This window comes from Theobroma cacao, chromosome 6 (assembly GCF_000208745.1).
Source record: "Theobroma cacao cultivar B97-61/B2 chromosome 6, Criollo_cocoa_genome_V2, whole genome shotgun sequence".
NCBI lineage: Eukaryota > Viridiplantae > Streptophyta > Magnoliopsida > Malvales > Malvaceae > Theobroma > Theobroma cacao.
The window spans coordinates 20496222-20773532 of NC_030855.1; the positions used below are offsets into that span (position 1 = coordinate 20496222).

The 277311-nt window shown below is 34.9% G+C and overlaps 41 protein-coding genes and 2 pseudogenes across 54 annotated transcripts in view; 18 read left to right on the forward strand and 25 right to left on the reverse strand.

Moving 5' to 3' along the window:
• Positions 982-1877, reverse strand: LOC18596286. Its single transcript, XM_007024669.2, has 2 exons — positions 1740-1877; positions 982-1709 (listed from the first exon to the last, which is right to left on the reverse strand). The coding sequence occupies exon 2, from the start codon at positions 1683-1685 to the stop codon at positions 1314-1316; it is 372 nt and encodes a 123-aa protein (XP_007024731.2). The 5' UTR covers positions 1686-1709; positions 1740-1877; the 3' UTR covers positions 982-1313.
• Positions 4965-5899, forward strand: LOC18596287 (17.4 kDa class III heat shock protein). Its single transcript, XM_007024670.2, has 2 exons — positions 4965-5341; positions 5432-5899. The coding sequence occupies exons 1-2, from the start codon at positions 5144-5146 to the stop codon at positions 5687-5689; spliced, it is 456 nt and encodes a 151-aa protein (XP_007024732.2). The 5' UTR covers positions 4965-5143; the 3' UTR covers positions 5690-5899.
• Positions 5947-14263, reverse strand: LOC18596288 (CCAAT/enhancer-binding protein zeta). 2 transcript variants are annotated; one of them, XM_007024671.2, is made up of 16 exons: positions 13532-14263; positions 13012-13087; positions 12474-12593; positions 11630-11705; positions 11192-11260; positions 10995-11075; positions 10546-10617; positions 9791-9883; positions 9435-9587; positions 9256-9339; positions 8973-9116; positions 8636-8725; positions 8110-8192; positions 7652-8014; positions 7106-7328; positions 5947-6930 (listed from the first exon to the last, which is right to left on the reverse strand). In XM_007024671.2, the coding sequence occupies exons 1-16, from the start codon at positions 14217-14219 to the stop codon at positions 6268-6270; spliced, it is 3078 nt and encodes a 1025-aa protein (XP_007024733.2). In that variant the 5' UTR covers positions 14220-14263; the 3' UTR covers positions 5947-6267. The 2 variants fall into 2 exon arrangements, with proteins under 2 accessions (XP_007024733.2, XP_017979090.1); XM_018123601.1 differs by lacking the exon at positions 8973-9116 and having other exon boundaries at positions 6268-6930.
• Positions 14531-16894, forward strand: LOC18596289 (40S ribosomal protein SA). The gene is made up of 5 exons (XM_007024676.2): positions 14531-14886; positions 15588-15850; positions 15968-16165; positions 16248-16458; positions 16544-16894. The coding sequence occupies exons 1-5, from the start codon at positions 14739-14741 to the stop codon at positions 16663-16665; spliced, it is 942 nt and encodes a 313-aa protein (XP_007024738.2). The 5' UTR covers positions 14531-14738; the 3' UTR covers positions 16666-16894.
• On the reverse strand, positions 17105-26256 carry LOC18596290 (phosphoinositide phosphatase SAC2). 3 transcript variants are annotated; one of them, XM_007024677.2, is made up of 16 exons: positions 25763-26256; positions 24481-24685; positions 24232-24397; positions 23309-23531; positions 22697-22773; positions 22047-22234; positions 21847-21944; positions 21608-21741; positions 21392-21517; positions 20678-21020; positions 20232-20353; positions 19976-20089; positions 19429-19599; positions 18992-19165; positions 18212-18302; positions 17105-17879 (listed from the first exon to the last, which is right to left on the reverse strand). In XM_007024677.2, the coding sequence occupies exons 1-16, from the start codon at positions 25844-25846 to the stop codon at positions 17757-17759; spliced, it is 2439 nt and encodes an 812-aa protein (XP_007024739.2). In that variant the 5' UTR covers positions 25847-26256; the 3' UTR covers positions 17105-17756. The 3 variants fall into 3 exon arrangements, with proteins under 3 accessions (XP_007024739.2, XP_017978653.1, XP_017978652.1); XM_018123164.1 differs by having other exon boundaries at positions 24013-24397; positions 25763-26014; XM_018123163.1 differs by having other exon boundaries at positions 23701-24397; positions 25763-26014.
• On the reverse strand, positions 34276-36230 carry LOC18596292 (annotated as a pseudogene).
• Positions 36061-38066, reverse strand: LOC18596293 (GDSL esterase/lipase 1). The gene is given in 6 exon segments (XM_018122656.1): positions 36061-36613; positions 36742-36898; positions 36900-36998; positions 37092-37322; positions 37531-37652; positions 37728-38066. Coding segments are annotated over 6 exon segments (1092 nt in total). The 5' UTR covers positions 37975-38066; the 3' UTR covers positions 36061-36377.
• Positions 40930-42351, reverse strand: LOC108662453 (annotated as a pseudogene).
• LOC18596294 (GDSL esterase/lipase 1) lies at positions 44093-45952 on the reverse strand. Its single transcript, XM_018122965.1, has 5 exons — positions 45671-45952; positions 45477-45598; positions 45032-45262; positions 44673-44928; positions 44093-44514 (listed from the first exon to the last, which is right to left on the reverse strand). Exons 1-5 carry the CDS (start codon positions 45915-45917, stop codon positions 44279-44281), a joined length of 1092 nt encoding a protein of 363 aa, XP_017978454.1. The 5' UTR covers positions 45918-45952; the 3' UTR covers positions 44093-44278.
• Positions 51572-53307, reverse strand: LOC108662493 (GDSL esterase/lipase 1-like). Its single transcript, XM_018122998.1, has 5 exons — positions 53061-53307; positions 52832-52953; positions 52440-52676; positions 52095-52350; positions 51572-52005 (listed from the first exon to the last, which is right to left on the reverse strand). Exons 1-5 carry the CDS (start codon positions 53305-53307, stop codon positions 51767-51769), a joined length of 1101 nt encoding a protein of 366 aa, XP_017978487.1. The 3' UTR covers positions 51572-51766.
• On the reverse strand, positions 54640-57841 carry LOC18596295 (GDSL esterase/lipase 5). The gene is made up of 5 exons (XM_007024682.2): positions 57459-57841; positions 57190-57311; positions 56248-56478; positions 55809-56064; positions 54640-54931 (listed from the first exon to the last, which is right to left on the reverse strand). Exons 1-5 carry the CDS (start codon positions 57727-57729, stop codon positions 54687-54689), a joined length of 1125 nt encoding a protein of 374 aa, XP_007024744.2. The 5' UTR covers positions 57730-57841; the 3' UTR covers positions 54640-54686.
• LOC18596296 lies at positions 60366-63094 on the reverse strand. 2 transcript variants are annotated; one of them, XR_001928316.1, is made up of 4 exons: positions 61944-63094; positions 61557-61809; positions 60985-61074; positions 60366-60871 (listed from the first exon to the last, which is right to left on the reverse strand). XR_001928316.1 is itself a non-coding variant. In XM_007024683.2 (3 exons), exons 1-3 carry the CDS (start codon positions 62112-62114, stop codon positions 60809-60811), a joined length of 711 nt encoding a protein of 236 aa, XP_007024745.1. In that variant the 5' UTR covers positions 62115-63094; the 3' UTR covers positions 60366-60808. The 2 variants fall into 2 exon arrangements, 1 of the variants encoding a protein (XP_007024745.1); XM_007024683.2 differs by having other exon boundaries at positions 61557-63094.
• Positions 63890-66956, reverse strand: LOC18596297 (ethylene-responsive transcription factor RAP2-12). Of its 2 annotated transcripts, none has more exons than XM_018123522.1 (3): positions 66505-66956; positions 64244-65179; positions 63890-64103 (listed from the first exon to the last, which is right to left on the reverse strand). In XM_018123522.1, exons 1-2 carry the CDS (start codon positions 66791-66793, stop codon positions 64287-64289), a joined length of 1182 nt encoding a protein of 393 aa, XP_017979011.1. In that variant the 5' UTR covers positions 66794-66956; the 3' UTR covers positions 63890-64103; positions 64244-64286. The 2 variants fall into 2 exon arrangements, with proteins under 2 accessions (XP_017979011.1, XP_007024747.1); XM_007024685.2 differs by having other exon boundaries at positions 64240-65179.
• LOC18596298 (subtilisin-like protease SBT1.5) lies at positions 76568-79400 on the reverse strand. Its single transcript, XM_007024688.2, has one exon. It carries the CDS (start codon positions 79200-79202, stop codon positions 76884-76886), a length of 2319 nt encoding a protein of 772 aa, XP_007024750.2. The 5' UTR covers positions 79203-79400; the 3' UTR covers positions 76568-76883.
• Positions 84236-85019, forward strand: LOC18596299 (agamous-like MADS-box protein AGL61). The gene has a single exon (XM_007024690.2). The coding sequence runs from the start codon at positions 84336-84338 to the stop codon at positions 84858-84860; it is 525 nt and encodes a 174-aa protein (XP_007024752.2). The 5' UTR covers positions 84236-84335; the 3' UTR covers positions 84861-85019.
• On the reverse strand, positions 87156-88466 carry LOC18596301 (E3 ubiquitin-protein ligase RNF144A; the record flags this gene model as incomplete). The annotated part of the gene is given in 4 exon segments (XM_018122835.1): positions 87156-87346; positions 87348-87562; positions 87565-88053; positions 88424-88466. Coding segments are annotated over 4 exon segments (888 nt in total), but the record flags the coding sequence as incomplete, so codon positions are not given.
• On the reverse strand, positions 93849-95066 carry LOC18596304. The gene is made up of 2 exons (XM_018122679.1): positions 94661-95066; positions 93849-94479 (listed from the first exon to the last, which is right to left on the reverse strand). Exons 1-2 carry the CDS (start codon positions 94963-94965, stop codon positions 94266-94268), a joined length of 519 nt encoding a protein of 172 aa, XP_017978168.1. The 5' UTR covers positions 94966-95066; the 3' UTR covers positions 93849-94265.
• LOC18596305 (protein SENESCENCE-ASSOCIATED GENE 21, mitochondrial) lies at positions 107021-107758 on the forward strand. 2 transcript variants are annotated; one of them, XM_007024696.2, is made up of 2 exons: positions 107021-107171; positions 107366-107758. In XM_007024696.2, exons 1-2 carry the CDS (start codon positions 107134-107136, stop codon positions 107583-107585), a joined length of 258 nt encoding a protein of 85 aa, XP_007024758.2. In that variant the 5' UTR covers positions 107021-107133; the 3' UTR covers positions 107586-107758. The 2 variants fall into 2 exon arrangements, with proteins under 2 accessions (XP_007024758.2, XP_017979280.1); XM_018123791.1 differs by having other exon boundaries at positions 107023-107171; positions 107369-107758.
• Positions 107985-111484, reverse strand: LOC18596306 (translation initiation factor eIF-2B subunit alpha). The gene is made up of 5 exons (XM_007024697.2): positions 110806-111484; positions 109206-109358; positions 108956-109097; positions 108505-108746; positions 107985-108355 (listed from the first exon to the last, which is right to left on the reverse strand). Exons 1-5 carry the CDS (start codon positions 111274-111276, stop codon positions 108149-108151), a joined length of 1215 nt encoding a protein of 404 aa, XP_007024759.2. The 5' UTR covers positions 111277-111484; the 3' UTR covers positions 107985-108148.
• LOC18596307 (protein LURP-one-related 11) lies at positions 111815-112817 on the reverse strand. The gene is made up of 3 exons (XM_007024698.2): positions 112490-112817; positions 112151-112393; positions 111815-112042 (listed from the first exon to the last, which is right to left on the reverse strand). The coding sequence occupies exons 1-3, from the start codon at positions 112724-112726 to the stop codon at positions 111908-111910; spliced, it is 615 nt and encodes a 204-aa protein (XP_007024760.2). The 5' UTR covers positions 112727-112817; the 3' UTR covers positions 111815-111907.
• On the forward strand, positions 126121-136943 carry LOC18596308 (1-phosphatidylinositol-3-phosphate 5-kinase FAB1B). The gene is made up of 11 exons (XM_018123498.1): positions 126121-127785; positions 128113-128856; positions 129699-129852; positions 129981-130325; positions 130811-131701; positions 131786-132117; positions 132520-132643; positions 132735-132905; positions 133459-135003; positions 135846-136112; positions 136265-136943. The coding sequence occupies exons 1-11, from the start codon at positions 127166-127168 to the stop codon at positions 136586-136588; spliced, it is 5517 nt and encodes a 1838-aa protein (XP_017978987.1). The 5' UTR covers positions 126121-127165; the 3' UTR covers positions 136589-136943.
• On the reverse strand, positions 137140-138292 carry LOC18596309. Its single transcript, XM_007024702.2, has 3 exons — positions 138032-138292; positions 137689-137813; positions 137140-137592 (listed from the first exon to the last, which is right to left on the reverse strand). The coding sequence occupies exons 1-3, from the start codon at positions 138281-138283 to the stop codon at positions 137454-137456; spliced, it is 516 nt and encodes a 171-aa protein (XP_007024764.2). The 5' UTR covers positions 138284-138292; the 3' UTR covers positions 137140-137453.
• Positions 141236-145853, forward strand: LOC18596310. The gene is made up of 5 exons (XM_018122601.1): positions 141236-142199; positions 142283-142838; positions 143390-143900; positions 143977-144058; positions 145161-145853. The coding sequence occupies exons 1-5, from the start codon at positions 142143-142145 to the stop codon at positions 145380-145382; spliced, it is 1428 nt and encodes a 475-aa protein (XP_017978090.1). The 5' UTR covers positions 141236-142142; the 3' UTR covers positions 145383-145853.
• Positions 147053-150483, forward strand: LOC18596311 (proteasome subunit alpha type-5). The gene is made up of 10 exons (XM_018123449.1): positions 147053-147129; positions 147207-147252; positions 147339-147420; positions 147615-147695; positions 148295-148408; positions 148490-148591; positions 148808-148866; positions 149554-149656; positions 149891-149956; positions 150061-150483. The coding sequence occupies exons 2-10, from the start codon at positions 147239-147241 to the stop codon at positions 150151-150153; spliced, it is 714 nt and encodes a 237-aa protein (XP_017978938.1). The 5' UTR covers positions 147053-147129; positions 147207-147238; the 3' UTR covers positions 150154-150483.
• On the reverse strand, positions 151002-157302 carry LOC18596312 (alanine aminotransferase 2, mitochondrial). Its single transcript, XM_018123448.1, has 15 exons — positions 156851-157302; positions 156050-156100; positions 155713-155763; positions 155154-155219; positions 155008-155069; positions 154243-154321; positions 154056-154160; positions 153852-153962; positions 153442-153579; positions 153286-153360; positions 153044-153164; positions 152778-152932; positions 152337-152411; positions 151847-152050; positions 151002-151484 (listed from the first exon to the last, which is right to left on the reverse strand). The coding sequence occupies exons 1-15, from the start codon at positions 157058-157060 to the stop codon at positions 151368-151370; spliced, it is 1620 nt and encodes a 539-aa protein (XP_017978937.1). The 5' UTR covers positions 157061-157302; the 3' UTR covers positions 151002-151367.
• On the reverse strand, positions 159744-163301 carry LOC18596313 (pectinesterase 3). The gene is made up of 2 exons (XM_007024707.2): positions 162089-163301; positions 159744-160581 (listed from the first exon to the last, which is right to left on the reverse strand). Exons 1-2 carry the CDS (start codon positions 163167-163169, stop codon positions 159902-159904), a joined length of 1761 nt encoding a protein of 586 aa, XP_007024769.2. The 5' UTR covers positions 163170-163301; the 3' UTR covers positions 159744-159901.
• Positions 166604-170556, reverse strand: LOC18596314 (pectinesterase). The gene is made up of 2 exons (XM_018123592.1): positions 169500-170556; positions 166604-167411 (listed from the first exon to the last, which is right to left on the reverse strand). Exons 1-2 carry the CDS (start codon positions 170554-170556, stop codon positions 166720-166722), a joined length of 1749 nt encoding a protein of 582 aa, XP_017979081.1. The 3' UTR covers positions 166604-166719.
• LOC18596316 (pumilio homolog 23) lies at positions 175357-181790 on the forward strand. 2 transcript variants are annotated; one of them, XM_007024712.2, is made up of 11 exons: positions 175357-175458; positions 175730-175997; positions 176083-176446; positions 176678-176980; positions 177570-177737; positions 178482-178625; positions 178918-179037; positions 179193-179378; positions 180057-180205; positions 180494-180676; positions 180998-181790. In XM_007024712.2, the coding sequence occupies exons 2-11, from the start codon at positions 175849-175851 to the stop codon at positions 181401-181403; spliced, it is 2172 nt and encodes a 723-aa protein (XP_007024774.2). In that variant the 5' UTR covers positions 175357-175458; positions 175730-175848; the 3' UTR covers positions 181404-181790. The 2 variants fall into 2 exon arrangements, with proteins under 2 accessions (XP_007024774.2, XP_017979381.1); XM_018123892.1 differs by having other exon boundaries at positions 175735-175997.
• Positions 181775-182278, reverse strand: LOC18596317. Its single transcript, XM_007024713.2, has 2 exons — positions 181941-182278; positions 181775-181846 (listed from the first exon to the last, which is right to left on the reverse strand). Exons 1-2 carry the CDS (start codon positions 182186-182188, stop codon positions 181780-181782), a joined length of 315 nt encoding a protein of 104 aa, XP_007024775.1. The 5' UTR covers positions 182189-182278; the 3' UTR covers positions 181775-181779.
• Positions 183600-187951, forward strand: LOC18596318 (ubiquitin-conjugating enzyme E2 34). 2 transcript variants are annotated; one of them, XM_007024716.2, is made up of 11 exons: positions 183600-183785; positions 184108-184150; positions 184478-184629; positions 185125-185179; positions 185763-185801; positions 185953-186016; positions 186111-186172; positions 186265-186304; positions 186463-186490; positions 186589-186680; positions 187062-187951. In XM_007024716.2, exons 3-11 carry the CDS (start codon positions 184573-184575, stop codon positions 187339-187341), a joined length of 717 nt encoding a protein of 238 aa, XP_007024778.2. In that variant the 5' UTR covers positions 183600-183785; positions 184108-184150; positions 184478-184572; the 3' UTR covers positions 187342-187951. The 2 variants fall into 2 exon arrangements, with proteins under 2 accessions (XP_007024778.2, XP_007024779.2); XM_007024717.2 differs by lacking the exon at positions 184108-184150.
• Positions 188698-190375, forward strand: LOC18596319. 3 transcript variants are annotated; one of them, XM_007024720.2, is made up of 3 exons: positions 188698-189089; positions 189276-189365; positions 189679-190375. In XM_007024720.2, exons 2-3 carry the CDS (start codon positions 189282-189284, stop codon positions 190081-190083), a joined length of 489 nt encoding a protein of 162 aa, XP_007024782.1. In that variant the 5' UTR covers positions 188698-189089; positions 189276-189281; the 3' UTR covers positions 190084-190375. The 3 variants fall into 3 exon arrangements, with proteins under 3 accessions (XP_007024782.1, XP_007024783.1, XP_007024781.1); XM_007024721.2 differs by having other exon boundaries at positions 188698-188848; XM_007024719.2 differs by having other exon boundaries at positions 188856-189178.
• On the reverse strand, positions 191773-193713 carry LOC18596320 (RING-H2 finger protein ATL3). Its single transcript, XM_007024722.2, has one exon. It carries the CDS (start codon positions 193111-193113, stop codon positions 192229-192231), a length of 885 nt encoding a protein of 294 aa, XP_007024784.1. The 5' UTR covers positions 193114-193713; the 3' UTR covers positions 191773-192228.
• On the forward strand, positions 200258-204879 carry LOC18596322. Its single transcript, XM_007024725.2, has 7 exons — positions 200258-200575; positions 200970-201368; positions 201479-201531; positions 202299-202336; positions 202539-202857; positions 203447-203760; positions 203977-204879. Exons 1-7 carry the CDS (start codon positions 200563-200565, stop codon positions 204587-204589), a joined length of 1749 nt encoding a protein of 582 aa, XP_007024787.2. The 5' UTR covers positions 200258-200562; the 3' UTR covers positions 204590-204879.
• LOC18596324 lies at positions 205885-209248 on the forward strand. Its single transcript, XM_007024728.2, has 3 exons — positions 205885-207302; positions 207802-208051; positions 208726-209248. Exons 1-3 carry the CDS (start codon positions 206053-206055, stop codon positions 208900-208902), a joined length of 1677 nt encoding a protein of 558 aa, XP_007024790.2. The 5' UTR covers positions 205885-206052; the 3' UTR covers positions 208903-209248.
• Positions 210697-214918, forward strand: LOC18596325 (uncharacterized protein C23H3.12c). Its single transcript, XM_018123055.1, has 8 exons — positions 210697-211331; positions 211480-211544; positions 211645-211743; positions 212432-212479; positions 212938-213007; positions 213132-213203; positions 213779-213913; positions 214713-214918. The coding sequence occupies exons 1-8, from the start codon at positions 211137-211139 to the stop codon at positions 214854-214856; spliced, it is 828 nt and encodes a 275-aa protein (XP_017978544.1). The 5' UTR covers positions 210697-211136; the 3' UTR covers positions 214857-214918.
• Positions 216395-220387, forward strand: LOC18596326 (26S protease regulatory subunit 7A). Its single transcript, XM_007024731.2, has 10 exons — positions 216395-216585; positions 216924-217005; positions 217777-217868; positions 217960-218037; positions 218181-218242; positions 218745-218889; positions 219027-219245; positions 219348-219529; positions 219745-219920; positions 220030-220387. The coding sequence occupies exons 1-10, from the start codon at positions 216499-216501 to the stop codon at positions 220185-220187; spliced, it is 1281 nt and encodes a 426-aa protein (XP_007024793.1). The 5' UTR covers positions 216395-216498; the 3' UTR covers positions 220188-220387.
• LOC18596327 (26S protease regulatory subunit 7A) lies at positions 227001-230836 on the forward strand. Its single transcript, XM_007024732.2, has 10 exons — positions 227001-227165; positions 227549-227630; positions 228408-228499; positions 228595-228672; positions 228800-228861; positions 229140-229284; positions 229406-229624; positions 229730-229911; positions 230154-230329; positions 230467-230836. The coding sequence occupies exons 1-10, from the start codon at positions 227079-227081 to the stop codon at positions 230622-230624; spliced, it is 1281 nt and encodes a 426-aa protein (XP_007024794.1). The 5' UTR covers positions 227001-227078; the 3' UTR covers positions 230625-230836.
• Positions 231115-238838, reverse strand: LOC18596328 (protein STRUBBELIG-RECEPTOR FAMILY 6). Its single transcript, XM_018123056.1, has 16 exons — positions 238382-238838; positions 236694-236826; positions 236529-236597; positions 236377-236442; positions 236205-236276; positions 236034-236105; positions 235849-235920; positions 235702-235767; positions 235528-235590; positions 235126-235433; positions 234146-234429; positions 233517-233788; positions 232960-233092; positions 232090-232229; positions 231832-231988; positions 231115-231547 (listed from the first exon to the last, which is right to left on the reverse strand). Exons 1-16 carry the CDS (start codon positions 238482-238484, stop codon positions 231392-231394), a joined length of 2166 nt encoding a protein of 721 aa, XP_017978545.1. The 5' UTR covers positions 238485-238838; the 3' UTR covers positions 231115-231391.
• LOC18596329 lies at positions 243642-247351 on the forward strand. Of its 4 annotated transcripts, none has more exons than XM_018123488.1 (6): positions 243642-243773; positions 243992-244418; positions 244795-245039; positions 245174-245207; positions 245410-246134; positions 246536-247351. In XM_018123488.1, the coding sequence occupies exons 2-6, from the start codon at positions 244076-244078 to the stop codon at positions 246791-246793; spliced, it is 1605 nt and encodes a 534-aa protein (XP_017978977.1). In that variant the 5' UTR covers positions 243642-243773; positions 243992-244075; the 3' UTR covers positions 246794-247351. The 4 variants fall into 4 exon arrangements, with proteins under 4 accessions (XP_017978977.1, XP_017978976.1, XP_017978975.1 ...); XM_018123487.1 differs by having other exon boundaries at positions 243642-243768; XM_018123486.1 differs by having other exon boundaries at positions 243642-243764.
• LOC18596330 (ATPase 10, plasma membrane-type) lies at positions 247363-256006 on the reverse strand. The gene is made up of 22 exons (XM_007024737.2): positions 255775-256006; positions 255106-255179; positions 254889-255008; positions 254146-254244; positions 253886-254023; positions 253550-253684; positions 253224-253403; positions 252604-252810; positions 252279-252398; positions 251880-251999; positions 251661-251783; positions 250992-251096; positions 250672-250816; positions 250079-250240; positions 249602-249840; positions 249196-249228; positions 248999-249080; positions 248742-248902; positions 248472-248645; positions 248199-248381; positions 247944-248113; positions 247363-247816 (listed from the first exon to the last, which is right to left on the reverse strand). Exons 2-22 carry the CDS (start codon positions 255169-255171, stop codon positions 247720-247722), a joined length of 2859 nt encoding a protein of 952 aa, XP_007024799.2. The 5' UTR covers positions 255172-255179; positions 255775-256006; the 3' UTR covers positions 247363-247719.
• Positions 266263-267000, forward strand: LOC18596331. Its single transcript, XM_018123013.1, has one exon. It carries the CDS (start codon positions 266340-266342, stop codon positions 266514-266516), a length of 177 nt encoding a protein of 58 aa, XP_017978502.1. The 5' UTR covers positions 266263-266339; the 3' UTR covers positions 266517-267000.
• On the reverse strand, positions 267661-271719 carry LOC18596332 (4-coumarate--CoA ligase 1). The gene is made up of 5 exons (XM_007024740.2): positions 270632-271719; positions 269300-269498; positions 268959-269172; positions 268760-268862; positions 267661-268114 (listed from the first exon to the last, which is right to left on the reverse strand). Exons 1-5 carry the CDS (start codon positions 271628-271630, stop codon positions 267998-268000), a joined length of 1632 nt encoding a protein of 543 aa, XP_007024802.2. The 5' UTR covers positions 271631-271719; the 3' UTR covers positions 267661-267997.
• The window catches only part of LOC18596333 (protein SUPPRESSOR OF GENE SILENCING 3), a 3165-nt gene continuing 2991 nt past the window's right edge, over positions 277138-277311 (forward strand). Inside the window, exon 1 of the mRNA XM_007024742.2 lies at positions 277138-277311. This exon is cut by the window's right edge and continues 173 nt beyond it. Coding sequence (XP_007024804.2) covers positions 277211-277311 — 101 coding nt within the window. The 5' untranslated portion in view covers positions 277138-277210.

The following is a 277311-nucleotide window of genomic DNA, read 5'->3' on the forward strand; positions in this document are numbered from 1 at the left end:
TGGTGTAAGGTAAATTAAGATGATATATACCAACACTGACACTCTCCCTCAAATTGAAACGATTGTCAGACCAATTTGCCTAAAAAATTAGATTGAAAATAAGGAAAGTAACTGGAATTGTTTCGCCAGCTCCCTAGTCACCGAGCTGGGCATGATCCGAATTTGAAATAACATTGGCTTTGTGATCAAATCTCTTTCACTGCGGATTCCTTGACGTATAAAGGAGCCTGAGATAACTTATTCAAGTGCATCATCAATCATAGTACAGTAAGAGAAGGCCTTTGGATAAGATGATGCATATATGGAGAGAGCTTTGTCGACATACACAGAAAGATTCTATGAGCAGATCTTGAATGAGATCTAGTTTTCTGGGGTGATGACAAAGAATAGGGGACCAAACTGAAGAAAACGCCTTGTCATATGGGCAAGACTTTCCTCATCATCAACATCTACCAAGTTCTGTTTTTTCTTTTAATTAAACTCTGAATTGACTCATGTGGTTTAATGGGGACAGTTGTGGCGAAAGAGATTGTAGAGGGTTTGTAAAGCATCATGCTTAGGTGAGCTTGATGGTAGCTCCTGGCAACCCCACTTGCTCAAACTTGCTGAAATTTCCAGGAGAGAGGATCCCTGTTCTTCATTAAAATGGGCCTTCAATCCTTTTCAGTACAATCGACTATCAATAGCAAAGGGCCATAAGCAAAACTAGCTTCTGTATAATTTCTTCTCTTTTCTTTTTCTCATTTTTCTAGGAAAAGTCTTAGGTGGATTGTTTACCCTTTTTCTCTTAAAAAGAATCAACAAAGTGAACTAGAGGAGGCTTCTGATTTGATCTTTGTCCAGTATTGCTTGCCACTTGCCACCTTATTCTATGCTGGCATAAATGGTTGAGAATTAGGTCTCATTCCACTTGCCTAGCTATATCTGAACATAAAAATAAACTACATAATAATAATGAAAATTAAAAAGGAAGAAGAAGAAGAAGATTGAATAGCAGCGAAATTTCCATTTCTCAACCATTTTGGTTATAAACATATGATAGTAAGATATAATTCTTACCAAGCATTAAAGAAAGAAAGAAAGCAATATAGAAAAAGAACAGAAAGAAAAGGAAAAATCCTAATTGATGAAGTTCTTGAGCAACATCATCCCGCAGTAAAATCAAATGGGTTAATCCTCACCGTCCCAGAAGGACACACAAACACTAAAATTAACTGCCTAGTACTTAATTTGCATTATTATTTTCCTCCCTTTTTCATGCCTCTAAAATCTTTTTACAACTTTGGCAAAGCTTTTAGCTTTTCTTCCCTTTGTTAGCAGGTGTAGAAGTCAACCAGCTCTTCCATGGACCCCAACTGAGCCCCATCGTTCTCAAGCATCCAAAGCAAGTGCTCAAACAAAACAACCTCGCAAGAAACCACAACTTCTCCACCACCATCATCGTTACCATCACCGCCGGAGGACCGATCAATGAGCTCTTGTAGCAGAGGATGGCAGATGATCTCAGACCCTACCAGATACCTCCGCCGCGACTTTCCAACATAAACTGCATGAAGATCTCTCGGAATTGCCTTGTCTTCGGGTTCTGCAGCCGCTATGGCACTGCTGCTGCGAGTGAGCTTCGTAAAAGATGGCCATCTTTTAATCGCAGACTTGAGCTTTGTCAGCTTCCCAACTTTTACCATCGCTCTGATTGCGCTATATATATATATATATATATATATATATATATATATATGACTTCCTAGTTTTGTTCTTGGGTTTTGGAAATGGAAGAAGAGGAGACTGTGAAAGAAGAAAAAAAGGTTTTTCTGAACTGCAGAGAAATATGGAAGGAAGGTTCATATATAAAGAATGGAGGGGAACTAGTTAGAGAGAGAAGGTGAGGAAAACATTGCAAATACGTGCATGGCCCACTGTTTGATATATACCAGCTAAGAATGAGATATTTGGGGTGCAAAAACCAGTTGCCCCTTGTTTCGCACTTGGTGGGGACATTTTTGGTTGCAGAAACTATCTTTGTTTTTTTGTTTTAAATATTTTTGGGTTTGTATATTTACATGAATACCCTCTCTCTCTCTCTTTTTGGTTCTATTCCCATTTTCATGTGATTTCTATTGTATGGTATGTGATTAACCACATGATTTGGACTGTGAAGTTTTTCCCAATTCTGTTGTTGGGGTCATAGCAGGCGCAGGCCACGTGAATGAATCCAAACCTTTGTGGGCTCAAAATCAAATATAAATTTGCCATTATCTCCTGATATAGACATGCCAGAGTTGTATGCCAACTTTTGGCATTGATGAAAATATATATATACTTGCATTCTTTGGGCAAAACCTTTCCATGGTACTGCACTATGAGCTTTAACATCTTAATTTATTACCAAATGCAACCATTTTCTTTTTATTTAAAAAAAAAATTTCAATTTTACTCTTTGAATTAAAAGAATCATAATTATTACATCAAATATTCGAATAAAAAATAATTAACTTCACTAATCTTATTTTCAGATGATATTTATTAACTTAAATCCCACTTTTTCTATGCTGGAGTGGAGTCCTAAAGCATCTAACTGTTGGTGATATCTTGAGGAAGACTCTCAAATTTCACTCGATATCGACCCAGAGCACCTTCGGCCACTGAGATTATTGATGATGCAAACTTATCATATCTACCCAAATGCTAAGTAACTAAAATGTACATAATCAATTAAAGGTAATAAAAAGAGAATTAAAAATTGAAAAATTGCGAGGGTTAATAATTAATGTAACAAGAATGATAGTAGGGCAATGGTGGTTCTTTGGTTCTTGATCATGTATCATTAATCGCAACAAAGTGTGTTGGTTGGTAAGCAGTCACCACTTCTATATGCAAAAGAGAAAAAAAAAAAAAAAAACAACTGGTTTTTCATTTTCTGTTTCAAAAGCCATAGTACAAACAAAGCTTCGAGCTGGTGGCATCTTCTCCCGTATGCGTTACAATTTGTACTAACTTTTGTCTTCACGTATTTTACATGCGTTACCACCAGATCCAGACCTAATTGGAAAGTCTTTTATATGTGCATGCAGCCCTCGAGAGATAAAGCGACTCCCCCCCACCCCAGCTGCCAACCCCTTCGTTACCATTTAGCAGTTTTCCATCACTACTAGTGTTTTGGCACAATTATCAACTACTTTTCTCTTACGCTTTGCTTTTGATATATAATTAGTTGTTCTTGGGTTTCAAGGGTTGCCAGGTTGAGCTCAAACTTTTGGCTCTTACACAAGTCTTATCATTGATACAATCAATTGCATTGAGGAGATTACCACAGAATTTTTGGTACATTAAAGAAGGAAAACAAAAGAAGAGAAAAGCACTAATTAAATCAATAAACAATTAATTTCAAGTTGCATCTAAGTATTTAATTTAATTGTTGAAGCATAATAATTTATTCCAAAAGTAAGGTTCAAGTTTTTTTTTATAAAAGCAAAAAAAAAAAAAAAGACTGACTTTGAGTCAAATGAGTAAATCTCAGTGGTCCCTCCAGTGGTAGCTAAAGGGTGTGTGCCAAGGCTAGAGACGAATAGCTCTAATGGGTACAACGACCAGTGGTCCAGTCGTATGTTGTTGAGTGATTAAACCATGTACCTCTGTCAGATATCGATGTAAAACAAAAGATTATTGGTATACCAACCTCCATATACATACATAGATATATGTTTATATAAGGTTAATTATAAAGACATTAAAATAAGAGGGAAATTAAAACGAGATTAATCACTAACTTTATAAATTAATACATAAACTCTTTTGCAGTCTGCCCCTTAAGTCCTCAGTTACACCCCCACGTTAATCTTTAGTCTCACAAGCTAATTAAGTCAAAGAAGACAGTCAGTTGATAAATACGGAGTTAAATGATTGAACTATTGTTCCTGATGCTGGTTAGGGTTTGCTAGGTTGCTAGCATGCTGTTGGTAGCAAATCTGTTAAGTTAACATGAAACAAGATTCAGCATTTGGATCATATGGTTTAGAAGAAACATTTGGAGAATCATATCGTAGATTTGGAGCATTTATGTCATGTGCCCAAGCGGGATATCAGCTGCTAATTAATCATTGCTAGCTCAATTCTTTAATTACTAGCTAATAATTATAAAATAATTCAGTAGCTATTTATTAGGAAGTGAAAAGAACATATATGTACTGTTTGAGTGATTAGGAACATCATGGATGTTCTTCTGTTATGGCTAGCTAAGGAAATGCACCAAATCATGTCAAAATGCATTAATATTTTTGTGCCGCTTGCTTAGTACATGAATTGTTTTTTGGAAATAGCTTACTACATGAATCAATGGTCCGTTCTAAAAAGGTCACCTGTTATTAATATTTAGAGCATGAGAGAAAGCTTAATGCGTCCCATTTTTGGATTTTCGTCTGTTACTATAAAAATTTGTGTTGTTAAAGAAATATGATACTTTTTCTCCCTTTCCCCGGGCACATGAATGAATAGAAGAAGATGGTACACTCACGTAGGAAGGCGTCAATTAGACACCATTAACAACCTATCAATTGTGCTTGGGTCAGGACTGAAAGCCAAGTTCCCTTGACTTGGTCCGATTCAATCAAGAGTCAATACGCAAGCAAAATTCAATGGGAAACAACGTTTCGGTGAGTTTGTCGGCCCATTGGATTTGTGGGTGACTCAAGAATTAAGCCCAAATTTGGATTTTTATTAAGGAACAGAAGACAGCAGCCCAAAGTAGGTTACTCGAAGAAAGACATGGCCACACATGGGCAATGAAATGACCCAAATCAAATCGAGCAAAATGGTCAAATACATATATATATATATATATATAAAGTAGGTTACGTGGCAACATCATAGCGCCACGTCACAGCCACCGAAGGATACGAGGGTTCCACAATATCTCCAACAAGGACGCGTGTAAGGACATGAAGACTCCAAAAGAGTTGAGGCTTTTCCAGATGGTTCGCGTAACTTGTGTCCCTGTTTACTCCCCAACTTTCTATTCTTCTGCTTTCTATATATTCTCTTTCCCCTCAAGAATGCTTTTCAATAGCCAAGCAGACAAGACTGTGTCATTAACGTCAAAGATCCTAGCATTTCTTAGCTTTAGATTACCCGTTACTACAGTCTGAAAATGAGCCGAGTTGCTGACACAATGAACCACTGGCTTAGTTTCCCAGAAAACATCGGAAAGTTGATGTTCTCTTCACGGACTCAGGACACACACAACGAGAACACAGGCTTCAGTAGCATACCAGCCGACATTTTGGACACACCCAAGGAGTTCATTTTCTTCTTAGATGTTCCAGGCTTGTCCAAGACGGATATCCAGGCAATGAGGAAAAACACCAAAAGAGCCTTCAGGTTTTTGATTTTGGTATTTTAGATTTTTGCTAACATTGATTCTTGCTTTGAGTTTCAGGTTACTGTTGAAAATGAGCATACATTGGTGATCAAAAGTGGAGGGAAGAGGAAACGTGAGGAAGTTGAAGAGGAAGGGTGTAAATACATCAGGCTTGAGAGGAAGCCACCCCAGAAGCGGATGAGGAAGATCCGATTGCCGGAGAATGCCAATGCGTCGGCCATTACAGCTAAAAGTGAAAACGGGGTTTTGACTGTGGTTGTTGAGAAGCTTCCTCCGCCACCAAAGCCTAAAACAGTTGAAGTTGCCATAGCATGAAAGTACGAATGAGAGCCCTGGTTATGTGGGAAACAAAAATTTTGAGTTCTTACTGCTTCCATCCAATCAACACTAGAGAGTAGATAGTCTTGGTCTTGGGGTGGGGGCTTTTTTGAAGTTTCTCAACTGTGGAAACTGGAGGAATTAAATTATTGTTTGATGTATCAAGATGTCATCTGTATTTCTGTTTGCAATTCTGCATTTTGCATAGTTTGGACTATCTCATCAGTTAAGAATTAGCTAGTGAAACAGCCGAATTAAAAGAAAAATGCAACATCTCCTTCAGGTTTTGTTTGATTGAGAATTAGTCAAAATGACATCAAGATTTCTATCGAGCATATAATGTTTGTGTACAAGATAACTAATAAAATATATTAGCATGTAGTAGATAAGAAACTAAGTTTTCTTACTTGGGCCAATTCCTGTGCAAATACTGGAATCACTTACCAGCTCTAGCTTCACACCTGAGGTTAAAAATTAGCTGGGAACATTGTTCATTCCTTCATATAAGCGACCGGAGTCGTCCTCTGGCACATAAACAAACCATGAGATTGTGAAGAAGCCAGGCAAAGCAGGATTCACTTAGATGACTTCCTTTTTCCTCGCCTGGGCTTTTTCTTTTTTGTAGATTCTTTATCAGTGTGACCATCCTCATTCAGCAAATGCTCATAGTCTTCCAAACTTGCAAAGGGAGATGCCAAAGTCTTTTTCCCAGACTTTCGTTTCCTTTTTCTTGGATTAAACTCATCGTCACCATCGCTAACATCATCTGCATTTCCAATATCAATGGCATCATCATCAATCCTACCATCGCCGCCAGCGGCAACAAAATCTTCTCCATTAGCATCATCTGAGGTTATGTCCATCTCTGCATCACTGGCATCACCAATCAAATCATCATCATCTTCATTGGCAACTTGGTCTAGATCATCATAATCAAAGTCCCCGTCTGCATCTAGAGAAGGATTGGCCGAGTCCAACATATTCTCAATCTCTTCGTTGTCACTTTCATCACCACCATCAACATAATCATCATCCACGTCATCGCCACCCACATCAAACAATTCTTCAGCAGCTTCTTCCTCTGCGCCTTTCTTCTTCTTCTTCTTCTTCTTCTTTGGTTTCTTTGAGGAATTCATTTTATTCATATAAAATTTGTGAAAGACAAGATCTTCTGGGGGAACATCTGTTTCAGCTAATGACAAAATCTCTTGTCCAATCAAATGGTTGCTCATATCAAGCTGAAAAAACAGAAAAAATAAGTCAGCAGTTTTTTTAAGTTATTGGCAGCTGCGCACTTCCACCATAGAGGTAATTCAATTAATCAATCAATAGCATGGAACAGAAACCAGAAAGTTCCACATACTGACTAAAGCCTCAAAGCAAAAGGTCTTTGAATGAAAAGTTTAAGCTAACCTTCTTGGCAGGTTCAATTTGGGATCCACCATGCCATGAGCTTGCTTTTGGTTTCTTCTCCATAAACTTGTCTAGAAAAGCGGTAAGTGATAGGTCATTCAATGGATTTCCATTGTAAACGATATTGGCCCCAGAAAGAAGAGTCGCAGCCATGGTGGCAACTGAGGGGTGAACATGTGTTGAAAGTACCATCAGCTCCCACCAGCTTGCACGATCTGCATCGCTGTTGAGACATTGATATACACAAAGTCACAGAAAGAACAAAATCATTGCTGAAAACCCAAGAAGAGAAAAAGGTAAGTCAAAGGTAAAATTCCTGGACCAATTGATATAATGAAAAATTTAAACGGAAAAAGCCATAGACCATAAAATTGTTTTGCAGCTGCTCTCTGCCTTGATTCACAAAAAACCTCTTACTCTCTTATATCAGTATGGATAATGATGTCAATTTATATGAGGACCAATTAGTCAGTCACACATACTCAGATATAAGCAGTGCAACTGTATAGAACACCAGAAGTTAGAAAACGATGACAGGAAACATACCTGTAAGAAGGTTCCCTGTGCCTTGGATTGTATCCTCCAGGCAAGAAAGACTGAGTAGAGGATACTTGAGGTTTTAGCACTTTTTGATTAGATATCATTTTGGGTTTCTGAGGATCATTTGGACTCTCTCTTATAAACAACTCATCCGCATCATCAGAACCATCATCATCAGAATAATTGGTTGGCAAGACATCTTCATCTTCTGAACAATTACTATCAGAGTTGGCACCTTCACCACCATGAACATCAGCACTATTTTCTTCTTTCTTTGATGCACAGGTAGGTCCAGTGTCAGTTTCCTCTACAATATCTTCAAAATGTTCAAGATCTTCATCAACTGACTCATTCTGGAGCACCATATTCCTGAACAATGGAAAATCTTTTAGCTTGGAGGAGAGAAACTTCAATACAAAGAATACAATTTGGTGCATGGCACATCTAACTGAAACCAGCCCTACCATAACTGTGGCCTTGCTTTGAGAACTTCTGAGATAAGAAAAAGGCAACCACAAGCATATTGGGGTGGTTGTTGAAGTGCAACCTGGCAATATTCAAATTGTTAAATTCGTAGATGTATACACTCTGAAGGCTCTACAAATCAGACAACACCCAGTTCTGTCATAGAATACGTGTTATACAAACTCAAAAACTAACATCCAACAAACTGGACAAAGATCTAAAATGGTGCAAAAATAAATGCTGTCCTGTTCTGTAACTATGTATCCTGCCTCATTTAGTGGCAACCAGAAAAGACACAGGCAATCTGGGAATAAAACTAAAAATTACAAAAATCAATTATGCCAATTGTAGCCAACAAGGCAAAAAAGAAAATGATTATATTTGCAGAAATGCCTACACAACATTCATTCATGCACCATAAAAAAAATTTAATAAAATGGATTGTACGTGAACAGTCATCCTTATGCTTTTAAGCATCAACAAATAAAAGGAGCAAGCAAAGAGAAAAGGGAGTGCATCACTTACCTGCAATACACGTTTCGAAAAGGCAGACACACGCTTCAAATTGACATCACATTTCATGGCTCTCAGAAGAAGTCCAATAAACATTTCTGCCTGAAAAAATATCCATGTAAATGTGAAGAAAACATTTAGATAATAGAATCCACAAAAGCACCTCTATGCTAATAAACTATAAACTGAATATTAATGCTACTTGAAGAAATAATAATCAGAAACAAAATTAACATTCATGTTCCAAATAATTACAAAGTCAATAACTAGCCCGGATGCCAAACAATGTGCACCAGATCACAACCATATAGCATTGAAACAAAAATTAACCAAACTCAACTTCACTTGCCTTAGAGGAATTCATAGAAGCAGGAAGTAAGAGTTTTGAGTACAAGGCCCTGTAAAATCGATCACTGACAACCTGATTCTTAGATGAGATTTTATCAAGAAGCATTAATGCTTGAATGCCTACATTGAAATTTTTGGAATGAACCTGCAAAATTAATGTCCATCTTAGCATACGAGATCCATGATTATGGTAATGCTCAACAATGACTAGAAACACAACATCTATCAACCAAATGTTCTGGCTGTCTAATAATAATAAAGAAGTGCCAAGTTTTGTAGCATACCAGTTGGAAGAGCATTGGTGTTTGCATATCAATTATGTCATCAGCTTCATTGCTTGAAACATAAGGAAATGCTCTATTAATTCCCTGTGGATATGCACAAGGAGAAGTTGTGGAAGTTGGAAAATGTTGAAATCTTTTTTAAAATTATGCATAGTAACTTTCAAACAGACACTACTGACCGTTAGGAGAACTGACAGAAGTCTTGAATCCAATTCAACATGAGATTCTCCACTACCTTTTAGTTTGTTCTCCCTAGAACTAGGAGAAATTTTTACTGCTTTCTTGCTTTTGTTATCCAGCTGCTCACTTCTACCTGCCTCGGTAATCAGCACCTGAAATTTTTCAATATAAAATCTAATCTATTCTTTTCACAATTTCACTAATCAGGAGGATAGCAAAACATATTAATAAGAGAACCACATGCCTAAAAAAAAAAAGGCTAATATTTCATGCATGTTGTTAGTTACATCAAGGAAGACACTGGATGCAGCCATACAAACTAAATCATGTAAATTAAATAGAAACCAGCGCGTACCTTAAAAAGTGCAAAGTATACATCTATCAAACGTTTTGCCACCTTTGGTCCATCTCCTTTTTGGCTCAAACGAATTTGGCTCAAAAAATTGATCTGTATATGACAAAGGGCATATCAGGAAGCTCACAGGTAAAATCAATCAATAAAATGAATCATATCACAAGTTAGAGTGATTGAGCTCAAAACAGTGACTCTGACAGAACTTAAAAAAAAAAAAATGAATCACATCACAAGTTTGAGTGATTGAGTTCAAAACAGCGACTCTGACAGAACTTAAAAATAAGACACAGACATCAACAGTCCAATCATATACATAAGAATGCAGCCAGCTCACACTGATAATATTATATTGGTAAACAAAACAATATATGTAATACAGAGACAAACTTGTAATTCTCACAAGCAATTCCAAATAAATTGACACAGCAAGTCAAATCAAAGAAAAATATTTGTTTGTCCCAGACCGTACTGCAAGTAAGGTGGGCCCTACTATGGTGAGGAATGTGCTCTGTAATTTCTTAAGATCCTGCTATGGTTTTAAGAAGAGAGATGAAATATTCTCCCTAATCTGGATGACTCAATAATAACATATAAACAATCCACTAAATAGCATTACCACAATTAGGCACTTCACTCTCAAATTTTTATGATTTATTATTACTGATAGGAAAACCAAATGATGCTACACTGGTAGAAAAGACTGTATGTTACAAGTTTTCTAATATCATTTTAGCACAAGAACAGGATGAACATACAGCATGGTACTTTGCTCGTAGTCCTAAATGAGGCCGAAAAAGAAAAGTATCCACTTCGTCAATAACCACAGCCTGCCAAAAAAAAATGTTCTCAGCATAGATATAATGCTATATTTATCACCAACATGTGAAAGAATGCCTAATTACCACGCAAATGGCCTGAAAATTGTTCTTTCAATAAGATATACAGATAACACCATTGATTATACTTGTACATTCTTTTCAACAGTTTTATATTTTTGGTCCAACAATTATGTCTACCATCACCTTCCATAGCCAAGGGAAGACGCAATTACTCTTGCATACCAATGATCCTAAACTATAAATTTAGCTAGTTTGAAATATATCCTACTTCAAAGCAAAACCCTCACCTTATGACTTAGAGTGCATCATGCAACATCCAAACACCCCAACAAGTGACTATAGAGAGCAAGAATGAGAAATTGTACCTTCATATTAGGGTGATCAGAGAGAAGGTTTGATAAATAAAAATCAGCATTTGATGCCCCCTTATTTTGAGGATCCCCAAGCTGTAGATAACCAAAATATTAAGAAACAAAAATAAAACAGCCTGAAAAGATGTTGCAATGTATATGGCTTCAACAGAGAAAAAAAATAGTGTTCAACTAATTCAATATCAACTTACTTTGTTAACTAGCGAAGATAGCAGCTTGCGTTCTTGCTCTGATTTGCTCTTTAGCAGTACATACATGGTCTGTAAAACGTAAAAAAAGTTTAGACATATATAGCATCACCTAATTGAAACAATAACGGACAGAGAACAAGCTAAGCTTTTGTAAATACTCATATTAGGCAAAATTTGACTACAATCCTACAACTTAAACCTTGACCTTGCACAATTCAAAGCAACATGCTCTTGACTCATCTATGATCTATTTTGAATCCAACTAAGTTAAATCAGATGCACTTCCTATTTACTGCATCCAGTCAGCATAAACAACCATGTAAATTGGAATTCCAAAGCTTTCAGTGAAAGGTCAAAAAGCTTTGATGAATGCATGATTTATAAACAGGAAAACATGTTTTAGTTGATCATCCACAACAGGTAAGATAGAGGACTAACCTTCAGTGCCTTGTCTTTCAGAGCAGGTAACATATCTCTTGATGCCTCCTCAACTGCAATAACAAAACGTTCATACCTGAAAAAGGTGTTCAATATGTGTAAGATGTGAATTTCTTAGACTGAAGTATATCATCAATTTCAGTTGAAATTGGCATGAGGGATATGTATATAAAGGAAATTTAGGCAGCTTAATTAAGTAAAATAGAAACTAGTATCCTCTGCTTAAAAGGATGCAGTTCTCTCCTCTGATCAACAACACGTTACCTCATTCTGACAATAGCCAGAAAAATGCTCTTATTAAAGGCAAATAGAAGCCTAAACAATTTCAAACTTCATATTGCAGTTGCAGTAGCAGTTTCTGATTTTAACATCTAGATCCTTTAATACTTGCAATGAGATGCTTAACAATAGATCAAAGATGTATCCTTTACTTTACAAAAAAGAGCAAAAAGCAATTAGTAATACACAAAATTTGCTTTAAGATGAGCTGTTTTGAAAACCATATATATAAGAAAAACTTAAATCTAATCTCCAGATAAATGTCTTCCCCTTCAATTATCACCAATAGGCAACAAATGAGACATACTCGGCATCACTTAATCCAAAAACGTGCCCATCCCATAAGACAGATCATACATAAAAGAGCACTAAGTTTCTTTTTTACATATTCAGTTCATTACAAAAAAAGATAAACTGCAAACATGCCAAAACAAAATCCTAATCAACTAATGCTTGCATGACCAGCCAAAGTTATACGAAGCCAACTTATAGAAATCATAAACCATACACACATCTAAATTAATGTATTCTGGGTTTCAAGTACCATCCTAAAAAACAGTTATACCTTTGCTTCAAGCAATCCTCCCAATACCAGAAAAGTAGAAGGGAATGACCATCTTTAGTCTCTGGAAGCTCATTAACAGGATGCTGTAGAAGTGTTTTCAGCTTTCGATCAGGCAATAACCTGAAAAAATTGAAGCATGCAACTAGTAAATAGGAAAAGTCATGAAAATTACAAAAACCATCTCCAGACTATGTCAAAATACAGTTCCCACCTTGGATTTTAGAAAATCTACAATGACCTCCTAAAATCTAGATATGTTGTACAAGTGCATAGCCCGGATTCATGTCTGTAATGTCATTAAATAGCTTGAAAGAGTATTAAAGAATAGCAACTATAGACAAGAGTCACCAATCTTGTGCACATCTCAACACATGAAAGCTCTTATGCCTCCTACCTTACTATTCACCCATAATTTTTCACTAGTATCCCAAAGTAGCATAGGTACTACATGCTTGTGGGGGTTGAGAAGGAACTCAAGCAGTAAGGAAGGCAGTTAGGTAGATAGATAGATAGAGAGAGAGAGAGAGAGAGAACTAACTTTGAAATAAAAAGTTCTTTTAATGCTTCAAATCCCGTAAATGCATAGCGCTTTCCTACTTTTGATGTCACTAACCCTGCAACAGAGAATTCCATTTGAACAACAGCAGTTTAGCAAATAGGGCAAATATCCGAGGCCAGTAAATCTAATGCATACCATAATCTTGATGTAGAGAAAGAACACTTTTGTACTTGGTACATTATTCAAAGAAACTCCATGAAAAGAGCATTAAACGTGCAAAATTCAGCATGTAGAACTAAACCCATAGCCATAAATGAAATACATAGTGGCAAGCACACTCATCAAAAGCTTAAGTAATAAATATAAATTTAGAAGCCAAAAAAAGCATAAGCACTCTCTTAAATTTTGCAGGCAAACACGACCAAAAGTTCATCAAATGAGCATAAATTCAGTAATGAATCAAACACCACAAACATAAATAAAATGCATTGAAACCATAAACTAGGGAAACCAAATGCACAAATACGAAACAAAGCAAAAAGTAGAAAATGAAAAATACCCAAAAGCCCATCAAGCGACTTCAAATTGGCAACAGGATTATCCGCAACCATGAACGAAAAGGCAGAAACCTTATCAGCAGCCGTCCCTGATCTCTGACTGGCCATTACCATCTTCATATCCCCAGACTTCCCTTTTGATAACTCATAATCTTTCGTGTATTGCCACATCAATCTCTCCCCAAGTTCCCTTTTTTTCTCCACCAGTCTCTTCCACTCCTCCACGTTTCTAACTTCCACAGCCTTCTTACCCTTCCCTTCTCCTCCAAGCACTTTCTTCTCCAACTCCAACTCATCCTCGTACCATGCACTCAAAGCGCTCGGTTTCACCAAAGGCAAAGCTGGCAAATTCTTAAACTTATCATGTTCTTTTAAAAACCTATTATTCTTATTGGTGTCTTCCAATGACAAAACTGGAGGCTTGGGCTTCGGTCTTTGGTTGTTTCTGGTGCTATCAGTTTTTGGGATTTGGGTATTGTTGGGTTTCTTCTCAGGTTGTGAACTTTGGTTCTTAATGTTTGGGGTTCTGGGGGGCTTTGGACGTTTAAGGGGACCCGTTTTGCGAAAATCGACATCGTTGAAGCCCGAGTAAGGAAGGGCAGCATGGGTGGAGAAGCCGAGAGAGGAAGCAAATGAAGCAATATCGGATTTCAGAAGCTCTACGTCTTGTGGAGTTGTTGAATTTGACATTTTCGCATTATCCCCTGCAAGCGCAGAGAGAGAGAGAGAGAGAGGAGGGGGGGTAGGGGGGGGGGGTTTAGGTTAAGTANGTTTAGGGTTTAATACAGAGAGGTTTAATGGAGGCAGAGGCCAAATGATGCAATGGAGGGTTTGGGGTTGTTTTTCAATTCCGTATAACTTTTTGGCTTTTTCTGAAAATATGACAAATAATAATTATCGGGCCTTAGTCCTATTATTATACAATCTAACTCAAGTTTAATCTGGGCCACTATTTCGCCCCACAAAATTGGCCCATTTTATAACTCCAAAAGGGGGATAATGGAAAATAGGAAGAAACAGCAAGACTATTCCTGTCATTTTACAACAACTAGGGTTTCCCTCACCCTTCGAAACCCTACTTTATAAACATCTCGAAATCTCACTTCGACCCTCTCACCAGAGCCTCATTTGCTTTTCATCTTTATACTCTCCTCTGCGAAAACCCAATCCCTTTCTCTTAGGGTTTAGCAGGTAAGAAGAAAACAAAGCATGGCGACGACGACAGCCCCAGCAGGTGCAAGGCAGCTTTCTCCTAAAGAAGCCGACATCCAGATGATGTTGGCTGCCGAGGTTCATCTCGGTACCAAGAACTGTGATTACCAAATGGAGCGTTATGTGTTCAAGCGCCGCAATGACGGTAATTATTATTATTTTTTTGTAGCTATATCCATTCTATTCCTATATCTATTTCGATGTTGGGTTCATTATCTGGTTTTTTTTTTTAACTTAAATTGTCACTTGTTTGAGTTCCTGGGTTTTCGCTGCTGAAGCTGAAAGTTTCTCTTTTTTGGCACATGTTTTGTGTTTTGAGATTTGGGTTGTTTTCTTTTTCAGGACTGTATTTGTAAAGTTTTCTCTTTCTTTGTTTTATTTGATTAGGAAGCTTGTAGTTTTAGAAGATCTAGGATCTGTTGAAGGCTTTGATTTTAGTGTTTTTTTCTCATTTTATTTGTCAAAATATTACATTGGAAGAATCTGTTTGTATTTATGTTCACATGTTTGTGTTAGGTTATTAAATAGAAATTAGCTTGCCTCATTTATCGTAATTAAACTTTTAATTGGCTTGTGTGTAGCCAATTTGGGGGTTGCTTATACAAATGGCTTTTCGCTAATTGTATGCTGGGTTCTTTTTAGCTATGTATTTATGGCGATTGATTGCTTCCGTTAAGTTACCAGTTGAGTTTATAATAATCTGCCTTCATCCTTTAGAGAAGGATTAGTCTATGCAATTGATTATAAGTTTAGTATAATCCTAGTCGAATAACTATAAGCTACATAGTAACATGTGTTCATTAGTGCTTTTAATTAATGACTGAATTCTCCTTTTTTGCTCTTTAGGAATATACATCATCAACCTTGGCAAGACCTGGGAGAAGCTTCAGCTTGCAGCTCGTGTAATTGTTGCTATAGAGAACCCCCAGGACATCATTGTCCAATCTGCTAGGCCCTATGGTCAGAGAGCTGTACTGAAGTTTGCACAGCACACTGGTGCTCATGCAATTGCTGGAAGGCACACTCCTGGTACATTTACTAACCAGCTTCAGACATCTTTCAGTGAGCCTCGCCTTCTTATCCTTACAGATCCTAGGACTGACCACCAGGTAATTTGTTCTTTAGTGTTGAGTTGAGTTTTGTCGAGTTTCAATCTGCGGTGACTTAATTTAACTTTCTGTACTAATGGTTTTGGATGAGCTAACATTTGAGTATATTATCTGCAGCCTATCAAGGAAGCAGCTCTTGGAAACATTCCAACCATTGCTTTCTGTGATACTGATTCACCAATGCGATATGTTGACATTGGTATTCCTGCTAATAACAAGGGAAAGCACAGCATTGGCTGTCTTTTCTGGCTGTTAGCAAGGATGGTTCTCCAGATGCGTGGTACAATTGCTCCTGGACAGAAGTGGGATGTGATGGTAAAAGAGAAACACCATCATGTTGCTGATATGAGTTGGATGTTTTCTGCTTGCATGTTCTCATACTTGACATTGTATGCAGGTGGATCTGTTTTTCTACAGGGAGCCTGAGGAAGCTAAACAGCAGGAAGAGGAGGAAGCTGCTGGACCTGATTATGCACTCCCTGCTCCAGAGTATGGAATGGCTGCCTTAGGAAGTGAGCAATGGCCTGCACAAATAGGTGAACAGTGGTCTACTGATGTGGTTCAGCCTCCTATTTCTGGTGTTCCTGCTGTCAACTGGAGTGATCAAGGTAAGAAATGTTATATTATGGTGCCTTGGTTTAAATGTTGCTGACTGTTTCCTTTGCCTAATCTACCTTAAAATTTCAAATGCAGTTCCTCCCACGGATGGTTGGGATGCTGCAATTCCTCCACCACAAATCCCCGCACCTGGCATCGACGAGAGTGCTCCTGCACCTGCTCCTGCTCCTGCTCCTGCTCCCACTGGCTGGGATTGAGATTTTCATTTTGACCAATGTTTTGCTTTTTAAAACGAGTTATTTTGAACATCTATCATTATGATGGAAATGTGTTTTTGGCACAGTTTAGTTATAGTTTTCTAGACATGAAGGGCTTAGAGATTTTGTTATTTGTGGTGGTATCGTAAGTGGTGAATTATTTTGTTATATGCGGCAATGACTTGCTATCCGAAAGTTACAAATGCTTTTTGATTTCTTCCAACTGCAATAATATTTCTCTATTAACTCCTTTTGCGGAAGATATTGTTGCCTCCATTAAACTCTGGAGTAGATTTGTTATCACCAATTTTGATCATAGTGTATAGTCCTTTAAGCATGCAGTTAGGATGTTTGTTCCTGTCAAGCGTTTTTGTGCTGTGGTATCAGTTAAACCGGACTTTGTAACCTACTGTCTTCCTAAATAAATCCAATGAAAGAATGATCAAAGAAAGTTAGATAGTCTACGGTAAATAAGTTTTGTTCAATTTATACGAGTGATACATGGAAAAAGGCTTCTCTCTCAAGTCTCACCTTTTGAAGTTTCTAATTCAAGCCAAGATTAGTCCTCGGTGCTCACACAACCGATTCACTATATCGGGAGGAAAAAATTGCCTCGAAACTACCCACCAGGGCTACCTTATCAATCTGATAAGCTGATTTTCTGTCTCCCTTAAAAATCTGAAATCTAGCACATTATGGGATATTATGCTAAAATGTTACCATGAGAAGGAAATACAAGCATTGCCAATAATGTCAAACTCCCAGGGCATCATCGATTTTATAGAATATTTATTTACAGGAGTTGAAACCTATTGTTGTTTAGAATCTTTGCAGATTGAGGTGGTCAGAGCTCCAAAATGAAATTAGCTATGTACCCTTCTGCTTCCTCTATGACATTCCCTCCCAAGGATTTCATGAGTAGGCAAATGCTGTCAGTATTACACAAGCTCAAACTTACTTTTTCCTCAGCACAAGCCGCAACTCTTCTCTCTCAGCCAATCTCATCATTATTTTTTGTAAATGAACTCACATCCTTCGGATGGGTTCAATTTGGTTGTGCTTGTAACTTGTAACTAATGTTATTCATGGCACTACTTTGAAGTAAACTGTAACGGAATAAGCATATCTCCATGAGTTACCCAATTCACAAAGCTCTCAGAAAACTCATCCAGAATACCATCACAAGTGAGGTCAGATGCTGTTCGGTCCCCTCCCTAAACAAACAAACAAACCAGAAAACAGTGGATTGCTTTCAACCAATGGCACACGAAAATCAAACGGATAAAGATACAACTCAAACATTAGCAACACTAGCCCTAGTTAACAATTAAATATTAACTAAAATATACCACCCAGCAGACGTGTGTAGATTCAAGGAAAGGATCTTCTTCTTTTTTGGTTGGAAGGGGGAAGGGGGGAGTTTTGGAATATATATATATGTAAAGGAAGTATTATGGACCTCTCTCAGACATAATTCAAACGAGTCAATACTTTAGTTGATTTCAGAGACTGTCATTAATCAACAATAACACCACAAAGTACTAACCTTTATACTAGACCCTGACTCACTCGGAGATGTGGTCATATCAATTTTTAGTTCAGCACCAATATTTTCAGATGATAGGCCCGTGGTAGACCTGAAAAAGAAAAAATACATATGTATGAGATTTCAGCTGTCAAAACTCAGAATTGCAGTTCTTGCATCTACGGTTAAATTCTAAAAAAAGTTTCAGACAGCAAGCATACAGAGACATAAGTTCCCTGCAAACACTAAGGAAGTTATTGTTTCACGACAATCAACATTATTTTACTCACATCATTACAAAAATTTCCAACTTCAATTCCATTTTCCATCTTTACTCTGTTCAATTTCATTCTGTTTTAAGTCCAGAAGGGAGATGTTGTGCCAAAGGGTTGTGGGCAGTTCATTCTGGTATGGAAAGCTTATACCAGGAGAATATTTCGTTGTTTAAAAATGATCTTCCATCTAAGATAGAGATGGAAAAATAATTATTGTTTTTTGTCCTCATTTGTTAACACAATTGGTATAAATTTTGTGTTTATTCAAAAGTTCAACTGCAATTTTTCTATAAATGTAGAAGCAGAATGAGGACCTAAAAGTAAGTGAATGAAAAGTTTATCACCAAAAAGCAAGAAGTTGACAGCTCTGCTCAAATTAATATTTGTGGTGATGGTACTAGTTGAGAATGGGAAGAAGCACACACAATTGGTAGTTGGCACAATGATCATTGGTTTCAGAGAAAAACATTATCTGGAAAATCTTCTGCTTTTCTAAGGTAACCTTAATGAAGATGACTTTAACTACCTGTCATATATATCATCATCACATGAATTTCCTGATGAAGAAAGCCAGTCCATATCAAAATTGGTGCAATTACATTCATCTCCATTTTCATCATAACATATGCGATTACTTTCAAGAAAATGGTCCTTTTCCACATCTCCGAAAAGCTGCCTGCAAGACATTCTTGGAGTAAACCTAGAAAACCAGCCAAAATTAAGTCAGTGGGACAGCAGATGAAGTCTTTGAATCAGTTTAAAATCAATTTAATGAAGGTGCTTGTTAATCGTAGTTCCTTGGTACTACCAGCAACAGATTCCAAAAATTTAAGCATGTTAGCACCTATAGGATGGAACCATGCTATAAATCCCTAGCAAGAACTACAATCTCAACAGTAATTTTAAATCAAGAGTATCAACCATTAAGTTAATAAACTTGGAAAAAAAAAGGTTTGAACACACCTGGAATAAGAAATTTCACAGGTTGGCATCTCTGGAGTGGACCCTGAAAGACCATGGGTAGCTCCTGTGTTTTCAGACAAAGGCTGATGGTGTCCGACATTTGAAGCAGCCAAGGGAGAGTCAGTTCCACAAAGAATGTTGCCATCAGATAGTGATCTTTTAAAAAGTGACCTACAAATATTTGAAAGTAAACTCATTAGTTTTTTGCAAGAAAGTATAGATTTACCGTATTAAACTGAGATCACAAAACGACAGCTCAACAACATATTAACTATCCTATAACAAACAGATGAATGAATATCAACATTACTATTTGAAAGCAGCACTCCCTTCCTGATTATTTACAATCCAAAAATTCTGTAGTTTTCAAAACAATCATTGGAACATATATATATTGTGATACAATCCTAAAATTTATCAGATTTACAAACATAACATTGTATATAGAAACACAGAATATTGCTAAACATCTGCATATTGATCTAGAACCAGATTTTCTTGCAATGTATAATCTCACAAACATCTGCTTATTAGAGACTCAATATACCTATCATTCTCGTTAAAATGATTTGGCCCATGCCTTCCGACGCTATAGTGTTGGTCTGAATCCAACTCCCACAGTGCTGGTTTACCCTGTTGTGGCTGAAAGTGACCCAAGAACCTGCATGGTATCATGCCAAATTCTAGGAGTGTTATCCATCACCATCCTTATGCACTAATTATCATATATCAAGAAATGCAATTTGCACAACACTGCAAGCATTTTCTAAATGTATGTGAACAATGAGGCTCATTTATCTTACAAATTAATGGCACTTTGCTTCACTGCATCCATGTATGCATTGCTATAATAACGTTGCAAGGTTCTAAAGAACTCCTGGGACTGAGTTGCTGCTTTCCATTGGCCTCTCCTTTGACAAAATATCTGTTGAACATGACCGATGCAGAATGATAAAATGTACTCCAGATTTAATACTTTTAAGGGTTTCAGTACAAGAAAAAGCAGATAATGATTTATGGCTGCATGGAAGCCCAACTAGTAAGCTCTGTTGTCACTATACTGGGCCAGCAACCTCCATGTTCCTACCACAAGGTTTCAAGGATTACTCTGCCATCTTACAACCCTATAAACGAATTTGATAGCCATAGCTGGAAACAGGTATGAAATTTGAAAACAAATACTGTTTTCATTCTCATCAAATTCTTTTGGGAAGTTACAAAAGCCCCTCAAATCTCTAAGAAGGATTACCTTGTTGTGTGCTGCAGAGCCACCATACTGTAAAGCAAGTGTGTCACCCATTGTTTCATAAACTCCCATTAAATCGTCGGCCAAAGGACTATTTTGATCAATTGTTTGGGATTCTGTGAAGCCCATAGCATGGAGCTGGCGTCCAAGAGCCATCAACCCATAGGCATATTGGGCAACATTAGTGCGATCTAGACAGTCAATGCAGTTGGTTCTAAGGACTCCATTTTGAAACACTGGTGGTTTTATATCACTAGAATTCTGCTTATCATTAACAACATCCGTTTCCAACTTCTCAACATCATTACTTATGTCAGAAAGAATCTGAGAGCACTCATCATTTTGCCTGCAATAGATTTGCACGCATGTAGCATAAGTAGACATGAATAATCAGCAAAAGCATCAGCAAACCAAATCAACAAAAAAACTAAATTATGAGCAACCTAAAACACTATGTTTTTCAAGGAAAAGGCAAATGCAAGAGAGCATAAATAGCAGTATAGATTACATGTGCACAAATGGTATGCATTCTAGCATGTTACAGATTGAGATAATACAAGATAGAAAGGGCAAAGCAAACAGGTATTCTTTGATCAAATAAGTAGTAGCAAAAAAAAATTTATATTTAGATATTTGTAACTTATAAGAAAGTAAAAAAAAACAGACAAATAACTACAGCATCATGAAAATATTATCAACTTCATAAGCGAAACCTACACCAAGCAAGATAAATTCAACAACCCCTCCCGTCTAAAATTTGGTGTTACTTGACAGTAAAAGATGCCTGTTAAGTTTAATGCATAGTCAGCCACTCTGCCTAGAAGCGCCAACACACTTGTAGCTCTGCAGAAAATGATCAAGCTCTATTAAGTCAACCATCCTTTAAAAGATTGATAAGCAAGATATTACATAAGCATGGGGGCATAGAAGTACTTTCTGGAATGTCTGTTCAGGTCCCAATGAAGGAACCTCAGACGATTCTCCTTCGTTAAACTTTTATTGAGAAATCTGATAGCATTTGCAAACTCTGCACGGAGAATAGTTTCCCGAGGTTTCTTCTCACACCTCTTTTGATCACCAGAATGGAAAGCAGAACAAATCAGGAAATCATTGCAGATAAAAAAACATCATGAAGTTTATGGAAATTGACAAATAATCAGCAAAAGGCCTACCTTTATCAAATTCAATATGATTATTGGATTTCCATATCTCCTTACAAGATTTTCAAAATGTAGTCTTGTGGCCTCATAATTCGGATCCTTCTTTGATACTGGAAACAAAAAGTGAAATTAGGAAAATCTACAGTAGTTTCCATGTAGAACTAATGATATATGCCTCTCAGTGTGCTTATTCAACAAGAAAGAATTCATACATATGATGTCAGGTTTCAAATTCAAGCGTGAAGTTTCCTGGGACCAGAAAAGTGGGATAGATCCTCTATTCTGGACAACAGAACTTATTTGTGTGGGGCATCCTTCAGGAACATCTTCAAACACAATCTGTTCTGTCTCAACATCATTTGCTACTCTACCTTTCTCATTCACACCACGTTTTAAATATCTATGCAGTAGAAGAGAAATAAACAAAGTGACAATCATGTCAGAATCCAGACCAGCAACAAAAGTAGGTAAAAAAAATTATCCACAATATTACAGGACCAGTGACAAAACTAGAACTCAAAATTAAGCAAACAAAACTTCATTTTATCTACAGCTATTGAAGTTCATATTACTTCCTCAATTCATAAGCAGAACTCGTTTATTGTGCGTCAAGATAATGCATACAGAATACAGATCAAAACTATCATTAGCCAGATAATTAAGAGCTAAGTACAACGAACAACTATGTCTTCTAATAAAATTTGACACAAAAAGGTGAGATCACTAAGCAATTGACAGTGGAAACTAGCACAAAGCTAATTTTCCTAATGAATTGTGGGCCAAATGAAATGGTTCACAGCGGTTCCAATTATATAACTAATCCAGCCGACAATTCAATCAGTAGCTTGTAAAGCATCTAAACCTTGTCCCAGCATAATGTCGAGAACGTCTTGCAATAAGAGTTAACTTAAAGTCCTTGCCTGACACAGAAAGTTTGACCTGGATACCAAAGCAGGAAACAACAAACATTAGATACAAACTTTAAAACCATGCATCAAAGAGAGGCAACAAGCTAACGTGTTCAGCAAACGTTTCAAAATTGCAAACCTGCATTATCTAACTGCTTTAGTTACTTCATTTTAAGGTGGCAAACGTTATAAGAGAACACATTGTAAACAAGTCATTCAGGCTTCTTAAGAATTATTGAAAAAGGAATTCTATATTTATAAACTTGATGTAGGTCCCCAATTTGATGATTAAATAAATAAAAATACAATTTAAAAAGAACAGAGGCACGTCAAATTCCACAGCTACTCCAAGCCTAGAAAATTCCACAATTGCTGAAAAGGGTTATAAAGTTCAGGTTTATATACATTCCTCTAAAGCAACATATTTCAAACAATTAAACCAGATATGGAAACAGAAATAAAATAATATAACTAATTCAACTTAGCCATATTCCTGCAAATCCTTACTTCAGTTATCACTTTTCACAGAAATTAATGAATAGGAAAAAGCCTAAAGTATATCATACCTGCTTGAAAAAGCCATATACCAATGCAACTGTCCACAGAGTATTCTTGAGATTATTGCGGATTCCTTGAGTTAAGAACTCATTCCAGACAAACATTGTTTCATAGTTTAACAGTCCTGTCTCATCCTTACATAAATTTCTTTGAAGACTATGCATAACATTGTATGAGTAGCTGAAAAAGAAGTCCTTTGTAAGATCCACTGTGCAGAGGAGCTTCTTGTATCTATGTCAACAAGGAAAAAGAAGAAAGAAAGAAAAGGCAAGCCACGTTAATTCGTGTTTAGTTATTTAATGAAAAAAGAATAAATAGAAATGAAACAACCGCTTAAGCTAAAAATTTTAACCAGGAAATAAAAGAGAAAGTAATTTTCCCCCAGAAACCCTGATGATACCTTGTCTCATTCAACATGTTATATTAACATCACAGCAATGAAGTTTGCCCCTGTGCATATGCAGGAAATGAACTGGCAATAGCCTCTAAAAATGGTATTAACTAAGAAGATGCAACATTAAACATTTTATACACACACACATAATATGTTGGAAGCTGACTTAATTGTTTCAATATGAAACTAATTAAAAAGGGGGAAAAAAAAAAGGAAGATATTTAACCAGAAAAGAGCTTTAAATAAGTTCAAGTTCGTTGAGCCCATGTCAACAATATAACATGAAGGGTGTATCAACAAAAATAGTACAGAGATTACCTCCACACCATGGAACTCGTCTACTTTTAAAAGAGAACTCCAGAACTCAAATTATTGTCCCAGAGAACATAAGTAATTGAGAAGAAGATAAAATAACCACAACATAACACAATTCCATCTAAATACAAATGGACAATGAATATTAACAGTGCTAATCTCATATGTCTCCTTATAAGTACCAAGGACACATTACATTTACATGCAGAATTGACAAAAGACCTTTTTTCATCCTTAGAATAAGCCACATTGGACTGGACAGGAGAATTTGGAATTGGAATCATCTCGCTCTTGGTAATGGCATAGATAGTATGGCCACAAATTGCACCAATCTTCCTTCTTTTCGTGATCAGCAGCATGTAATAAGGTCCCAAAAATTTTACAAACCCTAAATTAATGGGGAGAAAATCATTAGCTTATACTGAAAACATCAGAGAGAGGAAGTTGGAGAACCTAACAGATATTACGTACCAACAATTCCATAACAAGCTGTAACAAATTTAAGTCCACCTGTGGACCTATTTCCTTCATGTATCCGTCTTAACAGATCACAGCATTCAATTTCTGAGTATGTTGTAGAATCTTCAAGAATGGTTAGTTCAGACGGGTCTAATCGATCAATCTTTAATAGCCTCCAAAAAGCTCTGTTCTTGTCTCTTCCAATCATATAGAAATTCTGTTGCACACAAGGAATACACAAATGTTGCATTAATTGTATAACTATCTACTTAAAGAAATGTTAAGGGAAAAGAGAAATAAACACAAAAGCAGCTCTACTCTTCTTATAAGCGTCATAGAGTAAAAAGAGGAAAAAAATGAAAAAATATCTGATAATGTAGAACTTGCTCTGAGGATAGGGACTATTTCTGCATTAAAGATTCTAGTAACTATGTATACATATATATATAGTTGAAAGATGGCAAGTTGTATAGTGAATTATCTGAAAGAAATGAGAAACAAATGGATGAGTGAAAAGATGCAACAAGTTAAATGGCATGGTGCAACAGAAAATAGATAGCATTAAAATGTGGCAATATCATCTTATATATCTTGATAATGAAACCACACAAGATGACCGGTTTTGTAGCTTCCAAGCCCATTAATAATCACTGCCTACTCAAGAGTAATGAACCGACTTTATGGGATAAAAAACAGTCTTACACCTCATAGGAGATGACTGCAGTTAAAGAGAATTGTGCACAAATCAAACTCCTCAAACAAAAAAATACTTTTACTACGGAATTTAAACTGCATATTTCAGATTAAACCCAGTTCAAAACACACTCAAAAGCCAAAAAAATCAGAGTCAACCTCAGAGAAGAATGAAATCAAGATTTCGAAGTTATTTCTTATGTACAATAAATTATGCATCCATTTCTTAATATTTCGAGATTTATTAAAAAATTCAAATCACTCCAATATCAAGCTAACCACGGGGGAAAACACAGCAAATCAGAGCGCAGCTTTCGAAGCTAAAGCTAAAAATCATAAAAAAAAATGCTCAAAAAAAAAGACTAAAAGAAAAGATGGATAAAAAAAACCGCCACACAAAATTAAACAGCCAGGAAAACAAGAAAAAAGATCGAGAAGAGACTTAGCGTGATAAACATATAAGCAACTTCAATGATCAAAACTAACAAGTCAAAATCCTCAAACCAACAGCCGTATACACACAAAAACGTATATACAAGCATGCGAATATATGTATAAAACGTATATACGTTTGTATATAAGAGGTAAAAAGGAAAAATACCGAGCGAGTCTCGTAGAGTCTGAATTTCTGCAAAAAACAAGGATTCGGGTCGGTTCCAGCATCACTGCAATTCTCGTCTGCCATTAGCTTTTCGGATCCCGAGTTCCCCGAGCCTCAAAGCTCGGGTTCACTCAAAACACAGATCACCGAAAAACCGTGGAAAAAGAAAAACCTCTCTCACTTTACAAAATTCAATCTATATATACACACAGATAAAAACACAGAAAAATGGAAGAAAAAAAAAAGACAGCTAATCACAATTCAGTGATTCAACCTAGAAATCACGAAAAACTACAAAAAAAAAAACAATCTAAGAAAAACGAAAAAAAATAAATTAAAGTAAATGAGAACGGTGGTATTAATATGCGAAAACGGTGTCTTTTGTCGGAAAGAGGAAAAGAGAGATCGAGAAGAAGAGAAGGAGAAGCAGAGGAGAAAGGCACAGCTAATGGAAACTGCTACCACACAAAGTAACCAACAAAAAAAAAAAAGGAGGAAGCTATATATATTTTTTAGTTTCTAAAAGAAAAAAAAATGCGAGATAGCGGTGTTTTTAAAAATTTAGTTTTTCAATACGATTGTAATAATAGAAGAAAATATAGGAGTCCGCCAACAGTAACTTCCTTTTCTATTATGTTTTGCTGTTCAATTTAATTACGGCGGTGTAATGATTGGTTTGACGAGTTATGAGTCGGACATGGTCGTTATGATTGGGTTGAATCGGTGGAAGGGTGGGATCTGGTGTATACCTCACATCTGATTAGCATATTGCTTAAAATTATGATGTTATGTTTTTTTAATCATCTGTAAATATTTGATAATCGGATTCAAAATATATTATTATTATCAATTTTACTTCATCTAACATATAAATTATTTAAACTTAAATTTTTTAAAAACACGTTATTTAAACTTAAAAAATTATTGACTCGGTGATTGATAAAAGATATTGATCTTGTGAAAGGAGCTTTGATTATGATCATGATGATTGTAATATTGTAATATCATATTTCACATTAGATGTGATCTATATAAGGATTTAAGTAGAGGTGAAGGAAGGATGGCTAGTAAATTTGTCTTCTTAAAGTTTTAATAATTTATATTTTTTTCTTTGTTTTATTTTAAATTTTTTTATTTTTATTTTTATTTTTTAAAAATTTTATAATTTTGTCCTCTCAAATATTAAATTTTTCATTTTCACTCCCTCAAATCTAAAATCTTGACTTCGCTACTGGGTTTAAGTATTCACTACTAATAACTTGAACTTAACCTAATGAAAGTCACATAATTTAAACTTAAAAAGTTACTGAACCAATTGTACCTGAATTTTAGTCGTTACAATTAGTATTAAAGCATGTGCTTGGGTTTCCATATTACGTTGGTGAAATTTTGGTCTTGTGGAGTGGAGCATGAGCTTGGACTTTCATATAGTATCGGTGAGATCTTGGCCTTATAAAATGAGCTTTAATTATGATATGTGATTTCGATAAAAAAATCAAGAATTTAATTAGGTGGAATTATGATATCATATTCTTGAGTCAGTAATACTTAGATTTAAGTCATTACATAAGTACTTTTGTAAATGTTGAAGGACAATAACATATTATTTTATGTCATTTATATACTATACACAATTATCAATTATAATATTTTTACGACAGTAACATTTTCGTGTTCTTTATCTTTTAAAGATGCTCTGTAAAATTATTTTTATAATTAGAAATTATTTTGAAATTAACAAGTAAATTTATGAAAAAATTGCGAGAGATAACATTTCTCATAAGTTTAATTCAAAAATATCATTCATTATAATTTTAACTATTTTTAGTCAATTTTTGACATGATTTGACAACAATACTTTTTAAATAATTTCAGACAAATTAAAATGATTTCGATTTTCTCTATCCCGTCATCTAAATAAAAATTTCAAAATTAAATCTCGATTTCTTTCTCTTACCAAATACTATCTATCTCGCCATCTAGCGCTTTTTTGCTATCCCAAAAAGCAAAGATGACATCAAGATATGTATTTTAGGTTCTTAGATTTATTAATTTATATTCATAGAATTCCAAAGTTAAAGGGTTGAAATTGATTAAATATATCTTTAAATTAGAACACTAAATGACTTTGATAACTTAAACTTGGCTGTGAGCAAGCAAATCAATTAATTATTAGATATTATATTACTAGTTTTTAGACATTATGTCACTGATTTTTAAGTATTGTGAGATTGATTTTTAGATGTTATGTAACTTAATCATTGAGTCTTTGATTTTCAAGTATCGTGTGTTTAGTTTTTAGGCATTACGTGATTAAATTGTAGGTATTGTATGACTAATTTTTATGCCATGTTTAAGTCACACAATACCTATCAACCAATCACTAATACCTAAAAATCAATCACGCAAAACTTAAATTTTTTGTTTTATAATTAGGAGAAGGGGGGTTCGAACCATGCTCTTTAGGTAGGGGGATAATGCACTAACTAATGACCCAAATGCTAGGATGCCACGCAAAACTTAAAAATTAGTCACATAATACTTAAAAATTAGTCACGCAATATCTAAAAATCGGTTACGTAATACTTAAAAACCACAAAAATTACAAAATTTCATTTAACAAAATCAATAACTTCAAATAGCACACCATATTTCATTTAACAATATAATCAACGAATATGCCTATTAGGTAAATGTTTTTCTTTATGTATCAAAAATCACTCCACATTGCTTAAAATACTTAAAACGCTCAAAAGTATTTTTTCGTGTATTAAAAATTTCGGTAAAATACTCAAAATATTTAAATATTTTTCTTTTTTATAATGAATACTTTAAAGATGAATGATCTGACGAGGAAAGCTCAAAAGATGTGAGTTAGTATGAGGTACGGATCTAAACATATGAGTTAGTTTCATTAAAAATAATTTTATCTAAAATTATTTTTTAATTAAAAAAATTAAAATTATAAAAAATATATTTTTAAAAATATCTTATTTATAAGAAGTATTTTTGAAAAGAACTCTAAATTTATTGTCAAATTTGGCAAATGTAGTTTTCTCCGCAGACAAACGTTGGGCTTCAGGAGTGAAGAGTCCATGTGAATGGCATTAAAGAGGAGGAGGTTGGGCAACAAGTTTTGCTTGGAATTTGATCAAATCGTTGTGGAGGTTTTTGATCGCCATTTTCAACGGTCCTGATAATGAAGGGCTAGTCTTACGACGTGAACCTTTATGCATGGTTAATGACTCGGTTTGGTTCCCAGTCAACTCAGCCTTGGATTTTCCTTTCTGTGTTTTTATTTTGTTTTTTAATTTTGGATTAATATCAACAGTGATTTTCCAAAAATTTCCCTGTTTCTTGGGATCTTTGTCTTGATGGCGTATATTTTATTTTTTTCCACTGTTGTAGGTGGTCCAATTCCAATAATTGTTTCACTTACGAAAAGAAATTCTTATAAAATTATAAAAAAAATATAATGATAATCTCATCGTGAATAAGAATATGCTAATATACCATTCCTTTGATCAACTTGACGGTCTACATTGTATATTTTAATTATGGGATTACAGAGATATCCAAGCTGGGTTTTCTTTCTATTTTCCATGTTTGGGTGATCTTCTTCAAAACTTTTGCCACCACAATTTTGCTTGCCTTAATTCACTGGGAAACTTGGGCACGTGCCGTACACTTGATATTCAAGAAATTCAATTTTGCCTTTGCTGCATATTCATTAATTCCCAATAGAAAAATTAAAATCTTAGAAAACTTTTGGGAATTGAATTCAGTATAGCTTTCGTTACTTGGGCAAATTGTTATAAGCATGAAATTAATGGGCATTTCTTAAGCTGATAATCAATAAGTTGAATTTTTTTAATCAGAAAAATTTTGGATAACCATGAAATGTTTTTTTGTGGTCTCTACAGTTTGGTCAACAATTAAGACATCAATAAATCAATAAATACTATTCAAAAAACACGTTAATGAAGTGTATGCTGATTGGCGATGTTTTCTTTAATTTAAACCCTCAGTCCATAGATTCTGAAACAATATATATTTCTTTGGTTGGATTTTTTTTTTTGTTCTCTAATTGGACTTTTTGGAGGTGCTATATTCCATTTATAAAATAGAAAATGCATTACTAATTAATCCTTTAGCGTTTCCTATTGCCTTTTAATTCGGAGAAAAGGATAATCATGTTATAAAAATAGGAGTAATTCATTTTCTTTAATTTTTAAGTCAATAAATCAAAAACGAAAATCCAAGTTCAATTTGCATGTACTTAAAAAAAAAAACTAAAAGTACAATATCTACGTACAGTAGTGTCATACCGTCACGGTTTATATTCTTTTTTGTTGTAACTGAAAAACTTGTCTTCTGTTTCATTACAACTTTGTAGTAAAAAGATGATGATGTTGGAAAAATTTTGTGAAAAAATAAAATCATAAAAAAGTGATTGCATCATCCACCGGTTGACGCTTAAATTGAGGTCGTCGTGTCGTAGAGGTGTGGGAGCTTTGTTCAAAAATTTCTTCATATAAATTTCAAAGTACATTTCCACCGGTGGCCGGTGCGGGTCCCAATTTATGGCCTTTTCCCATGGTTTGTACAATTAGGAAAGATCTAGCATATTGCAGGAGAGTTCCCACTGGCTTTCGAAGGTAACAGACACGTCTATAAATAATCATGGTAATCAAGTTTATTTACATATTTTCTAGCATTGATTTGTTTTATTTTGAAACTTAATATTATAATTTGCAAGAACCGTCTAGAAAGTTCTTAACGGCCTAATCTATATATCCAGTTGTAAATGCATCGTGACATATAACCAGGGAAAATATAATATATATATATATATATAAATAAATTTATAAAAAAATCAAGCATCATTTTTATTTATTTTTAAAAAATTTCAAATTAATCATAAATACATCAAATTAGTCAAACCTCGAGAATATCATGAGATTATAAAATAAAAATAAATAAACAATTCAATCACCATCTTAGGTAATGGTAAAAAATATGTATTGATGGTAAGAAAAAAAATATGAATGTAGATTCAATGTTAAAGTAATAATCATGTTAATAAGATAATAAGTGAGTAGGGAAAAACAGTATTATTTTTTTAAAAAATATTATAAAGAAAAAAAGAAATGAAATAACTTATGATCATTGACGTAAATGAAAAATCATTCATTAAAACAAAATTATTATTTTATTCAGAATAGACATGTGCAAACACCCAACCACCAAGCACAAGCGAATGGGTCGTGATCCTGCATGAAAACTAAAGACTCGGTAACATGGGGTTAGCTGTTTCCTCCATCACCACTCATCCAACACAACCCCTTGTATTTTTTTTTTTCCAAGAGAAGACAATCTCTATTTTCAGTTTTCTATACTTTCTTTTCTTGAAAAGGTTTTTTTTCTTCTTATCATTAAATTAATCATCAACAGAAAAAACTAAAAAAAAAAAGTTGACTGTGAAATTAAATAGACTCTCGAAAGCGAAGTGCGGGGCCGCGGGTTGACGATCGGACGATGGAGATGGATGATCCTTTCAACGTGGCAAAGATCTCTGGCGTAGCTGGAGACAGCTGTCAGTATGACGTGGCAAAACGTGGACGTTTCATCCTCCTTATCGGGCACGTGAAATATGCACGGTTTGTATGGAGTGCCCACCATCTGTTTTCTTGAGCCGACAGTGACGCCACGTGTCCATCATGTGATTGGTTAAGAGCCGAAAGACGATTACAACAGGGGATCCGAGAGAGAGCATGTGCTTGGTCGGGCTGTACTCGCAGGTATTCCAGGCCGCCTGCATACGCGCTTTCAATTCCATGCGTTTTTTCTTTCTTACTTTTTTATTTTCTTTTTTAAAACTGGAAAACGAATTTTCTTTTTGTGAAGGAAATATGGTCCCTCCGAATATATTCATATATCTTATGGAAAGATAAGAAATTCTAGATATTTGAATTTTAATTGAATCATGCTATTCTTTTTAAAAGGAGTTGTCATCATAACAGTGTTGATGGATGGAGGAGTTTTATGTCTAGTAGGTATCACTATCACAGTAGGTTTTGATAGTATTTCACATGGTTTAGTTAGGTACTTATAATTGTAAATGCGGAATCAGATTCTAATGTTGTGTTGTCAAAGTTAAAAGCACTAAATTAGGAAGTTCGATCTTCATGTTCATCTTTTAAATGCTATATCACAAGCTTTTGAATAAGATTAATAATTAATGTTTTGATTAGGTTTTCTTTTTTAGTACATGCAAGCATGTTTTAAATGGATAAATCTACTATATTATATATATATATATATATATATATATATATATATATAAGAAGNTATATATATATATATATATATAAAAGAGAAAAACAGGAAGTTCATTAACTCCATCATGTACTTTCTTGAGGGGGGAAAAAAGGTAAGTAATATGCCTTACATTTAAATGTGGTAAGTTATATTTTTATAGTATTAAAGTATAATATATTTTATATAGTATATGCTAAGAATGAGACTGTGTGAAGATAAATAATTGACGCTTAGTTTCGAAGACCTCAATTTTGATATTTACCGACTGTACTGAATTAAGGCATATTTATTCGGAAAAAGTCATGGAACTTAAGATTGGGTGTTAAGATTTTTTGTCCTTTATTAAGTTATCTGTATCACTCAGACCAAAAATGAAAAAGCTAGGGTCAATATTACGCGCTTCTTTGTTTTTTGGGTGAGAAATGACATGTTTTTCACGTTCTATTTACTCTTACAAGAGTTCCACTTGCAAAACCAGCTGTACGTATTTTCCAGAACACAATTGCGTTGGTGAATGAATAATTAATACAACAAATAGGACTTAAGTGGAGGAGTGGACAAACGTCCTTTCTCAATGGGGCGAGTAGTTTACTAACTTTGGACTTAGTATTTCTAGTTTGTCCTTACCTTCGTGGTAGACCTGCAGTCTTTTAGAGAGAGAGCGCAATAATTGAGAACGTGGAATCACAAAGTTAGGGAAATTGTCAAAGGCATACTTTCTAATGATTCTAAATAATACTAATAATCCTTTCCCTGTTGGGTGACTTTATTTATTTCCCTAGAATATGTCCTGATTTCTTATACTGCCCTCCCAATAAAGTCATATTCCCTTTTACTTCAGCAATTTGTGGCAAAAACTCCGCCAGTTCATTGCCTCTTTCTCCCCCTTAAGGCCGCTAATCATTGCCAAGCAATAATTACTTGAAACTATAGTGCTTTTGTCAAAAGTCTTTGTTTCTTTCTGACTATGCTTTCATTATGTATGGATGGATGGCCGTTGCTATTATCATAGTTTGTAAGGAAAACAAAGGGTTGTTTGCTCACACGCCATTGCACATTAAGTATTGTTGTTGCTTTCACTCTTCTCCCACCTTCACGGTTCATCACGGTATTTCCTTCCTCTAAAATATATTAATTAAATTTCCAGTAAAATTTAACATAATTGAGATTTACAATGAATTGTATAAATTTATTAATTAATCTAATTAGATTACTTTTAATTCAATAATAATAACATCTCCCACTTATATACATATTAAAAGCAATCATGCTTAAATTTTGACATAACCTTTTACTTTTACTACCTTAATTGCCCTAGTTTTTATTTAAACAGAGAGAACAGGCTTGGGTTTCTTTCATTTCTTGATTATATGGATTTGACATAACCTTTAACTACCGTAGCTACCCTGTTGTCGATTGAACAAAGAGGAATGTGTTTTCTGCTTTTTGTTAGAATCATACGGCCTATCCAAGGAATAGGTCAGGTCCCAAAAAGTTATGGCTCTAACAAACTGAGCACAGTTTAAAGGAAATGAAGCCTAGCTAGGACAAGTTGGGTGTAGATTTGGGTCAGCTCAACTCTGCTGTGGTGAAGTTCGTGCTTGCCGGATTTTGTCAGGTACTATAGGAGGTCTAAAAATAAATGGTGGTCCAATAAAATGTTATAAGGTAGGTGTTGAAAGATATTTGCAATGAAGAGCTCAGGAATCGAAAGCCTTCGGTGGGTTATACTGACATCAACACCCACCTAACTTACATAGATTTTATATATGAAAGGAAGGGAAATTAATTATAATGCTCCCATCTTTGTCGCTTCTTTTATTTTTTTTAATTATATATTTATTTGTAAAAGGCAAAAAGAAATGGGATTGTAGTAGTACTATAGTTTAGCAGACACATGTTGAGGCGAAACGAGGGCTTGGTGTTTCTTTCCTTCTTAATGGACCAGTACTCAACTTGGGGCTTCCCAATAATATATGGGCTTAAGTTGGAAAAACAGATGGTTGGGCTCAATCAGGCTTTGGTATTAGGCCGATGTGAGCTCAAATTCAAGTTACTGAAAAGTGAGAACAATGAGCAGCAAAGACACTCGACGAATATGTGCAATTACGACGAGCAAGGTAACAATCACCCGTATATATAATGCTTGCAGGGCACAACACATGGCGATCAAAAGATTCAAGTCAGCGGTTTTTGAATGATTACTGGGACTGAGCTTCGAGTTACAAAGATCTAGGATTGATAAACGCCAACATGGCCTCATGTAAAACAGTAGAAGTATAGATGGTAATCTTATGAAACAAATTCGGTGCTTATTCGTACAATATAATACTATCAGAAGACAGCAGAGGCACAATACACTGGCTCCACTACTACCAGGGAATCACTCAACAAAATCATATTTGTTCTCAAGTCATTGTTTAAACAACAGAAATGATCATCATGCTTCAAATAGTGCTTTGAGATTATAAGGTCCAGTATTATTGGCTGTTCCACTCCATAGTAGCTCGGAGATCTGCATATGGGTCTTTTCAGTGAGATGAGAAGAGTCGAAAGAAAAAGATATTCAGTAGAATCTGAACAAACTTATACTCTTTCCAAGCTCCCCTCTGTCCCCCACAGCTGAAATTTCTTCTGTACGGGCCAGTGCCTCAGCATGCTGTAGCTACCTCCTTCAAACCTTCAAAACATTGAGGATCGGTCACAAAATTTAGATAAGAAATATGCATGCTTTTCACTTAAATACAAGAAGAAGATGCCACAACTCCTACCATATATTTCAGTATTTCAGTAGCAGTAACATTAATATCCTGCTTTGCGTATCTGTATCCTTCTAGTTGGACATTCAACTCCTGTAAAAACTTTAGAAAGTGCTGCATTCTGCAGTTTTGATAGTGCTGTGCCGACTGGGATGGAGAAACCTGCATTTCCTGGTTTATTTCATGGATAGCACTAAACCCAATCCCCATGGCCAGAACCCCGAATTTCCTTCCTCCTTTTTTTGTATATTTCCGGAAATTAACATCAAAATGGAATATACATTGCAACTTATTCATGTTGGGATAAAAAGGATGTTTAAAGGGGGAAAGTGCTTAAAATGCTTGAACAATACGGAATTACTATGATAGCATCAGTTAGATTGCCAATCACCATCCCAGCATATTCTTCTATGAAGGATTGAGACACATTGGAGTTTGTCCAGTTAAAGGATATGTAATCATTGGCTCCAATGGTAATTAAGTGAACAGCTTGGGAAACGCACTGTTGAAGGACAAGATGATTTTTGTGTACAGGTTCAGGGAAATGCATTGTATAGAGGTGATTTTGGACTGTTATTCCGCAATGAGATATAACAAAACAAAATCATCTCGTCCTTTCAGAGGTGAACAATTGTTCCGCTCTGTCTTTAATACAAACTGAAACTTTCACACACAAAAAAAAGAGTAAACAGCTTGAGATAACAAAATTTTGGCTTCTGCATTCCCTATTTTCTGTCTCGGCAGCTTTTCCACATTCTTGAAATGCCTTAACTGAGTTCTCAAATCTATCGCCTGGGATTAACCCCCCAATATATAAGTGGGAAAAGAATTAATTATTCAACCATGTGAAACAAAGTGGAAGAAATCATCTTCTAACAGGAAACACAGTTTGCTTGATATTTATAGAGTTGTTAGCGTCCTACATGAGGTAATATGCAGTCTAATCAGTTTAAAAAAGTCTGTCCTAAGCAAAGACTTAAATAAAAGAGAAATTTCAATGGACCAAATAGCAAGGAAAAAGGAGTACAACAATTGTTAGCATTAATGTAGTATTTAATCAACCCTACCAATCTCATCCTAACCTTAGTTAAATAATCATATAAATTAGCATTAGTAATTATGATTAAATACACTTAACAATATGAAACATTGTTTAAAAAACAAAAATTTGTATGCAAAATCACATTTTACTTGGAGCTCAATATAGATTCACAAAGATTCAAGCAAAAATACTGTATGTTTAGTATCAAATGTGAATTCAAAAGCATAGATCATTGTCTGTGTCATTAGTTTACAAATATGAATTCCCAAATCATTGCACAAAGTGTAACCTGTGGTTTTATTCAAATCGGTTGCATGGAAAAACAAACAATCGAGAGTCTGTCCATTTTTTCACCAAACGATAAACCAATGAAAATTGTGGGAAAGTTTCACATTTTGGCACTCTTTGGAAGGCTTATTAAGTTGCACTACTATCAGTATAATCATATACATTAATTCCTTAGGCAACAAACAGAATACGTTGAAACTAATGATCATGCTTCAAATAGTGCTTTGAGATTGTAAGGCCCCGTAATATTGGGTGTTCCGCTCCACATCAGCTCGGCAAGCTGCTTATAGGCCTTCTCAGTCAAATGACCAGAGTCAAAGAACCAATATTCACTAGGATCTGCACATAATTCATACTCTGTCACCACCCTTATTCCTCCACAGCTATCAATTCCTCTGTATGGACCACTCCCACAACATGCTCTCTCTGCCTCCTTGAAACCTTGAGATATTCAATCACAGAATCTACATTAGCAACTTTCGCGTATGTCGCTTAAAGATATGATTCAAATTCCCATCTCACAAATAAAGAAAAACGTAGTATAATTGAGAAGATAGCTCGGTGCATACCATATTTTTCAGGATTATTTGTTCTTTCACTAGAAGACGTATAAATATCATGCTTGGCATATTTAAATCCTTCTAGTTTGGTCGCCAGCTCCTGCAAGGCTTTAGAAAGAGCGGCATTGTGGAGTTTTGCTAGTTCCGTTGCTTCCTCAAAGCAGGAACCTGTAATCCCAGGTACGAGTTACTTTCATGCCCGGGATACAACCCAATGCCCCCAAGTTGGATAATCCGAATTTCCTTCCTCCTTTCTTATATATTTCCTGAAACATCAAAATGGAATATACATTGCAATAAACTAATTGGGTTTAGAAGGGGGAAAACGTTTAAAAGGCTTGAAAATATATGAAACTTACTTTGATAGTATCTGTTATATTCCCAATCACCATTCCCACATATTCTTCTTTGGACAAGGATTGAAACACACTGGAGTTTGTGGTGAAAGGGGACAAGATATCATTGGCTCCAATGTTAATTAAGTAAACAGCTTTGGAGAACAAGGTCTTGGCCTCTGCATCGCCTAGTTTCTGCCTCAACAGCTTTGTCACATTTTTGAAATAACTTAACTGAGTTTTCAAATCTATCACCTGCAATTAATCCATCCGCAATTTGTAGAAAGAGGAAGAAATCAGTGTCGAATAAGAACCTCAGAATTTGAAATAGAACAAATTTGAAGATATCCCAGCCTATATTAAGTTAATGTATTATTTAACAGACATAAAGGGCTGAAATAGCAAGCATAAGCGAATGGTAGATATACACATGTCAGAGCAAGAGTGATAAGTGAACCCATACAAATCCTTGAGCGGTTTCAGCTAAAGCACCAGCTCCAGCCGAGGCAAAATTGACCCCATAAGTAAATTGATGATTTCCAGGTTGAAGATATGGTTGAATTAGGGGTAGGTTTGCATACTCGGCTGCAAGAAAACTAAAACACTCAGAACAAACAGTCATATTTCAGTACAAAATGGAAAAATGAAAATTTGTCTTACCAATGAAGTCTGGAATTAGACGCCCATCAGAAAATCTTCCAGTGGGGTATTTGAAGAAGGTTTCCCCATATGGCCAAAAATTTGCCCGAGCAATCGTGTCGATGTAGTTATTATTTCCAGAATCAAAGAGTGAATCCCCCAAGATGAACAAGGCGACATGGTTTTTTGGCAGACTACTACTGCATACGAGGTTGAGAGAACTTGCACAAAGAAGAAAGAAACACAAAAAGAACCTTAAACTAGCCATGTTAGAAATGGATTTCGCTTTATGTCATTATCCTCATTAGCTTGCATGGTCTTTATAGAGTTGTCTGCTTCCTACATGACGCAGAATTCAGTCCTATCAGATGCCAGAAGTTTCCTATAACATCCCAGAATAAGGCGTGGCGGTCCACAAACGAATTGTTTTTCTTTTATCTTTTTTTGAAGAATTTTACTCAATGGGGGACTGCAAAGGAAATTTTGAATGGACCAAGTGGCCAGTTAATTTATTTTTTCAGGAAAATAGCGTAAGTTCTGAACTTTTCAACAAATAAAGATTGACAATTTGATAGGATGAGAAATAATTTGGTTGTTTATCTCAAGGTAAATTTCATGTGTTAAGTTGGATAATTAATTATCTTAAAATGATTTAATTATTATATTTAAGTTCTTACACAGAGACATGTAAATCAAGTGAATTATTACTTACGGTTTTTTTTTGAATTATTACTTAAGTTGATATCATAATAAGTTAGATGATTAATTATTTTAAACATTTTAACCAATCCCAAAGAACTCAATTATTATATTTAAATTCTAGCTCCATTGATGAAAGTTTTTGCGGCTCAATTCATTTGCAGTTAGATGATAAAATTGGTCAATGGTTTGTTGTTTGGGCATTGCCAAAAAAAAAAAAAACTAATTAGTTTTGTATAAAACAATTAATCTCTGTTAAGTTTTTCTTTTTTTATCCCAGAAGAAAACACAAGTTTATTAACAAAATATTACCAAGTATATGGTATCTTTATACGCACTACAAAACTCGTAGAAAAACTCGTAGAGAGACATTTTGAGAGAAGTGCTACTTTCTCTATGCCCCTCTACCCCTTTTCTCGTTATGAATGTATGTGGCACACCAAGACCATCCCTGTTTAAGATATAAACCAATGAGGATGGGGGCAAAGGACCCAATTTTCAGGGCACATCTCTTGGTTTGATTGAGTTGTCATCCAATGTGCAACCATATTGGCTTCCCTACGAACACAACTTATCTCCACATTTACAAATTTACAAAACTATTTCCTAATATCTGTTAGTATAGCACAGATTCTCCAACCTACACACTTTAATTATGCCAACCTGATCCGTCCTTTGACTGCTATCGCCTTAGCTTCTGGACTTGATTTCACAAGCACCTTGTTTCTTGTTCCGCATTAGCGTTCTTTCATCATTATCTCTTAATACTAATCCGACAGCCGCCTTAGGAGGATGTTTATGGAAAGAAGTATCGATGTTGACTTTGACCCAACCACTTCCACGACATTAATGTCATGAATTTGCCTGCTATCATTGATTTTTCTTTTGCAAAACCATCTCCTACATATCTTCTGCGCCATTACCTCTCCATATATATTCACCCACTGCCCTTTGAACTTTAATTAGCATCACGACTTTTCCCATTTATACTAGCTTCACATCACATCTAGCTCAAATATTTCAACAAGTGAAAGTCAGAGTTGTAGACAACAGTCGCTGCCAATCACTGCTCCATATCTGGGACTTTTTGCAGTTCCTTATCACTGAAGTAACACATGTTTCATAGTCTCTCTTTGTTTATCCAAATTCTAGAAAACCGTACCCTCCAAGGCTAATGGAGGTATGGTATATTTCATACGTATATAATAAATTTATTCTAATCCATTCAGGAGCTGGCATGTATATACGTTAGTCATGGGTTGAAATCCTTGGCACACAGGTTACGGAAGCTTTGAGAGTTGACGAAGCTTGAGTTCCCATTCCACATTAGCAAGGCTAGGCCGCTGTTAACCTTGTGGGTATGATGAGCACCGTCCCAGAACGAATACTTACTCGGATCTTTGCAGCTACTTGTATCTTTTGCTTCACAATTCGCTGCTTTAAGTTCCCCGCTTCCACGACATCCTTCAACCCTTTACAAAAGAAGAAAAAAATTATTAGGCTGATTAATTAATTAATTGCAAATTGTTAATAAGATTGAAATTATGTATTTCACTTACCATAAACTTCAGGTCTTTGAATTCCATCATAGACTGCTTCATAGTAATTGAAAATTACGTACTCTAATTTTTTTCATCCCTTGCCCTTTGTCATTGTTGGACATTTTCAATAATAATAAGTGTGGGATACAATCTCTCGTTAGAAGAGAGAAAAATTTTTTTTTTTTAAATAAAAAGGAGAATAAATTCATATTAAAGTGCAAATTGGACCATAACAGGACTTTTCAAGCCTTATTTGATCTTGAAAATTAATTGAATTAATAATATATAATAATTATATTATAAAGATACATGGCAAATTAATAGTTCCATTTTAGCATAAGCAGCATACTTAATAGGCAGATTAATTCTTAGATACATGATCGTTGTCCTTCAGAGCTGGTTTTGTTGATAAAGTCCTTCGAAAGATGGACACATCTATTGTCTCTGTGTCTGTTCGGTAGATCCCTTCTTGATTCATTTGATCTAGACTAGTTTCTCCTTTGATAGTGGTTTTGTTCGTTTAGAGGCTGTTTCGTTAACTGTTGATAGCCATTCTGATTTTTGGGTTTGGGGTAGTTATGACGTGCTAAAGGTTCTCTGAGTTTTTACTTTTCTCTGAACAGCACAGGTCTTTAGGATAAGGGTAGAAAGCTTACCTCTTGTTTCTTGCTCAACCTAGGGAAGGAACTGCTCACATTTTTCGGCGGGCAGTTCTCTTGCTTTTTTGTACTTCTCTTATGCCCAAGCCTCTTTATTATGCCAATAAAAGTCTTTAGCAAAGTGTTAAAGACTTTGGATGGCATGAAGAATTGGTGCTAATAAAATCACTTTTCAAAAAAAAAAAATTTCTTAATTTTATTATCTCTGATAGGAGAAGATGCCACAGCGCCTACCATATATTTCAGGATTACTCAGTATTTCAGTAGCAGCAACTTTAATATCCTCTTTGCGTATCTCAATCCTTCTAGTTGGATATTCAGCACCTACAAAACTTTGGAAAGTGCTTCATTGTGCAGTATTGATAGTGCTGTGCCTAATGGGACGGAGGAACCTTCATTTCCTGATACTTCCATCGATAACATTAAAACCAAAATCTCCAAGGCCAGAACCCCAAATTTCCTTTCTCCTTTTCTGTATATTTCCTGAAATTAACATCAAAATGGAATATATATTGCAACTTATTCATGTTGTGATAAAGAGGAAGCTTAAAAGATTAAAATGCTTGAACAATGAGGAATTACTTTGATAGCATCAGTTAGATTGCCAATCACCATCCCAACATGTTCTTCTATAAAGGATTGGAAATATTGGAGTTTGTCCGGTTAAAAAATATGTAACCATCGGCTCCAAAGGTAATTAAGTGAACGGCTTGGGATAACAAAATTTTGGCTTCTGCATCCCCTAGTTTCTGTCTCAACAGCTTTTCCACATTCTTGAAATGACTTAACTGAGTTCTCAAATCTATCGCCCGCAAAAATTTAATTATTCAACCACGTGAAACAAAGTGGAAGAAATCATCTTCTAACAGGAACCTCAGAACATGAAACACAACTCATTTGAAGATGCTAGATAAAGTGCTTATGACTTATGACAGACAAATGAGCAAGCACTTACATTTCCTTTGATTAGTATCAGTCAAAGCACCAGCTCCAGCCGAGGCAAAATTGACCCCGTAGGTCAATTGATGGTTGTTAGGTTGTAAATATGGTGGAATTAGAGGTAACTTCGCATATTCGGCTGCAACAAAGCCACAAACTCAGAACACAATCATATATGACTATATGTTTCAGTAATCTGTACTAAAATAACAAAGAAACGTTGTCTTACCAATAAAATCTGGAACTTTACGCCCATCAGAAAATCTCTTGTGGCATATTTGAAGGTCTCCCCATATGGACAACAATTTTCCTGAAAAGTCGTGTTGATGTAATTATTATTTCCAGCATCAAACATTGAGTCCCCTAGGATAAACAAGGCGACATGGTTTTTTGGCAGACTACGGCGGCGAGCTTTAGAAAAGTGAGACGCAGACACAGAACCTTAATTTTGCCATATGAAACAGTTTAACTTTTGTGTCAGATACACTCTATTCTTTTTACTCTTAGTTTGTTTGATATTTATTGAGTTGTTAGCGTTCTACATGAGGTGAAATGCAGTCTATAACCGTTTTAAAAAATGCAGTCTATTTCTCTGTATCAAGAAGGAATAAACTCGCAAGGAATAAGGATCGGCGCGAGGAGAATTTTCAAGGGACCAATTAAATAGCAAGAGATAGGAGTACAACAATTATTAGCACTAATGTGGCATTTAATCAAACACCAATCTCCTCTTAACCTTGGTTTAATCATCAAATAAATTAGCATTAATAATTAGTATGATTAAATACCCTTAACAACATGAAACATTGTTTAAAATACAAAAAATTGTATGCAAAATCACATTTTACTTGGAGCTCAATATAGTCTCTTGCGTCTTTGCTGCTGCTGATTAAGGTTGGACAGCTTGGGACCGGATGCTTCTTGTGACTTTGGGGTTCTCCTCATTTTGATCAACTTTTGTGTTCCAATTGTAAACATTAGGCCCTTAGTTCTTTTTTGTCTTCTTTTCGCCCGAACCTTCTCCGTTGACAGGGGCGTTTCTTTTCTGCCATTGTTGCCAAAGGCTTGTTGCAGCTTTTTGCTACCATACAGGGGCAAAGCCCACTCCAAAGCTTGACTTAATAATCTCAAAGGCTTAAAAGCTAAATATTCAAATGAAGCTTTTTTTTTTAATTCAAATTAAGAAAATGAGTTTTTTTATTTAAGTCAAGGAAGAGAAAATGGAGAAAGAAGAATTTATAAGTAGACATTATAAATTGAAAAAAAAATTAGTTTTATATATAAAAAAGAAGTTATTGGAGATCATTAAATCCATATTATACTTAGTGGATTGGAAATAGGAAAAATAGTTGAGAATTAATAACATTGTGAGAATTGAGAAATGATAAAAAAAATTGAGATTTATTAGGTAAGGGGGTGAAAAATATGTCATTTTATTAATTATTTTTACTTTTATAAATTTTTAATGAGAAATGAGATAAATAGTTGAGAATTAATAAAAGTGTGAAAGTAAGAGAAAAAAGATATTTATTAGGTATAAGAGAATAGATAAATATTTTATTATTTATCTTAATTTTTCTATAGTTTTAATATAATTAATTATGTTATTATTATAAAATTATGAAACTTCTTCGAATTTGAAGCATAAAGTCCTTGCTTTTATAGCTTTATCAACCAGCTAGCACAGATGCGAAAAGAAGTCTTCCACTAATTTAGTATTAGATTTGTTATGATATTCAAGCTTTTGGTTTAATAAAATTCATTTTTCATAAAAAAAAAATTAAGAAACAAACGAATGATAAAAAAATACTTAAACATTCAATTCAAGAACATGATTGTTTATATCAAAATCTTAGAGGAATATTTAATTTACATGATGATGAGTTATATATATATATATAGAAACAGAGTTTTAAGATATTAGACTTTTATTATATAGTGTGTATTATGTTTTGTTCAAAGTCTTTATGTATAAAAAATTAAGAAAGTCCAAAATTTAACCATTTTAAAAAAATAATAACAACACTCATCTTGACCAAGACTAAATAATGGAAATTGATAGATGGATGGGACATTGACTCTTACTTTACGACCAACAAAGAGTTTTTATGTGCATTCTCTCTCAATGCATTTGCCATTCTTACATTTGAAGTTTGATCATTGTCCATGTCATTCGTTTTCAAATATGAATTTTTAAATCAATTAATTGTTAGAATTTTAAATTTCGATTTTAGAAATATCATGTTCAAATTTTGAGAGAGAGGATTTGAAATATATTTTTTATAATTATTACATTACAATTAATCAATTACAATATTAAATTATGTATAATTCATCAAAATATTTTATAGAGTTTATATTTATAAGTGATGGATGTTACATGATTTTTTAATGTGATTGAATAATTACAAGATTGTAATTAAAAATATTACAAATGAAATGCTTTAGAAAGAACTTAAGTCATTTGTGTATTTTAAGATTTAATAAATTTTTATATATATAAAAAACAATTTTAGAGAGAGTAAGATAATTACAGTACTTCCCTCCATTGTACAAAATCTAACATGTGATTTTATTCAAATCAATTGCGTAGAAACACATACATAAAATTCTGGAAAGTTTCACGTCTTGGCACTCTTTGGAAGGCTTATTAGGTTGCACTACTATCAGTATAATCATATTTATTTATTAATTCCTTACTTAGACAACAAACAAATGACATTGAAATTAATGATCATGCTTCAAATAGTGCTTCGAGATTGTAAGGCCCCGTTATATTGGGTGTTCCCCTCCACATCAGCTCCGCAATCTGCTTATTGGCCTTGTCAGAGATATGACTAGCGTCAAAGAACAAATATTCACTAGGATCTGCACATAATTCATAGTCTGTCACACCCCTCTTTCCTCCGCAGCTGAAAATTCCTCTGTATGGACCGCTCCCACAACATGCAATCTCTGCCTCCTTGAAACCTTCAAATATTCAATCACAGAATCTATATTAGAATATGCGTGATTTTTCCGAGCACTTACTTCAAGGATTCATGTACTTATCCCTCGCTTAAAGACATGATTCAAATTTTCTTCTCCTAAATAAATAAATTAGTATAAGAAGATAGCCCGGTGCATACCATATTTTTCAGGATTATTCAATCTTTCACTAGAAGAAATATTAAAATCATGCTTTGCATATTTAAATCCTTCTAGTTTGATCTTCAGCTCCTGCAGGGCTTTAGAAAGAGCAGCATTGTGGACTTTTGCTAGTTCGGTTGCTTCCTCAAAGCAGGAACCTGTATTTCCCGGTACAAATACTTTCATTATCGGCGCACAACCCAATGGCCCCAAGTTGAGTAACCCAAATTTCCTTCCTCCTTTCTTATATATTTCCTGAAACGTAAAAATGGAATATACATTGCAATCAACCTAACTGGGTTTAAAGGGAAATTTTAAGAGAGAAAACGTTAAGAAGGCTTGAGTTTTATGAACTTACTTTTATAGTATCTGTTAGATTGCCAATCACCATTCCCGCATATTCTTCTTTGGACAAGGATTGTAAAACACTGGAGTTTGTGGTGAAAGGGGACATGTAATCATTGCCTCCAATGTTAATTAAGTAAACAGCTTTGGAGAACAAGGTCTTGGCTTGCGCATCGCCTAGTTTCTTCCCCAACAGCTTTGTCACATTTTTGAAATTACTTAACTGAGTTTTCAAATCTATCACCTGCAATTAATCCGCAATTTGTAAAAAGAGGAAGAAATCAGCGTCGAACAAGAACCTCAGAATTTGAAATAGAACAAATTTGAAGATATCCCAGGCGATATTAAATTAATGCATGATTTAATAGACATAAAGGGTTGAAATAGCAAGCATAAGCGAATGGTAGATAAACAGCATATTACACATGTCAGAACCAGAGTGATAACCGAACCCATACCAATCCTTGATTACTTTCAGCTAAAGCACCAGCTCCATCCGAGGCAAAATTGACCCCATAAATAAATTGATGATTTCCAGGTTGAAGATATGGTGGAATTAATGGTAAGTTTGCATACTCAGCTGCAAGAAAACTAACATTATCAGAACACAGTCATATTTCAGTACAAAAGGAAAAGTGAAAATTTGTCTTACCAATGAAGTCTGGAATTATACGCCCATCAGAAAATCTCCCAGTGGGGTATTTGAAAAAGGTTTCTCCATATGGCCAATAATTTGCCCGAGCAATCGTGTTAATGTAGTTATTATTTCCAGGATCAAACAGTGAATCCCCCAAGATGAACAAGGCGACATGGTTTTTTGGCGGACTACGGCTGTATACGAGGGTGAGAGAACTTGCACAAAGAAGAAAGAAACAGACAAAGAACCTTAAACTTGCCATGTTAGAAATGGATTTGACTTTATGTCATTCTCCTCATTGGTTTGCATGGTATTTATAGAGTTGCCTGCTTCCTACCTGACACAGAATTCAGTCCTATGAGATACCACAAGTTTCTTGCAACGTCCTAGAATGAGGCGTGAACTTGCAGGGAAAAAAGGGGCGGTCTACAACGGAATTTTTTTTTTAACGGCAAGGTCAAAGAATTTTTCTCAACGAGGATGGCAAACGAAATTTTGAATGGACCAAGTGGCTATTTATTTTATTTTGATACAATATTTGAAAAAATTTTGTATTATTCAAAAAAATTTAAATAAATTTTTATTTTTTTTGAAAAGAATTTATTAGCTCGAGGAAAAGAAATTTCAATTACATTATTAAACAGTAATTCTCTAACTGTATTCAGGGGTTATTATAGGATAAAATTTTTTTGAAAATATTGAATCCCTCATTGGCCATAGAGTCTGCAACTTTGTTACCCTCTCTAAAAACATTCATTATACGAATTTTTCACTAGTTTTGGATTAAATTGTGAATGGCTTGAATTAAATCAAAATTAGAATATGGATGTCTCATGTGTGAAGAAATCGCTTGAACTACCAATCTGCCATCTATTTGAAGCTCGATCTTTCGATATTCCCACGCATATTTAAGACCACAATATACACCCTAAAATTCTACACAATAAGCTGGACATTTCTTGAGTCGCATAGCATAACCACCCTTCCATTGGCCATTTGAATCTCTAAGAACTCCTCCAACAACTGCTTGATTTATAGAACTCCAATAAGCACCATTCGTATTTAAGGCAATCTAGTCCGAAGGAGGAGTCGCCCAACCTAGCAAAACTTCCACATGGTTGCTAGGTGTCTGTCCCCCTTCTTTTAAGTCCCTGAAAATCACCTTGAGTAATTGCCGAGACCCAAGTATAAATCAAAATTAGTTCTCTCAATGTAAGAGATTAATTCTAAAAAATATGTACATTTCTCCACTTCCATAAGAACCAAACTGTTACTTCAAAGATTATAGCTCAAGGAGCACTATTGTCATGTTTTTTTTGCTTACTCAAATTAAATATCAACCAATCTGGTAGAGATAATCCAAAAAAAGAACTAACCTTCTTTGCTTGAAGAAGTTTTAGCCAAATCACGTTGGCTGAAGAGAAGTTCCCAGGAACATAAAGCACTGATTCTTCTGTCATATGACATTGTCTGCATAATCCATCATTTGAGAGGTGAGGATGATATCGTTTTTATATTTTTATTTTGAGTCAAATAAATTTTTATGATTAATAATTGATTAATTGTTATTAGTTAAAATATTACTTGTCATTTTACTTATTCGATATAAAATAAAAATATAAAAACTTGATTGAACATGATAAAAGAATAAGAGTTTATTTGAATTTTCTCGAATATATAATTTAAAGATTTTTTCAAATATTATGTCCTTTCTTTTTTAGTGAAATAGCTGAAAAAACTAAACTTTTTAATGATAATAGGGATTTAAATAGGTAGGGTATTCATTTTTTTTGAAGTATCTTAACTTGAATTCATTAATTAAGAGGTACCCGAATCCTATTAAAATCCAAATAAAATCGCAAAATACTATCCAAAATCAAACCCTAATAATATAGAACTATCCTCTAATTATCTGAATTCGTTAAATAACTAATTAAATATCTCAAATAATAATTTAGATAACTAAAAATCATATAAAAAATTATTTTTTATGTATTAGTTTATAAAAAAGGAAATTGGTTAAGATGACAAAGGTTGTGTTGAAGGTGAGAAGGATAAATGTTTGAATCTTACAAATTACAAGTTTTTAAAATATTATAATATATATATTTGTATAATTGAGTTCGAGTTTAGAGTATTCTAAGGGTGATATCCAAAACCTATGTAAATTTGAGTTCTCGTAAAAAAAAACTACTCAAATTCGTCCCATAACTGAATATAAGATGCTTTAACCTATGTTATCGGATACTTGAACTTATGTTATCGAGTTGAATATCCACATATGCCTCTATAACAACAACCCACTTACATCCCAAACTGATAAAGATTGATAAATTGATAGGATGATAAATAATTTAATTATTTATTTCAAGATAATTTCTATGTGTTAAGTTGGATAATTAATTTTTATAAAATTTGTAGTTGATTGATAATGACGTAATTATTATAGTTAAATTTTAACACGTTTCTTTAAATGTAGGTTGAGTGGATTATTGTTTAAGTCGATATATATATCACATTAAGTTGGAAGATTAATTATTTTAAATATTTTAATTGATTGCAAAAAAAAAAACCCGCTTAATATATATTAATTGTAGCACCATACATGAAAGTAATTGCGACTGAGTTCATTGTAGATGTGGAGGCAGCTGATAGAATTTGTCAAAGATTTGTTGTTTGACTATTGCCATGGACCTAACTAATTAGTCTTGTACTAAACTATTAATCTTTGTTAAGTTTGACTACCGCATTCGTCGTATCAACTGTTTAGATGTTTGAAGCTTGCACAGCAAGGCCATTCCAATTACTTATTTCTTTTAAGCAACATGCCATCCTTGACATTGATTTTAATAATGGAAAACTAAAGATTGCCCTTCATTTTCTCCCAAAGCATACGTTTTCACATCCATAGGTTTTCCAAATCAAATTTTACATATTTTTAAAGAAAGAAGAATGGGGATTTGATGATGAAGAGGATCATCATTCCTGGAATGCAGCACTCCAAGTTGTATTTGCTAATGCAATGCATGAAGAGTGATTTAGTTTCCTAGACAAATCCTGCCACATAATGGAAGAGAAAATTATTTAACATCTTATGTAGAGATGTAAACAAATAAGACATCTATTTCTTTTTAGAATACTTTTCATAAATGGGCCTGAGTCATAAGGCATTTTTAAGAATGGTGCTCCCTCTAATTTTATCTGTTTTTAGTCAAGAGAAAAAAAATTGGACAAAATTGTCCTTAATGAAACCGATCTATTTACTAGGCTTCGCGCCTCAATCCAAAACCTATTAATGGGTCAAGTATGTTTAGGTTTGCGCCTCAAACTGATTTATATTTTTTTAGCTTTTCTCATCAAACTATTCATCTTTGGAGTATTCTTTAACAGAAAAAAAAAACGTTTAAGCATTTTGAGCATTTTGGAGTAATTTTTGATACATGAAGAAAATCTGTGAGTTTTGAGCATTTTTAAACATTTTAGAGTGATTTTTGATATATGAAGAAAAACTTTTAAACATTTTGAGCATTCATATTTGTTAATTATGTTGTTAAATGGAATATGGTGTATTGTTTGAAGTTGTTGATCTTGTTAAATGGGATTAAGTAGTTTTGGTGATTTTTGAGAATTATGTGATTAGTTTTTAGACATTGCGTGACTGACTTTGAATATTACGTGACTAAATTTGGGCATTACGTGACTGATTTTTGATAAAGCATTGCGTGACTAGTTTTTGATAAAGCATTGCGTGACTAGTTTTTGATAAGGAATTACGTGACTATTTAATAGGCATTGCGTGACTAGTTTTTGATAAGGTATTGCATGACTAGTTTATGATAAAGCATTACGTGACTAGTTGATAGGCATTGCGTGACTAACTTAAGGCATTGTGTGACTAGTTTCTGATAAGGCATTATGTGACTAGTTGATAGGTATTACGTGACTAACTTTAGACATTGCGTGACTAGTTTTTGATAAGGTATTGTGTGATTAATTTCTGATAAGACATTGCATAACTAGTTGATGGGCATTGCGTGACTTGTTAGTAAAGTATTGCGTGACTTGTTAGTAAAGTATTGCGTAACTTGTTAGCAAAACATTGTGTGACTTGTTAGTAAAGCATTGCGCGACTTGTTAGTAAAGCATTGCGCGACTTGTTAGTAAAGCATTACGTGACTTAGGCATTGCTTAAAAATCAGTCACGTAATGCCTAAAACCAATCACGTAATGACTAAAAACTAGTCACACGATGATTAAGTCACGCAATACCTAAAAATCAGTAAACTCAATTTTGGGTTATATGAATAAACCAATAAACTCAAAAACCTAAAACATATATATATTTTTTTGCTAAACCATGAAATTGTGCATTTCCATAAAAGATAGATTACAAAACTCCATAACCCTCCAAAGCAAGAGCAACTATCGAGAGGTTTTGCTCACTCCCCTTATATAAAAATAAAATATACTCTTTTTACAAAATATTCTCTGAACAATTTAAACTCAAAATCAAAAAAAAAAAAGAAAATCCCTATCAAACATACTTAACAATCATCCCAATTCCAAACACAATAAAACCATGAACCACCATAGAACCCATCAAACATATTTTAGCTGTTCTTTCTCTCTGAGCAAAATCGCTGTTTATCGCCCTTAAAAACTTCAAGATCCACCATCAAAAAAATAAAACAAAATAAGAAAAAGCTTGATGTCATATCTGCAAATTGGATGGCGAGATAGACATATTTAAGCAGAGAGAGAAATTAATATTTAATTTTAAAATTTTTATCTGGATGACGAGAGAAAGAAAACTGAAACCATCTTAATTTGTCTGAAATTGTTTAAAAGGTATTATTGTCAAGTCATACTCAAAATTGACCAAAAATAGTTAAAATTATAAAAAATGATATTTTTGAATTGAACTTACCAGGAGGATTATTTTTCACAATTTTTTCTTCTTTTTAAGTACCCAACTTCATATTCGTCAAGAAAATATCCAAACTTTATCAAAATACGAAAATTTTTATGTCAATGTAGCTATATATATTTATCATTACGTTATTGCTTCACCATATTTTAATATTTATTCTTTCTACAAGGTTTTTTCTTTTGAAAAAGAGAAATCATCCCAAGGAAAAGAATAGTGATAATCTTTTTCCAACTTGGTAGTTAATATATCTCTTAAAAAAAAGGAAAGTAGAAATCATTCTTTTTAGATTAAGGAGTGAAAATAAGAATCAATGTTTGAATTGGTCTTTCTATATACCGTCTCCATTCAATGGTTTTGATACTTGTACTTCAATTTAACGATTTTAATTTTTATACATTTATTAAAAGTTATTCCAAGTCAATTGATAATAAAATTAATATTTTTATTTTAACTTGAATGACGTGACATTTGATCTTAATTTGACATATTTAGGTGGATTAATTTTTTGTTATGGGAAATATGCTTGTTTAAAAAAACTATATTTTATTAAAATCAAATAACAATTAATATTTTTAGATAAAGTATTTTTAATTCAAAATAGAGTCTATTTATCTTAAGGTGTACCATATGAAAAATTATTTAAGTTGGCATGTCAGGTCATCAATAAAAATATCACACTATGAAAATTTACCTATAATATTTTAACACCATAAAAAATTGCCTTTAAATCAATTTTTGATAAAAATTTAAGAATTAAATTAGGCAAAATTACAATAAAAAGATTAAACGCGCAGAATTGAAATGCTAGATGGCCTACTACAATTTTTTTTTTTTTTAAAAAAGCAGCTTATTGGTGCAAAATTAGCCATACAGACTCAAAAGATAACGCCCATGATCCAAAGTTGACCTTTTATTAATGTCTAATATACAAACCCACACGGCCTACAAGGCCCGATGCGGAGTTTGGGTCATTATGTCTGCTTAGAGCCCATGACCAAATATGAGGTCATTGTAATGATATAAAATATGATAATGATACTGCTACCAATCTTAAAATATGCAATTCAGGTTACCCTTTTCCTAGAGATTTATTGCATTTGCTCATGCAATAACATTATAACAAGGGGCAAATAGTTCCCATAAACAAATTATCATAACCTCAGGACATCATATTTATTAAATCAAAGGTTGATTAGTGTTCTAAGATTGTGAGGCCGTGTGACATTGGGATCAGTTGCACTCCACATTAGCTCTGCTAATTGCTGGTTGGCCTTTCCAGTGAGATGGTAACCGTCAAAGAACACATATTCATTAGGATTTTCACATAATTCATAGTCTGTGACTCCCCCTCTTCCTCCACAGCTCAAAATTCCTCTGTACTGACCACTCCCGCAACATGCCATCTTCACCTCGTTGAAACCTTCAAACCCACAAAGCACAAAGATATTTTGGAATAAGGTTTAAACATTTTGACATAAGAATGATGGGGAAGATGGTATATTGACATACCATATTTTGAAGGATCGTTTATTCTTTCACTGAGGGAACTGTAAAAATTGAAATTTGTATATTTGAATCCTTTTAGTTGCCTCTCTAGCTCTTGGAGGGCTAAGGAAAGTTCTCTGTTATGTAGCTCAGCTAGTGCTGTTGCTTCCTCAAAGCACGAGCCATTGCTCCCTTGGTCAAGTATTTTTACGAATGGTATACAACCTAGTGGCTCCACATTTACAAACCCAAATTTCCTTCCTCCTTTCTCATACAATTCCTAAGACATTAAATTTGACCATAGATTAGTTAATTGATAAAAGACAGAGAATGGAATGAAATTTAGGTAAACTAAATCTCTTTTATTACCTTGATTGTGACTGTCAGATTACCAATCACCATCCCCACATATTCTTCTTTAGAGTAGGTCTGAAACACAGTAGCGTTTGGATAGAAAGGGACTAAGTAATCATTCCTTCCAATGCTAATTAAGTAAACAGCTTTCGAAAGCAATGATTTGGCTTCTGCATCACCTAGTTTCTGCATCAACTGTTTCTCTACATCCTCGAAAAAAATTAGCTGAGTCGTGAGATCAATTGGATGGAGCTGGAAAGAAACCACAAGGGCAAAGGGAAAAGTTTGAGCTTATTTATATAGAATTAGTAAACAAACCTAATCATAACCAAAAGTCAAAACATATATAGTAGCCTCAAAGGTAGCGAAACTATTGCTTTTTAAGACGATTAAGAACAGCCACATACCAATTCTCGATGAGTTTCAACCAGAGCACCAGCTCCACTTGATGCAAAATTCACTCCATAAGTAAAATCATGAATGCCAGGTTGTAAATAAGGCAGAACATATGGTGCTTTTGCATACTCAGCTGCAATAAATCACCCAAGGACAACTTAGTTACTTGAGTAACATTGTTTGTCTTCGAATATGACTGAGAAAAAAAAAAAAAAAAAGAAGCATCCTAAAATGTCTTACCAATAAAATCAGGAATCAGAAGCCCATCTGAAAATCTTCCCGAGGGGTACTTGATATAGGTTTCCCCATAGGGCTGGTAATTTGCCTGGGCAGTGGTGTTGATGTAGTTATTATTCCCAGAATCAAATATCGAATCCCCGAAGATGAACAAGGTAACATGATTTTCAGGCAGGCAATGGCAGCTAATTAGAGTGAGAAAGCTTGTGCATGAAAAGAAGAGGATGATATGAAACCTTAAATTTGCCATATTCTGTTTATGTTGCAATTTTTTGGTTAGGTCAATGGGTATTTATAGGGTTCGCAATTCAAGTAGTACATCCGAAGAATAAAAGAAACATTTATATATGAACACTAGGCAGATTTGAATAAGTACAATCAATCTTAGCGGAAAATGGGGATTAATGCCTGTGCTAGAAAGCATTATATATAAGGTCAGATCAATAATCTACAGAATCAAACATTTGATTCGGGCAATGATCTGATCTCATTAGCTGACATTTCGTAATTAAAATGATTCAGACTGATGGTTTATACATAGAATCAAATTGTGAAGATTTTCACAAGTTTGGTCATAAGAAAATACAATTATTTTATAGAAACACGTTAAACTTAAGAATGCTCTCGGATGGTGTGGAGTGTTTTCTTGGACAATCACAAAACTCAGACCTTATCTTAAGAAAATAGTACACGTTAAACTTACGAAAATAGTATTATTTTACTTGTCCTTGCTCATCAACAAAAGAAAATAAAATATCCTTCTCCACAGTGTCAATGTTTTACAATGACAAAAGCCAAGGAAAAAACAATTAACGGAGGCACAAACTGATGATGGTGACAGCACTTTATCTTCATAAAGAAGAAGACTCCTCCAAAGTCAAATCCTCCTCTAAAATTAGCCATTCAAAAAAGAGAGGAATTTGGCAAAGGACTGCCACAAAAATGGAATTTAACAGCTGGTGCCTGCCTCCTTCAATGTATCAGAAACTCAGACATGTCTTGAAGGTTGTTCTTGGTAGGTGGTGATGTGAGATAACACAATACTCTCCAAAATATTTGGTAAACGCCATTGATGCCGGTGAAATTAGCCAGCACTGCCTAACTAACATCCCACACGGTTAAATATACCAGGACCAGGTGACAGCTAATTCCATTATATCCAACGTTTTACTGACCATTTTATTTATAATTTGCCACTCGTATATGGGAACAATTAGGAGTTATTCCTCGACCAAATCCAATCAGATTTTGCCCCTAAAAACAATTATAAAGGAAAAGAACCAAAACATATTCTTATATATCCTCTGATAAATTATATGGATTAGAATCCATGTATTTACACACATTTTTGTTAAAAAAGAAAAGATAAATTCTTGTTTTCAAGGTGGATAGGACTAGTGGTGGCATTAGATTTTTAGGTTTGAGAGGGTAAAAATAAAAAATTTAATATTTGAGGGGATGAAATTATAAAATTTGTTAAAAAATAAGAATAAAATTATAAATATTTAAAACAAAAACAAAGAAAATATTATAAATTTTTGAAATTTTTGGGATGCGTGGGCCCCGCTGGCCCCTGCCTCCCTCCCTCCGCCTCTGGATAAGACCTTCTCTTAAAGAATTCTCTGTTGCTTAATTAATCCGGAATAGTTTCCTCAGATTGTACGGTCCAACATCACGAGAATTGCTTGTTCCACTCCACATTTGATCTGCCAGTTGTTTGTAAATCTTTTCGGTGAGATGGAAGGAGTCCCAAAACACATAATCATTGGGATCCTTACAAAGCTGAAATTCCTTCACTCTCCTTTGTCCCCCACAGCTGAATACTCCTCTATACTGCCCCGTTCCACAGCAAGCTGCCTCCCCTTCCTTGAAACCTTCATGAAACCAAAATTTCCACCCAATTAATTGCAATTCCTTTTGCTTGTATTCAGTAAAAATTTTTCTCGGGAAACAAACATATAATTTTCATTTGCAGCAGTTTCCTTATCTATTGTGTAATTTCCATTCCAAAATTATGATACTCCAACCTAATAAAAAATGACTAGGCTTTAGAACTTAAGCTCGGCTCTTTGGGCCTAGTTTGACATTGCTGTTGCAACCAAAAGCAGCTTTTGAAAGATGAAAACGCAATCCCAAACGAGGGGTAAGAACCTTTTAGAGACGAGGTTATCATTGACCCCTTAAAGCTTTGGACTAGAAGCTCTCAAGCTTACCAAGATCTCGAGGTTGCAAATACGTGATCATATATTCTGCCTTTTATCAAAAGGTCAGATCCCTCCAGTAGTTTTCTTTTTGACCAATCATAGTATCTTTTTTGAGGAGTTCAACCAATAATCGATGTTCAATGTCTTTTTTTTTTTTTTTGTTTTTTTGACAGAATGTTCAATGCTTTTATTAAAAGTGTATGATTATTTCAAACTTAAAAATTAAAAAAAAAAGGTCGAAAAGTGTCTATAAACAAATTTATTAAGGGAATTTTTATAAAAGAGAAAATATATATATATTCAATATATATATTATCTCTTCTTAAATTTCGTGAGAATAATGTATTAATTAAATAAAAACATTTTTTAAAATAAAATTTTAACTAATTCTAAGGAGTGCCTATATGTACCTGTAAACGGGGCCAAAAAAAAAAAACAAATTAATCATGGATGTAGGTCAAAGGTCCCCTAGGATCAAGTGCACTAGGACAAAAGCTAGTTTTGAGTTATGCTTTGTGATTTTGCATGTTGTTTAATTTGAACGTACCATATTTGGAGGGATGGTGCATTCTTTGTCTGAGATTGCTGTTGAAGTCAAAAAGTGAATACTTGAACCCCTTCAATCGTTTTTCTAAGTCAAAGAGGAGCTTGGAAAGGGCTTTGTTGTGTAAGTTTGCAAGTGATGTTACTTCCTCCAAGCAGCTGCCATTGTTTTCAGACTTGATTATCCTCATTCCCGGAACGCAACCCAAATCCGGCAAGTTGATGAAGGCAAATTTTCGACCGCCTCTTGTATATATTTCCTGCCAAAATTAACACAAAAACATATATAGCATTTAATTACGACACAAGCTTTTACCACATTTTGTCCCACGAAGACAGAACAGGCAGATTCATACCCTAAAAAGCTAAAGAACTTTAAGCTTCCAATTTAGACAATATCTACCCTTCCATTTTTAATAATTGAGACAAGAAGAATTACTTACTTTAATGGTTGTTGTAAGGTTGCCGATTACCATCCCAACATATGTGGAGTCAAGGTAGTTGTTTAAGATAGTGGAATTGGTCAAGAAAGGGCTCATGTAATCATTGCTCCCAATGCTAAACAAGTAGACGGCTCTTGATATGGTCATCTTCGCTTCATCATTTCCTAATTTCTGCCTCAACCAACTCTCTACCTTGTTGTAGTAGCTTAGCTGTGTTTTGAGATCGATCACCTGAAAAGGGATAATTAATTGATCAGTAACCATTACACAAAAGTGGAGCTAGTATTCAACCCTGCTATCAAAATCTCCACAAAAATCGTGGTTGTACGTTTGAGACATCATTCGTTCTCTCTGGTCTCTTTATATATATATCCATGTTGACCTTAGGTTTCATGTACAAATTTCTTCTGATGTTTTGGTGAAGATGGGACAGGATACCAATAAGTTCATTTGGGCCTCACTTGATGTTTGACATATCAAAGGATACATTAGTGGACCCAAAACATTAGGTGCATCCAGCCAAATTAAAGTAAAATTTATCTCAAAATTTCACTTTGGCCACAAGGTTTTGGTCTGGATCGTCAGGACTATCTCCTGTTTCAAAACATTCACACCATAAAAGTCTTTTCTCCTAATCCTTCCCCCTTTTTAAAATTTTTCTCTCTGTTTCTTTTTATCCTTCTATGCTAAGTTGTTGAAGATAATGAAATGAATATTTGTTCCAGTGACTTAATAGCATTTTGAGTCAAGCATTGGATAAATATATGCAAACTGCCTATATACAGAGCAGGCAAAGAAAAACCACAATTAAGAAGGTGTTTAACAGAAGAAAAACATTCCTAAATGTGAGAGTGCTGTAGACAATTTCATTCCAGTAATGTATAAATATTCCGGAATGTATATAAAGAATGAAGAAATGGGAAGGAAGAAGATAATACATACGAATCCTTGAAATGTCTCAGCTAGAGCACCTGCTCCAGCAGATGCAAAATTTACCCCAAGGTAATATTGTCGAAACCCCGGTTGCAGAAATGGCGGGATCAATGGCAAGTTTGCATGTTTAGCTACAAAATAGAAAAAGCACAAATAAAAAATGTATACAAAGGTGAGACAAGAAGAAGATGTTAGGCAGAGAGAATATTTGTTGGTTAACCAAATTTGAACTTTGTACAAACAGTAAAAGCCACAAGAGAAGATTTTGCAAATCTCACCAATAAAGTCTGATACCAAACGCCCATCAGAAAACCTTCCGGTGGGAAACTTGAAATAAGTTTCTCCATAAGGCCAGAAATTTGCTTGGTCGAGAGTTGAGGTGTTGACATAGTTGTTGTTGCCAACATCCAGAAATGAATCACCAAAGAGGAAGAAGGCCACCGCAGCCCTGGCATGCTTCTCTGGCAGCTGGGATTTCCCTCTGCAACGTGTTGCGGTGAGTGCTATATGAAGGAAGAGAATAAAGAAGAGAAAGCTTAGTCTAGCCATGATAAAATTCTTCTTTAGGGCTTCATTAATCTCACAGTTGCTGCCAAAATATATTGACTTTGTCTCTGTTTGATGTGAAAAGGACTAAACTATATATGTACCTGCTAGCAAGATGAGACCATATATAGTTTTTCAAATGCAATGCGAACTAAGTTTTCCTCATTGCATTTAAACAGTGACTCGGAGATGATTAGTATATATGGACAAATTTTATAGTTAAGTTTGACCCAAGAGGAAAAGAAAAGATTCTAACAGCATATTTTTTGGTGAATTAATTTGGCTTTTCTGTTGTTTTTCTATAGTTTAATTACTTAATTTGCCAACATTTTCCACAGAAATGCAACATAGTTTAATTTATTACGCATGGGCCAAGACAGAATGAATCAGGGATCAGGAAAATAAAACATTAAAAAATGCAACTCAGCAATAAAAAGGAGACAGACTGCAAAGTTCCATGTGGCCAAAATTTTACAAACTAAAAACTCACATTAACCCGGCTGTTTTCTTCTGTTATAATCTGAACTGAACACGTGCCTCCTTTATGACTTACTCCTAGGTGAAAGAAAGAAAAATGTGTTTTACAAATAATTATATGGCCGCATCAATATTTGACTAAGCTAACATAAAATTAAATATATACAACAGTATTTAGTATTTTGATTAAATTAAATATTCAAGTCGGCCGATTTTGCGTTGTTTAATTAAGACAAAGTCTATGGTTCCCCCTTTCTTTTTAATTTTCGTGGCAGTTGTGGCCATGATATGAAGGAGACATAAGGTAAGGGTGTTTGAATATAAATAATAATAAGAGATTTTGAGAAGGAAGCCAGGTAGGGAGGAAGATTGTTGAGAAACTTTTTGTCTAATGTCAAACGAATCCGTGATTGGGGAAGCACACATGACACATCCATCCAGCATTTGTATGAAGCACGTGTACGAAAGTTCAAAAAGGCAGAAAGAAAAAGAATTCAATAGTTACGAATTTAGGAGGTGGGTATTTTTTTTTCCCTTGGGGATCGATTGTTGTTATTTAAGTTCAAAGCTATGAAGGTCAGCCTCCACCGCCTACATATTATTATTATTACTAAAGTGTTGAGGTTTATGCAACAAGGTTAATTTATATATATATATAATATAATTGAATTTCCATGAAAATGTAAACTGGATTGTCTTGAATTTTGGATCAATTGATTTTCACTAATTTGTTTCTCTGGAAAATGGACCCTTGCATGCATCTTAATTAAAGCTCCTTAATTACTCTCATTAATATTTCATCACAACTGCTGATCATTTCGGTATCCTTTTTGTATAAATTTTCGCATGTTGCATGCCTTGCTTAATCAAAGTATAAGTGAGGCCTTCAAGAGCATTTCAAAGACACGTCAAGAAATATTTTAACATGAGATTTCTATGAATGAATCACTAGTGAAAAATCCATTGCTTTTCACAGTACTTGCCACCAGCCCGTCATTCTCTTTATTTTCTCTAAAATACATCTATGTAGTTAAATCATCGTATGACAAGTTACTATGGTCCATTGGTGGTAAGTACGTATGTGATGAAATTCAAGTTTATCTCCGAAGGTAATTATGGCTTAATTACTTGGTGATCATATTTAAACTTCACGGCCCAAGGCCTAGATTGGAATATTTTTACTTATGATGATGGCAAAGGCTAGCTAGACTACACGTCTAATTTGACTTATGTGTGTGTGTGTCTAACTCTATATACCCTTCCTATATCGGCTTCCTAACAGATAGACATGAGGTTCATCACCTTTCTATAATCTTTTTCTTTAGAGCCGAAAGAAAAAGGTAAGATTTTGATTGTGTATAGAGAAAATTTGCAACGGGGCAATCCCTTATTAAGAGGCCATCACAGTCCTCATAGATGTCAATGAAAGAATATCGAAAAAGGCGAATGTATGGGTGTGAAATATAACCCAGATATTGTCCAAGTCAAGAAAGAAATATGTCAATAAATATGAACAGTTGAAACGTCAAATTAAGCTCGCAGGAAGAAATTCGATCTATGCGTTTAAGCTGTTGAATCTACAACATCTCTAGTAGAAGATGAAACTCGTGCTTGGTTCTTTGAGCTTTGAACTTGACTTTTTTTGCATGCAAAACATAGAAATAGAGTATATGAGTAGGCCTGGGCTAAAGACGAGCTAGAGTGGAGTTAAGGTGGCCATATCAGTCCATTCAAATGGACAATGATCAAAGGAGGTGCGGGGTCCTTCCCTTGCTTATGAAAAATAAACAAGCTGAGGACAAATGCACTAAAGAAAAGAGAATACAATAATAGTATTTTGATTAGCTCTTTCATCGTTTCGATTAATTTCCGGATCTATATATTAACATAATTGTCAAATATTGGAAATTAAGATAGATGATGACCTCTTAGCAAAAAGTGGAAGATCACTTGAGACTCTAGTTTCTGTTGCAATGAATGACGTTGGGCGTCTCCACAAAGAAGCCAGCTGGAGTAGAGACGAGTTGCCAAACATGGAAAGCTGTGTTTTGGGGGATTTTAATGCTGGATATATTTGCTGACCAGTGGCAATTATCTGTAATAACTTTACTCTCCACAACTGTAACTGGTGGAACACGTTATTTTTTCAGTTATGATGCAGGTTGCTGATTGTGAATTTCTTGCTGGATTTGTAAGTGAAAATGGTGGATCAGACCTTAGTCATACATGATCTTTGAAATACATAGTAACTAGTAATTTACCCATGGTTCGCTGCAGGATTTTTTTTCAAAAAAAAAAATTGGAAATTATAATGAAAAGACATCATGGCTGGCTGATAATCATATCATGCTATTGATGTAAAAACTGTAAGATGAATTGAATCCTATGATTTCTTTTTTGATAAGATTGAGAATCAAATGCCTCCATGTCTTGATTTAGGAGGGCCAGGTGACAGGATTCCTTATATAAGCCATTAGCAAGGATCTTAATCTTCCTTAAGGAAGAAGAGACCGTCAGGCTATTTAGCCATTAGCAAATCACATCAACAAGAATCTTGTAGCTTCAGAAAAGGCAAACTTTCTTATCAAGAAAATCTCCGGTTTTTTTAGATGTAGATAGCCAATGCACATTGCTTCAGGAAGGATTTGGAATCATTTGAAAAGGATGCCTGCAGCAAAGTCAAGTAATTTACAAATGAATCAAAGAAGACATATTTATATATATAAGCGTGCATGATGATTTCTACTTAGGGGAAATTATGAGATGTGAAATGACACTTACAAAGAGATTTTTAGCTGCTTTGTTGCTGTAAGCTTCATTTAGGAATGCCAATTGGCTATACTCGAAACTTATGTCACAATCCAGGGCAACCTGCAAGACATAAAAATTATGAAGTATAAAAAAGAAGGTATGACATTTTGGGACTTGGGAAAACTACTTAGGTATAAAATGAATGTATTAAACTTAAGAAATAGATACATGACCATGAAACCAAAGGTTTATGGGCTTAAAGTAAGGCATCTGCAATTTCTCAAAGTCCTAAAGTCATCTGTTTACGCTCTCATGATAGTTTGGGAGCTGTAATATATCAACTTCCAAATTCCAAAAGAACTATGCTTTTCTTTTCAGTGGTCAAAAACAACTATATGCGTCTGCCAATTGAAATACGGCAAGCACTAATTATTGCAAAACCTAAATAATCTGTTATGAATCCCTTTATGGGAAAAAAAATTGATTCATAAATTGAGGTTTATGTCATTTTGATGCTTTGAACTTGAAAGCTTTGAGAAGCAAGCAATTCAGAATGTAAATCTTTATCAAGGTGAAAGGAAAGAAAGAGTACACATACAAACCTTGATTTTTGGCAGGGTTAAGTGTAGAATATGGAGGTTTACTTTAATATCGCCTAATAGTTTCATTGGAATAATGTTCTGCCCCTGCTGATCTTGCAACCAACCTCCACCCATAACCTGGCTAACATTCACACAAGAAACCAAAACCCTTGTTCTCAAACTTACATTGTTACTATGAGCAGGTTGATAGAACCTGGGAACTCGAATAGCTGCTATTGGAAGTCCTTCCAAATAAAGTTGAAACCTCGAAGGGCTGTAGCTTAGGCCAATTTTGTTAGGATTGCTAGCATTTAAGATCAAAGATGCAACAGACGAAACAAAGAGGGTTGAATTGGAATAAACATTCAATTTGTAAGCATCTAATCTTATGGTTTGAATAGAAAATACCGGCTTTTGAGGCTTCAAAACGAATACAACAGTCAATCCACCCACCCCTACCGTGGCAACTATGACAAGAAGATTAACAGACAGAAAGAAACAGCATCTCCTGAGAAAACGCTTTTGCTTAGATTGTTGCTGGAAACATAAACAAGCCAAATCGGGCATTGCAGCATTCATGATGAACCTTCATCTTGGGACTCAGCCAAACTAATCAAACAGCTTAAGTGGTTATTTAATCGTTACTTTATTGTTGCTACTTCTAGATTAAGAAGGAATTTGATGTTTTCCTTTAACTGCAGAATTCCGTTATTCCTTTCTTAACGGGGCTCCGAAGCCTCGAATAGATTCCAGGGTAGATTGAATAGAAAGAAATGAGTCAAGACCATAGATTAATTTTAGGTATTCTTTTGTTGAAGTTTCGTTCATTGAACTCAATAATTAGATTCAAAAAATGCGAATAAGTTCCCACTGCCGTACAGCCTCAATTGCTGAAGGCTGAGATAACTTTTTGGAAGTTCAACATATTCATTTAATTTTCTACTGGCATGCATTTTATAAATAGGGCTAGTAACTTGGATGACTAGTACTCACTCAAAATGGAGCCATTGCCCATCATTCCTCTTCTCTAAGATTTATAAAGAAATAGACAATCCTCTTGATTGGAATAAGCACTGACCAGACCCTATTTTGCCTATTGATGTGGTTAAGATCTAATCTTTGATTAACCCCTTTTGCTCTCTGCTGCAAAGGGGCAGATCAATAGGCATCGGATCACGTTATCCCTGGTGCGGGTATTTCACAACATCCAGGCAGGAGAAGATCCATAAAGCAATCTGAATATTTGGAGAACTCTTGTGGGCACAAATGACAAAACAGATATTCCCCTCGGCCCTAGAACTTTTGCCCAGAGATATGCGTAATTATTGGTTTTTGGTTAGGGGTCACTTATGGGCAAAGGGCCCCGGTTGTGGTGGTGGTGGTGGTGGTGTTGGTGATGGTGCTGCTGGGTTGCTTTTGCAGCCAATGTTGTGGACAATCACGGGATCCTTAAAGCTAATTTCATGTCCTTTCTTTCACCATTCTCTTCACAAAGTTAGTCCTGCAACGCAGGATGACGGGGGTGGGCTCATCTTCCTAGGACTTGCCACACTCACCCACACCCCACCCCACCCCCCCCCCAAAAACTAAAAAAAAACCTATGAATACTGGGGCCCAGCACACCAGCATAGCTGACCCCACCGTGGCCTAAATGATGAAACCCAACACAAATCCCCTGACCTTCAGCTAGCAAACAAATCCCACTATAAAAGGGAGTAAAGTGACCTATCGACAAGGTCCATGTACACGATAACTTTGCCATGCTCCTCACATGCGAGGGGAGCAGAAGATTGGATGAGATTTTTCCCATGCCTCTGCTCATATCACTGCAAGGCATATGTCTTCACGTGGCCACTGCAAACGAACGTTCCCTATTAGTGGTTATTTAATTTCCCTGAGGCCATCGTCAATTCCAAGAATACGCGGCAAATGACGAGAGGAAAATCACATGGTAAAGAAAAGCCTCGTCAATTACAAGTCAGCAACCGAATGCAAAAGCTTTTGGTGCGTCACTCACGGTAATAATCTCACATAAAATGTATTGCACCCGCCCACTTCAGTAAAAAGGCAGAAAATGATGGCTAGCCGGGAAGCACAAAAGCAATAATGCTCAGTGGTTTGTTTATGATACAAACTCGGGTAAAAACTTGCAGCAGCTAGACTCCCAAGGCAAAAGGAAGCCGCTGGCTGAGATGTCTAGGAATAGAGCAAGGCCACTTAACCGCTAAAGACTAGAAGCAATGTATTGCAAATATCATAATTAAGCAGTGGCCTCTCCTTGGAAAAAAATTGGTATATTATTAAAAATACAAATCAAATTGTGGGCTCCTGTTAAGAAAACCTGAGAGGGAGTATGGTAGAAACAAAGAGCATGGTTAAACATTCATCTGCTTTCAGTATTTCATCACAAATCACACATGATCACAGATACAGTTACTCAAATTTAAACACTGCAGTTCAATGTCTAATAGACAAAAGGGAACATACTAAAAGCCTCTGTAAACATTCAGACAAGGCATACGCATGTATAGCTGTTTTACTCCAACTTCACAACAGATTGACCAATTCCTGAGAGCAATAAACAAGAAAAAAAAAAAGCAAAATATCAATAAGTGAACATTCGAACATACAACCAAAAAAAGGAATAATTTTAGAGATAACACAATTGAAATAATAAAGCAGCTGCCAGAGGGGTGAAACTCACTAACATGTTGCCTTATTTACAAAAACTAGTAAGTAGGGGAAGTTTGATCAGAAAACACCCTCAGCCATGGCAGGGAAGTCATCAAAGCTCCAAAGATCCATTGGGTTTCCACCATCCTGTGTCGCATCTCCGTTGAGGAAGGCATCAATTGAGGCATCCCAGTTCCCCTCAATAAATGGCATTTGAAAGTACTTCATCTGATTGTCCAAAGCCAATAGCTCATCAGACAAACTTTTTGCAGAATTGTCTTCAATAGGCGTAACATTGTCAGAACTTGGTTTCAGCTTCTTCTTAGGGTTTGCATCCTCCACAAACTCATCACTCTCTATAGAAGCTTCAAGAATAGATGATATTTCAGGAGTCTTGGCACCCTGTTCCCCCCAGCCAAAGTCAGAACAATCAAAGGAGTTACTTCCCTGGTCTGAATTAAAATACAAGGAGGCATTGTCAGATTGAGCGAAGGGTTTCAATCCAACATCTTCAGACACATGAGGTGGGTCCACGTATGCAAACTGATCCATTGGTGGCTTCTCTTCGACAAAACCCATGGTATCAAAGTAGTCCTGCTCTGGTTTGCTCAAATAATTGAAATTCTGGTCGAGATTTGGCTGAACAGGGCTCAAATTTGACCTGGAAAGTGATTTCTGAGAATTTGCCTTAACTGCACGCTTTGGAGAAGTACGCGGAGCCTCATCAGGGAAGTTCACCTTTGCTTTCTTACCCCGAATTCTTCGGGCCTCAGCATCATAAGCTCTTGCAGCTTCTTCAGCAGTATTGAAAGTTCCTAGCCAGACCCTAACCCCTTTCCTTGGGTCTCGGATCTCAGCAGCCCATTTACCCCATGGACGCTGTCGAATTCCACGGTACTGGTTCTTCCTCTTTCTTTTTGCAGATTTCTCAGCTTGACCATTGAATTCCACAGATTTTACAGAGTTTGAACCTTCAATAATTGAAAATAAAAATATTAATATGATACAGCGATACAGATGCATGAACCATATATAAATGTTATAGTAGACCAAATAACCTATAAATAATTACAAATCTTTCACCCGGCAAGAGCAAAAAACTTTGAGTGGAAAAAAATCATGAGAAAAACATATTTAGAAAATATTATCCAGAAAATTATTCCTTGAGGTATCAATTGAAAAATAAAAAACTTTGATTTCTCCTTTTGGACATAAGAAACATGCTCGTCATGCATATTAAGATTTCAAGCACCAATAGACAAAAGGGAGTAGAAATATAAGAACCAAAGAGATTGGTCATACAGACTGAAGTAAGAAGAAAAAATCATACTTTAAGTTCCTCTTTTTTTTAGATGTATTTTAAGTTAATTCTAACAAGTTTGTAGAAAAGGAACAGAAAAATCAACAAAATAATCTTTTATAATGATATTTTAAAAAAAAACTAATGGTTAAAATTCCCTCTTTTAACTCTCATGAACGGATCAAAAACGACCTAACATAAACAATACAGAGAACAAGATCCAAAGAACCAAAATATCCAAATTTTATAAGGGAAAAACCCATAATCTAAAGTAGACAAACTACAAAATCAGCTGATGTGTTCTTGCAGAAAAGTTCACCATTATTACAGATCTTTATTTATTCAAGTTGAAGAAGCTTTAATTATCTAAGATTTTATGATCTAACTTCTCTAGTTTTTCTTTTTCCTGCCATCTCTAGCTTACAAGCAAATCCTAAACGGAAAAGGGAAAATAATTTACTTTCTAAAATATATAAAGCAGGAAAAAGGGAAATAAAAAGGAAAAGCTTATATACATAGCCAGAGACAAAATCTACCAACAGCTGAAAAAAAATAATGTACAAATTTTTTTTTAAAAAAAATGAGCTTTTAGTAAAATCCATAAATTTTAATTAAAACTGCTAATTATTGTATTCATAAGGCCCACTTCGATCAAATAGCCAGATAAGCAAGGAAATTTTGATAACAACGGACCTTTAGCCATATACAAAATCCATAACTCAAGCCACGCAAACTTAGCCAATGATCTAACCAATTCAACCTTTAAGAATTCCTCCATAAAGGAGTAAATGAAAAATGGAAACTTTACAGTAAACGCAAAAAAGACTAACTTTGAAAAAAAATTACATATTCATTTTACCAAAAAAGGAACAGGAAAGAAAATTCAACATCAAGAAAGGAACCCATTTTTACAAAACAATCAACAAGCAACTCAAAACTCAAATAAAAAAAAAGGAAAAAAAGAAAAAGAGAGGAAATCGTTATCACTATTATTACCACCAGAGGCAGCAGAAGCTGGTTTCTTTGTAGCAGAGAGAGCAAAGGGCTTAACATCAGCCAAAACATCATCAACATCATCGAAGTCATCGGCATCGGTTTCCTCATCCTTAAACTCCTGAAAGTCAGCCTCGAAGTCATCATCCAAATCGATCACGGGCTTCGAGTACCTTTTACCCGACCTCTTTTTGGACCCGGATTTAGTCAGATCAGGCCACAAGTAATCAGCCGTCAGGCGTCGCGTCCGCGTCGGGGGGATCAAATCGGAGATAATCGCACCTCCACACATGATGCCTTGATCAGAGTAAGGGACTTCAGTGAAAAGATTTTCAGAGATTTGTGGTTAAAATGAGAAATATGAAAAACTAGATAGCTCTTGTTTTTTTTTTTTTTTTGGGTATCGGTTGTTGGGTGAAATGAAAGAGTTGTTTCCTAGAGGGTTTAGAGAGGGTTGGTGACCATTTTATATTTCTTGAGGAAGAAATTGTGGAATCATTTTGTTTTACTATTATGCCCTTGCTGTTGATGGGGAATTACGATTATGGAGACTGAAGTGCCCTTCTAATTGAAAATGTCCTACTTTGGTAAAAGGAACACAGAAAACTATTAGACTAAATAGGTAAGTTAATCTCTCGTATCCAAATAAGATAAATGGTATCTCACAAGATTTTACATTTGAAATTAACCATAATAAGAGATTATCCTCTTTTAACAAAATATTTTGTATCTTATACGATTCATATATTAGATATTAATATTAATGAAGAGTATACTTAAATATTTTAGATTAATGAAACAAATATTATAAAGATAAACAAATTACTTAATTTCTTATAATCTAATAAAATGTATTGTATGCTCTAAAATTCTTACCTACAAGATTAATTTTAATAAGGTCTATCTTATCTAGTGTTAAATATGTCATATTTATAAGGTTTGTGTATTCAAAATTAACACAAAGAAAAAATATCTTAAATAGGCATGAATCTAAGATTAATGTTAACAAAAAATCATTATTATTCAAACTTCATACTAATTACTATTGAGAGTGAATGAATGATTAATCTTAATCATTGAGCTAACTTCTCTTTCGTTGAACATTATCACATTGATATGTATCTTTTGCAATAATGGAATGCAGTTGTGGAGACAATAAAGTAGTAATTCAACTACAATTATACACTTTATGCTTGTTTTTAACTTTTATTACTATTTTATTATAAATAAACTTACTTTTTAATTATTAAAAATATTTATATCTTATATAAATATATAAAAGTATGGATATTGAAAAGCTTTTGAACGATAAAAACATAAATTTTCACTTATTATTATTATAAAAGTTTTAATTATCTAAGTGATCTACAATTCTATTTATTTTATTCTAATCATTCTTAGAAAGTAGAATCTAAGAAGTTTTTACTACATACTTAATGATTTCACTATGTAATTAATGTGAATGTGTTTTTTTTTCTTTTTTCTTTTTAATAATTTTTTTATAAATAATAATTTTTAAAATTTCAATATAATGTTTGAGTTAATATTAATGTAATTGACGTGTCAAATCACATGCACCACACGTGACATAAATACTAGTATGTTACAAAATTGTAAAAGAAGTTGAATATATGAAAAAGTCCTTCAAGGGGGAGGAAATTTTAAATCTCAAACATTATCCTTCTTTAAGATGGAATAACAGCCCTATGTTTAGAGTCTTAAGCATTACATAATATAAATCAATAGTGAAGATTTATATTTCACCTCTCTTTGGACGTATGATTCTGATGATTATAAGATTCCATCAAAAGAAAAATCCAGTGATAGGATAACAGGCCCCACATCTTGGACATAAGCAGTATTCTGTTCATAAAGGATTCTTATTCTCGTGCATTACACACGAATTACTGTTGCTAATTAATTTAAGAAATGGACGATGACAAACAACATTATTGTACCCATTTCTTGTACGCCAACAAAACAAAACCTGTGGTTACCTTTGTTTTTCATTAAGGAAAGGCCTAAATAATTAGCAAAAACATGATTTGGGTTCCAATTATTAAGATTTATGCTTACTAATATTGATAATATTATTCCTCGATCAACTTTATAAAACGTTAACGTAGGAGAATACATTATGAACAAACTACGGGATACTTTCCAAACATAGGACATTGAATAAACTTTATAATACATATTTTTGGTTCAATGTCATTATGTTGTTTAATTTTTTTTTTTAAATGGAGTTAGAGAAGAAGTAATCAAACAGTCCATAAAAGCACAAGAAGGAATATACCTTCATCTGCTGGTCAAAGAGAGAGTTGCAAAACTTGCCTTGTCCTTGTTTATTTCTCACCTTCCTATAAGGGCAGGTAAATCCAAAGTCAAAACTGTACAAATTCCTGCTATTGCTGGATATTTGAGAAGCCTTTTCAGAGATAATAATAATAACAAAAATGAACTGGGTTCCTACGTTCTACTCATTTCACATCCGTTGGGGAGGGCTTTCTTTTACCTTCTGTCGGAGAAATGAGTTAGCTTCACCAGATTTGACCAGACTAATATCTTGCTGATTTGCACCTAATTTTTCTTTGAATTCACGAGTTTTTGCACAGATTGTCCACGCCCCCCACTCGTTTATTTCTAGCTAGTTTCACCAACTTCTATCACAGCCCACGTATAATTGTTTTGGTCAAAACAGGTCAGGCGTTAGCTGTTTTCTTGACTGTGATTTTATTTTGAAAAACTCTTCTCAAGCTATTTTAGTGTATGCGAAGTGGGTGAAAAATACGTAACACGTGTTGGTAATTCGTCACAAGAAAACATTGCTCGTGGCTCATTCTTCCTGCTCAGGTTCCAGACAAACCATCGTCGTGGCCCGAACTCTGTTGCGGCCAACCTCAAGCTTTTACTTTCAGTAATTTAAAATTTTATTTTTATTTATTCTTTAAAATTTTTATACAGAATAAGTAAAATTACCATAAGCATCAACCAAATTGCAAAATCTAACACTTATTATAAGATGAATTCATATTGTCACTACAAAGTTTATAACTAATCAATTTCAATTTTGAAGATGTGCAAAATTGATGGTAGTACATTTTCATAATTATTATATATTTATGATCAAAGAATAGTCATATTCATGATCATTGAATTTCGTGATCATTTAGGGAGAAAAAAAGGTAAGAGATTTAGGAGAATTGTGTAAACATACATTTATTTGTGTAGCCTTTAGTAATTCTAATCAAAAGCAACTTTAACGTGAAGTTACTTTGGTCCAAATCATGACCCTTTCCCTAAGCCACATTCAAACTCATGTGATCTTCTTTTCCTCTACCAACTTTAGATTCTTCAATTAGTGGCCTCAATTAAGCATTCCAAATTCTTCAATTTAATGAGTGATTTGTTTTCTCAATCCACCTCACATGTTATTATTATTATTAGTAGTAGTTAGTAATCTAATTGGTAAATATTGAAGGAAAATTATTTGTATAAAAAAAAAGAGAGGTAATATAAGAGTTGATGAAAATGGAAGGATAAGTTGGGAAGAGAAAAGTATGCAACTGTACTGGAAACTTCCCATACAATTTACCGCGGGGCCAACACGAATTCCAGGAGATAATGAGAAAAAGGGTAAAAGAAGGTGAAAAAGGAGGTTCATGCACCGGAATCTGCCGTATATGAGGAACAATAGACAAATGAAAGCAAAACGACAAAACAAAAGAAGAGTTTTAAAACATACAGGAAATATAAAATAAAAATAAAAAGGATTGGAGAAAGGGACCCGCAGCCAGCAAAGGCATAGGGCTAAAGACAAGATTTCGAGTTTGGGGTGCACAGCCCTAGACGATGTTGGAATAGTGTTATGTTTTGGGTATTGGCCATTTGATTGAATTGAAGGTTGAAGAAAACCCGCGTTTTTTTTTCTCACCCTGTTTCCACGATTTGATGATAAATGAATTATGAATATCGTGTTTTTTCTTTCGATCAACTTGCTTGCTTGCTTACAAATAATGGGCACCTGCCTGGCTGCCTCCAATTAACTGGGATTTATCTACTCCTTTTCACTAGCAATTATCTGCCTGGATATCGGTATAATCTATCTTTCATATACCATTGAAGTTTGGGTATTGATTAATATAAATTTTTAATTACTATAACTTTTTTGGGTTTTTTTTTTTAATATTTGATTTTCTACGTTGTAAAAGATTATTACAAGTTCATCCGTTTATTGCTTGTATATATTTTTTTATAAAAAAGTAGAATTTTATTTGAAATCAAAATAAGCTTTACATAGGAGGAGGCAAAACCTATAGAACACTTGCACCAGCAGATAAAAAAAAACACACTGCAGAACAAAGAACATAAACATCTCAACCTTGCAGGCAAAAGAAATTCAAATATCTTTACATGGAAACTGGAGAGAAATCGTATCCTTACTTAGAAATTAATCTAAGAAATGTAAGATCTTTTAAACTTATGCATAAAATTTATTCTTGATTGTGGGATTGATTAGTTTCAAGCTGAAAACCAATTAATATACAAATTTAAAACCAAGCAAAATCCCTTGGTTTCTTAATTATTCTTATATTTTTTTTCAAAAAATAAATAAACCATGTCGGCAAAATAGGTCTCTCTCTCACACCCCTATGAGAATATCATAATATTTGTCATCATCAGTACTATCGATACTGTTAATATATTTTTTTTTATATTGGAGTAGGAGTTCTATCACCCACTAAACACAAGTTGTTCAATTGTTTAAGAAACTAAGTAGGATTAACCTTACAAAATGTTCAGTGGCCAAGACGTCTTCCTACTTGTACTGTATGTTATGATTTGATTAATTACTTTTAATTCATCAAGATGATCAACATGTGATTATTTTAGCAATTTAATCAAAGTAACCCTAATTAGAAGGTGAAAGAAATTTAAAAAGAAGGAACCTCATGGCCTACACGCTTCACTTTGACAAAAGAAATCTTGATGTTTATCAATCAATACATTGAACTAAAAGTCCAAGTTGGGCAAGTGGGATGAGAAGCGGTTGCTTTGAAAATAGCTGCCCATTGAAGCAAAGTTAATTGCTCACCTGGGTTGACCAATCAGAGTTCAGCGTTGACGAATCGGACGGCTAAAAAGATGACTTGATTCTTGCTGAGAACGAGGGTGAGACCCAGGGTTGGGTAGGAAATTTCTGTGTTTGTCTTTGCGTAAGACCCGACCAGGGTGGTCCTCCTAGGGAGTTGTCTCCTAGCCAAAGCCCAAAGACGTGTAGTTTCCCACGTGGACCCTTGACAGATAGGAATCATTGACATCCAGTTTAATCTTATCTAGATAATGGCCAATACTTTGTAAACATTGATGTTTACATGTTTGTTAAGTTAAAAATTGTGCAAGTGGGCATGTTACTTTGATGAGTTGAAGTTAAACTATTCAATAAACTAAATCTTAGAGAACATATTCTAACTTAAGTGTCTGTTTGGTTTAATTTTTTTAACTTATTTATCTTTTAAAAATAAAAGTCAAATTAAATGAAAATTTTGAATATTTCTTAATTTTTTTTAAAAAATAACTTTAAGAAAAGCTCTAGAAACATACATCTTTTTCAGGAGATTTTTTTTATTTCAAAAATGTCCTTATCAATTTAAAATAATTTCAATATTATCTGTTTTTATTTTTATATGATTTATTATTAATTATAAATTTTATATTATATAAAAATACTTTTTATATTTTTAAAAATTTATTTTAATGAAATAAAAAATAAATTAACTTTTTTTATTTTGAACAAAAGAATTTGTGATTAATAAAAAATTATTTATAGTAAATACATTTTATAGTAATTTTAACCAAAATTAGAACTTATATAAATTGTTTTACAAAACAACTTATCTATTAAAAAGAGCTTATAAAAGTAAATTTATCAAACATATTTAACTTAATTTAAAAATTTATTAATTTTCATAGAAATTTTATATTAGCTTTTAAATTAAAAAATTAAAAAAAAATCAGATCAAATAGACTCTTAAAAAGGCCGCTCAATTATAAATAATTTAATTAATTATATATCTAACATATATGCTGTTGCCAATTGATCTTTTCTTTTTAAGCTTCATTTACATGGTGGGACATAGTGTCTAATAATTATCATAATTTCGCCAGAGTAACAACGCTCATTTAAGTTATACCAAAGTTAGGTAGGCAATTAATAAGAGGAGCCAATTAAGTTACTAATAATATAAGTGTTCAATAAATAATTTCTGCTAAGTGGACAACACATGCATTCTGATATCTCTCTTGTAGGTTTATGCCACAACTAATTAGGTGTATCATTTCTGGCAAAAGAAAAAGCATAGTATTAGGCTTGCTGTGATAGCCCTTATTATGCCACACTTTTAATTTTCTTACTTAATTGTGGTTGGCAAAAATTAGAAGAAAAGATGAGAAGATTAATAGTGTGTTTGCATTCTAATTAAGAGTAGGCAGATAAATGGAATTACGTAAAGCAATTCTATATACTAATTTTCTACAAATACCTATTTTAAAGTTATAGATAAAAAAATAGTTAAAAATTTTTCATTGGTGGTAAAATCCTTATGTACCATGCTGCAAAGGATAGAGTGAAAAAGAGGTTCATGCATTCAATCTCTCGATTAAAATAAATAAATATGTTACTTTTCTGTGGCTTTTCCTTTCTATTAATGTAGTTAATTCACGAAGTCACAACTGATATGGCAAAGTCATTTAAGTGGCAGTCACGGCACCCCTAGGTGGAAAGTGGCTTTGCAATAATATAAGGTTTAAATATTCGTCTACGTATGAGTATGTAAACAGAGACTCAGTGTATGGATGCAATTCAATTTCATGGGCTGGTACTTGAAAAACAATGGTCTCGACCAAGCTTTGTGCTGATCCAAGCAGATTTTCCAAGTAACAAAAAGAACTGAGAATTTTCAACAGTCAAATTTCTGTGAAGACAACCAATATTGATGTGTGGCAGCTGAAATGGGACTTTGGGCTTTGATTTTGTAACGTAATACTTATTGACAGAGACAAAAGGCTTAAAAAGATCAAACTCTCAAGAAAGTTGCACTGTTTGCAAGGCCGATTCAGAAGCCTAGATATACCTTTCGAAGGTTCTTTTAACTCAAGCAGCTAAAAGAGCTTAATTAAATTCTTAAAACCATAGTTAAAATGAAAAAGCTTTGATTGAATTAAAATATGATCACTGGGGCCTTACAAAACAGATTACGTGGCCTACATTTGTGGGTACAAACAAGGAACAAAGTTTCTGATATTCCATATACATTTCGATTGTTGCGTAAACATTGTGTTGTAAATAACGAGACAGAAAACGTTTCCACCCATCTTTCCGTTTCTATCTTTCTTACGGAAACAGGACGTCAAAGTTAGATATGGGATTTATGTCTAGGACCACTTGGATTCTGAAAGGGCGTTTTCTAGTTGAATCAGGACAATCGTCAATGAGGGCTTAACTCACTTTCTTTTGCTATAGCCTACATGCAATATGACGATGTGAACTGGTAAGTACTTTTTCACAAGGAGAAGAAAATGATGTTATACGGATACAGGCCAAAGTGTTTTCAAGTCCTTTTCTTTTCAAGCAACAACCAAAAAACAAAAGACATTGGATGCTACATCGGCTATGAGCAGATGGGTTATCAGGCATTTCATTTTCAATGTTGATCAAGTTCCTTAATCATTACTTCTTGCTATCGGAAATAGTAGCAACTTCAATGATTAATCCAGCTCTAGAAGTTGCATTGAACTTGTTTTCTTCAAAGTCTTTATATTGGGCAACGAGAGTCAGCAGTCGGCTCTTCTTAGAGGGCGGCTGGCACAAAGTTAATTTCAATAAGTAACAGCTATAGATACCTAAACAGAGAAAATGTTATTCCTAGATATAATACAACTATGAAATCCTATTTTATGATTTCCGGAAGTGGAAGTAACAGGTGGAGGAACTACATCATTCCAGGCCTTTTCAAGTGGGTGTCAGTATTATTTCTTAATAAACTGATCCAACTTTTTCCGTTTCTCCAAAAATACAAATGTGGATGGTGAAAAGATGGCACTTACTAGAGGGGAACATCTATACCTCAAATCAAGAGAAAAAACTCAGAGCTTTTGGGCAGTGAGAAGATTATAGGGCAAATTGTTGCGATGATTCAGTTGAGTGAGATGTACCCAAATAATGTAAGACAAAAAAGGGTACAGGCAATTCACTTTCTACTTGGAAAAAGAAAAATCCTTTGCATTAGATGTTTGATGATGCTTTCATTTGTCTTGCTGTTGAGTTCAACAGGGAAATAGGAGAGCTGCAGGCTGCATATTATGGGCTCGATTTTACATTATTCAGAGAATCTGCCAAGTTTAACTAGAAGCAGCTCAAAATACCCTGATTTTACATTTATTCAGGGATTGAGAATTGAGGATTTCAAGGCCTACCACTCCTATAGAGAGGCTAACTCTTGTGCTGATACTTCAGCTGTATAAGGATCTCATGAATCTGTGGGATTCAAATGTTTTTTAGCATGCATTAGACTTAATTTTTAACCAAAAAAAAACAAGGAAAAGCCCAAAATAGGCCACGGAGATATTCTAGTAGTCAATATGCTCGTCTCTTTCAACCCTTCCATACACGTCACGAACACAAAATTGAAGGATCAGACTTCACATACTGATTTTTATGTGATCAAGAGGTAAGGTTAAATATCTGGAATTCACCGCTTTTGCATCATCTCTTGACATTGACAAGAAACAGAAAAGAAAAGAGAGGAAATAATTTGGCAATACATAGAAAAGTAACAGAAAAGTACTGATAAATGACGCAAATACAGCCAGCGTAATGGATATTGGGCTTGTCATGCCTCTCCTTCCTGTTTCTAAAAAGCCCCGTAGTGCTGGCCACCCTCTAACTTTATGGGCTTTTGATACGTCCTAGACCCAGACCAAATAAATAATAGCGACCAGGAATGGTTTCAACATAAAGTTGACAAATGCTCACAAACTCATACTTTTTCTTGTTTTTATTCACAGTATGTGGTACAAAGATGAGTTGTCGATAAAGCCCAAGCTGTTGCCCCGCAAATTGCTGCTTTTCGCTTCAATGGCTAAGCTACACGACGAGTTTACTTTTCTCCTCCCCGTCACTTCATAATTTGCAATAGTGGAAATGATCACAAGATATTAGGACAATCACAAAAAGATAGAAGAATTAATCTAACTTACACCTTAAACAAGAATAAAATTAGATAAACAAAAAAAAAAAAAACAGCTAGAAAACCGCGTTATAATAACCCAATTCTGCAAAGTGAAACATTTTCCAGCTAAGTCGCTTTTGTTGCACGGTTAACATCGATTTTGTTCCATTTGTAGACAGAGATTGGCCAACTTATCCGCATGATTCTATAATTGAACATGCATTCATTAGGCTTAATTCCTTATTCATCTTCGTATATAGGCAACTATTCATGTTTGTTTTGACATTATTGCATGTGTGCTATTGATGCTTTATCTTTCAACGCGTGTTTTTTTTCGCATGTTCTCTGACTTTATCCCGAGAAAATGATGAGTTTTCCTGGATGAAGAAAATTTTCTCTGTAGTGGAACTGAAAAGATATCTGATAAGTTTAGGCAGAGCAACTCTTTAATTTTCTTTGATGCTGATTGAAAGATGACCACCAAAGGTATGGTACTGTCAGTTGAGGATGGTTTTATGCTCGACGTGTTCTCACTTCTGTTTATGGGAAGCAATTAGATCCCACCTATACCGGGAGACAAGCTATCTGAGCAAAACAAACAAAAGGACGTTGGCGATTTTGCTTGATCAGGCAACCCCACATGATTTTTGTCTTGATCATTGTCATTATTGTGATGCCTTTGCTGTTAAGCAGTTAATTTACATGCATATTATGCTTTGACTAGAAGACCACAATGAGAGAGGTGATTACCAGCTCCACATGCATTCACTAATGCAAGCAATAGACAAGTAGGAGTGAGTTGATAATTCAACGGATTTAAGTAAAGCAAAAGATTTAGACAAGTGTTTAAGTAATATGAAAAAAGAGGGAACTTTTTTCATTATCCTTGGCATCTTCTCAACACACATAATTTCTACAAAAACATTCTTGCTTCTTAATCTTACGGTAGTAAAGATACACTAGACCTGCACTTTTCCCTGTAGCCTGCGCAGATTATAACTTCACCTTGCATTATAAAGCCAACTCCACCGCTTTCTGATATAGAAAACGCAAGCACAATCTCGTTACACATATAGAGATAATTTTTATAAACCCTATATAATAAGGAGACCAAAATTCCTAAAACCCCGAAATGCCTAACATACAGACAAGCTACAGTGGTTGCTGCATTGTCACAATTAAGGGACTTGTGACATTGTGCTTCCCATCAGACCACACGATTGAACCACTTTTCATGTTAGTGCTCCCAGGAGAGAGCTTGACTGCCATGGCCTGCACTCTTACGAGAAAATTCAATTTCTGCCCTACCCTCCTAAATACAAGCTGCTCTGGCTCTACTGTCACCAGTGTCCCACTAGGTGGTCTAACTGTAACTTTATACACTGAATTTGGGTCCCCAACATTGGTCACTTGCCTAAGGAAATGCGTAGACATCTTATGCTTGCCATACTGTTGAAAAACAGCAGAAAATGATGGGTAATTCAGATTCCCAATATGGCCAGCCCTTTTTGCCCCACTGCAATCTGCATTCCTCCTCGTAATCACTTGTATATTGTTAATTGTATAATTCGAATTGCACAAGAAATCCACATAATCCATCGAGGTTATATCATAAACCAGCCCAGGATCCATAGCCTTTGTGGGGTGAACATGACCAGATCCAAAATCCAACACAGTAGAAGTATTCCCACTGGATTCATCAAGCATAGTTTCCCCTCGATTGTCGACTGTATAAGCAGTGGTCATCAGGGCAGACTTTATGGCTGCAGGGCTCCATTCAGAATGAGCTGCCTTCAACAAAGCAGCCAATCCAGAAACATGAGGACAAGCCATTGAAGTGCCTGAAAGAATATTAAACTCTGTCCTCCGCTTATCTGATGCAACACCAGACGGCCCAACTTTATCAGGCCAGGCAGCAAGAATGTTCAATCCAGGAGCAATCACGTCAGGCTTCAAAATCTCCGGAGTCTCCGGATTAGGCCCTCGAGCTGAAAACGAAGCCACAACAGGAGCTGGCCGGACCCCTAAGCGAGTTCCTTTAAAAACAATAGTAGCGGTAGCTGGTGACTTGGATTTAGATGCAGAATCAATGTACCTCCTAATCTCATCCCCGTTTGCCGCACCAACAGCAGTAGCTGGCAACACATGGCAATCAGCAACCAACCCTTCCCCATCAAAAACCCCATTAGCCAAAATCATTCCAATCCCTCCAGCCTTTTTCACAACTTCCCCTTTAGCAGCCCTGGAATTAATTCCTCTATCACACAAAACAATTTTGCCTTTCACAAAGTCAGGATCCAATGAACCTTCCATACACAAAGAAGAAGAATACCCATCACCACCACCAGTCCCAGCATAAACCAACGGGTACATCCGACCCGGAGACAAACCCGGCCCATTATAAACACTGACTCCAGGCACAACTTTACCGTTTCCAAGCTTAACATCAGCTGGAAAATCCCTATCAATCGTCCCGGCACCAACAGTAGCCACCCAGGGAGCCACATTAGTAACACTCAATCCGCCAGGACCCCCATTCCCAGCCGAAGCCGACACAAAAATCCCTTTATCAGCAGCACCGAAAGCACCAATCGCAATGGCATCGAGATAATAAGGCACCACAACACCACCAACACTCAACGAAATGACATCAACCCCGTCAGCTACAGCGGCATCAAAGGCAGCTAGAATATCAGAGTCATAACAACCAGCATTCCAGCAAACTTTATAAGCAGCAAGTCGAGCTTTCGGTGCCATCCCAGCAGCTACTCCTTTAGCATAACCTAAAGTAGAAGCTGGGAAGACATACCTTCCAGCAGCAATAGAAGCCGTGTGGGTCCCATGGCCATCCGAATCTCGTGGGGAACGAAACTCCGAGGTTTCGTTCATTTTCCCATTAGTTGCTTCGTAACCGTTGCAGAAAAACTTTGCCCCTATCAGCTTTTTATTACAAGAACTAGAACCGAAATCTTTTGTCCTAACACATTGGCCTTTCCATTTAGAAGGAATAGGCCCCAAGTCACGGTCGTTGAAGCTTTGGCGCTCGGGCCAAATACCCGTGTCGATTACTCCGATAACAAGATCGGACCCAAAGTCGGATTCTTTCAAGAGGCCGGCGCTGTCGGTGGTTTTGAGGCCCAAAAAGAGAGGAGAGCGCGTGGTTTGCACGTGCCGGACTTGCTCAGGGATAACAGCGATGATATGGGGAAGAGTTTGGAGCTTGAGGGCTTCGGTTGGGGAAAGCTTGGCTGAGAAGCCGTGGAAAACGTTGTCGTATACGTGAAGAACTTGGGTGGGAGTTGAAGGGGAGAGAACGGAGGAAAGGGAAGACTCATACCAGTGCTTGTGAGTGGTGAAAATGGAAGGCTTGACATCGTGTTGGACTCTAACGATAAAGGTCTTCTGATCCACCCTAGAAGCTGAAGAAGCTAAAGATAATAAAGAAAGAAAGAAGAAAGGAAAGAAACCCATTGGGGGGTGGGGGGGGGATGGAGCTTTGGGGAGAGTGCGTTAATGGAAATGAGGGAGTGAGTGTGGAATAAAACTTACAATAAAAAGGAGAGATTTCAACTGTGTGGCAGCTGGGGGGGATGCATTGAACTGGCTCACCAGGCAAAGGAAGTGCATAATTGAAAGAGAAAGAGAGTACAGTGACGGTGGGGCTTTTTTCTCTTTTTATTTTATTTTCTTTTTCTGCATTTTGTATGTTGAAAATATTGAGTGCTGACCGCTGAGGTTTTTGTAGCTACTCTCATAATCAAATTGATTAAATATATTTATTGTGGTTTGTCTTTTATTGTAGAGTACTGTACCTTTTAATTGTTTGTTTCAGGGGAGGTTGTCACATGGGATTGGATTTTATTACTCTTGTTTTTTTTTCCTTCTCAAATGGAATGTTACGGATATAAATAACATATGTTCTTTTAGTTAACTTTATTTCGTACTAAAAAATCTTCCAACTCGTTAGGAAACCAAATCTATTAAAATCCTAATTTTAGGTAAAAATTCTCTAATTTTTATGTTACTATAAGAGAAAAAATTGTAAAATGAAAAACACAATATCCCTTTTTTATGTTATTTGACAATTGAATATTCAATTTAAAACGAAATGATTAGTTTTATTCCCTAATTTTACTAAGCAAAATAAAGGAAAGGAAATAAAAATGATACTGCTGCTTCAAAAGGATAATATTGGTGATGTAACTGTTGCAGCTAGATGGACCCATTTACATGCCATCATGTAGTATGTTGCGCCATGTATCACCTCATGATACGTCATATGTCTTACGGATAAATATTGGCCTCTAATTGAATTCTAAACCCTTTTGCTTTATCAAAATTAATTTCGTTACTTTTAGTACCCAAAATCAGATTTTATCCAAACTAATTAACCTCTTAAATGCGGCCGCCCACCGAAATTAGGATTGGCTCCATGTTACGTGATTTTCCCACCGCCCTCTATTTCACCTCTGTTGGTTGGTAACAAAACTAGATTAAATATAAACTTTATAATATATAAATTATTCATTCTCCTCTTATAGTTTGTAATATCATCAAGGTATTTTTATTTACGTAAAATGGAATTTTGGTCCGTGACGATGAGGTAGGATACATCATATATTAGTGTAACTTTGAATTCGAATCTCAGGATGTTGTTCTCTTTTCCATCCCATAATTAATTAATTACGTCAATTTGTTTTAGAGTGATCAGTCGCACACGTGTCGAGATCAAGATACGCTTTGTTCATTGTCACTGTCTAATCCAGCATGTATGTGATAGTAGCATTAACACAATACTATTTTTGTTTTTGGGGTTTTAAAAATCAAAGTAATAATAATAATAAAGCATAGAAACTCGTCCAGACAGGAGACACGTGGGGCACTGTCGAATGGAGTCTTCTTTCCCAAATCCTTTTAGTTGGAACTTAATTTTGCTTTTTCTGATCACGCCTTTTATCAAAGCTTTGCTTTTTCTGCTTCACTTTGATTCAAACACTATATTTCTCGAAAGAGGCAGAGAACAAAAGGGTTAAAATCAAGTCTAATTAAGAGTCCGTCACTCAATAGAGTTAATATGGGAAGATGGTATATAAATTCCAATTACATGATTAATAGAAAAGCAAAATTCATTACTATTAGAAGGTTTTCTTTTATCATTAATTTTTAGCTGTCTATTACTCATGTGATATCTAAGAAAATTGTAGAAAATTAAACAGACATAAAAAGACACGTAACACTGATATATTTGTCTAGCTCCCTAAGCTTAGCTACATATAATTCAATGATATAGGGTAGCAGTTGTAAGTTCATGTGATACTGCCTTCCCTGGTTGTTGCTAAAGAGTCAGTCATAAGCGAAACTTATTCTCAGTTTGTGGATACTGTCTTGAATGTGAACCCTTTGGACTAAAACAGATATATAAAAAAAAAGAACTATACCAACTTACTTTGCTGATAAGAGGGTTTCCATTAAAACCAATATAAAGATAGATATTACAGTTCGAAATTATGACCTCTACCTCAATTGCACTTTATTTTTACCACATGAATTAAGTCTAAATGACTTATAATAGCGTACTCCTTGTTTAAATGATGCATTAACATTCTAATGTAACACATTGGAGTGGCTAGCTGAATTCAAACTTAGGCTAGGATTTCTTTTATTCAAGATCAGCTTGCGTTCGATTTCGAATGGACGTATTTCAGGGCCATAAGCAAAAGGATAAATTTAAGTTGGGAAAAAAAAATATTGTTTGGTCTCCTCCCACCATCTTTATTTATTTTTTCTTTTGAGCTGGGACTGGACCAATTTGACAAAGCAGCTCATGGGGAGGACAGTTGTCGAATGATCAAAGTAGCATCATTGCCGTTGAGGGAAGGGCTAAAATGGAGGGCGTGGGTCCAAAGAAGTAGAAACTAAGACTAGAATACATAAATAATGCAATCATCATTTTTGTTTTGAATTAAGCCCATGATGGCCTTGCTGTCAAATGTTGCCCTTTTGAGTTGCACATAATGCAAATCTCAACCACCCATGGAGATGGTGGGGACGCTGCTCTCTGCAGAAGACAAACTTTCCGTTTCAGATTTTCTAGTTTGAATTTGAAACATATCTACCGTTTCAACCTTAGATGGTTCCTTCCTGTTGCTGTTATCTCTCTCTCCCCCACCAAGAAAAACCCACAGTGAAAAAGGAGCTCAGATATTTTTACTATGTGGGGAAAAGCTTTGAACAGATATCAGAAAGTGCATGAGAAGGGGAAAACACAAGCTCTACCAGATCAGATAAAAACAAAAAGGTGGCAATTGCACATGTTTACAAGTTTAGTCTTTTAATAAAGGTCACAATTTGATGAGACGAATCCAGTTGTTCATTACCTTAATTATGTCTTTCTTAAACGGATTAAGGAACGTTTGTATTTCGCATATAATAATGCTGTAAAAATTGCAAGCCAAAGGCTCCCTCTTGTTATGAAAAATAAAACAACATAGGGAGCCAACCCATACGCAAGGGAATGATCAGACGCAGAGGCCCCATGAAACTGTTGAACAATTTGACAAAAGAATGGGGTTTACAAGGAGGTTGAGAAGTGGGGTTCGGTACAGATCGCATGCAATTATTACAAGTTTCATTATTAGCGTTAAAGAAGGAGAGGAATGGGCCTCTAGGGGTTTGGTTTTGAATCAAATCAACTAAAAAAGCTTCCATATGTTTTGACAAATCTTATTCTACTAGAACCTTTTCTCGCTTTTTTGCATGGTCTTATCCCTTAAACATTTGAAAGGAAGCCTTGTTTTAGACTTTAAAGCACGTCTTTAGGGGATAAAAGTTGTAGTATTTAAAGAAGGTTCTTGCATCTTCCATGCTTATGGTCGTAAATATTCTTCCTTCAATTATTGTCACCTAATCCTTTTTCACTCTGGCAGTCTGGCTAAGCACTAGATTTTGGAAAGTGATGGCACAGTAGTAACCGTACAGTATATATCAAAGCAAAGGGATCAAATTTAAGCTGAGTAATCATGCTCTTTCATATATAGTTAATTACTCACTAATCAACCATTATTAAGTATTCTTAATTAATTGTTCATTATCTAACATCATGCTAATTGACATGATATACTTCATTTCATATACAAGACACCAAGAATTATGATTTCGATCTGTATAAAGCTTATCCAGCATGATTTTTAATGATTCTTTATATAAAAACAAAACTTTTGTAGCAGAATCATTGCAAAGTACTGCTGAAATTATTGTAGACTCCTCATTTTCAGTAGCCAGGCTACAACTTTGGTTAACATACATTGTGTATTACAATATTTATGTAGAAATACTCATCATGGATACTAATTAATTGCCCCCAAAACATTGTAGTTGATATTAATTAAAAGCTCTAATTAATTCAAGATCTCTGAATTATAAAACCCCTAAGGGGACCATTGAAGTAAATACTATAAATGTAGGTATAATCATGTTGTTCATCGGTCCATTTCTCATTTTTCTTTAGGCCGGCTTATTTTAAATTTTGACAAAGTGGGAATTTCAGCCGTAGGAGAGTATTGTAGCCTTAGCCCCATTCTGTATCTTTAACCAGCAGTGCATTACACCGATCGACAGCAAAATGATTAAAATTGTGTAGAAGAGCATCTAATGATGAAATTAGAAGTCCCAAGACAGTTTAATTATTCCTTTGAAACAGGCTTTTGCACCAAAATTTATTTAGTACTTGATGAACAATAGTAGTAGTAAGTTGCATGTTTCATGAGAAATTGATTAAAGATTGGAAAAAAAAAATTATTCCACTCGGCCATGGCCCCAACGGGTGAAGAGACAGCACATTGCAAGAACAGTGGTCAAAGGTCATATTGAATTTATGATTCAAAGTAAATGCAATGGATGGCCTTGGTGACCCATATGTCTTCACTTTTTTGTTCTCTTTAATCTTCTTACTCGTGGAGTTAGATAATAAATTTATAAATAAGTGCATATTTAAAATAAGAGTTGGAGGGACATTTGATTTAATAGTATTTGTAAACTTGGTAGGGTACCTGTTTCAGCATTGAAGACATTGGGACACGATTCTTGACGTGTGCTGGGCTTTAGGCTGATCTCATAGAAAGCCTGACAGGCTGGACCTTGTTCAGAGCCAAGCCCTTCCATTAATGAAAGCCCGAGATCAACAGGCTAAATTTAACTTTGGACATTCATGTACAACATGGAGTCTAAATTTTGGCCCAATTTCAAATACAAGTCTTCCACTTCTATAACTTTTTTATGTAGTTATTAGGGATATGTAACTAATTTGTTTCTTTCCTTCTCCAGTTTCCGCCATTGGTAACCATTGCTATTTTGTTGCGTTTTATTATTTTCATTATAAAAGGAAATTAATGTTGCAAGTCTGTCACAGGTGCTAAGAAACAAGTGAGGTTGTTTCTTCATGCGCAAGCTAGGTTGTTTCTTGTTGTAAAAACTAGGTTATTAGTTAAATTATATATATATAGATCCAAGCAGGCTTTCTTTATAAACCCTAAACACGTAACAACTTAAAACCTCAACGTTGTTGTAATAATCTGCTCTTATTTGGCTCTGTGTTTATTATTCGTCATGGAGAATGCATCAAATACAACAGATGCAACGAAAACAAAGAAGAGTCGAGGTCGTCAACGAATTGAAATCAAGAAACTGGAAGATGAATGCAAACGCCAAGTAACGTTCTCCAAACGCAGAAAAGGGTTGTTCAACAAAGCTACAGAGGTTTCAACTTTATGTGGTGCGGAAGTTGCTATCCTGGCATTATCAAAATCCGGAAGAGTATACACCACGGATGGTGTAGATGCCGTTCTTGATCGATATGTCGCTGACTCATCTGATAGTAATCCGTTGCCAAAGCAAAAAGAGGTTGAAGAAGATAATGCTGGGTTTTGGTGGGATCAGCCGATTGACAACTTGACTCTCGGGGAGCTGGTGGAATATACCATGGCGCTTAACGACTTGAGAGAAACCGCAGTGGCGAGACTGGAGGAGTTGAACATCCAAAATTCTACTCATTTGTGGCCATTCGTTGCTGATGAGGATGTGAGTGAGGCGGATTTCGTACACCAGTTCATGGTCGAGCGAAACTATTATTGATGTCTTAACTCTGCCAATAACTCTCCCCTTGGGCATCGCCGTTAAATTTAGTCACAACATAGTTAGAGAAGGATTAATTCATGGAGTCTGTTACTTCTTTGTACTCTTATAGGAAGAATCTTAAACAGCAAATATAAATCCGTATAATCATTACATTTATTTTAACTTTTTATTTTTGGCTGTTTGGGTAATATTTGAATATATTTGGTTCGTAGAATTTTAACTAACGCCATGGCTTTATCTCTGAAAGATTCTGCAAATTCCCCAAAACCCAATTTTCTGATTGGTGAAAACTACCAACTTTCACTAAAACAATCCCTGGAAAATCTTTTAGTTGAAACCTACAAGAAAACCCCAAATTTCTCTGTTTTCATTGATAAATTCTGTGATTTAATGCAAGCAAAGATTGACCCACCTCTGGAATCCATCTGGGTATACTCTGCTTTGTCGTTTCGAAGCCATAATTTTGCAAATGAAGATCCGTTGAATCAATTATTAGTCATAAAGGATCTCTTTCAGTTAGTTTCTTCATGTCCAAGTCCCTGTAGTTCTTCTAAAAGCATAGCATTGCTTGCTCCAATTGTTTTGGAGGTTTGTAAGTTAGTTGTGGAAGTACTAGGAAAAGACAAAGTGATTAAAAAGGTAAAGTCTATGGTTTAAGTGATTATTGGCTATATTAGCATGTGCTGTTGTAAGGATTTGAGTGAGGAGAGTGAAGGAAGTGATGTGAATTTGGTAATTCCGGTTGAGGATTTGGTTTCTATTTGGATGGATACAAATGCAAATTCACAATCTTGCTTGCCGTTTTTGGGTGATGAGATTTGTAGGGTGATTAGTGAAAGAGAGATTAATGCGAATTACTTGGCTGGTGTAGCTATGGTGGAGGCATTTTTGTTGAAACTTTGCTTGGGTTTAAGGCTTGGGACTGAAGGGATGGTGCTGGAGAAAGAGTTGAGAAGTTGGGCTGTTGCTTTAATCTCCAGCTTTCACAACTTTTATTTCTTCGAGATACTTGTGAGGATGCTGCTCCAGCCGGCTTTGCCAGTGACTTCCTTGCTGGTTAGTTTGCTGTGCTTGGATATTTAATGTATTAATATCTCTCCCTCCTCTTTTTATTATGTTTTTGTGCTTTGTATCAAATTGTCTGCCAATGCTCACACCTGTTAAACTTGTATGAGTTGTAAGCTGTGGTTCTACATTAGAAAATTGTGTTTGTCTGCCTATACAAATGCTTAAACCATCCAAATGCGTATGCTGCATTAATGGTTCTGCATCAGTGGATCATGGCCTCTAGCTACCTCTCTTATTTCTTACTCTCTTCCCTTTTTGTCCCAGCACCTTAACTGATTCCCCATGGGAATAATGATTTCTTACGGACCAATTTATTTATAGGATTTAGCACTCTGTTTTAAGCATTGGGCGATTACATGCTGCAAGGTGATAGTTATATCCCTTTCCTGGGCAAAATAGTGGATTAGAGGCGTTGAATGTGGCGCAGGGAGAATGAAGTATCAGTGAGCGGATCCTCACCTAAAGCTCATATTAAGTGGCTACTGAACCTTGAGAAACAAGGGATAAAGCCATTTGATGATAGCATCTTGAAACACCGTGCCAAATTACTTGTTGATGATTCCGAGGCAGACTATGAGCGATCAGTATCAAAGTTATAGGGGAAGAAACTTAAGGATGATCCTCTCTTTTACTTTGATAAGCAAGGGAAAGAGGAAAATGAAGATAAAGAAAATAATATGAAAAATGAATCTTTGACAGCTGCATTTATGGTTGCTGCTCGTTCAATGAGGCTGATAGATAGCTCCAGGACGAAAAAGAAAAGGAATGGAAGTGCAGAAAAGGAGAAGATCAAGTATTTTAAGTATGATCTTTGCAGCTATTCTGAATCAGCTAAAGACAAGGTCTCAGCTGTTACTAATGATGATTTGAGACTGAGTAGTGAGAGTGAAGTCGAGAACCCACTCTCTGATGAAGAGGCATAAACTTTTGATGATTCGTTGTCAATTTCATTTCCTTATTAACTACACCAACTCCCAAGAGAAAAAAAACCTTGGGATTTTGTTCAACATCAATGTTTTTGATGGGCTTGAAAAAGAATTTCAGGTAGAAAATACCCCCTTTGTTTAAAAAAAAAACAATTCCTAATTTGCTAGCAAGAGTTACAAAAGGGACACATGAGATGACTAAAATATGTGTAGAACTTAGGCCAGGTAGCTTCTAAAATTTGTTCTTGATGATGGCCCTTGTTAGATTTATCTGCATACGCGAATTTGATTCCAAAGGGATCCTTAAAGAAATTCATGCATGTAAAAACCAAACATTTGGTCATTGAGTTATACTGTGATCAATTCAAAGACCCAACATTGCTGTTTTAAATAGCAGGAGAAAAACTGCAACCCGCATGAAATGTGCAAGCAGCCCTTAATCTTTTCTACATAAATCTTACAGTTGGGTCATCTCCTCCACTTAATTTTACTTATCAAGCTCCATGATCATGATATCTTCACTTGCCCTCTCGTCCTCAGTCAGATTTTGAAACTCACTGCATGAGATTCCAGCATGCCATGCGACCTTGCATTTTGCACAGAACAACCTCTGACAATTTGGACACTCTGATTCAACCACATGATGCCCTCCATCATCCACAAACATAGCAGAGCAATCCTGGAAAGGGCAGTAAAATTTCTGGGACCCGAAATCAATGACTGGCAAAGGGCATTTTCCCATCGATCAAACACTTCTCCTGGAACAATTGAGCAACAAAATTGCGGTTCTAAAGTACCTTTACAGTTCAACTCAGGGCATTTAATCACTAATATATTTTCTTGTATGTTTACGGCTACAAAATTGCCGAACAAATGGGTGCAACCGTTGCTTGTAAATATCTCCTCGGTTGGTTTTACATCCATGCAAATAAGACATAAACGGCCTTGAGTTTGAGAATTCGAAGACTCACCGGTTTCTTTCTCTTTTCCTTTATGGCTACTTTTCCTAGAGTTGAAATGCTGAAACATCTGCCAGTCTGTCGAGCCAGTTGGCACCCTGGAAGAGATTGCTGAGGACATTAAAACCTCTTGCAACTGTAACTCAAATGTATATTTCTCATCTGATAATGGAAACACTTCTTCATCGTCATTAAGAGCTGAGAAATAGAAATCATCTGAGAGAAGATTGCCAGAATCTGCTGTAAACAAAATTGCAAATAAAAAAATTGTAGAGTTTACATGCTGTAAACTCAAAAAAACTAAAATTTATAAGATAGCAAAAAAATCTAGAATACAATCCGACAATTCAAAAAATCAAAATCTACAAAACAACATAAAACTCAACAAAGCACTTGACTTTTTCTTGTATATTTTTTCCAAATTTCCTGAATTAAAAAAAAAAAAAAGCCAAAAAATAAAACCTTCATAAAAAATCTAATTTCCAATTTTCAAACCCTCTTAACTCTTTTAGCCCCAGGTTTCCTTCCAGTGCTAATCACAGATGATTGGTTGTTGACAGCAATAGGAGGTTTCTTATTCTCTTTGCTCATACTTTTAAGCAGGTACCTAGGAGTCTGAGTCTTGTTCCTCTCCACGGAACAAGCAGCAGTCACTGACTTCCTCAAGCTCTCGAGCTTCTTCAAGGCTCTTTTCTTTGAAGATTCAACTGTAGAGACCTAAAAAATAACGCTGTCGTTAACTAATGTTTTTTTATATGGTTAAACAAAGTTTAAAAAAAAACCTAATCTAAGAGACACAAGGCAAACTCATATGAACGGGGCAGGGAAAGGTGGACAGTTTTGCCCAGTCTTTTGGGTTGGATTGGACTAATGTTAGTGTACATCGGGGAGATGCAGTTCTTTTGACAATGAAAATCGATTTTAATTCCCATGCATTTTCTTCCATTGGAAGATTAAATGAAGTTGCTTTTCCTAAGAAAGAAGGCATAGATTGAAATTGTGATGGGATCAATCAAGAGGCCTAGATTCTTACCACCATGAATATGTGCTGAGGGTTGGAGGCGGGGGAGGGGGCTAGTGTGGCTCCACCTTCCAATAATTTTAAATTTTTATAATTTATTTTTATTTTTAAAAATTTTAAAATTTTATTTTGATAAAACTTTTAAAATTCTTATAACATACTTTTATGTTTTGAAATTTTATAATTTTATCCTTACAATAACTTTTTTTTTTTTACTTTTGACACATCTTTAAACTTTCAAAATGATTTCAAATCATGTAATGTTGAAAGTATTTGTAACTTTACAAATAAATATTATCTTGATGACTTTACTAAGTATAATAAAAAACATCTAAATTATCAATTGAATCTATTCAAACGTGAACATTCTTCATAATTATGTTTGAAAAATGTATATACACTTTCTGAGTTATGTCAATTATTAAAGAAGATAAGAATATCAAAAGTTTACTTCTTTGTTGACAAATCGATCTGGCTTATCGTGATTCTTTTAGTTTCCACCACAACATTAGAATGTGCATTTTTTGCTATGAAAATCATTAAAAACGAGATTCGTAATAGAATGTCAGATGATTTTCTCATAAATTTATTGATCATTCTTATTGAAAAGCAAATCATTCCAGGCTTTGACATTGATTCAATAATAAATGCTTTTAACTCTATAAAAGGCCGCCGAGCTCAATTGAATATGTCCAATCTTAATATGTAATAGTTGTTAAAAAAATATCTTTATTTTGTATTTAACATTTAGTTGGAGTTATTTATATAATTCACATAAACTTTTTTCATCTAAGTTATTTTATATTTTTGTCGAACATTGAACTTTTAATATGATTGTTTTATAGATATTGTCTTCACCCTTTAAACGTGAAATCTTGACTACGTCACTGATTATGGTGATTAGTCACCCATTCATATTCTTTTGATAATATCATTTTTTTTTTTGAAAAGTGATTTTTATTGATTTGAAAACCAAAACACCATTTTGAGTCTTAAATTTTAATTTTGAAAGACTCGTCATGGCATTAAAGTTGTATAATTTCTAGTAGAGGTCTGCTACTCAAAAGGAAAGGTCGCGTTATAAAATAGAGAACCTAAAAACCCTAATCAACACAATACAGAGCATTGTGCTCAAAATTGAAGTAAATAGCAACCTACAAAAAAACAAACTTTGCCGCAAAAACAAAAGCAAAGACTACAAGTAGAAAGCAACCCAAGCTAGACAGCATAAGAAATAGGAATCCAAAAAAGCAAAAACAAAAGCAAAGACTACAAGTAGAAAGCAACCCAAGCTAGACAGCATAAGAAATAGGAATCCAAAAAAGCATGCAGAAAAGACCAAGGCGCCAAGCTACCCCTTCAAAAGAGTTCAGATATGCAAAACTCACAACATCAACCAAAGAAATGCGGCAATGAAAGAAAGGAAGGGAAACATCTCAGAACAATCCGCCAATTCTACCCTTCTGCTTAACCAGGAAAATAAGAAGGAACAAGAGCCAAGAATGAAAATCCGCAAGGGACCTAAAGCCAAAAAGAGGAACAAGAAAAAGAAAAGCAACACCAGCATCCTCACAACCATTGACGTGCTTCATAAAATCTACAAGCATTTCCTCAATTGAAGCAAATAGGCAAGAAGGACCAAACGAGATAGCAAAGGGAACCAGCATTGCAGAACCACAACAATGAGCTCACATCAAAATCAAAGGGAAATGAGACCAGAAGTAGGAATCCGAGCCAGCAATCAAGAGCATGAGCCAAACAATGAAGGAGCCATAAACAAAAAATCAAACAAAAGAAGCACTAGCATTCCTCAAATCGGCGAACAATCATGATAGTAATCATAAACAAAGTGTAGCAAAAAAGACATCATGACTAGCCAAAGGGCCAACTGAGAGGCAAAAAGCACAGCAATTAGCACGAGAATTAGACACCCTTAAGGACCCAAAACCACCGAAAGACAATCAAACCAACCATCAGTAAGAAGACATTGTTCAAGCTCATCCTGGTTAGATACCTAAAGATGGGAGAACTGAAAAGAAACCTGCAATAGAAGCAATCATCAATTGACCTTCCAAAAAGGGAAGGTTAAAAGTGAGTCAATTGTTTGTGAACTCACTTTTCCCTTATTGCGAATTTTCTCTTTTTACATCCTTTTTTCCTCCTTGTTCCTTTTCTTTTTTCTTCTTTTTCCTTTTCTTTTTTCTTTTTCAATTTTCCATCACTTTCTTTTTGTTTTTTTCTTTTTTTTTTATCTCAACTTATTTTTCCTATTATGTTTAGACCTAGGACTTTTCCAAAAAATGAGTTGACACTACCCACCCCGCCAAACATTTGTGGCTCCCTTCCCTACCAAGGACAATGCTGCCTCAATAGATCACATTCATTGTAGCAGCCAATCGATTTGTTCGATAAGAAGAACAAAACCAGTCACTAATTCAGATAATTCGAGAAGCAATCACCCTTCATCCCCCTCCCTCCCCTCACCCCAACTCGCCCTAAACCCTTAACAAAGCAACTCTAACTAATTAGCCCTTATCTTGAAGAAAAAGCAAGATAGATTAAAGAGAACATGACTCCCTAGAAAATATTCCTCCCAAAAATCCACAAGAGATAGATGTCTTACTCTCTCAACCCCTCCCGACTCTTACACTCAACTCGAATCCCTATCCTCAGAAATCACATCCACTAAAACACAGCAACCCCCTAATAACCAGAAACCATCATGGAGAGCATGTAAGGGTTCAAACACCCTTACAATTAAAAATAAAGGCTTCTTTTCATTTCTTTCTCTCTTTTTTTCCCTTTTCTCATCCCATTTTTCCATATTCACTTGTCTTCTTTTTTTCCTCTTTCCTTTTCTTATTTTCTCTTTCTCTCTTTTTTTTTTCATTTTTCCTTATACTTACCAATAATCCAACAGTAATGAGGCACTGTCAACTCTCGATAATGGACTTGCTGCAAAACAGACATACAATAGAAACTAAAAGATGTTAGTAGCTAAGAAAACACAAAAGTGGGCTTACCCGATCACCTCCTGCCAACAACTTTTGCATCACTGCCCAAGCATCCACAAGTAGTCCATGATCGCTGCATCCTCGATTTGGCAGGTTCATTAGCTATATCATTGGCTTCTCTAAGGATTTTCATAATACTCCAAACTCTTACCCTTCTCTTAAGCCCTCTAATTTCAACTAGATTTTTCCTTAGTTTTTGTGAGGCTTTTTCTGGATCCTATGTTCATATAATAGCATTGCTCGAATCACTCTCAACCACAAGGTCATGTGAGCTTGCCCACTGGGAAGCACCAAAAAGCTTAAAAGCCTCCTTAATAGCAAGAATTTCTGCTCTATTAGCATCGTCACCCTCCACTGCTTAGAAAACGTCACTTTGATCGTCCCGACCTTATCTCTTAATACCCCTCCAATAGCTGCCAGCCTTAAGTCCACTCGGGCAGCCCCATCAGTCTTGAATTTTAAACTTCCACTCATCGGGGGCCTTCACTCAACCTGTCATGCCTTTGTCCTGCCTTTGGGCATAGTTCTTGTTACTAGATTGCTTCGTAAAACACCCTTAAAATGATTGTACTTTAGTGGCCATTTGGCTCGAGCCCATCATGCCACTCTAGTTTTGACCAAGTTCAAGCATTGTTCCTCGTTCCACACCTTACCTTGGAAAATAATCTCGTTTCTCATCAAACAAACAGTCCAAATCATGGCCAAGAATGCAAGTCTCCAGACTTTTTTGTCACTTGCTCTAAAAAGACCATTCCAATCGAGAAAGAAGTCGGTGAGCTTTGATAACCCCGCCCATTGGACTCCCTAGTGACTCCCCAACCCTATCCAAATCTTCCAACTTTCAAGACATTCAAAAAAAAGATGATCAACGGTCTCTAGTTTCTCTCCGCATAAGATACAAAAGGCAGGCTCGGTTCTCGAGAGGCCCATCTCCATTAACTTGGCTTGGACCGCTGCCTAGCCTCTCAAAACTCTCTAACAAAACACCTCAAACTTTCAAAAGGGCAACTCCCTTCCAAACCATCCTCCAATACTCACTAGCAATCCTGAGCCTTTTCATGATTGTTTTGCAAAAGGAGTTTATCATGTACTACCCACTAGGAGCTTACCGTGTACCCGTCATCCACAAAGTGATTGTCAATGAGCCCATTCAACTCCTCCCATTGTTCAATCTCCCAACCAAAGAAAGGTCTCCTCCCAACCGTTAAAGAGATAATGAGAACTATAACAAGTATCCTATGAACAAAATCATTTGCTTCATAATTGTATCTTGCTATCATTTATTAATTTATCTCTATTTTGTACAAATTAAGAAAATGGAGAAAGAATACTTAACAAAATCCATTAATTTTTCTTAAGATAATAAAATTAAAAAATAACATATAATCTCTTATAGCCTAAACAACTGAAAGATAATTGAACAATTTTTTAAGAGATGATTTGGATTAAGAAAAATCAATCAAGAATCAAAAAAAATATATGCAAGAGTAATGACTATAGAAGAATATATTCAGTGTTAGTAAATTTTCCAAATCCTAACCATTCCCCCTTCTATTGAACTCGTAAATTTTTTCAATATTATTTTTGTCCATATTAGTATATAAAAATTTCATCATAAATTACTTTAATTTTCGCATAAAATACATATTCTTACTTGGCAATCATTGATTTTAAGATTAATGTTTAATTATATTAAGAAAATTAAAATCCATGAGTGGGAATCGAATTGATTGAAATGGCACCTTCGAGACAATGACAATTGACAAGCCACAATTGACAATCGAAAGTGATGAGTCCTAAACCACAGAGGAAAATGCCAAGATAGCATCGTCCATATTCCATATCCATTTCATTAGGCAGGAATAGGATCTCAAAACACTCCAAAATCCATGAGACTTACTTCCCTTGTGGACATCTTGTGCCAAAATCAAAGTATATTGACAATGAAAAAAGGCAAAATATCTAGTAGGATATATAGCCCCATCAAAACTTTAATGTTAATGCTGCATCCAACAAAGGCACACCGGCCATTACCGGCTTTTATTGTTGTAGACAAAAAGAGGACAGTGATGGGCAAGAATGAGCAGTGATACCTATCTTACAAATTTTGAACCCAAAATATATAATGCCTTGCCTTCGATTTATATTTATCCCTTGTTGTCAATAACGATACGTCACAAAAATATACCAGCTACTCGCTTTTTCCTTTGACTTTACATCATTAATCGATTATCTTCTAATTCCTCATCTCACAATTTGAACAAGAAAAAAAAAAGGGAATAAAAGTTGTATATATGATATGAATATTTTTCTTCTCTTTTATAGAAAAGAAATCTCGATCCTAACTATAATCAAACACACCCCTCTGCTGAATTAGTTATGGCTTTATATATATATATGAACTTAGAGAATTATTATGAGACTATTGCCCAATGCTTTCGGATTTGATGAGGTGTTTTATTTCTCCGGCGGAGATCCTCTAGAAGGACGCTTGTCTCACGCCGGCCGGAGGAGCTACAGTGCCTATAAGATGCCATCATTTGTTTTGTAGATACTTCGAGTTCCTTCATTTCATCCAAAACAATTTGCCTGTCCCTGCACTCTATGCTGCAATAGCCTTGGTCACCCCTGCAAAATCACATAAATTCCATCAGAATTTATCATACAAAAATAATAAATTTACACTTTGCTTAAACAGCCAGAATTTAACCATATACCATGATCTGAATCCTTCCTTTACATGTTATAAACGCCCCAAAAGAATTTTTCTATAGTAAAAGTATACAATTATTGTATGAAATTTGTTTACCTGTACATGTAAACTTCTTTATCTAGGCTTAAGTTCTTGTTGCATAGATGACATGATTTGAGAAAGCAAGATTGGTCAGCCGGCGACCCACCGTCGGGATGGCCATGATGCTTTTTAGAGGTGGGAGGCCTGAATTTCAATGCAGATTTAACAACAACATTAGATTTTCCCTGTGAAATTTGTGTAAGGATTCTCAACCCAACAACAACCGGTGAGCTCTTGGTAGAGCTTGCATATGTAGGCTTGTTCTTGCCCTCCTCACTCTCTCCTTCCAGCTTGAAGGGGCTCCTAAGTTTCAGAGCCATTGCTGTTTACAGAACAATGAGCGGAGGACTAAGAAGAGAGACAAAGATGAGAGTAAAAAAATTGATGAGAATTGAGAGAGATTTCGGAAGTGAAGGAGTGATGGATATTTAATAGCAGCTCTTTGACCCTAGGAGATAAATAAAATAATGTGTATGGTGAAGTAGTGTAGGGACATGTTTAATTTGTTTTATCTTTTGGTAATATACACGTGAGAATATACTGTTTACCTCCTTCGACCTTTTGCTTTTTTAAACCAAAGTGACCATTAACAGAGAAATTGAAAGCCTTTTTCAGTCTTAATTTGGCCCACCAAGAAGAGACCTTTTGGACCTCTTTTACTTTTTGAACCTTTCACTTTTGCCAAACATGGGAAACGTGTTCAATTAAATAATATACACTTCCTTTCTGTTTCTTTGTTTATTTTAGTAGTTAATCTTTTTTTTTGGGTCATGTGATCATCTTTAATAATACATAGCCTCCCATCCTCTCCGCATGGAGAAATTATTATTGTTATTTTTTTTACTTAGAAATATGCCACGTGTCATTCACCTTTTCTTAACCACGCGAAAATGAAGATTAGCAACCTCTAATTAAATTATTAAGATTTAATCAACAATGCTTAAGGCTTAAACAGTATGCTAATCCAAGTGGCATCCTGCTGTCCAACACTCTTGCATAAATTTGCTTAACCTAACAAAAACGTGTTTCTTGTTGCCCTGAATATATATGCTCCTCCTGCTATATTTTATTGCATGGCTCGTTTGTCAAAGTTAAAACTCAATCACGGATGCTGGATTAGGTAGGGATGGTAGTGGGTATCGATATCTATGAGTATCTCTGCCCCAGATATATAAAATTAAAATATCTTATAATTGAGTTTAGATAATAATTTTATTATTCGTATCAAATTCGGATAGAGTTTGGGTATCATCTTTTAGGTAGATTTGATAATTTTGAACACGACACGAGAAAATACGGGTTAAACAGATTTTGAGTTTAGTGTTAACGTGTTTCGTGTCTAATCGTGTCAGACACGTTAAGATACGAAAATTTTTGTGTCTTAACATGTCTGATACGACAAACACGTTTACTTAATCGTGTTATCGTGTTTAATCGTGTTATCGTATTTAAACGTGTATATGTGACATATTTATTAACCTATTAAAAATTAATAGTTAAAAACTATTTTAATCTTATATAAATAATTTTAAATAATTATTTTAATAAGTTTTTTAAATTTTATAAAAGGTATAATGTAATTATATATATTCAATCATAATTTTTAACTTTTAGTGATTATTTGATGTTATTATTATTTTTTTATTATAATTATTTTTATAATTATAGATTTTAAATTTAAATAATAAAATTATATTTAATTGTAAATATTTTTATTTAATCGTGTTAAACGTGTTATTAATCGTGTCGTGTCATATATTAACACGTTTAATAAACGTGTTAATCATGTCGTATCTTGTTACACGTGTATTAAACGTGTACGTGTTTCAAATTTAAGATACGAATGTTAAACGTGTCATGTTTGTGTTTAGCCTTAACGTGTTTCGTGTCTAATCGTATCTGACACGTTTACGACATGTTAATACGAATTGTCAGGTCTACCTTTAGGTACTCGATATCCAAACTCGATTATATTTTTTTTAATTTCATGTAATTTAAGATAAATTTATATTATTAATTAAACTATGATTATTAATTAACTTGTAATATCTTTTAATACATATATTTTATATATTATGTTAAATTATAAAAATATAATTATTATTATATATATACTTTTAGTATATATACTTTAAATATAAACATATTTTCTTTTTATTTTGTGTTATCTTTATAAAAATTATAACTTATAAGATTATTATTTATAATATATACTTTTGTGTATATAAACTTATAAAATATATACCTAAAAAGAAATTATGAAATTAAAATAATTTTGGAACCTAGTTATTTTTTTTAATTTCATGGACAAACCCATATAGTTAATTAAACTTGTAATGTTTAAGTTGTTGTTTGAATATTTGTTTTTAATTATTTAAGTTGATATTTGATATATTTATTTTTTATTATTTAAATTTAAATTTTATTATTTGTGTGCTTTTATTAATTTAAGTATTGGTGAATTATATGAAGTATGGATGGAAATATTATTGTATATAGATACGAGGTACGAATTCGGGTTCGAATAATTGGGTATCTATGAAAGTATTTTTATAATTTTTTTAATATAATTGAGATTTTAAACCGGCTCTGATAATTATCAGATAGTGAGTATGTATTAGGGTTCGAGTTAGGATAGTAAATTTAAAAAATATTCGGGTAATTATAGAGTTTGGGTACTTTATTTTTTAATCGGGTTCGGGTTCTTCAAAATTAGCGAATACCTTAGCCGTTAACATCCCTAAGAATTAAGGCTTCAGAAAGATTCAGGTCGAATCAGACTCATTGTTAATAGTGCAAAAATTAACTAGTCCTATATCGCTATCCAATCCGAATGCTTATTTTTTGAGAAGAATTAAAGAACTCCTTAACTGGGATTGAGATTGCTCAATTTCTCATATACATCGTGAAGTCAATCAATGTGTCGATTGAATGATTACACATCATGATAACTTACCATTTGGGATACATCAATTTGATTTTTCACCAAAAAATATTTCATATATTTTATGTGCAGACACTTTAAGTGTTTTATGACCTAAAATGATGTAATTTAGTTGTTTTGTTTTTTCTCAAATAAAAAAAAAATTAAAACTCAATTGATTGCACTAACCCTAGACCCTAGAAAAAACCCCTAAACATGTTTGCCTTCTAAGTATTGACATTTGGCAACAACACTACCAATCAATAGAGTCTTAATTTGTTTAAAAATTAACTGACGCCTAAACTAGTAGATCAGCATACTAATCAATTAGTGTTTTTGTTATTCATGAAGTTCTATATATAATTAATGCATGAAGAAAAGAAGTTCCTCATTTTTGTATTCTGCTTTGTTTTTTCAGTTGTTCTTGATATGATACATGATCCTATGGTTTGTGAAATAATATAAATTTGACATTCATAGGGCCCATGACTTTGATTTCATATTTTGTTTGTTAGACCTTGATTAAAATAAAGGATTGAGATTGCATTTGTTACGTATTTAAAGCTAAGATAATATAAGATACACGTTTGATGAGAAAATTGCATTTAATCTACTTATCTTATTTGAAGTGTGTGTATACGTAACAATAAGAACGAAAAATAGGTTGTTGATCATTGTCTTATTCATAATACTATAGACTAAACCGGCAAAGCCTATGCACAAAACATTTATACTAATTTAACTTATTTTCTTAATTATCTTAACTACTGCATTTTGAAAGTGGGAGGTTTGATTAAACTATAAATTGCAAAAAGCCAATAAGGCTTTTATCTCAATATTATTAAAGAGAATTTGGAAACATTCGTGAGGTTACTCTAATTCTACATATATTGATTTTCTTTTTATTACATGAGATTAGTTAATTGGTTTAGATATATCAACACGTCACATCATCATTATATCATATAAAATGATAGTGATATTTTAAATAATAATAATTATTTATTTATTTTTATAAATCATAATTTGATATAAAATAAAAATATAAAAATTTAATCAAATATAAAAAAATAATAATTTATTTTAAATTTTTAAAAATTTTAAAAAATTTAAATATTATATCTAAAAATTTAACAAAGTTGGGAAAACAACAAGAAATCAAAAACAGTTTTATAAGTGCCCGACCAAACAAAAAATGTTTTGTTGGTGGGCCCTTGCCAGCTCTGTCTTGTCGCCACCGTCCACAATAAATGGCGTACATGAATGAGGCTAATCACTCATTATCAATTCCATGTATATATAGTGGCATGTCTATGTAATAAAAAAAAAAGAAAAAAAAATAGTACGAGTCTGGAATTATATAACAACTGTGCGTAAATCGTATATAAAGAGTAAGATTGGAATTTTTTTTAATATTAAAAATAATTTTATGTAAATATTTTCATCACTTATCCAGAGAAACTTTAATATTTATAAATAATTAATTGATCCATGGGAAGGAAAATAATTAACAGGCATTAATTAATGGAGGTAAAATTAATTCAAACATACACACTATATATATTTGTCATTGTCAATTGTCAATGCTATTAATTTGGTGATGCAACTGGGATTAATTGATGGTTCAAATTTCTTTTCATTAAAAGAATTTTATGGAGAAGGGACCAATGAGAAGAAGGCAGAAGCCGCAACACTCAAAGGCTAGGAGGTGGTCAAATGTAGTTAAATCATATTTGATCCATTGATAGCGTATTATTTTTATATAAATATTAGATAATGTTATCTTATTTAAAAAATAAATTCAAAATTTTAAGGATTTTAAAAATAAAAATATTTTTTCTCTTTCCAACTCCATCTCACCCAATCTTTATTTGTTGACTTAAAAATAAATAGATGCAAAAAATTAGTATTCTTAAAAATAAATATTATTATTTTAAAAATTAGTAATATTTATTTGTGAGGTTAGCACTTACAATAATCTTCTTTTTTATGCTATCAGAGAAAGACCTCATAAATTTGAATAGATGTAGTCTAGTGTATTCTTGGCTCAAGTAATTGCAGTGTTAAGCTTCACTTGACGTTATTTGTCTTTGACATTAAGAGTGAGCAAAATCAAACTAGACTAATTATCCACTCAACCTAAATAAGATTTAGATAAAATGATTCGGCGTAGTTGATCTATTAGATCAATTGGTCTAAAATATTTGATCCAAATGGTTTTTTGGTTGATAATCGACTTTAAAAATTTTAGACAAATTCACCCAAAAAACAAATTAATTATATATATATTAATATATATAATATTTTTATATGTATTAATAAGAATTGATAATAAACTTAATTAATAATATACTTAAAATATATTAGTTTATTATATGTACGTATACAAATATAATCATAGCAATTTAATTTTAATTATATATATTTATTTATAAATCTGTATTAATATGAAATTACAAATTATATATTTTAAATGATATAACTTATATGTTAATATTATAATATATGATAGTAAATATCTTATATATTAATATGTTATAATTATTATATTTTAATAATGTTTTGTACTATAAAATGTTATGAATATATATAAATAATTATCTAAATATTATATATATACATATTTAATTTATACATAAGTATTACTATAACTTATAATAAACTTTATTTATATGATTACACTTAACAACTTTATTAATTATCATCTTAGTTTTTATAAGATATTGTTTATAATTAGTTATTAATTATACAAACTTTAACATAAAACATTATAACATATAAGTTATGTCATTAATTTCATATTTACATAAGTAATATATTACATATGTACATATATTTATACATAAGCATTACTGTAACTTATAATAGACTTTATTTATATGATTACACTTAACAATTTTATTAGTTATCATCTTAGTTTTTGTAACATATTGTTTATAATTAGTTATTATTTATACAAACTTTGATATACAAATTAATATATTATAACATATAAATTGTGTCATTAATTTCATATATATAATAAAGTAATATATTATATATACATATATTTAATTTATACATAATTTGTATATTTTATAATTATAGATGAAGTTTATAAATTTTAATATAGTAATTTGTAAAAAAAAAAAGTGATAAAATTTTGGTCTATTGGTCCAAAACCAAATTGACTGAATCAATTTTATATTTGCCTGGTTTAGTATTCCTTTATATTTGGTCTTTTTTTAAAAATGTTTGGTCTATTTGATCTTTAAGTATGACGGACCCAACCACTCAATTCACCCATTTGCCCTATTAGACACAATGCTCACAAAAACTCAACTTTACAATCTTTTGATCACACAACCATGATAGTCACGACACCTCTAGAAACCTTTAAGATACCATTTCGATGACTGAATTTGTAACCCCTCTTCTCTAACAAACTAAAAAATATTAGGTTATTTTTCATGATAGAGACATGTCTCAACTCAAGTGTCTTTACCATATTATCAAACATTTTGAACTGCATAGTATCGATCCCAACAATTAAAGAGCTTGATCTTCATTGTATGTTGTCTATATCAACAAATTGATAAGTTGTAAACCAATTACGCTTAAAAAATATATGGAAGCAACAACTTGAATCCATAATCCATGTATCAATTAGGTTATCATTGGTAATCTCAGGAATACTATCGACTTCCTTAGAAGTTTCATTTAAAACCGCAAGAACATAATCGCCTATTTCAAAAGTAACTAAATAATCTTCTACCACATTTGCAACATTCTTAAGCTTATTGATTTTTTCATCACCCTTGAATTTGGTACAATCTTGATGTTAATATCCTTTTTTATCACAAATTTAACAAATCCTCTCTTTTACTCTAGATTTTGATTTCGATCTGGATTTGCCTTTTTTGTCTAGACCATTATCTTTGCCTCTACCTTTATTCATAATTTGGCTTTCCACTTGATTTTCACTCCGAGTAACATCAACTTTCATCCTTAATTCTTTAGAGTTTAAAGATGCCTTGACATCCTTATAAGTGAAGGTCTCTCAATCATATAACATAGCATCTACAAAGTTTTCATATGATGGAGGCAAAGAATACAGAAGAATTAGGACTTGATCCTCATCGTCAATTTTAATATCAATATTCTTTAATCAAGAATAACTTTGTTAAATTTATCAATATGGGTTTTAACAGATGTACCTTCATACATCTTGAAAGTATATAATTGTTACTTCATATAAAGTCAATTTTTTAGAAACTTTGGTTCCATAAATGTTGACAAGTTAAGCCACATTGTAGCAGCAAATTCTTCATCTATAACTTCTCTTAGTACTTCATCAGATAAAGCTAGTAGAATAGTATTATATGCTTTCACCAAAAGATCATTTTTCTCATCATCAGACAGATCCATGGGAAGATATTCCTTTCCCTTTAGTGCCTTTAATAGTCTTTGTTGCACTAGCAACATTCGCTTTTTAACATACCACATACTAAAATTGTTTCTTCCATTAAACTTCTCAATCTCATACTTGGTGGATGAAGTTGTCATTGCAAAAGTCAAATTTACTCCAGATCTTGAAATTCTAATATCAATTTATTATGAAAATAACAAAATAATTTTAATAAAAATCACCCAAGATCTTACACAATCAATAAAATGAAGAAAGAAATCAAATATACTCACAAAAACACAAAAAAGTTGCCTGATTCAATCTTTTGATGACCTATGTCTATGAGCACAATGACAAAGAAAGATTCGCTAAGAAGAAATCAAAAGATTACAAGATTAGTCTCAAACTTACAATTCTTATCCCTTTGATAACTTTATGTTATAGAGTTATTTTGTCACATTTTGAGTATTAAATTGGCTAAGTTTTTAAGATTTAGTTTAGGAATTAGATATTTTTAGCTATTTGTCTTAGTTTAATAAATCATGTTGGATTGATTTAATTTAAGTTAATTTATTTTAGTTTGATGATAATTTGCTTTTTGTTTAGTTAGCATTGATTTAGTTTTATGCTTTTGTACGTGTGTAATTAAAACGGCTTCCATTGGTGAAGAAAAGTGCATAAAAGGTTTGTGTTTCTCTCGTATATATTTCAATATTTTGAGCATAACTCTCATTCTAGAATTCCAATTGATGTGATTCTTAATCCAATGGAAAGCTAAGAGGTAGGCTACAACTTTCATGTTTACTATTTTCCCAATTCAGCTTGAAAAAAAGAGAAAATTGTGTCACAAGTTGAAGCAGTGTAGCAAAGAAAAGAAAAAAGGACAGAACCTTGGGTGCCTAGGCCATGGATGCATGGGCGTCGCAATGTCGTGAAAAAAAGGGGTGCACGAGCACCAAATAGAAAACTCCCTGCCATGGTACTAAGGGAGTGGCGCCGCAGCGCTGACATAATATCTTGAACATTCTAATTCCGGATTTGACTCAAACTAGGTCTTTTTGGAGCTTATTTAAAGAAAATTTTAAAGAAATTGAAAGACAAGTTTAAACTAAAGGCTTTATGAAGAAAAAGTAGCCGTCAAGCAAGTAAGAAAACCTTTGAAAATTGAAGACTTGACAAATCTTAGTTTTTTTTTTCTTTTTTTGTCCTTTATACTTTTCTTGTTTTATGTTGATGGTTAAACTTTTTTTAATGATGTTTTTAGTAGTTTTGAGGAACTAAATTTCTTATCTAGAATTGCAATTGAACCCAACATGTAGTTTGAATTTTTAATACTATTTCTTGCTTATGATTGATAGTGTTTGAGTTATTTATTTCAGTCCTGTGATTAATGCATCTAATTGTTTGACTACCAATTACATAGATAGAATAACTTAAACAAAACTGAAAAAGAGAGTTTAGTATAGGCCTTAGATGAAATAGCATATGTTCAATTTCAATTGCATGAGATGATTATTTGATTCGCGTATAAGATAGAAATACACTTACATATCATATGTAGCTATAATTAGAATCTAAACTTAATAAGTCTTTCTTAATTGCAATTTGTATAGGAATATAATAGATTGGTTAAGAGAGATATTCTTATAAGAACATCGAAAGAGACTTATAAATACATTAGAACTTTAGGTTAACAACTCAACTGTCTAGTGAGTAGAAAGAGTAGAAAAGATCCATATGAAGTGTTGAGGGATATTATGGTTTTAGGCTTTTTTTTTATTGACTTAACCTAGTTAATTACGATAACATTATTAGTTTTAGTTGTTTTAATTTTCAGTAATTTTAAAAAATTTATTGTTTGAATAAGATTGAGTTGTGTTAATTTTAATAGTTAATACAATTTCTCATGAAAACGATACTCTACTTTTTATTATATTACTTATTAACGATACGTGCACTTGTATGGTAAATTCAACAACACCCCTTCTCCCAAATCTCTTCTTCTAAAGCTAAATGCTCACTAAACTCTCTTTTAATTTAATAATATTCTTTAGTTCCATATAATATAGGACTAAATACAAGATTCTTATTCTAATTTAATGGCAATTTTTACTAGTTCATCTCATCCAAGTGCAAATTCAGATTTGCTTGAAGGTATTCGACATTGTTGCATAAGGAATGAGAGGTGAAATTTTCCCACATCTATAGAGAAGGCAACAAGGTTTCTAACTGTTTAACTAACATAGGCTTCAACTTAGATACTAGTTTATACTTCTTTGATTCTCTATCTAGGGAAATTAGAGCTATCTTGTCAAATGGCATATTGGGTATCTGTTTTCCATGTTGATTAAAAATTAATAAAATTTCTCCCTTTCAACAAAAAAGAAAATTCAATATCCTAATCTAATTGGGATTCAAAATTATCTCAACTAGTGTTTGTTGGCACTCCAAAGACAAACTTGAACCACAGACAATATAAAAGAAGATTCACAATACAATACGAATATCCGTGAATCCAAAATTATTATTGAACTTAAAAGGCAGTAGCTCCATCGAAAGAGACATTAAACAATGATCTGATGTCATAATTGTTTGGTACAAAAGTCATTAAATATTTACTATGGAATTATTAAAATTTTTGTCACAATTGTTTGGTCATTGTCACAATTAAACTGATGCTGATGCGCGGCTCTGATATTAGAAGCTAAGTTACAAAAATCTTTTTATTGCTAACAGGCACAGCCATGGCAACTGTGCATTACAGATGTGATATCAACGTAGAGGTGCACTGCAAATTTGATCTTATGCTCATGAAATGCAAGACAAAAGGATTGGAACTCTTTATTTATTGTCATAGAGTAATAATATATATCACTTTCATGCCACTTCTTTCAAACGAAGAAAAGAACAACTAGGATTGAGATTGAGGGAACAGCATGCTCCTATATTTTCAAGGTTTTCTTTTCTTTTTTTTATGGATGGATATTTTTTAGATTTCTATATGTGGAATTAAACCATTGCAGCCTTAGCTAATCAGGTTTAATATATTGTCATTGTTCAATGTTTCTTTCAAAAACATTCTATTGTCTTGAAAATACACTAATCTAAGGATATTTTTCTTTTAATTATTTTATCTCTGATCTAATAAAATTATTTTATTATTATTAGTTTATTTTAATAATAAAATAATTGTTAAATAGACAGATCAAATCAATTTCGGGCTAAGCTTAAGAAAATAAAGTCTGGTAGGCCCAACTTGGTTATGGACACCTTTATTATTAAACCTATCATGAGGGTTTCGAAATGTTTATTATGTATAATTATTTTTGTGCTCAATCATTTATTATTATTATTATGTATATCTATCTCATTTATTAATAAAATTTTTCATGTTCTTAAAAGAAATATATTCGGGGAAAAAAATCTGATGTGTTTCTATCAATATAAATTCCTTTTCATCTTTGAAGGACCTACCTAATTTATCTTTTTAGCAACATCAAGAATCAGTGATAAAACGGGACATGAGAACCTTAATATTGGTCTTGATTCTATATAAATGGCAATTTTCAGTGCGTAATGGGTGACTTTCACAAAATATGATTATGCTTTGCCTACTCATAGCTTTGATTCTGGACACAAAACCCATGACCAAAATCGTGAAGCCAATAGTTGCCCCAACTGGATGGCAACTAAACATAATGATCTTCCTCTAGACCTCCATGTTTTCAAGGGCTCCTCCACCTAATATCTTCTCTTTACTGTTAGCTGATATGTTAGGCATATCTTGGTCCAGACTTATGTAAATGCAGCCTCCATTTCAAAAAAAAATGGGCAATCCGGGGTGTAGAATAGTTGATGAGTAGATTTATTTTTGTTTTTTTATTTATTTGCAAAGATGCTCTGCTTCAGCTTCAAGACATATCTTGCTATGTATACCAGAGTCAACGCCTGATACTATCCTAACTTGGATTGTGTTGCAGGTGTGTTTCTTTCCCTACAAAACTATACATACGCTTTCACTGTGAGAAAACCACCAAGAATAAAGAGTAAGCATAACTCATTAATCAAACGAGAGATGCCTTGGTTTTTTTTTTTTTTTGCCCAATATTTCATCTTTTATATTGGATTTTGCTGTCATGGTTGCAATTGGTATCAACGGCTTTCTGCAATTTGCAATAGGAATATATTGGCCAGCAAAAGCCCAATATTGTTGTCCCCATGCAGAATGAGACTGCATATGCTCCTGATTTGCTTCTTTTTTTTTTTTAGTAATTAAAAATCTCTCATTCACATGACTTAATTCGAATTCAACATCAATAATGGTATAACTTTTGTGTCTCCAACAAAACAGATATGTAACATGCATTGGATTGGAATTAATAATGTATTCTCATTCACCATGTACACGATCATCTGGATGTAAACTTTTATTATCCTAAAGCCATGCATATACTTGCATCTAATCCTTTGCTGATGCGAAGGCTATGATGCAATTAAGTGATCCATCATTTTTACATTTGGGAAATAATAAGTAGTCAATGTCAATCTTCCAAAGAAATGTTCTCATACTCCTTTCTTTTGGCCACTTTCTCTTTCTTTTTTTCTTCCTTTTCCTTCCCTCTCCAATGTTCATTGCATGGAAAAAGCAATTTGAAGAATATTAAGCCGAATAACTTGACGAGACTAAGGCTGGAATTACTCTAGTGTTTTAAGTCAATCACTCATCCTGAAGATAAGTTCTTTTAGTGTTTTTTTTTTTTTTGTTCCCCACAAAATTCCAGGTCTTTTTGTTCAAATTTAAGTAAACAGAGACGGGGATGGGTGAAGTGTTGATAGCCTTTTTCACGTAGAAAACATCCTAGCGTGTAAGTAATTAAGTATATAATTAAGTTATTAACTAGTGAGGAAAAATGGGGAGAAGGCTTCAACTCCAGATTCCCACGTGATTTTAGATTAGTTGTATTCCGAATCGCAATCGGATTCTCCACATTACGTATCTTTCTATGCAAAGAAGTCACAAATAATCTGGAACTCTATCTTACAACAACTTTCTACAAGGTAAGCACACTTATAAATAAGCCGCTTCTCCCTTCAGACTCCACAGGAATTAAAAAACCTAGTTTTTCTTATTTTCCTCTCTATCTCAGCCTCCATTCATATATTTTTCTAATCAAAAACATGGCTCAGCTTTCCGTCAAGAGCTTTCAGCTCCTCAGGTTAATTTCTTTATTTAATATATGCTTTCTTTCTTTCTTTCTTTTTTGTTTATTATCCTTGTTTTCTTACCATTTTTGTTAGGGTAATTTACATGTGAAGTTCTTTGGATCTTTTGGTTTTATGGTTTTTGATATGATGAACGATCATGAGATTGATGATCTTTTTTTTTGTTTTTGTTGTTTTTGTGTTGTAGTAGAAGATCATATGCAGTGGCAGCCGATAACATGAAGGTGCAAGCAGTGGCATCAGTTATGAGGAATGCAACGGAATTGAGGGCAGAAGTTTTGGCAGAGCAGAAGGAAACGTTCTGGATGAGAGATCCCAAGACCGGCAACTGGATTCCAGAGAATCATTTTGGCGACATTGACGTTGCAGAACTGAGGGAAAAATTTCTTTCCAAGAAACAGAAATAAAAGTTTGACAACAATACGCCAATTCAACGACCTGACTTAGAACAAGAGTTACAGCCTGCAAAGACTTGTAAGCCTAAGCGAGTGATCAGTTTCGTCTGATAATGTTAAGTAGGGTTCTTGCTGATTTCTGTTACTGTCTACTCAATAAATTTGACTTGCTTTCCTGTTGTCCATCGTGCTAGTTTTGCCATACTGTGAAGCGTTTCCTCTTAACCCCTATGCGTTAAAGAAATCTTGATTTTCCGTTTATTCAAGGTTACACTGACATTTCACGCACACGAAACCAACCCACTTGAGACATTTTTCTGGGTTGATTGTTTGCCAAGCTTTCAACATCTCTCTCTTGAGTCCAATGTGCGTGTACATGGAGATGCAATGTAAAATATATACTATTTGGTATAAAATCCAATCCACTAATATATGACCAGATATCATTTTCAAAGCATCGAATCCAAAATTATTACTTAAGGTACATATAAAGCTGTCTACATATAACCCTAACCAGCAAGCATTGGCAAGCTTCATCAGCGAAAATTAAACAAAATTACATTTAAGCCTCCTCGCTATAAATATAGCTGAATAAGCTCATCACTAACCACAGAAGGAGAAAGAACACCTAAATCTGTAAAGAGTAGAGTAAGATATTGAGGAGGAGTGTAATCTCGAGCAGATGTCTCAACCTCAACCTTGGATGGGATTGGTACCCCAAAATCAATGGGGCGTAAGGCTGGGCCCATATCCTTTTGGTCCAACGGATAAAGACGGGCAAACTGCAAAGAAAAACAACATAAGTAACTACGCCAGTCGCTAGTCTCAACTTCCATTCTAAAATTTTCTTTCTTAGGTTTGTGCATATGTAGGATAATTTCCATGTTCAGATACCTATGAAAAGGGAAAAAAAAAAAGCAGCTGTAATTACCTTGTAGCTTTCAGCAGCCACATAAACAGGTTTGTTCATGCTATGTGCCACTAATGCAATCTGGTATGTCCCCATCATATTTATGATACCCCCACTTTCAACTACTCCGTCAGCCCCAACAAATACCATGTCAACCTCATCCATGGTATATGCCACAGCAGAGTCTATTAGAAGCTTTACAGGAACATCAAGCTTGGCCAGCTCATTAGATAATCGTAATCCTGTTCTGTCTGGCCTTCCTTCTGTATTAAAAGAAAATGAAGAGGTAAGATGCACTCTGTCATAAACACACATCTGATATGAAATAAAAAATTGAGTCACTTGTCAGAAATAGAACATATGCGTAAAATTGAAAAGGACTAGACTCCTTATTTGATGACAGAACATTGATTTAGACCAGTTAAGAAATACATATATCAATGCAGATGACAAGACAGTTAGAAAGCAGAACCTGTGCAGAAAACTCGAAAGAGTTTCTTGTTTTGGGCTGCTGTCTTCAATACTTCTAGAACAACTCTGGAGAAACCATGTACCAAAATGGTACAACCATCAAATATGAAATCTTGACTAAGCATTGCAATAATCCTGCGTGCCTGCAATGTTTGGCAATAATGTCTTTCAAATGGAGATGCTTGAAATATTACTGTAAAATTAGCATTAGTTAAGCAGTTACTTTAAAAGCCACAAATTATACAAAATACCTTACAAGATATTTCCCCAAACTTCTCTGCACGTTCAATCAGGCGAGACTTCGCTGAATTAAAATCCTCATACTCTAAAGCTGATGTTCTGGTTACATATCGCATGAAGAGATCACAACCTGCTGTCAAAGAGATAGAGGTTGTGTCCCATGACTGGAAAGAAAACATATGCTTAAGGGTAAGCCAAATCAGAAAGCGAAGCAACATTATTTTACAAACAGCAAACTAACAAATAAAGAGTGGATAGCAATTCATTTTTCTCGAAGGATTTCATCAGATGCAAACCAACCATAACACGGCATTGACTGGGATAAGCCCTCTGATTTCCGAATCTCTATAAACAGAATTCCTCACCCAAAGTATTCCAATAAAAAATGTCCTATTCCTACCAAATTCACATCTAATGAATCTAAAATTACTGCCTCGACATTTTGATTATAAAAACTTTTATGCCATTAAAACGCATCACTTCCTTTTATTACAATCACATTCAATTTTAGAAAAGAGGGTGAGACTTCATATTGTTAAAATAGAACATGCATCTTACAAATATCTGAGGGCATGCCATATAACATAAGGATAACTCATAAAAATAAGAGTATTGTCATTACATATGGACAAAAGCATCCTAACAGATTTACCATGCCACACCAATCCTTTCCTTCAACACCTTCTATCATCATGCTAAATACCTAATAAGTCATCCTTTAACCTTTTAATTAGCAATATCATTTCTCTTAAACATGCAAATGTTAAAGATCTAGCAATAGCATAAGAATTGCCTCCAAAGCACCATCCATTTACTTGGCACATGCACATTCTTAAAACCAAAAAGCCCCAGATATATCAGAACACTCCAAAGTACAAATGCATATTGCCAATGTTTACAAACACAGAGAGCGAAGCAGTTCCAATGGCTTTATATCATAGAAATCAGAGCAGCTTATACAATTGTAACCAGGGTGCCAATACTAGTCAATGTCCATGCGAAACTCAAGAAAAACTTTAAAGTAATACAAGAAATGCAGTATTATTAGGCCTTCACAGTCATAGAACCCAATAATACGGGCATTAGCATTACCATTAAATAGCCTTGCAAAACTGAGACTGCAAGGAAATTGTGGTTATGGGAAATTTCAGTGTCATAGCAATGTAGCAAACACTAGACATAGAAAACTAGAAAAGCACATCTTCTGCCTTTTTATAGCAATTATGAGCAAATGCAATCAGCCAGCTTTCATACACAATAACACAGAAAGCCTAATTGAAACTCTCATATCTTTTAGCTCAAAAACTTTCATGTGCCAGTGGATAAATTAATGTTGACTGTACCTCCATGAGGAACATAAATATACATATATTTCTCTAAAGATCCTAATGTACACATTGAAAATGAACTAAAATTTGCCACTAAAAGATTAATAAAATTATGGTAAAACCGTTGTAATTTAAATTATTTAAACGAGGAAAATTAAACTAAATTTTACTATTTCACTAAGTATCACCATATAATATATAGGTCATAATCGAAAGAATAAAAATTCACTAACTTAAAAAAGAAAGCATTTTATTAATTTAAAATAAAAACCAAAAGCCTCACTTTAAGCGAATCAGAAGCCTTTTTAAGCTCAATTTCAAGCTCCATCATGGTAGTAGCTTGGCTAGCCCTAATAACCGCCGCGAGGGCGAAAATAGCCGCGACGGCCTCCGCCAAATCCGGCTGCTTCCTCCAGCTATTGAACTCATCAATAACACTAAACGCCTTCCCGCCTCCTCCTCCTCCGTCTTCATCGGTCGCGGCGGCTCTTCCATCAATTCCCGACGATTCCTCATCGTCGGTGTGGCTGCCGACGGCGGCCTGGGCCTGGGCTAGCCAATCGCTAGTTACGACAGCGTGGTGGGCAGCACGGGTCTGGTAATAGGCAGAAATGTTGGATTTAGGGTTTTGGAGAGATTCGGCCATGGAAGGAGGCGGAGATGAGAGAAAGAGGGATTCGGGATTTGGCGGAACGCTGTCGTTTTGTTGTTGTTGCTGTCTGTCGAGAATGAAAGAAGGCGATCTCCACCACATTTATTAAATTTTGTGTGCTTGGTGAGTACGTGTGTGTCTTTTTTACTTTTAAGGGTTTTTTTTTTTTGGTGTGTGTATTTGTGTCTGGGAGTATCACTTTCTCGGGAAAATTTTAAGGAAAGTGAGCGAGTGAAAAAAGAACAAGGTAAGGTTCCCGGCGGCGGTTGTGAGGGAGATTCTGATTATGTGCCTGCTTAAGGAATCAGAAAAAACGATGTCGTAGGGGGAAAAGGCTGCAGCCTTTTATATACTTAAATTAATAAAATATAGCCTCAATAATTTTATTGTTTAATTGCTTTCTTTTTGCTTGGTCGGCAAGCATGAAATAAGAATTAGATATGACTATTAAGTCAAAGTTAAAAAAGATTGTGAAATAGTAATGTCTATACAACCCAATAGTGAAGGATATATTTTTACTTTATTTAAAGAATTATATTTAAATTCCTCTGTAATCTTTCTTAATAAGTTTATCTTTTTCAAATAAGAAAATAGTGTTTCGAAAGATAATTAGGAGATTATCGTTAATTAATACCAAATGTGGAAGAATAATCAACACTTTATACATAATAAACATATGAATAAGAATTAATTACAGCTTTGCTTTATAGTACTTCTATTGGCTTCACCAATTTCACATTTTACAGTTGATAAGACTATACACTACAAAAAGGCCCATGATGAGGGAATGGTCAATATGGGGCTCCACCACCATTGCTAAAACATCTTCTCCTAAACTAATTCCACATTTTGATTGCTTTCTCTTCACCTGTTCATGCAAACACATGGAAATTTTGTGAGCAAAACTTCAAAACAAAGAGATCTCTTCTAACTATAATTAATAATAGTTGTATTAGTAATTTAGTACCAAATTTACCTCAGCAATAAGGCGGCCAAATTTGTCTACAATCTTGAATGTTGAAGACTTGCCTGCGCAGCTTTCAATCCGATAATAATGACATTGTTGATCTTTATCTAACCAAACAATAGCGTCACAGAGCGAGTCCCCTCCTAATATCCCGAAGCTTTTTCTAACTCGAAAAGCTGGCCTTTTATCTTCATCGTTAACTGTTCCATCGGATGATCTATACCCTTCCCAGAACCTAACCAGCTTAAATTTCTGCAACAAGAACAAGCGGCTTCCATATTATATATAGTTTGTATAGGAACCAAGTGCAACTTTTGAAATGATGCTGACAAAATTTGCTTTCCTTACCTTTCTCCGTATGGTGAATAACACTTTGCCGGTTAAATCCATGAGGTAAACTTCATCGCTGCACTTGCAATTGTAGTTATCGACACGGTAAACAATCTGGCCGTTTGAATCAAATACAGTGCAGCCTTTGCTGCTCAGTATCAGAGATTTCATCCAAATAGTGAAAGTTTCTTGCTTGGACGTGAAAGGAACGGGGACAAGAGAAGCATGTGGGACTTGGGGATGGATTTTTGCCATCTGAAAGAATGTTTGGATTTTCTGTCTAAGACCTCGGGAGGTTTTATACACATTTTTTAGTGCTATTTTGTGGGGTACTGAAGAAGCCAGAATATTAATTAGCAGACTCATGCGTGCTTGATAACCACTGGAGGGATTACCTAGATAATTTAAAAAAGGGTATCTTTCTTATTATATGAATTTCTATTAATTAACATCCAATAAATCAACTGCATTAATTTCAGAGATTAAGTGATAAGCTGATATGGAGTATTATGTATGATTTGGGTTTTATTTCTTGACTTGTTCTTTAAGCATTAAGAGATAAAGGTTTTAAAAATGTGATCGTTAGTAGTATAATATTGCAGAATGTTTATATGTCTATCATCAATCTGTAATTTATTCTTTGAACCTTATCGTTTCAGTGACTCCGTACGTCGGATGGGCTTTACTGGGAAAACATGCAGCTTAAGTCAGACCACCACCTTAAGCTAGCTAGATCATCAAATCAAACCAAGGTGTGCGTAACACCTCACTCAGCATTTACAACACAATGTGTCGTACTAATGCGGCTTTCGCAATCAGTTTATCTGATAGTGCAAAACAGTAGGATCTTTGTCTGAATTCCTGTGTGCTTTTCATTTTGATAATGATAAAAACTCATGCTCATGCTTTAATCGTGGTTTTTCGCTATCAGAAATGACGCATCATCGTCTACAGTACTTTATTAATTAAGCCTACAATTGGTTCAGAAAGCTTGAACCGTAACTACTACATATATATATATATATATATATATATATATATATATGTGTGTGTGCGGTTATTATGATTGGAAATGCGATAAGGAATTGCTCATCGCCCGTTGTTAAGCATGAGGTCAGAATTTAAAGATAATAAACATATATTTATTACAACATTATACCTCATGAGTCGTTTACCAATCATAGACCTCAAGTTTTGATGGAGTTCTCTCTCAAATTAATATTCATGAATAAACTTCCGTATGGTACTTTTAATTTCCCGAGCATGAGGTTTGAATAAAATCCAGAGGCCGGCCTCGAGTGAAGTCTAATAATGGTGGCAACTAGCAAACAGGTTCTGGATGGAATAAGGTCTCATCCCAGTTTCCCAATCCAAGCCAGTCCTTTTCGTAATTAGGATATACATGGGCCTCCCCCGAAAGGGGAAGTTAGTTAGCTGACCAGACAAATTAAATATAATTTTGGCCAGTTGGCTCTTCCAATCTCAAGCTTGCATTGCATGGTTGGAAAAACATGAGGAACTGAAGTTCTCTGACACAGGAAATTTCCAAGGCATTTCTAGGAAGGTTATCTGATCATCTCCAACTCTTGATATGTATCTCAAATGCTTAACTCACGTTTCATATAATAAAAAAGTATAGATATGAATCCACCACAAGCGATCATTTTCTAGTATTTTTAACTAGGTGGTCCAATAATATCTGATATATAATTAATTGGTCAAAACACTAAACAAATCTCTATATTTGTATATTTTGTTCAATTTAATTCATATACTCAAAATGAAAATAATTTAATCTTTTAATTTTAAAAATTATTTCAATTTAATCTCTCTCCCTAACAGTATCTAATTTTTTTGTTAAAAAGATAACGTCAGCACTAACATCAATGACGATATGACATATTTTTGATGACGTGGAACCCATATAATGACATAGCATGTCACGTGGCATCGATATGATGACATGATAGTACCATGTAGCACTAATATGATGACGTGGTAATGTTGACATGCACTAATATGATAACGTGGAAATATTGGAGTGTCAGTGTCAAGTAGCAAATCTCAAAAAAAAATTTTAAAAAAATTTGTGTTACGTCATATGGACTAAATTAAATAAAAATATATAATACAGGAACTAAATTTAACAAATTTGAGAAATTGAGGGACTAAATTAAAAAACATATTTGAAAAATACATATATTTAAGTAGATGATAGATATATTTATTAATAAGTCAAATATTTAAGTGTAAAAAAATTTATGAAGTAAAAAAATATATAAATATTTTCTTACTTGATTATTTGATTGTAGAATATGTACATTAATTTATCTTCTTTGTAAAAGTTAAGTTTAAATTCTCTTTCTATAAAAAAAAATTTATACCTAAAGTCAAATTTAGATGAATAACTTACATTATGTTGGAATAAAATAATATAAAAGACTAAATAATTTTTCTTTATTATAATAGTAAAAAAATTTAAATTTTGTTTGATTTAATTTTTAATTTGAGCCAAATTCAAATTAACAAAATAGGTTAATTTAGTTTTCTTTAAAAAAATGAAGAAAGGAGATATAGAGTTAGCAATGATTATAAAAATAATTCTTTATTCTGACTTGCTTAATTTAAGCATGACAAACCTTTTATTACAACTATAGAATCTGAGTTGCTCCACCTTTCAATGTTTTATTTATTTTTTATGTTTTTATTTTGTTTAATATTTCAGATTATTTTTTTTAGGTTGAAATTTTCTGGATTAAAGACTGCATTTATGGTTGATAGAGTTAAATATAATTGTAAATATTTGTACCATTTTATTTTGTATTTACAAATTTTTTATAGATCCAAATTAATAATCTAAATTTAAATTTAGTAGAATTGATTGTGATATTTGAATTTAAATAAAATCGTTTTATAAGAAACTTTGAATAAATTTAAATAAAAGGCAAATTGGGTAGAGATTGAATAATTCCAAAACAATGGGTATTTGTAAATTGTGAAAATTGTAACTAAATCAATCTATTTTGCTGATTTCAGTTTAACTCGAGTTAAAAATTAAATCAAATAAATTTTAAATTTTTATACTATTATAAATAGAAGAAAAAAGAATTTATTTAGTCATTTTTTATTATCTTATTTCAACATAATGCAAATTATTCATCAAAATTTGACTTTAAGTATGAAATTTTTTTTAAATTTTTTATAGAAAGAGAATTCAAACTTAATTTTTGTAAAAAAAGATAAATTAATATACATATTTTAGAATCAAACAATCAAGTAAGAAAATATTTATTTATATTTTTTAACATCATAAATCTTTTAAACTTAAATATTTGATTTATTAATAAATATATTTATCATCTACTTAATTATTTGTATTTTTAATTTTTTTTTCAATTTAGTTTATCAACATCTTAATTTAGTCCCTATGATGTGGCACAAAAAAAATTTTTGAAAATTTTTTGATTTGCCACGTGACACTGACACCTCAGTATGTTAGTGCAACACCAGCACATCGATGTCATGTGGCACGTTACGTCATCATGTGGGTGCCACATCATCAAAATATGCCATATCATCATTAATGTCAGTGTCGATGTCATCCTTTTTAGCGACAATTAATGCCGTTAAGGAAAGAGACTAAATTGAAATAATTTTCAAAATTAAAGAATTAAATTGCTTCAATTTCGAGTATAGAGATTAAATTGAATAAAATGTATAGGTACAGGGACTTGTTGGGTGTTTTGACCTAATTAATTTTCCATAATCTTTAATGATCAAGGTCTTTTAATTTTTCCACTAAAAAATGGAAAGAAAAACGTTTTCCATTCCATGTAAACTCCTCCATTACTCTCACTTATTAGTTATTTGTTAATTTTATCCATAAATTTATATTTTTAACTAAATAATTATTTAAGGAAAAAAATATGACTTTGTTGTTGTAAGTAAGGTACAATTCTTATCAAGAAATTTAATATTACAAAATTCAAGTTAATATTTGTGGATTTACGTTTCATCATATACTAATCTTTTTCTTTAAGATAAAATGTTAGAATTTTCTATTATGTGGGCTTTTATTAATTGGTAATTTTGGTTTTATAAAACAGATGAATAGTTTAGCCTTATTGTGAGATAAAGCATAAGAGCCCAATTAATAGTAAAGTCATTGGTTAATGATGGGCTTTGCACATCTAATTAGGTTAGTGTGGTTTGGCAGTTGTGTAGGCCTTGGTTCAATACGTCTTAAATGGAGAGGTTTGTATTAGGGTTTTGTTTATTATATATATATATGGCTAGGTCCCTTCTCCCCTTCTAACCTAACGGTATCTACCCATTGAGAGCTACCACAAACAATAGAGAAGCGCAAAGAGGAAGATTTAGCCTTGATTAGGAATTTTTTATTTTTTCGCTGCGAACAATGGCTAGCTCTATGAATTAAAAAGTACTCAATAAATAGTTGATGCTTTTGGTATTCTAATATTCACACATGGATCTAAGGATTCAACTTACATGTGATATCAGAGCAACTTATGTGAAATTAAAACCTAACAAAATTTAAGAATTTAATGTATTTATTTTGTAAAATTGTATGTTGGGGCATACATAGTTTTTGTGTTGGAAATTTATTTTTCGATTATTGTTTATGGACACAAGGTTGGGGCTTTTATTCCTTATGATGCATAGATTAATTTTGTATAAATTTTTTTAACTCATACTGTAGATATAGGAATTAGATAGTAAGTTTTGGATTTGAATATAAAATCCAATATCTAGTTCTTAATTAATCATTTATATTTTATGTGTTTTAATTCAAATTGGACTTTTAAAAATCAACTTACATATGTTATAAAGTTAATTTCTAAGTTTAATTACATAAAATATTAGTGTATTACAACCAATTTTAAAGAAAACTTAAAACTGGTTAAGAATGGGTTTTCAAAATTAATTATCTTGATTAATTGATCTTGGGTTTGTTGTTTTTGATTAGTTTTAATGCATGGGCATAATAAAACAAAGTCTTAGTTGAAATTTAAAAAGATCAATTTCATCAAAATACTTAAAAAGTCAAGAATTAAAGAGAAATTAGCATAAAGACCCAAATGGGTCAAATTTGATCTAATTGGGTTAGATTTGACCCAATTCGAAGTTGAAGAAATAAAAAAATTCTATTGGGTAGCGAAGCCCACTCTCAAGTGTGGAGTGTGAGGCACGTGGGGCCCATTAGGTCCATGATTTTCGAAGTATTTTTTGACGGTACATCTCCACTTGTCCAACTCTACATGTTGTACTATTTTTTTGAATTTTGAATACACGTTTAATATTTATTTAATTTTATGTGCATTTAATTAATTATTCTGAATATTTTGGATGAGATATTTTTAGAATGCATGTGATAGAAAATAAATATGCATATGTTTGAGTTGAATGGCTAGATGTACTCTCCTTATATTAGTCTCTAAATTTGTATACTCTCATATTGAAATTATATACATAATTTAGAGAATATATTTTATTTATTTAAAAAAATTTTAAAAAAAAGGGTTCAAGACCATAAGTTTTATTGCAACGAATACTATTTGGGACCAAATAAGATACATCCAGGCTTAGTATCTCAGCATGAATGGTTCATTGGATATATTGGGTTAAGTATGCAAATTAAAGAATTTAGGCAAATAATTAATTCCCGGTTTAAGAAATTTTTTTTTTACCTTGTGTGGTAACAAGTATTTTGTTACCTTTATTGATGATTTCTCTTATTATGGTTACCTTTACTTAATAGATAAAAAATCTAATGCTTATGAAAAATTCAAAATTTTCAAAACTAAGGTAGAGAAATAATTAGGGAAAGTTATCAAAATTGTTAGGTCTGACTGACGAGGTGAGTATCATGGTAAACGTGGTACAATTGGACAACACATGAGACCGTTTGCCAAACATTTACAAGAGTGTGGAATTATTGCCCAATATACCATGTCTGGTAGTCTTGAACAAAATGGTGTGGCCAAAAGGCAAAATCGCATCTTAAAGGAACTGATGAGGAGTATGATAATTAAGACTAAACTTCTCGATTTCCTTTAGGGTAAAGCCATTAAAACTACTTTGTACGTTTTTAATAGAGTGCCTAGTAAGTCTATTCATACAACACCTTTTGAGTTGTGGACCAATAGGAAACCCAGTTTGAACCATTTTCGAGTTTGGGGATGTCCTACAGAAGTTAGAATTTATAATCCTTCTAAAAGAAAGATTGAACCCAGAACTACTCGTTGCTACTTCATAGGTTACCCAGACCATTCTAAAGAATATAAGTTCTTTTGCTCTACATGTGGAACTAAAGTTATAGAATCACAAGTGGCAAAATTTCTAGAGTTGGATGTTGCTGATAAGGTTATGATTGAAGTTGTTGATGGTAGTGAGCCTATCAGACATGTAATCATTCTTTTACTAATTTTACAAGATAGTATAGTACTTGTGGTTGTTGAGAAAGGATTTTGGGCAACATGTTGTAAATCTTCCTCCTCAAGATCCTGTTTTTACTCCTATTGATATTCATCCTATTCAGGAAAATGAGGTTGAAGTGCCCTTAAAGAGATCTTTTAGGCAAAGAAAGTCTATTATTCTTAATAATTGTATGATTTTTCTTAGAGAGAGTGATTATGATATTAATCATGTGGTGGACCCTTGGACTTTTAGTGATGCCATTAATAGTCCCTAGTGTGCTATGTGGATGGACGCAATGAAAAATGAGATGAGTTCTATGGCTCAAAATGGTGTTTGGAAGCTAGTTGAACTTCCAAAGGGATGTAGGCCAATTGGTTGCAAATGAGTGTATAAAACCAAGAAAGATTCTAAAGGAAAATTTGAGAGGTTTAAAGCTAAGTTGGTGGCAAAAGGATTTACTCAAAAAAAGGGAGTAGATTATAAGGAAACTTTTTCACTAGTGTCTTTCAAGGATTCTTTTAGAATCATCATGGCCTCAGTAGCACATTTTGATTTAGAGCTTCATCAAATGAATGTGAAGACAGCCTTCTTGAATGGTAACCTTGAATAGGAGGTTTATATGGTTTAACCTAAAATATTTTAGGAATTAGGGAGTGAAAATTTGGTATGTAGACTTAAGAAGTCCATTTATGGTCTGAAGCAAGCTTCTAGACAATGGTATTTAACGTTTAATGAGATAGTTACTTCCATGGGTTTTAAGGAAAATAAAATTGATCAATGCATATACCTTAAGATTAATGGGAGTAAGTTCATTTTTCTTATGTTGTATGTGGATGATATCTTATTAGCTACTAATGATGTTGGATTGCTGCATGAAACTAAGCAGTCATTATCCAAGACTTTCAACATGAAAGATCTTAGTGATGCCTCATTTGTACTTGGGATTGAGATATGCAAAGATAGGTTTCAAAATTTATTGGGGCTTCCTTAAGGGCATACATTGATCGTGTGCTAAGTAGATTCAACATGCAAAATTGTAAAGTTAGGGATGCACCTATTGTGAAAGATGATAAGTTTAAGCTTAGTTAATGTCCAAAAAATGATTTGGAGAGAGAATCTATGAAAAACATACCCTATTCTAGTGCAGTTGGAAGCCTTATGTACGCATAAGTTTGCACTAGACCAGACATAGCTTTTGCAGTGGGGATTTTTGGCAGACATCTTGCTAATCCTAGTCTGGATCATTAGGTTGTTGCTAAGAAAGTGATAAGATATTTACAAAAGATGAAGGATTATATGCTGGTATACAAAAAGGTGTACAACCTTGAGATTATTAGCTATGCAGATTCTAACTTCACTGGTTGTCAAGACGACATGAAGTCCACCTCAGGGTATATTTTTATGTTAGCTAAAGGAGTTGTTTCTTGGAAATGTATTAAGCAAACGCTCTTAGCTTCCTCTATTATGCAAGCTAAGTTTGTTGCTTGTTATGGGCCTGCCATGCATGCTATTTGGCTTAAAAATCTTATTTCTGGATTTTGTATTGTTGATTCCATCTTTAGATCTCTTAAAATTTATTGTGATAATAGGTCTGCTATGTTGTTCACTAAGAACAACAAAAACACTAGTGGGTCCAAACATTTGGAGATAAAATATATGAAGGTTAGTGATTTTGTTAAAAATGGTGACATTGTTGTTGAGCACATTGACACTGATAACATGTTGGCTGATCCTTTCACTAAGGGATTAAAACCTACAGTTTTTAATAGACATGTTGAAAGCATGGGTATTTTAGGATCTTTTGATGTACTTGGTTGATGGGAGTATGTTATTTATATAACTATCACATCATGGTTTACATTTAGTTGTGACGAGACCTTTTTTACTTGTTTTAAACATTCATGAGATGTTAATTTTATATTTGTTGATGATCATCATTAATTGATAATCCATGCTATTATTTGGTAATATTTGTACATGTACATCTAATTGCTATTTTGCATATATGCTTTATGAAATCTTGAGATTGGTGTCTATCTCAAGAGTAACTATATTAATATGTCTCATGAATGATACTAGCAAGAAACCTCGAGGATAAGTGGTGTAACACCTCATACCTTCGTATAGCAGTCAATGTAACCGTCTCGGTAAGATGAAGGAATAATTGATGCAAATTTAAGTGTCGAAAAGCGGTTACGGACGAAAAGAATATTTTAAAATAAAATATTATTTTATAAATAAAATAATATTAAATATTAATATTTTATTAATTACGAAGATTAATCTGGAAGAAGGGTATACGACTAATTTAAGTGAGGGAGAAGAAGTAAGGATGGATTGTGAAGAAAAACGACAGTAATTATACCGCATGATTTTATTAAGCAAGCTAACACGGGTAGTAAATATTTAAATATTATGGTGACACCGCGTTGAAATGCGACTTCGATATTTTAGTTGTACACGTGTAAGAGAAGAAAGATAGAAAGAAATTAAAATTTTTACATGTGTCAGAAGGATAGAATTTTAAAATACGAACATTGGTGGGTTGTGTATCAAATAAAATGAAGTTGAGAATTTATATATAAATTTTATTATTTTGAAGAAATAAAATAAATAAATAAATAATAAAACAAATGATAAAATAACAAAGAAATAAAAAGGAATTGGGAGTGAAATGAGAGAGATGATGAAGAAAAGATGTTGGAAAGGCCGACCAAATAAGCAAAAGGGAAGTCAAACAAAAATTTTTTTTTTTATGTGAAGTGGGCAGCAAAATAATGGAAGGCACAATAGAGGTAGGGGAAAGCCACATGGAACAAAGAAAAGAAAGAAGAAAAAAGACAAAAAAAAGAGAAGAATGTAGGGGGGCCAGCCACAAATGAAAGAAAGAATGAGAAGAGAAATGAATTAAAATAAATAAAGGAGGGGACATGATAAGAGGCTTGTCATGTCCGGTTTCCTTCCCCACCATTTCATCCATTAAATGGCCTTTTAGTAGCATTATTTGTCCTCCATTCAGCCAGGTAAGGAAAGAAAGAAAAAGAAAAGAAAAAGCCGAGTGGTGAGGAAAAGAAAGGAAAGAAAAAAAATGAGAATGAGTTGAGTTTGAGGGGGCTGATTTCTGCCATTTTAAAGAGGAGAAGAGAGTTGGTTTTGCTACCATTTTAAGGGAGAGAAAGAGCCGATTTTGAGGAGAAAGGAGCAACTTTGGTTGTCGATTTTGAGGAAAAAATGAGCAGCTTTGGTTGTCGATTTTGAGGGAGAAAAGAGGAGCTTTGTGTTACCGATTTTGAGGGAGAAAAGAGCAGCTTTCGCTATCAATTTTGAAGGAGAAAAGAGCAGCTTTGTGTTGCCAATTTTGAGAGAGAAAAGAAAGAAACTTGTTGTTGGTTTGAGAGAAAGAAAGGAAGGAAATGGCTATTGATTTTGAGAGGAAGACATGAAAGAATTGCTGCCGGCATAAAAGAGAAGAAAAGATAAAGAAAGAAAGGTCGAAGAAAATAACGAGCGACCAGTAAGAAAGAATAGCAAGATACACGCACGAACCAATAGCAAAGTAACGTCTCACTATTGTGAGGTGAGTGGGTGCTAAATTTCAAAAACTATATCCCAATAAATATATTATATATGTTACATTTGATAGTTGACGAAATTGTGAAAAGCATGAGTTGGTAGAAAGTCTTAGGTTGTTTTTGATTGCAATCAAGGATTTTAAATTCGTTTTTTTTTCTATATTATATATAAGTATATATCTACATGCTTTTAATTACTAGGAAACAAACCTTTGACTGGCTTTTCACTTCAAAATCATACCTTGCAAGCTTGTGTGATGTTTGGGCCAATGGTCATTAATTGATTCATGGGATTTGATTAAAAATTTATTAATTTCACTTAGCATGATGATTTGATGGATATGCCATGCTTTGAAATAAATTATGCATAACATTCAATTTATGATTATATTGCTTTTGATCTGTCATGTTTTGCAAATGCATTAAATTGCAATGATTTTCATTTTAACGTGATTGAGATACTTTGGGGTAAGACCTGTTACCACACCAGGTAAAGTGTGGTATCTGTGCACAAAGTAGTAATTGTTGAGTATCAATATTTGATTGTAAAAGGGGAACCTAAAGCCTCGATTCATATTAGGTGGCGTGGGCAGTTCCCACGAGTAGGTAAAAGGGGACCGGAAGCCCCGATTCATATTGTGTGGCGTGAACAGTTCCCACGAGTAGGTAAAGGGAGACCTGAAGCCCCGATTTATATATGGTGGTGTGGGCAGTTCCCACGAGTAGGTGATGATGTCTGAGAGAATAAGCCTAAGGGCTATACTAAACCTACCCGAGGATGATGCTCACTTGTGGATTTTTATTACACAATGCATAGCATTAACACTTGAAATTTACCATTGAATGGCAAGTGAAATTTACATATTTATTGATGATCAGTTATTTCGCTTTTTTTTTTTATGTTTAAGACTCTTCATTCTACACTGGCCATTGGATTTACTGTTGACTGAATATCAAAATTGAAAGATTTTTTTTTAGTACCTTAAATATAACCGTTTTCATATATGTTTACTTGTGATTTATTATTCTTAATACTTGCAAGGTACAAAAACAAAATCTCTTAGTTTAACGGAATATGTTTTCTACACCTACTTTTGATTTTATAAATATCTCATCTTTATGTTTGTTTTCCCTCATCGCCTGCTTATGGAGCCGATGATCACTGAATCTGTGAGACTCACACCCCTTTTATTTCTCCTTTTGCAAACAGAGAATTGGCCTAGCTTGAAATCATCAGTGCGTACAATCCACCGCAAATAGGTAAAGGCATCTCATAGCATTTTATCCGAGTCACTCCACTGTTAGAGGTCAAGTCGTAGCTCTTTGTTCATTAAGTTGTAAACAGATATTGATATTGATATAAGTAAATAATTGGAGATTGTGGATTTCAATGTATAAACTTGTGATTAAATGGTTTAAAGCTTAAATCGATTATTATGTTTATGGTTCAAGTCATGATATGAAAGTATTGTTTTAAGTATCAATATAGAATGGTGATTGTATGTAGTGAACTAATGGGCATTTCGAGAAAAGATTGTTCGGGACTTGGCAGGTCTTTCCCGGAGATCTCGAACGTCGGTAGCGATCAGAGAGGGGTTGTTACAAATAGGAGACATACAGGCATGTTGTTAATGCTAAATAGATTTCTCAACAGGGTTAGAAAAATCAGCAAGATAACCGACAATGAAAATAACACATTGAGATCATATTTGGATGTTATTTTCTTGCTACACAGCTACACTAAGATCCACTATCAATAAGATCACTAGTGCTTGTAACGATGGATTGGTCTTATGTCAATAAGTGGCATAATGACTATCATAATTCAATATTAGATGTTTTTATTAGATATGATCATTAAGACGTTGTCCCTAAGGGTTAAATATTTTTAAATTGTGGCCACATCAAATTAAGTCAATCAATCTAGAGTCTTTGTTTTCTAAAGTGTTTCTTAAAGTCAAAATAAACTCCAATTAATATTGCCTAAGTGGGAGAATGTTCGAATTTTCTATTATGTGGGCTTTTATTAATTGATAATTTTGATTTTATAAAACAGACTGATAGTTTAGTCCTAATGTGAGACAAAGCATGAGAGCCCAATCGATATTAAATTGATCAATTAATGATGGGTTTTACACGTCTAATTAGGTTAATGTGGTTTGGCGGTTGTGTAGGCCTTGGTCTGGTACACTTTTAATGGGGAGATTTGTATTAGGGTCTTGTTTATTGAAATATATATATATATATATATAGCTAGGTCCTCTTTTCCTTTCTAATCTAACGGTATCTGCCCATTGAGAGTTGCCACAAACAATAGAGAAGTGCGAAAAGGAAGATCTAGCCTTTATCAAGAATTTTCTATTTTTTCGTTACGAACAATGGATACCTCTATAAATGAAATAAGTACGTAATAAATAGTTGATGCTTTTGGTGTTCTAATATTCATGCATGGATCTAGGGATTCAACTTATATAAAATACTAGATCCTCAATTTTTAATCGAAATTTTAGACAAATTCATTTATTTTTGAAATAGATACTTCATTTAAAAAAATATATTTCGTTGGACACATAGGTCCAACTATTAGTGTTTTCGTTAGTTTGATAACGTGACAATATTAAAGAGATAATTTTATCTTTTATTAATTTTAAAAATTACTATTATACAAAAAAAAAAATTTAGGAAAGTAAGATGCTCCCCTCCCTTGAGAAGCACTTGATCGGTGCTTCTTTCTCTTTACTAGCATCTGCCATGAGGTGGTCGGCTCATTGACATTATTTGAGAAAAAAAAAATGAGAGAAGAAATAAATGACATTTTAGTCTTTTAATATTTTTTTTTGTTAACGATGTTTATATTTTTTAATGAATTGTATATTTTAAAAATTAATAAATTTATGTAAAATTATGACTAAAAGTTAAGTTTTTTAAGGGATTAGAATATTTTAAAAAGTTAAACCTACTAATGTCAACAGGATGATTAACTATAATTATTTTGTCTTATTCAACGAACAAAAACGTATGCTGCATTCAATGCACTAGGAAATATATTTATTATATATGAATGCTTTTGTTCACAAGTTAAAACTCTTTCATTTTTCACCCAAAGAAAACTCTTTGTTTATATATTTATTGAAAATTAATTGGAAAAAAATAATATAATCAACAATACTTGGTTTCTAAAAGCAGTATGGAATTAGCTTCATAGTTGAGAGCGTAGGAGTGTATCATTGTCGAGAAAACCGCAAACGCGTTTTCGTCTTTGTGGTGAGAGACAGCAAATTATTGACCCTTCAAAATCTCTTCTCTTGTTATGTTCTGTTGCACAGTTGTCTTGAAAAAGTCAGAACTTTCAACATAAGTACAAAATCTCTGTCCCCTGTTGGGAACGCTCTTGAGGTCATTTTTGTCCATCAAACCCATTTGCCACAACTTAAAAGAAGTGCTCAAATTTCAATTTTGTTTGCATACAGCAGAGTCTACAGTTCATATCCTGTGCCCACGTTTCAGGGGAGTCGCTTTCTCTGCCACAGGATATAGGGTCAAAATAATCTGAATCAGCACTGTCAACAAATTCAAAAATAAGAAAAACACTAAAAATGATTATTTTATAGGAAAAAAAGAGAAATTTTTTACTCAATTTTGTAGATTGTGAGATTAGATATAATATATTCCCAGATTTTTTTTTTTTGTATAGATATAATCCGTAGGCTTTTTCAGGTGTTTTTTTCATAAAGTTCGTTAAAAAGAAAAAAATGGGGTTCGTTTTTTCTTTATATATTGAGAATGAGATGCTCATGATCAAGATCAAGAATTTTATCGTTTTATTGGTTTCTTGACGAAGAACCGCTTTCTGGGTAGTAGGGCACTGGGGTCTTTTCGTTTCATTTGGCTTTTACCTACCCTTTTTTCTTTATAACGGTCTGTTTGCGTACGTGGCAAGAATCTAGTAACGAGCTGCGTAATTCATGAAGAGATTGATCACTGATTGATTGATGATGACGTTGTTGATTGGCAATTTGAGGTAAAACGATTTTATATATATAAATACGCACCTGAATTGCATATAAATTTGTTGATTTTATCTGTGTGGAAGGGAAGGATTTATTTATTTATTGTTGGTTGTAATGTGGAAAAGATATTTCTGTTGGTGTTATTTGGTGATTCTGAATAATGGGATCTGTTAAATTACGCGTGGGAGTGATTGATGACAGATGGGTATGAGTTGGTTCATGAGAAAGGGGGTGTTTTGATCTTATTTGTAGTGACTGAGGATCAGTCTTTTACTCTTTGTATGATTTGCTGTATTGCAATATGTTCAACTAAGTTTTAGTTCAAGAATTTGAGCACAGAAGAATTTTGAGGTGGGTTTAATGAACTTGGCAGCGGTTTGTTCCAGTTTCTACTGTACTATTTATTCATTCTTGGATTGGGATGGAGCATTGCAAGCTACTTTGATCTGGTGAAAGATTGCAGTGTGCGCATGATTGTTTTTTAAAAGAATTGTTTTTGAGGTGGATTAGAGTGGTTTCAGTTATGGTTTCCTAGAATTTTTTAAAGTTCTATTGTTGCTCTTGGTAGGATTGTGTCTTCATTTGGGGTGAATTGGATGTTATCTAGTTTATGGTTTGTCAAGAGTGTCAAATGAACATAACATAATGAGCAGGGGCAGTAGAATCATTCGTAGATGGATGCCCCAAATAAGACATTTTCTGAGCTAGTTAGTTTACTAAAGTCATGGCTCCCTTGGCGATCAGAGCCTGCTAATGTGTCAAGGGACTTTTGGATGCCTGATCATAGCTGCAGGGTATGCTATGATTGTGATTCCCAGTTCACATTGTTTAACCGTAGACACCATTGTCGACTCTGTGGCCGAGTTTTCTGTGCCAAGTGTACAGCAAACTCAGTTCCTGCACCATCTAATGACACAAGGCTTCCCCAAGAAGAGCGGGAGAAGATTAGGGTGTGTAATTATTGTTTCAAGCAATGGGAGCAGGGCATAACTAGTATTGATGATGGAGTGCAAGTGCCCAACCAGGAACTTAGTACTTCACCATCGGCCACTAGTTTTATCAGCACCAAATCCAGTGGCACTGCTAACACCAGTAGTTTCACTTTTGGCTCAATGCCATATCCAGCTGGACCATACCAACGAGTTCAACAGAGGCCTATTCTCAGCCCGCATCAACTGTCTGCAATGAATACAAGCATGGATAGGCCTGGCAAGAGAGCACCAGAGAGGAGCAATGATCTTGTTATGGATGCAGAAGATCCATCTTCGAACCATTATGGGTTTTCATTGAACAGGTCAGATGCTTTTGTCCTCTTCATTGCATAACCTTAAAATTTTTAAGATTTGTCTATCAATCAAGCATAAGTTATATCTTTATATTTGTCCTTGGACACCTTTGTCTGCATGTGTTTGTGCATCCCTAATTATTGTTTTTTTTTTATTATTATTTTTCATTTTTGATCAGTGCTATTTATCGAATAGGTCTCTTAAAAACAGAAATAGAAAAAGGAAAAGGAAAAATAAGTAGCCATTAAAACCAATTGGAAGAGTTGGAGAGAAAAGATAGTCTTAATGTGCTATTGCTATTACTTACCTATAACTTTCCTTTCTTTTGTCATCAGGAGTGATGATGAGGATGATGAGTACAGCTTATACCTGTCTGATTCTGAGACAAAGCATTTCTGTCAAGAAAATGGCTACTATAGTCCTGTTGATTTTGATGAGATGAGCAACGATGATGGATCACATAAGTTTCATCCTGATAGCGAAAATATTGACTCAAAAATTTTAAGCAGTTCTCCAATAAACAATGGTTTTCCTTCAACAGGTTTGGAAGGAATATCACAGCTTGTGAAGAAAGATGAACGTGAAATTGGTGAGGAATGTGAAGCATCATCTTCTTTATACGCTGCTGAGGATCTAGACGCTGAGGCTGTAGATTTTGAAAATAATGGACTTCTCTGGCTCCCTCCTGAACCAGAAGATGAAGAAGATGAGAGGGAAGCTGCTCTATTTGATGATGATGATGATGATGGGAATGCTTCTGGAGAGTGGGGATATCTACGCAACTCAAGCAGCTTTGGAAGTGGGGAGTATCGCACTAGGGATAGGTCAAGTGAGGAGCACAAGAAAGCAATGAAGAATATTGTTGATGGACATTTTAGGGCTTTGGTTGCTCAGCTTTTACAGGTTGAGAACCTTCCTGTGGGTGATGAAAATGATGAAGAGAGTTGGTTGGAGATTATCACTGCTCTTTCATGGGAGGCTGCTACACTCTTGAAGCCAGACACTAGCAAAGGGGGAGGTATGGACCCTGGTGGATATGTTAAAGTGAAATGCATAGCTTCTGGACGTCGCTGTGAGAGGTAAATGTTACACACGATAATAAATATTCTATGTGACTCATTATGCCATTTTGTTCTAACGAATGTAGATATCTCAATTAGTTAAATCACTGAGATTACCGCTAAGATTGCTTTGTAAAACAGAAAATCATGTCTTATGTCTGCATCAACCCTGGACTTTCTCTTTAAGGTTTCAGCATATGGATGTAGTACAGACTGCGGCCTTCATTCTGGCTGCTGAATAGCAGGTTTCTAATTTGATAACTCATGTATAAATCTAAGAAGTCTGTGCTAGGATTTTCTTGATATGCTACTTAACAACATAAATCCAACTCTTCATTTCTCCTGATCTATGTTAAGTAAGAGGATGGATCAATCAACAATCTTATCTGACTAAATAGCCATAGATACTGTTAAACATCAACAAAAATTAGAAAAAAAAAAAAAACTTAAAAAACACTTATTTTCTTGAAGGTTTCTTCAGCACTTGTCCACTTACACACGTAGTGCAGTGATTTGAGAAAGTCATCAATTACTGGTAAAAAAAAAAGAATTAGATGATTATGTCCAGAATGGCTTGCCAATTAGGTGGAGACACCTCTCTTTTAACCTTGGAAACCTTACATTTTGCCCCTGCCTAAACGTGGCAAGGTCTGACACTCCCTTCCATTCGTTCGTCTACCTTAAGCGATGACTACACGGCTAGATTTTGTAAAACTACATTGTTGACATTAGACTATCAGTTGCACCACTTTTATCACTTGCATTGGCTGCTTGATATTAACATACCGATTCAACTATACCGCTGCACTGGTTGTCAACATGTCCTTTTTCTATTTCTGATTTTGCTACTGTTCTTGTAGTATGGTTGTCAAAGGAGTTGTATGCAAGAAAAATGTTGCTCATCGACGAATGACTTCAAAAATAGAGAAACCTCGGTTGTTGATTCTTGGTGGAGCTCTTGAATACCAGCGGGTCTCTAACCTATTGTCAAGTTTTGATACTTTGTTGCAGCAGGTGTTTCATGTTTATATATTTCTTTCTGTTTAAGATTATCGATTTTTATTTCCTCGAGCCACTATGTTTTTTTTTTTTAATATACTGTCTTTTTGTCCTTATGTTAATGGGTTGACATCTTTAACCAGGAAATGGACCATTTGAAGATGGCAGTAGCAAAGATACATGCACATCAACCCAATATCCTTCTGGTAGAGAAATCAGTTTCTCGATTTGCCCAGGACTATCTTCTTGAAAAAGACATATCACTTGTTCTCAATATCAAAAGGCCATTGTTAGAACGCATTGCACGCTGCACAGGTGCTCAAATAATCCCTTCAATTGATCATCTCTCTACTCAGAAGCTGGGTTACTGTGAAAAGTTTCATGTTGAGAGGTTCATGGAAGATCTTGGCTCTGCTGGACAAGGAGGGAAGAAATTGTTCAAGACATTAATGTACTTTGAAGGCTGCCCAAAGCCATTGGGTTGCACTGTAAGTTAACAAATTAACCATAAATAAATGAAAACTAACAGAAGAAATTAAAATTTACCCTGACATACTTAAATTTGGTTTATGGGACAATTCATTGGTCCTTACATAAACCCCCGTTCAGTGTCAGTTGTTTTATCTCCTCTGAGATCTCCTGGAAGATGATTTCACTGGAAAGGTTTAGGAGGTTTTTTGTGGAGATAATATTTGTGTTGCTAACAGTGTGGGTCTATATGAAATTATCTTTATGTTGCAAGTGGATCATTTTATTAGTTTAAACTGAAGATTATTTTTGTGGATATATATACACACGAACATACATATTTTATTTATTTAGGCCTGTTTGCTTCAGATATTACTCGGAGGTGCAAATGGAGATGAGTTGAAGAAAGTGAAGCATAAACACACACACACACACACACACACACACACACATGCACACATATACATACATACATATTTTATTTATTTTTGCCTGTTTGCTTCAGATATTACTCAGAGGTGCAAATGGAGATGAGTTGAAGAAAGTGAAGCATGTGGTCCAATATGGAATTTTTGCAGCTTATCACTTGGCTTTGGAGACATCATTTCTTGCTGATGAAGGAGCTTCTCTGCCAGAATTCCCTTTGAACTCTCCCATTACTGTGGCACTTCTGGATAAACCATCAAGCATTGCGAGGTCCATATCAACAGTTCCTGGTTTTCTGCTTCCTGCCAATAAAAAGTCCCCGGAACCTCAGCATAGTAGTGAACTGCGAAGAGCTAACAGTAGTCTCACTTTAGATCTGTCATCATCAATCATGAGTCATAATATTCAGAAGATAGAAGAAACTTCACCATCTTGTTTACCTAATGGTACAAGCTTGTGGTCTGCGCAACCCAATTTTATAGAGTCAACTGCCCATTTATCTTCTGCTTCTGAGAAAGTTGTTTCAGACACACTTTTCAAGAGAAATGAAATGGGTCCCAAAGAATCCTCAATGGTGGGAGTTTTTACAGACAAAAGTGAATTGGCTGTCACAAATAATCGTCTCACTTTCAGTATTGTTGGGTCATTAGAATCTTTGGGACAATTTTCTATGGTACAAATTGAACAAGAAAATCATAGCGCAGCAGTTGAAATTCAGCCAGGTGGCTCAGAGGCATCATCTGTGCAACAAGATAGTAAAAACCATAAGAACCATTCTGAGGAGCCAAAACCATTAAAAGAAGAATTTCCTCCATCACCTTCTGATAATCAGAGCATTTTGGTTTCTTTATCATCCCGATGCGTGTGGAAAGGGACTGTCTGCGAAAGATCTCATCTCTTTCGAATCAAGTACTATGGCAGTTTTGATAAACCTTTGGGTCGGTTTTTACGGGATCATTTATTCGATCAGGTAAACTTTCTTCCTCACATTTATATATTTCTTCTTACATACCCAGGAATTCTCTTGAAACTGAAGAGACTACTGATTTGTCAGAGTTATCGATGCCATTCTTGTGATATGCCTTCAGAAGCACATGTTCACTGTTACACTCATCGGCAAGGAACCCTTACCATATCTGTTAAGAAGGTCCCAGAAATTTTCTTACCTGGTGAAAGAGAGGGCAAGATCTGGATGTGGCACCGATGCCTGAGATGTCCTAGGACCAATGGTTTTCCTCCAGCCACTCAGAGAATAGTGATGTCTGATGCTGCTTGGGGTTTATCTTTTGGGAAGTTTTTGGAGCTTAGTTTTTCAAACCATGCAGCTGCAAGCAGGGTTGCCAGCTGTGGCCATTCTTTACATAGAGATTGTCTTCGTTTCTATGGGTAAATTTTCTTCCTCTATTGTTTTATATTTATGTAACCAAATATCATACATGAGTACCACAAGTAGTTGGCCTCATAAAGAATATGCAAAACACAACTTTTGTGCCAGCTCTTGACTTATATAATGATAATTCTCCACAGTGTCATTATTGCATATTTTGTTTGAGTTGATTTAAACCTTTCTGGCCATACAAGATCCTTGCTCAGGTTATATCAATCATAGTACTTCTTTGAGTGGTCATAGATACCTAATGAATGAGCTAATGAACTGATTATAAATTTGATGCCTCATGTTGAATGATGTAGAGCATGACTTGGCTGATAAAAGACCAGGAATTGTTAATGGCAAAAAATTTCATTTATTATCGTCTCTTTCTCAACTCACTGTTTAAATATCTGTAGATTTGGGAGAATGGTTGCTTGTTTTCGGTATGCATCAGTTGACGTACATTCTGTCTACCTTCCACCCCCAAAACTTGATTTTGACTTTCAGAATCAGGAGTGGATACGAAAAGAAACAGATAAGGTGAAAGGATAATAATTTTGTTTTTTCTGAAGAAGCCAATTGGATCTCTCTGCAATTGGGTAATCTATTTTTATCTTATTATTATAAACAGGTGGTCGACCGGGCAGAGCTTCTATTTTCTGAAGTACTCAATTCCCTAAGTCAAATTTCGGGAAAAAAACTTGGCACAGGGGCACCTAATAACGTTGCAAAAACACCTGAATTGAGACATCAAATTACTGAACTTCAAGGAATATTACAGAAGGAGAAGCTGGAGTTTGAGGTGAGACTTCCTTTCTTTTTTGCCTTAGCAAGACAGATTTTAATGTCTATGCCAGATTGCCAGTGGATTATGTTGACCATGTAGAAATAAAATAAATGAGTATGCATGCTGATGAATCGGGAATTATAATAACTGTTAGAAAAATGCTATCTCCATATTTTGTGAACTCATTGGTAAACAATGTTTAGAAATTCTGCAAATGTTTTCCACAAAAGACTTATGTGTTGGAGGTCCACCATGATAACCTTTTGAAATTTATCCATTAAGCTTTTCTCTTTGGGGAGATAGTTATCTGGTTTCGTATTATTTTTCAATCAATAAAATTCTGGTAAAGAACAAAACCTTTATAAAATTCTGTAAACATACCAGAGATTTGTAGATAAAATTATTCAGAGTTGACAATTTAAAAGGGTCTATAACTGAAAAAAAAAAGTCAAATTTCCCTTTCTTCTGTTACTTTGAGTTAAAAAATGTCTATAACTGAAAAACAAATGTCAAAATTTCATTGCTGTTTCTAATTTCTGGTTTCTAATAGTTCTTGGCCTTGGTTTAGGAATCATTGCAAAAGGCTTTGAAAAGGGAAGTGAGAAAAGGGCAACCTGTTATTGACATCCTTGAAATTAATCGGTTGCGGCGGCAATTTCTTTTCCAATCTTATATGTGGGACCACCGCCTGGTTTTTGCAGCCAATTTAGAAAATTATGGCCTGCAGGACGGTTTCAGCAATTCAATTTCAGGACATGAGGAGAAATCCCCCACTGATGGTGAGAAGTTCAAAGACATGGATTTGTTGGAACTTGGAAAAGGCTCTGAATGCAGTGACTCTGCCATTGTGGAGGCAAAGCTTGATAGAGACTTTGACCAAAGAGAATTAAATGGCAACACTAATCAGTCAGATGTGATCCATCAAGGACCAGACATGAGTGAAAATTCAAATCTTGGAAACAAAGACTATGGTAACCTTTCTGCTAGCCAGAGCATGTATGACCGATCTGACTGTGAGAAACCTGCGGCAAATGTTCGCCGGGTCCTGTCTGAAGGCCAGTTTCCTAGTGTAGAAAATTTGTCTGATACCCTTGATGCTGCCTGGACTGGTGAAATTCAGCGAGCATCTGTAATACCCAAGAATACTTCATGTTCACTTTCTGATTCTGCTGCTGCTGCAGATATTGCTGCCATAGGTGCAGCAACAGAGGGGTTAGATTTGGAAGACCATTCTGAAGAAATACTTGGGCTGAAGGTTCTTCATTCTCTTTCACCTGCATTGTCCACTAAAGGTTCTGAAAATATGGAAGATTCTGTTAGCTGGTTAAGAATGCCTTTCTTAAGTTTCTACCGTTCATTGAACAAAAACTTCTTAGGAAGTGCTTCAAAGCTTGATACATTCAGTGAATATGATCCAGTCTATGTTTCATCATTTAGAGAGTCAGAACTGCAAGGTGGGGCTAGCTTGCTTTTGCCGGTGGGTGTTAACGACACTGTTATTCCAGTTTTTGATGATGAGCCTACGAGTATGATATCATATGCTCTGGCATCTCCTGAATATCATTTCCAGCTAAGTGATGATGGGGATAGACCTAAAGACAGTGGGGATTTAATGGCCTCAGTTCCCTTATCTGATTCAGTGAATTCTCAATTGTTACATTCTGTTGATGAGATGACCCTTGATTCTCATAGAAGTCTTGGTTCAACAGATGACATTACTGGATCTCGCAGCTCCCTGATTATGGACCCACTCTACTGTACAAAGGCTTTGCATGTCAGGGTGTCTTTTGGAGATGATGGGTCAGTTGATAAAGTGAAATATACTGTGACTTGCTACTTTGCAAAGCGGTTTGAAGCATTAAGGAGAATATGTTGCCCATCAGAGTTAGATTTTATAAGGTCTCTGAGTCGTTGTAAGAAGTGGGGAGCTCAGGGTGGCAAGAGCAATGTTTTCTTTGCAAAGACCTTGGATGATCGTTTTATCATTAAACAAGTCACAAAGACAGAGTTGGAATCGTTTATAAAATTTGCACCTGGTTATTTCAAGTACTTGTCTGAATCAATCAGTTCTGGAAGTCCAACGTGCCTGGCAAAGATTCTCGGCATTTATCAGGTGCATGCTCTTAGGGCTTCAGACGCTATAATGCTACATATCATAATTATTAATCTATTGGATAAACAAGACAAATTGCTCATTTTGGCCATCATATAAAGAAGCTGGAATAATCCTGGCATTTTCTTTCATATTGGCTCCCATAATAACTTTTTAATGTCCAAATAACTGAAAGCCAGAAAGTACCTGTTTTTTCCTTTATACTTGTAGTCAGAGTGCTTATTTCGTTTAATATGTGCAGATAAGTAAGGTTGTTTTTGCATAAATAACTTATAAGCTTACATATTGAACCTTGCCGTTATACAGAAGTGAATTATTATGACAGAATAAATTGTTTAGAATGCAGTCTTTCAATTTACAAGTTTAATATGTTTTGTTACGGTTATTACCTTGAAGTAAGCTAGTGTTATGTGCCCACTAGGAAGTTGATGGGTAACTTAGGCAGACAGGTGACAGCATTGCTACTTCTATACAATATCTGCTAATGCATTCTGGCAAGACTGATCGGCTTGACCTTCTTATACTTATATAGCTACTGACATATCCAAAGAAGTATATTTATATTCGAGGAAGGAAAAGCTGAAAGTTGGAACTAGCTCTAAGGGTCGTATTCTATCTTTTAAGAGTAAATATAGATTGTCCTGGGTTTGATGCTAATTGCTCATACTTTTGTATGAAAATAATCAAGAGGATTTAGGAAAGAGGACAGAAAACCTTTGCTTTTTTATGCTTTTAGGAATGAGATGGCACTAAGAGTGTGTTCAACTTATTTATAGATGGCAAATTTCACATATTTTCTGGGATCATTATTTACTTTTTATTGTTGATTTTTTTCTTGGAAGGTTACGGCAAAGCATCTTAAAGGTGGGAAAGAATCAAGGATGGATGTTTTGGTTATGGAGAATCTTATGTTTAGAAGAAGTGTCACACGGCTGTATGATCTCAAAGGATCTTCTAGATCTCGTTATAATCCTGATTCTAGTGGAAGCAACAAGGTTCTGCTAGATCAGAACTTGATTGAATCAATGCCAACTTGCCCTATTTTTGTGAGTAATAAGGCTAAGCGGTTGTTGGAAAGAGCAGTCTGGAATGACACTGCTTTTCTTGCAGTAAGTTTTAAATCTGTGTGCTTGTGCCCCCGAAAGGAGGGGGTGTAGTTTGCATACCTGGAGATATGTTCACATGACCTGCATTTCTAGTTTAGATTAACTAAAGTACATGTCATCAGTTGTACTCATTCTTTATCTTTTCTACCTTGCAGTCATGCGATGTGATGGATTATTCGTTACTGGTTGGAGTGGATGAAGAGAAGCATGAGTTAGTTCTTGGAATCATTGATTTCATGAGGCAGTATACCTGGGACAAGCATCTTGAAACTTGGGTAAAGGCTTCAGGCATCCTTGGTGGGCCAAAGAACGAATCACCAACTGTAATTTCACCAAAACAATACAAGAAAAGGTTCAGGAAAGCAATGACAACTTATTTTCTAATGATCCCAGATCAGTGGTCTCCTCCTATCATTTCAAGCAAATCTCAGTCAGATATAGGTGAAGAGAATGGACCAGGTGGGAGCTCAGTTAAGTGATTCTGTGAGTCTGTGGTTGTATATTCAAAAATATAATTTGGGAGTCAACTCTCCCTATCTGTTTTTCCTTGTTCATATGATTCCGTTTTATCAATTCTTTTGGAGGCTAATTTTTCTTTTACACATCAAAAGAGAAATTCATAATTATTTGTTAGGAGATGCAGAACAAGGCAGTTAAAAGCCATGAGAATTTCTGTCGGAGGTCCAATATTTGATGACCTCTACATGAAATTTTTGTACAAAATATTTGTTCTTGTATTTAGCATTCCATCATGTACATGTATTCTATGTCAACTCTTTTTCATGTATCACAGTGAATTAGACTCCTATGTGAATTCCCGATATCTTCTATATACTTTCTTTCTGTGTGTCTGTTGCCTTTTCAGGTCGTTAATTGTTCAGGTTTCCAGCATTCATCTTTTGCTTAATATTATATCGTGTACAATTTGGTCATTAAATGATAGTATCTGATAACAGGGATGACCTTCATAATGTTAGACATGGAGTGATAAACTTGTAGATGTTGCTAATCTGAGCAATCAAATTACTCATAAGGTTCCAAACTTTGAATTATTTGACCATTTATAGCATAAAAGGCAGTCCAGAAAGTCAACTTTTAGGATGCGGGAGTCATGCATTCACAATGCTGTTAGCCTGTAACCAGAAGGGGTATTTGATGAAAAATAACAAGAAATCCGAAGGACCCGTGAGTTTTGATCCTCCATAACACAAAAACGTTGGCGATTACAAGAGAGAGCTTTTCTGCTTTCTATATACAATCTCTAATAATTGACGTGTCTTTCTTGTACATGCTGCACAATAATTACTTCATGAAATCTGTAGAATCTTGGTAAGAGCCAGGCTTCTATTGGTGAAATTTGTTAAAATCCTTCCGCTTGGAGTCATCTTGCACGATGATAACACCTTTATTAGCATTGCTGAATCCGCCACCATTAACAATTTGAAGCCATCTATCTTGAAGAAGATCAAGGATCTCAGCATCACTGGATTCAGTTCAACATTGACAAAAGAACTTCATTTCAGACAGGTCACAGTAACTAGAATATGGCGTAACATGGAACCTGAGACAGGGTTCTTACCTCAGATGGCAAAATGATCCATGAATCTGTCGAGGAAATCGAGGGCCCTCATCGTATCCTTCACAAACTATTTCTCCATTTTCATCTCTATAGCAGATGACACCCTCAGACTGATCCTCGAAAACCTGTTAAAAGATCAAGCAGGCATTCAAACATCCATGTTGGTTAGACAATCTATCTGATTTTCCCTATCAGCAAAAAATCATGGGTGAATTGAGTCCATCGGGAGGTGTTTAGCAGCAAAGATTTCGTTAGCTTCAATAACAAGAAACATGGAAGACCAGGGTTGTTTACTATATATGTCTTGGAATTGCAGCTAGCAACAAAAGAAAAAGATGTTGACCTTGTTCTTCGAGAAGGATCTGATCCGAAGTGTGGATGCTCTCTTGCCAGGAACTTGATTGTGTTTAAGCATCACAGTCTTGTTGGCATGTTTTAAAAGTGGTCTAGACGTTGTAACTGGCATATGAAGAGGAAAGGAGCATGTTACAGATATTGATCTCATACTCCAGGGAAGGACGGAAGGAAAGGAAGAGCAGTGGGCTTGTTCTAGGAAAGGTACTAACGCCGAGACTGAGGAATAGGACAAAAGCATTAGTTTATAAAGTATTGCAAAACTTATGTTTTAATAAGGTGATATTCCTTTTTTTTCAATTATTGGGAGGTTAATGTCTTGTCATGGTTTATAATCAGGGTTTTTGTAGGTAGGATGGGCCCCATATTGCTTATCTTCTCCCTGTTGCTGCCGGTGATGCCTGAGTCAGCATGTTGTTGATTCTGCATCTTATTTTCCTATCAAATTTGTTGGTGGGTCTGCCCAACATTTTCGCAGAATGAATTCCCTTTGTTTCCAAGTCTGTCTACATGAAATTACAAAGCTTGTTGACTTATAAATCTTTACCTAATTGCATCCAAATAAATTTATATATAGTCCTTTCTTCAAAAAGCAGAATTCTAATTTCCTTTCTTTCAAATTAAAAAAAAATAAATCTTTACCTATTTGTAGATAGAAATAAAGAACATCATTTTAGAACCAGAAAATTGAACATCCCATAAAATGGCGACAACACATTTCCTTTCATCTGAATGTCACATGGAGGGAATTGTCAAAGGAAAGGGACCCCAATTTAGGAGGGAAAAAGAACAGTTGAATGGTGGACATTTGAAGCGATGGAAATAATGTGAAGTAGATAAACAGCATGGGAATAACGTATGCACCTCTTGTTGAATAAAATAATGCCCTCATTTCAATTTTTTATGCCCATTGAACTCCAATGATTAGGGTTTCAGCTTTCCTATCTCTATAAAATGATTGAGATTGCAACTCTCTCCCTAGTCCTTATCCATGCTATGCTATCCTATCCCTTCCCCAGTGGATATTTTCATTACTCGTCACAGTAAAATGTCAGCAATTAGACTTAGTCAGTCTGCCTATGTTAGTAAAACATTTTCCCATCCATCAACCTTAACTGTTTATTCGAACAATTGCCTTTAACTTTTGCAGTTAGAGTCGAAATTCAGAAAGCTAGCACCCAAAGACTAGATAAGCAAAATCTCCCCCGGTAAAACCTTTTCCATTGACAAAACTTATAGCTCGAAAAGGTTAATTAACAATAGTGTAATGCATACGTCGTAATTTGTGATACTTTAGTTTTCTTTTCTTTTTTGTTAAACTATATTGATTAATGTAATTTCTTATGGTATGATGACAACGTGGGACCTTGGAATTATCATTAAAGTAAGCATTAGATTACGTCTGAGTTTAATCATGGAGGTAAATGATAAGATATTATAATCCTTGTGGTGTTAATTCCTTTCAGAAAGAGTCAAATGCTTGCTGGGTTGCAACTGTGGGCTACACGTTGGCAAGCAGAAGTGTTTATTGTTTTTCCAACCAATCACATTTCTAAGTGTGCAAAAGAGGCTAAGCTGTCTTGGATTCATTTTTTTTGGTTATATCGTGGCATTGCAGAAACAGCTATGGATTCAAGACCTCACATCCATTTCAATGCAAGACGTATTAGGGTAAAAAAGAAACGATACCCCCATTATTGACAACTGAGATCTTGTTCTAATTAACCACTTCTATCTTCTTGTGTTCAATCATTGAACCCAGATTTCTGATGAGACGATGCTTTGCCCTTTTCTTTTAAATAATCCATGCATACAATGCTGTGACCCTACCCAACAAAATGTCACCAAATTACATTACGATAGGGAATGAAAACCTTATTACAATCGCATGCTTTTGCTTCATGCTCACCAGCAGAATTCGCCCTCACTATCTACTGCTTTATCAAAACCTGGCAATGGTACTATTTGATAATAACATTTTCATAAGATCGGCCAAGGACCATGGCTTATGGGAAGATACTTCTTTCTGTGTACGTATATAAATGACTGTGGCATTCAATTCGATCATCAATCACTCATATTGGACTGAAAACAGCAATCAAATTTTGAAAAGCCCAACTACTGTCGATTCATGTTCAACTGTCCTAGGAACCCATAGTCCAGCTACCTGCTGGGTCCTGGGCTTCTTCCTGTAGGCTACAGCTAAGGCCTTATTCAATGAAGGCTGGACCACATTGTATAGAAATACACACTGAAATTCTTTCTCCCTGTTCTTTTTTTTTCATTTATTATTCACTAACTTAGTTGTATTAGAAAAACAACTTCCTGTTTCTTTATTTGCTTCAACTATATGTTAAAACTTGAATATAAAATCTCAAAGAAAATAAAGAGAAGACACCATCTTAACTGTACTACCGTCGTTCACTTCTATTCAATTGATGTAGAGGACATTATATTGTGTTGGATTTCAGATCAAACTGGTTTGTGTGTTTGTGTCTGTCGAACCAAACCAAGTTTAAACGTTTTAAGTAGTGGCAATGAGTTTATTACAACCAATTTAATTTTAGACATGATTTATTAATATGACATAAAATTAATAAAATTTTAATTTTGTATAATTGCAATTGTGTCAACTCGTTATAATACGAAAATATTTATATCTTATACGGTTTAACATATAACTTCGTACATGAAATGTTTATATGTATTTAATTAATTATATTAATAAATTACTTTAAATTATTCAACACATTTAATATATTTAAACTCATTTAAAATATATAAAATAATTTATTATTTGTATTTAAATAAGTCAATCATATCTCAAGGAATAAATTATGCCACATCTAAATAGATTATTTGCATTGAAGTATGCTAATCGTATTATATCACAGATTTTAATATGATTAACTAATCATATCATATTTATGTAGACTTATTTCTAAATTAGACTTTTATCTTTACATGACAGAATGTAGCCATGCTAACACAATTTGTCAGCCCAAATGAATGATCTACTCTTAACTTAAACACTTTCAATGCTTAAATAAGAGTATTTATTTATTTATTTGATAATTCTATGGACCTTTTTTCTTGTACCAAAACATAAAATGACAACACGAGATAACTGTACAGATTTTATGAACTAAAGTATGAAATTATGGTACATGTCAATGTTTAATGAGTCATGTCAACTCTGACATGATTATAATGCTTTTCTGAATTTGAAAGAGATGCTTACTATTCGCCTAGGCCTAGCAGTAATTATAGTAGTTGTATTGATTTGAACAGGGCATCGCTCCAACCCCCAACTATCCAAACTACAAAGAACCAATTTTCTTCACAAAGAAATTATCCTAAAAGCATAAAACTACGGGGAGCATTCAGAAGTGCTCCTGGAAAAAAGAGATGGTTTTGGAACATGGAAGGACAAAGAGGGACAAAAGTTTAACTAGTGCTTTCCTGCACTGCAGCAGCTTATAAGCCTATGAACCATGAAATGCTCGCTCTAAACTAGAGATAAAATCCAATAAGAAGCTTCCCAAAAAAAAAAGCAAAGAGATATAACCGATAAAAATTTACTTCCTCTTGTCATTTCTCTGCTTTAAAGGCAGGATCGCAGGAGTGCAGCACAGAGCTGATGACTCAAGAGTCAAGGGTTCTTTCTTTCTTTTTTTTTTCCCCCCCCTCTTCTTGTAATATTAAATTATGTTCACCTCCCAAAGTCCCTCTTCTTTTGATGAAGTACTGTTTCGTCTCCTAGTTTATCTAATTCTGTGAGACTAGGACAAGGTGTCACTGTTGTTTCATTTTGAAAGGGAAGCATTCAGACAGAGATCAAAGCTTTGTTAAGTGCCTATTCCATGTCGGTCTCATTACCAGTATACTGGTCCATAGTTTCTAGTAGTCAAAGCTTTTTCCTTGTTTAGCTAACACTGTTCAACTCCTTCTCCAATCGCTTTCTCATGACACATTTGTAGTAGTGTATCAAAACTGATGCATCTGGGCAAACCCACTTGACCAAGTTACCGAAAAGAAATTGTTGCACATCCAAGAAAATTCTTCTAGCCAAGCACAAAATCAGTTATCTTCAACAAAACATGGATCTTGCAAGTCCCAAATACTTTCCAGCTCCACCTTTATTTCCATCTAATGGGGTAATGAGCTTAAAGATCCCACATTTGTTTTGTTCTTATTTTTCTTGTTTTTGTGTCATAGCATTTGCTTTCATGTAATTCAGGAACCACCGCTGGAGACTACTGCAAGCCTTTATGGAGAAAGCAAGGACAACCCATTTGCAGACACTTTCCCTGACCCACTTTGCGAGCTTAATCTCAAGGAGACATCTGACTTTGTCAAGTCATTCCCAATGGCAGCTTCAAACAACAACACAGATAACAGAGGAGGAGGGTTTTTGGATGTTTCAATTCAGAGAAGGAGAGGAGTGAACTCGGTCACTACACAGAGGAGAGTTTTGGAAGCTCCTTCTACACCAGGTAGGCCAGTTTTCAGCTTCAGTGGTGGCAATTTTGCCAGAAAGAGCTTTCCTTCAAAGTGGGATGATGCAGAGAAATGGTTGATCAGCAGTTCTTGCCATGAGTCTCCTGCTCATACCATCAAGCCACCACCTGAGTCATCAAAGATGGCTAAACAATTTGATAACTATAAGCAACAAACTGATGTATTTGCGGAGAAATCAAGGGTCATTGAGGAAAATGTTCCTAAGGTTGTCACCAGCTTTAACCCAACCGGCGGCTTTGGTGGAATCCCAGGCTCTACAGATGTCCTTCTAAAAGGTAGGATCTATCAACACTTCAAGTCTTCAACGTTAACCAAAGTTTTGGTCATCGTGATAGTCTTTTTCTTTCCCCTTTTTGCCTTTTAAAAGCTTCAGAGTACTCTAAACTGGTCCACTGTTTGATTACTTACCCTTTTGGATAAGAACAAAAATCCAGAATGGTTTTTCATTGCTTTGGATTAGAATTAACAATTAGGACTTCTTTTTTGTCTCTTTATCCCTCTCCATAAATGGGCTCTTAAATCCTGTGGTTTATTGTTTTAGTTGCCAGCTGAAAAATACCATTAGGCCCCAAGTGATGGCCATTTGTATATGCAGAACTTTATTTAGTTCAACTCTTCAACTAGACAGAGCAACTTTTTCTTCATCAAATGAAATTCTCCTTGTGATTACAGCAATCCTCCTTGTGCGAAGTGAAATAGTTTCTTGAAAGCTTATGCTTAATATCACTCTTGTTTTAATTATAGCTCTCTTGATTGGAGGAGGACTTGGTGTAAAAATTTGGTTGAAATTGAGCGACACTTACTTTTATCTTATTAATCATTGTAGATAAGTTCACGGATGAGGTAGAACCGATTTTACCAAATTTCAGATGCTCCGAGCCCTCAAGAGAAGGGTTTCTTTTCAGGAACTCAGTATGTGAAACCATGAAAGATGCAGGCACTGAAGTATTCCATGGGGTTAAACATAAAGATGTTGGGACAGAAATGACTCCTCTAGGAAGTTCCACAACTTCTAGATGCCACACACCATGCAAGAGCTCATCGCCTGCACGTCATAACACACCTGCTAATAGGTCTGGTCCATTGGCATCCGCCAATTCCAATAGTTCCAATAGCACGATTGACATTTCCCAGCTGCAAGAGTGTCATTTAGCTAAGCTACAACTTGGGACGCAATATGACTCCATCACATCGAATTGGAGCTCAAGGGAAGAGGAGGAGGAAGAAGTGTCAAAGAGCCTTAGACATTTCGAGACCGGCAGTGCATGCCGGAAAAGTGTTTCTGATTCGAGAGCTGCTGCGTGGGAGGAAGAGGAAAGGACAAAATGCTGCCTGAGGTAATGAGGTAAAAGATTTGTAGCATTGTCTGTGTATTATGTGGCACATCAGTAATGATTGTTATCTGTATCACAGGTATCAGAGAGAGGAAGCAAAAATCCAAGCTTGGGTGAACCTCCAAAGTGCCAAAGCAGAAGCTCAATCAAGAAAGCTCGAGGTACTTTTCCAACCTTTTTTGGTCTTATGAGCTACTTTTTTAACTATTCATCATGCGTGTTGGTACTTCAAAGTTCAATGGTTGTCTTTGAGCCCAAATTTCTTTTGCTGCAATTTTCTCATTTACTGCTACCGGCAGAGCAAACTATGATATAAGTATCTCAAACCCCTAACATCGTCTTGTCTACCTAGAGGAATAAGTGCGCTATGATGCTGTCGTCGGTTAGGACTGATTTTAGTCATTTCGTGAACCCTTGTTTTCACATTGGAAATTAAAATATGAATCGAGTTTATCTGCGCCTTTTCGGCTTATATTTTCTTTAAGTGAATGTGCTATGTGGACTATACTTTGGAAGTGTTATCCTAACTAATTAATGGCTTATTCTTCCTCGAGCCACCCGCTACTCTACCACACCTTTCATCTCTTTCTTTCTTGACCAGTCCACCTCTGTAGGAGTGTCTTCCCTCAATTCAATATACTTTTTATCTGCATGCTTCTCTCCTTAATAATGTAGACAAAGGTTAAAAAGTGCCTATAAGTACTTAATATTTATAATATAAAACATTACTTAATAATATATGAGAAGAAAGCTAAAAGTCATCAAGTCTCTATTTTTATACTGGTAGCGTGGTGGTTGTAACTTGTAAGCCCATGTGAAGATCTAGCATTTAGAAATTCGTGGGGAATTGGAATATTTACTTAAGCTGGGTTGTCTCCTGCTCGGAAGCTTGGTTCTTAGGTATTGTTAAATAAAATAAGCTCTAGAGTAATTAATAAAGCTTGCTCTCCATGTAGCTCCAACTGTTGCCTCTTGTACTCCACCTGCATTGTGTAGTGCAAGAGATAAGAGGTTGTTCAAAATGACGGCTGATAATCTGATTAGTTTATATGCTTTCCCGGTTCCCGGTCAAAACAGGGTGTTTACACCTAATGCAAGATTAATCAGAAAAAAAAAATACCGGGAATTACTAACATGGTCTAACACCTTTTTAGTTTAGGGTCATGCAAGCATTTGACTTTGATTTATTCTATTATGTGCCAATAATCTCTCAGTGGACTGACATTGTATATGGTATGTTATGTTCTGAACTGAGCTTTTCAGGTGAAAATACAAAAGATGAGATCGAACTTAGAAGAGAAATTAATGAAGAGAATGGCAGTTGTTCATCGAAAATCAGAGGAATGGAGAGCAGTGGCCCAGCAACAACACGCTGAGCAAACGCAAAGGGCAACAGAGCAGGCGCAGAAGATAATGAACCGAAATAACTCCCTTATGTCTGGCCACAGCTCGTGTGGTTGCTTCCCCTGCAATAACAGCCCCTAATGAAGATTCAAAATACAGATCATCTCCAATCCCCATTGTGTATCTCTTAGATTCTAGGAAAACCCAAAACCTCATTCTTGCAAAGCTATTGTGTAGAAAAATCACATCAATAGCAGTAGCAAGTATCAACAGGACTATTAAAAATGGGATCATCTTCTAAAAAAGGTTTCACCATTTTGATACAAGTGGTACAAATATTGCCTTGTCCAATGTCATGCTGTGCCAATAACATGACGATTGCTGTGCCAACAGCTTACCTCTATCTTCAAATTATTTTGGTTGTGACCCACCACAAGGAACTTGTCTTTTTTTTCCTTTAACAAGCACAAGGAACTTTTCTGCTTGTGGACCAATTCTTTTACCAGTCGTTTGTAAATTCTTTCCCCTGGTAGCTCTTATAACGCACTGATTATTGCACTGATGTAGACCTGAAGCTGGATTTCGTACTAGATTTTGGTTTCCGTTCCTCTATGCGAATCTTTCAATCTAGGACCGGAGGTGACTTTATTGCTTACATTCTCACTGGAGATCGCGTGATTGAAGAAAATAATCAACTAATCACCATCAAAAGGTATATGTCTACAAATTAATGGTTTTATTATATATGTTGCAGTCCCATCATAAAATTTTTGATGAATTAATGAGTTCTGCATGAAAACGCTTCCCTAAAATCAAAGAGGTCCTGCCCTGTTTCGTAATCCAGGTCCAATCATTAGACAGTACTCACCATATATTGACAAGTGGCCATACCCTAACCCCGAACGACCAAGCCTGGTTGTCCACACCCTAGGAAACAAAAACTGTTTATATCCACAAGATAAATATTTCACCTCAAAAAACTTGAAGCTACCAACAACAACCATGTATTTTCCCCATGCAGAAGACTAAGCACTGATAAAAGTTTTAACAGTAGTAGCTTTTGTCTGTCTGGTTTCTGATCCATCAGCCTTCATTTTCACGCTCTTTTGGCGGGCTAAGCCTTTTGCTCTGGATCAACCCCATCATTGTCGAGTATGCACTGCCACAATATCTCAGGAAAAGATATCGTAAATGTCTTTGAGCGCATTTTTTGCGGATCAAAAAGCTACTAAGATGACAAATGATGGAAGAAAAACAAGGGCAAACAACCAGCAAAACACACAAAACCAGAAGCAGGAAAAAAAGAAAGAAAGAAATACTATAGTAGTAGTAGTAGTAGTAGCAGTGAAAGAAGGACAAGACAGATCTAGCTAGGATCTACAGATTAGCTAACGGATGAGAAAGGTCCTTACAGTGCTGGGTAGGTGTGGGCTTTTGCTGCCTGGTGCAAAGGACACCATGTCACAAGTTGCGACTTTATTCATTGTATTGCAATTTGACCCTATATTATTTGCTATTGTGGGGTAAACTTAATTGAGGCAATTATTTTAACAGTATATGCACTTTAATTTTGTGAAGTAAAATTGGAAATAGATGAGACTCGAAGCCTAACTCCATGGATTGGACCTCCTCTTAAGGAAATGGGGCCATGCGCATGAGAAAAAGATATTGTCCAGAAAATGCCGGCCCATTAACATATTTGGAGTGGACAGATCTCTGCTGAAATAACATGGACCAACCCGGACATTTCCAACTAGCCCAGCCCAAGTGAAACGCAGCCGTTTTACCCTGGCTTGTTTCGCAAGAAGTCTAGAAGACCTTTACAAAAAGCACGAGCTTCTCTGTCTTCGCTCGGCTGCTCTTTCTCTCTCAGACACTCATTCACAAAGTAAATCCTTCTCATTTTTCTTATTCAAGTTTATTTTCTTTTCATAAATACACTAAATTTTTTGGGTTTTTCTTTAGGTTTTGTTAGATCTACTTCTAATCGATCCAACATGTTCCTCACCAGGTACATCAAAGTATATTTGTTACAGCTTTTTCTTTTATTTTCATTTTTTTAAGAAAAAATTGATGTTTGGTTATTGTTCTGTGAAGGACTGAGTATGATCGTGGGGTGAACACATTTTCTCCTGAGGGTAGATTGTTCCAGGTGGAGTATGCAATTGAGGCTATCAAGGTATAAACATTCTCTGTTTGTTTCCTTGGAAAATCAGCTAACTCTAAAAGCTCTCTCAAGGGAAAATTTTGTTTTCATTAGCATATTTACATCAATTAGTTTAACTCACAGCTAGGTAGGTGGTAGTCTTTTCTTGTATTCAATTTTATTTGGTGCGTTTTAATGTAAATGGGGGTTTTTGAATTGAACTGCAGCTGGGTTCAACTGCAATTGGGATAAAGACGAAAGACGGTGTCGTGCTGGCTGTTGAGAAGCGTATTACTTCACCACTGTTGGTCTGCACTCTTACTTGATTTGATGTTATTATATTGGCAACTTATTTCTGAAACTTGTATAAATAGCCTTCTATTGTTTGTAATAGAATGCTTTGTTTTGTTGTGGCTTGTTTGCTAAGCTGTAATATAAAAGGATATGTTTTTAAGAAATGGAGTTACATGAAGAATAAAGGAAGTGATGGTTAGCTGTTAGGGTCTTAAGGAGTACCTTTTAACAAATTAACGAGTATTCAGTTCCAAAATGTAAATGTCTGTTGGTGGGTTGGTGGTTAAGACGGAATTGGAAATCAGGGTCCAAGCAACGAAGTTTGCAATTGCTTATTCCTCCCATATTCCCATTTCATTGTTGGCTATGTGGTGTAATGCCTAAGACATGTCAAGTTTTCTATTCAACTAGCTACTACATAATTTTTCTCAATATGCTACTCCATACTCTGATGATTCCCTTGCCTGCCACTAGTTTACTGTACACTTGAAACTACACCCATCTTGTTAAAAAACTACTGCAAATCCAGGATGTAGCATGTGTGACATATACTATGTGAAGTGTAGACTATTGCAGCTTCTATCAGGCATCATAGCTCTGAAATCTCTTTCAGGAACCCAGCAGTGTTGAGAAGATTATGGAAATTGATGCGCATATAGGATGTGCCATGAGTGGGTTGATTGCTGATGCACGTACACTTGTTGAACATGCACGAGTTGAGACTCAGGTACCATAGTTGTTAGTGCCATCATTCTTTGATATGTATTGATATGTACCTTTTATGCTGATTTCTTTTACATTCACACAGAACCACAGATTCTCATATGGTGAGCCAATGACTGTGGAGTCCACAACACAAGCTCTTTGTGATTTGGCCCTTCGATTTGGTGAAGGAGATGAAGAATCCATGGTACAATTTCATATCTTTTGTGTAAATAGTTGTAGCAATTTCCATTTCTGTGTCTATGATGCTTTTTGCTCATCTTGGTAAGCTATAAAGGGAGGGTCACACCCAGTATGACTCATGTAATAATGCATTTAGTTTCTTTTGCCATCTGATATAGGATTCTGCTATGGCATTACTTTTGAAGTGCTTACTCACTCTCAGTAACATATTTCTTTGCAGTCTCGACCATTTGGGGTGTCTCTTCTCATTGCTGGTCATGATGAGAATGGGCCAAGCTTGTAAGTATCAGATAATTTTACAATGTGTTGGCTTCCTGTGGATATTTCTTTCAATGTATTAGAAAGATGAATAAAATCTTGGTACATTGTAGCATTTTTAGGGCCAACATTTCTCCTAACCATGCCACTAGTCATGGAACTACCATTTAAGAAAGCCACCTGTTAACAATTACTGTCACCACAATTAAAACAGTCCCCATTAACTGGTAGGCTGGTTTCGCAATATATGCATTTGCAAAGGATAATTCAATAGAGGTATTATTACAATGCACATTCTTATTGTTGCCTGCTTGTTTTAGATTGTGAAATTTAAGAAGTTAAAAGTGACAAGCCTAGAGAGCTAAATGCATTGGGTACTTGATGTGGCTAAGCATAACCCAACCTATTAATGCAAGATTGCATAGTCACGCATCAAACACTGCATCCACCAAGTCAAGTTTGAAATAAGTCCATCCTTCTCAGTTACTTCTCAACTCAAAATTGTAGGCACATGATTATTGATCCATGTTGCATGGTTCTTTAACCTATGCTCCTCAGCTATTGATAATATATTGGTAGTTATAGATTCCTAGGAGTATTCAAATATGGTTCCTAGCAAATGCAAATAAAAATTTTGACTGCATGGTGCTGATAGGCATGCATATGTCTTGTGCTGTCATTTACCTGTTCACAACTTATTTTATGCAGATACTATACTGATCCCTCTGGCACATTTTGGCAATGCAATGCCAAAGCTATAGGTTCAGGTTCTGAAGGCGCAGACAGCTCTTTGCAAGAGCAATATAACAAGGTATCTTCACTACTGCTTATGTGTTGTTTTTCATCCTTGGGAGTGCTTCGCTTGGCAACTTGATTGATTAGAAGTCAACTTGTTATTAAGTTTTATGATATCTGGTAAAGTAATGTCTAATAAAACCAAAATTAGCACACCATCTCGCAATAATAATTTCCGTTGTTTTGACTCATGCGTACATGTATGAGTTATATGGTGCTGATTAATGATGGATTTTAATTTTCCCTGCAGGACCTAACTCTTCAAGAAGCTGAAACAATTGCTCTGTCCATTTTAAAGCAAGTAATGGAAGAAAAGGTAAAGTTTTACATCAAATAGTAAGCAATTTTGGGATTGCACTGCATATATTTGTTTATTTTCATGGACCAATTCTCTGTTATTGAACAATGTTACCTTTACAGGTAACTCCCAACAATGTTGATATTGCCAAGGTAGCACCAACATACCATCTATACACCCCTTCTGAGGTGGAAGCTGTCATTACCCGTCTATGAGAATACTTGGTCATAATCAATCTTCGCATGCAAGAACTGCCTTTCCTTTCATAATTATGCATGAGTTGGGGAAGAGGCTTGTATTTGTTTCTTTTTGGTGTGGCATTAAACTAATCTACACTTCAGTTGGATGATTTAGTTACACCTGATCAGAAAAGAACCTTTTAATTGGATTTCCTTGCATTCTCAAATTCTAGCTTGTGGTTACCGAATTTGCATTATTGCTTTCTAGAGTCATTGTTTGGCCCTCATTTTTGTGGAATAGCAAGAATGATAAGTATAGAGGGTAAACTTGATTGCTTTGATGTTGGTAAAGGAGCTTTGATGGTTTCATTGTCACTTCAATCTCATTTTACAAATTGCACAGGATAGGAAATATATTTTCTGATAATCTAAAATCTAATCAAACATGAACGTGAGTATGTTAGCTATAATGATTTGAATTTGTTTATCAGTTTCATTGACGTGTTCTGGGTTGATAATTTCTCCTAAATTGCTCAAGTTCTTTGGTTTGTCGCAGAGTTATGGTTGTCTTACCAGGTGAATGATATGTCATACTTGGTTAAAAATTCTGCATTTGTTTTCCCGGTTCTTAACTTGTTCAAAATACATTGCATAAGGAATCTATTTGACAGCACCTTGCTGGGCAGACCAGTTGCATATCTAATATTTTAACTTTATTCTGGCATTAAATCATATAGCTACTCTTCTCTTGCATCAATTGCTATGATGCTTGGCAAGGCCCATCAGCATAGTCTGATATTGGTTACCTTTGTTCGAATGGCCAACTCATCCTTCTTTGCCTTCCTTGATGTTATTGTTTCAGAGATCAGTGTGATCTTTGACAATACTTCAATTTTCTATCTGCCATAATCCCAATTCCGAAGATCACATGAGTCCATGGTCTTACAATTAAAGCAGGCAAAACATTGCCGTTCACTCAAGTACCATATTTTGGGCATTGATCACCCAATTTGGTATCAATGATCCAACTACTATTAGCTAGAGGATTGACCAGCCATATAACAAATGATCACAATGTTTTTTATCAAGACATTACAATGTCAAGACTTGGTGGACATGCCAACATTACAATGTTGGGGTATCTTTCCGTCAAGATGGGGGGGAAAAAAGAACGCATTAACACAGTGTCCATCCATCTATATAAAAGGGGCACAGTCTTATTCTGAACTCTTTCCAAAGCTACCCCAGACTCAATCACGAAATTCATCCATGAAACCTTTATGGAAATCTGTTAGATGGGTGACAATGGCCGGAATCTTCTCTTCTTGAGGAAGTATTGTGCACCTAAAATGCCACGTGCCAGGAACCTATGACAAAATACCAAATGTCAATCATTGGCAAGGATAACAAAGAGGTAAATCAATTGGCATTGAAAACCACATCCTTGATGAACCAAAGAAATAACAGATAATGATCGAGTAATACAGTCATCAAGGATCCTTAAAATATTTAAGTTGATCCAATCAAATAGCCATTTCCCAAAACCTCATTCCTTTTGATTTTTAATTTATACTTTCAATTAATTATAACATTCCAATTGCTAACATCTGAACACCATCCCATTTACCAAAATCTACCTTGTCAAAGGTATCTAACCTTTGTTCCTTAATCCCATTATCAGAGTTCCTAACCAAATTAAGCCGACATAATGGCCGGAATCAAGACTCACCTGCCCAAAGCCAGAACCAGGAACAACAACAATTCCAGTGGCACTGAGGAGACGACGACAGTAGAATGCATCTGGTGCTGTTTTTGCTGCTTGAGCAGCTTTAATTGCCTTTTCGGGCAGGTGAATTCGGGGAAAGAGATACATTGCACCTTCTGCCTTGTTGCATGTTACACCTTCTAACTTGTTGAAGGCATCTTCCAATGTCTGAGTTATGAATAAAAACAGTATTATTGAAAAATAGTGTTGCGCTAAAATGACATAGTGTAATCTTAGACCCAGCAAAAGGGGACACTGAATCAAAACACCAGCTTTTTTTTCATTTAGGTGTCATTAATTGACAGATACACTGGCAAGCAACTGCAAGTTTCCAAATGTTTTGGTTAAGTACCATATGAGAATGTGGAATTGAGTATTCACTTTTGCTACAACTAAATATCAATGCCCCTTTATTCATATTATCTTAACTAACCCAACCAGAGAGAGGACTTACCTTTGCACGCCTTGCTAAAGCTGAGAGGATTCCATCTCTTTCAGCACTGTAGGATTCATAAGATTCATCTCCAACCTGCAAGTTTCATTTGCAACAGATACGACATGCAGTTAATATTATCATAGGGCATGATATAATTCAACCGATGATAAGCTTCCCATGTAAACATAATATATTAATCCATTATCCCAGAAAAGTACTACCCTAAACACCAAGTTATGTACCAGACAGCTCCCAAATGGTCAACCATGGTAAAGCATAATAGTTGGAAGATTTAAATGCTTTCTCCTATTATGAGCTTCTTCTATAAGAACCAATGCTTACAAGCATCTAGTCCAAGCTCAAATTCATCCAGACTTATTCTGTCTTATGTTTATACCATACATCCAATATCAAAGGAATAAACACAGAAAGCTGATTTTAAATGGCAAAAGACTTAACCTTGGGAGGACTCATGACAAGGCTAGCAAGAACTTGACCAGAGATGTTAGAACACAGATTCACCGATGCCACTTTGTATATCTGCTCCCTGACATCAGCACCAAACCCAGTAACCTCCATATAACCTCCCCTTTTTCCACACTCTCCATAATACCCTGGAGACAGTAAAAGAGTGCATGTTCTTTAAGTCAAAATTCCATAATTTGCATAAGCTCTTTCACCTTCTATAGACGCAATAACTAGAACTAAGATAAGACCAATTTTACCTTTTGAAACTGACTGAAAAGATACCAACGATATATCCTTCTCGCCATAACCCATAGACCGGGAAACCTTCTTAAAAGAGTGGAATTTCTTGTCAGGTACATAAACATTTTCCTGGTAAACCTGTAAACCATAGGTGGTTATTAAGGTCAATGCAGGAGCTGACTCACCCAAGGGGTTCACACCAGGAAAGCAATGTCATTGCCAACAAATGGCAAAGGCAGAAAAATACAAATCACCCTACCTCATCTGCTAGCAGAACAAGACCTTCTTGCTTGCAGAACTCCACAATTGCCCTCTGGTTTTCCTCAGCAAGAACCTGCAATCACAATCAAGTAAAAACGAAATTCAAGACACTTCTTCATTAGAATATACTTTTGCAAAGCTTATTATAGATTACCTGTCCTGTTGGGTTGCCTGGATTTATTACAACCAAGGCCCTAACTGTGATGCCCTTGGATCTGGCGGTCTCCAGTTGTTTCTTAAGCTCAGATACTTCCAAACCCCAACCTGTAGCTTCATCAAGATAGTATGGAACCTGAAAAAAGCCAAACCAAAGCTGTGATCAGAACAGAGTATCCAACAAATTGCTGAATGATAAAAGAAATCCTATTTTCTACCATTTTACAAGTCCTACAAAGAATGGCAGCTCAAAACTAATCCTCAAGAAACATAAGGCAACTTTATTTTGGTCAGTTATAACTAGGCCAATAAACAACAAAATGCTAGTACTCCAGTGACAGCTAAAGAACCAGCGAGCTTACAAATATTTAAAATTCTAAATGATGCTTTAACATATTATATGCATACCAAAGTTCCACCATGGAGAGCAATTGACGCAGAGTATAAAGGATACTGAGGGATGGGACAGAAAATACCATCCTTCTCAGATCTTATCAGTAACTGCATCATCATATGCACCTGCAGATAAGGAGGAAAACTCCATTCTGTTATACATGCAACCATGAGGAACTCATCATTCACAAAAGGAAGAAGGTTTGTATTGAAACTTACTGCAGGGCTGGCACCATCTGTCAAGAAAATATCATTTGGATCAGCAGGAAAACCATCACGGGCCTCAATTCCAGCGGCAATAGTATCACGTAGTCCCTTGATACCCTGCATCGAAAGAAACAAAAAATTATGAGTCATATGCAAGTATAAATTGTCAAAGTTCCCTGATGTGAGCACTGATCACAACCTGGCTATGACTGTAGGCACCAGTTGCCCTCCCAGGAATTTGATCAAGAATTTGCCAAGCCCGGTCAATGGAGTCCGCACTGCAAAAGGCCCACAAGCCAAATTATATGAGGCAGAGGAATGACTGTCAATGAAAAACCAGTAATCACTAAAGCTATGGCTAGCAGAAGAGAACATCTCTTTGTGTTTTGCCTTTCTTGGGGCTTAATCAAAGTTGAGTGACTTTCAGCAATTGTCAACCACCAAGCATAGATTTCTGTGAGGAAATCTGGCTAGCAGGAAAATTTTCTCCTTCTATTCTTACAGACTCAAGCCAAAAACGAAGTTCTTTAGCAAAATGTAAGTGAAAGAGAATAGTTCATCCAGACATCTACCACCATATCAGCTCAGGTGGTAAGAAGGTGGGGTATGTATGGAGATTCTAGGCCCATACCAATGTTGATTCTCCAGTATTCAGAGTCCAACATAATTCTAAGTGCCAATGTTTATTTAGATTGAAGCGGAGGAGGGAGGGGGAGGGAATGTATAAATGTGGCAGTAAACATAACAGCATTTTAAATTTGTGCACAGTCAAGCAAGACACAAGGGGTAATATGTATATCTTATACTCATACCCATTATGGCATAGATAAGCCCATTGAAGGGCCCAGGTTAAACAACCAATCTCAAAACTGAAATCTATATCAGGTGATGAAAACAAATTAAACAATTATTAAATTTAACAGAAGCAACCGCAAAGCGGATGGCCAATAGTAATTCTCCATACCTGAACAAACCCTGTGTTTCACTTTTGTCCAAAATGGATGGATGGTCGCATAATGCAAGAACCTATTACAGAGATCCTAATTAGAATTGCTTAATTCAAATGACACAACTTTATGGTAATCTATCACTTAGTAACGAAAAATCAACCTCTCGGAAAAAGGTTATCGGCTGCTGACCAAGAGACTGAGGATTACCAATGTTGCAGTACAGAATCTGCAAAAAGATGATTAACATTTAATGCAAAATTTAAACAACTGGTACAGAGTGTTGAATAAAAGTTTACGTAATACAATTATAACAAAAAATCAATGTCTGAAGGGTCAACACCCCCACCCCCCCCCCCCCTCTTCCCTATTTCTACTCCTCTATGGGACCTTCATTATGCCTTTCTTAGAGAAGAGGCATTTTGAATAGAATTAATTACTTCTTCACAAGAAATAAACAATAACCAGCCTACAGAATTCCACAACCATCAAAGTCAGCCAAACATACGCACACATCCAACCAAAAGAGCCTCTTCATTGTACTTTGGAGTTGCACACCCTTATGCAATCAATCATTAACAAATGGTAATATGATATAAGTATAACATGTTAATTCAACCACAGGAAAGCCAAAGGAAGGGGAAGAGGTATTGTCTCATTGAAGTATAAATGGGACTCCAAGTGTCCATTAAAGTAAACTGTAAATAAATAAAGAAATATACCTCTTCAAAGGGATGAGCCTCTGGCTTAGTCTGTATCTCTTCTTGCAATTTCTGAGAGAGATTAAAAAAATATGATTAAAGGACTATTTCATAAATTTCACACATAAGAACATCCAGCTTAATATACCATCCTATATTGGCAGCATTTGCTTCAAATTTTCTAAAACATAATGAAAACTTTCAACCAACATGGACATCAAGGCTGTAATCACCTAAAGCCACCTTTTAGCCCCATTTCCAGTTATGCTTGGATGTGCATACAAGCATGAGAATATGACTTTCAACAGAAATAAAATTGTACAAATACATTAAAGATGACAGCAGATTGGCATACTACCTGGGCAAGGGAGACAATCTCGCCACGGACAGCATACTCACATTCTAGGACCTGCTCATAAAAACAGAAGTAGTGATAAGGAAACAGAGTGATCACACAAAAGGTATAAGCTGGCTCAATCAGGAATGAGAGTATTGCATATCCTGAATCAATACAAAGATGAACTCATAAACTTGAATGATTTAAATATCCACTTACTGCTATTGCTTCAAAAATATTAGAGAAAAAAAAACTCTAAACCCGCAAATCTGTTTCTAATTTGCAAATGTAGTGAGCTTAATGAAAACAACTTGCTTAATTAGAGCACAAAAGGAGTACAACCAATTCAGCAGATGTACTAAAAAATGGGTCACTACTCACTACAAAGCCACGATCAGATACATGCAAGAGAGAAAATTAAACTATTCCTGTGAAACACATATGCTACAAAAAGAGAAAAACATTAAAAGAAAGATACACATCAATAGTAAAGGAAAAGAATTAGATAAACAAGCACAACTTTAAATTATATGGTCAAAGACGTATACTTTTGAAAAAAAAACAATACAAACGCAGCATACGAAGCATAAAACCCCAAAAAAGAAAATTATAAACCACCGCTTGAAACTCAGTAAGTTAAAAGAAAGAAACTTTAAAAAAAAAAACACATGCACACACAAGAGACACCCAGATTCAAAAACATCAAGAAATGAATTACCCAACACCAAATCAAACAATAATCAAAAGAAACGAAAGAAAGCAAGAGATATCCAGATTCAGAAGCACTCCAAATAAATTTAAAAAGTTAGCAAAAGGAAGCACCTTGGGGTTAATGGTATTAACAGTAACAGGAGGAGCCATTGTTGAAGAGGATGATGAAGACGGAGAAGAAGAAGGGGAGTCAGCAACAGGAGTAGAGGACAAGAAACGAAATGGGGATTGAGAAGAGGAGAGTAGGGGCCGTTGAAACTGATAGTTTTGACGCGAAGTTTCAAAGAGATTTCTAGCTCTGCCAATCACAAATCTCCGCATCTCGGTTTGAATATATATACACACTACACGCGTAAAATAAAAAGCAGAGAGAGAGAGAGGGAAAGGAAACAGGCGGGTTTTGGAAATAGAGAGAAGCGAGACAGCAGAGATTTTTAGACTGTCCTTTTTCGAGCAATTAAAGTCCTTTTTTCGTCGAAAGAATCGAAACTGACTTCCAGTTACAGTCACCTTTCACTTGGCGCCCACGGTTTGAGATTTTTGCATCTCCCGAAGACTTAACCTAACAATCCCTCGGCTGCACTTTTGTTTTCTTTTTCTTTCCTCCGCAAAATATTCAAATAAGTGATTAAATTATTTAAAAATATTAAATAATTTTTATTATATTTAATTAATTTTTTATATTTTTATTTTTAAATTAAATATTTTTTTATAATTAATTATTAATTATTATTAATAAAAATATCACATATTATTTTATATTAATATAATATTAATATTATATTAATATAAAAAATTAAAAATATCACGAGATTATCATATCAAATTAATATATCGTATTAACATAAATTATTATATGTTAATATATCAAGTCATGCGTATCAAAATGATAATAAACATTTTCATTAATCTAATTATTAATTATAAAAATTTATTTAATTTAAAATAAAATTATAAGAATTAATTTAGTTTAAAATAAAAATATAAAATGTTGATTGAATATAATAAAAATATAAAGACTTATTTATATTTTTTTAATAGTTTAAAGATTTTTATAAATATTATGTTATCTATAAATTTATTATACTGCCAAGAACTAATTATTTACTTTTACCAAACAAGTTTTGACATTACCATGTGCTTCTTTTCATTTTTTTTTTTTTGGATTTACCATGTGCTCCATGGACTTAGCACACAGTGACACAGATCTAACGAGCCATGCCAACGTTTTTTGTCCTTTTTTTATTTATTTATTTCTATTACCATTGATCCACCAACCCCTATTGGCTTACCTACTTAATAGTCCTAAAGTTTTTGTGCTCTATTATGTGTTTTTATAAGGGCTATTGTAAGAAGGTTTGGGGTCAATTAGTGTTCAAATTATTTATTTCTTGCTTGCGTTTGCATATTACCACTGCATCCACTTGACCAAAATAAATGAGAAGTGAGAGGACATAATACAAAGTTGAAGATTAATATTGATTGTTGTATAGTATTTAAATCAAATAGAGTTTGATTTCAACTTCCCTTCTCCCAACATATGCTTTAAAAACACATGGAGGCTGCCTTTGGCTTACATCACATCATTCATGAATTTGGATTTTCGGTTTTGGGCATGCTTGATGTATATTTTATTGAGTTAGCATAAGCATACAAGGCAGGCAAGGTGTGATTCCATTTTTACTCCGCACAATCCTTGGCTTTGTGGAGAAACAGTCCTTGAATTTTTGGTGTGGAAGGAAGAAAATCTAGAACAAATTTCAATGAAATGAAATGAAATGATCGAGCTTGTTGACAGCTGAGCCAAGTTATTCTTTTGGTAGAATAGAATGGCCAGAGACACAGGAATGGCCCAGCAGCCAAGTTATTCTTCTGTGTAGAATGGAATGGTCAGAGGGAAAAGTTGTCAGGCGACCCTTTTGACAAGTCCATAATAATACAGATAGGAAAAATCTGTATACATCTGGATGGAATCAATTTGTTCGATGATGAAGGGATGAGTAGTTTTCTACTCTTCTTAATCACATATGTTATGGCATTCAACAAATGCAAAGACCTTTCACCCAAGTGGTAAATCTTGACACTTAGCTTTGACAATCTGATATATTGGACTGTCAGATCCATAAGAAGATAAAGTCTCTTAATTAGTAAAAACATTAATACTACGAAACTAGATAAGAACAAAGTAAAAAAATAACAAACTTCTTTAGGGGAGTTTTTTATTTGTTTGCCTGAATATGCATTCTTTAGTCAAACTGCTATCTCCTCAGCTTCATAAGCTGATATTGCACCTTTGAAATCAAATAAATGAAATATCAGCCAGCGTTAGTCTCTGTTAAACGGAAAAGCTTCTTCTTTCTTGACATGGATTAGGATGTCTCAGCTTGTCAGATGCATAAAAAGATAAGTCTCTGTTTATTTAAAAAACAAAAAAACAAAAGATAAGACCAAATGAATAAGAAACTACTTTCTCTTGAAGGACCATTGCATCAGTTTGCAGCCTTCTTTAAGAATATGTTGGTTTGGCAAAGGCATTCCAGTCCTTCACGGTCAAGATGACGCATCCCAGGGAGGAATTTCACTCTATCACTCCACCTTTCACCTCAGCCATAAACCACAACCCTCATTCTGCTTTATTAAAATTTTATACAGAAAGAGTTGGATACGTGGGCATTTGGTTTTGGCAAGTTTTATCCTGTTCGCCAATTAAATATCTAATAAAACTTTAATGGATTGATTATTCACCTGGTTATGTTAGAGTCGATGGAGTTTGCAGTATTTGGGGCCCCAAACATTTCTTCAAAATTCATTTTCATATAAAACTAGGAAAATTGCTAGCATAAAAGCCGATAACTCAGCTATCTCATCCAGCCATGTATCCTTGTCACAACATGCTCTGTTCAATTTTTCTGGTTTATTTTTCATATTGAAAAATAATGAACCTCCACATGTAATTTTGTCTTTTGCTTTTTTTGGTTACAGCGAGATTGTTAAAGAATAGAGAGAGCATAGACATGGCGAGTGTAATACATTTGAGTTATATATATAGTTCTACAAACAAATTTTAATGTCAAAATAAAACACAAAAAAAAAAAACCATTATCTCAACTTTCGGATCTTTGACCTTATCTCAACCCTACCTTTTTTGAATCTATTATCAGATCATAAGGCTGGTTGATACGATACAGTGGCACCAGGCAACCATTCTTCGCCTTGTATGAACGTTCCCACCGTGAACTTCCCAGCGTCAACATCTGAGAGAGTGGGCCTGTACCCTCCCCATTTCACCCTTTGATCCACGTTTGATCCAGGTCCACTGTTTTTATACTCTGCATAGAAAATTGAGCTAGGTGGGTCAACATTGGAAACCCATTCTTTCCAGCCCAATGGGTTCAAGAACGCCCCAATTTCTGACTGCATGATAACAGTAGTGGAGTATTCTTTCCAGGGCCTGCCAAGGTAGGTATTAGCAGTAAGGTTGCCAAATGCAGAAAGAGTACACTTCTGAACAGACATGCCAGAGTTTTGGTTAGGGTCCTTTTTGCCTTGTGCTGTGATAGTATTGAACTGGTTAGCCAAGGGTTGCCTTGGCTGGATGTTGCAGTTTTGGAACACAACGGCTGCGTTGCCAAAAATGAAGTCAATTGTGCCCAAAATGTCACATTCCCGGTAAAACTGACGATTGGAATGGGCATAAAGAGTGTCCTGGAAGGCATCAAATGCGCATTGGTAGAATACTGATCGATCGGAACCAGACCGCATGGCCACTGCTTGGTGCTTCGCTGCACCTGCTGAGTTGACAAACTGTATGCCCTTTGCAATGAATCCCTTTCCTGTCACAGCTGGTAATTCACACAAGAATTATTAGCACTCGGACTGTTTATCCAACAATAACTGAAAAATTATGAATGCATGAAAACTGTGAGGTGATTTTTGTTTGTTCAAAATTGAATGGGAATAAAATCATATAGAAAGTAAAGTCTTAGATTTAGTTCTATTTTAAGACAACTTTTCTAGAGAGTGGGCAAATTCAAGCATATAATCAATTGTGTGACATTTTCTGTTGGGGCAAACCAAAACAATAGTGCACAAAGCCAGCAGAAATGTCCCATGTAGCTGCAGTGCCAGGAAATTAATTTTATTCCGTGTCTTTAGGCCTATTTTCCCAAACTAAGCCTTCAAGCTCTGTCCGTTTTGATATCTCCCTATTCCAAGTCCAAACTTCATTTAAAATTGGCTTTCCAGGAAATTTTCCATCAAAAACTACCCTCCCCAAGGATGTTTTTTCGATTATCTCCAAGGAAAATTGAAACCAATCTCTCAGAAACCCGTTTTCTGTATTGGCATCAATGATCAAATGCGTTAACAACAAAGACTTTTCACCACATTTACATCTGCCGTTTTCCAGGCTTCAATACTAGTTTTACTGAAAATTTTCTAGAGAAACTTCCAATAATAAAAGCATTAAAATTGAGAATGGCCGCCAACATCAGACAAATGATCAGTTTTGATCCCCATCTGATGGATGAGGCCGGAGGGATGCATTGCAGGGCAATTTTCCTTGGATACACCAAGACATAGCTGGTTTGTAATGCTAATATTTAGTATACTATAACAGTTGCAGGCCTTATACTAAAATTGTTGAATTGGCTGGGACCACACGGACAGACACTTGTAAATCCCAAACCAGACATGCACATGGTAGGGCAACAAACATCCAGCATTACTTATTCGTTGATTGAAAATTTCAAAAGTAAGCGAGCAATCAACATTAAAGTGGAATAGCAGAATTTTAGGAAAGAGTAACACAACAAATTCACATGGTAACATGTAGGCACGATGTGGTTTTCTTTATCTTGTTCATATGAGAAGATGGTCATTCTGCTGGTCACAGGAACTCTAGCACATGGTTTAATCTTCATTCTGCTTTACGAAGTTTCACAAATCTAAGCGGCAAAGACACAACATAAACAGTTTGAGGGTTTATTTTCTTTGTTTGGGACATCACTGCTGGAGATATATTCCTAATAAAGGATTTCATAATAAAATTATCTTTAGGTAGAACCAGAGCAAATGTTAAATGTATTAGTAGACTAATATTTAAAAGTAAAACTTCATACCCTGTTTCATAAGGGAAGACTCAATGAATCCAGACCCGTATTTATACTCTGTTTCATATGCATCTAACTTGTTAAAGAGGGTTGGGATAAATTTTAGTACTATTGTTCATAGCTTTATCATCTTTCAATAACTCTTTTTAAATAAATCTCCACTAGAACTATGAGTCTAAAACTGATAAAAACACTTAATAAATAGTGGCATGGCAAATGCAAATTGAAAATTACTTACCGAAAGTAGCTGTAGCAAAGGTGGGAGTTCCATCAACAAAATTCAGGCTACCGGAAATTATAGTCTTAGTCTTGCCGTCACCGTAAATCATCACATTCCACTGGTGTTTATCCAGAATCACATTCTCAACATACTTGCCTTCCTTCACATATATCACGAATCTCGATTCATTCTTCTTCCCCACCAATTTCACTGCATCGTTAATCGTCAGGACATCCCCGGAGCCATCTTGAGCCACAATAACATTTGGGGTAGGGTTGGAATCTTGCAACAGCCTTCTTTCAGTGGGACTAACCCAATCTGGAAACTCTGAACCTGCTTCCTGAAACCCAAGCAACCTCCTATGAATTGGAATGTTGAAATCTGGCAACAAACTCAAAATTTTAGCAACGATAGCCAAACTGTTGCTGGCATATTCACTTGAGTTTTGCATGGCCGCTTTCACTTCTTCAAGAAGTGTGGCGTTGAAGTGCTTTGTAGTGTTCAACTCCTCCAAGGCATCTAAACATGTTTCTTGGTCAGTTATGGTTGTACTTAGCCAGGTCTTCAAGTCATTGATCTTGGATGCTGACAACAACCTTTGCCCTTGTCCAACTTCCAGCGAAGTTGCCGAGTCAGTCAGTCGATCCAAAGCGTCCTCAAACAGTGTTCCGCACACTTGTAAAGCAGATTTCACTTGGGTATTATTGGTTTCAGCCTGCAGCTTGCTGGGATATTGGGACAACTTGGAAAGCTCGTTGATGGCTACTTCTAAAGACAGCTTGAATAGGATTTCTGGGTCAGATGTGTTTGAGGATGCCATGGAAGATAAGCTGGAGAAGCAGGAAGTTGGGTACTGAGTCACACTACAAACTGTTTTGAGTGAAGCGGCTGGAGTCAAGTCAGTTGGGGGCACCGTGTTGGAAGACGAGTTGCTTCTCTTGTGTATCAAGATCCCTGCAACAGCGGCTATGATTACTGCTATTAGGACGGCTATGGAGATGATGAGGATGATGAGACGCCTTCGAGTCTTTCGCTTGAAAGCTTGCTCTTCGAGCTCATCAACTTTACCATAGCCCTTGAAGGACTTAATTGAATCCATAGCTTTTTTCTCAGCTTCCCTGCTGAGCTTAACTTCTCAAATGCGCTTTGGGTTATTTAACCTGAAATGGAGAAAAGGTTAATGAGGAATTGGGGAAGCTTTGTGGGGGCGTCCTTTTTCTTATAAAGAGAGGTAAAGTTAGGATCTCTCCTATGCTTCATTCTTAAGATATTATAATCAATACAGGAAATAGATTTTTTTTTCTGGTATTTACCATTAAATTAACATCATTATTTTCATTCATCAAACAAACATACTTATGCCTCTCTAATAATTACATCATTATAATTCAGATTTTTATAAGATTAAAAAAAACTTTGAATAAATTAGAAAGATCATTATCCCAGACATCAATGATTTCACCGTCCATAGATAAAATAATAATTTACACAAAAATATTATCTTTTGCTATGTAATTTTAGTAAGTTAAAAAAATTAAATATAATACAAAATGTAGTAACTTGTTACCAAGAATTTTGATGTAAACATGTTAATATGCAAATGTGGGTATTTTTGGGTTTCCATGGAACTCTGTAAGTAGTAAATCCAACCTGTAACCTAAAGTATTTAACTCAGATATGGTACCTTACATGGTCTGGGGAATAAAAAAAGAAAGAAACAGAGGAACCTTACGCGGTCGTGGATGGATGGATGAACCACGGTTTCGTTATTTTGATTGAGAAATGGTTGTGACAAATCAAGCTGCATTAAAATATTATTCAAGTTGAAGACTTAAAGACTCAACAAGTGTGTCCATCAATGCTGAAATAGCTGACGTTTATGAGCTTTGGAACCTGGACGGGTGAGGTGATGGAAGCATCGCAGCCTTATATCTGTCTCGTAGATGGAAACTTATGCTGCTGCCATCCACAATTACATCCCTTGGTTACGAAAATTCTGTGGACTACCGGCGAAATAGCACCATTGTTGTGGGCCTCTGGGCCCAAAACTCTTATAACATCTAGTATACTAGTTGTTGTAATAACAAGCGGGTGCGTCGCAGTTTATCACAAAATTTCAGATTAACATATATTCAACATGAAAATACTGATCATAATCAAAGTAAATATTATAAAGGGATATGTCGAGAGTCTAATATTTTGAATTTAATAAATTGAATTTATTCTTTTTAGGGCTTAGAAACAGAATACACAAAACTCAAAAGAATAGAGACTGCAACAATTTTCAGGAAATGATGCCCACTAAACCAATGGCCATTCATCCCCAAAACCTACAGCTAAGAATTAAATGGTCAAGATTCCTTTTAAGTAAGTATGCTTTTCAACTTACAAAAAAAATAATTCTAGACCCTGCAGTTCACTATGTCATTACGGTTTGGTCAAGGAGTTATTCTAGATATCCTTTGTAGAAAGCCATAGTAGCCAATAAAAAAGGAATGCAAAACCACATAAACACTGTTTCAAGAACAGTGCAAGAGATTCAAGATTAGCGTTGATGAATGAATAATTTTGTACTAGTGAAGCAGCTTCCTTTGCGCTACGTGTTAGGGCCCACTCATGTTGCTTAAAAATAAGTAAAATCTGAATATGACCTACTTAGGAGCCCACTGCGGTAATTCTCTTCTTCTTTTTTCGGAATAAGCACTTCATTTAATAAAGAATTCATCAGACAATCTTGATGTTTTTGGCCAATAATCATTGCTAGAATTCAAATACAGATTTAGGCTATAAGATATATGAAAAAAGACCTAGCCTGCTAAACTAAGGGGTATAAATGGGTCCTATCCTACAAATACTGCCAAGGATTGCTAGGCTAAGTTCACCAGGTAAGATTTTCGTTTACTTCACGTCCATTTCCCCTCCTCAAAGCTTTCTTACAAGTTTATCACAAACTTAATTAAATGCCAAAAGGGAGAAAGAATTGATCTGAAAAGGAAGCTTCAGCTGCATAGCAAACAAAATAAATAAAATGAAAGGGTCAACCAATTCCATTTTTCTTCTGCGTTACAACTAATTGGCTAGCCAGCCGCACAATCACCGCGTAGATATCCCTTGCGTTTGGAGCATGTGAAGTCTCATTATTTTCTATGGGCAACTTAATGTTTTTTTCTTCATTCAAACTATAATTTTATCAGTGGTTGGATGGCACTAATTTCTGAAGATTGACAATTTCCTTCCTTTTTATTTATTGAAGAGGTTTACTCCTCCTAAGTATATATATATATATATATTTTCTTTTTGTGTCCTTCTCACCTGGACGGATTCGTATGTGCTTCTTGGACTTGCTACCATGTGCTCAGATGTGAAACCTCACACTAGGCGTAGCTTTTATCTACGTTTCGATTTTGCTTTCATTTTCATGATAAACATTTTAAATTCAACAAAAGACCGTTTAAGGTAAGCTATATGAGACGAGCATGACTTTTCCAAGCGAGAATTAAGAAATTGAAGACGCATGTGTCGGCATGATTTACGAAGATTGTAGCTATATAGGCAGCATTTGAATGTTCCATTTGTCAAAATAATAGAGCTCTTAATAAATTTTTTACGTTATTTAAAACACCACAGCTGGTAACAGGGCCTGATATTATCTATGGGGATTTTCGATTTTAATGAGTCATGGGTGAGAAGAGAAGCCGACCAATGAAAGTGCAGTAAATGGACAAAAGGAAATTTGAAAGGTATAGTGTAGACATGGAGTAGAATAAACTTTATCTCCAGGGATTTTTGTCCTCAGATTTGTGGGCATCAATTCCTTGGAACAGGAAAAAGAAATGGCCAAACGGGGATTAACATTGTCCTCCCAAGTGTCCCACTTAAACTACCTTTTGCTTTTCCTTGGGTTTTATTTGGAAACCCACTAAACGGGGTGCCAGCATTTGGTTATGACTATTGTCATACTCCAGCAGAGCATAAAACATAAAGCATTACGCCTTGGTATGGAGGTCTCACATCTCACCAAGGCCATCAGGAAAATTTTCTTGTACTACTTGCGAGCTGCAATATTTCTCTAAGATAAGGTGATGTAACTTCGATCAAATTACATAGTATACAAGTTAATAATGAATTTTGTTGGTATATCTACTGAGGCTTCAAGAAACAGTACTTTTCTATTATTCCATAAATTTTTTCACCCCCCTTCCTAACAAACTTGTATAAATAATGGCATATCGAAGGCTATTAATTTCTAACTTAATCATGATGGGTAGTGCCGAGCTTTAGCATTTCCCGCCTAGGTCTATCCAAACCCTTGCAAATCTCAGGAAAATATCTGACATCTGTCGGAACGCGACTGACCCATTCCAGGCTGACAAAATGAATGCCGGCCCAATCTATGTGTCAAGCCCAATCTATGACAAAATGAATACTGGGTTAGTGTAGAGGTCATACCATGAGGCCAGTCGGCAATGGCTGATTTGAATGGTTTCAACTTTTAACATGATGATTGTCATGTACTGAAAATCACTGATAATATAAATTTGAAGAAAACCTTGGCATACGCTTATTATTAACCTTATAAGAGACATGGTCGCAAAGTAATCTCAAATCAACAATAAGGTAGGTATCTACATCACAGGACATGCTTCAACTTATAACCCAAGAGAGAAAGGAAAGCCTGTAGAGCTTAGCCAACTTCCACCAGCAATGAACCTGCCAGGACTATACGCCTGAGCTTCACTTGCACTAGTGATTACCTTGTACCCTTCCCATTTCACCCTCCCAGAAGTTCCAGCACCTGCCCCGGTGTTCTGGTACTCACCATAAAACAATGTTCTCAAGGCAAAACTCTCACTCCACTCGTGCCACCCAGCAGGGTGAATCACATCACTAATAACTGATTGCATTACAACAGTCCTTGAATATTCCTTCCAGGGCCTGCCAAGATATGTTGGGAAGTTGCTCGTAACAGACTGCAAATCAGAGGTGGCACCAATCCTACATTTCTGGATAACAATGCCTGTGTTTTGGTTGGGGTCAGTCCTGCCTTGGGCAGTCACCATGTTTTTCTGTCCTGAATTGGGTCTTCGAGCATGAATATCACAGTTTTGGAACACAGCTGCAGCATTGCCAAAGATAAAATCAACAGTTCCTGCTATGATGCAGTTCACATAAAATTGTCGATTGGAGTGAGCATAGAGAGTGTCTTGATATGCTAGCATGTCACATTCGTAGAATGCTGAGAGATCAGCGCCAACACGGAGGGCAACGGCTTGGTGCTTGGAGGGACCTGCTGTGTTTTGGAAGGTTATGCTCCGTGCAAGGAACCGTTCACCAACCACAGCTGCAACCACAAGGGAACATTTATGTCGGTTGATCGGGCTAACTTCCACAATCAATTAGAGACTTTATATACTTTAAACAGCATAAAATTCAAATACTAGAAGATTACAACGCAAGGTAAAAACAAAGTTTATTTGTCAAACAGTACTAGTAATCAGCACCCATGTGATTGTGTGTATATAAAACACTATTTATTAATTGGCTCAACTGCATCTTGTTGAAGCAATTTAATGATTCTAACGGTCTACTTATGATTGTGCAAGATAACATTAAAAAAAGCTAAGCATCAGTTCCCTGGATTGTTTGATTTCAGCTGAAACAGGAAAAGGAGGGGTCCAAGGTCAATAGCTTCCAGGCTAGAGCTTTTATTCAATAGCATCCGTAGAGTGAACTATTTCAAAGAAAGAAATGAATTTGGGGATTAGAAAATTTTTCTATGATATTCTTATCTTTGTAAAGAGGCAAATGCTCTATGGGAAACCGGCCCTCAGGCCTCAGCAAAGGACGAGACCATCTTTTAACCGGGACCAAGTAAAAGCGACAAAGTATGATGCTAATATACGCGGCTGCCCCAACTGCAATATCATTGCACAGCATGTGTTGGGCCCTTCCAACACCAACTCTGGAGCTCAAATCCAAACTGTTAAAGTTATTGGTATGTCTCGAATTGTCTAATCAAATTCAAAGAAAACCTAAGAACTTGTACGTTGGCTTGGTGTGTCCTGTGTGAAAGTGAAAGCACAAAAGATGTTCTGATTAAATGAGACAAGCAGACGAAGCAAGAGGGAAGCGTCCCAAGTCCCAACAGTCAATTTCATTCACTATAAGTCTACAATAAAAGAAGAAAAGCTTATCTGGAAAAATCAATGCTCAGCAGTGAACCACATCGATCTTGCCCTCACCTACAGAATGTTTGGATGAGGTCTTGTGACTTGCAAATATAGTATTTCACCACTCTAGTTCTTACTTACGAGTAGTTTAATAGCTAGTATAATGCATTTTGCAGTTAATAAATTATTTCTTTAAATTTTTGTCCAAACATCTGATTGCCTCCAGTTGTTTAACTTAAAAATAATTATTTACATACTAAAAGAAAAAGAACTTTCTGCAAAATATCGGGGATCAAAAGCTTTTCAGGAAGTAAGTTAAATTGACAATTAGTGTTCACTCACGACGTCAACCATGGGAGACATCACCACTCTCTACTTTTAGGATTAAGGAGAAAGGGCTTCACAAGAAAGTATAGTCTCATGGTGGGGTTTGCCTTTAGTCATAATGGCTTAAACGACGAGCACCACTTGTAACAAAGTAATTCGGTGGATTGCCCTTTTTGCATATGATATCTTTGGTCTGTTATGTACCCAATAGTGTATAATAGGATATCGTATTTGAACAATTGACCTTTAGGGAGCAGGCCATGTGCTCCCTAGCTAATTCTAAAGAGATAATATAGGAAAGTTTTATACAAATTGATTTCACAGTATGAACCGTTCTGCAAGGCTAGATGAGGGCCTGAGGTTCACCTCCTGTGTCATGGTCATGGACCCTATACCCATAGAATATGGGGGCGGACGGGTGGGGATTACATTTGATCAAGTAATCAAAATCACAAGCAAGACATTCGGCTCATTCAACTTGTAAATCAAGTTCAAGAGACATTAGGTTCTCTTTTGTTGTTCTTTACGAAGTTCATCATTTTAAAAAAACATTTCTCTTGAATATTGAAAATTAATCATGTGCTATATCTAATCCCAGTAATTTATCAGTATCCAGTAGTTCTGCTTTATGGTTTATATTTTTTTTTTTGACTGATGAATGATGATCTATGTTATATCTATGAAGAGCAGAACGGAATCAACTGCCAAACAGAGTAGCAGTATTCAAATTTCAAAAATAAAAAAAGAGTAGCAGGATTCAACCTAGAACCTTTTACGGTGGACATATAGTTTTTTTTATGTAAATTATACCCTACAGATTATCAAATTTAATTGATTTTCAAACTTCAGGAGATTTTTTTAAAAAAATTAAGTAAAATGTAACTGAACAAAGGAAAATTTACGTAAAATATAGGAAGTGAAAATGGACTGACCAACTGTAGCAGAGTGGAAAGTAGTGCTGCCATCAACCACATTCCTGCTGCCGGTGATGATCGTTTCAGTTCTTCCATCTCCCAGGAACATTATGTTGGTCTTCTTCTTGGGGACTTCCACGTTTTCTCTGTAGACACCTGCTTTGATTTTAATCACATACCTTTTGCTGCTACGCTGTGGTGCTTTGGCCACAGCTTCCGACACTGTCTTGTAGTTCCCGCTACCATCTGCCGCCACAACCACGTCAGGGGTCACCGAAGACGATTGAAGCAGACGCCTGTCGCCGGCAGACAACCACTCTGGCCAGGCAATGCCATTTTCTTGCTCCTTTAGCTTCCTGTTTGATGATGTCTTGAGCATCTCGTTTGCAATATCAGTGTCCGTCATGTTCTTGATCATGGCAAGTGCATTGCTGCACATCCTTTCAACATACTTCTCGCCATCGATCAGGACTTTACGGATTTTCTTGTCGGCAGCGTCATGAGAGAAACCATCCAAGCAAGTTTCTTGGTTGGTCATGGCAGCGCTCATCAGGGTCTTGAGGTCATCCGCGTGCTGAGTCAAAGATTTCTTGTTAGGATACTCATGCAGGTCCTCAACAGCCTCGTGAAGCTCGTCGAGGGTCTCATCTATAGTCTCCAAACAATCATGGAGAGCTGTCTTTTCACGTTCCGTGAGGCCCTTCTTTGCCAACAGCTTCTTAATTTTGAAGTAGTTGTGTTCAACCGCAGTGGTTGTGATGTTAAGGGACAATTCGATGACATCTTTTTTGCTTTTAACCTTTTTGGAGGTAGCAGCAGGAGCTGCAGCTACTTCTGAGAAGCATAAATCAGGGTAGCGTGTGATGCTACAAGCTGATTTTACTATGGCATGGTGGGATGTATCGGTTTCATCGGAGTTATTGCGTGAATTCACCCCGGCGACAATGCCAATTATAGCAGCAACAATCACTAAAGATCCAAACACTGCCAAGATAACTTTCTTGTGTTTCTTTGTGGAGGAAATGTGCTTTCCAGAATCAGAAATTTTGGTTAGGAGTTCTTTGATTCGGGTCATTTTCTTGCCTACTACAAGAAAGGACTAGAAGAAGAGAAAGAAAAGTTTATGGACTATAAAGCAAAGGTAGAAGGAAAGATTGGGGAAGGGTGCAGTGAAGAGAAGTGGCTGCTCGGATAGAGGATTTAAGGAGGGTTGAGTGCAGAGCTAATTCGCATATTCTTTTTGGCTTTTCAATTTCTGAACTTCATGAAATTATAAAGCCCACGTGAAATTGGTTAGTCTGTCCTTCCCTCTATTCTCTCTCTTTTTTTATTTAACTTTTCACCTTTTGATTTTGTTCTTATACTAAAATATATATATATTTCTAATTTTCAATCCTAAAGCTTCAGACACACATGCTACAACTTGCAAGATTTTACCTAAACGAGGAGTGGCTGTCATTGAAATATTCCCTAGTCCCTGCTTTGTTATTACCGCTGATTTCTTTTATCTTGCATTTCACTCACATGTTTGTTTTCTGAATTTCCGTGGATGGGTTGCTAATGTACATCACTATACTTTCTTTTGTTCTTTTTCCAGCTGGAGGCTCTGACATATACAGTATGATACATTGCACATTTTCATTCTTCATTCGAAAATCGTCTTCAACTTCTCCGAAGATTGAGACACCAACCACTGAAGTACGTGATTAATGTTGTTGAAAACAAATATTTGAGCCCACAACTCTCTTTAGAAAAAGAAAGAAATGCATGCTACCAGACTTAGGCTATGCCCCCCCATAGTGTCGGTGCTCAGACATGTATGATGCTTAACCTTTATAATTAGTCTCTTCTTCGTCACTCGTCTCCTCTTTCTTCTGAAGTTAATCACATTGCAATTCTTATTTAATCAAAACTTGAACCAAACACTTAATTTCCCTGATTAAACATCCTTAATTTTCCAATGATGAGTCAAAGAACAGCAGCGCAGCCATAGATTTTAGCAGAAAGAGAAACTATTCCTCCAACTTGTCCAAAAAAGATCAGAACAACGGTAACAAAGGGAGCGTAGCCTATGTGGCCACTCAAGTTATTGATGGGTACCCGAGCTGGAGCAGCATGCAGCAAAAAGCAGGTTTAAATATATTATATTCGATGGATTATGCATTTTTTAACTTTAATCATGGAATAAATAAATCAAGGACAAAATATAAATATCGTTTCTTAACAAAATTCGTGAGTTTTATTAGAAGTAATTAAATAAAATTAAAATTGAAAATCTAAACTGATAAACTAAAAGATATTATTATATAAATGAAGCGTGCAAAATTTAAATTTTTATTAACAAATTTCGATACATTTTTTTTAAAAAATTATGATAGAACTTTGTCTGATTAATAAGTATTGATCAAATTTTAAGAATAAACAATTTTTTCAATAAATGTCTACAGATTTTTAATTTTCTCAACTCTATCAATCTATCGAGAAATTAATTTTTTTACGTTAGTTATTTCATTTTTTCCCTTTTTTGTTAATCTGTTCTAGTTCGGGCCAAAAGTAGACAGACTTCTAAATTTAGTATTCATGCATGACAGATAATCTTGTTCTATTGCCAATTCAAACTTTCAATTAAATAAATCAAACCCAATATACCTTTAGGTTAATTGTTCTATTTTTTTTATTATATCATCATTTGTTTCCATTTGAGGGACTCCATAACAACTTAACAAGAAAAAGAGGCCAACAAGGTATGCATATTATAATAATGAAAGTGCCAAAAAAAGGTTGATAGAAAGGATAAATTTATAACCTTTGATCGCGACTGTCTGTAAATATGTAAGAAATGGTTCATAATATCTAGCAATATGCGTAGAAATGATTCATAACAATAAATGATTTTCATATAGAACAATTTTTTATTTATTTTTTAATAATTTTTCCACGTTAAAAGTCACTTCATTAACATCCATGCTATAAAACATCTGAAGTTTTAATAATATAAAATGTATTAAAATCAACTTTAAAAAAAGAAAAAAAAATTGTATGAAGTCAAATAGAGACAAAGAATTATGAATATAAGGAGTAACAAGCAATAAATACAAAGCATGGTTTGAAATGCCCACATCAAACCATTAATGAAAGCTAATAAGCATTTGTCATACTCACATGTGGAAGTAATTAATCAAAGAGAGTAAATTAATTAACGTAGCTGTATCTCACCATAATTGATTTGATTTGCAGCGGTGTGCTGGCTCTAGAAAAGTCTATGAAGAAAGAAAGTCCACCGTTAGGAGCAACAGATAATCAATGCACAAGGTAGAATAATACAGTAGTAATTAATGAATTTTGCATGTGGGGAGATTATAGGAGTAAACACAATTAACACTTAACATTTTCTTCTTAATGAAGTCCAATTATATCCAAAACTTGCGTTGGATTCCAAACAAAAGGCACTAAAATACTCACTTTGGTTTCTGCCAAAGAAAGGTACAAAAGATAAAAAGACAGATTCCCCTCCATGGATTGGACACTTCACAGTTGTTACAACCCTTTCTTTGCTAAATAAACAATAGAAAAATGGGAAAGGGACTCTCTCAACATAAAAAAATGAAGTTGTACAAGATCTCGGTTTTCAGCTTTTATATGTAAGGGAGTTTCACATGCTTAGACAGGGACCAATTAAGAGCTGTACATCACAATTTGGATTTATGTAATGACTAATGGCTCACGCAATGTTAAAGCAGCCTATTTCGGAAAAGTAACCATTCCTTTTGTTCGACACAGTTACGTGTTGTGAAGGTTTTACTTTTAAAAGTATAGAGATTTCAAAAGAATACGAAACCTAGGCAAAGGGCCAAAGGCCAGAGTGTCGGCTAAACTAATTGGCTTTTTTATGCCTTCCCCTCTCTCCCTTTGGTTGATCAGTGAGACTAATCCAGCTTAGCTTTTTCAAAACAAAGACTAATCCAGGTTGTCATCCTCATTGAGGAAGGCATTAATTATACTCTCCCAATTTTTATTGAAAAGTTTAGGGTCACTCTATTTTTGGTAGTGATAAAATAAAAAGGTAAGAAGGAATCGTTGCATTATATAATATGAAAACATATTTGAATAACGACTTTCATCTTTTAAGGTAACTTTTTTATTTATATATAGATTCGGATTTTTTTTACTATTTTGTTTCTTTTTTGAGTTTTATATTTACCCCTGTTCCTAGACTAATGTGTAGTGACTCCTCTCTCCAGATCGTTGAAGTTGGACGAAACAAAGATGTGAGGATGACAGAAGCAATTTTTTTTTTTTTTTTTTACAAGAGCAAAAGACAAGCATGAAGGAAAAGAGTTTTCAAAGGCTAGTATATTTGAAGTTTAAAAAATGAGTTACCACAAAAATTAACAAACAAAATTTAGAGAGAACTTTTCAAAATGAATAAACAGTGTAGCATTTTAGTTATTTTAAATTAATTTACAACTTATATATATATATATATATTATTATTTATAAAAAAATTAATATATATATATATATAAATATTAATTATTGAAGACTATAGAGTAAATTGGTTAACAGCTCGTGTTCATACGTGCAACCGAAATTTTTCATTGAAAAAAATTGAATTTATGTTAACCACAAAATTAATCAAACTCACTCTCGCTTGCTTCTTATATCCATAATTTTCGGCAATTGCTTACTTTATTTAATTATCATGTCCACAAGATATTGCTTCTTCTAAGTTTGAGCATGAATCAAATTGGTATGTCTAACCGCAAATTACGCTTTTTTACGGTTCCCCAATCATCTACCCATGAATCATTATTGGTCCAAGTTGACCGGCAAATGATGCGAAACACGAGGTTTTAACTTTTAAGGCTTATTATTTTAGTAGAAAATTTTAATTATATAAAATAATACTTGCGTTAATATAGATAAGTTTAAACAATCTTTTCCCTTTTTTTCTCTTTTTAAATTCTAATGGCTAGAGCCTACTTTCCGAACAATAACCATGTTTTTCTAATTCTTTTTAATTATACTCTTTTGTTTCATTTTATTTGTTATTTATTAATTTTTTAATTAAATAAATTCAATTTTGATCATTACTTTTTAAAATATTATATAATATCAAATTTTCAAAAAATACGTTTTGAAAGGTTTGAAATTCAAAATTGTATAAATCTTATTTTTAAAAATTTGATAATTTTATTAAAAAAATAATCAAAATTGACTCTATTTAACTAAAATAATTAATAAGCGACAAACAAAATGAGATAGAGAAGGTACTATTTTCTTCAACGAGGCAGCTTATCATTATGTCTCCCCCTCTCTTTTTTTATTTTCATAATTTCTGCTATATTAATATATTATAAGAAAATAAGATAACGCCAAGATGGAGTAGGCTTATGTGAAAGCAAGGAAAAAGGTAGTTGCTTATTGCTAGTCAAAAAGGATTCATCTCGAAATTTCGATCTTTTTTTCCTTATTAGCAGTTTTGGAACAAACAAATTTGCATTTAAAATCGTACGTAATTCATTTATAACTTACAATTCACATCCAACATTTAATGATTGAGTTGGAAGCGTCGGCAGCCATGGTCCATTTGCTTAACAATAAACAAAGGAGAAACGACGGAAGAATGAGAGTCTCTCAAAGTGAATTATCAAGGAGATAACGGGCTTAGAGCTCTGGCCCATGCTATCTCGTAGTTACAGATGGGCCTAACAGCAAATTCACAACCAGACCAATATTTTGGGTTTTAAATCCGAGGTCCCGTTGGGCCGACAGGACTTAAATCAGTTAACGGATTAAGACCCGAGAAAGAAACAACGTCGTTTCACCGTATAATTCAAAAATTTTCGGTGCCCTTTGTGGGAGTAGTGGCAATACGAAGCTATTGGAAAAACGGCCCTGTCCCTCTCTCTCATGACTGTGAGCGCGGTTTTCTTCCAGTTAGGTCTCAGCATCGGAACATAGCTCCTCCGCCTCTGTAAGTTGGCCTAAGCTAAACATCTTTTTATTTTTCATATTTTCAATCTTTTGATTATTATTTAATTATATTCTGATGTTACTTTGCTATACTTAGAACCACGTAGCTTCGAGAAATTCTAATTTGAGTTGAACAATGCTTGGTTGTAGATTTTCTTTTTTGTTTCAATTTGCTCATATTATATAACAAGGGAATCAAAATGAATTTAGTTGTTAAAACTACTGATTCTGTTGGTAACTTCTTATTATTGTGCTTTCTTTTTTTGCATTAGGAAAGCCTTTGGGAAAGTTTAGTTTCTAGTGGTTTGAATAGCTTTACTGTCGAGAGGATGCAAAAGGGAAGTTATCTTTAAGAGGATAGATCATATAAGAGGATTCAAAAGCAAAAGATATGGGAAAGAAGGCCAAGAAAGGAAATGGTGGTTTTGATGGGGATGGTTATAACAAAAAAGTAGCGGGGCAGGTGACTAATGGGACTGGGAAATTTAAAAAATCGTCCAAGCATCAAAGCAATTCGGATTCACAAACATCGCTTATCAGGTATCATTACTTTGTTGATTCAAGCTGGTATGAGAAATTTTAAGTTATGTCGGGAGTGTGTTAACGGATTTGATAAACCTTTTAGGAAACAGGTTGAGCCTGAAACAGCAAAATACTTCTCGGAGATTGCGAATCTTTTCGAAAGCCAAGGGGTGGATGTGGAGGAACGATCAGTAATATGTGGTAATGCTCTTGAAGAAGCTAGGGGGAAGGAATTAGAACTAGCCACAGATTATATCATAAGTCATACTCTTCAGACTCTACTTGAGGGCTGTGATGTGGACCATCTTTGCAGTTTCCTTAAAGGCTGTGCAAATGTCTTTCCTGCTATTGCAATGGACAGATCTGGTTCTCATGTAGCTGAGACAGCTCTTAAGTCATTAGCCAGGCATGTTCAAGACACAGAGGATTACGCCATAATTGAAGAGACTCTGAAAATGATATGCAAGGTATCAAGTAGTTGATTTTTCCTCAAATGGAAAATGAAAACATACTTTGTCATTTCTTATTGTTATAGAACTTCAGGAGGCCTTTCCCCGCTGACATGCCCTTCTTTTTTGGTGTAATTAGCAAATATTTTTACCTATTATGAACAAATATTTTTGGAGGCAAACTGATATCATGTACTAATTTTTGTTACTTTCCCCCTTTTCCCTGAAAGTTTGTTTGATCCTTTTCAGGTGATTGTAGTCAATCCTGTTGATTTAATGTGCAATTGCTATGGATCTCATGTTCTTCGGAGCTTTCTTTGTCTTTGTAAAGGAGTCCCTTTGGACTCTGCAGAGTTTCATGGAGCAAAGGCATCAAAAATTCTAGCAGAGCGGTTGAATTTGAAATTATTTCAGTCGGATGGGAATAATTCCCAGCGTCTTCAGCAAGGATTTCCAAATTTATTGAAATCCCTTGTATCAGGGATGGTAAACTGTACAAGAGAAGACATTAAGACCCTACAAGTTGATCAGTATAGCAGTTTGGTTCTGCAGGTATGTCTTCATTTCATTCTGTTATTTTATCTTATTCTCATTTTCTCAACATTATTTAGTGTCAGATAAGCAAAAGCAATTTGTATGTGTGGATTCAGTCTCCTTATAACATACTTGACTAGCATAGTCAGGAAGTATTAAGATAAATCATCTATTATAGGACCATGCAACTGTATGTTAAGTTGTCAAAGATGATAATTAGTTCTTGAAATTCACTCAATAGTGTCAATTACTTTATTGAAACTTGATTATTTGAAGTTCACATGATACACAATTCTTATTCCTGAAGTAGTTTCTCTTTTAACATGTCAAGTTTTTATCATTGTGCTTGTAGACTCTAACACATACCCTCTATCACATACGCCTTTAATTTATTTTTTACAGGAAGGGGAAGTGTGGTAATTTATGGGGATGGATGGATGGATGGGTGTTTGTGGCCTTTTGTTGAGTGTTCAAATTCTTATCTTTGTCCTTGCGAGCATTTACCCCATTTGAAATGAGGCATTAAAGTAATGAATCAATTTAAATATGAGGCATTAAAGTAATGAGTCAACTTAACACTGAACTTTTAGCACTTCGCACTTGGCAGACAGCTCTGAAGCTACTAGCAGGGGATGATCAAGAATTACTGCAAATAATTCCGGTTCTTCTTGGCTGCAAAAAGCAAAATTTAGTTGAAGGAAAGTGCATTGACTTGGCCATTGTTCGTGAAACTGTAGAATTGATGAAAGAAACTGCATTTAGCCATTTAATGGAAGTAAGCAACTTGTTAACAGGATTATATTTTGTTTATATATTTCATGTTTTTACATAATGATGTGTTTTTCTTTTTCTGTATCAAATGCTTTGTTCATTTATCTGTGTGTGTGAAATGTTACTGCATTTCGAATTGAATCAATGTCATAAAAATGCAATTTTGGAAGACATCTTTGTGATTAGCTTCTCAAGGATATGAACCTAAATAACAATACTATCTTAAATATATTGCTTAGTTAGCCTTCCAAAAAACTAAACTTCAAAGAATTTTGCACCTAATTTCCTTCATATCCTATTATTCATGTTAGTCCATGAATCTCTGAATGTCATTCTTATTATCAGTTACTCCCCAAAAGATATGTCTACTGTTGATAATTGTTATATTATCAGCTCTACCAGTTAGAACCCATCTGGACACTGTTCTGGAAGAGTGAAGTTCTCTTTTTCTTTTAGTTGAATTCCCTTAATTATGGACAGAAGTGGTCCAGCAGTGAAATCTTTTTCTCATTCCCGCTCTAATAATTTCGCCATAAGATTCAAAACTGCTGCTGCAGCTGCATTGTCTATACTCTAAACATTCTTGTGCTTTTGGAAGCACAACTGGATGAATGACAAACCAGTTAAAGAGTAGTTGATTTGTCCACACCTTTATTTCCTTTTTATTCTCCAGTTAAATCATCTACTATTGCTTTCTGGTCTTTCTTTTTTGTTACCACAGTGTAGCTTCATTTCCTTCAAATTGCAGGTAATTCTGGAGGTCGCACCTGAAAGCCTGTATAATGAGATGTTCACAAAGCTTTTCAAGAATTCATTGTTTGAGCTTTCATCACATCATTGTGGAAACTTTGTTGTTCAAGCATTAATTTCTCATGCAAGAACAAAAGATCAAGTACGTATTCCAACGTTCTACTAATGATACTAGATAGAAGCGTGTACCTTTTTTTATGCTTTACTAGTTTCTAAGCTAATGGTTATCTCTTGAAATGTTTGGATCTAATGCAATGGATACTAGTGTTCGATTCGTGAAATTCTGTTGTTGATATTTATTTGCTCCTTATTGTTTAATTATCTTTGGCTGCTGTTGGAATCTTCTGTGTATGAAAGCTATTTCTGGTGCTGGATGTCCTGCTAAGTTCTACTGTTCTCAAATTTGCAAAAACTTTCTTCATTTTGTCTGTTAGATGGAGTTGATGTGGGAAGAGCTTGGGTTGAAATTTGAGGATCTTCTTGGAATGGGGAAGTCAGGAGTTATTGCTTTTCTTATTGCTGCATGTCAAAGGCTTCAAACTCATGAATATAAGGTTTAGTAGTTGATATCACTCCTTTGACTTGCTATCTAGTCAGTCTTTACATTTGAGTCTGAAACAGCTTGGCAGTTATGTCATACTGAAACTTCTCGTCAATGTAAGTCCACATTTTGTCCTAATCATTGGTGAATTTTTTTTCTTTTTTTCAGTGTTGTCAGGCACTGGCTGCCGCAGTTGGTTCAAAAAACGAGTCTTCAAACTGTATTGTTCCTAGAATACTGTTTCTTGACAGTTACTTCAGCTGTGAAGACAAGTCGAGTTGGAACTGGGCAGGTGGAGTTAAGATACATACCATGGGTTCTCTGATTCTGCAGGCTATTTTTAAATTCCAAAGTGTATGTTGCCTCCCTTAAATGTGTTATATCATTCTGATTCTGTCCAATTAGATTATTGGCATCGGATATATCATACATGATTAGTAAGTCATTAGCCACTTTTGCTTGCATTAACTAAACCTAAGTTAATGTCTCTGTGTGCATGTACACTTACATTGAACTTCTCATCAATGGCTTCAACTTCTAATTAAGATGTGTGTATAGTAATAATAGTGCAATATTTAAAATATTTAAGCTCCACATTTCAATTTATTGTGGCAAATATTTAAACAGCACTGCTATTGTAAGGGCAGAAAAATATTTAAATGGTTGGTAGCCTGATACTTAAGCTGATTTTTAATCATCTTTAAATGAAATCTTTTGAAAGGTGAATTGCCAGATGATTGACTGGTTTGGAGATCTTAGTTTGAATTCTTGAACTGAAGATATTATTCCCTGGAACCTCTCAGTGTTAAACCCTAAATGTCCCGCATGGTGGTGTCTTCAGTTTGCTTATTATATTGAAATGAGGAATAAGATGTCCTGTTGAGAAATATGATACTTCAGTTATGTTTATCTGTATCTTGATTTTTTTGGAACTTGACAACTCTTTGGGATGGTGGCTTGACTACTTTCTACAAAAGGGTGAATTGCTGGCTTTCTAATTTTAGCATGCAATATCTTGCTTTCTGGTTACAGGAATGGATACAGCCTTTTATTATGAGTATTACATCCATGGATGCTGAGCATGTCCTTGAGGCTGCTAAAGATGCTGGAGGAGCACGTGTCATTGAAGCATTTCTTGCGTCTGATGCTTCCACAAAGCAGAAGCGCAGATTAGTTGTGAAGTAAGTTGAGCTGCTGCTTCAGCGGTTTTATTTCTTCCAGGAAGTTCTTTTCTGTTTTTGGTTAATTTGGTTCATTGATAAAATGTGATACCAATGGAACTTGTTTCATGTCTGAACAAATGAAATGGACTTTGTTTTCTGATCAGAACTTTTTTTTCTGCCTTTTTTCTATATGGGATATAATATCCACTATTCTCCTCTTTTCTGAGATTCCATATTGAACTGTTATTTTGATGCATGTTCAAATATTTATGATTCTATTGTTTCATTGCTGTTACTACTCTGAAGGTTACGTGGACATTTTGGGGAGCTTGCGATGCACCCATCTGGTTCATTTACTGTTGAAAGATGCTTCAATGCTGGTAGCCTGTCATTAAGGGAAGCCATAGCATCTGAATTGTTAGCTGTACAAGCTGAACTCTCCAAGACAAAACAAGGCCCTCATCTCCTTAGGAACTTAGACATTGATAGGTAAGTAAATTACAGTATGCTGGTTTGTCAGGCTGAGATTTATTCCTGTATTGCGTCACTGGCTAAACGCAATGCATGTCAAACTCAGTCTAGTTTGGACTTATGTTTGATAGGAAAACAAACTCAAATTTCAGTTGCTCGTTTCATATTTTAATTTGTTGACTTATCAATTATCTTATTAGAGGTTAGATTCATCTGTGTCACATATTAGTTGCTCACATAGTAAAATTATATCTCATCTATGCTACATTCTTAAAGAAATGTTGCTGTTTGTGTTTTGTTTTTCTCATATGTTTCCTCACCTTTGCTTTATCATGACAGATATGCTACCAAACCTGATCAGTGGAGGTCAAAACAAGCATCTAAACAATCAGCTTACAACGAATTCTATTTTGCATTTGGCTCTAGTGAATCCAAATCACCAACAAAGAACAAATTCCTTTCTAATGCTTCTATGCAGACATCAGACCCCGAAGAGTTGAAGAACACAAGGAAAGAGATAGACAGTTTTCTCACTTCCACTTCCATGCTTGATGATACCTCAGCAGAGAAAAAGAAGAAAAGGAAGAAAAGAAACAAAGATGCAGGGTCTGAAGATGCAGTTGGTTCTAAGAAGGTGATGGAAAATGCAGTCCAAAATTTTCTCTCTCAAGGCAGACCACATAAGAAACAACGCATAAATGATAGGGCATCATCGAATGCTTCAAAACAGAAACTGAAAATTTGAAGTTGCGGATACCCTGCATTTCTCTGATGTTTTTTATGGTCGCTGACTTAAGCTGCATCGTGTTACAGCCTGCAACTGGAGAAAAGTTACCTTGTTTTTGTGTTTACGCTATTTTTTCCTCTCTAAGTTGAGATAAATTTTGGGTGTGCCAAGCATTTTGTTTAGGCTAGAAAATATAAACCTTGCTGGAAAAGTCCAAAATTCTCTTTGCAACCAAGTATTATACCAAAAATTTTGCAATTTAACAATAGAAATTGACAGAGTATGGTAGCAAAACTGTTAATGCATTATGTGATGCAATACATGTTGGTCCTGAGCTATAACTCTACATTAGCAGACAATGTAACAAAGAAATTCTTTAAACAGGAAAAAAAAGTTAATGTTTTAGAGATCGTGGTATCTGCTGTCTTCTACTTCTTTCTCCTTGTAATGGAGGGTTGGACCTGGTGCAAAAAGCATTGTATCTAAGTCACAACTATTAGGAAAGCCGCGATTGGCAGAAAGGCATGAACTGTTGATGTGAATGCGAAAATTTACTTGTTCTGTATAGGATTTGAATTGCTTGGAGGTATTCTCCGAAAGCTGGAATCAACCTGCGTACGAGGGATGATCTTGTCGGCTTGCAAATCTCCAAGAGCTTGAGAAGATGAAGCCTTGCCTGACACTGACGACGATTGAGGGTGTCGAATTGGTCGAGCTTCTGCTTGAGCTGCATTAGCCCAAGAAGACAGGAGTAGTGAAAGTAGAAGAGTAAGAGCTGTTAGTGCTAGAGTGTAGGCCTTCATGGCGGTGCTAATTAACTGTAAGAATTTTTGTTGCTTAATGACTGAAAATGATTAAGACAGGATTGTTCGATCCAAACTCGGCTTGCTTATAAACTCGTAAAAATCTAATTGGGATCTGCTCCCCAGTGAGATCATGTGCTCCACTTTGACAGTTTGACTGTTGCATGATGGAAAGTCTGACCTGCTGATTTGGTAAACAGTGATTTGTTTTCAGAGAGGTCATGTGATTAGGCACGTGATTTAACTATTTATTTCTTGGGGAACTAAAAGGGATTGGTTTTATACTGTCGTATGTTGGATCGGTCTGGTTATTCAAGTTCAAAAAATTGCAGGTAACAGCTGTTCGGAGAAAAAACTGCAATATTCGATATACTATATTCTAGCAGCTCTAGTTTCTCCTCTAGTCAAAGTGATCAGACCTTGGTACTAGGAGGGGTGATAATTTCATTAACAAATGTGAAAGTTGCTTTTTTGGGACCTATCTATACAACCATATATAATTTTTTCTTATTTTGTAAATTTTATTTTCAAATTCAAATACAAAACTTTTAAAATAAAATTTTAAATTTTATGTCTACGTGATTCCTTTATCACCAAACTTAAACAAACACTTTTTCATTAACATATTAACTATTTCAATCTCATTTGATTCATATACAAATTTGGTGGTTTGTTCACTTGTCTAATAAAGAATTGTTTGTTATGTTTTCTTCTTTAGTAAAACTTGGTGGTGGAATGGTGGCTAATGGCAACCGACCATGATTTAATAGGTATTTGCTTAGGATATTTTCAAGGTGCAGGATAAGATTTCTGCAAGACTCCTTTTAATAATGTAATGCTTCTGTTGACCAAATGGCTGTTCAAATATTTCCATAGCATCTATAAATATCTTAAAGAAGCAACTGCTTCAATTAGTTTACTCCTGTTTTCCACACCAATCAGCTTCAAGTATGCTTAAACGCCCTTTAAAATGAACGGCCTGGGATTCCTTGGATTCCATTTCCATGATGTTGAACTTTGTATTCAACCCTAGGCAGTTGGTTTTTTGCCTTTCTGAATAAGCAGGCTGTGAGCCTGATGCCTACCTACACCATAAACACCTTGAATTTCAATAAATTAATTGCAAAAAATAAAGTTGTAGAGAAGGAAAGACTTGCTAAAAAGGACGTTTCCAAACAAAAGAGGAAAAAGATGTTGCTAAAAAAAGATATATATATATATTGCCAAAATAGCCCATTGATTATTTCCGCACCAACACTATCCCACATAAAAGTGCTTTCATGAAGGCTGATAATGTCTTTTAACAAACTAACAAAGGAGAGAAAAAAAAAAAAAAGAAAAGAAGCAAAATCCCTGCCATCAGTCAATCTCGAACCCTTATTGGGAGGAAAAGGACGAGGCAGCAGCACTAGTAGTACGCTACAGTACTAATATATAAAGCCAAGCCAATCACGAAGCATCAAAAATAACCGTCCTCTCTCGCTTTCTCTCTCCGTTGGATTTACTCGCTAATCTCTCTCTCTTTCCTTCTCTTATTCTAATTCTAATTCAGTTTCTATTCTCGTTTGTATCATAAAATAACCGCCTCGATCCTCAGGTAATTCTCTTATTCTTCTTTTTTTAAAAAAAAAATCTTTTCTCGTTAATTTCGGTTGATTTTTTTTTAATTTTGGAATCATTTATTTGAAGCTTTTGTTCGTTGAATTTCAGTATTGTAAGATCGATCTCTTTTCTGGTTCTTTTGTTTTTCCCTTTTGGGAGGGTGGGGGGTTTAAATTGGTGGATCCATGTTTAGACTTTGATTTTAAATTTAGTTTCATTGATCATCAAAATTAATCATTCAATCAATTTCAGTTTAAATAGGGTTGTTAATTTCTCTGTCAATTAATTGGTAATGATTTTGGTAATTTAATTTCCAGGTCACGCTAATTATAAGAAGAAATTGAAAATTGGAGCCCTAAGGTAATATTTTACTTAGCTTAAATTATGTACTGTATAATCTTGGTTGTGTAATTAATCAGTTGTTAATTAAAGCAATTCAAGAAAGACAAATGTATGTTGCTTTTTTTTGAGTTATTCTCGTGATTCTTGATTTCTAGCTCGTCAAAGTCATTTGGAATTTTCTAGGTATTGATCTCAATAATTATTACGGGATCATCATTCTCTTAATTAGCTTTGCCTGCTAATATGCATCTTTCAGTAGAGGATTTCAGGCTGATGATTCTGGAATTTATTATATTGTCTTGTGTTTTGCAAATTGTCTTCTTATTTTGCTCTATTTTCTGTCAGTGAATAATTGTAATTTAAAGGGTGAAGGAACAAAGCAGCAGGTCGGGTTTTTTTTTTTTGTTGTTGTGGCCGAGACCGCTTTTAATTTGTGAGGAATGGCAGAGAAATCGTGTGTTAAGCGCCTTCAGAAGGAATATAGAGCACTGTGTAAAGTATGTTTTCCACTTGTATTTCCTATGCCATTGCATTATGACCCGTGCTTGTATTCGAATTGTCTGAACCCTGGAATGCTTAGCTGTTGTAGAAAGCTTGTTAACATTAGTTTGTTAACTTTTCATTTCAATTGAATTTTATGGTACTTATGTGTTTCTATGGTTTATAAACTGTTCTTTCAATACAAGGAAAAATTTATACCTCTGGTAACTTCTGTACAAAGCTTGTTACTGCAGAGCTTGCATCAATAGTGAATAGACTGTGAATTTTGTGTTGTATTATATGATAGCCTAATGTCTGATTTGATTGGTTTATTAATAGCCATTATGTTTAAGTTCCATTGAAAAAGAAAACCACATGGATATCTTTTGAGTACTTTCACTATTTAATTGGATAGTATTTAGAAAATATATTGGTTGTAGTAGGAGAAGTTGTTGTAACTTCATTCAATTTTCTTCTTGGATAATTTTAACACTTATTCTATGAACTTGTAGGAACCAGTTTCTCATGTGGTTGCCCGTCCATCCCCAAATGACATTCTTGAGTGGCGTAAGTGTATTACATTTTTTTTATCTCCTTTCTTTAGATAAGGCTCTGCAATCATTACAAGAAGACATCTTCCGTAAAAAGTAAGAATTTGTTTGCTATCCTAGTTTTTATTATCCCTTTAAAGGCAGGAAAAGAGTGATTGTTTTCAAATTTTTCAATGCTGTTGAAGAGTGGATCATGGATGTTTAACCTGACTGTTGGTCATTTTATGTATTAGGATGTCAGTTAAGATGTAAGTGTATAAAGCTTCCTGCTATAGCTATATCTAATAATCTTGTTCAATCACTTTGGAAGGAATTTGAAGTGAATCTTAAATTGGTTAGTTAATTTTTGGCTGTTGCTAGTAATGATGAGGACAGGGCATATTTCTGCTACCATGCAATTACATGATAAAATTGGATTGCTTCCTGGATACCATTCATGCTTGGCTTGGAATTCTAGCTTCTTTTGTCTTTTTGCACTGAAATGGGGTGGCAACACTTGATTGATAATGATTGATTCTTACGATTTTCTTTTCTAAGTCTTACTATTGATTTAGGTGGTGTTTTGAACATCTAATATATTCTTCACTTCTACGTTTCAGATTATGTGCTGGAGGGGAGTGAAGGAACACCTTTTGCAGGTTGGCTAGTTTACCCCGTGATAGCTTGTTGGTTATTTTTATCTAGCTCATTGTAGACTCTGGAAGAAGTTATCTGATATTGTAATCTGATTTTTTTTTATTTTTTTAATATATATATATATATTTGTATGTATATATTTGGTTTGGTAAGGTGGGTATTACTATGGAAAGATCAAGTTCCCTCCAGAGTATCCCTACAAACCTCCTGGAATCACGTATGCACTTTCTTGCTGTTTTGACCTTTTCAAAATTTATGATAAGAAACACACAGCTCTGTCTTACATCAGGAAACATTTTTCTTCCATGTAGCATGATTACCCCCAATGGACGGTTTATGACACAGAAGAAAATATGCTTGTCCATGAGTGATTGTAAGTTTTTTGTAGAATAATTTAGAGATTCCTGTTTTATTTATGTCTCTAATAATTGGTTTCATGTTAACCTTGGTCCTATTCTTTTGCAGTTCATCCAGAAAGTTGGAATCCTATGTGGTCTGTGTCAAGGTATGAGGAATCAGTCTAATTGCAAGTTTTTTTTTGTTTGCACCATTTTTTAGAAACTCACATGTTACAGGATGCTGTTGACATGTAAAACAGTTGTTAAAGATTTTATTTGCTTCTTTTGCCCTTGAAGCTAATATTTTTTCTGTTCAATAATGCAGCATACTCACAGGGCTTCTTTCTTTCATGGTGAGTGTTTGCGAAGAATGCAGTTTGTTAAGTTGTGGATACTTCTTGCTTCCTTTGGGAATATGCCTTTATGCCAGGCTGCCTTTTTTCTTGTGTAGATGGATAACAGTCCTACCACCGGCAGTGTGAACACTACTGCTGCTGAGAAGCAACGTCTGGCAAAGGCATCCCTTGCTTTTAATTGTAAGAAGTAAGTTAATTGCTTCACCTGCACTGATTTTTTTTTTAATTTTCCTTTTTTGAGGATTTAGGGCTCTCCAAATTAGTTTCCCTTTTTGCTGCCCCTATGATTATGCTTTGGGTCATGTTGATTGTGGTCCTGTTGAAGCTAATTTATTGGCGTTGGTTGGATTCTGCGTTGTTGTTAGCTAAAAGATAAACTTTGCACAGTTACACCTGATGTTAACAGTGTTAAGTTGCTTAGGTAGTTTGCTTCTAGCTAAAATCTCCACGCATTTTCAATTGTACCTCCTCCTTTTTTCCTTTTTTATTTATTTTTTGAACAGCAGGTGGGCAGTTACTATTGGGAAAATGTTTCTTCAATTTTACATCTGATGTCCTTTTATGGCAGCCCAACATTCAGAAAATTGTTTCCAGAGTATGTGGATAAGTACAACAAGCAGCAGCAGCAGCAGCTTGTTTCAGAGCATTTATCACCAGAATCAACTAAAGAAGAAAATTTGAAACCTGAGGCAGAAAAACGTGTCAAGTCTTCAGTGGAGGATGGTAAAAGAGTAGATCCCCTGAGGGATACAAGAAGAAACAGAAAACAGTCATTCCCAACGTGGATGATGTTGTTGCTAGTTTCCATCTTTGGCATTGTAATGGCATTGCCGCTGCTTCAACTTTGATACGTGAGGCACAAGGTATGGAAAAAGTATGTAGTGGTTAGTGATTATACAGTTTCTAGTTGAGGGAATCATTTTCAATGCTCCTTAGGCTTGTCGTGTACTTGAAAGAATTATATAGGGGGTTTGATTCCAAGGAGAGCCAGTTGGATCTTGACTGATGTTTCTCCTATGTTCAGTTCATGTTGGTAGTTTGCCCATTGACACATGGAAACATTACATGCCTGTAATGTTGATCGTATTTTAGTTGGAGTCTGTTGGTCACTCTGGTTTTACATTGTCTTCTCTCTCTCGCTCTCTCTCTCTAATGCACACCCAAGGTCGTGGACTCAATTCATGGACTGAAAATACAAAAAGGTTTATCTTAGCTGTGAAAATTGTGAACTTGTCCGGCACGAAGCCAAGCAATGGACCAACTTCGCGAGAGAGGACGTGTTAAAGAACCAGAAGCTTTTCTTAAAAGTGATTTGAGCTGTATTATGTAAAATGGTAGGGTCAGTATCTTTTTTTTTTTTGCACCTACTTTTATTCTTTCTTCTTCTTCAAGTCTTAAACCACCATTTTACCGTTGCTGTAATATGAATGAATGAACTTTAAGTTTCATCCTCTTTAATATACTTTGTGGCCAATAGCCTAGCACACTATATTTGCCAAATCATATGTCAATACAGTAATTAATATGGATATCGCTTATTATGGTATTTTCATCATAACATGGGCGATGTTTTTCTTGTCACAAGCTAAAAGCATGACATCCCGCTCCCTGGTTTCGGTGCACTTGGAACCTTAGTGCCTGTCTAGTTGGCATTTCCCTCCGTTGGAGCCCCCAAAAAATACGCCGCAAATTAAGCATAAATTCTTCTAATTATCCCCATGACAGAATAAAGTATCCTTTCTGTTATTGTTAATAATAATAATTGTTTTCTCATCATCGTGGAGTATATATTTTGTTTTGTAGCTCGGGTAATGAATAATTGGCCTCAACTGACCTACAACTGTTTCTGCAAATCATGGCGTCAGATATTTTCTCCTGACTTTCAGTTTACATGGTTTCTTTCTCCCTACCAAGACTTGCTCCTCGTTGCTCGCTTCTCTAGGATGGTTTACTCGTAAAATTCCTATAATGGTGTGATACTTTTCTAACTAAAATGGTGAGTAAATGTTAATGTAACTATACAAGTGAGGTACTGCGCATAAGCCCTGTAACCCGTGAAAGCTGTTTCAGATGTAATCAAATGTAAATATCTGTGTCAAAATTTACCTCTCTTTACCAAAAAACGCTTTACATCTGCCTTGATGAGTACGTTTAATTTGAGCAAAGACATAATGATTTTATTCCTTTCCATGGACCATTTATCTTTGCTTCTTTGGTTAAAAAGCTGGTTAGCTGGCTCGATACCTGCTGATTTTCCAGCATCACTTTTGGTATTCCTTAACAGATTAGAGAACTGAATACGAGGGGGAAATTCACCAGGCTATCTACCCCACTGCTGTACTTTACATAGCAAACGTACGTAAAAGCTTCTGCCATTTCAACTACCAAAACCCTTTTTCAGTTTCCATAAATCTCCTATTTTAGCGTGTGATGGGTTTTCAGTCTGGTGGTTGGCCCCCTGCCTTGTATACTCCATTAGATGAAATCATTCGAGTGGTTGGAATTTAAAACATCATTGCCTTCATTTCTCAACTGAAGCTATACCACTCTAAATTTCATTTCACCTTCTGTCTCTTCCTATTACAAGTTGTATTTGGTACTTTAGCTACCTTGTTTTCTAAACCAGCTTGCACCTCTTTCATTGTGGAGCATTTATTTATGCTATAGTATCAAACTGTAAAGCAGGTTTCAGATGATCTAAATGAATCGATGCCCTTTTCTTTTGAGGTGGTTTTTTTTTTCTTTTCTATTATTTCTGCTAACTTGATTTTGTAACCTGTAGGAAACCATGAGCAAATCTCCAGTACATCCGAAACATGAGACAAGTGATTATGCTTGCTATGAATTTGATCCTCAGGTGAACTTTTCACAGGTAAACGCAACACCTTCTTTCTTTTTGCTTCTCTCCCATTTTCTCTTTATGACTTATCTTCCAAGGAACTTATAATGGAATATATTTTATATTTATATAATTTTGGCAGCAAATTACCCTGATTTTGACAGAAAAAAGTACATCTTATTTCTTACTAAAGAATAAAGATAAATTTGTGAGACAAATGTGTTCTGACTCTGATGCTGAAGCATCAGCGCCCCTATAAGGATTTTTGTGGGCTAGGTTTTCTGCCAATAGAAGTTAGCATGTATGTTAAGTTATATCTGATTTTGGGTTTGATCCCTGTTATCAGTTTCTAGAAGAAGCTAGACAACATGCAAGAGACATAAACTTCCAGCGGTCATCTTCATGTTCAGAGGAAGTGGGAAAGAAAAGATTTGGAGGAGAGAAAAAGAGCAAGAAATCATGGAAGAATTCTCTCTTCTCATGGTGGAAAATTGACAGAAAGAGCAAGCCTAGTCCGGATCCAGTCGATGGTCTTCATATTTCCAAGCCAACTAAAGGCTATGGTTCTGGCCCATTATGCGGAACTGCCAGGGGAGTCGACACACGGCGCCGGCGTCCATCATCAGGGCCAGTCTCCATCCTTTTCCACTCCACGAGGAAAGTAGAGAATGAGGTACCTTATATGTGCCTTGACCAGCCTAACGACCCTTATCAAATCAACGCCTATGGACCTGTCTATTTGGTGACATAGTGGCAAATACGGGGAATTTATGACAGAAACCATAGCGTATTATAGTTAATGAGGTAGTAATTAGATATCAATAATCTGAATCTTAGTTCTCATAGGTATATGGTGGGACATTTGACAGAAGAGGCTTGTAACTAGACACAGCGCTATTAGTTAATTCGAGTGATAAGAGATTTAAGTCGTAAAAGTGATGCATGTACTCATTGAACTTGGATTTTCATTTCTGGCTTCCTTACTCCATTGTATTTTAATCCCCTTCTCATGTTTGTCTTTCTTAAAGTCTCAATGATGGTTATACGTTTCTGTGTTCAATAATTAAAGATGCTTACAAGTCCTCGAAGACATGCATTGGATAAGCAAGGAATTGAAATGAATTATCAAGTCTATGATTCTGATGTCTACCGGAAATTTAATCTTATTAATGACCATTTTTGTTCATGAAAAACTAGGAAGGTATTACTCCTAAAACAGGAAAAGGTTAGCTAACCTTAATCCGGATTGTCACCACATGCCACTATACCAGTCAAAAAAGCAATAGTGAAAAGGAAGAACAGGGGAAGACAGAAGAACAAATTGAAATAAAAGCGGTCCCCTGCTCGAGGGTGGCCAAGCGATAACTTGCATGAGGTTTTGCCTTCTATCTGGATTTGGCGATTCCTTGTAGCAGTTAGTATTGTCTAGTGAGCCAGATTTCTCACAGAGAAGGCCTTCCTAGTTCCTATCATGCTCAACTGGGTTCAGCTGCTTAAAAAGAGCATCATGGGGAACACTTCTCACAAAACCAATTTCATTTCTCAAATCTAGCCAGGAGCTAGATATTCTCCTTAAATGGTCCTATTAGCTTGATATACATAAGGAGCAGTCGGCTCTTAGGCTAACCCACGCTAATCACTTTGTTTTCAGCTATTTCACCTGATCGCTAGAGGAATGCAAGATGGAGTGAAGACTACAGACCTTGATCATTTCAATGAAACGGAAATATTCCTTGAATGATGCACTCTCAAGACTTAATATCCATGATTCTTGTACAAATTAAAAAGGGAAATTTTATTTAGTGTTGTAATTCAAAACAGCATTAAGAGATGTCTGTACAAGTCTACTAGAATGCGGCATTTGACATGGTGCTTCATTGAGTTTCTAGTCTGCTTTCAAAACCTTATCCCATAAAACCAGGCATTGGTTGTTGTAAGCCCTTGTCTATAACCTAAACCAATAGCAGCAATATGCTATTTCCCAACTATTTGCACTACATAACCAAACCTGAGGTCTAGGCTTGAGCAATTAATCATGTGAACCATATGCTAGTGCTCTAGGCCTCCCATTTTCTTTATTTTTCATTCCTTGCAACTGAAGACAACTTGATTTTCAAAGCAAATGGGTAAGGGATTTGGTCTTAGATAGTGATCAATTTGAAATAAGAACATAATTTAATCAGGAAAGGTCAGTGGTTTAGACTTATCAATGCCTAAAGGATTGTACATGTTCTAGAGGCAGGGGAATTAGTGTTTTTAAACTGGTTCAAAAAGAGGTGATCAGAAGGTAGAATTTAAATGGGTTGTACGCTAAGACCTCCAAGTAAATCAATGCATCAACTGAAATTAAGTTTTGAAACTAAATTTATTGGATGATATATTTCAAGCATGCTTGAAATTGTTGCAGTTCAATTCTATGCACAGCAGTACTATCAAGAAATCAATAACAAAAACACAAGTTAATCGTAAGGCACGATAAGCAACAAAAATGTTGAGGAGTTGGATTAATAGCTTTACAATAGATGAATCCAGATTGAAACAAAGTCTTCTGCAGAAGAAGGAATTGTTTCTGATACATAAATTGTAGGAGAAGATAGATTCATTCACCTCCGTGATGCAGAGAAGCCCATTGTCTCCAGATACATCACCTATTTCAAACATTTGCTCGAAACCTGTTTCAGCTACAGAATTACCAACATCTTGTATAAGAGACTGAATGCCTCAAAATGCCCAACTCATATCATTGAGCAAAACCATTGTTTCCCAAGAGAACCCCACAAATTCTCAAGGATGGAAAGAGTCCAATTTGATCATCTCCAACCATTACTGCTTGGATAATGTAAAATAGATATTCAGGAAAATCAGCTCCTTATATTCAACCATCTACTGAGTAACTTCAAACATCAACAGAACTGCTTCCTGAACTACTGGGAGCCACCCTTTTTTCCCTGCTTAAAAGCCTCTTCAAAGACCTCAATCTTGTAGGCATTGGAGACTTTGATTCCTCCTCTGGGAAATTCTCATTCACATTCATAGGAACATCAATCACCAACATCCCTTCTTGCCTACCACTACCAGATGCCAGGGAAGACGAAGCAAAAGAACCAGAACCAGAAACAGAAGCAGAAGCAGATGCACCCTCTTCCAAACAAGCACCGCCGCTGCTAACCTGAGTCTGATTACCCCAAAACAACACATTTGTCGGAAAACTAGGGGAATCTGCCGAATGCCCAGAAGCCAAACCATCCTGTGGAGACTGAACATGACCATTAACATTAGCATTAACTTCATCTCCTGACGTAACAGAACCTGAATTCTCAACCTCAACAGCAGCAACAGGATTTCTACAAAGAGGACAAGTAGAGTGTGATTGAAACCACATATCAATACAATCAACATGGAAACCGTGGTTGCATTTAGGAAGCAGCCTAGCTTTCTCTCCTTCTACAAGCTCAGACAAGCAAACAGCACATTCAAGTCCATCTTTGAACTCTTCTTGGCGAAACATTAACACAGGAAGCGAAGCAAGAATTGTGGGATCAAGGCCTTTAGTTGCACGTAGAGGATGAGCAGTGTCTTGCCCTGGAGCAAAGACAAAACGGCGTCGGTTGCGGCGTGAGGGAGGAGGAGTCGGTTCTTCAATGCGCCACCAAAACCATTTAGCATAAAGATGAAGAAAAAGAACAAAAACCACCACTAAGAAGAGAACAATTATGGCTATGACCATGATCTTCCCTGTTATTGCCACTGCTGTTGATTCATCAAAGCCTGGCTTATCCATGGCTTGCAGACGACAAAGCTTTTAACTTGTCAGGAAATGAGAGTACCCAGATGAGAATTTGAGTGGAATTCTGCAAAAAGATTAGATCTTTATACTTTTATGAGAAAAGAAATGAGAGCTAACTAGATAAGAAACAGTCAAGAATTGCAGACTCAAGTGGGATTTTTGTTTCCTGAGGAAATGAGGGATAACCGGATGAGAAAAGGTCTAAAATTTCATAACCCAACTCGGGTTTAACATCTAAAGAAAGCAACCAAACAAATACAAAGAAATGGAAGGAAATGAGGGGAACCCAGATGAGAAAATGCGCTTAAATTCCAAAAACAATATGGGTTTTTCCTCTTCTTAATAGGAAGCAATGAAAAGAAATTTGGACAGGTGGGTTTGAAAGGTGGACGGAAAATGTAGATACAAGTTGGAAGAGAATTCAAAGAAGAGATCCCGAAAGAAAATGTCCACTTTGAGGACTTTGATATAGAAAGAATCAAAGAAAGAGAGATTTTTTTGGACTTTGCTATTGAGAGAGGTTGGGGAGGGGGGTTGAGCTGCAACAAGTGAAGAAGATGACGCTACTTGGGTCCAACTTTCTGACTCCTGCCATGGCCTTTAACATAGGCATAGGCTGCGCATGGGACACTAGAATTCTACCACTTCTTTTTTATTTTTCTTCATTTTGTAAACTTTTTATTCTTCATTTCAAACAGTAATAAATTAATCCTGTCATTATCAAAGCTTTGATCCCATTTTAAAGAAATTTCTTGCCACTAAATGACAACCCAAGTTTCAACGTTTCCAAATCCTTGATCCTGTTGTGTCGCTGCTCAGACATTTGTTTTCAAAATTTTGCAGTTTAGAAGGTGATCAACTACTCATTTAGTTTTTGGAACAACCCAAGGTGAAATTTCACCTCAATTACTGGATTTGACATATGGTCATCCTCCCACCTACAAAATTTCCATCCTGTAAGTACTTGTCAATTTCTATCAAACCTTTCAACTTGGTACTCTCCTGTCAATACAACCACACACAAATAAAAAGTTCCCTTCCCAACCCAGCTTCTGGGAAACAGCCTCTAGACTTACGCCTTGGTCTTTTTCCTTACCTTGTTTCTTTTTTAGGTAGTCAAATAACTACCTTTGCTTTCATCAATCTGAGCTCACATTCCTCCCTCGTTGCCTTCTTTGCTCAAATCCAATCATTCTTGCTTAAAACAGTATAAACATCTTTTAATCATATTTTAACGTATGTGTGCCTATGAGAAATCTGTATCCGATATGAAAAAAAGTTGATTGTGCAAATGTAAATCAATTGTAAAACCTTCTCTTAATGATTAAATATGGGAAGCATCTAGAATCAAATTCCATATCTTAGAGCAACGGAGGATATAGAAAATGGGGGAGGCCGAACCAATGTTGTGTACACGAACCGTTGAACTTTACAAAGGGGGAGCCAAAAACAGAAGGGGAAATAGTTCCTGTGGTATTAAAGAAATATCGTCCACAAATTTTATAGGTAAAGCTATGGTATGCATCTTTGTCTATGAACAAAGAAATGTTGACTTTGATTGTGGCATTGACTGGTATAAAGATTATGCAATAGACCCAAGCAATGGCAGAGCATTACAAAGAATCTTGAGATCGCATTGCAACTGTTTTTTTCTTCTCTCTCACGGAAGGATGGAACGTTGGTGCTCCATACCTAACAACCTTAAACCCCAACTTGAGGTTCAAGTCTTGACTCATGACCCATGACCCATGACCATGACCCCCTCGCCCCGCTCACAACTTTAGTGGAGACGCTCTCAATGCTCATCTAATTGTGTGTCTTAAGCATTTGAACCATTCAATAGGGCAATTAGAGGGGGTAAGGTGAATTTGAACTCAATGCACTTTGTTTGAAAAAAATTCGAATATGATTAAATCTGAATTTATTAAAAGATAAAAAATTTAAATGGGAAATAATTCGAAATTAAAATCAATTCGGATTTATTATTAAAAATATAATATTTAATCATCACTTTTATTTTAAATGAAATCTAAAACAATTTTAAATTCAAAATGATTCGAATTTAAATAATGATCCAAATCAAATTCATTAATTTATCATATCTAAAGACACTATTAATTAGGTCTAAATTAACACCGATTTTAAGATATTATTTGGGGTGATATTAAGAGATTAAAAGGCAAACCCCGAAATTCAGCTCTGATTATGGACTAAGGAATGTCAAGGGTAGTGGTACTAACATTTCAAGCTTGTTCAAACACTGTTTACTGAGTGAGTGGTGGACAGCATAGGTGAATAATTTCAACTAACGGAATAACTACATGAAACTTGCTTTTGTAAGGTCATCTATAGGCTCATAGCCGACAAATTTTCACATGGGTTACCCAATTAATCAAATCTTTAATTTCCACCTTCTTTTTAGTTTTTATTTTTAAAACACAAGTCTCAAAGAACAGTAATCCTTTTGATTCTTGATTACCTTGGTCCGAAAATACCGCTGATTTTGCACCCGCTTTTCAACATTCGCAGTAAATAGAAATTGACTTGATGGGTTGTCCCACCATGGATGGAAAACGGTGGGGGTTGGTTTCAACTGAAACTCAACCAAAAATCAAACATGTTTTAGCCAACCTTCCCCATACTCCGCAAACAACATTCCAATTCAACCGCACATTTTTATCACTTCCCGGATTCAAAGTGAAAACAGAATTTATGATGATTCGGTTTGATTTATATTTTTTACAATTTTGTAAAAATATAAATCAAATGAAACTTATATTAACATCTTTTAAACGTGGGCTGCTACATGTCAAGGTGAAAGGTTTTTATGTTTAAAGCTAATAATTTGTTTGATTACATTATTAACGTAAATTATATGCATCTCAAATAGTTTTTATAAAATTTTATTATGATATTTAATTATTACAAGCGTTTATATTTATTCATTGTCATATTATAATACTATCACTTGATCACAATATGTCCATTCATATAAAAATAAAATTAAAGATTATAAATACTTAATTACTTTTAAAAGTTTTCAACTTTTGAATTTATTTATTAAAAATGTGATAACATTTGATTCACTAATAATGTACAGAATTTATACAATACAATCATCAAGTATAAACTTTTATTCAATCATTATTTGTTGTTAAATTTAAAAATAAGAATTCCAGTTGCAATTGTAATTATGTGATTCATATTGTTTGCATAATTGTACAGAACGTCCACCGTTTATAATAATTCTGTGCTCGATGAACAATTGTTACATGACAACTATTTTTGTGGCTTGGTGGTTTATACTAAAGCAATCATGTTGTCCATGGGTGATAAAAATTACAAAGGCAATAAACAAATTTCACGACTGGGACCGCAAAACAATCAAGTTCCAAAATCATTCAGCTTTTGAATATTCATTAGTTTTTGCAAGACCGAACTATAATTTAAGCTTTTGCAATTTGCATGCATTTAACCGCTGTTGCTGTTCCCACATTGAAACAATATTGTTCGCATGATTTTGCCACAATTTTGGGCTTTAAGTTTACATTTTTTGAATACTCGAAAATATGAAAAGTCAACAAAATAAGGTGAGACAAAATGATGAACAGGGAATGATGTTTTGTCCTCATGATGGCCAATCGATGCCATCAAGTGGTAAAAACCATAAAACATAGAGACGTGGATGAATTGTGAGCACTAATCACTCTTTTGTCTTGGGGGGCCGGGGGGTGGGCGGTGGCGGGCTTTTGAGAAAGTTCATGGAAGGAACAGGCCTAATATTATTCCATAGGGATTGATTTGCCCTAGTGAAAATCAGCCGCTCTACTTTACTTTTAACTTGTACCTTTCTTGTTTTAAGGTTTCAAACCCACCGTTATACATCATGACAAGACAGATTACCCTATACTAGTTTTGTTCAATTCTTAGAGGCAGGATTAAAAACAAAAAGGAATAAAGAGAAGAAAATTTTACTCAAGTTAAATTCATAAATCGGATTGGTAAGATCAAGGGGAAAGCTTTGAGAATCTATTCAAAGGTACCAACTGATTAAAAATAGAATATATAAGCATGTAATCTTAGATAGTTAAATTCGAGTTATAACACTCTTTTAGGTTTGATTTATAATACTAATACTAATACTAATAATAGTTCGGTATTCATTAATTGAAATTATTAGAGTCTTTTGCCACGGGCTGTGTTACTTGTAGTTTGGTGCAATTTTATTTCTTTTTGGTTATGTTTGGCCTACTGCGAGCTGTCGTGCATGAGATTGATTAGTTCTGTCAGGTCGCATTCATGAGCCATGGCCGCATTACAACTTCAAGCAAATTGAGTCATTGAGGTTTCAAAGGGATGTTCTCCAACTTAATTTAAGTCACGTGAAGAATGTGAATGGAAGTTCTAGTAAAGATTTCGGAATCTCAATGATTATTGGGTATAAAACATAACAATCAATTACTTTTTTAATTTAAAAAGAAATTTTAAAATCCTATTTTTTATATAAAAAATATATATATACTTATGATTATATTAAATATTTAAAAAATAAAAACATCTATTATTACCTCTTTTTAGAAAGATTAAAATCGAAAAAGTCAGGTCACTTTTTTTGAATTTCGGTGATACGTGCCCAACATCCCACAGACAAAAAAAAAAAACCCAAAGACACATTGTAGCAGATTGGATTGGCTATGGGCTGATAGTTCAATTCAAAGTTGGGTTTTGCTTCGTACCCAATGCCTTTTGTTGTCTCACGGTGTCATATCATAAACCTTTAGTTTTGTGACAAGTGGATAAGCAGGATCCATAGGCTCAATCGACCTGATTTTATGATATCCTGTCATTTCGTTAGGTAATGGCTTGAGGTTGGGGAAGAGGGGCCAGGCCGGGGCGGCCTAGCCGGCCACCACACCCATATCTACCTATGTCCACATCTTAGCCTTTTTAGTTAGCCAAATTTTAAGAAAACACGGTTGTATCTATCATAAATTACTGCTTAATTTCACTTTAAATGTTTAATTCTCCATTTCCATTAAGTAATACCTGCAGCTAGAAACGAGTAATACTTTAAATCTTAATCCTTCTATTTGCCATTAATTCGCACTTATACTAGTACTTTTTCTTTTAATCTTTGGATTTAATTCAACCCTTTTTTTTTTTTTGCAACACCAACAGAATTCTAAGTATGGAAACTCCCAATGGGTGAGTGGTGATACAATGTTAAAATAATAAAATGTCATAAACAAACTATTAATTGTTATTTGTTGAACAATGAGGTGGATATTGAGCTACAATAGTGAAGAATAAAAATATCTTTTCATTTACCATCTCTATTTACATGTTCAGATTCAACTTTAGGATCTCAGAAAACCCTCCTTAGGCCCCAGTGCAAGATATCGAAACATGACATTTGGCCCAAGGAACAAAATGAAGTTATATTTCTCTACTACTACCGGCGAAGAAAGAGGGAGGAGAAAAAACAAAGAAAGAATCCAAAGAGCAAACTGACTATTCCTTCTTTCCCTTGTACCATCGGGACAAAAGAATTGATGCTTCCGATAAGATAAACCCGTAACCTTTTGGCAGCAAACAATCAACTAACTAATTGAATCATATTTCAGCCTACCATGTTGTAAACAAAAGAAAATCAATAAAAGAATTTATACAGGTATCTGTTTTTCCCTCCTTTAAGAAGAACCCATCAAAGAATGGATCATCGATCCTTTGCCGGCCAGATAGATAACTTCATTAAATATACCCAAAGCTCTCACAAACTGCCGACGTAAGCTCCAAAGAAAGAGGATTCTCAATCCATTCACCGATTGTTGTGGCAAAGGAAAGCAAGGAAGAACAGACAAAGTTGCGGTGAGGGGCTACGTTAATCCTACAAAGAGGGCAAGTTGGACGAACTTTGAGCCAGGCATCAATGCAGTGAACATGAAAACTATGGTGGCATATGGGCAGCGCTCGGAGTTTTTCCTCCTTGGAGACCTTGCTAAGGCACACCACGCAATCCATTTCGTGGCTGCTGCTTCCTTTTCCAAACCATTGCTTTAACCATTTGTCGTAAACATGGAGGCAGCTGATAACGAGGAAAGCCATGAAAACCAAGATGATTGGAAGCATCTTGGCTGAATATTTTGATAGAATTCTGGGATGCACAGCTTCAAATTCAAGCAAGTTGTTTTAGTCGGTTGTTTTGGGGATAAGGAAAGAAATCTCGGAGGAATTTGTTTGGTCTGGCCCGAGTCAAACTTTATGATCCTATTTCTTGGACAGGAAAGCCAGGGGCGCTGGCTGCTGCCGTGTATACTGGCAAGTGGCCAATATGGAAACTGGGTCGTAAGAGGCTGAGGTGGAAACCCGTGGCCCTCGTCTTATATTCGTTGAAGATTTACTCCATTCCCGGCTTTGACAAATTAAAACATGTCCGCTATCAACAGTAGGTCTAGATGTTCAGTCAGAGAACTCCAGCAATTAGTTAAATGACCAAATCATAAAAGCTAAAGCTTTATACTGAAAACGTGTAAAATTGGCGTCTTCCTTTGAATTGCTGAGGCTTGAAGCATGCAATAAATATGGGCCAGCCTACCCGTTCATGAATTTATATATGCAATGTATCATGTGACGAAAAGGCCAAAGGCCGAATACTAGTAGGACTCCTTGATATTTTTCCTTAAAATTCTAGATACCAGGAAATTAGAATCTTTTTTTATTAATTAAATGTACATATGAAAGGTAAAAAACCACTCCTAACCAACTTCTTGTACGTTTGTGTGTGACAATTTTGAATTTGTTTAATAATTGAGTTTGATATGAAATAAAATTAAATTATTTAAGCAGCCTATATTTTCTTAATTTGATCAGCTTCTTAGCATTACAAATCCTGCTTTTTATTACGAGTGAAATACTATTAGGATAAGTCGTTTGAGTGAAATAAAAGATCATGTGGGCATAGGCTTTTAATAAACTGTTGATGGGCACTCTATCCGTTCGTTTCTAATCAAATCAAAACTGGAGGCCTAAAAATTGATGGCCAGGATGAAAACCCAAATCCACCAAATCACCAGGCCCTTTAACATCAATGCGGGCTTTCGGAAAAAGTAGAGAGTATAAGACTGAACTCGTTATCCAAAACCCAGCGCCTGCAAATATCAGACGAGTATCTCTTTTTAACCGTGTGTGGCTCTCTCCGCTTCACGTTCTTTTCTTTTTTGGCTCTTCCAAAACACTCTCTGCATCTCAAATTTCTATAGCCGAACTCAGTTTCTCTTTCTCTCCACATCTATCTTATTCTGATATTATCAGCATTTTTGTAAAGAAAGAAAAAGCTGTCTCTTTTTTGGTTACTGAAATGCTGGCGTCTCAATTGTGCTGTTATATTTTGTTGAGACAAGATTTTAAGTCCAGAGTTTGATCCTTTGGGCTGAATGAGCTCCCATGCCTTTACTAGGTAGACTTTTCCTTTCTGGGTTTCTCTTTGTTTCCGTTATTTTGCTTTAGTTCAAGAGATTTTTACTGCTTCTGACCACTGCGAAGAAGAAATATGTCAGATTTTTTTGCCTTCGCAATTGGCAAGTTTAGCTTCAATTTGTAGTTGTTGAGTTTGTCTTTTGGTAGACGAAAGTGGGTTACTTGTATGGATTTTGTGTTGATAGGTTGTTAAGAATTCTTGTTGTCATTTTATTTGTCCCTCCTCTGGTTCTTTTCACCAGAAAAAGAACTCTTGCAGCAAATATATTGGTCCTTTTTCATATTTGGTTTTTCTCTTGGGTTTGTGCTTCTTTCACCAGCTTCTGCTGATAATTAACTATGAGCATCTTTGTTGTGCTTGGCTGCCTGGACAGATATTGCCACTGCTCAACCTTCCTTGCAAAGTCATCTGGTTCCATTGAGGGCTCAAACTCTTATCCAGGGTCAAGTTTTGTCAAATCCATGGAAATCCTCCCAACTTCCTACAAGGCTAAATTTTCATGTGGGGCACCTGGAGACTCTGACTCAAGGTGGTAAACTCCAGATTAGAGCTGTTGCTACCCTTGAACCCAAGTGCTCAGTTCCAAAAGAAGATGGACGTAATACGTCACAGCTTGGCCGTGATTCAAGTCCTTCGTCCACTCAGCTTGAATCTTTGAAGTCGGGAGACTCAGATGAGGAACCGGATGAGAGAGAAAAGTTAAGACGGATGCGGATTTCTAAAGCAAATAAGGGAAACACACCATGGAACAAAGGCAGGAAGCACAGTGCCGGTAAATTTCCCTTAATTGACCTAGGCTCTTGCACTAGTCAGTCTGTTTCTATTTTATTTAGTGCATTGTTGTTACAGTTTTATGACAAATGCGTATACTTGTATCTGCAGAAACCCTTCAACGGATAAGGGAGGGAACAAGGCTTGCAATGCAGAATCCTAAGGTGATGTCATGTAAGAATTTTTTATGTTTTGAATGTGGATTGAACTTTGTATGTTTTTGTGTTTGCATAGAGTGAAATTAATTACATCAATAAACCTGTTCTCCAGCATTTAGGTTGTCGTCTGGTACACATTTGAATCATTTAATTCATTCCTGGTTAAGAACAAAAACCGAAAGGTCAGGTCGTGAACTCTTAGAAGGCCCCCCTTCCATCCTTTTATTTTGTACATTATTAAGGTGCAATCTTTCATTGCAATCAAAATAAAAATTGGTATGAATATTGTGTGAATCTACTGATCTATCTGTCCTTAAATAATGAGATCTCCCCCACGCCATAGCATAAATTGACTAATTGCTGTAGTTTCTCATCTTTCTAGAGCATCTATATTTGAATTGTCTGAAGTGTTCCAATCAGTTGTTCATTTATACTCTGTCAAAAAAAAGTTGTTCATTTATAGATGAGGAATGTTTCATTTATATATTTGAAATTTTGTATATCTGGAACTTACTTCTTTCTTTCATAGTTTCCTTTCACATTAGTGAACCTCTACCGATCTCTTTTGAGAATGAAGCATTTCTAATGACTTTTTTTTAAAAAAAAAAAAAGATGGAAATGTGCTAGTTGAATGGGGAATTGATGGTGTTATCTATGGAATATTGAGATTGCCTTACACCAAGTTGAAAGGAAAATATCTTCTTCATCTCATATGCAATCACATTTATTTGTCACCAGATTTTTTTACTTCTTAAAATAAATTGGAAATGCAGGTCAAAATGAAGTTGGTTAACCTTGGACATGCTCAGAGGTGGGTACTTTCTTGTCAGGCTTTTAGTTTTAAAATGCCATCTCTATCTATTAAATTCTAGAAAGTCCTAGTCATTCAGAGTTCTTATATCTGTCCAGAATTGGCTTGTACTTGGGTTTCAAATACCATATATCAAAATATCTGAAATTTATATATGCTTTTGTTTCTACCTTGTTTGACTCTCTTCATAATGATCCTACAGCAAAGAGACAAGAGAAAAAATTGGAATTGGAGTGCAAATGGGATGGGAAAGGCGCCGTGAGAAGTTAATGGTGCAGGAAAATTGCCACTTTGAGTGGATGAACTTGATTGCGGAAGCTTCTAGAAAAGGCTATTTGGGTGAGGAAGAGCTGCAGTGGGATTCTTACAAGATACTAGCTGCGCAGCTGACAAAGGATTGGTTGGAAAGTGTCGAAGAAAGGAAAACGATGCCTAGAACAAAAGGTAGCAAGAGAGCACCAAAATCCCTTGAACAGAGAAGGAAAATTGCAGCGGCCATTGCAGCCAAATGGGCTGATCCCGTAAGTGCTTGCACGATTTTTTTCCTTCAGCTGTGAAGATATGTCATGGATAGCAAGCAGAACCTATAGGAGTTCAGCATAAAAATGATCCCAACTGATGCCAAAATTGTAGTGACCCTTCACAAATAAATAAAGAAAAGGATGGAAAAAGTGGAAAAATAGTGTTGCAATGAGAAAGGGGAAAGTTTGTGATATTAGCATAGTAGGAAACCTGAATATTTTATTAGGCACCTCACTCTTGTCAGACCCAATTCAACTGAGGAAACTTAGGTTTGGAGGTTTCTATCCACATGCAGATCGAGCTTGGATCTGGATTACGAGCTTGTTGACTTTCCCAAGTACTTTTATTTTATTTTCTTTTCAAACTGGACACCCAAATCTCAACCTTGTCAATATTTACTGTTTAGCTGCCTTAATTCCCCTCACCACCGTCTAGGCATCTATAGTCAATTGAATTGTTGCGGACTGAGAATACCCAAGATGGGATTATTCCAACTGATGTCACTTAATACTGATTTAATTACCACCAAGGTATCCTTATAGTTGCATCTGAACTTGGGTTTTTGTTTCTTGTTATTTCCCTGAATAGGAATACCGTAAAAGAGTTTGCTCTGGCTTGGCAAAATATCATGGCACACAAGCTGGGGCTGAAAGAAAACCGAAGAGGAAGCCAACGGGTGGTACACAGTCCAAGCAGAGCCCCTCAAAGAGGAAAGCTAGTGACACAAACTATTCTTCTACTAGTGAGACTATAAGCCCAATTGAGCGGTTAAGTTTACGAAGAAGAAATAAACCACTTTATAAGGATCCTATGGCAAGTTCCAAACTTGAGATGATAAAGAACATCAGAGCACAAAGAGCAACAGAAGAATCCAGGAAAATAGAAGCTGTTGAACGAGCAAGGTTAGCCATTTGTTCTTTGTCTTGGCTTATATTCTGCAAGCATATAACATGAATGGTAGCAATGCGAAATGCAAGGGTTGCTATGCCTGTTCAAACCTTCTTAGATATTTCTCTTAATCATTTCCATGCATCATCCTCTTACATATTTTGTAGCAATGAGAAAAATAGGTTGCTAATTCACTGGATAACTCTATGCTTTCATATATGACACTGCAGACTTTTAATTGCTGAAGCTGAGAAGGCTGCGAAAGCCCTCGAGGTTGCTGCAGTGAAGAGCCCTGTTGCTCGAGCTTCCCTCATTGAAACCAGAAAGCTTATAGCAGAAGCAATTCAATCAATTGAATCCATTGAGAGAGGACAGGTTACATCCGATGAGAATGGTGGATATATTTCTGTTGACTCAGCTGAACCAGTTAGCCAGGTTGAAAAGAAAACGCAAATCGAATCTGAAAACAGTGGTTTGAGCCAAGCAGAACAGAAAGAAGTAAATGGGAAGCAAAACCTTTCATTAAGTAAGAATGAGGAGTTTAATTTCCCTAACTTCATGTTCCAGAGGATAGTGAACGGTGACAATGATGAACTTACTTCTCCGAGCTCGAATAATTATAGTTTATCAACTCTCAACTTTGAAAGTTTAATTAAGAAGTCTGATTCATCTAAACATGTTGACCTGTTGGAAACAAATGGGATTATCAAACATGAGAGGAATCCTCTACCAAATGGAATCAAAGTTAAGCTGAAGGATGGTGACGTGCCCTCTAAACCAGTTACTGTAACTAGGAAATGGGTCCGTGGTAAGCTTGTTGAAGTGACTGAAGAAGCTTCATAAATATCATAAACTCGACATAGATATTCATCTGAGCTTCCTGAACATACTGAGCATATACTGCAATGTGTTATCTGCAAGAGTCCAACAATCTTCATGAAGGAGCTTGGGCACTGCCACTGACTTGTGGAGTTTTCCCAATTATCAGCTCTATTTAATATTTGCAATTGGCAGAATCAATCTATTGATATTACTGCGGCACTTGAAGCACAGATGTATCTGTCAGTACTTTTTTTAAAATTCTAATATTAGATTAGTTCTTAAATGAAAAAGTATTACTTTCTTCATTTTTAGCTCTTTGTTGAACTGCCTTATTCTGAACCATGAATGCTGTGAACTACAACGTGTAGGCGATAGAGTCTGACTGAGGTGCTACATTAGAATCCTGGTTTGGAGTTTTGCATGGCAAACTATAATGCTTTATATGTACATATTCAAAGACTGCATGGAATGCAGGTTTGTATTACATGAAAACATTCACCAGGTAAAACCTTTTCCAGATTTCAACTATGGTAGTGTTTTAAGTAAAAACACAGCTCTACTTATTACAGTCTTGGTAGCTCTTAACTTGGGAGTTGATTTTTTTCCCCACTTCTGTCCTCTTGCTTTCTTTCTCTTCTTTCCCATTCTGGATATCCTGTTCCACCTCCTCCTCCTAACCAACAAAAAAAAAAAAAAAACCAAAAAATTCATTAACAGACAACAAAAACACTGAATGTAACACAGATAATATATCAAAACTGAAGCTTGCTAGATCCATAGTAAGCAAGGCATAAAGAAAAGTCAGTTACATCGATCCTTTCATTGATGGGCCGCTTAAACCCATGCACAGCTGCTCGGTTCGATGCTTTGAGGGTATGGAACCACAGCCACTGGTCCTGCTTCTGGTTCCAGACCATCCTAGCACTAGTACCCATTGCTCTCCATCTACCACTAACTCCAACCCTCCCCTCCATTTTCTTCGAGGGTTCAAGCTCGACCTCAATGGATTTCCTCCCACCGTTTCTGCTCCTTATAATTCTTCAAATTTCAATAACTCATTGTCCCCGTGTGTAGGGTGATGATGCCTCGTGTTGCCTTGTGTTTTACTACGTGGCAATGTCTTTCTCTGTTTCTGACGTGGTAGGAATAGCACGATGTCGTATCCTTGTTGGATAATAATTAGATCGGGCCGGTGGATCCAACCCACCCGAGGCAATGGTGGGCCGGTAGGGAGTCATTTTCTTCCACCGACCGTTTCTGCTTCATCAACAAATTGGCATTCTTGCTTACGCCAACTCCACTTAAAATAAAAATTCACTCTTTTTTTTTTCTTCTTTTCATCAAAACCCCAAAATGTAAAACAATCCCCATTTCCATTCTAATCACCAGAAAAAACAGATTTTCAAAATCGCAGTTATCATCACCGACTCAGCCATTCACTCACTCACTCACTTCCTCAGTCGCCGGCTCACTCCTAAGCAACGATGGACCGAGATTCATCCGACGAAGACGACGATCGCCAAACCTTAATCCACCAAAATGACACGAAGAACCTCCCGCACCAAATCCCCGCCAGCCCACGCCCTTCCACTAGCCCAAGATCAAGTTTCCACATCGAAGAGCTCGAATCGCAAATCCGACGGCGTTTTAAACTCACCTTCAACAAACGTTACCTCTTCGCCATTTTCCTTCCTCTCCTTATCATCCCAATCTACTTCTCCACCGACATTCGCTCCCTCTTCTCTTCCAACATCTCCTCCCTTAAATTCAATACGGTGTCCGATCGAATCGGGGAATCACAACTCCAAGCTCTTTATTTGTTAAACCAACAGCAAAACTCCCTTCTTTCTCTCTGGAATCACACTTTCGTTAACTCTAACAACAACATTACAGCCGTCCAATTTGATGACATCAAAGCCTCATTACTCACTCAGATCACATTAAACAAACACATCCAGCAAATCCTGTTATCCCCTCACAAAACCGGGAACTCCCCTCAAAACGGCACTCTTTTAGACCCCAACTTTGCTGGTTACAGTTTCGACCGATGCAGAAAAGTTGACCAGAAATTTGCTGAAAGAAAAACATTCGAATGGAAACCAAAATCGAATAAGTTCTTGTTCGCGATTTGCTTGTCGGGTCAAATGAGCAACCATTTGATTTGTTTGGAAAAGCACATGTTTTTTGCGGCGGTTTTGAATCGGGCGTTGGTAATTCCGAGTTCGAGATTCGATTACCAGTACAATCGGGTTTTGGACATTGAGCACATTAACGGTTGTATTGGGAAAAAAGCTGTTATTCCATTCGAAGAGTTTATGGAAATCAAGAAGAATCACGCTCACATTGATAAATTCATTTGCTATTTTTCGAGTCCGCAGCCGTGTTACGTGGACGAAGAGCATTTGAAGAAGTTGAAGTCGTTGGGGATTTCGATGGGGAAACTGGAAACGGCTTGGAAGAATGAGGATATTAAGAAGCCGAGTCAAAAGACGATTAAGGATGTGGAGGAGAAGTTTGGTTCGGATGACGATGTGATTGCCATTGGGGATGTATTTTATGCGGATGTGGAGAGAGATTGGGTTTTACAACCGGGTGGTCCGATTGCTCATAAGTGTAAGACTTTGATCGAGCCGAGTAAGCTCATTTTGTTGACTGCTGAACGGTTTATTCAGACGTTCTTGGGGAGTAATTTCATTGCTCTTCATTTCCGGCGACATGGATTCTTGAAGTTCTGGTATGTTTTTTGATTTCCTTGTGATTTTCTCGATTTAAAAATTTGAACTTGTTTAGGCAAGTAACAATCTTTCTAAGCAAATATCTTATGCTTAGTTTGCTTTGGTTAAATATTTGTTAGTTGGTATTGAGAAGATAAGTTTCCTCTAGGTGTGTTACTTGTTTTTGTTTCAATTTATCTGTTTTTAGTTGAGCATATCATATGCTTTAACTTGAGGTCGTAGGCTCTTAATTCAAAGTGCTGAAATTTGCTGGAGCTTGAAATAATAGTCTGTAACTCTTCTTGTCCTAGGCATGGACAATTGTTAAAATTTGGTTCAAAGTATTTTGCACTAATATGGAATTCCATATTTTAAATTCCCATAGAAGAAAAAATAGGTTGGCATTTTAATTAAAAGCACCTTATTGGCATCTTGGGTCAGTTTCTGTCTCCTTTTGTTGTGTGAGATGAGATGAGTTTTGTGTATAAATGCCACTAACATTTCTTGCTCATCTCCCAGCAATGCTAAAAAGCCAAGCTGCTTTTATCCTATTCCTCAAGCTGCGGATTGCATCACTCGAATGGTTGAAAGGGCCAATACTCCAGTTATATACCTTTCAACAGATGCAGCAGAAAGTGAAACTAGTTTGTTGCAATCGATGGTTGTGCTGAATGGGAAGACAATACCACTTGTGAAACGTCCTCCTCGTAATTCAGCCGAAAAATGGGATGCCTTGTTATATAGGCATGGGCTTGCGGAAGATCCTCAGGTGAGATTTTGAAACCATTTTCGTGTTAACAGGAAGAACATATATGGATGCTTTTGAAAATGTCCTGTCTTTTCAAAGGTTAGAATGGATACCTGGGTTAGTCCTTTCACTGTCCGTACCCTCAATCCTTATGACTTCAGGAGTTGCTAGATTTCAAGGCTGACCTCTTGGAGAAATTATAGTAGGTTGCGTTGCTCATCTGGGTTGTCAAGACGTGAGGTTTGTTTCCCCATCACACTGGGAAATGGCCTGTTTTCTTGATCACATTTCACCAAAAAGATCCAAAGTTCCCGGTATACATATTAGATGTTACAAACAATTGAGGGTGTTCTATCTGTTAGGTTTATTGCGCAAAATATGACCTGTTGAGTTTTTAACGATAACAGAGCTCCCTTCTCTTTCCTTGTTCCTCTTTCTACCCCTCTCCCATCCCTCTGAAGTTCAAGCTGCGGTTGGTTAGGAAAAGCATGAATCAGTGGATATTTGAGTTTGCCCCTTAGATCAACAGACGCTTTTGAATCTTTTTAAGTTTTTGTTTCCATTATTCTTTAGGACGGTGCCAAAGTATTTTGTATATTCATGATGAGGGTCCTCAAAGTATTGACCTTTTAGTAGCGATATCATTACAGTTTTCTCAGATCAATCTAAATTTGATCTTAATTGTTACATTGAAGGTGGAAGCTATGCTGGATAAGACCATCTGTGCTATGTCGAGTGTGTTCATTGGAGCCCCAGGTTCAACTTTCACAGGGGATATTTTGAGGCTCCGAAAAGACTGGGGAACTGCATCTTTATGTGATGAGTACTTATGCCAAGGTGAAGACCCAAACTTTACCGCAGGTGAGGAGTGAAGAACATGCAGAAATGGCAGGTTGCAAATTCGCTTTAACTTGAATTTTCTCATGCTTCTTGCTCCCGGAGATTGTCTATTGCGGAGGATGGTTGGTTTGCGGTTATTGTATTGTAGTGTATTATAAGAGCATTAAATTGATTATTAGTTTTGCATCATTCTTACACTGTGGTCGAGTATGTTTTATTTGATCCATTTTGGCGTTCATGAACTTAGCCAATAAACCTGAATTGATTTGTTGACTTTGTAAATTGCAATCAGTAGTTGGAGAAAATACTTTTTGGAAGGAAGAGCCTGTGGCCTGCATTTCTTCTTGCAAGGAAGAGACTGACTTGACTTTATCATTAGCCCATCTGTAACCCAACAGCAGACCCATTATTATTTTATGAGTGGAAAGCTCATGGAGTTAAACTAGTGAATGCATAGTGCCTTTGTTAGGAATGAATGTGATTGTGATTCTTGGGAACGTAATTACTTAGACGGTGATTGTTGAGCGAATTATATATGTGAAAAATATTGATTTAAATAATGAAAAAAGAAAAAAATAAAGAATGATTAAATAAAATAAAATATTAAAAAATAAAGATAAAATGAGAAAGAAAGAAACAATTACAATCAAATATGTGAAAGTTTCCAACTACGACAGAGATCGGCATTCCCAGCTTTGATCCCCTGAGGTAAATGTGAAGCCTGAAACGAACTGAATCCATAGTAGCCCTAGAGATATCAGTTGTAGTACAAGCTTCTTCCCACACTTGCTGTTACTCCTCTCAGTCCTGACGAGATACATAGATGTATGCATTCCAAGCCAATCTTAAGAATAAGCACAGAGAGAGATCGATTCAATGGAGAACAAGAAGCTTTGCCTGAGGTGAGCGCTAGGGACCCGAGTTATGATTAAAATAAGAAAGGTTCATTCTTTTCCTTTTTAATGAATATTGCCTTTCCTTTGATCATGAAAAGATAACACGAGAATATCATGCCTTCCAATTAAATTATAGAACGTGATTCATATTTTCAATGCCAATTGATTCATACTTTCAATATCAATTTTACCTTTTCAAGAGTTAAAAATATTCAAATTAATTACTTAATAAAAAAAATTGAAACAAATGAAAAATGGCTTGCTTGATTAATTGTGAACATAAATTACATAATTGAATCCAACGTGGATGAAGAAAAGAAATGATGTAGGCACTTTCTGCATAGTTGCATGCCATAAAGTTTTTCTTTAAGAAAAGTATTTAAAAGTGAATAAAGGAAATTGGAAAATTATAGAGATAATGCATAAATAGCTAATCCAACTTACATCTAGCTTATTGGAATCTTATCTCCTCTCAACAAAATGTTCTACTTTGAACCTTTCAAACATTAAAGATGATTGCTTTCCTCCTTTCACAATGTTATTGGTAAAAATCTAATTATAATGTATAAAAGAAACTTCTTTTAGGAAACAGGTGATCGGAATTTAAAAAACAACAAAACGTAGATACATAAATATTAAAATTTTGTGTTAAGATAATTATATAAATTATTTAATTAGAGTTGGAATATAATTTACTATTTAGTTAGATTATAGTATTTAGTTAAATTTATAATACAATATTATTAGTAAATTATAGTTAAACTATAAAATTATTAATCTCGTTTTGTGAACTATTCAAGTTGACCTTTACCGGACCACTTCAAATTTTGGAGTGTTAACAATAATTATACAGATAATTAAGTTTGACTATAAAAAATCTTTTTTTAATTGTTTACTATTACTACTTAAAAAAAGAAAAGAAAATAGTTTCGCCTTCTAACCGATGGCTTAGTCCCTACGGTTACAAGCGCGCCGCTACGTCTCCGCCTTGCTCTTCTTAGTAGTCCCACCTTCCTTGTTTACACAATCTCTCAAACTGAAAAGGTTTCTTTATTTTCTCCTTTTATAAAATGTTTCATCGAATCAGGCTTCTTGACTCGGTCTTTTAACTCTTCCTAAACAAAACCAAGATTTTTATCTGCAGTCTGTAAGCAGTTGAGTGTTTTTTTGTAGAAAGAGATCTTTTCGTTTATTGCTCTTAACTTTGGAATATACAGATCCCTTTGATTCCATTCTTGTCCATTACCCATTTGAACCAAAAGAATCAATACCCAAAACAAGACTCTCCCACCACTATAAATTCTTCTCTTTTCTTTGCGTCAATATTGAAGCATATATATACTTAATCATAATATAAAGGATATATCATCATGAGGGCAAGATTGGTGGTGTTCCCAATTAGAGGGAGAAACTGGTGCTTTAGCAGATCCATTGACCCGTCTGCAGCAGAATCCAGCGCTGCCAACACTCCTTCCACAGTCAAAGAGCTTTGGAAGAAGATGTCATCCGATTCCAAGCCCCTCAATGCCAAGGCTGAGGTTCTTGTTGATTTCGTTTCCAACAAGGTACACCCTTTCGTTTTACTCTTCTTTCTTTCCATGTTAAAAATGCCAAATGCTCCACCTTTTTATATTTGCATTTCTAGCTTACATTAACTTCAATGAGTATTTGAAAAGGTGTTTTTGTTTGGTTTCTTTATGGTTTTTAATATAGATGAATAAGGCTTGGATGGGTTTGGAAAAGGCGCCTGAGGGCAGTTTCAAAAACAAGCTACATGGGTATTACTTGAAAATCCAATATGCTTGGTGTAAGTTTTTGGATTGGTTGGCGTTAGTTTATGCTGATTTTAATTTTTATATTTTGGTTTAATGTATGTAGGTTCGGATTGCGGCTTTTAGCTAGAGTTAAGCCAACTGAGATTTTATTGAAATCTATAACCAAGGAGGTTACTAATGTTCAGATTACATACCCCTCCAGGTGTTTTTTTTATGTTCCCCTTTTGAATTGCTACGTGTTCTGTTTTGCATCTCAAACATAGTTATTTCATAACCTTGCTAGTGTTTGGCATATTCAAATGTTCTATAGGATCTATACTTACGTTTTTTTTTCTTTCTATTCAGACAATATCCTATTTTTTATCTAGCTTTGACGACCAGTTTTGTGGTGAAGGAACAGCAATATGCTGAAGTATTAAAAGGGATTTTTTAAAATTTTGTTCAAATTGGAATAGCTACCATGTTGTTGGTATAACAGCTCATAGATAGCAAATCTTTTGTCAAACAATGCGGATAGCATTTTTATAAACAATCATTTGCCCATAGTTTAGTTGGTGGTGTTTTGTAATTTTATTTATATTTTTTAGATGTTATCTAACATTTTTCTTTAAATTAATCTTCCTCAATATTTAAGAATGAACAATAGTAGGCATCCTTCTGTGATTTGTTCCTATGTTGAGATATAGATGCATATTTTGTGACCTCCATGGGAAAATTAACATGACAGACACTTAAGAATACCAGATTTCAGTCCACTATTGTCCGGAATTTTGGAGAATTGCGGGGAATTTAGATTGATGAGCTAAAACTTGTTAAATTATGTTGGTTTTGTGCATTTTGACATGATTCTAGATTGCTGGTCTGTTCCTGATACTTCTAACATTTTGCAGTTTAAATGCACGGCTTGTGCGGCGAAGATTACGGCAGATAGCCTTGAGGTAATTGTTCTACCCCTTTTTTATCTGCTTCTCTGACATTCTAGAGATTAGAAGGTAATTCCCATGCACAAACTTATTATTTTACCATGAAAGAGTAGTGGACAATGCTTGATTATTTTCTAGGTTTCTATATTTCCAGAATGAACATGATCTTTTTTTGAGTTAAATAGTGGCAAAGGTCCTTTAACTTGGTATTTCTGAGGCATCACTGCTGTGTTATTTTGAGATTGCCTGTCTGCCTGATGTCCAACGGCATACAGATTAGAGAATCTCTATACAGTTTTATGCCACAGTGGACAGTTATTGATATCTTGACATTCGCCCGCAACAATTCAATGAAAGAAAGGCTTTGGAGCTTTGTTGTTGTGTTTAATTGCCTTTACATGTTTGTATATTCTATGAGTTCCTGTAGTTAAGCAATATTAGTCTAAAAATAATGAATGTTCTCTGATTTTCAGGGGTACTGTTATACACAGGAAATATTTGTATGGTTCAGTTTCATTGCTTCCGGTGACTACTGCATTTGCTGTACGTATATGTTTTTTTCTCGTTGTTCCATCATTTACCGTGTAATCTCTTTTGCCTGTTGAATCTTTTTTTTTTTCATTTTTTTTTTGTCTCACAGTCTCACTTAATCTTCTTTCTCATACAGGTTCTACCTCTGCCTAACATCCCATTCTTTTGGGTCTTGTTTCGCACTTATTCGCATTGGCGGGCTTTCCAGGTGGATTTTAGTGTTCTTAGAGTTAGATACTTTGGGATTGTTTAAAAGAGACAGTCGTTGAGGGATTTCTTTGCATGGTTAATATTGGAAATGAATAGTTTATCATAACCTTATTGTAGAATCTGGTTCTTTATGGTAAAATTTAATTCTATGTCAACTAGATGGGTCACATCACCGATCAGCTTTAGCTGCCTGGCTGTGATAAAAGACACATTTGTTGTGTAGACATTCAACGTGAGTCATATATGCAGCCATAACTTGTTTTGCACAGGATTAGATATTCACAAATTTGCTTCTTTTGTCACGTTGTTCCTTGTTACTGCTATTCTCACCACCTATGGATATGTCTATAAAGTGCTTTGCTTGTTCTTTTGCTTTCCACTTCTCATATGTGCATGCACATGCATGGTGTTTCTTGCTTAAGGAACAGCAGAAGATCTAGTTCCATATCTAGCTGTATGAGAAAAAGGAGTTTGATGGCTGTAGTCACTATTTTTGAACCCTTCACTTTATGTAATTCATTTGTATATGGTATCAGCATCCATCACCATTGGTTGTCTATGTTGATGTTGCAGGGAAGTGTGAAGCTCCTTCAGCTAGTCTCAGATTACTCCCAAGCTCAAAACTCAATTGTTTCAAATGGGAAGAGCAATGAATCTGGGCAGAATGATTCCAACTATGGAACCAAGGATCCACAAGGTTTAGTATGGGTAAGCTAATCTGGAACTAGTGGACCTAACTGAATTATATTTCTTATTTGTATATGATGTTAGTCATGAGTATTCCATGCTAACTTCTGCTTTGCTTTAACCTTAAATTGAGTATCATAGAATTTCGTTAGGTCACCATTGAATCTTGATCAGAGTGAAGAAGATTTTTAAATCGGTCATCATCCCATTCCTCTTCAGTTTCATTCCTGTTTCATGTTCCTATGTTCTGTTCATGTGTTTTAGTATTATTATTATTATTTCGGATTTCTCAACCATTTCTAGCAAAGCATCAAGAAAAATAAAAATGAAGGTCCATTTTTTATCTTGCAAGACCTCATAATTGTCGAACATCTAATGTAATTGACCCATCAGTGGAAGTAGTGTTCCACTCGCTACCCTGTTTTTGCACTTGTGTTTGTTTTTTACTCAATTACGTGCAAACTATGTTTCATTGAGGATTTTCATTTTCTTATGATCAGTTTTTTAGTAGTATTGATATTTAGGAGTCTAGTCAATATACATTTTGGTAATAACTTGGTATAATTTTCTCTATCATTACTGAGATTTCTCAGTAGCAACCGTCACAACTTATCACAAGAATGCTGAGAATTCATTTGTTTTACTTAGGTTTTTCAAATCCCATATGACATCTAGCAAACACTATCTTATGATAGTTTGTGCTTTAACTTGTAACTATTTTCAAATCTGAATGATGTACCTGAAGAACAATTTCGCTGATGCATTGTCCTCTCCACTGCTAATATTTGTTTATATTTTCCATTCTCAATTTAATGAATAGGTGTTGGAGCCATCGAAGGAATTGGAGCACATTGTTCGCCGGGGACTTGAAACTGGTAGCCTTAGTGAAGAAGCTATTTCAGATATATGCATAACCTTTAGCTTGAACAAGACAGATGTCTTAAAGTACAGAGATTTAGTGTAATTGGCATTTCTTTTTCCAATATGGAATATAACAATATGATTCCACTCAATCTTATGAGTAAATGCACTTATTATTATGGTAAATATTCAAATGCAATATCATTGTTATTTTGAACATTTTTTTTTTTTTGTTAACGGGATTGAGATAAGAAGAATATAAATGGTATATCTAATGATGTAATTTTACTTTGCAAAATGAATAGTCTGAAACAAGTAGACCACCTACATTAATTTTTGAACTAAATTTTAAATTTCTTGCTTCTAGGAAAAATTAAACATATTATAATTTTAAATTTAAAAAGAAGTACAAATCAGAAATTCAAAATCACCATAATGGCATTTTGTATAATCTTGTTATGTTAATTGAAAAGGATGGTAAAGTCTTGATTCGAATTTTCTTCTAATCAGATAGTTTAAAACAAGTAGTAATTCATTTGAAATGAAGGAAGGACTAATTCCTGTAGCTATTGAAGTAGGATTCCAAATTTGATATGAATCATATTAATAAATAGTTAAGAGTTAACTATGAACTAATTCCATATAAAATTGGTTGGTTCTTTCAATAGAAACATTTCATGATTATGCAGTCTTTTCATAATAATAAAGAATTAAAAGTAAACAAATATTTGACTACTATAATAGAATTCAAATAATGAATTCACATTATGATTAGCAATTCAAAAATTTAATATGTAAATTATAATACTTAAAAAGACTATATATATTTTTATATTTTTTTTTTGTGAAAAGAAAAAAACTTATATATATGTCATACACAGTCAGCTTAAAAAACAATTTTAGTTATTTTTTAACTTGTGTCTAGCTCCTAAGAGTTTTCCCTCGCTTGTCTCGCAAGAAACAGCAAGAAGCCATGGCTCCTGCAGCACTGATCAATGACATGAGCAACCTAGATCGTATGTTTGAAGATGACATTGCTATCCTCAACAGCTATGTACGTTTCTTCATACTGCCTTCTGTTATATATATATTGCAGCCTGCTTGTTATATCCCATTGCTCATAAAACCCTGTGAAACACTCTATAGAATGCCCTTTCTGAATTTGTGGTGGAGTAGAACTTGATGTTTTTAAATCTTCTGTCATTTTCTTATTGATCGTCTTGGTCTATGCGTCTGCAGCTGTGATGCTTACGATTTGGCTTGTTTTATCGTTTTTTGGCACCGTTAATTGTTATTCAGATCTAATATTTTAGATATTTTGTATTTTTTCGTGGTATACAATTAGATTCTAATGTAATAAGGAATCCAATATTAGCCTCTGTCATCAAGAGTTTACCGAAAGTTTAATTTTAATAAAATTTTGCTCGTTATTATCCTATGTAATCCAAGTACTAAGTAAAAATATTATTGTAAGAATTTGTTCATACTATCTATTCCGTATATATTTTATCGACATGTTAATTAATAGCTGAACAAACCATGCTAACCCAAACCCGAATAAGCAGGCCAACTTGCAGAGATAGTGGGCTCTCCGCCCAGCCCATCAGAAAAACTTTGAAATACCGTAATAACAAAAATCTTCTTATTTGTTTCATTTTTTTGTTTTTAATCTCTTTCTACTGTCGTCAAACAAAGAGCTAGAAGAATTGTGAAGCTAAGCCTGCTTAGTACAACCAGATCGAGAAATGGCACCTGAACCAGAAGATGAGATCAAGGACGAGAAGAATCCCCGACCGCTTGACGAAGATGATATCGCTCTTCTCAAAACCTATGTAAATCTCTTTCTCTCCTTTCGCCCTTTTTTTTTTCTTTTAACGAATCTTCGATTTCTTTGTTTCTTATTTAACATTTCATTTCAATTTTGAATTTTGAATTTTGAGATATTTGATTCTTTAATTTAGTATACAATCGGTTCTGCGCATGCTCACTAGATTAGCAGCCAATTTTTAGGGTTTAGATAGAAAAAAATGTTCAAAAGGACTTGCTGAAGTTGTTGCTCAGTTTTAACTGTCTACAACTTCCTCATAGACTTCTAGTAAATATTTGTTTTCATTTTCTTTCAATCTTGTAATAATTTTTCTTAATGTTATTATTATTATTTTGGGGCTAGGGATTGGGGCCTTATTCGACGAGCATAAAGAAAGTGGAAAAGGAAATTAAGGAAATGGCAAAGAAAGTGAATGATTTATGCGGTATGTTCCCCTTTTCCCGTGCTTTTGTTGCTATTTTCCGAAGCCATTGGTTGCTTTTTTGTTTTTTTTTTCTATTTGCATGTATTCTTTAGATTTTGCAGGTGAAAAGCCTATTTGTGAACTTTTGATTTTCTAAGTTGTTCTAAATAAAGAGCAGTATAACTGTTCCTTTTGCAGAATGTATGTTACTGCCCTAACCATTATTTGATGCTTTTTTTTTTTTTTTTTTCTGAACGGCATGCTGTATGATGCAATAGGATATAAATATTTGTATTGTATGTATCTTAACCACAAAAGAAACGGGGGGAAAAACAAATCAATGCGTATGGCATGTTAGTTTACACTATCATGTAAAAAATCTGCCTAAAGGGTTGTGTCAGTCAAGCATAAACTAGCTGCATAGGGGAACATTAAAAAAAGATACCTGCTTCTCCTTAAATTCCACATTAGGGATATCTGGATTCTGGCCAATTTTGATTATGAAAAGTTGCCCTTATCGCGTGGATTTTGATCATGAATACATTTCAGCAATCTCAGGTCTTCTCTTGATTGCCAGCTGCAAACATATGTTGATACATAGTATTACGTGAGTATGTTTAGCAGCTGTGGCTATCATACAATAGTAGTGAGTTATCTTCAATAATTCTATTTTCTAGTTAGTCATCCAAATTTGAATGTACAATTTATTTACCACTATTCACTAAGTTGTTGCACAATAGGTCTATACTTAACATATTCCTGTTTTATATGCTGGTGTACATTGTACAATAGGCATCAAGGAGTCAGACACTGGGTTAGCTGCTCCCAGTCAATGGGATCTTGTCTCTGATAAGCAAATGATGCAGGAAGAGCAACCACTTCAGGTATTGGTTTTACTAAAGAGGGTTTTAAGAAATTTGTGCATTCATGTTACTTGTTTTTAGGCGTCAAGTATTGACTATATTGTTCATCCAGGTGGCAAGATGCACAAAGATAATTAATCCAAACACAGAAGATGCCAAATATGTTATCAATGTTAAGCAAATTGCTAAGGTATGTATTTTTAAATCCCTTTCTTCAATGTTTTTTTAATGGGATGATTTGACATATACTTTCTAAAGTTAAAATAGGTTCTTTGTCAGAAGAATGGACATTGAATTTTTTTTGTCTGATATGCATATGGGCTCTAACTGCAGTTTGTTGTTGGACTGGGTGACAAAGTTTCCCCTACTGATATAGAAGAAGGCATGCGTGTGGGGTAAGTTTTCAATTTGTTAAAGATTCAACTCGTGAATTCTTGTTATTGCATATGTTCATTTCCACAGTTACTCTTACACTTTGCATAAAGTCTTATATCCTGTGAATAGCTTATTTCTTCGGCTGAAGTTGTATTGTTACCTTCATTTGTTGCCTTTGTAATTTTTTAGATAAATGTATATTTGCAATTCTCGGATAAAATTTGTGGAGTATTTGTTTGTTGCCACTATTAGGGAGCATATGGAGAACTCCAGAACCATGCCGACCAAGTATAACTATTTGGTGTATTTTACAATATATTCACCTCATTTTGTAGGATGGATAAGTTTGGATATTCATTTTACAAAAAATAGCAGTAGCATTTGAATCCATGCTTTTATGATTTTTCACTTTTGCCTTTATTTTTCTTTATGGAAGCAAACCATGTTTTGACGCCCTTGTATTTTCTTGTTGTATATTTTGTATAAACTTCTTATTAGTTGACTTTCAATCTGCCTTTGAAGGGTTGATCGCAACAAATATCAGATACAGATTCCCTTGCCTCCAAAAATTGACCCAAGTGTGACCATGATGACGGTGGAGGAGAAGCCAGATGTGACATATAATGATGTTGGTGGATGTAAGGAACAGATTGAGAAGATGCGGGAAGTACGTATTGAACTTTCTTATGTTAATATGTATTGGCACACACATAGAAAACCTGAAGCCTTTCTCCTGATATTTATAGTAAGTTTGGATTAGAGACTAACATAACATGCATCGATTGATGACTTTTGTCTTTTTAGGTTGTTGAGCTACCTATGCTTCATCCTGAGAAATTTGTCAAGCTAGGGATTGATCCTCCTAAGGGTGTTCTTTGCTATGGTCCTCCTGGAACTGGTAAGACACTTCTTGCAAGAGCTGTTGCAAATAGAACCGATGCTTGCTTTATTCGTGTCATTGGAAGTGAGCTTGTTCAGAAATATGTTGGTGAAGGAGCAAGAATGGTTCGAGAACTGTTTCAGGTTATAACCTGCTAAATTTTGTTGTTTAAGTTTTCTCTTGAAGTTATTCTGTACTATCTTTTTCATTTTGCCATCACTGAACAAAGATATTATCCACCGCAGATGGCACGCTCAAAAAAAGCATGCATCGTGTTCTTTGATGAAGTTGATGCCATCGGTGGTGCACGTTTTGATGATGGTGTGGGTGGAGACAATGAGGTTCAACGTACAATGCTTGAAATCGTCAATCAGCTTGATGGCTTTGATGCTCGTGGAAACATCAAAGTCCTGATGGCAACAAACAGGTTGAAGTTGCTACCTATAATTACAACTCTCTATCTCTCTTCATACTCGTAATTCTGTTTTATGAAGCATTGCATCATCTTTTGCACCTTTAAGCCATCTCTACCAGGATCTGATCTTCACTGTAGGTTTTATTTTGATTAATTGTACAAGTATTTGAGTGTGCACACGAGATGCTTATGACATTCTTGTTCCTTTATTTTTGTGCAATTTTCAGGCCAGACACGCTAGATCCTGCATTATTACGTCCTGGACGATTGGATCGTAAAGTCGAGTTTGGTCTTCCTGATTTGGAGAGTCGGACACAGATATTTAAAATTCATACAAGGACGATGAATTGTGAGCGTGATATCAGATTTGAGCTTTTAGCCCGGCTTTGCCCCAACTCCACCGGTAGGGTCTTCTTTCTGAAGTTTTTCTGTTTTTGGACGTGCTCTGATGGTCTTGTTTCATTTTTGTTCTATTCAATAGTGATTTTGAGATTTATGGTTTTTATTCACAGGAGCTGACATAAGAAGTGTGTGCACCGAGGCTGGAATGTATGCCATTCGAGCACGAAGAAAAACAGTGACAGAAAAAGATTTCCTTGATGCCGTGAACAAAGTAATCAAGGGATATCAAAAGTTTAGTGCAACGCCTAAATACATGGTTTACAACTAAGCCAGATTCTATTTCAACTCCCAACTCTTAAAGACATGTTTTTTATTCAAATCAAACGATATTTGATCCTTTAACGTTCGATGAACTGAATTATATCTTCAGTTCTGGTCTGTTTTTTATGAATTTGTTCAAGTTGTTTTAATGGGAATTGAACATCTGCCGATACATTTTGATATTTCATGTTTTACTTTGAGGGTTTTTTTTTTTGGGTGTAATGATTCGTACTAAAAAGCTACTATAGTCCTAGAAGAGTTAAAATATGACTCTAACTAGAAATTTTAGTATTAGAAAAACCTGAAGGAAGAAACAAATATACCATTCCTAACAATATCGACTTTTTTACCTAGTTTTATTCGTCACAGTTGATAAAATGCTAATTGCTTAAATCGATAACTAGTACAGTAATTTCTTTTATTTAAGTTAGAATTTGGAGATGTTTGTTTTTCAAATTCAATATATAAAACTGGATTTATTTACGAAGTAAAATTAAATTTTTTTTAGAGATTTAAAATTAAATATTCAAAAAAAATTAAAAAATAAAACAAATTTTTTCTCTCTCCGACTCTCTAATCATTGTTCTTTTTTTTTTTTGTTTCTTTTTCTCTTATTTTTATCTCTTTCTAACTCCATTTTTTTTCTTCCATTAAAATTAAGTTTGATAAAATTATGCAAATAAGATAAATAACGATTTCAAGGTGAAAAAAAAAAAAAACTATTGGGGCTAAGTTTGAGGATGAAGGATGAACATTATAATGGTTTTGAAACTTGAGTAATAAATGTAGATTTATAATGAAATTATTTTTAGACTTGAATACTCAAACCAAAGAGTAGATTATTTTCGAACCTTGTAATTTGCTACGAACACAGGTAGTTAGCTAACCAAACTTTGTTTATTTCATCAGAAAAACAAAGAATTAGATGTGATCTTAACCACCTTCTTAATGTTTGCCTTGCCTTCAAACTTTTTCCCCTTTATTCAAAAGCCTTATTCTTTGAAGAAAAGAAACGATAAAACTTTTAATGGACCTTATAATTGTTCATCCTTCATCGTCAAACTTAATCCCATTAGTTTTTTTTTTTTTCAAATTTTTAATTATCTTATTACTCTTGAAGTTGAAAATGATGGTGTTGGAGAAAGATACAAAAGAAGTACAAGAAAAGAACAATTGTGAGGGAGTTCAAGAAAAAATAATTTTTTTAAAAAAACTTTTAATATTTAATTTCAAGTCTTTAATTATTTTTAATATTATTTTTTAAATGAGGTGACAGTATTTAGTGAGTTGACAATGTATAGAAGCTAATACTATAGTGCATCAGATATAAACCTATCAAATAAATTCTTTTCATTAACTATTTGACTAACTTCCGTTAGTTCAAGTAATAGTTGTCAATTTAATACCATGTAATCTAGCATGTGGTAGACAACATGCTCAAAAAAAAAAAAAATAACTTAATTGTTGACCGGATGTTTTAATTACTAACTTGACTTTTAAACTTTTTTACCCATTCAAATATTTTAAAATAATTGATTTAGGGTTATAAAATAAAAACAATAACTTTACTATCTAAACAATTTAATCGGTTTCTAATCTACCTTTAGGTTCTTAACAAAATTTGATTGACATTTGCAAAATTAACAGGATTACTAAATTGGCCTGTATGAATTTTATGTTGAGTTGTTTATTCAGTTTTTGAGTTTTGGGTTTGGTTGTCCAATGATTTATGTCATGACCTAAATCAGGGGGTCACAGCCAGCGTTCGAGTCTAGCAAGCAGAGCCAACGAGACTTGAATAAGCCTTAGAAAAATCAACTTCATTCAACCACAAATAGAAAGCCGAAAGGCCTTACGACCGCAATATATATATATATAACACATATATTCAAACTTGTCAACATTGCCTCTTGGCATAATTAATACAAACGTGTCCGAACATAATATTCACATAACCATATCTTGCCTAGCATAATGGGTTCATCCCGTACGACAGATTAACAAAGTAAACGGTACGCAGTGCTTACATAATATGAAACATAATAACATAAATTTTCGAAGAGGTGACCAAGTTTTTTACAACAAAATTTGAAAGCATAACAGGCACAGGCTCAAACTCAACGGAGTGGACTTGTCAAGTGGTAATGCCAACCAGATGCCAAAATGTCTACCTAGAAGACGATATCAGCTACTCAAATCCCGCAATCTATTTATCTGCACGATACAACTATTAATTAGGATGAGTCTTTTATAACTCAGTGAGTAAGAGTGAAAAAAAACAAGCAAATTATGGAAGAGTTTTTATAAATAGATGGTTACAGAAACATAAAACATAAGACATTAAGATATATTGAAACAGTACATCTCAAATCCAAGGGGTTATTTGACAGTTGTCCTAATACATTCCTATCCTATCAAATCCTAGCAGCTCTAAAATTTCAATCTAAAGCTTCAAATAGCAAGATAATCCGTTCTTACCTCAGATAATCTCACTTAGATTCATCAAACCTTCCAAAACTTCAGCACCTAAGTACAAAACCACATTTCTCTTAATGTAGAATAAAATTCAAAGAAAACAATTGGTAGATCTCTTTCAAAGGTAGGAATACTTACTCTAGCCGGTTCATTTCCCCCTTAAATCCACCCCTTTTTCCTACCTAGAAGCAGCCACGGGACGGAGCTTGGAAGGGGCTTCGGGTTGGAGAAGAGAATAAACAGGGCATTCAACCCAAAGCCCTTTATTTTTTGCAATATTACATGCATCTATCGATAGATGCATTAAAACTATCAATAGAAAGCACCCAAAATGCTCCCCAACACTCATTGCCTTGTATCTATCGTTAGATTGAGTGAATGTATTGATAGTTTTTGTCCAAACACTTAAAATTTCCAACATCTCTAGGCTTCTAACTCCATTTTTAAATCTCCTACTCATCTCCCACTTCACCAACACCTCAAATCAACCATATAACTCAAAATTTAATAGATATGCTCAACATATAAGTCCAAAGTTCCAATTAAACTTCAAACCACACAAATCATCAATCATGTTTCAAAATTTTTGACTAAGGGTCATGGTTCATATTTTCTTATACTAAGCATATGCATAATACCATAAAAAAATGCTCAAATATGCCAAAAAAATTTAGAGTCATAACCACTAAGACATTACACGTATCGTTACATAGTTTATATCAAAGTTGGGGGTATTACAATTTAGATGGGTTTGGGTGTGATACGGGTAACGGGAATCCAAATTGTATTTTTTACCATCAAAATGGAAACAAAAGAAATTAAAATTATCAATAAATTGCAAAATTACGTCCTTTTATAATTGTTTGTATCTTATCCATTTTAATTTTGATTAAGTAAGAAAATGAAAATCCAATTGATAATAGAATTTTGAAAAACTTATAAGTTATAAATTTCTTGCAAATTTGTAAGTGATTTTTTAAAATATTATATTAAAAGTGTTGGGAGGATTTAGAAATTTTCTAATACAAAAATTATTAAATAAAATTAGAAATCGTTTAATTTAAGATTTTTTTTAAAAAAAAAATAAAGTAGATTAATGATAAAAACGATAGGATAATATGAAAAAAATTTCTTATAAAAGAAAAAATTTAAGGAAGAATGAAAAACATAAAGGTCAAAATAATCAAAAGACAAAAAATGAAAGAGATTAAATGAATGTTATTTCATAAAATATCAAATCAATCAGAAGATCGGAAGAAAAAAAGGTAAATGATATGTTATTTCATAGATGGTAGTGGAAAATTTTTCAATGATAAAATTTCATGATAATTTGTAATAACATTTTTTCTGGAAAATATGGTAAAGAGATATATGTTTAAAGGGTCCTGTTGAAAGAATTCAAAAAAAATTCTTGTAAAAAGATTAATTTTTAAATACTTATAAAGATCAAAATAATACAAAGAAAATAAAAGTACAAATTATGGAATCAATGAAAAATAAAATTGTGATATATAATTAAATAATTAATTAAAATTGATTATTTGAAAGGGAGGAGAAACCTAATGAATTTTTCTTCATTATGCAATTAATATGAAATTTTCTCATTAATTTTTGTCAATTACCATTAAACAATTACCCGACTGCACAGCATGGGTACACAATTGACAATTGTTTAAATAAGTTTTTATTTTATTTTTGTCTTCAATCAAACACCAAATAAGTTTTTATAATTAATAATTAATTAATTGTCATTAGTCAAAATAGCAATTGTCATTTTATATTATATGGCAATGACGTGTAAAGTAAAAAATATCACATGTTCAAATCAACATATTATGTCACTATTTATTATAACATGTTAATATGTCATTTTAACGTCACATGACATAAAATGATAAGTCGCATTTTGACTTACGATAATTAATTAATAATTAGTTATAAGAGTTTATTTTATTTAAAAAATATATAAAAATTTGAGTAAACATAATAAAATAATAAAAACTTATTAAATTTTTCTTAATAGTTTAAGAGTTTTTTTTTTAAGTATTATGTTGATTGATAACTAGTCTAGTAATTCATTTATTCAAGTTATAATTTCAAGTTATTAAAATGTTTTGGGTTTCGAATTCAATATTTAAAATTGTTGCATCAAGTATGAAAGTTAAATAAATTGAGGATATGTTTATTTCGTTTTTTAAATAGCACATAAAGTCTGTCCTTAGGAAAAAGAAGAAAAAAAAAATCTGGCCACCTCGATGTGAAATTTGGAGTTATCACCGATTTTTTTTTGGTTAAGTGTGATTGATTACCTTATTAAATCTATCTTTTTTAACAAGATCTTAAATTTAACTTAAATTCATTAAAAAATATGCGGTTTGGTCTAACATAAGGAAATGGAGTAAAGATTATGATTACGCGTGGGAAAGAATTAGTATCTTGTGACGCTTATTTGAAGAACGTTACCAATTAACTATATGTTATCCTATTTTAGCCTTAATTTTGAATTCTTGATTTCATTTCTATTTCCCTTAATCATTAATTACTTGTTTCATCTTTTCTTTTTGTCTTTTCCTCCCGTTTTTACCTATTATTTGCATATTGAAGATGTTCCTAAGTCCTCTCGGCATTCTAATGAGACTTAAGAAAATTCTCCACATCTCGGGAGTGTTCAAGGATACATGCTTATCCTCTCGAAAAGATTCCACCATTAGATTTATTAAATATTTGATATGTGTGATTTTTTGTTTTTTTATATGTTTTATTTTCATTATTATTTTTTTGTCGACGCATGAATGAAACCTTGTGTCGGAAAGCTTCTTTAGACGAAATATACGAGGTTTTCCTCACCTACAAAATTCCTCGATAAACTTATCTTTACGAGTCTCTCGAGAAAGCCACATCATCGGGTATTATCATTCATATCCCAGTTCAATATTTTGGATACACATAATATGATAATGGAATGAATGATGTGAATTCCGATTTGATTAAACAACAAATGAAAACCTTTTATTATTTTAAAAGATTTCCTAGACACTTTCATCATTATGATAGAATTTGAAAATGTTTTCTCACCTCGAAAGTTTCTCGAAAAGGCTTATCTTTACAAGTTTTTTAAGAAAGTCCCATCATCAAGGTTGTAATTTGTTCACATAAATATTATGTAGAGTGATGCAAATTCTGGTTTTATTAAATAACAAATGGAAACCTTTTTGAAAACATTTCCTGCACTCTCCCATCATTTTGGTGGAATTTGAGAATGCCTTTTCATATAGAAAGTTCTTCTTGAAAACTTATCTTTACAAGTTTCTCAAAAAAGTCCCATTGTGAGGGCTTTCAATCTATTTGCAAAAGATATGTTGTCAATTGATGCAAATTCTTCACTTATTTAAGAATCAAATGAAAATGTTTTGTTGAAAACATCTCCTCAATCCTCTCATCATTTTGGTGGAACTCAAGAATGCTTTTTCATTTAAAGAATTCTTCGAGAAAACTTATATTTACAAGTTTCTTAGGAAAGTCTTATCATCGAGGTTGTCATTTGTTCACAAATTTATACACCCAAAATGAATGCAATGATTAATGAATGGATGTTGATGATGCATAATGAGCAAAATATTTATTAGTTATTATTACTTTTAAATAATAATATGTATTAGCTTCATAACTTATTATTTAATTTACTCTTATATTTTTTTAACCTTTTTTAAATAATTAAATTTTAATTTTTTATTTTTTACTTAAAAAATAATTACTAGAATTCAAGATATTGAAACACAAAATTAAAACTCTCCTATCATTCTAGTAGAGCCCAAATCAAAATCCCTCAGTTAGGAAAATTAACTTAGAATTGTGACTTTCCACATTATGAATAAAAATTCAGCCATAGGCTTTATTCAAATAAATATTTTGTTATTTTTAATTCCTAATTTTATTGTTTACTATATTTTAATGCCATTTCATTATTATATACTATCTTGATTTAATAATTTTCTATATTTTTCTAAGATTTAATAAAAAATTATTTTTTATCATGCATATTTATCTGCATATATATATTTTTTATGTACTAATCCATTTTAATTTGTTCCTACACAAACCACACTAAAAATTACTAAATATACTAAAAAATATAAACATATAAACCGAACAAAGAAAGAGCCCATTCCTCGTAGGCCTTGCTAGAGCCCAGAACCTTCTGGAGTTGGCTTAATACCGCTAGAGATGGACCTCTACACCCTGGGCTGCTTCGAGGGCTGAAGCCCATTTCCATGTCCTTTTCAAAACGAATTGCTTTTCTGGGAGGATCTCAACTATAAATAGCCCAACAGAGCAAAATGAAAATAAAGTCACTCATTCTCTTCTTGTCGCACAAGAAAATCGAAACTAACTGCAAAGGACAGATCGATTGCTCGATCAAAATATGGTGGCTCAACCAGAGGATGATCCGATGGCGGAGAAGAATCCAAAGCCTTTGGATGAAGACGATATCGCGTTATTGAAAACTTATGTACGTTCCAGGAGAAATTCTTTCTTTCTTTTTTGTTTTTTGTTTTTAACAAAAGCACTCCCTCTCTTTCTCTGCTATTTATTTTACATTGAACGTTAATTTTGGATTTTTTTTAATTCGGCTCTAGTTTCGTTGATTTTGCTCGTGTTTTAGCTAGGATTTAACCGTGGAATATAGTTCCGTCAGTAAAGGCTGTAACTTCCTGGATTCTATACAATGTGTTGTTCCCTTGTACTCACAAAGATTAAAACTAATTTTGCGGTTTATATAAACATTAACTCATAAGTGCGAGCTTGCCTGCTTTGTGAAACGACTATCTTTGGAAAACCCTAAAAAGTATATATATTTTATGGCATGTCTAAACTTTTCCTTATTTTTGGCAGGGTTTAGGTCCATATTCTAATAGCATCAAGAAAGCGGAAAAAGAAATCAAAGAGATGGCCAAAAAGGTCAATGACCTTTGTGGTATGTTCAACTTCATTTTTCCTTCTTTTGGATCCCCTATGTGTGCATGAGCTTTCATCTTTGTGCTACCGTTCAGACATGAATTATTTAAACATCAACCTTGAGAGGATAAAAAGTTATGCATGTATTGAGCTGAAAAGGATACTTGCTTTTATTTTATCTTTTGAAGATGATTTTGTGGTACATGTTATAGTCCATGTTTATATTACGAATTTTCTCAAACAAAAACAAAGGAAAAGTAAATTTATATCTATATGCGACCCAACATGCCTGGAGGATAACGCAATATGAACAGGATGCGATGCATGGTTGCATTTAGTTTCCCTAAAGTTTGCATGATAATACCAAAAGTTCTGGATTTGCTTTAAAGTTTAGTACAGTCTGCTATTATAGTTATGATGGACGAAAATGTTTGTTCCTGGAATTCTTACCCATCACAATCTGCTGGTAAATTGGACTGAAGACAGTTTGCTTTGTTGCTTGCTTTGTAACATCAACTGATAGCAGCAACATTACCACTCTGATTTTGTAGTTTTTTGGGGTCATGTTAGATGATGTTTAGCAGCTGATAGTCTCCTACCAATCATTATTGACTTTTTGTACATTTTTATTAAATATTCCCCTGAATTTGGTAATACTGTTTATTTGTTTCTTTATTTTTACTATTGGCTAACTTTTTGCTATAATAATTGGCATCTTTTAGTTTCTATTGCATGTTTCTATTGTTATTAACATATATATCATCTTAAGTTCTGTCATGTCTAATGTCCAAAATAGGTATCAAAGAATCAGACACTGGGTTAGCTGCACCCAGTCAATGGGATCTTGTATCAGATAAGCAAATGATGCAAGAGGAGCAACCTCTCCAGGTATTAGTTCTTTCTTTCTTCTAAAAGGGAGTTTAGACAAAAATTTTGTATTTGCAGTTCAAGTTTCTTGAGCACTGACTGTTTTCATCACCTAGGTTGCAAGATGCACAAAAATAATCAATCCAAACACAGAGGATGCTAAATATGTTATTAATGTAAAGCAAATTGCTAAGGTATGTAGTTGAGTTGTTAAATTGTTTTGCGTTCTTGTCTTGTTGGTGGCCTAAAATCGGTCCTTTGTCACAAGAAATAGAATTTGAATTTCAAATATATAGCGTGAATGTGTGTTATGAAGTGCAGTTTGTTGTGGGGCTGGGTGACAAAGTTTCCCCCACTGACATAGAAGAAGGCATGCGGGTGGGGTAAGTTTCCTATTTATTAAAAGATTTCTCTGTTAATTCCTGTTACTTTCATACTTTGGATCGAGTTTTATTCCCATTGAAATTATTATTATTTTTTTGTTTTCTTTTGAAGTCTTTTTAAATCCGTATAATATGTGGACTATTTGTGTGTTGCTGAGATACTATTGGGAGTCCATGCTTTAATTACTTTTTATTTTTTAGGTTTTCTTATCTTTTTGTCTTAATCACCCTGTTTGCTTTTGTGTATTAATCGTGTGCAATCATGTTCTGCATTGCAGGGTGGATCGCAATAAATATCAGATACAGATTCCCTTACCTCCAAAAATTGATCCAAGTGTGACCATGATGACTGTGGAGGAGAAGCCTGATGTCACCTATAATGATGTTGGTGGATGCAAGGAGCAGATTGAAAAGATGCGAGAGGTATGTTGTTGGTTATATATGTTTATATGTAGAATCTCAATCCCTTTGCTGCTGTATTAGCAACATAAAATAACAAATTAGTTGGTAGTTGTTCGTGTAACATTTGATTTTGTTTATTTAGGTTGTTGAGCTGCCCATGCTACATCCTGAGAAATTTGTTAAGCTTGGGATTGATCCACCTAAAGGTGTTCTCTGTTATGGTCCTCCTGGAACTGGTAAGACCCTTCTAGCGAGGGCTGTGGCAAATAGAACAGATGCTTGCTTCATCCGTGTTATTGGAAGTGAGCTTGTTCAGAAATACGTTGGTGAGGGAGCTAGGATGGTGCGGGAACTTTTCCAGGTTATTACCTGCTACATTTCAATGATTCTTGTTTTCTCCCGCAACTATTCTTTTACTGTTTTTTTGGTCCTCTCCTATTATCTAACAAGATGTTACCTGTTGCAGATGGCACGTTCCAAAAAAGCATGTATTGTGTTCTTTGATGAAGTTGATGCTATTGGGGGTGCACGTTTTGATGATGGTGTCGGTGGAGATAATGAGGTGCAGCGAACAATGCTTGAGATTGTCAATCAGCTTGATGGGTTTGATGCCCGTGGAAATATCAAAGTTCTGATGGCAACTAACAGGTTACATATTCTGCCTTTACTCTCTTAGCTCACTGTATATTCTTTTCTATTTTGCAATAAATTGCAGCATGTATAAAACCCTGTGAAACCACTGTAGAATGCCCTTCTGAATTTGTTGTGCAGTAGAACTTGAAGTTTTGAACTTTTCTGTTTTTTTCATATTGATTGTGTTGGTCTTTTTGTCTGCATGAGTGATGCTTGAAATGTAGCTTGTTTTAACTCTTTTGGGCACCGTTATCCAGGCCTGACACCCTGGATCCTGCACTTTTACGTCCCGGACGATTGGACCGCAAGGTTGAGTTTGGTCTTCCTGATATGGAGAGCCGGACTCAAATCTTCAAAATCCATACAAGAACTATGAATTGTGAAAGGGACATTAGATTTGAACTTCTTGCTCGACTTTGTCCTAATTCTACAGGTCGAGTTTCATCTTCCTAGACCTTGTTTTATGTTCTTGAATCTGATGTGCTGTATTTATTTTCTTTTCTATTCTTTTTCTGTTAAATAATTTGTTTTATTTAGGATTATTCTGGGACTTAATGGTTTCTTTTGCAGGTGCTGACATAAGGAGTGTCTGCACAGAGGCTGGAATGTTTGCAATACGAGCAAGAAGGAAGACGGCAACTGAAAAAGATTTTCTGGATGCTGTAAACAAAGTCATCAAGGGTTACCAGAAGTTTAGTGCAACTCCAAAATATATGGTATACAATTAAGTTGAAAGCCGAAAGGGACGTTTTTATTCCCAAATTATGTTTAAAGGGGAATGCCGTTGGTCAATACCAGACTTTGAAAGCAAAGTTTTAGTTGCATTAATACATTTATAAAAGGAAAAAAATGTTTGCAATATTTCATTGGGTTTTTTTATAAAATTGTTGTGCTCCTGCTTCATAAATAAAATTCCTTAAAAGAGTTGTTGATGAAATTAGATTATAGAAATGGTTAGTTACATTAGCTAGCTTATTAAAAAAAAATGCTATTAGAGTTTCAAGGTTCAATTGCTTTATCATCTTAACATAATTTATGGAGCAGCACCGAAAAATAAAAATCTCGCACCCTAAATTTCCCCAAAGTCCCGTTCATTAGAAGAGATGTGGGCTTTTAGTGTAATTAAACATTACTGAGTGTATTCAAATACCCCATCCACCATATACTAATCTTTGAAATTGAAAATTAAGGGACAAATTACCATAGCGACAAAGGAAGTGAGAACTGAGGGAATTATTATGTGTCTTATTATTGTAAAGAGAATTAAAAGAAACACCAAAGTTCAACATATACAGAACGGTGAAAGAATTTTAATTAAATGGGTGCCACCGATTGGACCATATTGCAACATATTACAAAGCGCAGGGCTGACTTGAAACTGACGCTAAAGTTAGGGGGTATAGTAATAATATTACAATCAAACGAAAACTTTTAACATGATTACAATCTCAAGTCCTCGTCACCAAAACAGTCTTAGCAGGACTACTGCAGCCATTTAAGACATGTAGTCGTCATGTGCATCAGGGTTGTCGGTTCGCTGAGATGCTCCTTGGTCCGTCCCAATTGTTCTCTTACTCATGTTAGCTCGCTGCACTAGTCGAACCAATGCTTGAACCACTTCTGACATAGGTGGTCGAAACTCAGGCTCCGGCTGCCCCAAAGAAATAATTAAAAGAATCAGTTTAATACTACAGCAGTGTACTGTTCTACAAGTTCTTGCTCTGTCCATATGGTTTACAATCCGGGACTCTTACGTACCAGTTTATATCTACAATATATTTTTTTCTTTCCATATGTTGGAAAATTTTGACAACTACATGAGCCATTAAGGTGGCCCCCTTAACACCATGCTTATGCCAATTCATTGAAGATTTAAGGTAGATGAAACAAGAAAAAGGTCATAAAGTGTCTTCCTTTTTTCAACCAAGACATTACCTGGACACAAAGAGCAATCACATCTGCAAAACGCGAGAGAGATTTAACGGGGTAAAGCCCTTTAAGTGCTGGGTCAACCATCTTAGATAGAGCATCAATGTCATGGAGCTGAGGTGTTGCCCATCGAACCAAAGATTGCTCAAGTCTTGGCCTTGTGCTGTTAAAAACACTCAAATACTAGTTAGAATTCTGGTGAACTAACAGGATGCCAATACACTGAATGATGGAATACCCAATTCTTTATAGATGATTCCTCACCTATCAAATGGCTTACGTCCAGTGAGAAGTTCCAACATAACCACTCCAAAACTGTAAACATCACTCTTAAGAGAGTACAGACCAGACATAGCAACCTCAGGTGCACTGTATCCAGACCCTACATCATCACGATTTAGTACCTGCACATGAGAAGGAGACAGTTTCAGTATGTACTTAAGCAACTAGTCCAACACTAAGGTACTTTGACCATGGTCAATAGGTCATTGAAGGGTTCTTTATATTTCTGTTTCCCTGCATTCATCAGTCACTTTCAGCATCACATAAGTGCCACGGAAAACCCTTTGGCACTTCAGCAAACATTGTTTGTCATATCCAGAGGCATAAATGATATGGTTCATAGGTCAAGCAACTCAGGCTTGAAAAACTTGAATTAGTGTCACAGAATGAAAAAACTTTTGCATGTGAGATATTGTGAGGAAGCACAGAAACTAGCCATTTGAACATTTTTCTTACTGTTGCTACATTTGTGGTGAAAGAATGTTTAGATGAACTCTACAGATTGTAAGATTAACTTGGAACAGGATATAAAGATGCAAAAGTCAAAGATAGTATTATTCAGTCTCATCCTTTGACAAATGCCAATTAACATAGGCAAGTACTCACAAAAGAGACAAGACAATTCAAAATATAAATGACGTACAACATGGTTGTGCAGTGCTAGTGGGAAACTTAATAACTAACATCAAAGGAAGTTACTAGTTCATGCGCATCCAAGCATTTGGCTTATTGGTTGGTGCATTATCCCCCTACCTAAAGAGCAGGGTTTGAATCCCCCCTCCCCCAATTATAAAAAAAAAAAAGTTACTAGTTCATGCAATAACGGTAAATTCTAGGATGCACAAAATTCACCTGATCTGCATCTGGAATAAAGGTTGCCAAGCCCGAGTCTGAAAGGTGAGGATTGAGCTCAGCATCAAGTAAGATGTTGGCTGACTTGATATTTTTATGAACAATAGATGGTGAGCAAACTTCATGCAGGTACCTGGAAAAAACCTTCTAATGAATTCCAAGTAGCCATTTGACAATAGATAATAACCACTGCAAGTATGCAAGCCCAGCTCCTGGTTCACTTAGTCCAATACATTTCTACCCTATAGCACATATCCAATCTTAACAAAAATTTGGAGATCCTAATAGTCAAAAGATACGCTACTAGCATCTTAAAAATAGTTTTTTTTTTTTAAATTTAGCATCTTAAAATAGTTAATTCTCAATTACAATCAATTGTCTATTACTAGCAAATTAGTAAATTGTTTCAAGTAAAAGATGCAAATGCCAAAACACCCCACATTCCAAAAGATGACCAAAGGGGAGAGTAAAAGATATTGGGGGTAGAGTGCTCAGTGTTAGATGTTTACAAGGAAAAAAGGCGAAGGTTGTTGTCCATTATTTAGTTATCAACTTACTCTAATGCACGTGCAGTCCCCAGAGCAATTTTAACACGAGAGTTCCAAATCAACGGCTTGCTGTACTCATCTGATACATGGAGAAAGTCATGCAGTGAGCCATTTTTGTGGAACTCATAGACAAGCAGGTGCTGTCCATGCTCTGAACAATAGCCAACCAGCTCTGTTACATTTGTGTGATGCAACTGGGAGATATTTGAAACTATCTCTATAAAATCATCAGATATTTCACTGGGAAGAGCTGATGAATCTATTTTCTTCACAGCAAGAACCTACGACAGTACAAAACAAGTTTACCAGTTAGGTGAGTGCTGTGTAGAACACATTTAAAGCACTTAAGGCAAGTAACTGACAAACTTTGAACCAAAAACTAGGCAGATCAACAACATTGGCATCTGCAGCAGTAATTGCAAGAAAGGGAGATGTCTTTTTGAAGATAATCATGTAACACACATGAAGGTCACAGCTAGGAAAAGCGAGGCAAATGTAAACTAAATATATGCTGATGACGAGAATATTTCTCAGGTTAGAGCATGAATTAAAACAGAAGTCACAATAAAAATTTAAGCACAGATCATGCTCCATTTATTTTGACAGGACTAATGCATTTAACAGGCAGGAGTGTCTACCTTGCCATCATCAAATTGAGCTCGATAAACACGTCCAAAACACCCTTCACCAAGAAGATTTTCAACACTGAAACTGCCTGTAGCCATCTGGAGGTCTGCTATTGAATATGATGTAACATTTGTAGGGGCTGGGACAGCTTTCTTAACAACAACGGGCTTTTTAGAAAAGTCTTCTTCATCAAATGATTTGTGGCGGTCGATGGGAGGGGGTCGAAGGTTTATTGAAGCAGGTGTATCAAAGGTCTTGGTGTCAATTGAAGAGGAAGACTGAATGGATTTCATTTCTGCAATACAATTTTAGGTAAGAGAAACAGATAGTTTGATGAAGAGAAGTAAAAAAGTATACAAAGCCAAAAGATTTTAGAGGAGAAAAGGAGTTAACATAGACTGTGAAGAAAGCAAAGTAATGCTGTACAATTTAGTGCAGAATTATCCTAATTCCCCCAGCCCCTTACCCTACACCACCCCAACCCCCTCCCCCTCGCCCCCCCCCCCCCCCCCCCCCCCCCCTCCGCCCCCACCCCTCTCCCCGCGAAAGAAAAAAAAGAAATGAAAAGAAAGACAACCAAAAGTCATCAGAGTCTCCTATTGGCTAAGATTTAGTTTCATTTATGATACCATTAAGAGATGGAGCAAAAAGCTTAAATTCACAAGAGAATTTGCATATGAAGATAAGAAGAAATGCCCACGAAATCACAGAGTCAAGAATGGATTTTTCACTGAAGCTTATATTCTTGTAATCTACTGAATTTTTTACTTTATCAGTTCCTAAATGTTCTTCAGATATCTAATAACTACAAGAACAAGTTTATAGCTGTTTGCTGCTAAAAATAAAAGACACTCATAAAGTCTCTTCACTAAGAAATCCAATACAGTAGCATTACAAGCAACATGAAGCAAACAATAAAGATATATTTATGGTGACACTCAACTGGCCAGTGTGCCAGTGTGCAGAATTGCAGATAGACTATGAGTGTTACCTTGCACTTCGTTAGAAGCAAGAGGAGCAAAGGGTTCATTATCAAGCTTTTCAATATCTGAGGATGACCTCTTGGATCTTCTTTTCACCAGAAAGAATGCTACTATAGCCCCAACAATCAGGATGGAAATCACTATTCCTGCTATGCCTCCACCTCCAATGCCTGATTTGCTACTGCCACCACCAGAACCACCATCCGATGGGGAACTATTGCTACCAGATTTGTGATTTCTGTTGTTTCTAGTGGCAGGAGGGGTACCAGGTGGAGGTGGGGGAGCAGGTCCCGAGCTCCATGAGTTTCCGTCCTTCCTGTCATGAAGATTACTCAGATTGAAATTGCAAAGAACTTTCTTTGATAACAAAATAGAAATCACAGCACTTGTTAATGCAGTCAAATGCTTACTGCAAATTGATACTTTTCAACTGATCAGGTATCCAGCCAGTAAAACGGTTATTTGAAACATACCTGTGAGACATAAAAGCAGCTATCACAAATGGCAGGATAACAGGGTCAATTACATTATAAGAAAACAATATGATGCTCTAGCCTTTTTAAACTGATATACTGGTTACCCACAGATTATCAAGGGGAAGATTGGCAAGGACATCAATAGTGCCTGTAAACTGGTTGTTTTGCAAATACCTGCATAAGGGTAGATAAAACATATGAGGAAAATCCACCAAATATACTTGTTCTGCAAAAGATTTTTCCTATAACACTTACATAGAGTTCACACTAGAGAGATTTTTAAAACTCTCAGGGAGATCACCAGTAAGAGCATTGAAAGAGAGATCCCTGCAGCAAGGAATAGAGGTAACTGTTAACTTGTTCTTTTAGTTAAATAGGCTAAAAGACAGGCATCTATGAAAAACTATGTAACGTGATTGGTGGCAGGAAGAGCATCTTACAATGTGGAGAGGGAAGAAAGTGGTGCAAACATGTCATTCAATTGGTTCTGCAACTGGTTATGACCAAGATTTCTGCATTTCCAGAAATGGAAAAGAAAAAAGAAAAAAGTATAAGGGTTTAAATTTCTATGGACCTTGTGTCAAGTAATTAATGATTGGTACATTACTCACAGGTATTGAAGAGAAGGCATGTCATGGAAGACATAAGGGACGCTTCCAGTAAATTGATTAAATGCAAGGTTTCTGCATATAAAAGAACATTATATTATACATAAATCACTATAAAAATCAGAAATGAAACAGTAGCAGTAGGAAAGGAAACAAATGCACATATGAAGCATACAATTGCTGCAAGTTCGGAGGAAGATTATATGGTATTTCGCCTGCAATATTGTTATGGCTCATGTCCCTGCAGATTTTGTCAAATATCGGTATGAAGATAATCAAATGAATATAGAAAAAATCAACCCACTATAAAAGATTATAGATTCTTACAGTTCCTTCAATGATGTCAAACTTTGAAGGTTGTAAATTGACCCAGAAAGTCCAAGATTCGACAGTTTACTGGTAAAAAGGACAATAGAAGAACATACTATAGTTAGCATCAGCATGATGTAGGACAACACATCTCAAAGGCAAATAGGGAACGAAGGAGATCACATTTCAGTGACACGTTGGCCCGAACAAGTAACACCTTTCCAGGACTGCCCACATGGATCACCATTGCTAGAGGTCCATCCTGTTAGCTGCTGTGGTGAATTTAAACTGCTGAACATACCCCCTAGAGCTGAAGCTGCATATCAAACATCCACAAATAGGATGAGTAACCCAGGGAAAATTTTCAATTATGTGTCTTAAATTATTCCCACTTCTCTGTTGCAAATTCCATGGAAAATAGTAGATTATATTCACTCGTACATTAGTGTGTGCTTCAATGCACATAATTTGTGTATTTAACAGATTTATCTTGTTAGTATATAGATGTTTATCTATCCAGTAAGTGACATAGCTCTTCCACAAAGAATAAATTATTAATGAGTAAAATAAGTAGTCAGAAACAATTTGGTTAGGAATATTGGATTCACAACAAAATGGGGAAATCTGAAAAAGGATCAATATTCAAGCAGAAAAATGCTATTTCTTTGAAGAATGTCAAAAAAAAAAAAAACAGTGCGGCCACAGAGGAAAGACCATTTTGCAATTTAAATAAATTCTTCTCCTGAGTAGACACTGAAAGAAGAAAAAAGGTAAATATGTGAATCCAATCCATTCCTCAAATGTTTCTCTTCCACCATTTTGGGACATCGATTTTGACAGCTGCAGTGGTAAAACATCATCACTAATTTGACCATCAGGAGAAAGAGATTTTATTGGTATCTCTCTGTGAAAGCCTCGCTCTCATCAAAATAATTTGAAATATTAAGTTTTGGGTCCAATTTACACTCACTATGCATATAGTCTACAAAGAGATAAAACCTTGTTAATCATTGTGATTCCAATAGGCAGACATGAGTGCCAGGGATTTTGAAGTTAATCTCTAAGGGAATCATTTTAATTGCTGATATAGGTTAGGCAAGTTATAGACTCCCATTCAGGTAGTCTTAGCAAACATGAGTAGTTGTCTCTCCTGACATACAAAAGCTATTCTCAGTCTTGATAATCCAGTCTTAACACAGAAACAATTGAGCTAATGCTATATCCAGGCATCATTGCTTTGAAACCAGCTAAATGTCCAAGTTCGATCCTTCCATTCACTAGCAATGCTGATAAATAAGAGTATAAGCCAACCATATTGAACGTCACCAAGCTGGAATTCCCACCGTAGTAGACCTCATACTTGGGTTACTGCAGGATACCCTCCCATCTGACACTCCAATGTTATGAGCAATGACTCCACAAGACGAACAACAAATCCTGTTGATACCCAGGAAAAGCAGTGGGGAGAAAGATTGCACTTGGTCTAATTACCAGCATTCAGCGAAGACCTTAAATCACTAATTCAAAAGATCATAAATTTGTCCAGTAATCCATATCCTAGATATGAATTAAAATGACAACAAAAAAACCAAACTTTCCTCATCTTTGAACTTATCTCCATAATCTACAAGAACCCACCTTTGGAAAGCAAGGTCAAAACTTTATAAACAAAACTAAAAAAAGTTCAAAACTCGAAAGGGAATGCGATCAAGGAAGTCTATTTTAAGCCACAAGCAGCTCAAAGCAGATAACATAACAGAAAGCCAACCAAAAAGCGACACCAAAGATTACAGATTTGGCAAGAAAAAGTAAGCACATGCAGAATCCAAAATCTAAAACAGAATAAGGCAGAAAAGCAAAGTAAGACTAACCATCTCCTTGATCTGTAGCACCATTGGCACATCTGGGCTTAAACCCCAAAATGCAGACTGTGAACAGCAGCAAAACCAAACCTTTTCTCCAATTCTTCCTCATCTCTCTCCAAACTGATCACCACCCAGAACCAGAACTGGCTTTGGTCTAAGGCTGTCTTGGACCCTTTTTCTTATTCTTCCGCTTTTATAATAATACAATAATTTTCTTTGTGGGACAAATTTTAGACTTGTTTAGCCATAACCAAGTAAAAGCTGGCAGGCACGATTTGCCAGAAGAATCCAAAGCCACAGGAAAGCTTATATTTTTACATTGCCTATGGCTATAACATTATCATTAACATTAATAGTGGTATTTATGTAGACATCACAAATTCCCATTTTTTGTATTTTGGTTTTTGTTTTTCCTTTCTGTTTTTCATGTGACTGACACTGTTAAAAAAAATGCAAAAAAGTAAAGAGATGCTTACGCTTTTGGTAGGTGTTCTGGCTTTGCTAAATACTCGTTCTTTCCTTTAAAATGTTATGCAATACTAATAAAATAAGAGCCGTAGCTTTCACAAGGCTTATGACACGCCTTTAGATTTGCCTGCGGGTTTTTCATTTTATTTAATTGTCGTAATCATAATTATACAGATTTTTAAGGGGGTTAGCAAGTAGCAGTAGTTGGCCTCAAGGTTATGGCCCCATCTATGTTTTATAAGGACCAGAAAAGAGAGACACAGAGAGATAATACATTGCTTTGAAGATTAAATATGATTGCTAAAATTATTAAACAAACATTATTACTTTTAATAACAGTAAATGATTACAGTTGAAGGGGACAGTTGAATGCATAATTTATCTTATGCCATACCATTATTTCTTGTTCTTGACAAAGTATTGTTCATCTGTTCACAATTTCTACATGGTTTTAGTTTTTGTTTTGTTATAGTGCTGGAAAACAACATGTAAGATTTTTTGAAGGGCGTAAGTTTCGCAATAGATTCTTGAATGATTAAGCTGGTTTCAGGATGACTAGAATGATGGCACAACTGTAGACATTTTTGGATTGTGTGACAGTCACTCTCAGATTTAGACATGGAGGTGGTAGAATAGAATCCAGATTGTTAGCGTTTGCAAATTGCACCCTAACCTTCCTTTCGATTTTTCTTTTTTATTCTTTAAATAATAACAATTTTTTGGTGGTCTTAGAACTGTAAAACTAAAAAAAGAAGAAAAAAAAACTCAGGGTCGTTGAGGTAATGGGCAGGAATTGTTAGTAGTATTTTTGTGTGGCAGACTTATAAGGGAAGTTCATGGCTCCCACTAAAACAAACAAACAATGAAAACCCTTATTGTTTTACTTGAATGGGGCACATAAACTCTAGCCCCACACCACAATACCAAACAAATTAAAAAAAAAAAACCTTTCCCCTCTCATTTTGCTTTGTTTTTCTTTGAAAAAACCCAAACAGAAGCTTTAGGTTGATATGGAGTTATCAAGTAACAACACTAAAAATGCCAGGAGGACTTTGTGTGATTAATCTCAACCATTTATAGTTTGGTTTGTTAATGAAGTTACATTTCACTTGCCTCGTTTACACAAAATGCTTAATGAATATTATTTGCTCAACCTTACAATTTGGTGGGATTTCAAAGCTTGCTTTAATTCCCTAATTTTTGTCACATGCACTTTAATTAGGTAATTAAAGGCGGGGACTGCTGGTGTTTACATAGAGCTTAAAAAGTCAGACATAGGGCTCTCTTTTTTCTTTATACCCAAAAAAGTCAAAAGCCATTTTCTGAAAGCTTTGGTGTTTGAGATTATTGTTAATAGTAATACTATACAATTTACTAATAAATTTTAAGTTTGAGGATTGAAACATTGGAGAAAGGAGAAAAAAAGGAAAATGTTATTTTCAATATAATAATAATAATAATAATAATAAGTAATTAATGAAATCTTATTGAAGAATACCACATGAAATACTTTCTATGGAACAGAATATGGAGAAATGATGGTTCTTTTTGAAACATTTGATTAACTTTGTTGGAGTGAAAAACGCGTTTAAATGTTGACTTTAATGAATAATGTCCTTTTCAAAGGTTTGTTGGAAAAATTGAAATGAAATGATTCCTTAAGCTTCAATATAACTAAATTAAAGTGAACTAGTTTTTCTGTTCAAATCAACAAACTTGTACAAATTCTTGCAATGAAGGCAAAAGGTCAGTTTGCTCGAATGGGGCACCCCTGTTATTAAACAATGAAATGAAAACTAACGTTGGGCGAAATATAAACCCACAAGAAAACAGGCAAAAATTCCGTTCAAAGAGATTGGACATGTGTTGATTGACAATTTGATTTTGTTTTTTTTAATAACAAGGACACTTTATTAAAAAAATTTTGTTATATGTTTTATTTATTTTAAAAAGGAAATTAATTAATCAAACAATGTAAAAAATAATTAAAAACAACAATCAAGGTAATAGTTATAATAAATTTGTTCTAATTAATGTATTTTTTTAAAAAAAAATTATAACAATAATATATTAAATAATTTTACAAAATAAATAAGATTTTAATTATTTTACTATATATATATTATATAAATAAATGGTAGGAGAAATGGTTTTGTCAAAAAGCATCCCGCAAAGATGTTGCGCACTACGCCATGTGGCGTTAATTAATAGGCAACATTTGTCTTTGAGATATGCTACGTTTGCAATTGAAACAGTACTCCAACTTTGTGTCGGTGATCGGTGGCGTTAGCTTTGTCTTTTTTTTAATTTGGTTACTTTCCTTTTTAATCCTGGTATTAAGCCCGTAATTATTTTCCGCATTTGAAAAGATGTTATTACATAAATCAAAGAGAATAATATTGGGACTCCAAATATTTTTCCCAACCAATCAGAAAAAAACAAGAAGAAAGAAACGAAAAAGCCACGTAGCTATCTGTTTGTTGGTACTTGAATGCTAAATCAATAACAGAAACATATCATTTGCGTATTTTCACTATTTTGTTTACCGAAAATTATCTTGTAATCTAATTTTTTCTAAATAGACAGTATTGCACACGATATTATACATGTTTGAGGAAATAGGGGGTTCAGTTTGCTTTCTTGTTTTGAAAGGTTGAAATCCTTGGGCCGAGTCAATGCCAGCTTGAGCTTTGCTGTTTCTTGAAGATTGAGTCTAATTTTGGGGCCCCAAAGTTTTGCTTCGTTCAAAGGGCAAGGCTTAAACTTTCAAACTGTTGGAGAAAAAGGGGCCAGGCTCTGGTCAAGCAGCCCAATTTTACATCTTGCGTACGCACACAGGATTAGGATTTAGGAAGCTTCTTCTATTCTTAGCCATACATTTTCTCTTTTTCTCCCCCCTCCTTTTCAACTCATATTTGCTTTTTCTGGTACAAAACGTACTGACAAGCTTCATTTTGGAAATTGGTTACTGCAATATTGATAACGTACGTAATGCTTTGCTAGCTCCCATGTTCTCCTTTCATCCTAAAAGATTAATTAGAAATAAGAAGATTTGAGTTTGGAAACAAGCAGAGCGATTGTTTAATGCTTTTGATCTGAATGATGACTATTTTATTGTTTGTGTATAATTTATCGAAGTTTCCATTTTACTTCAAAAATGAGTCGTTGTGGCAGATGACATGAATTCTTTTAAGATTATGGACTTGGCAGAGGTTTTCATTGTTGAATCTCGGATCTTCAAAATCCAAATTTATTAAAATTCAGTTTTGGACTAAATTTGGGTTCGAACAATTTTAAATTTTGCACATCTCGCTTCTTTACCTGAGATGAGAACATGGGTGCCAAATATTGCTAGTGAATTGGCCAATGACTGAGGTCTTACTAAAGCAAACATCATAGTCTCAACAAACTAGATTTGTACTATTTCTAATGCAAATCAACAACTTACTGTTTTTAGGTTTTTCAATACGTCTACGCATCTCACCCTTTCTCTCAATACGTACACAAGCAGTTTAATGGTGCAAGCTTTGAGAGCCATTCAAGAAATGATGCCAACTTGTAGATTGGTCATTCTGTCATTGTGTTCCATTTTGAACTACGGCAGTTTTTCTATAATTCCATGCTAATGCTTACTTTTTCCTTACGCTGTTGTTGGCTTAAGTTAGTTTCACGGTTTTTGTTTTAAGAAATCAAGATGTTATATTGAGAGAATAGAATGGAATTTGTGAAGTCTCGATTGATGTTAAAAAATTGTAAAAATTTGTAGAAATATATACCTATGAAATGTTTTCTTATACAAAACTTCAAAATCTTTTTGAATTAAAATGAATAATATTTGATATGTTGAGTGTAAGTTTTCGTGATTGATATCAAAGCAATTTATTAAATTATCTCATTTCAAACTTAAAGATTTAAGAGATGATAGTATCATGTATTCATGAAATAATCTTATAAGCATGTAAAGCAACAAATATCTTATCAAAACAAAAATCAAAATCCCACAAATATCTTCAAATGATACATTTTACAAAAGAATTAAATTTCCAACACATTATAAATATTTCAAGCTTGCAAAATTTATAATTAATGCCAAAATACTCCTATCAAAGCTCGCAAAAGTTTAAATACAAATGGTAATCTTGCGAAGATAAACTTTATCTATCTAATTTACAAAACTATAAAATATCAAAATCTGACTCGTTAAAATCAAAGCAATAAATAAAGTATTTAAATCTTCTTACAGCTTTAAATATTTACTTATTTTTTGTTAAGAGCTTTAAACCTTTAATTGCAAGACTAAATTCTCGAATTCTAGCCTTTTTTTTTCCTTCTAAGCTTTTTTCATTTTTTCCCGATTCTTGTCTGTCAAAAGAAAGTAACGTACAATAGTGTAATAAGTATGCGGCAGTTATTACAGAATTGTAGTCCGCAAATTGTTGCCTAAGTTGATATCGCCAGGTTGCAACTAGGAAGAAATCTTGGGTAAAAAAACCTTATCACCCCAAGCATAGCCTCATTAATTAAATTACCCATAGGTGCAAAATCAAGTTCTCCCATCTAAACAAACAATTATAGTCTAAGAATAAAAAAAGCAAAAAAATTTCTATAGGAAAAAATGGCTTGTGGTGTGTGCATGACATGAGCCTTTCTTTTTCTCCTATCAGAAAGAAATGCAATTCCTCTTCGTCCTATATAGATATAGTCGAGAAAGAAATATGGATAGTGGGGTCAGGACGTGAGGTTGTTAAGGCCTAAGGCCCACATACGGCATGGCATTGTCGAGTCGAGCCATGCTGGTGGCATTGTGGAGTCGAGCCATGCTGGTGGTGATGACGATTTTCAGATTCTGGGTGTATTTATCCGCAATCTGTTATTCGGAATTTCTGATTGATTGTCTGCAGAGAAGAATTCAGTACTCATCGTTAGTACGGTATCTTTAGCTTCTTTACTGTACATTTGTTTTCATTCTCACATATATGAGGCTTGTAACATAAGAACCGGGAATTAGAATTCTCTTTCATAGAAACTTTTCCGAGTTGTGCTAAAATTGCACACGTGACCAATCCTTAGCCCATTCTCCTGACAGGTTATAATGATAGCCGCTCTCTATGTGACACATCAATTAATGTTCTTCCGTGTGTCTTAGAGGAACAAACATCCGAAGATCTGAAGTTCCCAAAACCTGAAACAAAACACTTTGAGATTCAGTAAAGTGAAGAGAAAGACACGATCATGGCTAGTAGCACCGAGTTCCGAGACATGAACGATGGTTTGCATGATGATCTCAGGTACCTGATTGTGAGGCCAGAGAAGGGTGGGATTTGGGACCTGATGAGGTACTCATTGTGGGGTGACACAGAGAGTGGGGTAAGGTTCTTGGAAAGCTCAGACCAGGATTTGGTGAGTGGAGAAGCGGCTGACCGCCGTTGGGTCATTTTGGTGTCCATCGTAGCACGCAAGATCATTCACTTATTTAGCAAGCCCATGGAGTTCACTGGCTATGTGGTTGACTTCTTTCTCAATCTTATTTCTCAGAATGGCTCCATCTTTGGCTTGTTACACAACCTTCTCCATGGTAATTCTCTTTCTAATGTCTCTTTGTTCCTTTCTCTTTCAGTAAGATACACGTGTAATATTGCTTACATATATATGTCATATTTGTAAATAGATTGAAGCATGTAAAAAAGTGACAAATATTTTGTAACTAAGGTGGACTGCTGCATATGTGATTGAAGAAAAAAAAGCATTTTCAGGATTCCAATTCTGAATTTGACACTGTTTTTCAATATATCAAAATGCCCTAGACAGTTGAGATTGCCTTGATTTTGGTCGTCATTATAATAAAATATATTTTTTACACTTTGTTTAAGATTAATAATTTAATATATCATAACTGCAAATTCTGTCAAACTTATGGCGTTTATGGTTAGTAAGATGACTGTGGGATGCAGGAGACGTAGTTATACCAAAGAGAGGCACTGAGACTTTTATTAGTAGTATTGGACACTTAGATGAGCGAGTAGACCTCTACCAGGGCAAGAAGTTAGTGGAAGATTTGCATAATTCTGCTCCAGGGGAGGGAGTCAGAAAAGTTGAATTGGATGACCGAGCAACAATGGACCTATGTATGATGGCATCCAAGCTAGCATATGAGAATGCTGAAGTTATTAGGAATGTTGTGGTTCATCATTGGAAGGCAAGCCACTCTATTCCTCTTCTCTGACCTCAATTTCAATTATGTTGTTCTGGTAATCATCGATTCAATCATGAATTCTACCAACTTCTGGTGGCAACTAATGACTTTGCAATCAACACACCTGACATATGCAGATGCACTTCGTGGACTTCTACAACTGCTGGGATGGTAAGAGATGCATTCTGAATGTGAATTGTGTTAACCGGAATCTGTTGAGACTTTGGAGTTCTTTGTTTCACTTCCCTATGGATATTTCCCTGTGTACTTGATTATTTTCTTTATGCTCCCTAGAGTCAAATTTGTTTGTTTTATAGGCCCCCTTACATTTAATGGTATATTAATTCCCTCTTTGATTGGCAATCATTTATAGATTACCAAAAGGAGAAATCCACTCAAGTTTTTATGCTATGCGACAAGCCTAAGGATGCAAATCTAATATTGATCAGCTTTCGGGGCACAGAACCTTTTGATGCTGACGATTGGTGTACTGATTTTGATTACTCTTGGTATGAAATTCCAAAACTAGGAAAGATTCATATGGGATTTCTGGAGGCATTAGGTTTGGGCAACAGAGAAGATACTGCTACCTTTCATTATCACCTTCAGAAGAAGAGGACAAAGCACACCTGTTCAGAAGCTGCAGAAGTAAACTCCTCAAATGCAGATGGCCACTCTGAAAGGTCTGCTGGTATTGGTAACAAGGACATCCTGCCAGAAATGGTGGAGATGACTGCATACTATCTGGTGAGACAAAAGCTCAAGAGCTTGCTTGAAGAGCACAAGAATGCAAAATATATAGTCACTGGGCATAGTTTAGGAGGGGCTCTTGCTATTTTGCTTCCAATAGTGCTGGTGCTACATGAGGAGATGAAGCTAGTTCAAAAGTTGTTGGGAGTATACACATTTGGACAGCCAAGGGTTGGGAACAGACAGCTTGGGAGGTTCATGGAAGCTCATTTAGATCACCCGGTCCCCAAGTACTTCAGAGTAGTTTACTGTAATGACCTGGTGCCCAGGTTGCCTTATGATGATGAAAACTTCTTGTATAAGCATTTTGGGGTGTGCCTTTACTACAACAGCTGTTATATTGAGCAGGTTTTCACTTATCCCCACCTGTTTTACACCTTTTCTTAACATATTTAAATTATACCTTGTTCCCTTGATATTCTGTCAAGACAAATGGGTTTAGTATCAAATCTGGAACACCCCATGCTTTTATATTGATCCGTTGATACGCTTCACATGTTTAATTAAATTGGTAAAACTGTTTAAACTGTTGGTTGAATCAAGGTCTTATTTAACACTGCAAACTACTGCTTCCTAATTCCTATCATAAATATCATTTATGTAGATATAAATTGAAGATATCATGAAATAGGCTTGTGTTGAGTTGTATTTACTGCTTGACATGACGGTGCAACTTTTTTCTGTGATAAATGCTTCATAACCTTCATCATATTGAGTTGGCTTCTTCTTTTGTTTGTTATTGTTTACAGATAATGGATGAGGAGCCAAATAAAAATGACTTTGGGATAACACATCTGATCACGGAACATCTCAATGCGGTTTGGGAGTTAATAAGAAGTTTGACAATGGGATTCACCCATGGGCCAGAGTATAAGGAAGGATGGTTCTCCATATTTCTCAGGATACTAGGATTGGCAATGCCCGGTATAGCAGCACATTGCCCTACAGATTATGTCAACTCTGTGAGGCTGGGAAAGTTGCGCACTATTCAGATGTCCTCCTACTAAGAATCTTCTCTTCCCAACGATTTTAGTGATAAGCCTGCAAGTATTCCAATCATAAAGTAATGAGGTCAACTGGTAATTGGTGTGATAATGTTGTGCTGTCTAGTAATTTATTTCTGTTCCTAAGTAAGGTTATTTTTTTCTTCAAAAAAGAAATTTTTTCTCTTGTTTGCATTTCAGTGTGCAGTCCCTTTTTTTCGTGTATCATTATTAGCTTTGTACTTACAGTTTCTACCAGTGTACTTGTCAACTATTGAATTTGTTGCAGAAAAGATTTGATGTTCACTTCATATTCTTTGTTACTATAAAAAAGTTTCACTACTCAAATGTGTGCTAATGTGAGAATTATTGCATGAAACCTGCTGCTGTTAAACTAGGGCACCACCTCAGTTGAAAATTTTAAGTACTCGACGCTGATGAGATGAGATGAGCACTAAACCATATCAGAGTAGATGCCATAAATAGCCATATAAGAGCAGCACTTGCAGATCATGACTCAGTGTCACATCAGATAATGCTTAGTTCCAGCTCTGAACCATGAAGAATTAAAAAAAAAAAAAAGCTCATCAAAGTAAAAATTCCACTGTGTCAGGCAGCTTATTGTATTGGGATTGACCAAATATTACAAAAATTTCTGGAAATGAAAAGAAAAATATTGAAATCTCTAGACAAGTAGTCCTGTTCTATATCAAAAAATTTGCAACACATACTAAGAGATGACAGGAGTTGATCAGCCTGTTGATATGCATTGCCAGCCTTGGAAGCCAAAAGAACGAGTTCGTCATTCCGAAGAACCCTGATTCCATTTTAGTGACTCTTGAACAAATCCTGATTTCTTTTGGGATTATACGCAAAAATTCTTATGTAAGCAACTGCTGATAGATTTACGTCCACTCGAAAACTGAGTAATACAATATTCACGTTGTTGTTTAGACAGTATGAGCTGATTGGATCATATTTAAATCCAAATTCTTGAGCCTCACAACCGATTCTATGTGACCTTTGAGAGTGTGTAGCTCCCCGAGTCTGCAAAAGTTCAAGGATCATATCAACAAGCTCAATTCAAAAGATGTTCCCTGCTTAGTTTTTCAGCTAATGCAGAAGAAATTCATATATCAATATAAGCTAATGCATCAAGAAAAATCGAAGTTACCTGGCTATTTCAGCACGCCGCCTGGCCTGCTCAGCTATCAAAGAAGATCTTGATTTTCTACCATTGAAATCCAAGTCTGCAGCCATCAAGCCCTGTAGACTCCTCTGAGAAAGAACCCATTGGGCTGCCCGGTCTTCTTTCCCATAGTCTTTCTTGGAAGTAAAAGCCGTCTGTTGCATATGGAGAGAATGAAAAGGTCTCTTCAAGAAAAGATTTTATACCCTAACAAGTACGAACCGGGAACAGTACACTAACCTTTCTATCAAATAGGAGGTTCCAGGCTTCTCCACTCAAGGCGTACCGAACTGTGAACTTGATAATATCCAGAGGTATGTAGAAAATTAAACTGTACAACCATATAACACCAGCCCATCCCCATCCAATGCCGCTAATATAAGCAAAGCTGATATGTGCATACACAGCAATTAAGGTAGCCACCTGAATGAGAAGAGACACAAAATTAATGGTTTAAAACTTCGCCTGCTTTGCCATTGTTTCTTAACAGACAAATTTTGCGTAGAACTTTACCAGTTGAGCCACCACAAATGCGCACATCAAGAGAGCACCAGGCCTCTCAAGGAATGACCAACTTTGACTGCGAGTAACAAAGATGAGAGCCTGGCTGATTATGCTAACTTGCAAATATACTGCAGAGGAAATTTGCTCACTACTGTCGGATATAGACTTTACATTGAAGTGAGTCTACAGCAAAACAGATTATCAGGAAACAGAATTATTTTCCCAAAACAACGGTAGTGGGAGAGAAAGAGGAAACAAGATTATAATAAGCTCAAATACCTCGAAGAACTCAGTGTCAACTACAATCCAGTAAAATAGGACGGTAACTAAAGCAAGATAGGTTCCAATGACAACGCCAGTTGCAAATATCTCATTAAGCTTCCAACTGTCAGGCCTTGGAGATGGCTTTACTCGATCCTTAGAAATAGTCATGATAGTTCCTGATTAAAAATCCAAAATAAACTTTTCATATTTATGAAGCCCTGATGTTCCTGATTAAAAATCAAAGCAAAGGTTGTCACAGATTGAAACGTTACCGTCATTGAGGATTGCAATTATCAAAACCATGAAAGGTGGGAAGTCATATTCCCATATCAGAGCAAGAAGCACAAAACCAAGCTGCAATAGTACAGTTATTTATTAACAACAGATCAGTATTAAAACCTAACATGCAAGCAGTAAGTCCAAAAAGTAAACAGAACAGTTGGAAGTTTTTGAAAGTTATTTAACTTACCACAATACGAATAGTTATTGAGACAGCATATATCTGCACATTTCAAACAGGCTAGTCAGGTTTATCAATTTGAGAATCTAGGTATTAATAGAAGATAAATGTTTAACTTCTGACTTTCACTCCAAAATTAAGGTTTTAACAAGTTAGTGAAAGCCAACAAGGCTAGGCTTTGTTTGGTAACTATCAATTTAGTGGAAGCATATTGAAGTGTAAAAATTTGCAGTGTGACGAGCCTTTGAGGTATTTTAGTTATAATATCTCTTATCTTAAAGTCAGCCAGTGATAAGGCTATGCTTGATGATTGAGTATTACTTGTAGTCTGGGTGAGTACATTTCCTGTTGCCAGGATTTCATTACAAAAGATATAAACGCTGTTTTTATTCGGAACAAAAGATTGATACTCTACCGTGTAGTTTTTCATCCTTTGGAATATAGCTCTGCTAGTCAAGACGGCACTGACTATCACACTTAAGCCAGGCTCAGTCAAGACTATATCTGCAGCACTCCTTGCAGCATCTGTAGCATCTGCCACTGCTATTCCAATGTCTGCTTTCTTCAAAGCAGGTGCATCATTCACACCATCTCCAGTCATTCCGACCACATGCTTCTTTTCTTGTAAAATCTTTACAATTTCATACTTGTGTTCTGAAAGTTGTAAAGAAATATGAAGTCAGGGGATGAAGACATAAAAATAGGAATGACAGTAGACAGACAAATACGTGTATCTCATCAATTTTTAAGCGATTGATCTAGTCATCACTTCACCAGCAAGTACCAGAGAGCACTTACTGCAATATTATTACTCAATCCTTAGAATTTATTTCTCTAAAAGTGGTTTGCTAAATGTGATTGAATAAATATTCTTATATTTCCTGATAAATACCAGGGAATACTCCAGCAAAGCCATCTGCCTTTTCAATAAGTTCATCCACTGGAAGAGCTTCATGCTCATCTTTATCACGACCCAACAATGATGAAGAAGGATACATGTTTGTCCCCATGCCAAGTCTTCTTCCTGTCTCCTTTGCAATTGCCAACTGATCACCTATATTAGTACATACAGGACAGATTAGCATTTTTCTACAACAATGCTGCTCCTTGAGTTAAAAGCATCTTGAGTTAGTCTATGAGTTCAGCCTCAGCCTGATTTAAATCAAGGAAGTGAGGTAAATTAAGTGTAGCATGCTAGAACTGCATTTGAAACAAACACATCACATTCCATTAGATGATAACATGGACTGATCTTTTTCTTTTCAATGCCCAAAATATGCTACTGTGAATAATGTTTATGTCTTGCTCTTGAAATAAGAGGAGAATAACTTGTTATTCCAGACAGCTTATAGAAGCTCATGAAAAACACAAACTCAAAACATGTGGAGTAAATACTGCTAGACAAAGTGACTAGTCTAGTAATATTAGAAATTGATGATTTTAACCTAGCAAGCCCTTTTGAAATCATTAGTAATTCATCTGTACCTGTAATCATCTTTACACAAACTCCAAGGTTTAAGGCCCTACGAATGGTCTCAGCACTATCATGTCTTGGAGGATCAAATAAAGCCAGCAACCCACAAAAAGTCCAGGGACCTCCAGGGCTCTCCTTTGTTCTTTCTGGAACTTCCTGAGAAGATAATTATTCAAGTTAATGAACATGTTAGAAAAGAATTTGAAGAATAAGTGGAAACTCAAATCCTTGTCCTATTTTTCTGTGTCAGTACTGATATCATCGGTGACAAGTAGTTTCTGAACTAAATTTTATTGGCTTAACCACAACCTCATCCAGAAAGATAATATACCTGAAAAGCAACTCCAAGAGCCCGCAAGCCCCTTTCAGCAAATTTGTCAATGATAGCATGCACTTTTCCAGCAATCTCATTTTTCTCTCGGCAAAGACTTAGTATCTGATATTGAGGAGAAGAAGAAGAAGAAGAAGAGGAGTAAATGTCCTGCTCAGTTGCAACTTCATTAACCATAACCAAATAGCTATAGGACAGCCCAAACTAGTTTGTTAAAACAAAGCTACACCGAACTTGAGAAGAGTTAAAGGAACATAGGGGTAACACTTAAAAGTGAAAAATAAAAAGAAAATCCAATTCTAATGATAGTAAAGTGGATTTTGTTGCCTCATAAAACGTTTAGTGCAAACTTAAGCCCAAGTTAATGTAGCAAATACAAAATGTAAGGGCCAAGCATTTACAAGATTGATCAGCATTCATACTTTAGAATAAAAAACAGGGATATATTTATTGCATGGTATTTGAAGGTGATTATGCAACAGAAATAAACCATCTCTAAAAATTTATGGTCGAATTTTATCTAGTTACTTCGTCTTTGGATCTGCTTTGCTCATAGAAATATTTTTAACCTGGTTCCAATATAAACTCAAATTAGGATTATCATCTAGCAAAAATTAGCAACCAGTTATCATGGCATCGTGAGTCAACTCTCTTCATGCAGATGGGTACCTGTTCAGGAGCTCCTTTGCTGGCACGGTACCAATTACCATCAGGGTCAATGTATGTAATTGCAGTACGTTTGTCCACCGGATTAAATGGCAGAAAGTGGACTTCTTTGATATTTGCACGAGCCTGAAAATACAAGGTTTCTTTCATTCTCTGAACATAAACATCTAAAAGAAAAAACAGAAAAACAGAATTTTGAAATTGAACATTTTCTATATCTACCTCCTTTGGGTCTGAAAGCATGTTAATGATGGCTGCATCAATAGCATCCTGATTTTCCAGTCTTGATGCTCTTGCTGCAAGCAGAACAATCATGTCTTTGTCCATGTCTTTGCTAAAAACCTGCACAAGATGTGAGCTTTGCTGTTAGCCTTTATCTGAAAATTGAGGCATTGCAAGAACAGCGGAGTACATACGCTTTTATAGTAAATAAAAAGCTACATGTTCTGAATTATCAATACTGATACATCACTAGGTGTCATCTCATTTCCAAACGTTTTGCAACATCATGGCTCTCCTGCTATCGTCAAAAATGTTATTCAAATAGACTCAAATCATTTATTATTTCCTCTACGATGCGTGGATAACTATAATCCATGGATATGAAGTCAGCTATTGTACCTCAACAAGGTTTCGATCAACAGTGAGGCGATTCAAGGTCAGAGTTCCAGTTTTGTCACTGCAGAGGACATCCATTCCTGCCATTTCTTCAATTGCAGTCATCCTTTTTGTAATGGCACCCTTAAAAAATGAACCAAAACAAGAGATTTGCAAAAAAGTCACAATTAAGTATTTGAGTGTGTTGCTGTGCTATTTGTTGAATGCTTTGCTCATTTTTATAAGAAAATCATGGGCATTGAATTAGAGGCGAGAAAACAGAAACCATTCAGGAAAACCTTTAGTTACAATAACTACATTGCAGGCTTATAGCTCTCAAGAGTTGCACCTGTTGAGAGAGTCGATGAGAACCAATTGCCAGAGTAACAGATAGTACAGTTGGCATGGCTATAGGGATTCCTCCAATCAAGAGAACAAGAAGGTTGTTGATTCCATCTCTGTATGAACGGTGCTGTATAGGGAACATGACAATGATTTCAAGAACCATCCCCACAGCAATAGAGCAGATGCAGAAATTCCCAATGGAAGTGAGGACCTGAAAAAAGAATGATGCAAACTGTATCAGATTATACTTCAATTCAGTTTCATTTATTGTTTGCTTATAATTTTAGCCTGGCGTAGTGCAGTCTTTCCTTAAATATGACAAAGTTCCAAATATCTTATCAACTATTATAGAGTTCCAACCACTGTTCAGAAAATGAATGCTAAAAACTAAGATTCTAACCTACGCCCAAGAGTATAAAAATGCCACGCATACAAGTGGAATCTATTCATTACTAGAACTGTGAAGGTAATCTCATCAAGATTGATTTTAGGTAACAGTTATGGTTAATTCATTAACAAAAGGCTGAAAAACATCCTGATGAGTGCCGATGGATCATTTATGGAGGAAATTTTGGTAACAGTTAGAAATTGTTAGGCTGAAAATTATTAGTGTCCTAGGATCACCTGCTGAAAGTGTCCAATAACTTCTGTGGAGTCAACTAAGTGTGCCGCTTTTCCAAAGAAAGAGTGAACACCAGTGGCTATAACCACAGCCTCAATCTCTCCATGCTTACAAGTTGAACCAGAAAATACTTCATCTCCTGTCCTCTTGGTGACTGGAAGTGATTCTCCAGTAAGGGCTGACTGCAAACAAAAATTTTAGCATGATCTCTTCATTGATAAGAATAAATGCAAAAATCAAATAGTAATGTGATAAATATTAAAGGATAATAAAAGTGACCATGAAGCCTATCGGATGGCATGTTCTTTACTCTATAACAGGCACTTGCCTGATCAATTTTAAGAGGGTCTCCTTCAAGAAGGCGAGCATCTGCAGGGATGATGTCCCCGAGTTTTATGCTAATTATATCTCCTGGTACTAAAATAGCTGCATCTCTCTCTTGCCACTGCCCATCTCTGAGAACCTGCATAAAAAGATTGTGCAAATTGACATATTGCTTTATGCTCAAAGGCATTAAAGAAATTTATAAAGTACCAGAAGATTAGAGTTCTGTGAAAGGGTACGTAGGCATTCCTCTCCAGAGGAGGGAATGACAGATTCTTGTATGAAAATAAAATTAATGCAGACAAACGTAAATTGAGGGCACCAAAAAGAAGGGGCATACCTTTGTTTTTGGAGCCAAACGAGCCATAAGTGCTGCTGCAGCATTTCCAGCATTGTTTTCCTCTATAAAACTAATTGTTGAATTAATGAACAAAAGGCATATAATCCCTACAAAGTCCTGCCAGTCAGGACCCTGACCCTGAAACAAAGAAACAGATAAAGCTATCAGGATAACCATTAGATAACATAAGTAAACAGGAAAAAAGAACTTGAAATAGAAATTCAAGTTCTGAAAAGTGCTTAGTGAAAGATAAAACTTACTCCGCCATTAGCAAGGACAATTGCCATCACGGCTGCAGCTTCCATAACCCATGACAAAGGGTTCCACATAAAACTTAGAAACTTCAAAAACTTGTTTTCCTGCATCGGAATGGAAACTGGAAATTAGTCATCTACTCCAACTTGATAAATATGTAAATAAGCTGCTTTAGATACCAAAAATGGCTATTAAAAAGTAATGTGGCCCAAAAAAGCCAAGAAACTGGTATTTTCTATATGTTTCCCTTGCACTTTTTGGATTTGGGAAATGAAACAGTCTATGACTTTTGACATATCAGTAACAGAAACCTAGTCAATTTATGCTTATCAATGTTTACTGAACATTTGGGAGAATGAACTTTAGACCCTTTTGAAACTCCATTTGGTCAGGAAAGCTATTTTTGACTTGATTCTGTAATTTCCACTGTGCATTGTCACAGTGCTTCTACAGAAATTAAATAAACTACCTCCATATCCCAGCTCCATCCTATTAAGGATCTTTCCAATTTCAGGTCATGAATGGTTACATTTCTAATTTGACAAGATCTTAATCTAGTGATAATTTTGGAGCGCTAACAGATGACAAGATCTTACTCTAGTGCAAGCTTTGGATGTTATAAAATGGAACAGAATCTCGTTCCACTGCTGTTCTGTTCTAGGGACTCCTCTACTTGCTTGAATTACTCAAGAAATGATGAACTAATTGGAAATTGGGAACTATATATTTCCAAAATACTGGTACTTACCGGCTTCTCTTCTAGCTTATTTGGACCAAAGATAACCAATCTAGCTTCAGCATCTTCAGATGTAAGTCCCCCTCGGGATGTTCTTAGTTGCTCAAAAACTTCCTCTAGTGGTAAGCGTTCCTTTTAGAAACAGAGTGTTTGAAAAATGATTTAGTATCACACAATTCCAAATTCCAAAATGCTGAAAATGTCAGTTATCTGCTTTAGTACAGCTCACCAAATCAATCCCCTCCCGGTTGAAATTCCCGGGATCCAGCAAAGGTTTCTCAAGCTCTTCACTCATGATTCAAGCTGTAAAACAAGGAGCCAAGCCAAGATAGGCCAAGATGTTATTCATCAGCATTACACATGTTTGAACATAAATCTATCAATCGCTGCATATAATTAATTTCCATAAACAAAAAACCATATGAGATCAGGAATCATATCATTGCTGAAAAGTGAGGCAATATCATGTCCTCAAATTACCAGGTAAATTCTGTTCGGGAAACAAGTTTACCACACTACTTGCACTTTGATAAGATTCCCAGCAATAAGTTTATGCATAACCTTTCACTCAGACTGAGAATCAAACTAAATCAAATTTCTACTTTCCAAATTCCTACAAAGTCATAAAAGTTACAATGCATTCAAACTCTGTATGTTCAAAACGAAAAACTACTACTATAAACTATAAGAAATTTTCAACTTTCAGTGCCCTATGTGAAGCTACTGACCTGTCATGTGTTAATGACAGGAGTTTTGAAATAACAGCAATCAGATCGCATCACATTACAGAAAAACAACAGTAGAATTACGGATCAGAGTCTTAACAAAAGAAAAACTCATATACAACCAAATAGCTTTGAAATCAGTTTTGGCTATGAAGAACAAACAGAAGACATACTTTTATCGGAAAGCAGTGAGGGGTAATGCAGTAAAGCCTGCAAAGTGATGAGCTTCGCTTCCTCCTTTGCTTTGTTGAGGAGACTGCGAAGTAGGATAAAAGAAGCTAAGGTAGACAAGTGAAGTGAGATGCTTAAAAAGGGACAGTAAGCCATGTTTGTTTGGCTGACCAGTGGTTGGCATATCTCACGAACAACACCTGATCCTAAATCTCACGCCACCCTCTAGGTTTTTTTTTTTTCTTCTTCTGAATAGGATTGGCAAGTATTTCCAGTTCCTAGTTAGAAGCCAAGAAAGCTGAAAACCGGAAAAAGAAAAAAAGACCGTTTGCTCCAACTACCTTTCAAAACTTGCTCTTCCAAACCTAACGGTCCCTAAGACCCAAAACCCAAAGCCCAGATATGTTTGGACTTTAACGTTTTAGAGAGAGGAAAACTCTGATATGTGGACAGCTGGACATTGTAGGACATCTATCAAACAAATTAAGTAGTGGCAGATTGGGAACTGTTTGAAAAGGTCGGTGTCTCCTGCCTTGTGGGAATTTCCACGTTTATTTTATTCAAGTTCTTATGTTTTGGGCTTATCAGGGACTAGTGGGTAGGTGATGCGTGGCATGTGGTAATTGACTTATGCAATTTCAATCTTCCCCAATGATTTTGAAACTTTTTGCATCATCATAGTCACGGTAAAATTCTTATTTTCTGACATGAAATCATTTAATTTATATTCATTTGAGTTAAATTTGAATAAAAAAAATATATTTATGTGATTTTTAATATAAACATGATAAAATTAATCTCGTGAAGCTCAAAATCAAATAATAGTGGATCAAATAACGTAACAAAGGAAGGTTGGTGCTTTGATTAGGAGGCTCAACTAGTTAGATACGTGTGATTGCGATTTTAATATTGTTGTCACTATCATATCCTACCAATTGAAAATTAATGAAAAAAGATCCAAAAAATTTAACTTACCATTCTAAATGGTTTGGTCCTTCATTGCAACAGAAAGTAGATGTGGGTAGGTCAAATTTTATCCAATGTCATAGAGATGTAGCATCTTCTTCATTCATATGCATGAAGTAGTAACATGGAACGCGCTAAACAAATTTTGTTTCCAGCTATAAACTATTCAATATTTCACTGTTCCTGGTGTCCAGTAGACTTTAAGAGCCATGTTACATCATTATTTAAGTGATAATAGATCGTACATTAATATTCATATTACCGCATGTTGGGTCTTTTTATTATGTATATCCTGAACCTTATAATTTAAATTATTTCTTTTTCAAGGCAACTGATACATGTGGGACGTGGGCCAGTTTAGTTCTTGCTGGGCCTGAAAAGTGGAAACTTACCAGACTTGGATCTAAAGTTTGTAAGCCGTTGGCCCAAGTTGAGCAGACAGTTGGCTCCCTCATGAGTCATGACTCAGCCCCACCAAGATTGGAACGTTTCGACAATATAATTTCAAGCTCGAGCTTCTCGACTTTGATTCTAAGTTTTAACATTGCCAAAAACAAAAAAGTTCATAGACTCTAATTGTAACAGATTTTATGTTCATTTTATTATGAATAAATGAATGTGTCTATTAGATCTCTTAACCTTTTAAGTTTTATTTATAATTAATGTATATATTTATGATGATTCATCAATATCCACATCTATATAACTTTATAAATAGGGTTTTGTATTTGATGAAAAATAACAATAAATAACAATAAAAAATAGTGAGAAATGAACTAGAAGTTCTTTTCATGAGAAATAAATCAAAAGTTTTTTCAAAATTATTCTCTCAATTATTTTCTTAGTACATCTTTCTTTATATTTTATATCACGTTATTAGCACGAGTCTCTAAAGGTAATAAAAAGATATTTTCAAAAAATAAATTTTAAGTTTTTTTTTTTATGGTCTAATCAGCCTGAAGCTGATTACAGATTTAGAATATATCCTTGTCCCCCTGAAGTGGTGATAGACTATCCCCCTGAAGTGGTGATAAACCTCTGAGAACCCTAATATAAGGGTCTAAATTTTTCTGTATGCAGTATCATGGCAAATATTGAAAAGCCCAAGTTCCACATCTTGGAAGTGAGTGGAAACAATTATCTGTCCTGGTGCCCTGATGTTGAGATGCATCTTCAAGGGCAAGGTCTTGCTAATGCAATTATTATAGACGAAAACACAAATGACAAAGATAAAGCGAATGCTTTGATTTTCATTCGTTATTTGCATGAGAGCCTAAAGACTCAATATTTATCCATTCGAGATCCTAAGAGACTGTGGGCTAGATTGAGAGATAGGTATGATCATACCAAGACTGTTATTCTCCCTTAAGCACAGTATGATTGGCAACACCTCAAGCTGCAAGACTTCAAATCAGTGTCTGATTACAACTCAACCTTATTTGATATAGTTTCATGGTTGGAGTTATGTGGTGTTAAGCTCACTGAATCAGAGCTATAAGAGAAAACTTTCTCTACTTTTCACACTTCAAATATTGTATTGTAACAGCAATACTGGCAACGTCAATTGAAGATGTACTTGGAGTTGATTGATGTTCTCTTAATTGCCAAGCAGACTAATGAACTATTGCTAAAAAATCATGATTTTTTACCTATTGGCTCAAAATGATTGCCTGAAGCAAATGGTAGCTCTGGTAAGAGTACTGGCCGATTTAAGGACCATGAGCACAGGCTAGTGCATAACCCACGAAAGGGTAATGAAAGATATAAGCGCCCTAGGTAAATTAATCTTGGGTTGAATCATGGCAAGGGTAAGAAGCCTAAAAAGGAGCAATGATGAAAGTATTTGCTATCGTTGTGGCACGACTGGACATTGGTAAAGTACTTGTCGTACGCTAAAGCATTTTGTTGATTTATATCAGGCATCCTTGAAGGATAAGGGCAAACAAGTTGAAACTCATGCCATTAAAAATGCTATGACTAGTGTCGAGGCTAATAATACCTCCGTTGAAGTGACTCCTCCTACTCCTGTAGAAGCAAAAACATCATTAGATATCTCTGATTTTTTCAAAAACCTTGAAAAGGCATCAAATTGATGGAAGTCAGCTTAGACTTAAGATCTAAGAATTTTAATGTTATTTTCAATGTTACTTTTGCTTGATTGTTTATAAATAAAATTATTATCCCATAACTGATTTGTGAATTTGTGACACCTGAAGTTGTTAATACAAGTGACACCTGAAGTTGTTAGTGTAAGTGCAAAATGGGAACCATCGAGAAAAAGAAAGATTTTTGTTTGCTTGATAGTGCAACGACATATACCATTCTTTCTGATAAGCACTTTTTCTCGAGAATGACATTACGTAAGGCAAATGTCCATATAGTATCAGGTCATGTTGAGACTATTGATGGCTCAGGGAATGCCACAACTGTTCTACCATATGGCACCACTTTGCATATTGAGGATACATTGCTGAGTAGTAGATCGAAGAGGAATCTACTTAGTTACAAAGATGTATGCTGTAATGGGTACCATCTTGAGACAATTGATGAGGAAAATAAAGATTTTCTTTGTATCACCTCTTATAAAATGGGCCAGAACACCATCCATGAGAAGCTTGAAGCTTCAACTAAAGAATTGTATTGTGTCTTTATTAGAGCTATTAAAGTCTACGCTATCATGTCTTGGAGACTAGTAAATCCTAATGAGGTTAACCTTTGGCTTGATCGCTTAAGTCACCCGGAAGCTACAATGATGCATAAGATAATCCAAAATACTAAAAGACATCTTCTAAAGGATAAAAAGGTTTTGTTGTCCAAGGGTTATACTTGTGAAGCATGTTCACAAGGAAAACTCATTACTAAACCTTCTATGACGAAGGTTAATCTTGAATCCCTTTCATTCTTGTAAAGAATTCAGGATGATATTGTGAACCAATACAACAAACAAGTGGGCCGTTTCGATATTTTATGGTATTAGTGGATACATCCTGCAGATGGTCTCATGTTTGTCTATTATCAACGTGTAACGTTGCCTTTGCACGTTTACTTGCGTAGATTATAAAGCTTCGGGCACATTTCCCTGATTATCTAATTAAGAGCATAAGGATGGATAATGCTGGTGAATTTACATCAAAGAGTTTTGATGTGTATTGTACTTCATTAGGAATCATGGTTGAGCACCCGATTCCACATGTTTATATTCAGAACGGATTGGCAAAATCCTTGATAAAACGCATCCAAATTATAGCTCGTACTCTATTACTGAGAACAAATCTCAATTATACAACGTGGGGTCATGCTGTTTTGCATGCGACAACACTAATTAGATTGCGTCCCATTACTAGTCTCCTGTAATCCCCTATACAATTGGTTCTTGGTTATAAACCAGATATTTCACATTTATGCACCTTTGGTTGCGCTGTGCAGGTGCTTGTAGCACTGTAAAAAATGACTAAAATGGGCCCTTAACGTCGTTTGGGCATTTATGTTAAGTTTGATTCACCGTCCATTATTAGGTTCTTGGAACCAATGACAGGTGATCTTTTTACTACCAGATTCGCGGATTGTCATTTCGATGAGATAATGTTTCCTTTGATTGGGATAACTAAGGCTTCCATGGCTGAGAAGTAGAAAACCAGTTGAGATTTTCTCTAGGAATGAGAAAAATTTATCTCATTTAGATCCAAGAACTCCTAAATGTGAAAATGAGGTGCAACGTATAATCCATTTACAAGATATTGCCAATAGACTTCCTGATGCATTTAATGATGTTGCCAAGATCAGGAAGTCTCATATTCTAGCTGTAAATGCTCCATCTAGGATTGTTGTTCTTGAAGAACAAGCTGAAATGGATCAAAATGTTCCACGCTTGAAGCGTGGAAGACCGATAGGATCAAAAGACACTGTTCCTTGAAAACGAAGGGGGAGGAATCACGAATCCGCTCCAGAAGAGCCCATTGCCCCTAAAGAAGCATGAATTGCTCTAGAAAAGCTTATTGCCCCTGAAGAGGCACAAACCCATAAAAAGACCACCGACCCCGGGAATACTGAGATTTTCATTACATATTGTAATGAGATTTGGGATCGGAATGAGATAATCATCGATGATGCTTTTACATTCTTAGTTGCTCATGAGATTATGAATGATGATTATGAACCACAATCTGTTATTGAATGTCATCAAAGGCAAGATTGGTATAAATGGGAGGAAGTAATCTAGGTTGAATTGGCTTCCTTAGCTAAATGAAAAGTTTTTGGGCTTGTAGCTTGAACCCTCGACAATGTAAAGCTTGTTGGATATAAGTGGGTCTTTGTCCGAAAACGAAATGAGAAAAACAAGGTCGTGAGGTATAAAGCCCGACTCGTTATCCAATGTTTTCTCAGAGACTTGGGATTGATTATGATGAGACATATTCTCATGTGATGGATATGATTACTTTTTGTTTTTTAGTTTCTGAAAAACTGAAAAAATGTCTTATGGACGTTGTGACTGCATATTTATATGGTTCATTAGATTTTGATATTTATATGAAAATTCCTGAGAGATTAAAAATGCCTAAAGCACACACTCCCAGCAACTTATTCTCAATAAAGTTGTAAAGATCTTTGTACGGGTTAAAACAATTCGACCGCATGTGATATTAATGTTTAAGCGAGTACCTAATTAAGGAATGGTAGAATAATGATTCTATTTGCGAATGCGTGTTTATTAAGAAATCAGAAATCAGATTTGCTATAATAGCAATTTATGTCAACGATATGAATTTGATTGGAACTCTAGAAGAGTTATCTAAAATTGCTGAATACTTGAAACGTGAATTTAAAGTTAAAGATTTGGGTAAAACCAAACTTTGTCTGGTCTAGAGCTTGAGCACAAAGCAAATGGAATACTTGTCCATCAGTCAACATATATTAAGAGATTGCTTAGACGTTTTAACATGGATAAGGTTGACCTATTGAGCACTTTTATGGTTGTAAGGTCTCTTAATCCCCAAAAGGATCCATTTTGTCCTAGAGAATTTGATGAGAAAATACTTGGTCTTGAAGTACCATATCTAAATGCTATCGGGGCTTTGATGTACTTGACACAATGTACGAGACCAAATATTACTTTTGTAGTAAATTTATTGACCCGTTTTAGCTCTGATCCAACCCCGGAGACATTGGAATGGGATTAAACATATCTTCCGTTATCTCCGAGGAACCATAGATTTTCGGATTATATTATTCCAAGGATTCCACTAACTCTAGTATAGTTGGATATGCTGATGTGGGATATAAATTTGATCCGCACAAGGCTCGCTCTCAAACCGGTTATTTATTTTGCTATAATGGCACCACCATTTCTTGGCGCTCTACTAAGCAATCACTAGTAGCTACATCCTCAAACCACTCTGAGATTATCGCTCTATATGAAGTTGGAAGAGAGTGTGCTTGGTTGATATCCATTATAGCACATATTCATGATTCTTGTTGTTTAACACCGATTATAAATTCTCCACTATAATTTATGAAGATAATGTCGCTTGTGTTGTACAAGTCAGGGGAGGATATATTAAAGGAGATAGGACCAAGCATATCTTACCGAAATTTTTTTATACTCATGAACTTCAAGAAAGTCGACAAGTTGACGTTAAACAGATTCGCTCCTCCAATAATCTTACAGATCTTTTTACCAAATCATTGCCATCGTCAACATTTGAGAAATTAGTATATGATATTTGTATGCGGCGAGTTAATAGGATGCAAGATTAATTTGCCCCTAAAGCGGCAAAGTATTAAATGCCCCAGAAATGGCAATATGGCTCAATTAAGGGGGAGCATATTATGGACTATGCACTGTATTCTTTTGTCCTTATGTTTGATTTTTGTCCCACTGGGTTTTTTCGGCTTAAGGTTTTTAATGAAGTAGTTTGAAGCATGTCCTGTGAAGCCCTTGAAATGGTGCTTCATCTAAGGGGGAGAAATTATTAAGTGCTCTTTATTTTTTCCTTTTGCCTGATTTTTGTCCCATTGGGTTTTTCTGGCTTAAAGTTTTTAATGAGATAGAATTTTAAAGTACTCTTTTCATGATACAATAGATATTTAAGAGGGAGTGTTATGAATAAATGAATGTGTCCATTGGATCTCCTAACCTTTCAAGTTCCATTCATAATCAATGTATATGTTTATGATGATTCATCAATATCCACATATATGTAACCCTATAAATAGGGCTTTGTACTTGATGAAAAATAACAATCAATAGCAATAAGAAATAATGAGAAATGAACTGGAAGTTCTTCTCTCATGAGAAATAAACTAGAAGTTTTTTCTCAATTCTTCTCTCAATTATTCTCTTAGTATATCTTCTTTTATATTTTATATCACATATGATTTTATTACATATTTATTTAGTTAGATCAACATGAAAATTGCATTTTCTTTTGTGATTTGTGCTGCATCAACACTCAACAGTGTATTTATCGATAATCAACCATTCCGAAATTATAACGGATGGGTAATAAATATATGCATGTATATTCCTTGCCAGTTTGAACAGAATCCTATAAGCCAAATACATAGAATGAATTTGCCCCGTGTTGTTTCCGTTAGTATTTGTAGAGATCTTTCAGGATCTGTTTTAGAGCCTTGTTTAACTTGAATTCGCAAAACATAGTAATATGCTTGAAAAGAATGAAACAGTTGTATCCTGGAAGAGCAAGATATCATTTGCTTGAGGATATCTGGCACGCAAAGTATAATATCCAAGAGCAACTGACATGTTACCTCGTCACATGGAGTGCTTAATCTTTAACAGGGACAGTAAGTAAGAAGTTTACTCATGGAGATGATTGAAGCTATCTAGCATCGATGCCTTTATGCATGTTACTCTGCTCCGGAATGCTAATTTGTGAATTGGCGTTACCGTCCAGGACAAGTTTACCCTGGTTGAGGGATATTTTTTTGATTTTCTATATCAATGCTTTCACTCCGAACAGTGTTAGTGAATGGTGATTTATATTTTGTCAGGTTTCTTAAAAGTCGGCTTTATCTCAAATCTCAAAGGGAGCATCTTCACTCATTTCATTATAAAAATGGAAATGATAAGTATATTGATTTTTTAGTTCTGCACGTCTACATTCTTCTGTATCATTATCTTACTTTGATGCATTTCCAAGTTGTAGGAAAACATCCAAAAGCGTATACCGTCGATAAAGATTGTGAGCAAAAATCTATGTAATTCTAACCAGATGTACTTATCCTTGTACTCGTTTTTAGAAGATTGAGAGATGACAGCTTTTAATTCACGCAAGCATACACATACATTGCACATAGATGATGAACTAGTGATCAACTTGTAAAGTAAGGCATTTGATAAGGGGCATGTTCCTCGTTTGAAGAGTCAACGCTACTCAGTTATCGCTTGATATTCTTTGTTTCTTCCCCATCGGAGCAGTTTGTTAATTGTAAACATCGTATGGTATTCTTTATTTGAATGTAAGCAGAGCTTCAATTTCATACCATGTATGAGCAATAAGAATACCAATTGTCCAAAGCTGTCAGAGCTGATAAAGAACAAAACTTAACCCTGTTGCTGGCATAAGAAATGAAGACTTGAGATCAAGTCTCCTCCTTTTATTGAAGTTTTTCAACGTTTTTGATAATTTATTATCTTATACTAGAAGCCTATAAAGAAAAAAATGTGTATTAAAAGCTTTAAAGAGGAAGTGCAGGAGATATCAGCAGTAGCATTTTTTGGTGATGGTGACATAGGATACATGTTCTGCATCAGGGACTTGAGCAAAACATGTATATCAATGGAGATAGAGGTGTCTCCATTGACTAGAAACATGATACATAGAAAAAATAAAGATTCCGTATCCAGATTTGTTGGAACGATCATATTCAATATACTTTGAAAATCTTGGTGATTAGGTTCAGCTGTAAGCATGCATTACTGAATAGTCAACAGAGTAATGTTAGTCTCACAAAGTATGATCTTTTCCTTGAAGCAAACTTAGCTGTACAGTGTATGGTTCAAGAAATTCACATAGTTTGTCTTATACCATGGAAATCGACAAATGATAAGCAAGATAATGCAGAATCTTGGGATAACATCAATAATTTAATAAGCTCTAGGGTACCAGAGTCAATAATAGATATATCCATGCAACAAATGAATACCGATACTACTGAAGCGGTGAAGCACCAGCTTGCAGTTCAATTAGTTTTTATATAAGCTTTTGCTTTGTTATGGTCTTTGAACATTAGAGCAGAAGAGACGCAATCAAAGGTTGGTATATTTTCAATAGCCTAAACCATACGGGACACTGATAATTATATAACATACTTCCTCAAAAAATAATTAGGGATGATTATGACTCAATCTCATTAATTAAGATTAAGATTTCTTATAATGGAGTTCAAGTAAAGTTGGGATAGTAAAATTATTACTTGTCATGAGTTTCAATAGTGGTGTTACTGTACTTGTTTATAAAAAAAATGGTGTTACTATACTCATTACTCAAATTAAATTATAAATAATAATTTTTTTATATTAAATATTAATTTTGTATTTTTATTTATAAATTACTTATAATTAATGTAATACTTGTTAAAATTTATTAATCATTTTAATATGATTTTCAATTTCAATTTAGTAATTTCATTCTTATTAATAGTATAAATAAAAAATTAATTTTTTATCTTGAGTTTAAGTCGCATTGAATTTGAAAATGGGTACCTTGTAATTTATAATTAAATACTTGAATGCAGATTTTTTGTAAATATTAACAATGAGTTTGGATATTACTTATAAAATTTAATTGAGATTAAATAGAATATCTTACCTCAGTTGCTATTCCTTAAAATAATGTTGACATTATATATATATAATAAAAAAAAAAAACAGCTGGTATTTTGAATCTTGAATTTCACCTCCAACAAAATAATATCGGATGCTGACAGATTGATTTTCACCTCTTTCCTTCAGTGACATTTCCATTATTTGGAGGACAAAAAAAATGCTCAAGATTTTATTCTCTCGAGTGAGAAAACAATTCGTAAATTGAGTTGGGAGTATGAGCCACGGTGGAGAAAATCCAAGTAATCCAACCAAACCAACGTCCTACCTCAAAATTGAGGCCATTTTGCCGGGCCAGTGTTCCCATAAGCCAAATCCATTGCCTTGTCTTCATTAAACAGCTCTCCACTTTTTATGCTCACCTTTGCCACTTCCTTAATCCACATTACTTAATTAATTGATTATCGATCTTCCTCATCGCTTCCAACCAATAAAGTTTATTATAGAGGAGAAGGCAGAGAAGTAGTTCTTTTGTTGTATGAGGCAATTATATTGAATAAGCAATAAAAGCCTAAGGACCACGTTCACTCCCCTTTTGTATAGAAAACTATGCTGCATCTTCCATGCAAATGCAAATCCCTCAGTTTCTGAACCTGACCATGTTCACTTGCTACCTTCATATTCCAGTTAACCTTTCTCGGATTTTGGGATTGTAATTGTATATATACTTCATCCCTAACCCACACGACCCCAAGCTCTACGTTGAGCTTTTTTTCTTGTCTAGCTGCTCTAGGAAAGTTTACTTTTGTATTAGCCATGGCTGAGTTTCACTCCCAACAATACAACTGTGGAGTCAAGGCCTCTGCAAAGAGAAAGGGGCATGGCTTCTCCACCAAGTGTGCTTCCTTGGTTAAGCAGCAACGTGCTCGACTCTACATCCTGCGCCGCTGTGCCACTATGCTCCTTTGCTGGTACATTCATGGTGATGACTAGCAAGCCACATCCTCAAATTGTGTTTTCTTGATCAGTCCCATCTTCACCAGCAATGAATTCTATACTCCCCATTAATTAGGCTTCATCAAACATGCTAACCCTGTTTGGTTCTATGGGCTACGGTGCTGTATGTCTACAATTTTCTCCTAGTTTCCTTTTGTGTTTTTGACCTGATTGGAGCAATCCCATTGGGTTTGAGGGGAACAGGAGAAGTTTATGGCCGCACTCTTTGCTTTTTCACCAAGCTGATTTCAAGCATGATCTTGGTGGAGTTGGTATATGACTCTTATGTAATAACAAAAGTTGTTTGCCTGTTGCTATTAAGGTTAAGTGTAAACTTTGTATTAGGCCTTTTTAAAGTATATCACTTTTTCTTTTTCCTGCACTTACCCAACCCTCACAATTCATTTTGGGTAATTGGAGAAGTGCCATAAATTAAGCAATAGCCCTGAAGAAAGAATGGAGGAAACACTTACAGACTCACACATGCAATGGTTGAGCTGTGTAATAATGTTTGTGATTGTCACTTAAGGATTTACATGTAGTATGGCATGATCTGATAAATTCACGGAAGAGTCCGCTCAATTTGCCAGGAGATGACAGATGTTAGGCACCCAAGCATGAACTGGATTAGCGAGTGCCAGTTTTCAGATTGAAAATAATATTTTACACAATTGGGGGACCAAAATGTCCTACGTAACTGTGCTACAATTAAGGCATAGTTTATGCATCTTGTATCCATAGCAATATATGTATAAACTTCTGTCTGTATGATTTTATATGCCGGTCCGAAGAGGGCATCAAGCAACCTACACGGTGAATAGTTTTCTTCGTTTAATCTTTTCCATAATAGCTGTTTTTATGCAAGTGGAGTTCGAATATCAGGTGCAGTTGGCTAGCTTTCGCATTCTAACAGTTGCCTACGAATGATGTGATGATAAGCTACTCTAGAAATTTGATTATATGTTTTTGATCAAATTTACTGAATATTTGTTTGTTTCAGGCATCCACTTATTAATTATAAGTGGAGCAGAGCAGACAAAATTGACAAAATGTAAGAAAGAGAAGAAAAGAAATCCTCGTACTGGGTGGTCCAGAATTCAGATTGGCTTTATCCAAAACAAATATCTAAAGCCATAAGGAATTTACCATAAAATGGAAATCTATATTAGAATTATTTTTGTGGTCTCAATTTGCAATTTGCTATGACATAATGTTCTTACAAATAATCAGCACTTTCATCTTCTTCAATTTACCAATAAGAAAAAAAAAGAAAGAAAAAACAGGATATTAATCAAATAATACGTTCTCTAGCAGATTGGATTCTTTATCTCATAATTTACATTCTTTCCAAGCTCACTTCATATAGCAGATTGGAGGAACATATATGAACTGTACCATTTCTACATAATAGAGACCCTTTGCACTCGGTGTATATTATTTCAAACTTTGATGGCGGTGTGGGGACCTGGAAACTAGTTTCAATAGTTTCCAGTAGCCAGTTTAGCTCTCAATTCCTTTCTCAAAATTTTGCCTGATGGTGCCTTTGGAATGGCTTCAATGAAGAACACACGACTAATTCTCTTGTAGAACACCACCTGCACCATTGCGGAGTATATAAGCACCATATTCAGGGTCATCAATTACCAAGGCAATATTAATATATGTTTAATACATTAGATGAGATGCATGTATCATCTACCATTTAACCAAATATTCTAATTTAATTTTAACTTTACCAAAACAATGAGGCCAGAGTTAGTCTAATGGATTACTATCGAATTGATTGGGCTCAACTTTGGCATTGCATGATTGCAGGAAAGCCCAACCAATAGATTACAAAATTATAAGATAAATCTAAATTGATTAATTAAAAGATTTTATTACATAAATCAAATGTACAAAATTTGAATAAATTTGATATTTTATTTAAATAAATATTTTTATTAAATATTATGACAAAATTTTTACTGTGACCCAATTTTATTTATAATTAGTATTTTTTAATTAAACTTTTACATATTATTGATCTTTTCATTAAATTTTATTAATTTATCAATTTTAATTTCATTTGATCATTAAAAAGACTTACGAACTTGATCTAAAAGTTTTTATGTAAGTTCTGTCCCTCCAAAACTGGACCACTTTCACCATTCACAGTTATGAGCACCGTCTGTAGCAAGAATGTTTAAAGTATATCTCTGTTTTTATTTCTTGCCTAAAATTAGCAAAACCTAAATTACCTGTTTTGAAATGTACTGCTTGATTTCATCCTCACAGAGTTGTGAATGGCCTGATCTGACAACAAATGCAACAGGAATTTCCCCACTCGCTTCATCCTTCATGCTGCAAATTGCAGGTAAATATTGTTAAGTAAGCCAGAGGACATTAAACCAAGAAACTAATTATGAAACTATAAACATGGATGGTTATTTCACTTACGCCACCACGGCAGCATCAATGATATCAGGGTGGGCAATGAGCATAGCTTCAAGCTCAGCAGGAGCAACCTGAAAACCTTTGTATTTGATCAATTCCTTCAATCGATCAACGATAAAGAGTTCATCATCATCATCGATGTAACCAATGTCTCCAGTATGTAACCAGCCTTCTTTGTCAATGGTCCCGGCCGTGGCCTCAGGGTCATTAAGATAGCCTGGAATGTTCAGCAGACGTGGTCATGATTTTTTTTTTTTTTTGCAAGACTCGTGAAAAATTCAAATTTGGTGTAAACCATTTTTAGTACAAGAAATGGAAAAGCATTTTTGTTTTTACTAATTTACCTTTCATGATCTGATCTCCTCTAATGCAAATCTCTCCAGCCTGGTTTCTTGGTAGCGAGGAGCCGGTGTCAGGATCAACAATTTTCATCTCTGCGTTTCTCACCACAGTCCCACAAGCCCCGGATTTTATTTCAAATGGTTCCTTAGCAAATCCCAAGCACATTGCGAGAACTGGTCCTGCTTCTGTCATTCCGTATCCCTGTAAATGTACTTTGCAATTAAAAATAGGGTCCTTTATCACAGTCATAGTCAATTAAAGTGCGTTAAAGTAGGTGTCGTCAAGTTGTTGAAAAAGCCCAAGATACCAAACTAAACGGAAAGATATGTAGGTAGCCGGCCTGCCACCACCAGTTTAAAGCCAAAAAGAAATTATTAGTGGAGCAGTAAAGATGCTTAGATGCGTTGGACAAGAGACTTGGGTGATGATTGGCGAGGGAAAGCGTGATCCCGATATCCATTCTATCAAGAGTTTAGTGGGGCTATATAACATCATACCTCGACCCCAAATTACTAATAGGATAAGGTGTCCTTATCTTTGAAAACTAATTAGGTACCAGTATTTTCATTTCAATTTTCTTTGGAAGGAGGAGTTGGTGAAGGATTTATGGAAAAATGTAGACTTATGGGAGTTCCATTTAATTTTTATTTTATTATTTTCTTCAGATGGTGGGGAAGGAAGGCACACAACCTTAATCAGTGACGAGTGCTGAGTCACAAGCCACAATTAAACTTCAGATGTAAATCATTACATATGACATGTTATTAAGAATATTATTTATTATTATTTTTATATACGCTTAAATATGTGGAGGTTGCATCTTAAAACTTAAAGACTTGAGAAAGAAAAAAATGTTTTTCCTTCTTTGGAAAAGAGAAGGAAACTTTCAGCTGTCTTTCCGGATATGCACAGTATACCTAAAATAAGTTTTCTCTCCCCCTCCCCCCTAAAAGGAACATCAATTTTTCTTCTATATTTGTAAAGATGATTTAGTTATGGGAGTGTAATATTTGAATTTGTGATCATAATAATATTTGTAATAAAACACAATTTCAAGCATTGATGATCACTTGATTCTCAACAAATGTGAAAAGATATTATTATAAGAATTTTATTAAATAAAAAAATGAAAAACAAGTTCTTTTAAAATCCACGTCAATATTTTTTTTTGTTGAAAAGCCCACGTCAATATAAGTATACATGCATATGGAGATTGATTTATCAAATGAATTTGACTTGAAACCTTTTAAATGAAGATTTGTCAAAACTTTAGGTGGACCGAGTCTAACATAGTAGAAATCCAAAGACATGTAAGAAAAATTTGACTCTCGTACCTGCCCAAGTTTGGCACCAGGAAACTTGGCTCTTACAGCATCCTCAAGCTCTTTACCCAACGGTGCCGCCCCGGACTTCAACATCCTTACAGAAGACAAGTCGTATTTTTCAGTTTCCGATGACTTAGCAATGGCCAAAACTATAGGTGGCACAATCGGAGCAATTGTCACTTTGTATTTTTGTATCAGCTCCAACAACAAACCGATTTCAAACTTCTGCATGATCAAAATTGCAGCCCCAGCACGTAGCCCGCAAAGCATAATTGAATTCAGGGCATAGATATGAAACATGGGCAGAGTACATAGGATCACATCTTCACTGTGGAAATACAAGTTGGGGTTTTCTCCGTCGACCTGTTGCGCCACGCTCGTGACTAAACCTTTGTGAGTTAACATCACCCCTTTGGGGAGCCCCGTGGTTCCTGACGAATAGGGTAGTGCCACGACATCTTCTGGAACGATGTCGACTTCAGGGAGATCATTCTCGTCAGCTTGAGTTAACTCAGAGAAATGTAAATAGCCCTCTGGGGCTGAGTCAATGCACATGATCTTGACGTCATTGTCCTGGGCAAATTCCTTCACTTTGTCAAGGTAGCAGGCCTGCGTGATTATGAGCCTGGCGTTGGAGGCTTTTGCTTGCTTTGATATCTCCGCAGTGGTGAAAAAGGGGTTGGCAGCCGTCGCTATGGCGCCAAGGTATGAAGCGCCGAGAAATGACAGCACAAACTCTGGAGTGTTTGGTAACAAAAGCATTATCACTTGGCGTTGATGGATGCCAAGCTTGTTGAGTCCTGACGCGACTCTGCGAGCTGTGAGCTCAACTTCTGCGTACGTGTACACCTTATCCGTCGTCCCATTAATCAAACAGGGCCGGGAGGCCACCTTCGATATGTTCTGGAAGCAATATGAATGTAAAGGAAGGTGCTTAGGGATATAGATTTCAGGAAGCTTTGAGCGATAAATGATTTCTTCTTGTTGCAATTCTGCTTGGGGTGCCATCGGGGACTTTGGGAGTTGAGCTGCGCAAAGAAAAAATGTGCTGAAAGTTTTTGGCTTTGTAAGTTATTTTGAAACCTGAGAGGAAATGATAGCTAGCATTGATATTGATATATAGTGCAGATTAAAGTTGGTGAGGACGGTTGGTGGAAGGACAGTATGGGAATTTGGGGGATTGTTGGAGGGTAAAAGTAGGAAAGATGGTGAAAGGACAATTGTGGTGTTCGTGGATTGGAGAAACGAAGGGGCATTGGAGGGTTGGTGAAGGTGGTTTTGGTGGGGAGGATGGGGTCCACGTCGGTTGTGAAAGATGGCAAGTTGACTCAAGAGATGTGGCCTATGTCAAGACGGCTTTTTACCTACCACAATACGTCGGAGAAATTTGATTCTGCTGAACCATTGCCCTTTACCTACCGCCACTCTGATTGCTGTAAGCAAGACCCAAAGCCCAGTCTCAGTTCCCTGAAGTCTCGAGCCTTTTCTAGATTGCATATTCATCAAGCCCACCTCCAATTTGTTGATAAGGCAAGTTCATATCATGATCGCGATGATAAAAGAAATTAGGGAAAATACCATTCTTTGACACCCCGCTGTTTAAATTTACTGCCATGGTTATTATTATTCCTTATTGTATTAGATTAATGTTGAGTATATGATTTCGAGTTTTATATATATATATTTACGTAGAATATGTCTAAGATGTCTTTGAATTGAAAAAATCAAACTCAAGAAGAAAAGACAAAATCCCAACCGGAATTCAGTTAATGACCATGGGTCATAGGTAGACTGGGCTGAAAATCAAATATTACAGGTGACATGGCATCTTTGACAGTCAGCAATGGACGCTGATTTTATTATTTGTCTGTCTTTCTCTTGTGAAGGGTGCTGTCAAGAAATGTATGCTCTGTTTCATGGAGGAAGTTTCACTTCTCAATAAAGCAATAAGGAAACAAATTTCAACAGCTCTTAACGGAAGAAATGGGGAAAAATAATAATATAAAGTATTTTCAACAATCTGGGTGTCTTTTTCCTTTTATTTCAGCGACATCATTACGTTTTCATGGCCTTTGTACTACATTTTGAGGTTTGAAAATTACTACGTTACATCCGCAAACTACAAAAAGAAATCGGTAACTCACCATCATAGTTCCACGTGCATTTATGATTTATTTACACAACATGAGGCTTTATTTGAAGTGGTGTTTGATGTTCTCTTGAGAATATGATTACTGAAAATGTAATTATTGAAAAAATAATTTTACAATTTTGTATAACATGAAAAAAATTATAATTACAAACAATGTGATTATAAGAAGATTACATCTTACTGTTTGATTTGATAACGCGAGAATGTAATATAAATTTATAAAATTATCTTTATACATGAAAATATAAAATTGAATAAATTTATATTTTTTTAATATAAATTTTTAATTTTTGAATTTTATTCTTTAAAATAATAAATAATGACAAGATAAAAATAACATAATATTTTAATATTAAAATATATAAAATTACTAAATATTTAATTTTACCAAAAACTTATAAATATTAAAAATAATAATATCTAAAATTATCACACTTATAACAACAACCTCTATCCAAAAAAATTTCTATTTTTTTTATCTTTAAACTTTTTTACTAATGATTTCTCTTTTCATTTTTTAAAGTAAATAGTAAATACTTTCAATAACAACTTTTTTTTTTTAACAAATAGGATCCGGTATGCTCCTATTGATTGCAACAAGTACATGGCCAAATATGCTGGGAAGGATGCTTTCCATTTGAGAGTGAGGGTTCATCCCTTCCATGTTCTGCGGATCAACAAGATGCTTTCATCTTCTCTAGAAAAAAAAAAAAAAGAAAAACAAGATGCCTTCATGTGCTAGTGCTGATAAGCTTCAGACTGGAATGAGGGGTGCTCTTAGGAATCCTCAAGAAACATGTGCAAGAGTCAAGTCTTGCTTTCTGTGTTGTAAGAACAACAACAACCATCATGTACAAGAGGATTTCATTGACACGTGCAAGCCAGCGGGAATAGGAAGATGAAGAGAAAATAGAATGAAAGTGTCGGACGATATATTGGGAAAAAAATATTTTTAACTGTCGTTTTGTTGAAGAAAAGTATTTTCCCGCCTTGAGTTAAGAGAATGATATTCCCTTACATAATATTACAATTACAAACACATTTCCTTCACTTATTTACAAACCACACATTGCAAAATCATTACACCTGTTTAAATTACAAAGAAAATAGAAGACTTTCATAACACCAAATGCCCCTTATAGTTTCCTTTATGCTTAAGTTCCTTTATTTATTTATTTTTTAATTTATAATTGAATAATTAATTAAGATTTTGTTCATTGTTTTACTATTACTAATTTTTCCTACTTTTCCTGTTCACGGGTTTAGTTGTTCCTTATACTAATTATTAGTAGTAATTCTTCTCATTTTATTGAAAAAACAAAAATATATTTCATAAAAATTCATCTTGCTGTTTACAGATAACATCAATATAATATTATAATTACAGAAAATAATTTTTTTAAAAAATAAACTTTAATTAGTTTTTTTGTTGTGATAGTAAATGATAAACCTCCAATTAGATGGAATCCGAGATTTAAAATTGAAATCATAGACCAAGAACAAATCCCTCCGTAGGAGGCTGGACAAAATCAATTTCAACCGGGTCAAAACTTGTTAATTTTTGTATTCTTGCTATTGGATTTTTGAACCGATTCTCCTGTTGAAAAGACAAAAGCAAAGGAGGCAGGGGTCATGCAATTTTTTTACAAGTATAATGGCGGCAATTGATGAGGTTAGGATGACTGCTTAACCTTAAGCTAAATTGGTGGCGGTTGTCGTTGCCTTGTTGGGCGTCGGGTTCCTGGCTCCTACTGCTGCCATGAGTCCGTAACCAAACCGAGAAAATTCCAGTGCGCCCTTTTTGACATTTTTTAGCTAAAATTAATCATCCCAGAATTGGTCAATGCTTATTTTTCCACATTTCCTGTTCTTACGGATATTTCATAATTTCTGATCCTTGATCTAGTCTGCCTGGAGGGCGCAAATGGTCAAATTGAAACACTATTAAAAACACGGAACCAAACACTTTATTGAGACGAGATTCATGTAGCGGAAGAGTATTTGTCTTATTTTCTTTAACCAAACACTTTATTAGTTCCTCAATCACTCCTACCGACGATACTATTATACTCCAAGTCTCTACTACGTTCAAGTTTTTTTTTTGGGCCATTGCATGTGTGTGTTGCTCAACCTATAATGGGAAAAAAAAATTGATAGGAAAAACACAACAATACTATTTATTTATTTATTTATTTTGTAGTGGGTAAGTAAAAGAATTTTATTTAACTAATGATGTTATACTACTTTTTCCTGGGCAAGTGAAGAGAATCTTTTTTGTTTTTTTGGTTTTGTAAATAGGGAATTTTGTTAAACTAAGTGAAGTATCTTAAAAAAATCATAATTTTTTTAAAAAAATTAAGTTCACGAAACATCTTCATCTAAGTTTCTATTCAATGATTCTATTGTTTCAATTTGAATGTTACAGTCTTTCTCCTAATAGGTTAAAATACTCTATAACCTCAAACATTTTCATTTTTTAAAACTACTCTTTTATTCTTTTATTACACCTAAAAAATTTATATCTAAATAAGTTTTTATGTTGTCAAAAATATATTCAAGATAACATGTGACTTTCACAGTACTTAAATGCATTGCATCTTCTACACATGCGAATGGTAATGTAACGTTTTTTGACATGACAAAGTTGGTTGAATAGAAAATTTTTCTACCCGATATGTGATAATTTTAGTCGACAAATTTCGTCATATTAAAAAATCATGTTATCTACAATGAGTGCAAAAGTGTTAATGGGTCATGAGCTTAACAATAGTTAAGGTCACATATAAGAGAAATGACATTTTTTTTCATCTTGAAATGGCTTATCTAAGTAAAAATTATAAAACAAGAACTTATTGAGTAGAATAAAAGGATGGGTGTTGATTTGAAATGTTTGAGATAATTTAGAGACTTATATAGTATTTTAGTTATCTTAATTGTAATGAATTTAATCTCTACATTTTAATTAAATTGATTTTAGGATAATTGATAATAGTATTTAAATTTTGCTTTTAACTTGGATGATGTGACATTTTAATGATGACCTAGCATGTTGAGGCGGATTAATTTTTTTGTTACATTGCTCATATTAATCTAAAAAATATCATATTTTATTTAAATTAAATAATAATTAATACTTTTTTGAAATTCTAAAAAAACAACTTTAATATTTTTATTAAAAATAAAGATCTTTTTACTAAAATGTGCCATGTGATAAAAAATAATTTAAATTGACATATCACATCATCAATAAAAAAAATTAAATAATCAAATTTAATTGAAAAATTTTAACATTGTTTATCAATTGTTTTTAAGTTGATTTTTAATAAAAATATAAAGATAAATTCAATAAAATTGAGGTAATAGGAGTAAGTAATGACCAAGTTCAGACTTTCACCAGTCATCTTAATATTGAGGATTGATGCTCATTTGAATAAAAAGGAAAACTATATAAGTTCCAATAAAAGAAAAAGGAAGTAAACTCAAATATTTACTATTTAAAATCCATTAAATTAGTTTGAATCATGAGTATTTATCAAGTTCGGTTTATTGGACCAAGGACTTCAATGCTTTCCATAATTGAAAGATCTAAATTATGTTTTGTGTTTATACTCCAACATGCCTCAGAGCAATTCACAGTTCACACCCATGAGAGTACAAGATTCATCCAATTTCAGTATTCCGGAAGAAAAAGAGAAAGATGTTGGACCTGAATCTTCTTGGAATAGACATTAGGCTAAAGGGGTATACGCTTCTTGGCCTGAGCATTGGAATATTGGGTCGTACCAATCTAATCCAGTCCAAGAGCAGTAAACTTCGAAGTGGTTTAGTGGCGAAAAGAAAGGAAACTGCTTGCGAGTCAAGTTTTTGAGACAACCAATGGGGCATCAACTTTATGTCGAAGCTGGACAGATGGTCATGTATGTCAAAAGGAATAAACCTCTAACGAAGTAGCAACTAGTAATCGCACAATGGAAGAAAATTCTTTTGAGCCAACTTTGAGATCAAGTTATTGGGACATCAAATGTGTTATAATTTGACAACTCTTACATTATAAACTTGTGTATATTACAGAAATGAAAATTGTAATATTTTCTCAAAAGAAGACTAGACACAGATAGAAATTTAATATAAAGCAGCAAGTCCAGTAATATAACAATGAAAAAGAACTTCTTATCAGCTAAGTTTGAAACCAAGCTTGGGACCTGAAATTGCATGTCATACAACTGTCATGTTTGTCAAAAAGGGTTATAGACTGAACCTATCAGCAACAGACTTCCAATATAATCCTCCAACGAAGTAGTTTGTGCCCAACGAAAGAAACTTCTTCGTAGCTAAGTTCAGAGAAAGCTATTGCGAACCAAGTTATAAGTAGCAGCTAGACAGATGGTCATGTTTGTGAAGAAGGGCATAGGCTGAATTAACAACACAACAGTAACATGGGAAAAGAGTTTGCATTTGATCTAATATATGGACTTGGGAACGCGAACGAAAACGAGATTATCGAGCTCTCATATGCCACATTTGCTGAAGAGTTGCA

Coding starts and splice junctions, on each gene's coding strand:
- LOC18596286 (XM_007024669.2), bottom strand. CDS start 1,685: ATGGTAAAAGTTGGGAAGCTGACAAAGCTCAAGTCTGCGATTAAAAGA.
- LOC18596287 (XM_007024670.2), top strand. CDS start 5,144: ATGAGCCGAGTTGCTGACACAATGAACCACTGGCTTAGTTTCCCAGAA. Junction 5,342..5,431: donor TGTCCAAGACGGATATCCAG/GCAATGAGGAAA, acceptor TTTGAGTTTCAG/GTTACTGTTGAAAATGAGCA.
- LOC18596288 (XM_007024671.2), bottom strand. CDS start 14,219: ATGTCAAATTCAACAACTCCACAAGACGTAGAGCTTCTGAAATCCGAT. Junction 13,088..13,531: donor GTCGCTTGATGGGCTTTTGG/GTATTTTTCATT, acceptor TCTCTGTTGCAG/GGTTAGTGACATCAAAAGTA. Junction 6,931..7,105: donor AAATTGAACCTGCCAAGAAG/GTTAGCTTAAAC, acceptor CTGTTTTTTCAG/CTTGATATGAGCAACCATTT.
- LOC18596289 (XM_007024676.2), top strand. CDS start 14,739: ATGGCGACGACGACAGCCCCAGCAGGTGCAAGGCAGCTTTCTCCTAAA. Junction 15,851..15,967: donor ATCCTAGGACTGACCACCAG/GTAATTTGTTCT, acceptor TATTATCTGCAG/CCTATCAAGGAAGCAGCTCT. Junction 16,166..16,247: donor GACAGAAGTGGGATGTGATG/GTAAAAGAGAAA, acceptor CATTGTATGCAG/GTGGATCTGTTTTTCTACAG.
- LOC18596290 (XM_007024677.2), bottom strand. CDS start 25,846: ATGGCAGACGAGAATTGCAGTGATGCTGGAACCGACCCGAATCCTTGT. Junction 24,398..24,480: donor AGCTTGTTATGGAATTGTTG/GTACGTAATATC, acceptor CCATTAATTTAG/GGTTTGTAAAATTTTTGGGA. Junction 21,518..21,607: donor CTGAACAGACATTCCAGAAA/GTACTTCTATGC, acceptor CATTTTCTGCAG/AGCTACAAGTGTGTTGGCGC.
- LOC18596294 (XM_018122965.1), bottom strand. CDS start 45,917: ATGGCAAGTTTAAGGTTCTTTGTCTGTTTCTTTCTTCTTTGTGCAAGT. Junction 45,599..45,670: donor TATAATTCCAGACTTCATTG/GTAAGACAAATT, acceptor GTTTTCTTGCAG/CTGAGTATGCAAACTTACCA. Junction 45,263..45,476: donor CTGAAAGTAATCAAGGATTG/GTATGGGTTCGG, acceptor GATTAATTGCAG/GTGATAGATTTGAAAACTCA.
- LOC108662493 (XM_018122998.1), bottom strand. CDS start 53,307: ATGGCAAATTTAAGGTTTCATATCATCCTCTTCTTTTCATGCACAAGC. Junction 52,677..52,831: donor TTGAAACTCATCGAGAATTG/GTATGTGGCTGT, acceptor GTTTCTTTCCAG/CTCCATCCAATTGATCTCAC. Junction 52,006..52,094: donor AAACGATCCTTCAAAATATG/GTATGTCAATAT, acceptor GTGGGTTTGAAG/GTTTCAACGAGGTGAAGATG.
- LOC18596295 (XM_007024682.2), bottom strand. CDS start 57,729: ATGGCTAGACTAAGCTTTCTCTTCTTTATTCTCTTCCTTCATATAGCA. Junction 57,312..57,458: donor TTTGGTATCAGACTTTATTG/GTGAGATTTGCA, acceptor TCTATTTTGTAG/CTAAACATGCAAACTTGCCA. Junction 54,932..55,808: donor GCACCATCCCTCCAAATATG/GTACGTTCAAAT, acceptor GGTTTCATGAAG/GTTTCAAGGAAGGGGAGGCA.
- LOC18596296 (XM_007024683.2), bottom strand. CDS start 62,114: ATGAATGCTGCAATGCCCGATTTGGCTTGTTTATGTTTCCAGCAACAA. Junction 61,075..61,556: donor TAACCCTGCCAAAAATCAAG/GTTTGTATGTGT, acceptor TATGTCTTGCAG/GTTGCCCTGGATTGTGACAT. Junction 60,872..60,984: donor AAGCAGCTAAAAATCTCTTT/GTAAGTGTCATT, acceptor ACTTTGCTGCAG/GCATCCTTTTCAAATGATTC.
- LOC18596297 (XM_018123522.1), bottom strand. CDS start 66,793: ATGTGTGGAGGTGCGATTATCTCCGATTTGATCCCCCCGACGCGGACG. Junction 65,180..66,504: donor AGCTTCTGCTGCCTCTGGTG/GTAATAATAGTG, acceptor CAATTATTGAAG/GTTCAAACTCTGTAAAATCT.
- LOC18596298 (XM_007024688.2), bottom strand. CDS start 79,202: ATGGGTTTCTTTCCTTTCTTCTTTCTTTCTTTATTATCTTTAGCTTCT.
- LOC18596299 (XM_007024690.2), top strand. CDS start 84,336: ATGGAGAATGCATCAAATACAACAGATGCAACGAAAACAAAGAAGAGT.
- LOC18596304 (XM_018122679.1), bottom strand. CDS start 94,965: ATGGCTCTGAAACTTAGGAGCCCCTTCAAGCTGGAAGGAGAGAGTGAG. Junction 94,480..94,660: donor AAAGAAGTTTACATGTACAG/GTAAACAAATTT, acceptor GTGATTTTGCAG/GGGTGACCAAGGCTATTGCA.
- LOC18596305 (XM_007024696.2), top strand. CDS start 107,134: ATGGCTCAGCTTTCCGTCAAGAGCTTTCAGCTCCTCAG. Junction 107,172..107,365: donor AAGAGCTTTCAGCTCCTCAG/GTTAATTTCTTT, acceptor TTTGTGTTGTAG/TAGAAGATCATATGCAGTGG.
- LOC18596306 (XM_007024697.2), bottom strand. CDS start 111,276: ATGTGGTGGAGATCGCCTTCTTTCATTCTCGACAGACAGCAACAACAA. Junction 109,098..109,205: donor TTGGGGAAATATCTTGTAAG/GTATTTTGTATA, acceptor CAAACATTGCAG/GCACGCAGGATTATTGCAAT. Junction 108,356..108,504: donor TGGCTGCTGAAAGCTACAAG/GTAATTACAGCT, acceptor TTTTCTTTGCAG/TTTGCCCGTCTTTATCCGTT.
- LOC18596307 (XM_007024698.2), bottom strand. CDS start 112,726: ATGGCAAAAATCCATCCCCAAGTCCCACATGCTTCTCTTGTCCCCGTT. Junction 112,394..112,489: donor TATTCACCATACGGAGAAAG/GTAAGGAAAGCA, acceptor TTCTTGTTGCAG/AAATTTAAGCTGGTTAGGTT. Junction 112,043..112,150: donor TTGGCCGCCTTATTGCTGAG/GTAAATTTGGTA, acceptor TTGCATGAACAG/GTGAAGAGAAAGCAATCAAA.
- LOC18596308 (XM_018123498.1), top strand. CDS start 127,166: ATGGATGCCCCAAATAAGACATTTTCTGAGCTAGTTAGTTTACTAAAG. Junction 129,853..129,980: donor TTGATACTTTGTTGCAGCAG/GTGTTTCATGTT, acceptor ATCTTTAACCAG/GAAATGGACCATTTGAAGAT. Junction 130,326..130,810: donor CAAAGCCATTGGGTTGCACT/GTAAGTTAACAA, acceptor TGTTTGCTTCAG/ATATTACTCAGAGGTGCAAA.
- LOC18596309 (XM_007024702.2), bottom strand. CDS start 138,283: ATGCTTTTGTCCTATTCCTCAGTCTCGGCGTTAGTACCTTTCCTAGAA. Junction 137,814..138,031: donor GATCCTTCTCGAAGAACAAG/GTCAACATCTTT, acceptor ATCTTTTAACAG/GTTTTCGAGGATCAGTCTGA. Junction 137,593..137,688: donor GGATCATTTTGCCATCTGAG/GTAAGAACCCTG, acceptor AACTGAATCCAG/TGATGCTGAGATCCTTGATC.
- LOC18596310 (XM_018122601.1), top strand. CDS start 142,143: ATGGATCTTGCAAGTCCCAAATACTTTCCAGCTCCACCTTTATTTCCA. Junction 142,839..143,389: donor TACAGATGTCCTTCTAAAAG/GTAGGATCTATC, acceptor TAATCATTGTAG/ATAAGTTCACGGATGAGGTA. Junction 144,059..145,160: donor CTCAATCAAGAAAGCTCGAG/GTACTTTTCCAA, acceptor TGAGCTTTTCAG/GTGAAAATACAAAAGATGAG.
- LOC18596311 (XM_018123449.1), top strand. Junction 147,696..148,294: donor GTATTACTTCACCACTGTTG/GTCTGCACTCTT, acceptor AATCTCTTTCAG/GAACCCAGCAGTGTTGAGAA. Junction 148,409..148,489: donor ATGCACGAGTTGAGACTCAG/GTACCATAGTTG, acceptor ACATTCACACAG/AACCACAGATTCTCATATGG.
- LOC18596312 (XM_018123448.1), bottom strand. CDS start 157,060: ATGCGGAGATTTGTGATTGGCAGAGCTAGAAATCTCTTTGAAACTTCG. Junction 153,963..154,055: donor CAGATGGTGCCAGCCCTGCA/GTAAGTTTCAAT, acceptor CCTTATCTGCAG/GTGCATATGATGATGCAGTT. Junction 152,412..152,777: donor TTGTCATGAGTCCTCCCAAG/GTTAAGTCTTTT, acceptor TGAAACTTGCAG/GTTGGAGATGAATCTTATGA.
- LOC18596313 (XM_007024707.2), bottom strand. CDS start 163,169: ATGGATTCAATTAAGTCCTTCAAGGGCTATGGTAAAGTTGATGAGCTC. Junction 160,582..162,088: donor CTTTGCTACAGCTACTTTCG/GTAAGTAATTTT, acceptor GTGAATTACCAG/CTGTGACAGGAAAGGGATTC.
- LOC18596314 (XM_018123592.1), bottom strand. CDS start 170,556: ATGACCCGAATCAAAGAACTCCTAACCAAAATTTCTGATTCTGGAAAG. Junction 167,412..169,499: donor TTTCCACTCTGCTACAGTTG/GTCAGTCCATTT, acceptor TTGTGGTTGCAG/CTGTGGTTGGTGAACGGTTC.
- LOC18596316 (XM_007024712.2), top strand. CDS start 175,849: ATGGGAAAGAAGGCCAAGAAAGGAAATGGTGGTTTTGATGGGGATGGT. Junction 176,447..176,677: donor CTCTGAAAATGATATGCAAG/GTATCAAGTAGT, acceptor GATCCTTTTCAG/GTGATTGTAGTCAATCCTGT. Junction 177,738..178,481: donor CATTTAGCCATTTAATGGAA/GTAAGCAACTTG, acceptor TTCAAATTGCAG/GTAATTCTGGAGGTCGCACC.
- LOC18596317 (XM_007024713.2), bottom strand. CDS start 182,188: ATGAAGGCCTACACTCTAGCACTAACAGCTCTTACTCTTCTACTTTCA. Junction 181,847..181,940: donor TCAAATCCTATACAGAACAA/GTAAATTTTCGC, acceptor TTTTTGCACCAG/GTCCAACCCTCCATTACAAG.
- LOC18596318 (XM_007024716.2), top strand. CDS start 184,573: ATGGCAGAGAAATCGTGTGTTAAGCGCCTTCAGAAGGAATATAGAGCA. Junction 185,802..185,952: donor TGAAGGAACACCTTTTGCAG/GTTGGCTAGTTT, acceptor TGGTTTGGTAAG/GTGGGTATTACTATGGAAAG. Junction 186,491..186,588: donor CAGGGCTTCTTTCTTTCATG/GTGAGTGTTTGC, acceptor TTTCTTGTGTAG/ATGGATAACAGTCCTACCAC.
- LOC18596319 (XM_007024720.2), top strand. CDS start 189,282: ATGAGCAAATCTCCAGTACATCCGAAACATGAGACAAGTGATTATGCT. Junction 189,366..189,678: donor CTCAGGTGAACTTTTCACAG/GTAAACGCAACA, acceptor CCCTGTTATCAG/TTTCTAGAAGAAGCTAGACA.
- LOC18596320 (XM_007024722.2), bottom strand. CDS start 193,113: ATGGATAAGCCAGGCTTTGATGAATCAACAGCAGTGGCAATAACAGGG.
- LOC18596322 (XM_007024725.2), top strand. Junction 201,369..201,478: donor AGGCAGGAAGCACAGTGCCG/GTAAATTTCCCT, acceptor TTGTATCTGCAG/AAACCCTTCAACGGATAAGG. Junction 202,337..202,538: donor AACCTTGGACATGCTCAGAG/GTGGGTACTTTC, acceptor ATGATCCTACAG/CAAAGAGACAAGAGAAAAAA.
- LOC18596324 (XM_007024728.2), top strand. CDS start 206,053: ATGGACCGAGATTCATCCGACGAAGACGACGATCGCCAAACCTTAATC. Junction 207,303..207,801: donor CATGGATTCTTGAAGTTCTG/GTATGTTTTTTG, acceptor CTCATCTCCCAG/CAATGCTAAAAAGCCAAGCT. Junction 208,052..208,725: donor GGCTTGCGGAAGATCCTCAG/GTGAGATTTTGA, acceptor GTTACATTGAAG/GTGGAAGCTATGCTGGATAA.
- LOC18596325 (XM_018123055.1), top strand. CDS start 211,137: ATGAGGGCAAGATTGGTGGTGTTCCCAATTAGAGGGAGAAACTGGTGC. Junction 211,744..212,431: donor CAGATTACATACCCCTCCAG/GTGTTTTTTTTA, acceptor AACATTTTGCAG/TTTAAATGCACGGCTTGTGC. Junction 212,480..212,937: donor TTACGGCAGATAGCCTTGAG/GTAATTGTTCTA, acceptor TCTGATTTTCAG/GGGTACTGTTATACACAGGA.
- LOC18596326 (XM_007024731.2), top strand. CDS start 216,499: ATGGCACCTGAACCAGAAGATGAGATCAAGGACGAGAAGAATCCCCGA. Junction 218,038..218,180: donor ATGTTAAGCAAATTGCTAAG/GTATGTATTTTT, acceptor CTCTAACTGCAG/TTTGTTGTTGGACTGGGTGA. Junction 218,243..218,744: donor GAAGAAGGCATGCGTGTGGG/GTAAGTTTTCAA, acceptor CTGCCTTTGAAG/GGTTGATCGCAACAAATATC.
- LOC18596327 (XM_007024732.2), top strand. CDS start 227,079: ATGGTGGCTCAACCAGAGGATGATCCGATGGCGGAGAAGAATCCAAAG. Junction 227,166..227,548: donor TCGCGTTATTGAAAACTTAT/GTACGTTCCAGG, acceptor TATTTTTGGCAG/GGTTTAGGTCCATATTCTAA. Junction 228,862..229,139: donor GAAGAAGGCATGCGGGTGGG/GTAAGTTTCCTA, acceptor TCTGCATTGCAG/GGTGGATCGCAATAAATATC.
- LOC18596328 (XM_018123056.1), bottom strand. CDS start 238,484: ATGAGGAAGAATTGGAGAAAAGGTTTGGTTTTGCTGCTGTTCACAGTC. Junction 235,768..235,848: donor CTCTCTAGTGTGAACTCTAT/GTAAGTGTTATA, acceptor ACCCTTATGCAG/GTATTTGCAAAACAACCAGT. Junction 232,230..232,959: donor TTATTCCAGATGCAGATCAG/GTGAATTTTGTG, acceptor TCTCATGTGCAG/GTACTAAATCGTGATGATGT.
- LOC18596329 (XM_018123488.1), top strand. CDS start 244,076: ATGGCTAGTAGCACCGAGTTCCGAGACATGAACGATGGTTTGCATGAT. Junction 244,419..244,794: donor GTTACACAACCTTCTCCATG/GTAATTCTCTTT, acceptor TGTGGGATGCAG/GAGACGTAGTTATACCAAAG. Junction 245,208..245,409: donor CTTCTACAACTGCTGGGATG/GTAAGAGATGCA, acceptor AATCATTTATAG/ATTACCAAAAGGAGAAATCC.
- LOC18596330 (XM_007024737.2), bottom strand. CDS start 255,171: ATGAGTGAAGAGCTTGAGAAACCTTTGCTGGATCCCGGGAATTTCAAC. Junction 253,404..253,549: donor ACCCTCTTAAAATTGATCAG/GCAAGTGCCTGT, acceptor TTTTGTTTGCAG/TCAGCCCTTACTGGAGAATC. Junction 249,081..249,195: donor CAATAACTATTCGTATTGTG/GTAAGTTAAATA, acceptor GTACTATTGCAG/CTTGGTTTTGTGCTTCTTGC.
- LOC18596331 (XM_018123013.1), top strand. CDS start 266,340: ATGGCTGAGTTTCACTCCCAACAATACAACTGTGGAGTCAAGGCCTCT.
- LOC18596332 (XM_007024740.2), bottom strand. CDS start 271,630: ATGGCACCCCAAGCAGAATTGCAACAAGAAGAAATCATTTATCGCTCA. Junction 269,173..269,299: donor AGGAGATCAGATCATGAAAG/GTAAATTAGTAA, acceptor TGAACATTCCAG/GCTATCTTAATGACCCTGAG. Junction 268,863..268,958: donor ATTGATGCTGCCGTGGTGGC/GTAAGTGAAATA, acceptor TGCAATTTGCAG/CATGAAGGATGAAGCGAGTG.